Below are 282,588 nucleotides of genomic sequence, written 5' to 3'. Positions count from 1 at the left end.
GTGTCCCCTTGTCAATGTCACAAGCTTACACGACAACAATGTTGTTGGCGAGAAAACCAAATATAGGTTTCTTAACAGGAGCATAACAACAACAAAACCTCATTATGAAAAATAAGCTATTATTGTTTTCATGGTGTTTGTCGACATGATTTGGGTGCAAAACAGGTTGTATCAAACAACAATAACAAACATATCAAAATTGCGCAATGGTGATTTGGTGGGTGCATGACTGACTTGCCATGGTTTGACAGGTTAATGACAAGCTTGTCGGTAACGACGTCAATGTGAAAGGAGTGAAAAAAATTGAAATGCCATTGTCAAAAATCACCTCTGGCGGAGACACATGGAGTAGATGATGAGAGTGGTTGAAATGCATACAAATCTACCAGATCTACAAAAGCATATTTGCAACGGTATTAGATGTACAACAACAGATCTAGATTGAATCTTGCTTGATTGTTGTTGCTTCGATAGTATGGATGGGAAAAAGGGTGACGCATACCTTCGAATAGGTTGTGATACTTGTCGAAGCAGTTCGACAATGACAAAAATGTGGTGGCAGAATAATGAGAAAGGAGGGAAAAGAAGAATCAATGAGAAAAAAGGGAAAAGAGAAAATGTTACAATGTGGAAGGATCTATGATAATACAATACAAATTTATGTATCTAATAGTTGTAAAGAGTGATGTATAACGAACTTCATGACTTAGTGACCTATGCTATAATTGACCCATTTTTTTTGTCTCCATAAGTTATCGTTATCGTTTTCTTTTTTTTTATTTTTTTATCTTTGCAAGTTTTTTTTTTTTAATTTTATCAAGTTTGTGTCTTTTCAATTTCTGCCCTTATAAGATATTTTACTCATTTTAAGTTCTTATAAATTTATACTTTTTTAATTTTAATGCTTATAAGCACGAGTTTATGAAAAATTTAAAATTTAAAGAGACAAAAATAAAAAAATATATAAATTTACATGAACTACAAATAAACAAAATATAAACTAAAATTAGAAAAGTAATAATTTAGAGGGACTAAAATATATTTAAAAAAAACTAAAAATAAAAAAACAATAACTTTCAAGAACAAAACATATATTAAAGCAAAAAAAGAAATAGTAATTATATAGTTTCTAGTGTATAAGTTCAACCAAACACTAGAGAATCAAAGCAAATTGAGGAGAGAAATTGGGTTGCATGGTTGGTTGCTCTGGACGGTATTTGGCAAATTTATCATAAAGTCCTTGAGTGGCTGGGTCCTTCCCCTTACAGAGGAATAAAAAAGAAAGAGGGCAAATCCATAAATTGAGTTTGTGAGTGCATGGACCAAAGTGTGCAATTTCAGTGGCAGTAATGAAAAGGGTAAAAAGTCTAGGACCCAATGCCCCCTACTTGGATAACCCGAACAAAACGGGTTACCACTCACTGCCTAAACCGGTTAATCCATTGCCTCTTACTTTTATCCTAATCTGGAAACTGCAAACCCCTTCTACTCCACGCTCCTCTATAGGCCAGTGGTGGTGTTGGTGCAAAATAATGCACTGGGAAGCTGACAAAAGTAGAGAGAGCCATGTTCCATACGTGTTTTCCTCCTTATGCTAATTATGTGCTCTTTCGTTTCTGGATTTCCCTATCCTCAATTATTATCTAAGAGATAACCCTTTTCATACCTAACCAGTGTCCGTTAATGTTAGTTTCTATAAAGCCTGTATTACAAAAAATCAAACTAAATATGTTTGGAATGATTCTGCTTTTATTTTTTAAATATAAATTTTGTTTAGTTCACATAGAATTAAATTTAAAACACTTTTAAATTAAAATAAGTAATTTTAGTATATTTTTTTTAATTTTCAAATACAACGTTCTCCATGTTCTATAAAATTCTTTAAAATATGGGATATTAAATTAGGCTGGAATTATGTGATCTGAAAAAATTCTTAATATATTGAATTTAATTTATACAATACAAATCAATTAAAAAATTTGGACCAATTCGAGTTATAAAGATGAAATGAATCATTAACATCCTATCAATTATACATGTCTAAGAAAGTATGGATGCCAATTTTATTTTTTTTTATAGAAAAAGTACGCATGAGTATTCCTTAGGACAGGGTACTTTTCTCTGTGTTGATTATGTCACACTCTAAATAGTATGAACTCCAATAAGTTGACATTTTTTTTTTATTTTTTTACTTTTTGTTTGACATTACTAATGTATAAAAGAAAGGAACATGATAATTGATTTTGGGTATAAAAAAAGATTCATTTGAACATCAACATCAGCAACCCATATATTCCATTATTGATCAAATTATTCAAGAAAACAGTTCCCTGCCAACCATTAATTAGCTGGGTTATTTGTTCATTTTCCATAAGGATTGAATTTGAATTTGTTCATCAACGTACGATTTTCATAACCAATATTATTGTTTTTTTAATTATAACGGGAAAGTAGTAAATATTTATAATTTTTCAATATTATTTTTCATAACATTAATTTGATTCGATATGAAAAGTTTTGAAATTATCACCAAATGAGGAAAATGCGTCTTGCATAAAAAAATAAAATTTATTTTATTATATAAAAATAAAGACTTAAAGCTTTGTGTGTGTTTGGTAAGTTCATTTGTTAGTTTATAAACTATTTTGATCGGCTTACAAGTTATGAGTTAATTGTTAACAAACCCTTCATGAAAAAAAAACTTTAAAAGTTTGAAGTCATAAAAAAGTCTAGAGTTCGTTACAATAGGCTTTAATAAATTAATATATGGCCTAAACGGCATATACGTGTAAGGAGAAGGATGCGGTCTAAGAAATTTAACATGAGAGGGTTATGTGAATTTATCTCATGCATAACTTTTAAACACAAATTTATATCACTTTTCCATAAAAAAAATTAAATAATTTTAGTGGCAGAGGATTTGAAACCCAACTCATAACATAGACAAAAAATTTCACTCACATCCTCAAAATCATTAAGGTCGATCACTATCACATACTGTACAAAATATTTCACACCCATTGCAAAAAATATTGAGCAAAGCTTGACAGGTTTTCAAATTCAGGGACGAGAATTTAATTTCTGGAATAGATATTTTAACACTGTTAAAAGCTATCCTTTTATTATATCTAGGATAGATATTTCATGTATGCACCAGTATAAATGTTGTTTTATCCGAGCATGTGGGAGGGCATGCATGCATATGTGCATGTCATATTGACCCTCATCACCTACATACATGATCCAAATGCAAACACCCTCCTCTCTCCCCCACTTGGCCCTCCATCAATGCAAGGCAGCAAGCTGCATGATATTACAACACATCACCCAACCAAACCCCACATTATATATACTATCATTCTCCTTATATGTGGTTCCCAACCACTCCTAGACCATAACATAACATCTTCCAAAAATTTACTTCATCTTCTTATCTTAACCAAACAGGGCCCCAGAAAGCAACTTGAGAGGCGCGTGCAGCTCACGCGGTACATTATAGAGCGTGGAGAGAAAGAATAGAAAGTGGAAAGGGGCAGAGAGTTTAGAAAGAGTTGCAGGGGGTGGGGGGTACAGAAAACCCTCGACTTTTACGCGGGTGCTGTCTATCTTTTCTCTCTCACCTCTTTCATCGTACTTTAGTCATGTCATCCGTCTCATTTGCACGCGCCCCAATGGTGAGGAGGCTACTTTCGTCATTTCGGTGGAGGTGGGCCCCGCTCGAGGGTTACCAAAAGGAACTAGACCGGTCTTTGTCTCCATCAGAGGCTGTCGGCTACCGTCAAGTGGGTTAAGATCGGACGGTCACGATTCGTCAAAACTCAATTAAAGTAATCGTAGAGACCCACACACTATTTCTCTCTGTATGGGAACGTGATACCTGGAATCTAGAGACCCACCATAAGGATGGATTTTTTTTTGTGCTACGTGACACTGTATCCTCTGCTTCATACAGCTTCACATTAGTGCTCTTTTATCCTATTTTATGTTGTGACACAACCAAGACCTATGGATCCCTTTCAACCTGTATTGGGATGTGTAGTAATCTGTGAAACAAACATATATTTAAGTGTGGGTTTGTTTTTTTGAAGGAAAGCAGAATTAAAAAAAAAAAATAGAAAGTGCTATGATTTTAATGTTATTTAGCAAGAAAAAATTAGAATAAATAAAATTTTGGACGTGTAAAAAAGTAGATTAATTTGTCTTTTTTTATTCATCATTAAATTTATTTATTTTTATTTCTTAAGAACTAATTTATCAGTGTCTTGCATTTTTAATGATGAATTTATTAATTGCATATCCAAAAGAAAATTTTGGATGTATAAAAAAGAAAAAGAAAAATTTACGCAATGATATAAGTATCCTGAAAGAAAAAATGGAAACAAGATTAAAAAAAATATTAATTTAGTCTTTATATATAAGGAAAAGTCAACTTTTTACTACTTTTCTTCTAATTTGGGGTAAACCAAAATTATTGTGAGACCCAACTAAAACTTTCTTTCATCTCATGTTATCAAATAAACCAAATGATCAAAGGGATCAATATTCCAAAATTTTCCTTCGTCTTAATTTTTCTTCTATTTTCAGTGGTAACAACTAAAGTGCTACTCTCCTCTTATTTGTTGGATAGAAATGAAGGAAAAAAAGAGTTAAATTTAAAATATGAATATTTTGAAACGTGATACATATTTAATAATTTTTAAAATATTATATTTTGTATTTATCTTTCTGTTTTATTTTATTATTTATTATATTTTAAATTTTAAATTTTCTCTCTCTTTCACTCTTATTTGTATATTTTATTACACATTTTATTGTATAAATATTATTTCTCTTAATTTTTATTGTTTGTTTGAGAGGAAAAATAAAAAAATAAACTTATTTTTCTCCAAATTGAAATAAAATGGAAAATAAATGATATATAACTGTTTATTTATTTAAAAAATATAATATAAAAATATTGTTACACGATTTATTATTTCTTTTTTACTTTCTTTTCTATTCATTTAAACAAGCAGAGAGAGAAGGTTAGTCAATTCAATTTTTTTCTATTCATCTAAACGATATTCTTTTATTTCTATTTTTATTATTTTTATTATTTATTCCTATTTTTTTCTCTATTTTATTTCATACAAAACATTGGTGTGTACTTGTTTTTTTTATCGTCACATATTCTATACGCCTATTAAGAAATTTAATTTAGTTGGTTAATCATGATTTACATGACGAACTGAGTTGTTAGTGTGGATTTGATTTAATTTATTTTTGATAAAAAACATTTAATCTTATTAGTTTTTTAAGAGAATTTTAAAAGATGAGGTATTATGGCTAGATTTGTGTATGTAATAGGAGGTTCATTATATATAAGATTATTTATTTCTTCATTGACAGTTATATTCTTCTTTTGGTCTTAGAAGATTGAATGCTGGCTCAAATAGGGAAAATAGAGTGAAGTACACTGCAATGCAAAGGCTCAGCTAGGGGTCTAGCGGCATAGGTGGGACTCTTGTTGTCAGGGGAAGCAGAAGTAATTAGATTTGAATTTTTCTGTGTGGCATTTTTTACCACCATAATTTGATGTTGCAAGAAAAAATAAAAGTAATTAGAATAGTGCATTAGTATCATGATTTTTTTGTATTTTACGTATTTTTTAATAAATTATTATTTTTGTTGCTATTTTGTCTTAAAGGTTAGTATTTGTCAAATAATTACAATAAATTATGCGTTCATCTCTCTTTTTGAAAGAAGCGATGAAAATTAAAACAAACTTCTTTAAAGAGAGTGAATTAACTTTTGAAATGAGAAAATTCTTTCACATAATTCACTTAAAATTTTAAGAAAAGTCAGCATACTTTTTAGTATAAAAAAAAATCCCAGTTCGTTCCTATGTTTAGTAGAAACAGCACTTGGAAATGATTTATCTTTCTCTTTTCTTCAATTGGAAAAACATGATTTTAAAAGGGCAACTACTACTTCTTAACATGTTTTGGAATCTCTGATTAATGTACAATGTGTGTCAGTGTCCTCGTAGAGTCAACAAAAATCCATCCTTTTTCTTTTTTACCGAGAATTTTATGGAGAATATGTAGTACATAATATCCATTAATTAGTAAATTTTATATATTTATATTGTGAATTGAAATTTCCATCTTAACCTTGAAGATAGTTTTTATTTTATTTTTCTTAGAAAGTGAGCTGAAATCTAATCTAACCTTAAAAATTAAGTTATATATTTTATCTTAGATCTTATTTTTTCTTAAGGTAAAATTTAAATGTTTTTTGATACACTCCTTCATCCTAACACTTTTAAATTGATTGTGTTGAATAATATAGTAAATATCATTTTATAATATGAGTTTGAAGTTGAATTAAATTCAAACTCATATTTTGTCCACCTGGGATGCGGATGAAAGCAATGGAGGATAAAATTGATCGGGATTGAAAAATAATCCATTTTCCGTTTTGTCAAGTACTATGTCAAATTTTACTAAAAAAAGTTTTATATCAAATCAGTAATGATTTTTTTTATAAACGTGCATTATTTTATTTTTTTGCACAAACTTCACATGAGGTGGTCTGCAATGTGTATAATTGATTTTGGGCAACAAAATTGCTGATATAGTTTTTGTGAAGTTAATAACAGAAATATTAATGTGAATAACATGACTAAACAATATATGTATTATGGGGAAAATTAATTATGTTGTTGAGTCCATTTTGCTTGTTAAATTTTGTGAAGTCAAGGATTGATTCATGGCTTAACTGTAGGAAAAAATGATCAAGTCCCTTGAATATCAATAATTTATCATATGACGTTGTTGCATTTCTTTTCTTTCTTCTCGAATCTCAGTTTTTCTCCGGATTGGTTTGTGGTGTTGGTCCCTCTCGCTGTGGCACTTGTATTCTTATGTTGTTATATTTTTCTGAGAAACAGAATATGTCGTTTTCAATGGACTCGTTGAGCTTTTGCAGTCATCAGAATTATAATTATTAATTTGTGTTTGTGGAACTTGAGTAGTCTACGTCACACGCATGTCTGAATAGGGGCTATGATCATAGGCTGGCTCACTTCTTTCCAAGCTATGGACCATGAAATTATTAGCTTATAAATGAAGTACGTGATATTTTTTCTTAGTATCATCACCATATCTTTCACATTCTCTTCCTCCTAGATAATGTAGGTATATATTTTATACTTTAAATATGTAAAAAAAAGTCTCATGTCTAATAAAGAATTGTTAATCTTAAGACAAAACGAATATTCGAAAATAATTATATCCTTTAATTAATAAGTTATCTTCCTACTCGTGCGCGCATGTTATCATTAATTTTTAAGAAGACATTTAGGTACGAAAGGAAAATTGTAATACATGACTCTCAACATCGTGTTAGACACCAAAACATCTCAAAATTTAAACACGAAAAAAATGGTTGTAGTCACTATACTGAATGCATGCTTGTTCTCATCCATCAACTCCTTCTATCAAAATTATTTTAAAGTGATAACGACTTCTTTCATGAAGATGATAAAATAGGTTTGTTGAGAAATACTCTGACCAACAAAAATGAATATACTGGAATTCAACAGAACTCCAATCCTTCAGACAACGTGTGTTTGGCTGAATTTATTTTAGAAAATAATCACTTATTTTTGTTAATTTTAGAACAGAGACATGTTTGTTTTTATTAAGAGAGTCTAAATCAGCTTGTTGAACAAAGATTATATGAACTGGTATAAAAAAATACAATTTTTTAAAAAGTTTATAAGCTGAATCAAATATAGTAGTATTAATCCAGTTACTTGGAAAAGTAGGTCAATATTACTACTCATTTCAATGGACCATTTAGCCCAAAGTGTGAAACCCAGTGAACTGACATTTGAACTGCAGAATAGGGACAAGGCCCATAATGACTAGGCTAGGCACTAGCTAGGCAGGCAAGGACAAAATTGGGTATTTGGTTTAGACTTTAGAAGGAGTTCCATAGCGCAATTATGGGTGGAAAAACGACAGTTTTGTTCTAATTAGCAAAAAAGCCGGACATATTAATTCGCAGGTCTTAATTCTACATTTCTGATTAAAAATGTCGTGTCATGTTTGTTTAACATAAATCAATTTCATCAATGTCGATTGGGTGGTCCAAATGATAAATAACTTAAAATTTTCGTTAATTAAAGTCTTCAGATTAAAAAATAGGTTGTAAGAGAGTTTTATCTTTTTAAAACCTGTATTAACTTGTCTCGTACTTGACTTTAAATTTTTATAAGGATAGTTTTTAGATTAAAACCCATAAAGAAACCTGATAATATATAGGTCGTCTAATTTATTTTGGTATGGGTTAAACAACTAGGATAGAATTGATCCAAATTTATAATGACACAAATAAATACTTTTAATGATGAGTTTAATAGTCATATATACTGGAAATAGAAAATAATTTTATATTATCTTTTAATTACAAATCATGAATGATATTTTAAAATAATTATTATAAAAATTAGCAAACTTATTATATATAATAAATTATAATTAAATAATAATATAAAATTATTTTATACTGTGAATACATAAAATACTTTCTCTTTAATTATTTCAGAAAGTTGTGACTATAAGATTTACCCCTCGAAAACTCATTTCATCACTAAATTCAATATATTGTGTTGTCAAATTTGTCATTTTTGTGTTCCTATGCTTTACTTCTCTTACAAGAACGAGATCATTTTAAATTTAAAAAAAAAACTAATTTGTCACTTAAACCAATTTTTTGTGTGTATTCAGGAGACTTTTATTTAGTATTCAACTAGTCTTCCTCTTATCACATAAGCCTATCTTTGGAATAAAATGATATTTTAGTTGCAATTTCATGCCTAAACCAAGAATTAAATCCTAGACTTTGGTTAAAAAATTTAAATACCATATTAGTTGTGCCAATAATTTTACATGTCACTGTTTAAACTTTAATATTTGTGACACAACAATAACCAAGCGTGTTCTTTTTAAAGCTTATATAAAGTTTGGTTAGGCCTTATAAAGTTTAAGCTTGATCTACTTTTCTAATCTAAAGTCTTATGCTTGTCTTTTTTATCAGATATAAGATCTTTAAAAGTTTAACGTAGCCTAAAAATCTATTTAATAGTGAAACCTATTAAATAGTGAAAAAAAAGTTACAAATAAGCTAATGACCTAAAATTATGCGTAGGTTAACAAACTTAAGTATTTAACTAGAGTACCAAATATATAATTAATTTCAAGACATTATAATATAAATTTAATACAATAATAATTATATTATTATAGATATATTCATCATTATCAATCTATCATTATTATTGTTATTATTATTTACTTAAATAAGTCAACTTAATAAAGTTAAAAGATTTTTAACAGCTCAAAGCCTCAACTTTCTAATTAAATTAACTCAAATAAATCAGTTTAAATTTAATAAATATAACTAACTTAAGCTTAATATAAATTACACCATCATTGACCGTAAGACTCAACAACAGACACGCTAATATATTTCTACCCCCTTTTGCCACACACACTAAGCCACTCCTTTAAATTAGTCTCTAATCTCAATTATGGAATATGAGAGAAAAGTTACACTATTTGAATATTTATTTATGATTTTAGCCTTCTTATCGAATTCCGTGCAAGCAAGTCACTCACTTGTGCCAAAAGCAATTAGGCAATTAGCCATAAATGTGGCATTCAGGACTTTAGATCAAGCTGCCACGCTATTGTCATTTGCAAATTACAAGTAAAAAACAAAGCTTTGCTTGTAAGAAAAATAATCCTTGTTAGTTTTTTTATACAAAATATTCCTTGTTATTCAACAGTCTAATTGGCATTTTTTTGGCAAAAAAATCGTAATTGCTCATATAAGTTAAAATCGAGGATAATAATTACATAAAATCCTTAAGAAGATGTGAAATTATCGTTGAATTCTTAAGGTTTTGTGTAATGTTTGCTTGAGTTGCAATCTATTTTTATCTTCACCAATTAATGTTGGATAACCATATGATTAGGTAAACCAACTAACTTTGTTACAACCTAGCATGCGTTGCACATTCCTTCTTGCACTTCAAGTTAACATATATCTTTTGAATTCGAATTGTGCATAGAATAAATAGTGCATATACAAATAATATAAAAGAGCTTTATATTGTTGATTGGTTTACATGATAAGTTTGTTAATTTTTATACTAATTATCTTGAAAAATCATATTATAATTTCTTATTGATAGTCCGTGTAAATTTTGGTATATATAAATTATGCTCATCTTATATATTCTCTGTTGGTTTTTGTGATTTAAAACTATTTTGTACTAGTATTTGATATTGTAGGATAGTAGTTATACAATTTTCAATATAATCGCAGTCTCTTTTCTTTTTCTTTTTATTTGCCAATCTAGTATTATATATTAATTCATCGAGAAGATAAGCAAAATATTTGACATGCATATACTTTTTCTTTCATCTTACTTCCACTCTATTTTTTATCACTATCATTTGTCACATTTATTATTTTCTCTCTTTTTTCTCTTTTTTTTTTTCTTTCTTTCCACCCACATATACAAAGAAAAAGGGTGAATATTTATCATTACTCTGAAAATATATTGCGTTCATACATCTTATTGAATTTGTGCTTCATTATCAACCATTGCTTGTTCCTTGCTAGAAATCTTACTTCACTAGTTAAAGCCTCCTCTCTTCGCCATCTGAAATTGGTTTCCCTGAGACTGATTAGAATGCAAAGGCCTTGAATTAGAGTCAAGATAAAGGAGAACCAGCACCATAACCACTGAGCAAATAAACATGGGTATTGGCCCAAAGAACCAAAGCAGCAAATCTAGAGCAAAATAGAGGGCACGAAGACCAAGTGACCAGAAATCACCTCCCCGTATGACTGCTATTTCCACACTACTCACTGGGATAAAACTATCTGGGGTGCTTATCAAATAGTTTGCATGAACAAAGTGTCTTGCTGATTGAACAAAGCATGAGAAAGCAACGAGGAAGCAGGTTAATAGGCAAATGTACTTGATGGAAATAGTGTTTGGACTGGTGTCACCATAGATTAATTGACTCTGGAAGAAAATGTTGGATCTGTTGGCAATCCAAGCTCCAATAAGGGAACACAGAGTCAAAGAGACTGAGGCCAAGAATGTAGCAGCTGTAGTGTTGGATTGAATAACAGACAGAGCTGTGCTAACATCCCTTTTTTCTGCCTGGTCATTACCAATGTTAAAAAACAAGGAAAATAATTAAAAGGGGTTTCAATCAAATAAAAGAAAGGATCATAAGGATATTATACTTGCCTGCATAATTCTTTCAACCCAAATTCTCTTGTCATTGTTCTCAAATCCCATGACTGTAGTGTGAGGCTGATTGACATATTTGCAAAGCAGGAAGAGGTGATAAACAAACATGATCAGCAACCCGGATGGGACCAAAATCAAATCCAGGTACTCCTTATGGAACTGCATATTTATGTTGTTCCTTTCTTTGAGTCCTGACTGAGAAGTGGTGGAGGATTGGGTTTCTATTATCAAAGCCTTCAGTTATAAACAACTAAACTATATGAAATTCCTTGATCATCTTTCCAATTAGCATTTAATTTGCTTCAAGGATCATTGATCTTCCGTGATTTGACAACCAATAGCAACTTGCTAAACTTTCCCACCCTATTTTATTACAAATCCTTGGAATTATTGATAGTACAGCTCGAAAACTAATGAAAGGAAGAAAGAAAATGGTTTAAGGGGAACAAAAGGCGTTGCCAAGAAGAAACAAGTTTTGTATTCCAAAATGTTCGAATCTGAACAGGATAAAGATAAACCACTGATCTACACAAGGGTTGCCTAAATAGCGGAGGCAACATGTAATATATAATTAAATTAAAATAAAATAAATAATTCTTAGAACTAGGCGGTAATTTTTTTTAATACCGGCATAAAAAAATTTATACCACTTAAATTAAAAATGGAATGACGTGATTAAAAAAATACATAAACTCATTTGAATAACACTTAATCCAATATGAATAATAACATACGCAATTGATCACCTCTTGCCCCTGAAGCCAGATTGGTTTAAGATGGGTTGAATTGCTAATTATTTATAAAATTTTATTTGAATACAACAGTACAACAAATTATTCGATCAAGACATCACGAAAAATTCCATGATTAATATTTACACAAGTTGTGTCCTGTTCCTCAGTCCACAGCCGAATCAATATCACTGTGGATAAAATTAGCCTACTAGCAAAAGCGTCAGCCTTCTCAGTGACACAGTCACCAAACCTAACCTCAAATACAAGCAAAAGATCACACCTAGGCACAGCATAATTAGCATAAACAGTTCCATGCATCCGAAGCATTCGGAGGTAATTCTCATCAGCAGTGGAGTGGGATAAGCACCTAGACACATCAAAGTACTAGCAACTGGAACCCCAATGAGGTCACAAAACACCTCAATTCCTTCCTAGAGTTCAAACAATCACCAACCACATATAAAACCAGTTTCTTAGATTCCAAGAGTCCAAGACCAACCTAACAATAAATAAGCTTTAAATGTGCCTCTTGGGAGACTTGGAAAACCTATTCTACCCAGGTAACCTAATCGGTCTGGGTACTTATCCCACTGCTGATGAGAATTCCCTCCAGATGCTTGGGATTCTGTGTTAATTCTAGAATTCTGATATATTTTTAATCATTCCCAGTAAATTTTCTTCCAGGGATACTGAAAATAATCTGTGGGAAGGAATGCATTCGCAAAAGGGAGATGGAAGACATTGATATTCCAGTAATTCATGAACCAACCATATTTTATGCCACTAATGGCTTTTTATAGACACAACAAATTTCTATATAATCCAAACAATTTTTTAATTTTTTTTATCAGGGTGTACTTTCCAATGGGAGAGAGATCACTGTTAAGAGGCTTTCCAAGAACTCTGAGCAAGGGCTGCAGGAGGTTCAAAACTGAACTTCAGTCAATAGCCAAATTTCAGCACCAATCTTGTTGGCTGTTGCATTCAACAAAAAGAGAAACTCTTGATTTATGAGTTTATTCCCAACAGAAGTATGGACTAGTTTATTTTGTTCCTTGTCTTAACCATCCTAGTTAATGGTTCTCTTTGACAATTACCATCATGTAGATTTCATGCTAACGTTGGACGTTATTGACATCTCAGATGATGGTAGAAGAAAATTAATAGATCGAACTAGAGCTTCCAAATTATTAGAAGGATAGCTCATGGCCTAGTTATAAAGAAAAACAAAAACCTTACAAACACTTGGATTTCTTCAATTTCCTCTTTGATAATTCAGTTAGAAGTCTTCCGTCTTAGCAAGTCATGCAAATTAAGCTCATTGATCTTAGCAGCTAGAATGAAGTCATTCTGTGTCAGCCCACCTACATAAACATGGATTACTTCAGAATTCAGATAATGCCCATATTTGGATATAAAAAAATGAAGTATGACGTAAAAAAAATAAGAAAAATAACACATTAACTAACAAAGAAGGGGAAATTTGAGACGAATTTAAACAGAGTTGGAAAGAAGCAATGATGCTGTCCAAGCTAGACTCAGGAATTGATTCACTGTTAACCATGAAAGAGAGGGATCAAGCACTTAATTTGTACCCAAAGCTGATAGCTTCAGTCCAGGAACCATTGGGGTAGGCAGGGGATTTGAAATAGCCATATTAGCTCTTTGATGCAATTCACAAATGTAATTGCTCTGAGTCTCTGAAATAGTAGGCGATCACCCGTAGACGTAGAAACTAGGAACTAGAACTACCTCAATAATACCCAAGTAGTGTAGAGGTTCAAGGTATTTTATCATGAATATGAAATGAAGCTCTGAGATAAGTTGATAGATTTCTAAACTGGAACATTATGAATGTAGAAGTGAGTAAGATGAAAAGAGAAGGGTCACTCTTGGCTGCTATAAAGCCAAAAGAATGAAGAGCATGGCACAGATTTGAAAACAAGAACTGGGGGTTTGTTTAAGCCCATGAAGAGCTTATCAATATAGGTAAATTTTTCCTAAAACATAATCTTGTGATATTTTTATTTCTTAGAAACCAACTTTGATTATATAATGAAATATTCATACCCACAGAATGCGTCCAAATCTCTATAGTAACATTATTCCAGCCAACAAGGTGAAGATCAGGATGATGACCTACATTATAAACATCTTATTATACTTTCTATTTTTCCCATAACATCAATAGAAACAGGGTGTGGGTGAAAGAAGTAGAAACAGAAGCAGAAAACAACACCTTCAGCTTCAGCAAGACCAGCTATTATCCTGAAAAATTCCAATCCTTTGGTAAAAGTCTTTACTTTCCATGATCTCCTCAATTTCAACACACCATCCTCATTAACCAAATTCCACTGGGCAATCTGATCACTTAATGTTAGTAACAAAAAAACATGGATTCTTAAATTGACAGAAGTTGAATCAGGGTTTTAAATAGCCACCCCTATCCGCAACAGGAGGAGCTGCCGCAGCAGAGTGGTTTAGTGTGGTGGTCATAGCAAACCAAATTGTGGGCCACCGAATAATAAGGGCCGTAGCAGAGCTATATATTGCTTCCAAAAAAGTCTTCTGAACATATGAATGTCACTAATTTTGAGTAATTTTTTTTAATCATTTTTTTGAGAATTTATACATATATATATAGTATACATAATTTAAACTAGTACATAAAAAATTTAAAAATAGCTGCTGTTCTGCTATCTGGCTGCTATCAAGGATTTAAAACATTTGAGTTGAATGTTTTAAGGATAACATAAACCTGTTGAAGCATTGTGCGTGCTGCATCCTCGGTCATGGGCTGCAAGTCCTTTGTATTGCACGGTACACAGTTCTCAGTTGATAAGTCTGAAAAAAAAAAGAAATTTATAGTAATAACAAGTGTTATCAAACGCCTACAGTGAAAGATGTTGTAGGTAGAACGTAGACGCACCTTTGTTGGTAGTGCAAAATGTAGAGCTTGTGTGAACAGAAGAGACTCCAGGTGGGTCCTTAATCTTATATAATTCAGAATTTATTCTAAACGTAACAGAGTGAAATCAGTGAATGAAGGGAACAAAACAATGATAGAAAGCGAAGAAACAGAATTAGAGGAAATTACCGTGCCGGCGTGTATGAATAATAATAGGTTTGGGAAAAGGGTGATAATGGTGGCTTGGATAGAGCTAGCAGAGGATGACGAACAAGAAGAAGGCGATTCATTTCGTCGACGCTGCAAAGAGGCCTAATTTGAAGTACTCAGTTCTGTCCCGCTGTGTTTTTAGGCTGTTCAGACTTCACAGGGCTCCATATGCAGGGATGTGGGAAGAAAATAAAATAAAATACCCGAACGAACCGATTCAAAATTGAACCAAATCGCTTTGCAGAACCAAACTGAATCAAACTACTATATAAAATCGATTCGGTTAAACCGAACCATTTTTAAGAAAAATTAACTTCGGATCAGTTCTTTAGAAAATCTGATTCAATATGAGTAAAAAATAGATAATTTAATTGAACCGACGCAAATCCAACTTAAAAAATCCAAATTGTTTTAAAAACAAACTCAAACCAATCCACTTAAAAAGAGTGATTCGATTAATCAGACTATTCTTATAAAATAAATTGAAAATGGATTGGTTTCAAATATAAGTTGTCTTTGATTTGTATTTTTATTTTTCTATTTTATTTTTTGAAAACTGTTTTCATTTTTAAAATATTAAAATTCTAAAAATATGTTTGGTTTGATTTCTTGTTTTCTGTTTTTAAGAAATAAAAATATTGAAAATACATTTTCAAAAGGAAATGTATATTTAGATTTATTTAAAATTACATTTCTTGCAATCGTATTTTCATTTTACTCAAAATGAAATTCTTGGTCTCAACTAGGGTTATTTTTGCCCGGCCTTCATGATACTCTTTTTGGATGATCAAACTAAGGTTAATGGCGGCCAACCTCTGATAGGGTTATTTTTTGGTTGACCTTAGCCAAAGCTATTTTCAATCACTATGGTTAATTTTGGCTGATTTTGCCCAAGGCTATTTTCGGGTGACCTCGTCTACGATTAATTTTGGTCAACCTCAGTTAGGGTTACTTTTTGCCGACCTTGACCAAGGTTATTTCAGCCAACCTTGATTAGGGTTAATTTTGGTTGATCTTGAGCGGGATTATTTTCAGCCAACCTCAAGTAGGGTTAATTTTGGTTGATTTTGACCAACCTCTTTTATACAATTTTTTTACATACTCTTTTATTAAAAAAATAAAGAAACATGATACTGAAAATATATATTTGAATTATGAAAATTAAAAAAAGTGGTCTAACTTTTTGGGCCTTAGCCCACAAGACTTTGTGGGTTTTTTGGCCCTATGGTCATTTATATATGTGACCCATTTGGCCTTAATCAACATGGACCAAAGTCAAATGGATTGTTAACTCGTTGACGAGTCCATCAATTCGTCAAAGTAGTAAAGTAAAACGAAAGTTCGAGTGTCGAATCCACATGTACTTTGTTTGTACGTAGAGGTAATTTTCAAGCAATTAATGAATTGATTTAAATATTTGTAATTTAGAACATTAAAGCAATTAACAGAAAATTAAACTAATTATCTAACATGTACAAGGAAATAAAAATAAACACTCAGAGCGTTGAAGCGACGGTTGATTTAGAATATGAATATGTTGGGGCTTGGCCTACCAAAATGACTCTTGTTGTAATGTTAATGATTTTTCTCTATTTAATCCTATTCCAATTATCATCTACATTTACTCATATACTCTAGCCATGATTCCTCATATAAAATAACTTAATTTACCTAATTCTTCTCCTAATCCCTTAAGAGATAAACTAGTTAAATTGAATTGTTAACGGAGATGCATACAGCCTGCTAAATAAAAACATTCTATCCCTGAAGATGCATTATCTAAATGCCCTTTTCCAGTTCTTAAGAGACAAACATTTCCCAATGCTTAAACCTTGAACATAGCATGAATATGGGTAATAAAATTACAAGCATGAAATTAAGCACTGAAAAGAGACAATGAAATTGAAATAACATTAAATAGACAGTAAAAGTCATTACATCAAGAGTGTTTGGTTCCTAAACTCCCAACAATGGGTGATTTAGCCTCTCAATGTCATAAGAGGCTTACAATTGCAAAAGTGGTGAAGAGTAGTGAGGAAAAGAGGAAAAAAATTGAGATTGAGGGAAAAAATGACTCCTAATGGTTGATTTCCTTTCTTCTTGGACGAACCCTAGCCTTTGCTCTTTGTGGGATGCTCAATCTTTTTGTGAAAACCGAATTATCTACTTCCCCCTTCCCATCTTCCTTTGACATGCAGCTTTGTGATGTTATCTTTTCATGACCTCGCGTTAAGCGCAACTTTGTCATGTTAAGCAAGAAGTAAGTGGTCATGCGCTAAGTGCGTGAGGCACGCTAAGCGCGCCTTCACGTGACATCAGGTTCTCTATGTGACTTCTTCGCGTTGAGCGAGTGCTATCGCCTACTAAGTGACTGTGTTGCGCTGAGTGGGTATGACGCGTTAAACGAGAGTTTTCATATCTTCAACTTCTTTTTCAAACTTTATTCTGTGTTTTTGTAACAAATATAATACCAAAACAATATATATTTATCCGTTTAAACACCAACTGGACAAAAAATTAGATGATGTCAAAATTTTAATTATTCATACAAAAAGAAAAAAGAGAAAATCTAATAATCTTTATATAACTTAATTACAAAATATATGTATGTACAACAGTTATTACTGACACATTTGATGGCTCTACTTTTCCCATGGAAAATTGGAAATTCAACCATCATGTACTAAGGCTGGTCTACTCTAAAAAAAAAAGGCCGGTTCGGCTTTCTGGCTTCTTCATTGTATATTGGGTATGGGCCAATATATTTAGGTTCAGTTTTTTTTTGTTTTTGTTTTATTTCCGTTTCTTTCTGCTTGGAAGGCATGCAGAAGCAAAAAAAAAGAAAAAAGTATACCGAAATGCTTTTAAGTTTTTTATTTATAAAAAAATACTTATTTAAAATTTGTCTATATGCATGCCTTTGTAACTTCTTCCCTTCATATATATATATATATATATATATATATATATATATAGAGAGAGAGAGAGAGAGAGAGAGAGAGAGAGAGAGAGAGAGAGAGAGAGAGTAGTAAGTAGCAACTGTTTTATGCGTAGATGAAGGATAAGTAGTACCTGTTATTGACACAAATTTCGTATAGGATAAAGAATTTAGACATGCTTATTTTTGTGGGACATTAATTGAAAGGAAACGAGAGATAACAAGTGGTGTGAACTTAGTGTTAAGGAAATTTGTGTAAAAAAATCACAACTCTTTTCTAGATGGTTATAATAACTTTAATTTTGTTATATTTGATTGTAAATGGAATATATTTCACGAAAGTTAAAGTAGCAAATATTTACCTGTGGTTGTGGATGCCATTGTGCTATAGCAGCTAACCGCAATCAAGATCGAGTGTAAAGTTAGACTGATGATCATTGTTATCAGGAGTGAAAACAAATAAATAAACGTAAACTTAATTATAATCCAGTGTCAACTTATCATTATTGAAGAAAGTTGTTTTTTGGGTTAATTATTTTTCCTTTTTGACCATCTCTTAAATATCTCCCAGTCACTATTTACGATTAAGCATATTATAAAAATGACTACAGTAAATTTTAAATAAAAGACGGCGATATTTTATGTTTCTTCATTTTTTACGGTTCTAGTCGATGCCCTTATTTTTGGTGTAGTACCAAAACAACATAATTTAAACCCAATTGCAGTTAATAATCTTCTACTGCATTCGAACTGGCCATTGTTTTTGCCATTTTCTTATTCATTAATTTAATCCCTCATTTTGTTTGAGACAAAATTTGTTTGACAAAAATAGAAAAATAATTAATGACTAAATATAGTATATCTCTTTGTTATAAAAGAAGTTAAATTGATTGATTATGTCAATTTTAATATAAAATTAACTAACAATTTAAAATATAGCTACTAATTTATTTATTTTATTAATTCCAAGATAAAATCAATTGGATCTCTAAGATGGAGGTTTTCAATTGAGTTCAACAACCTATTTATTTTCTAGATTCGTTTTCTGATCTGGCTCCAAAATGGTCCAAAAATTAGCTTTCTTCAGTCTTCCCCCGTGGCCACTGCCCCCACTGCGCTAAAAATAAAAGTAAAAGAGGACTGGATTATTATTTTTTCAGGTTCCTCGTCGAACTTTGAAGAACTTCATTTAGAAGTTAGAACCCAACTTTGAATTGTTTGCATTTAGAAACAGAAAAAAGGCTTTTATGATTTTTATTATTAAAGAGGGCATTCAATTATCAACTTGGTTTTGTCTTCCTCTCAATACTGTTCCATAAACACCCAACAACATGAAAAAAATAAACGTGATACGAGTTAAATGTAAAATGTTCATTTTTCTTTGGTCAAGTTTTCAAACCACGTGAAACTGCTGTGGCGACCCTCTAGTCTCAATTCTTCAAACATGCATATTTGTCCTCCACTTATATTTTTATTTCAAAACCTCCAATATTAACACAACACCTCTTCTTTTTGGCAAGAGAAAGATTAAAAAATATAGAGAAGAATGTTTTGACTGGGTGGTCAATGTAACATGTTATTTTATGTGATAATTATAAATTTTATAAATTAATTTTTAAATAAAAGGTGAAGTCTGTGATGGATCATTTGAACATATGATCCACCCGTGCACCACCAAAATATGACTGATTATTAGAGGTAAACATGGCACAGTGCCGGTAGCTACAGTATCAAATATGTTTTTTTTAAAATTGCAAAATGGTCCCTGCAACTATAGATTAGGCACCTACCAGCGTCACCTGTGGTATTAAGGACAGGCTTGAACATATCTTCAGTGATTTGTTTCCACTGCATTGTCATCTTATTTTGTTATCTAATGTCATTTGCTGAAGTGGATTAAATATAGCACCGATGTAAAATAGTCTACCCCTTTTTATGATGTCGTCTATGACAACGGTCGTAAACCGATGTAGAATGATCCAATTATCCGATATAGAATGTAACTTTTCTAGTAGTAGCTTTTCTAGTAGTGGGAAGATTAAAGTTAAACTTATCACAACAAGCCAATTAAACATGAACAAATCAAATAACAATCATTGGAAAAAAGCCCTCTACAAATGATTCAAAATACCTAGAAAACAACTCGGATAAACTCTCAACCAATTTAGCGCATAAGAATTTTTATGAAGAAAAGTAGTTACTGTGTGGGTTAAGAATGCCTATACTTGTATAAAAAGTAGCACGAGAATACAAAGTAGGGGGAAGCGTCAATGAGAACAATGAAGGTGATGTGCACGAGACTTGTTCTTAAGAAAGATTTGAAATCTTTTCAATGTTTTTTAACATTGATTATAGAACTAAGATTGCAATCATGTTTCTCACTCTTCTCTCAGGCTCGTCCTTCTTTGCGCCCACAACCTTGTCAACTTTCTTCCCTTTCTTCACCAACACGAACGTCAGCATCATCGAAAACTCTTGTGTCACATCTTATTCCCCAAAATAATCAAACGCAGAAAAGTAAAAAAAAAAACATTCACGAAAACAAAAATTGGAATCAATTAAGAAGAGGAAGACAAATTTGGAAGCAAAAATAACCGGTAATTCGTTGACTGGGGTGTAAGCGGATGGGGTCACCTTAAATTAGAATTGATCCAAGGCTAATTGACCTCAATGGGTTATATTTATAAACTTATTACCTAATAGGGTCTGTTTCAAAACTTATTCGCGATGGGGTCTCTTTTTATAAGCATTTCGTCGTCCGAGTTGGCGAAACAACGTGAACAGTGGTGTTTCGCCATTGTGACTGGCGAAATAGGGGGAGGGTGGGGGTGTTTCACCATTGTGACTAGCGAAATAGGGGTAGGGGTTGGGTTTCGTCATTGTGGCTGGCGAAATAGAGGGGCAAGGTGTTACTGTAAAACTGGTCCCACATCTCTTTCGTAGAGGAAGATGATGGAAGGTGGTGGCTGATTCTCGAAGGCAGTTTAAGGAGAAGGGCGTCCAGTTGGGAGTCGAGGCGGTGTGTAGCGACATGGAGAACATCAAGACATCGTTCTGTTTGAGCTGGGACCAAGATTCTTTGGGACAGGTGCTAAACTGAGTGACTTTTGCCGCAACAGACCTTGGGACCCTGATATTACTTTTGGGTAGCCATGATTTGAAGTCCCAACACCTTGAGGACAAGGTGTTTTTGATGGGCTCGGGAATGATACAGATGCATCAGGGGGGTACGAATGACACAGAGGGGTCTGCAGGAAGTAAGCACCAAAGGTCCAAAGAGGAAGGAACGTACAGCATAGTTGACATCATGCATACACGCACCGTAGGTAGGAAAAGCACAAATCATATGATAGCATCGTGTCTTCTAGAAGATGCGTAGGTAGTGGAATAAAATCATATTTGCTTTTAGGATATTTCGTTTTCGTTTTTGCTTGTTGGGACTTGTCCCCTCTATAGCAGCTATATATGTAAGAAATGGCGCTTCTAAGGATATCAGAAAAATATAGCAGAAAAGTTCTCCCTTTCTCTTAGGATGCTGCTTGGTCCTCCAACTCCAAGCTCTAACACACTTACACCCGTATATTGACGTCAATTTGATGTTAGTGAACTCTTCGGACATGACATGAATCGTTGGCTCTATGAATCTTCAAGGACTGCACTACGACACCGAGAAATCTATCACAACCTAATGTTTATGTCGCTGTTCAAAGGAGGAAAAAAACAATTTCATATCCAACATTGGGGGGGGGGGGGGGGGGGATTGAGATCTAGGAATTTACGAGTTTAGTGGTCTCTTTTGAAGTGGAGCTGCCATAGCGTCGACGAGTGGAAAGAAGTGACACGAGAATTCTCCGACAAAAACCACGGCATGTTGGAGAGATAGCCGCGAATAAACTGATTAAGATTTCACTTTACCCAAAAAGACCAACATTGACACCACCCCACGTTGGCTACAGGCATACACCATAACGACAGTAGACTTCGTCACCTCCCCCATTGATCTCTATCAAGCTAAGGTTTTACTTTCTCAAATAAACCAAAAACTTAATTACGTAACAGTCCAACTCTTATATTCTATAACGATCAAACTACAAAATTGCCTAACTATCTATCTATAAGTGTCGAGTATTTAATATTATTCAATATCATTTAATCTCATCCGTCAAAAATTTTAATATTATATCTTACTAAGCCTTCATGGCCCACCTGTGGACCAATTACTTCAGTCCATCGTAGAATCTACCAAAGTGAAATATCTTCTAAATAAAAGCCTTAAAAAGTCAAAGATTTAACTGGCACCAAACAATTCATTTAAAAATTAGGTAGTTTTTTTTAAAAAGAAACAAGTGAAAGGAGGTGAAAAGTTAGAAACAAAGACTGTTATAAGACTTCTAGTAACTGAGGGGGCCCACTAGTTTTATCCAGATGGGCACTCGATCATCCCACACTCTTTTTCTTATTTCTTTCACCATACATAAAATTATATAAATTTTTAAAAGTTTAATTATTCATTTCATCCTTATAATTTTATCATTTATATTTTAATTTTTATAGTTTTGAAATGGTTTTTTAGTTCCTATAATTTACATTTTAATTTTTTTTTAGTTCATATAGTTTGAAAGTGATTTTTTTAGTCCTTATCATTTACATTTTAATTTCTTTGTAGTTTCTATAATTTAAAAGTGATTTTTTTTAGTCTCTATATTTTATATTTTAATTTTCTTTTAGTCCTTACCATCAAAACATGAGTAATATTATTGATTACAATTAACTACAAACATATTAGTAAGTAATTCGTAATTAATTTATCTCAAGATAATTTGTAATAAAAAAATAATTGATAATTTATAACTAATTTGTAGATAATTATTTTTATATGTTTTTTATAGTAAGGGCTCTTAGCTCATTGGTAAGTGCATCAAATGGTCACAAGTAGTAAAGTTACTTGGAAGTCTGAGGTCGAATCGACATGAACATTGTTCGTACTTGAGTTGGTGTATATTTCAATTTTTAAGCAAGATAAGAGTAAAAGAGATAAAAAAAATTGCATATGTAAAATTTTAAAAAAGTAAGGGATAAGAAGGATAAGAAATTTAAAATAAAAGATAAAGAAAGATAGGAGATAGGATAAAAATTTTAAGATATAAGAGATTTAAAGATAAAAAAAATAGATAAGAAATTTTAAGATAAAAGATAAGAAAAATAGAAGATAAAGATGATGATAATATGCTTGAATGCTTAAAGATAAATTCAGAATTTAAAATATGTTAGACCTAGCATGCCAAAACTACCTGTGATGCAACTTTAATAATTTTTTTCTATATAATGTTATTTCAGTTTCCACCCATATCTATTATGATACTCTATATTTGATTTCCCGCATGAAGAGTCAAACTTATTATTTTCTCTCCCAAATTCATTTGCAAAGATAAAATAGTAAATCGTATTAAGAATAAAGATGTATGAAATAGGCTAAACAAACATTATTCTGTTCCTAGCAATGATTTCATTTAGATGTCAAACAATGCATGAGTATGGCTGATCAGACCACAATCAACAACCATGAAGCACAGAAAAGAACAAGAAAAACCAGAATGTAGATAATAAGGAAGAGCTACATTACAAAAGGTTGGCCTGACAGACTCCCAACAATGGGAGTTTAGCTTCTCATAGTCATGAGAGACTTTATGGGGTTGATGGGATAAAAGAAGAAAAGGAATAAATAGAAGATGAGAAGAAAATAAGAGGCTCTTAGGATGTATTCACTAGTTTAGGTGGGTCTTTTTCCATTACTTCTTACTAGGCATAAGGTAACTTAAAATTCACGCGATCTCACGCTAAACTGGCCTCCTGGGTTTAGCGAGTATGCCAATTAGAGCTTAGTACCGGATTTACGCTAAGCGCACCTTTGGATTTTTTTCGTGGGTCTTCCTTACACTAAGCTTTTGTTGGTCCAATCTTTAACTTTTTTTTTAAAGTTTTTGCATCAATTTTTCCCTCAAAATCACTTGTAATTTTTTCTTTTGAATCCTATCCTGTTGATCATAATTTAAAATAATATTAAAATCCTCATTATTTTATTAAAACCAACATTAAAGGAGTGAAATTTTAATTATTTTTAGACAAAATTGACTATCAATTAAACTTAAATTTTACAGTTATCAAGGACTAAAAGATAATTAAAATACAAATTATATGGACTAAAAAAATCACTTTCAAACTATAAGAACTAAAAGAAAATTAAAATATAAACAATAAAGACTAAAAATATCACTTTTAAACTATATAGACTAAAGAATTAAACTATTAATCATAAAAATTAAAAAAATATATTTTTAAACTATAAAAACTAAAAAATAAAAATTATAAAATTATAGAGATGAAATGAATAATTTAATCATTTTTAAATAGATTCAAGCGTAGCAAGTTTGACACTTGAATGTAACTGTCATTGTCATGACAGATCAACTGTAATTTCACTCTTTGCCCTTGGAAAATCACCGATGTTGTACTTGTTCTTTGTCTCCGTTTTCAATTTCCGCTCGTTGATCTCGTTTTCTTTCCAACTCAGATAGCACGCCTAAACACAAACAACTGAAAAGGTAACATCACACTATATTTGTCTACTCGATATTCATTCATTCCTCTGAGAGAATCCGGGATTAATAGTTTAATCTTCTGTACAAGATTTTGTGTTACTTTACAGATGGATTCCAAAATATTTTACACAACCAAATCTCATAGTAAAACTTTATAGAAGACGTACCGTTTAAATGTTAAAATTCTACAATCAAATGGGCATCAAAATTTGTTGCCAATAATAAAATAACAATGACTAAATTTATCTCTTTGAAATAAAAGAAATAAAATTGATTGATTTTGTCAAATTTTGATATGAAATTAACTAACAAGTTCAAAATATAGCAACTGCTTATTTATTTATTTATTATAATTAGAAGATTAAATTAGCTTGTGATAATGCCAAATTAGTGTTTAATTGGTTGTGTTAAGAGAAAAGAGAGATTTTTTGAGAGGGAGAGAAAAGAGAGATAAACAAAAAAAGATAATGTTGTATGAATTATTGTATTTTTTTTAGATTAAAATGTAATTTTTATTCTCCTATTTTTTTAAGTTGATTTTAGTTTTTCTATTTTTTATTGAGATATTTTGTTATTCATTTTTAAAAAAATCATAATTTAAATTTTTTATTTTTTAATTGAGATATTTTATATTCTATTTTAAAAAATTTGTGATTTTAGTCCTATTGGTCAATTTTAAATTTGTTGAATGTGTACTTTTTTATATTTTTTTAATGAATTAAACTTATTAATAATTAAATAATTTTAAAAAATATTTATCATGTATATAATAAATAAATAGTTGTCCGTTAACATTTATAAAATATATAAATTAATGTTTGAAATCCATCATAATAATTAAAATTTTGAATATTTTAAATATGAGAATGAAATATTGCAATTAAAAAATAAAAAATTGAAATGAAATAATGAATTTTTTAAAGTAAAAAATGAAATATTTTAGTTAAAAAATAAAAAACTAAAAAAATAAAAGAATAAAAATTACATTTTAATCTATTATTTTATGAGTGAAAAACAAGAGGAACAACAAAACAGAACAGATCCTGGCGAGAGAAACACTCCTCGCAGTATGAATTATTGCATGTGTATGACGTATCTATGGTGTTTGATTTAACATGTGTTTAAGTGGGTGTTGGCATCCTACATATATGTTTGCAAAACCATATCAATTTGTGAGAGAAAATGCCAAAACTATTCTTAGGTGATTCTTGTAAAATTAATTAAATAAATATTTTAAAGATATAAAAGAATAAATTATAAACAATTTAAAATTAAAAATTAGAAGTTAGTGTTTAAAAAATCATAGAAGTCACTAAAAAAATATTAAAAGCCAATTAAAAGAAAGTTTTTTTATCGAAGAGTCAAATAAATTTTTCGTATAATTACTAATTTTTTTTTACCTAAATTGTAATGTAATGTGTAAGAATAATTTTTTTACCTGAGTTTAAGGATCAATTTAATAATAAATTATATTTTTTAAATATTAATTTTATATTAAATTACAAAATTTAAAAATTAATTTATCATTAAGCTATCTACCATATCAATTTATCAAACTTTTTATATAAAAACCAAATTAATTTTTTTTTAAAATAATCTATCACTTGAAGGAACAAAAATGGGTATTTATCATTATTTTTTCCTTCAAAAATCATGCTTAGACTTTTATGAAGCGTATGAAGTATGAAGTGCAATATTGTAATTATGAAGGAAAAGTGATGGCAAATCCAAAACAAAACCCACCAAACAACAAATAGAAAAGTTAGTCCCACTCTTCCATGCGTGTCCCAAAAACCTCTCTTCTCTGCCACAAAATATTCTATGCCCCCAACCTTTTCCCATTTGTGCTATTCCATAGATATATGCCAAGTCCAAAACCACTTGCCAACTTGCCATTCCTTCAAAAACCAAAGCCAGACCGACCCTAAGAAGAAACCAACAAACATGGGAAGCAAGAAAACCTACGAGGAAGAAGAAAGCACGGCTCTATTTTCCCATTCCCAAACACAAACAGACTTGCTGTTACCCTTCAACGAGAACGACCCACAGGACATGGTCATATACCAAGTCCTCCACGAAGCCAATGCTCTCACCAACACATTCCTCCCTCAGCCCACCAGAAACATAACAAAGAAGCACTACAGAGGAGTCCGCCGCCGTCCTTGGGGAAAATACGCCGCTGAGATTCGCGACTCGGCGCGCCACGGCGCCAGGATATGGCTCGGCACCTTCCAAACCGCTGAAGAGGCTGCCATGGCTTATGACCGAGCCGCGTTCAAGATGAGGGGCTCCAAGGCTTTGCTCAATTTCCCAGCTGAAATTGTTGCTGCTGCTACTGCAACAGAGTTATCTTTCAAAAGTAGTAGTAATAATAATAATAATAATAATAATAACAATCCCGATGCTGTTTCTGATTCCAGTGCTGGTAGCTCTTGCACGAACAATTCCACTTGGGTAAATAGGAATCAGTCAGAAATCACAAGTGGCACAGGTTAGCTAAATGGTGTTGAAGTTGAACAATTAATTGTAGAAATCTTTTTTTGTTTCTTTTTCTCAATCGTTTTGGTTTGTTATAACTATTATAATTATTTGTATCTGTCTGTCCAACTGGACAACAAAAATTAATTAATTGAATGTGATACCATGATCATGCATGGGTTAAAATTATAATGGTTAGTGATTTTTCTTCTTCTTCACCTCTCGTAAAAAATCTTTTGGTTTTAGTGTTAATTAATTGTTCTTTGTTTTTATGTCTGTTATATGGGTCCCTAGAATCTGTGTTTAAAGATAGCCTAGTACTGTTTGAAGTAATGGGAAAAGTGACCATAGGATCACCAACACACTAATAAGAGTGCTCCTTTTCTCAACGGCTTATGTTTAAGCTATAATGAAACTGCACTACTGTGCTTTTTTTTTTTCTTCTTATATAAGATGTGATTGCAACGTCACCTTATAGCACCAACTCCTCTTTGGATTACTACTATTATGTTTAAGCTATAAAGAACAATTTCAGAACTACTATTTGTTAAGGATGGATGAATGTCACATCAAGTATGCATTCATTAAGGACAGTAATATTAAATATAAAGTCTATATTTCATTATATTGCAAAAATGAAAACCATTATTATCTAACTTAACAATAGTCAAGGGAAAAAATGGTTTTCCATTTGTCCTTTGTCAACCTCGTGCTTTGAAGTTTGAATTGTATTTCCCCCTCCCTTAATTTTGTTAAAATTGACCAAAATTTCTCTCCTGAATTTTGATTTGTTGATAAAAAAAATTAAAGACTAATATGTGTTTAGTTTATTTTTAATTATTGAAAATTTTAAAAAATTATTAAATTTCAATTTAGAATAAAAAATAGATTAAAAAACAAACAAATAAAGATAAATTATCATTCTTAGTCTGTGTGGTAACTGTTGAAAGACAATTTCATAACAGGCCGGGTTCAAATTTGGTAAGAGAAATAAATAAATATAATATTATAGTAATTTGAGATGATTGAAATTTTTTTATTTGGCTAACTACAGGAGTAGTACGTGAAATGTATTTTCATTTTAGAAAATATGTTGTTAATACTCTTCTTATTCTATTAAATTTAACTATAATTAAAATGCTAAAAAATCAAGATATCCAATTATGAGCATAAATAATTCTTATATTACGATCAATTTTATCCTTTCATTCTAAATATCTCACAAAATACTTAAAACAATATTAAGCATTTATTCTACTTAAAAGACAAAATAAAAATAAAAATTGGTTCTAGTCATTTTACTTTATAAATCTATGAAACGTGAAGTGTGAGGTTCGTTTCTAATAATGCGTTCCTCCATTTTTTTTTCATTTTTTGAGGTACCCTTTTCTCATTCTTTAATCTCATCCTTTTTTTTAACTCTTTATAAGACTTGTTATAAATCCCACCTTAAAAAAGAAAAGAAAAAGAAAAGTTATGCCGCATTAATACAGTGGATGAATCGGTGATATGTGCCGTGAACATGTGTGCACATTGGCATATAGACAAATTGATTAAAGCAAAACAAAATTGGCCTAACTCGGAGCAACTTGTATGGTCCCCAAAAAATCATCAGTGATATTGACAATTTTATTCACCCAACTGTTAGAGGAAATAACAACATTATTCTCAAGTCTTTCTTCGCATTTCAGAGAGCTCCCTTATAACAAGGTCGATCACCCTAAAATAGGAAAAAAATCTAAATGAAAAAAAAAGGAAAAGGAATGCTAACAATACATTTTTTTTTTTATTATTGACTGAAATATATAAAAAAATAATTTTTTTAGGTCTTACTCTTACATCTTATTTAATGAGTATGATTTTATAGTTCACAATATATTTTAATTAATGACAAAAATTATGTTAGAAACAAAAAGTGTATTATTGGCCCGACGGATGATTTATGCAGAATTAAAGTCTCACCCTCAACGAGTTAAAAAAATTCAAATAGCTTTACAATCAAACCAGAAATTAATTAATTATATAGAAAGAACATTCTTCTCAACTTTTGCAAGAGATACTTTTGTAAAATAATGGCTCAACTTTTGTGTGTCTTTGCACCGAAATCAGGAAAAACTAAACAGGTTATATAGAACTGGGGCATGCTTTGTGGTCCTTCATTGAAAATGAAAAATATTGCAATGGTCTTCACACCAGTCCAAGATTTGCATAGGCCTTGGACAGTCCAATCATAAAGATACGAGGATTGGAAATCAATGTTTCCAATTATTTTAGTTTTTTTTTATGAAATAATTAAAATATTTAAGTAATTTTTAAACTATTGAATATTTATCATTTATTGATATATTTGAGTAAAGTTTAAGGACTACTTTATAATACTCGTAAAAAAAGGACTACTTTATAATACTTTAAAAACTACTCGATGATCAACACGGATTTAATTCAGTTTGACAAGTAATAGTAATTAATAATTACTAATTTTTTTTGAAGAGGCGAAAGAAAGATATTATTCATTCAGCAAAAAAAAAAAAGAAGAAGATATTATTAATAAGAATTGGGTCTACCACAAGATGTGGTTCTCCAAAAAAACATACATGAATACACCAGCCGGTGCAAAATTCTGCAGCAAAACATAAAATCTCTACCCGAATTTAATCTGCCAGATTTATGGACATGAGCTAAAAGAACCGGACACCTGCCATCACATCACAGCATCTGATACTGCATATGCCATTTTGTAACAACACTATAGGCCCACCTAAACATGCAAAAAAAAAAAAAATTCCATACCAGCCAAAGTAATAATAATAATAATAATAATAATAATAATAATAATAATAATAATAATAATAATAATAATAATAATAATAATTCAGTTTGATATTACTATTATTATCATTGTACTCGAATGCAACCACATTAGTTAGTACAAATTTTATGATAAGCAAATAACCTTATTACCGTCATTTTGCAGTTTAACGCTCTTTTATCCCTTTACTGGACCTTGAAAATAATTTAGAAAATAGTTTTGAGCTCTAATTAATAAGGAATGAAACATAAATGACAAAACTCAGTTTTCTGAAATGCTATTGTACACATGAATCATGATCTTTTTAGATATTCTTTCTTCCTGCCAAATCATTAACTTAGCAGTTTGATGACAAATACAGCAAAAAAATATGCAAAATATGTGACAAAATGGCTACAATATTTCTATATATGACCACCTTAAAGACTAATAAACTATTGTAATTAATTGTGAGTATTCTGTCAAAAAGAAGACAGTAAACTGTCCAAATAATCACTTCCTAGGTCCTGAAATACAAAAGCACCTAGTTCATTTTCTACCATGCATTCCAACTTTTTTGTTGCAGGTTGTTCATTCACCATATCATCAAATGCTTCCCTTTCCATTGATGCTCTCTTCCTGGAGTTGATTAATTTTTCTTTGTTCCCTATGCATGTGCAAGCAAGATGATTAGTTCCTTTGTGGTCACATGCTAAAGCATTTGCACCCCTCTCAAGTGGGAAATTAAGGTATGCCTTTGGACCTCTAATCCTCAAAGCAGCCTTGTCATAAGCCAAAGCTGCTTCTTCAGCAGTGTCAAATGTTCCTAGCCAAACTCTAGCACCTTTCTTGGATGAGTCTCTAATCTCCGCAGCATATTTACCCCATGGCCTTCTCCTAACTCCCCTGTAGTGTTTTGTAATTGCCTTCTCTATTCTCAGAGCATCTTCCACCTTGTTACGAGTTTCATTAGCACTTCCAATTTCCAAGTTGTTATGGCTAGAATCTTCTCTATTGCTTGTGTTAGGTAGAATAATACCATCTAAAACTTCTTCCCAGAAATCAGCTCCCATTGATATCCACCTCCCTAAACTTGGAAGCCTTTGTAGAATTTCCATGGACCCTTCTCTTCCATCAAGGTTAGGAAGTTCTTCCCAAGAGTTTGAAGATTCTGCTGCATCACCTTTTCTTCCATCTGCTCCATCACTGCTCATAATTTTGGCCCACACATTCTCAAGAATCCCTTCAGAAGTTGCACCATGATTACTATGAATATCCATTTTGGTAATGAAAGGTGGAATAAGTGATATTATGAGTCTTATATAAAACTAGACATGCATTCATGCAATGTGAAAGGCAATTTGACAGCTCATCAGGTTTGCTTTAATATGATAAATGAATGGAAACACAATTGGAAACTTGTGCATTAATGCACCTACCAGCTATGTTTAAGGAGGATTTCAGGATTTTCAACACCATGACACGTTTAATAAAAATGGGTTACATTTTTTTATTGCTTCATTCTTGACTTGTGTACTTGTTCAATCATTTGGGACTTCATCCCATGCTGATTTTGTATACCTTGTGCGTTGTATTGGAATACGTTCCTTAAATTCATGGATCAAACATTACGAAACAGAGAGGCAGAAGCATTTGAAAGCTGGCATGGGTGGACTTTGTTGCTTTTTTTATTGAAGTTTGGAACCATTATAAGTTTGGTAGAACTAATTTAATGGTTTGGTAAGTCAAACCAAAACCGATTGCCCAAATTTAATTTACAGGGGATGCAAGTTAAACAAAGTTAAACGAAACTTATTACTAGGCTCAATGTAGAAAATAATAATAGTCCTTGTATGAAATCATGACATAATTTGCTGAAAATTACTTGAGTATCAGGGAAAAAGTAAAGGTATGAAAGGATAATTAAAAAACCTACTAACACTTAATTATTTATGACAAAATCAGAGATTATTAAATTATTTTTGACGTATTGATCACGTAAATCAACCAACCAACAAATTAAGTTACCTTAAAAACTAAAAGGTAAAGCTTTATTGTTGGGAGTTATCTTATTTAATTTCATTCAAATTAGTCTAATTCTCGATATAATAAAATTTATGAAACCCTTCCTCTTGGCAAAATTTCTGGATCTAAAATCTCACTAGTGGGCTAATTAATTCCATCATGACTTTTTCCTCCCGACTGTTCATGAGGTTTACATCACTTCTTATGTCCATTGGTAGAAGTATTATTGTCTAAGCATAATTTATTTGACTTTGAAAGATAAATCCAAGCGAATATACAACAGTGCTACGAACCCATTCCAAATCAAAACAAGGTGGCGTGAAGGAATCCACAATGGGAATTTCTTGGGGCGAAAGAATATTGAGTTTGATTAAGGGAGTGATGGATTAATGGAAGGTTGATTAAAAAAAAACACGAAACAATGCACACGGTTGGACCTTAAAAAATTGATATCTACAACGCCAGAACCGGGGAAGGCTTCTTAGCACTAATGCAAATTGTTGGTTGGTGTATGCAAAATGAAAATGCGGCACTGGGCTCTTGATTCGATGAACCAAACGGCGCAGGTGCTTTGCAAATTTGTGTTTGGTGAAAGAAATTCAAAAAGGGTCAATCAGTTCATATGAATCAGCCTTACTACTATTCAGGAATATTTTTCGTAACATTGACTTCAGCATATTTCCAGATTGCGTGGTTTTGACATAGAAATGCCTATTCCTATGAACTACATTTCTAATAGACTTGGGCTGGATTTGTTTTGTGTGTTGGCCCTTTGTATGTACCCTACGGAAAACGATAGGATGATGCTAGGTGCACCCAGCACTTAATGATAAAAGTCTAAAATACCCTTGTCTTTTTTTAAAAAAATTTGTGCACCCAGCCTCTTCTTCTTCCGCGATTGCGAGTGCCCCTTCTTCTTGTTCAGCCCACGCCCGATTTATCTTTTTCTTTTGTTCTTCTTCAGCATTATTGTTGTTGTGTTCGTGGTGCTTTGAAGGTTCTTCTCTTCCGACAGGACATGCATTGTGCTACTCTACTGTCGACTGTCGAGGTAAACCTCTTCTCCCTTTTGTTGTGTTGTTTGCGTTTCTGCTTCCATTTTTGCTGGTGTAGTGTAGTTTGTAGGGATTTAGTTGATCCGCATAGGAATTTAGGTTATCCGCACTAGAGATATGTTAGGATTTAGATGATCTGCAATAGGATTTAGATGATCCATAATGTGTTTTGATCCGCAACAAACATACGAATCAAGTTGATCCGTATGCTTCTCAGGGATCAACTTGATCCGTATGCTTCTTGCTGATTAAGTTGATCCATAAGAGGCATACAGATCAACTTGATCCGTATGTGTTCTACGGATCAACTTGATCCATGAGAAGCATACGGATCAAGTTGATTCGTAGTGCTTCATACGGATCAACTTGATCCGTATTACCTTATTTTAATTTAAAAAAAAATGCCAAATAGGTTTTTATTTATGAAAAATGTTTGTTATTAGGATTTAGGGTTAGTTTTGAGGGTTGTAGGTTGAAGTAGAATACGAAAGAATAATGAAATAAGTTTCAAATTATGCTGTAATTGTTTGATGTTGATATTGCTTTGAAATTTGATTATGCTACATTGTTTGGTTTGTATTGTACTGTTTGATTTGTTTGAACATGAACATGTTGATATTGGTTTGGAAAACCTTAAGCCAAGAATAGAAATGGAATGTTGTTTAATAGATAAGTCAAACTTGCTAAGCTCAAATCAGTAAAGGCACTAGAACAAAAAATTCATTTGAAAGAAAAGTGACCATAAAACTTGAAGTGAATCTTGTTTAACAAATAAGTCAAGCTTGCTTAACAACACTCATAACTGACTTGATTTACTTAAGCTCATATGTTTCCTGTTTGGGCTTTGTTTATGGCCTAGTCAAACTCAGTTAGAACTCAGAAGGGTAACTTGCCCATATAATATAAAAAATCTCCTGCATATGTGGTTTAGGCAAAAGTGCAAAATTTCAAACTTGGCCCTAGATAAAATACTTAATGAAAACTTCATAATAAGTGTAAACCTGTTATTTTCTAGTCCAATTAGGAAGCCAGCTTCAGCTAGGGCTGCCAAGAGGCTTCTTGTCCCACATCTTTTCCAGTCACGGCATACGAGGATTAAGTCAACTGACTTCCTATCCTAGCATCTTTTCCATTTCTATTCTTGGTTCCTAGCCGTATGAAATCTGAGTTAAACCAAATGAAAACCTTAAGGGCATAAGTTGATTTTAGGGGATAGGAGGAACTCAACCTTCTTACCTTTTTAATTACTTATCCTATAAGTAGTTATGGAGAATTTCATTGGCATACCGAACCACATATTTTAGATAAGTATTTTGGCTATTAATTACATTGCGATGAATTTGCTAAACATATACATATACAATTTGTATATGTTTAGGATGGCAACTTGCTAACAAAATGGTATATGGTGTCCGTCCAATCGTTGATGAGTATGACAAGTTAATAGAGTATGTTTGCTTGGAGGGTTTGGATTGGGAAATGGCAGAAAAGCTACATGAGGAAATGAAAGGGAGTGGTTTGCGTCTGAAGGGCATGATGAGGGTTAAGTGAAACCAATGTTTACACCACTACAACAATACTCTCAGCCTCGACAACCTCCTTGTCCATCTCCTTGACAGCTCTAATCAAACCCCTTGTCATGCCTTTGAGACGCAAACCACTCCCTTTCATTTCCTTCTGTAGCTTTTCTGCCATTTCCTAATCCAAAGCCTTCAAGCAGAGAGACTGTATTAACTTGTCATACTTATAAACGATTATTAATCTTTTACTGTCAGTCACAATAACTCATGATTAGTAAAATGCACAAACCCTATATCATTCTACATATGATTTTAATCAATTACACGTATAAACAATTAAATTATTTTTTAAAATCACAACAGAAACAAACTTATAATTTAAAAAAATTTAAACTTAAATAAATGTTACAAATTCAAAATCTGTATAAACCTTACGGATCAACTTAATCCGTATGATTTATGGACCACCCCCACTCATGCACACCCAGCACAAATGCGTACCTCATATGTCGCCGTTGACGAATCAACCACCACAACAATGAACATCGGCCCCTTCACCTTCACCGAAGCTCACCTATCGCAAGAAAAAATCACACGGAAGAGAGAAAACGGAAGAAAAAAAAAGCTTCACAGCTAAAAGCATTGCGCACCCACCTTTTTAACGAAGAAGATAGACAAGGGACATTTATGATATTTTTAAAAAATGTTGAGTGCACCAACAATAATGTTGGATACACCTAGCATCACCCAAAATGATATGAGGGTATCCCCAACAAGAAGAGACATCAATGTCAAAGTAATAAAAGCATGAATAATATTATATTCTCTTACAAATGTTTTTATTAATTTATAGAAAAATAGTAAATAAAAAATAAATATATTTAATTTTTTGAATAAGTGTGACAAAATGAGTTGGACTAGTCCAAACTAACTTGATGAAATATAGGTCTTAAATTTTAAATTTTGAGTCTGAAATAAATTTCAATCTTTTCAATCCAATTCGATAAACTAAAATGCAAAAACCTGCTAAAAATCCTAATAAATTGAGTTTTTTTAAGGGTTTGAGCTTCATTTTAAAAGTCCAAATTAATTTTAAGCTTTTTGGGTCCGGCATATATGCTATAGCATGCAATCTGCATCGGCTTGACCCACATTAGATTGAGTATCCTACCACCTGTAGTTTTGAAAATATCAAAATTAATTGATATTTTCCATATAAATAAGACGATATTGTAGAATAATTTTAAAAAACATTGAGGTCCCTCTTTTTTTCGTTTTGAATACATGTCTCCCTTTCAGTGCTTAGTGTCAATAATATATATATATATATATATATATATATATATATATATATATATTTTTTTTTTCCTGCTAAATGTTATATAAAATTTTAAAAAGTACAATTTTTAATGCATGTTTTTTCTTATAAGTTTTCCTGCGTGAGTTGTTGGCTAAACGGTATCCTTATTGAAGTTTGGATGTGTATAGGAAAACAAGGGTAGCAAATTCTATTTTTCCCCATATTTTTAACCCCATATTTCCACCTCTCTTTGTCTCTAATAAATTTACATCTATGTACCACCATTATTTTACAATATAATTCATTTAAACAAATGCAAGTTCAGTATAACCTAAAAGAGAAAAAATAAGCACACTCAAAAAAAGTACAAAGGACAACTTATATACGAGCTGAGTGTAGCAAGTCCCCGAGAGCATTTCATGTCATCTTGTATGCGTTATGCCAATAGAGGCCTACTTTTTTTACGAAATTATATTCGATCGTACTATTTAATAACCATTTTTTAATCAAAACAAAATTACCTAATTTTTTAATAATCATCTGAAATTGATCATACATTCAGGAAATATATAGGCTATTGATCGAATAGTATTGATGTCGATACAAAAAACATTGTTTAGTGAAAAAGGGAGAAGTTTTTTTAACATAAAGATGGGATAACAGAAAGTTATTGTTTTGATTTTAGGGTGCTTTTTTAAGATATGTGTATACAATACACACGTGTATAAGATATAATAAGACAAATAAAATTGTATGTACGTATAATTGATATCAAACAGTACAAACCGATATTGAAGGCCACATATAGTTTGACACTTGTCAGTCTAGTGATTTTTTTATATATTTAAAATAGGCCTAAAAATTTGAGCTAAGAATGTAAAAAGGGAAAGTTGAATCATAACCTTTCATCAATAAAGAAACCAATGTCTTTTATCAACAAAGAAACCAATGTACTATAATCACGTTATATGTGCAACACTGCGCGCAGGTGTATTTATAGGTGGATGCTTGAAGCGCTATATATGTGATCGTGCTGTTTATGACAACTACATTACATTAGCTATGCTTTTATATCTGCTTTATTTGAACTATCATTTGATGTTTATGCTGTAAGCTAGCTTTGATGAAAATGAATAGCTAAATCATATATGGGATATATTTTTTTGTCATACGTAAGTTGATGCTTTTCAAAATCCGGTTATATATTTCTGAAATAAACCAGTTGATAGTGTGTGTTGCATCATTTTCTTTTCACTAATAGAAGAACATGATTAATTAATCGTATCTAAATATTGTTCAAACCGTCCTTTAATTTTAGCAGACTATATATTATATTATTTTATTCAAATTTCAAGCTTTGTGTGATCTGTCTCCACGTTATTTTCCGTATATGATATTATAATATATTAATATCATGGGTAAATAGAAGGAAATGTTTGATTCGATTTGCCAACTAAAGCACACACTAAATTCATATTAAAAAAAGTTACAGATAAAACATCATACTTCACAGGGTTATTTTGCTCATGAAAATTAGCCTTGTCCAGTTGTGTACTTGACCTATAATAACTCTATAAATAAGAGTCATTCGTCTCAGTATCCCAGTCCAAAGTTCAAAAACATCTTCAACCAACTTGATTCCCATTTTGAACCTCATTCAGTTGGCATGGGAATCTCTAATACACACTTGTTTCTTTCTCTTGTGCAGATTTTCATTCTATGCTTGCTATGTTTCATGGCCAAAGTTGAAGCTTCAAACCAAAAGCTTTCAGGCTTTTATGTGTTTGGAGACTCCACGGTAGACCCAGGAAACAATAACTACATAAAAACACCTTTTAGGAGCAATTTTCCACCGTACGGAAGGGACTTTTCCAACCAAGTTCCTACAGGGAGATTTACCAATGGGAGGCTTGCCACTGATTACATTGGTAATTAATTATCAACTTATAAGCTTGCTTTCTTTGATATGTATATAAACTTATAACTTACATTGAGTAACTTTGTGATGTGTTTAAAATGCACTGCAGCTTCATACGTAGGTCTCAAGAAAGATGTTCTTCCACCTTATTTGGACCCAAACCTCAGAATTGAGGAGCTGATGACAGGAGTCAGTTTTGCCTCCGCTGGTTCTGGCTTTGACCCACTTACACCAAGCATGACAGTAATATCTCACTTACTTTCTTTCTTAACTTCTTTGTGTTGTAGACTTGTAGTGCTGGTCCAAAAACAGTCTCTTTCACCATTAGTTTTCTCCTACTTTATGCATCTAGTCATATTTACTGGGACATATATTTGGGCACCCATTATCTTATTGTACACCTAGTGATCATCAAGAAAGAGAAAAACTTATAGATAGGATATATGTGATATCATGAAGTGATAGGAAAAAAAATAAAGAAAAATGATAGGTGTTAATTAAGTGTTCAAATATCATAATTCTATTTACTATGACAAAGAAGGTTGTAATATTTAATAAATTTTAATTAATAATAAAAAATATATCCAAAAAAAGTGTAGCACAAAAGATTTATGACACCTCAATATTATTTTACATCACGAGGAATAAAGAGAGAAGATAAAAAAAAATTAGGTAATAAGTTTTTTTTGCACAGTAAAAAATATTATATTAACAAAAACAGTTTGCCACAAGGGATGACAAATTATAGCAAGTTACAGAGCAAATGCCTGCAATAGGTGTTAATGATATATAGGTGTCAAACTATAGCAAGTTACAGAGCAAATGAAAAAAGCCTGCAATAGGTGTTAATGATATATATGTGTAATGTATATATCATTCCTCAAGTGTATTACCTTTTCCTATGATTTACCAAAGTGGAGATCAAACTGATGCATACAATTTAATGAGAAATTCTCTATTTATTTCAGAACGTAATTCCAATAGAAAAGCAGTTGGAGTATCTTAGAGAATGCAGAAAGAGGTTGGAGGATGCATTGGGTAAGCGAAGAATTGAAAATCATGTGAAGAATGCAGTGTTCTTCCTCAGTGCCGGTACGAATGACTTCGTTCTTAATTATTTTGCTATACCGGCACGAAGAAAGAGCTACAGTATTCTGGCATACCAGCAGTTCTTAATCCAACACGTGAGAGAATTTATACAGGTTTGCTTCAATTACGTACTCCCTCGCTATAAATTAATTATTTCAAAGTTTAGCTTCCATGCTAGTAGTATTTATGTTTGAATCTTTTTACGAGTGTACGTGGCTATAATGAAGCCATACATTAAATGACTATTTCTTTTATATACTCTTCCCGACTCAAAATAACTTTAATTAATGATTGAAGAATTGTACTAAAAATACTTACAAATTTACCACATAAAAAATTGAAACATACCAGAAGTACTCACAGTCACACTGCTTTGTTGATTAGGGACCTAATTAACTTTTGTTTCCGCATTATTGTCATTAATTTATAGTAACGGGAAACCCTATTTACTTAATCAAGTTGTATTATAAACATTCTCCATAATTTATTTTGGGCAACTGAATTGGGATTTCTACATTTTAAAATGCCCAATGAAAAGGGATATTCAACAACCTACTTTTGTCGATGAAACTTCTATTAATAAATAAAAGCACACTGCAACATGTCGAAAGAGAGGAATAAAGAAGAAGACACTCAGACAATTGAATGGTTGCCAATAATAATGAAGAGAGGGACAATATGAAAACTATTGGCCTGACTCAAACTCAACCCCACATACCTTGAAACCAAATTAACTTCACTTCAATAACAAACAAAAAATGCGGTGAAACAAATTGCTTGCTGTGCCAAGAATATGGGCATATGGCAGTAAAACAATACGTATATAGAAGAAGTGTGGATCCTTTAGTGGTTGGCACCGTCGTCAACATACATGTCCCTGCTTTTAACATTGAAAAATGTTTAGTGGACACCAATTGACATGTCCACAGACCACAGCCACACTAATTATTAAGAGAGAATAAAGTAAAAGAAAAAAAATTGATAAATGTGTAACGTAATGTAAAGCATAAGAATAAGATTTTTTTTTATCAGTGCGGTAAGAATAAGAATGATGATAAGAAAAATATTTTTTTAGCCATGATAATGGAAAATGAGAAATATAGAGTATTAATTAAGTATTTATATTATTGGGTGTCCATAAAATATATTAAAATGTACTAATAATATAAAATATTATTATCCTCCAAGTCAATCATGAAGTGTTAGGTATAATACATTTGTTAATCTTTATGATAATCGTCGTGAAAAAAAACTTTATGATAGTCGTTTCAAAAATTATATTTATAATAAATTTTAATTGATTAAAAAAGTAAAAAAAAATTAGACTGGTAATATATCTAAATTCAACTCTTTATTTTTTTAGTTTAATGTTTTGGTCTACATTTTTATTTGATGTCATTTTACAATTATAATCAATATTTTTTCTATATTTTTTTTACCCTTTTAGTTAACTAATGTATATCTTTGAAGAAATTAATTAAATGAAAGATAGAGAAAATTAGTTTTTATTTAATTAGAACACTAATTAATTATAGAAACAACTCAGTAATTGGAGAGAGTAGCATAGAGACAACTCAGTAGTACTTAATATTAATTATCATAAGAAAATATTATAGTAATAACATTTTCTAAAATACTTTTTTTGTTTACCAATCTAAAATACTTTTTTAAAGATCGTTCTTCGTTCAAATAAACCAAAATGCAATCCATTTATTACCAAGATTATCCACTTACCTTGGAACTGGAGTCTGGAGACCTATACAATATATATGCATGAATGTTATGAACTGCAGAATGTAAGTTAATTGTATATATATATATATATATATATATATATATATATATATATATATATATATTTTTGGTGAAGGTAAGTTAATTGCATTAAAATGGTTAATTAATACTAGTAATTAACTAGACCACAGGCAATGACGTGGCCTGTCATGTATCTTGTATAAGTTTTCCATTTTTATAAACTCTATGGCTGCTATGAGAGCCTGAGAAGAAAATAACTCTGTCTTGCCTCTAATTAAATTGGGTCCTGTACACCTTTCTCGACCTCTGGGTTAAATTGAGGTCATGTATTTATTAAAAATATTTATTATAAAAACAAATGTAATATTTTTAAGAATAATTAAAGTATTTAATAAAATGCACCAATTTTTTAAATTGTATCCCTATAACATTAGTTAGTGAAATTTTTTAATAGATAAAATAACTATTATAAACTTCCCCACGAAGGTTAATTCAAACAATCAAAAGTATCAAAATCATTATAAAAAACATTTTATTTATAAACCTATCAAGTGTGGATCACAGGATCTTAACAAGTGTTATACACTTATAATGTGGAGTAACAATTCAAGGTTTTGGCGAATATACCTAATACAAAAAAGTATGTTGAAAACCATGCTCCTACGTTTTTGGGCCAAATTTATGTCAGCTATATGGAAGTAGTATGTTGACTATGTTCTTGCTCAATTGATGCTGATGCAGTTCTGTCCCATCTCACGATGTCCGTCCCAATTAATACGATACATGACTTACTTGAAGAAACCTTTTTAATATCAGTAGTTAATATTTTTTTATTTATTATAACTTGATGACTATTATTAATAGTTTTTATTTCTTATTATAAATTTATATTCTTAGAATCGAGTCGTATCTTGATCCATGATACTTAACTTCTAATATGTATCTAAGCATTTGAGGTTAAGATACTGTATATCTTTCTCATTAGATTGTATTCCGATCTAAATCAAGTCCCTCTTAAATTAGAAATAAACCGATTAAAATTCCCGATTATAATCTCAAAAAGACTCCAATCATAACACATGTTGAGACTTTGGAAATGTGATAGGATTTTCCTACAAACCATGACAACTCAGCTTGAGAGGGTGAGATGAATAACATGCGAAATTACATCCCATGAATCCCGAGATTTGGTTTAACATCTTGATACACTATAATGACACATTAATGACCGAATGTATGTGTTCTAAGCAAAGATAAAATGGCCCTTTTTTGACCTAAAAAGACAAGTTATATATTACAGTTCATAGTGTTTTGGATTAAGTTGTCTCCACTACAAACAAAACCTTTTTTGGAACAAAATTTATTACTTTATTTACATTAGAAGGGCTTGAACTTTTTTGTTTATCATATTATTTACAAACAAAACCTTTGGTAAATTCTATGCTTGAGTTTGAATTGTAGCCCTTACTAGTGATGAATATATAAAATTTTCTTAATGGAGACAACTTTTTTATAATATTTATATAAAAAATATTACATTTTTTACAAAATACATAAGGTTAAGATAAAAGAATCAAAAAAACTTTTTTTACATGAAAATAAAATACTTAAAGCTTCTACCTATTACTTTGCTGGTTAGCTTCTATTATTACATATATCCTTTGTGTATTTTTTATTTATTTTAAAATGTATGATTTTTTTATTATTAATACTATAAAAAATTAAGAACATAAGTGGTAAAATTAGTACTATTTTATTTTTTTCTTTTATCTCTTATAATTTTTTTATACCAATTTATTTTAAAAAATTATCTTATTGAGACAATACTAATTCTTATTTTTTGCTCCTATAAAAAAATTAGTATTGTCTCAATAACATAATTGACAAATATATTTAATAATTCTTATTGGTGTCTCAATAAGATAATTGACAACGGTAGGGGAATTTTTTTTTATCTGGAGGAACTATTACATTCACAATCTTATATGTGCATCCATGTAGGAGACGCCATCAGGCATTTAGAATTTTAGAAATTTTGCACAAGTTTACATAGTGCCTTAAAACCGAAGAACAAAGTTAACTGAATTAAAAATCACTGCAAAGAAAAAAAACAACTCAAGTGGAATCCTTTGTATATTGCATTTGACCTCCTATCCTTCTATGTTACATTGTTTTTTCTCAACTAATTGTTAATTTTTATTAAAAAAAAAAGAAATTAAATCCTTAATTTTTTCTATTTTATTCTTTTTTAATTATTCAACCAACCTTATATCTTTACCCTTCTATGTTACATGTAACATGAGTATATAAGTTAGTCTCACATCACTTCAGTATACAAATATGTTGTCTATTCACCTGTTGCATCAAGCAGTTTCAATTAATTTTCATACTATACGATGAGGATTCCCAAACGAAGTGAAACTAACTAATACCAAAAATAATTTGTTCAGGATTTGTTGGCAGAAGGTGCTCGAAAAATTGCAATAAGTGGAGTACCTCCAATGGGATGCCTACCGTTCATGATCACCTTGAATTCCCCTAATGCATTTTTTCAGCGTGATTGTATTGACAAATATTCCTCCATTGCAAGAGATTACAATCTACTCCTTCAACATGAATTGCACGCAATGCAATTGCAGCTCAATATGTCTACTCCAGATGCTAAGATCTATTATGTTGACATATATAAACCCATAGCCGATATGATTCAAATGCGGAAAAGATTTGGTTTGTAATAATTGCTTGAGATAACTATTTTTCTTCAAAGGAAAATATTACAAAATAGTTTATCCCCTGACATTTTTTGTTTGTTTGTTTGTGCTAGGCTTTGATGAGGTTGATAGTGGCTGTTGTGGAAGTGGGTACATTGAAGCATCAATTTTGTGTAATAAGCTTTCAAATGTGTGCGTTGATCCATCAAAGTATGTATTCTGGGATTCAATTCACCCAACAGAAAAGACATACCACAACATCTTCTTGGCTAGCCTGTCCACCATTGATTTCATTGTCAATAACTAGAATAATTAGTTCCTAATGATACATTCCTTCGTTTTCTTCTTATCGATTATGGGGTCCCACATTCAATGTATTTCTTCTTCCCCCTAGTAGTATATGCCAAAGTGGCATATATACAAAATAAAATCTGATCAATAATGTGATCAACGTACGCCAATCAAATAGGTTCTAAACACATCTTATGACTGCACAATACCATCCATTTCTTTCCCCTCTCCCTCATAAATGTGTTATACATATAAACACAAATAACATGCTAAATTTCATCTTAAATGAATTGACATTAATTAAGTGAAGTTTATACAAACAACTAGCACTCTATAATCGAGATAGACAATATAAGAATTTCCAAGAAAGCAAGAATTCTCATTAATTTCATGGTTATCACGCAAGCCCAAAACAACTAAGAAGAATAAGGACCACTAAGAGCCTAAGCCAATCAATAATCTTATATAATGTACGGGCTCTCAAATTTGATGTGTGTTCTTTTTCTTCACCCCTCCCCCCTAAAGAAAGCAATATGGGCCGGATTTATCAATTGGATGTATATATACGACAGTCAATGTTAAGGATAAAGGTTTGAGAGGTAAAAATCATTGAAAGTCAATGGTGAGGACATCACATAAGGGATAGCGTTCCATGTATATATATGATCGGTACTGATGACGTCCAAATATGACATGATGGTAAGAATTAAATGAGTAACAATTTAAGGATTGATTAAGTAATGTTTTAAATATATGGATTAAATTAATCTAAAAGATTGACATAATGATATAAAGTCTTGTTCTATATACATAAATAAAAATAATCTATTTAATAAGAGAATATATGTTTGATTCCGACTATGTGTAAAATTTGATTGAGTCAGCGATAATCACGCATCGCAAACGAAATTAGTCTTTGATTCAATGAGTTAAAAAATATCCATGGTTTCTGACCTAGAACAAAATAAAATATGTGAACCAAATTAAGATTTTTTTTTGTGTGTATAAATAAAATATGTGGACCAAATTAAGATTTTTTTTTTTGTGTATAATAGTTGTACTGAAATTTAAACTTATAACTTTATGCATTCTATTTTAATCTCTCACTACTAAACCAACCTTAATGAGTTACTACTAAACCAACCTTAATGAGTTATCACATTTAGAATGTGTTACGCATAAAAATACATCGTACAAGTGGTTAATTATTTTTAAAGGCAAAATAAGTATATATTATCAATATTAAGGAAGGATTTACATTAGATATGTACAAGTTGTACAGTATGATATACAGTTAAAAAATTAGCTATCATTCTAAAAGGCCAAATTACTAATAATTACCTTGCGAACCTTATTTGAATGATAATTTTAAGGCAATTATATTATCTCAGTATTTCAAGGGTTCTAAACTTTATTTCTCCTTTTTAATAGTTAATTTGCAAATAAATTAGAATAAGCTTAGGGTGCATATTTTGGTAATTTTTTTATCTTAATTTTTGTTTATTTTGGATGTAGAAGTAAGAGGATTAAAGTGGCAGCTAACGGTGGGACCAAAGCAAGGAAATATTGAAGAGTTGCACATCATTTAGGGCTTGAACATGGCTTTTTTGAGGCTTAAGCATGACTTTCTATATATGTTAGGCTTAAGCATGGATATTATGGGGCTTAAGTCCCATGCTTCATAGACTCAAATTTTCAGCAACATAATGGTGCTTAAGTATGATAAAACCGGTGCTTAAGTCTCAAACTACACGTGACAATCTTTAAACCAACACAAGCCATAGCCTTTTAAAAGCCCTAAGGATGGAAATTCACAACAAATTTGGTTTGGGGGGAGTCATCTAGGTTAGGGTGAAGGCTAGGAAGCTCTTCCTTGCCCTCCATCTTTATGTAGACATTATAATTATTAATCTATGTTTATTTTTCATTATTAAGTGTTCTTTACATTAATGTTTGTTTTGGCTTGATCACTTTTTTGCTTGATGTTGTGATTTGAATTGTCATTGTAAAATGCTTTTGAACTTATAAATGGAGAAAAATACCTATTGGGTTTTATGTCTAAGGATGGAACACAACTTGTTAGTCGTCTTTTAATTCTTGTTTTTAAAATAAGTCACTTGGTTAGGCTAGACAAAGAATTGTTAGTTTAGTTAAGGGACTTAGGCTTTTTCTATCCGAGAATCAGAATTTGAGTAGATGGTAATAATTAAATTTTGAATTAGATGAGTGACATTTGTATGTATGAGGAGATGGTTTGGTGAAACCAACCTAACACTTTTATCCATTGTTGTTTTACTTATTTCTTTTACTACAAGTGTTCGTAAAAATTATCAAAAAGAGTTTCTTGTTCTTTTACTCTTTAATTTTTTGTTTATTTAAGTTCTTGTTATTTACATTGTTGTAATCAAATTATAATTGTTATTTTCGAAAGTCATAATTAGTGAACATTGTTATTTTGTTGAGTATTACGTGATTCTCTGTAAATATCATATTTGAACTTTCATTTTATATTATATGTATGATTTGGTATACTTACTAAAAAAACAATTAATAGTTACCCCATACAAAAAGACCAAAAAGTTCAAATCGAATCAGAACTCCAAAAGGTTGAGTCAAGAGTAAATGCACTCCCCTGCATTGTGCACCATGATGAGAAAAAAAAATACCTCGAGGAGTCCCTTTTTTTTTTTTTTTATAAAATCAACTACCACGAAATAGTTGATCTTTATGTGTGCTACATGAATTCAGGCTTATTACCTTTAAATATATTTTTTATTGATAAATGTTAGTTATTAATAATTAATTTTTGTTAATAGAGAATCAAATCTATGATTTTTTTTTTCCTCTTTTGTTCTCCTTTAATCACTGAACCCATCTTATATCTCCATCACTTCAAAATATAATTTTGTTCCTCAAAGAATTAAGGGGTTAATGATTCACACAATGATCATTAGAGATGAAGTCAATGACAATAGGAATTAAATAGATGACAATATATTACACTTATAAAAATTAATTTCATAATTTTTTAAAGATTAAAACCAATAAATTAAGAATGCACTATGTGTTAAAGCTTTTGTATGACAATGTGTGTAACAAGTTGTGACGATTAATATGGGATTGTAGCCGTTCTGGTATAGAATTAATTAATATTAGTAGTTTTTTAGATTATATAAACTTTAATAATTAATCAAATTAGTCGTTGAAAGATGTTGTTATGATAATTTGTTTAAATTAGCCTCCTTGTTACTAATCTTTACTCGAGTTAATTAAAAGAGATGCATGCCAAGTGCATGTTAGCGTACGTCAGATGCATAAGTGACAAACAGATGTTAGTTAGTCCTGCACTTCTTTTTCTCCTTGACCAGCCCTCCCTCTTTTCATCTATTTCCCCTAAAAAGTGAATACAAGAACAAAAACACAACTTCCTTCACCCTGCACTTCTTTCTCAACCCATTTGCTTGCTCTAACCCCACCTCTATTTCTGCAAAAAATGCTAGTTCATGGTGCTAGATGATTTTTCTCTCAAACCTGATGAATTCTCAAGACTCACCACTCCTCACACCCTTCTCCTAATTATCACCAAAGAAACAAGCTTGGAAAAATTAAACTCAACCTCATTGCATTGTTTGAGAGAGCTCAGATCATCCATCAATATAACAAATACTTATCCGAGAACACCAAGATTTTCCCTTGCTGCACCGCTAACATAGGACAAGGCCTTTAAACTACCCAACAATACGCGCGTTGAAGTATAAGTTGTTTCATTTGCATATTGGAATAATCCCGGTCAAAATTAGGACAAACCACATTGGCCAAGTTGTAACAAGTGTTGAAACCGTATCAGATGCTGGTTTGATACCAAGTACAATTAATGCCTTTATAATCAACACAGTGGCTTAATTTGAGTAAAAAAGGATGAGATGTATGCTTAATCAATTAGATGGTATAGATATCTCTTTCGTCAACACCAATGACCCAAAAAAGAAGATAAGGATCACCAACTTGAGCTACTTTCACGATAGCAATTAAAACCATTATGTATCTTGTCTTCCACAATATTGCCACTGAAAACATTTTCCATACACAGTGAGTCAGGATTCAGGAAGGACCCTCAATTTGTCAAGCTAAATTAGTTGAGCCTTTCCAACGCTATGTCAGGCTAAACCGCACTCCAATAATTGAAGTAGACAATGTAAGACTTTCCACGCTGAAAGCCAACAACAACTAAGAATGAGGAACACTAGGAGCTTAGGCCAAACAATATTCTTTTCTTATAAGTTTCTTGGCTTTGCATGAAAGTGACTTATTTCCCCGCCCTCAACCCTATGCATCCTTCCCAACTTTGAAAAAAAAAATACTAGTATTACGCAGTCTAGAACCAATATGCATGATCCCAAGTCTCAACTAAGCCTATAATTAAGTATATATAGCATGTAATCGTGTATTATTAATTCTTTCTCAGAAAAAATTTAATGCCTGTAACATTGAAATTGGTTTGGATAATGGATATGTGATAGTACATAACTACCTGATAATTAATTTCTACCAACTTTTGACATCAAATTTGGGAGCATATAAAGGATGAACGGAAAATTGGAAGATCACAGGTTTGTTAGACAAAGAAGAATGGCTTCAGAAAGTATCATCCACTCCCTATAATCATATTCCATAATCAATCTGATGACTTGTAATTTCTGGATTTAGAGCTGTAGATCTTTGACTTGTGTGTGTGTGTTACATGGTTCCAGAAGTTATTAATGTATTAATTTTCATAGGATTATGATAGTATTTGTAGTTCTGAAATTCTAAAAATTTAATTTACCAAAATTTGATTGTAAAATCAATTATTGCACAGCCTGCAGATTTAAATCCTACAGTTTATGTATTGTTTGAAACTACATGGGGTCTTTTTCCACATTGATACAAAGAAATTTTGACATACAGGCATCATATATTAAATTGGTGGCGCTGTCAAAAGAAGTTACTAATAAAAGATTCAATGGCCTCATTAGCTATTATCTTGTACATCTTTTGCGTTGGATGAACAGCATCCCAGAATACATATTTGTCTGGATCTGAACAAGTATCCACCCCTTTGCATGAATCTCCATATTCTACTGTCCCCGTCCCAACACATCCTTTTGAACCATCGACAAAACCTGCCATCAACCCAAATGAGGATCATAAAAAACTATGTCAAGGACCAATTAAAGACTCTTTCACCTAAAGCAACCTTAAATTATTGAAATTTTATATATATCTATTAATATATGAATCCTTTTTCCTTTGTTGCCCTTAAACTAAAACAAGTGGTTTATCAGTTAAACTTATTTTATTAAGTAAGATTTTGATTTTTAATCTTATATATGAAAAAACGTTATTAAGAGAAAGAAAATTTCATTAAAAATAACTAGTCAGATTTTCCGATTAAAATTAATCATCTATAAAATCAATAGATATTTTCTGATAATAACATGATAAAAAAAGTCAACCATAAATATATAACATTATTCATGTCTCACAAAAGTTATAATAAAAGCAATTAACTTCAGGAACAACAAAAGGCACCTAAAGGAGTAGTAAACATGGCATACTAACCGTATTTTTTAGGGTTGACGACGGCACGTTGGATCATACCATAAACATCAACCAAAGCAGTCTTTAAGCCGAGCTTTGTCTTTAAGTTGTTTAATTGCTGTAATAATTTTGCATTGAATGAGTAAGCAACGCTGTTTAAACTTTTATCACAGCCTTCAACGTTCCTAATTGTCTTGATTAGTGGAATGCATCCCAGAGGTAGGACCCCTACAATGATCAACCTCCTGGCACCCAGTCTATGCATTGCCTGTAGCCACCAAATTACATTCATGATCAGTCATACTCCATTTCATTTCACTTCATATGTTCGGTTTTCAAAGGGTACCGATCTTGACTCGTAGATTAATTATAAAATAGTACAATTTATTTATATTAAAATTATATCTTAATTTCCTAATATTTCATGTCACTTACAAATTATAGTTATATCTGATAAGAGAGTCATTATTATGTAAAAGTGAGATGAATAAACTTAGGTCAACACTTCTTTTGTCGTGTGATAACCTAAAAAATTATATATATTTTTTTAAAAAAACTTACTTCATTCATATATTTTAATCTTATTAATTCATGATAAAATTTAAATAGTCAATATTTATTCTCCTCAATGTCTTGTAGAAAAAATCTCACTATAAACATTATCTTAAACTTTTAATAAAAAATTAAAGTTTTCTTCTGAAAGATCAATTAAAAGATGCGGAAGGAGCATGCGTTTGCAATTAATAAAAGGCTCTCAGATTGTTCCATTGGTGAGACATTCTGGTTACTTCCATCATTTAAAAAAAAAGATTGAATGGGACTGCTCTTTTACGATGATACATATGGAAAGGGATAAGCATCATTAACATATTTGAGGCAGTCAAAGCTAAGGACACTTCAACAAGTAATACTGCACAATTAGAGGTAACTTCATCAAACTATATAAAACTGCTTTTTTTTCTTCTTTTTTTACAAAACTATCTAAAACTGCTAATCACACAATTAATAGCACTTTATTATTGGTGTTATTTTCAGCGGGGAGCTATCAACCTGGGGCCTGGGCCTCCCGACATACAGGCCCATCCAGTGCAAGAAAATGTAATCCATGTACCAACAAAATTAAATGCAAAGCTGTAAAGTAGGAGAGAGTATTGTACCGAAAAAAGTAGGCAGAGTATTAAAGTCAATGGAATCAAAATTTCATTTTCTTGCCAAAGAATACTAGAAAAGCAACGACTTCGGCGAGCAGTTAGTTTTTAGTTTTCTTTTAGTTGGAAAGTATGTTGGCCAATATTAGTAATGTTTGTGTTTTTTTATACTGAAATTAGTAGTGTTTGATAAATACAAGCGTATGCTATTTTAAACCATTTGAAATGTTTTAAGATATATAATAATTTAAACAAAAAATGCAATTAAAAAAAATGATTTTTAAATAAAAAATATAACACCTCAAAATTAGTTTTTTTTAAAAATATGATTATCCAAAAAAATTATCTGTAAAATAAAATTAAAAAAAATGTAACATATAAATATGTCTATTTATATTTATATTATAGATAATTTAGTGAACAGATAACACGTGAATGTAGTAATTGAGTTAAGGTGGTGAAAGAGGGAATTACCTCAACGTCCTTAGAGAAGCGGGAGAGCAAGAAATTCTCAAATTCAAGCAAGCTGAATTGCTTAGGGCGAGTAGGTTCCAAGAAATAGTTCTGCAGAAAGTCATTTGTACCCATACTAATTATATACAACGCATTTCTTGTAATAAATTCTGCCCTTTCTTCACCCACCGCATTTTTCAAGTGTATCTTATAATGCGCAAAATACTCGATCTGTTTGGAAACGGACAAAACATTCTGTTTCATCAAAAGTTGAAGCCAATTAATTAGTCACAAAAATAATTATTCAAATGCTTCTTAATTGGCTTTTTATTTAATTAATATGTATGTTGCATAACAAAGGGTCATATAGAATGTATGTACCGAAACTTCAGCAGTGTAATCATCAAAACCTGTGGCTGCTGATGCAAAACTAACACCATATTGCAGATCTTCTGGTTTCAAATTTGGATCAAGAAAAGGTGGAATCGCTTTTCTGTACCCCAATGCTTCAGCTGCACGTATGTTTGGAAACACTCATACTCATAGTTTACTACATGCAATAGAAGATAGGCTTCTTCTAACATGAGAAGAAAAATAACGTAGAAACATGTGATGTGAATAAAGGAACTAAGGAAGCATATTTTTTATGGAAACTCATGCTGTTCGTGAGATGATATCACTATTGTACTAGTCTAGCCAAAATTAAAGTAGCTTGCGATCACGTCCTCTTTTTAGATTAATGCTTAGTTCCATTTCACAGATCTAGAACAGAGTTAGGTCCTAAGCTATTGAATGATTTTATGTGTTATATATATAGAAGAATAATGATGTATGGACATTCTATGTTATTTGACACTTTTAGAGAGAAAGAGAGAGGGAGAGAAAAAAAAACAAGAGAAAAGTATAAATGTGAATATAATATAATAAAAGGTGAGAAGTAAAGAAAAATAAAACGTGTTTAATGGATGCTTATAAGAAAAATCAAGGTATATATTTATGTATCATTAACCTAGATAGAAACCATCTTTTATGATTTTATATACATCAGCAACACAGCATTAATAATACATTAGATATGTCTTCACCTAATAATAGTCTGTGTTTTTGACAATTGACATAGTACTAGCTACTGTAGTATGGAAGCTTTTATGACAAGTAATCTAAAATTCTATCCTTGTCCTCTCCGTTCTTTTAATTAAAAGTTGAATTCAAGGTAAGGTAGGTAAGTCGGTACATTAAGTCAATTTAGATCATTTTTATAAACACATTTTTTCGGATCTTGTCCACATGCTCTATCTTTCTGAGGTTATTATGGGGAGACTTGTACTGATTTACACCCTCCCTTAAGGATTTTTTTTCGTAAAAATTTCAGCGAGAGACTTTTCACTTGAGACTTAAGAGTACCCCTATACCTACTTGGTACCTTACAGATCAGTTTGGTAACAATTGATCAAAACACCTAAGGTTTTATAAACACGTTTATGGAGGAGGAAAATAAAATTAAAAAATATCTCAACTTTTAAAAAGTCTTTTGGGTGTTTGTGGGACATGTTTATTTGTGTTCTTATCCAACTCAAATTTTTGATAGGGTTGATTTTTTGAACTAGAACCCAACCGAAACATATGGGACAAGAACAAATCAATTCATCTTGTTGGCATAATATATTAATTTTAATATTATATATAATTAAATCATTAAATTATGAAAATATACACCTACAATTGAGATATTTTTTATGATGATTTTAAAATTAATAATAACAATATGAATATAAATATCATGTTAGACAAATTAAACATGATTCAATAATTTAGTTATTTAAAAAATTATAAATTTTAAAAGAATATATGATATTTGATTAGGTCGAATGATTCAAAGTATAACCTAAACTCATCATCAAAATAATTAGGTTCAATTTCTTTTAAAAAAATACCTGTTAAAAATTCCTTCAAGAAAAACTGAATTTGTGGGACAAGACAAGTGATTAACACCCTATCATTTTTTATTTCTTAATTTTTTTTATAAGTGCTTATTAATAAATTTAAAATTGTTAAATGCTAACTAGTGCTATTAATATATACAAATATATATATATATTTTTTAAAATAGCCAACAATGTTGCTTAGAAATTAGCTAGAACATCATTATCTTTTGCTATTATCCAGAACTTTGATCATATTTCAAGTTGTATGTTATATATTTTGAATGCAAATGAAATAACTTTATAAAAAGAAAAACTAATAATATCCTTAGGACACAAGTTAATGAATTAAAAAAGGATTATTTTTTATTAAAATACATAAATTACACTATTCATAATTATTTTTGTACTTTTCTATAGTTTCTATAATAAACATTTTCTTCTTTTAAGAACATTAGTTAGCTAAATCCTTTAAAGTTTAATAATATTACTCTTGTTAATGTGAAAAAAATTACATTATCAATCAATACAAAATATTATTAATATAACTTTTAAGCTAATTATTTTAAAATTAGCAAACTATATATAAAAAAGAAGGTCAGGGTTAGATGACAAATGGAAAGTTACTTTACATTGTAAACGAATAGCATATTTTGCTGTAAGCTTTTCTAAAACAAACTCTTTATGTTCTCCTAGTAACCTACTCATGCCATAGGAAAAGTGATGAAAACAAAGGAAAGGGGGGTTTGAGTTTTTTCTTACCAACGAAGTCTGTGGCAAGTCTCCCATTACTAAACCTTCCAGTTGGGCGGCTGTCAAAGAAGTCTTTCCCATAAGGAGGAAAGTTGCTTTTCATAGTGGTGTGAAGGGCATTGTTGTTCCCAGAATCAACACTTGAGTCTCCAAAAACTAGGAGGCAAGACACGTTATGCTTTGCTGCCACTTGCCTCACTTGTTGATTAATGTCCACAGCAACTGAATAACATGGCATCATCATCATCATGGCCATTGCTAGTGCTAGTATCATTTTCACCAATATTAACTGTAGTTCCATTAGCCTCACTAAGGAATGCAGAGGAGTTCAGAACTCAAGTGAGAACTTTAACTACTAATGTGTGTATTCAACAATCCCATGCATCACCATTTAAATAAACCACGTAAGGATCCTATGTGGTAAGTGGTTGCTGGAGCATTTATAAAACGGTTCCCTAAATTAATTACAGCATTTAAAGTTTAAAACTACCACTATCCCTTGCCTGGCCTCCTCTTTAAATGGAAAAAGAAGAACTCCGAGCCACGAACTGTAGTTCCTTTACTCCAAATGTAACTCAGATTGAGACTTATTGCAAATATCTCATGTGCAATATTGGTGGAGTTTGGTTTTGGTTCCACTCTGTACGACAATAATGGACTCTTTATTATTTTTTATGAAGTTCTACTGGACGATTTTATTTACTGCTATATTTTGGGTCTGTTGGAATATGATGGTATAACGTGTTATCAATATTCTTAACCTTTTAATATTTCGAAGAAAAAAAAAGAGAGACAGACAGAGTGCATATATTTCGAAAAATGGTAACAATCATGATAAGTTTATCATGCATTTAATTGTTGTGTATTGATTGTTTATAAAATTGAGAAAATGTAAAAATTACTATATTTCTTAAAAAAAATTGTTGAGTAGTACAATCCAATATACATCTACTATAGATTGTTTAATAGTCTCTAAGGATATTTTATCTACTTGTCAATTTTGCTCATTATTTTCAATTCGTATATTGAAAACAGATCAATGAAAGAGAGGATCATATAATACAAAAATACATAAACATAACCATACGTTATAACACATTTTATTTGTCTCGTTTTACCGCTCATTCAAAAAGTTGTCTTCAAAATACTGTTGCTAATCACTCTATGTATTATCATTTGTACTAAACTTTTGTTTTAAGCTTTAAAAGACTCTCTTGTCTATAACAATCTAAAATCGTACTCCATCTATTTTATTATAATTGTTATTTTAGATTATTTTACATAAATAAAAATAATAATAAATGAATGAGAAATAATAACATTTTTACAAAACTAATCTTATAATTATTAATTTAATTTTAAATTTTATTGTTCATCATTAATATTATTAGAGATATAAGTAAACAAACATAATTAATGTTAGATTAAAATATTAAAATAACAATTATTTTATATTTTTTTACACCACAATTACTATAAGACCAAATAAATATATATTAATAGGGAGTATATCAAACGAGAATACTTTATTATAGTGAAAAATTAGAACTATAAATGTACATTATTAAAATTTATTTCAATGGTCAATTTAAACGCTAAATTACCAATTCAACACTTTAACATTGTTTTTCAATCTTATTACTTCAATCCGTTCTTCCATTTAACATTTGCATTGGTGGCTTGCTGCACGATCCTTCCAATTTTTTTGCATAAAAGAAGCAAGCATAGAACCAAATAAAATATTGTTGCAATCATGTTATGGAGGTCTCACTCAAATTGAAGAGCACTGACTAAATCCTGCATGCCGCCTGCAATCAATGATATTGGTTACTCATTAAAAGTTGTTCTCCAATGCTACACACATGCTTTTCGATTGCTGTTTTTTCAAGAGCATCTCCAGTTTAATATATCAACAACAACAACAAAATATTATCAACAAAATTATCCTTTCAAAAAAATAAACAAAAATTATAGTATTTTACTCAGATCCATCCCTATTCACATGTTACTATATCATTTAAATCAAATCTTTTAATAATTTATATTTTCAATTAGGATTGATTTGGGTAAACAATTTAATTAATTACTTATTAAATTAATTAATAAATACTTATCATATAATCAGTTATGTATACAATGTTTGACTAGATTATACTTTTGTTCTCTTACATATTATAATTGTGTAATTTTACTTATTTGAGTTTTGATTGTGCAAATTGTATTATTCAGGTATTGTAATTCTAGGATTTTCATCACTTTGTTGATTTATCATTCAATATTTAACTTTTTTTTTTTTTTGCCTGATATTAGATAATGACATATTAGAAGATTTAAAAATTAACAGGTGACCTGACACATATTGATGTGACATAAATTATACTCTTAGGTCACATAATTGTGAAAGAAAATAACATCATTTACTTTTCTATTAGTAAAATCTAATGAATATTTAATGAAAGACAAACAAATGGACTAAAATTGTTTAATTGTGATATATGAAGGATTCAATTTGTACAATTAAAACTTGAGAAATCAAAATTACATATTTGAGATACTTAAGAGACAAAAAAATATAATCAAACCAAAATATTTTTATAATTGAAGATAAATAATATTAAATTGATTTTATATAAGTTACATGTTATTTTTAGAAAATATTATAATTTTTTATTGAAATAAGTTAAAACTAAATTTATGGACATATTATTTTTGTAAGTTTTCTTAAACATTTATACAAGTATTTTAGGTCATTATGCCATACAATAAATTTAAATAAGTGTTAGAACATAATGAGTTAAAGATATACTTTAATATCATGTTAGAATGTAAATTTAAGTTTAACTCAATCTTACATAACTAAACTTATAAAATAAAAATTATTTCTCATTTATATATTTTTTAATATTATTTTTAATCAATGTAAGACTTGAACAATTATCTTTGCCGATAACTATCAATGGGAGACTTCAAGACATTCTCTCCTTATCCCATTACTATCTGTCCACAATTAGAGTGACTTATGAACAGTAGGTTTTTTTTTTTTTTAAAAAAAAAACAAACCTTTCTATTATTTAACTTGTCTACCTATTGATCGATATGTTAAGCAATAAGGCAAAGAAAAAGTTAAAAATAATTATTTTATTGTTTCAATTAAATATAAAGAACACCGCACTCTACATTTAAGTGCTTGAGGCACTGCATGGGGTGGTCTCGGGTTTCTTTAGTTTTTTTTTTTTTTCCTGTATCTTTTAGGTACCTGCTGTGGTTGGGTTTTGCACATCTTGTATATAAACAATTAACTTAATTCAATATATAATTTTTTGCTGTGCAAAAAAACAAAGTACGCATATTCAAAAATCAAAATGGTTATTATTTATACCAAAAAAAAAAGCTTCTGAAGCTGAGAATGTGAAATTGAATTATAGCTTTTTTATCTGACAAGTAAGAGAAGAGTGAATGATAATCGTCAAGTTATGCATACATTTTAATTTTACTATCTTCTAGTGTTGTCAATAATCCGTTGTAGTCTAGTTGGTTAGGATATTCGGCTCTCACCCGAAAGACCCGGGTTCAAGTCCCGGCAACGGAATAAAGTTTTAGCTTCACAAATCGAATTTATACTACTAGGTTTATTGGCTTAACGAGTTAAAGATAGTTTTTTTTTTTCTTTGCCCTAAGAGACATGGAGGCTTTTAGTGGTGGTAATGATTTGCCATGAGGCCCTTTTAATCTTCCACCATAAAAGGAGGCGTTGGGGATGGTAGCAAGTAGCCTTTCATAATATATAGATAAGTGGTCTATTTTATGTTGGTGATCTCCTTCCAAAAGAGGATATATTATATTATTGTAATAAATTTTTATATTTTTTTCTAAGGAGCTTTAGTCGTGGTAGCTTACTAGCTTTTACAATATAACGTGATTCATTTTTCTTTTATGAACACCATGTATTGATCGATGGACTGACTTTTTATTTTATGCTCCTGGTAGCTAACTTACATAGTAGTGGTAGCTTACAGCTTGTTTATTATTCAACTACAAGATTACATATATACACTTGACGGTGGATGTTCTCCACCGAAAAAAGGTGGCTCTAATGGTAGTAGCTTTTCAGAAATATAAGATTCAACGTTTGACTTCTATGCATCACTGAAGCTTTTTGCAGTTCTATTCACACTCTGGTACGTAGGGCAAAGTGCTCTAGTCAACATTATAGAAGGCTATGAATCATCCATTGAAAGTTTGAAATGAACTTAATTAATTAACACTAAAAAGCAAAAGTACAGTTCATTTTGACAAAGATTTTCATGTATGTAATCAATGCGCTTATGCGCGCATTATACGATCAGTTGGATATATAGTATAATTTTTCTAGTAAGAAAACGTTTTTACTTTTTATTACAAGACAAGGCCGTGGAGAATGGAATATCACACCAACCAAAGAAAGTGTAAGCCCTATTGTGTTTAACAGTTAAGTATTTAAGTTGAAAGTATGTGTTGTGTTCTAATATTCTAATAACTAGTTACTGAGAATAATTAATTGAGAATGTAATCGGATGATGTAAGGTTGTGTGTAGGTTTGTAGATTGCAACAGAACAATGTTTAATAGTTTTTTTTTTTTTTAATTTTCTCTCTGTCTATATATAATTCAATATTTCTATTTCAAATTTAATTTATTTCAACGGAATATTTTTGTATTGAATATTTTAATACATAATATATCAGTTTATTTCATTTATTCAAACAACATTTTGACAATTTTTTCAATATAAAACTATTTTTAGTTTTTTATTTGAATCCAAAAAATTATACTATATCAAAATTATTCAAGTAAAGAATTGAAAGAAGTGTTAACTAAAAGAAAAAAAATTAACACTCCAATAAAATATTAGACTATATCAAAAGATTTTTTAAAAAATGTATGCAATTATAGAATACTATTAGAAATACACATAATGGTTGCTAGAGTTCTAAAAGAGATTTTTTAAAATTAAAATTATTAGTATTTTAGTTCGTGCAATGAACATGATAAATGTTAATTTATTCCATATAATTAAAATAATTTTAAATATATAAATTATATTACAATTAAAAATCAAAAAGAAAAAATCGTGAATTTGAAAAATTAATAGAATGAAATTACAATTTAGCAAAAAAATTAGCATAAGGTTGATAATTAATAATTTAATATGACATTAAATTTCTCAATATTTTTGTCTTATACCTAAAAATTTGTAGACAAAATCCTCCAACAAAAGTACAAAAGATTGAGGATTAGGAATTGGCCGAAAGAAGAAGAGAGACATGAATGAAAGTAAGAAGAAGGCAAATTCAAAAAGAAAGGGTGAACAAACCATTTTGCATAAAGGAGTTTGTAACTTCCTTTAAACAAATAGCCATGGATAAATAAAAGAAGCATGTCCCACCCACCAGACCAGACAGAGATTATGAAAAGAAAGAAAGCCGAGAAGCATTAAAGACGTGTCACAATTCTAACAGGCTGCACGAAACATGAGCTGATTCCGTAGCTCTTATTTTCTTATCACATGGAAGAGGGGACAAGTGAGGGCTGTTCTAAGGGGTCCCTCAAAAACTATACCAGCCTACACACTATCCAGCTCAGAGAGAGCAAATGATTCTAAGTTTGCTCAGCCACTTCACACTGTCTGCAAGAGCATTTGTACAGACACAAATTGATTTGAAAATATTAATTTTGTGATACTTCTGCTTCTGGTGTCCCTGTCTAGTATTCATTCAAAAGTAACTTTGCAAGGCAGTCAAGATTTCCTGAGGGTGTTACTTTTTTTTCTTTTTATTTATCTTCTATTATAAAATATTTATGTTAAGTAAAATTAACTGAAAAATTAATTAAAAATTTAGTTGAAAATTAATAATTGAAAGTTAAAAATTAATTTATTAAATTTTAAGTGTTTGATAAAATTAACTAGCTAAAAAATAATATAAAATGACAAAAATAATAATATCACGATTTATTTAGAAAAAATAATGAAAAAATTTGATAAATATATTAAGAATAAAAAAATATAAAAAATAAGAAGTTAGAAACTATCATTTTAAAAATAGTTACTTTAAATAATATTTCAAAAAATATTAAAAATTACTGAAAAATTATTTATCGAACAATCAAACAAACTTTTCAATTAATAAAAAAAAATTAAAAACTAATTAAAATATCTTATTCATCATAATCATAAACTGATCTAGAATCTGGATTATTTTTACTTCTTTTTTAATTGTTTAAATGTGTAATTTTTAATAAATATTAATTTTTAAAATATTAACTATTTTTATACAAAAAATTAAAATTAATATCAATATAAAACCCCAGGGGGAAAACGTGTAGCAGATTGCGTGTACCCAACTCTTGATTAATGACAACAAAAAATGTTGAACAGTGAACACCGCGAGAGATAGTACAGAATCAATATTTTACAATTATGAATCCACGGTTCCATTTTTTTTTCCATCCTTTTATTGGTTCATTTTGATAAATAAAAAAAAAGGTTCAATTATAGTTTAAATTCCTTTAATTTGAATTGTTTGTGATTTTAATTCTTCAAGTTTTACTATCCAATTAATCGATGTTCAATTCAGTTTTTCTTAAAAAATTGCTTAATTTTTTTAGAATACAATATTAATTCTAAATCTATTTAAGAACACCTTACTAATCCCCCTAATATCGAATACATTTTATATTTTCAAAACATTAAAAATATTTACTTTTTCATTTAATACATTCTTTAAAATAGTAAAAATATTTATAAGGAGATTTGTAGAAAGAACTCATACAATAAAATCATCCATGGAGAGTAGAAAGAACCCAAAGTCTTGTTTCAAGTTCAGGTCTACAATAGATATTAGGAAGAAGGGAGTGGAACCTTCAACAGCTTTATTGGTGGAATCAAGGTTATCAATGGTAGATAGTGGAATATGGCAGAAGGCCAAATATAAACATGCCATTGCAGCCATTGGTGCCGTCCGGCCTCCATTCACAAATTGCTTATGGCAGAAGAGTCGAAAAATGCCATGTTATAGCATTATGGTGGCAGTTTTATAATGGTTATTTAACAATTTTGGGTGGAACCAGTTAAGAGTAACAGTTACCCAGATAAGTAGTCATCAAGTATTAGCTTGTTTTGTCCAAAAGGGATCCAAACTCTATTCCCATATGGCAGAACGAACAGGGACAATCTAAGGCATTCTTTGAACTAAATAGTGTTACAAAATGGGGTCACTACTACATTGGGGAACAAAGAACTTCAACTAGAATGAATAAACACATAATGCGAATGTCTTGCATTTGGTCTTTCTGACGGAAGAGTCAAAATTCAAGCTCAACTTCATCAAGCCAGATCAACCGCTGATCAAGATTCTGCTGCATCAACTGTATTCCAGAATGATATGAATTGTTAATGATATTCTTATAACAGAAAAGATGAGCATTTCTCATTCAAAATTAAAGTAACATCATCAACTCACTTTGGTGAATTTGAATCAAGCTGCATGGTAACTGGTCCATCATTAACCAAATCTACCTGCTCTCCATCACAAGATTAAGGATTGTTAACATAGGCAGCGTAAGTAATTGTCACGCAATAAAGGCACCCTGCACAGGGACTGAAGGGCACAACTTTACCTTCATCATTGCTCCGAATACACCGTCTGCATAAGAAATTGAAAGGAGCTTAAGGGTAGGGACCAGCAGAATTAAAATGAATCAGTACAAAGCAACAAATTAAACTAAAACTCCTTGAAGGAAATCAGTATTGACAAGTCTCAGAGAGCAACTAATTATTTCCAGGGCCATGGAAAACAAATTCAACAGTTATCATGATCTTAGGTATTTTCAAGATTATGATTTTACAATTTACAAGCGATCAGCCAAAAGATTTGGTTGTTACAATGTTGATAAGAATGAACGCAGGCATTGCACATTGCATGTCAAACAAATTTTTGAATTAACAATAAGTTGAATTGATACATAGAGTGCATGAAAATACATCACTGGCATTTGTCTCTGACTCTTTGTGGACCACAATACACAACCTTTTAATATTAGTCCTTACTACATAGCAGTACTACCATATAACTCTGCTTTGTTAGGGGATAGAAGATTCAAGATTCGTAAATAACCTGAATTTTTGCAGAGGAAAACGTGTTCAACACTCCAATCCAACTCACTATATGTACATACGGATACGGATCCCCTGCAGTTGGAAAAATAACTGCAGGGGGTTCACTGGTTTAATTAAATCTTACACCTTTCATTCTTTTTTAATTTTATTTTTCATTCAAATTTTATGTAAGTAAAAGTAATAGTTGCGATCCATGCGGATTAAAAAAACTGCAGAGGATCGTGATCCATGTACGTACATTACGTCAAGTACTTCTAACTTAGATTTCTTTAAAGAGGATAATCTTTCAACAGTCACTTATTTTAAACATCTCATCAATAATTTTCATTTATCTTTATTTTTATTTTCCTATCACGTCATATCGCTTATTATACCTATATTTTTCTCTTTTTTCACTCTCTCTAGGTGTCAAAAATCTTTTTTCTTCTTTAAATATATGAATGGAAAAATGCATAGCTATTTCAATTTATTACTCTAACATGAGATAAAACAAAAATAAAATAGGGTAAATAATACATGCTGGGACACTATAAAAAGATTTATGTTACCTAATCACAAGTTATCACATATTAATTCACCAAAAAAAAAAGTTATCACCTATGAAAAATTTGTTTATTTTTATAATAACTTTCTTAAAAGTTATTTCAACAATTATCTCAGATAGGTTAACAATGTAAAATTGTTTAACCTGACAATATAATATCACATTTCTTATAGTAAATTATATTAACCCCTTGTTAGTTGCTATTCATGAGTTAGTTTGATGTTGAATATTTGCAAGAAAATAGTGTTTTACCTCCAATTTATGGTTCTTTTTGTACGAATTGTACATATTATTCTGTTTAGTATGATTTTATAGAGTAGATACTCCAATTTTGTGAATTAATGTTGAATCTAACTCATTTTCAAACCAAAGAAGAGAATGTTCAAGTAGCTGATGACTCGCTCAGCGAGACGGATCCACTCAGCTGCTTAGCGAGACATTTGCTTAGTGGGTTGAAAAATCCTAGAAGAGGATAAGTCAGAGATGTGCTCGCCCAGCGCGCAGCCAGTCCGCCCAGCGAGGACGTTGTCTCTTCTCGCGCTCAGCACGCCCATTCTCGCTAATCCAAAATTCACTTACTCTCGCTTAGGGAGTCAGTCTCGCTAAGCGAGCCTTCAGGAGCTGAAAGGTCTAAGAGCCTTTAAAACATTGAAGTTATCGGAAATAAAGAGAGTTTTGGGAGGAGAGCGCATTTTTTGGGAGAACAAGAGACAGAAAGAGAGCAACAAAGAGAGCTTAGGTGAGAAGGAGTGAAGTTTAGGATTTAGAGGTTGTAGGAGACATCCTCAACCATCTTTTGCCATTTTCTTTCACTCAAAGCTATTCCTTCCTTGTATTGTGAGATTGCATTGCTTGTAATGGAAGGCTAAGTCTCTTTGTTGGGGAGTTCTACTGAAAAACCTTATGTAACACTCTTACTATCCATTTAATGTTATTTTTATGTGTTCATTGTTTCTAAGTATGTTTATTTTACATGCTTGTGGCTTGATCACCCATTTATATGTATAATTAGGATTTTTAGCATTGGGAAATCCTTTAAAGCCTTAGAACTTGATAGAGCAAGCTAGAAATCTGTATGTTTAGGAATGAAGTGCAGTGATCTAGTTCATATTATGTTGTAGGCTTAATGTCACTCTTTTAGACTAAGTTTGTTGAGGGATCAAAGACGAAGTTTAAAGAGAGTTAGACTCATTTACTAGAAGTATCTTGGTTTGAGTAGTTTCTCAAGATAAGAACATTATGATAACGTTAAATAAAGAAAAATACATATTAAACATCAAGGGAAATTCAGTAGAATGACCCAATGCTCTTAACATATAGTTGTTCACCTTCATAGCTTTATATTTTGTTTATATTCAAATAGGTTTTCTAGTACAGATCTTAACATTTACCTTGCCTTTAATCCATACAAATGTTTACATACTGAATATACGAGGTCTGAGTGAAACAAATTCTCTGAGGATACGATACTCGGTCTTACTGTTTTATACTACTTGTACGAATCGGTACACTTGTCAACGTTTGCGAACACCCCTCTCCCAATGCTGTTCCTTTTTTATCCCTGTTGTTTACAAACTACAAAACATTACCCGACTAACACCCCTTTTCACTGAGCTCTTCTGATAGTTTGAAAAATACTACATTATACAACCTAGAAGGAGTTGTCTGTGTGTGAAAATCTCAGTTTAATTTGCTGTCTTTATTTTTTATAATGAATTTACTGTATTTATTAATTATTATAGAAAAAGAGAAATGAAAGTTGAAAGATAGATAACATAACATACCCTTGATTGCATCAGAGTTATAGGCATTCCTAAACCTGTCAACTAAAGAGGCATAGAATGGCTTGGCTCTCTGAGGTGCCATCGCAACGTGAAAATCCGGTTTGTTACCCTTCAGGAATCCATACAACGTAAACTGACTCACTATTAAATAAAAGCACAAAATAATAAAATAAACTATAATTTTTGCATCCAATATATAATTAAGATTGAAAATGCGAATACTCACTTACTCACCCAACAAAACTTGATAATTTTTCTGCATTACACTGTGGTCCCACGCTTTGCCCGTATTTTCATTTGGGAACAGCCTCATATTCAAGACCTTTCGACATCTGTTAATTAATAAAGTAAAGATAAGTTGAGTAATGAGTAATGAGAAGTTGAAATTGGATTGAAAGGGGGTAAAGACATGTAATCGGCGTCGGCGTCGGAATCAGAGTCGTGGATTCCGACGAGGACGAGAAGGCCGGGGCCGATCTCGGAGACGATGCGGCCTTCGACCTCGACGGAGGCAGAGGCCACGCGCTGAACCACCGCTCTCATTGCAGTAGTCACTGCGTTTCTTCTTCTTCTTCTTCTCACAGTAACAGTGGAGGTCGAGGTCGAGGTCTCAATTCTATGTATGTCTCCCACACGTGGAACCCTACACGGCGGCACCAATTGCAATTGCATCTTTAATTCATCTTTATCGTTGAATCGTTGTGTTGAATTAGATTTTCTCATATGTTTAAATATTTTTTCTCCTTTTCTATTTCCGTGTACTTATTTCTAACATTCTTTTAGCTTCATCAGTTACATTTTTTCTCATCAGAAAAAAAAGGTCGCCTCTTCTTTATCTTAAAAAAAATCTATTTAATATGAAATTAAAGTTATATTTGAAGTTATGATTATAATTTTAATTATTTTGAAATTAAAATAAATTTAGCATTATATTTTGTTTCGAGTAAATAATTTATGCACCGCTGATGTAAAAAAATTATATTATCAATCATCATTAATTTTATAAAGTTATTTTAAAAGTAATATTTAATAATGAATTTTAATTAAATGACAATACATAGAAATTATAATTATTGTTTATCAATAACTAAGCACGGTTTATCGTTGGAAGAGGGTATTCTATTTTTTTATTGTGCTCCTCCTTTGGTGTAATTTCTGTTTAGTTTGTTTGCTTGTTAATCAATAACTATTGATCTTAATGGTGTATATTTGTAATAAGAGAAGTTAAAATATTTTGAAATAGTTTTGTTTGTATACAATTTTACATACCAATTAAAATAACTTTACCTCATATGTAAGTTGGAACAAGATCAATAGTAACTTGTGTTCATTAGACCTTTGGTATAGAATAAACACTCGGTCTCCCATGAAAAAAGATATATGTAAGTTGGAAGTGAACAAAAACAATTTTAATACAATTGCTGATGTTGGTTCTTAAAATTAAGTAACTTGAGAATATTATTTGAACAAATGAGTTCGTATATACAGAGTATTTCTCAGACAAAAAAAAATGTGTTGTAGAGTTGTACACAGTATTTCTAAATCAAAATGAGAATTATTATGTTGTAGAGTTGTAGTCATGCATAATCTTATTCACTATGTTTGTACAATACGAACACAGAATTCACTATCTGATCGTATGTATGTTCTATATATTTGCAGACATTTGTAACTAGGGCCACATATTTTGTAGCTTCAGATAGAATAGTTGCCTTTAACGGTTCTATTTAAGCACATTGGAAGAGTTAAAGAGCCCACTACAGATGATGTTATTCGTGAAAAAGGCTATAAACTTCACAAAAGATTGATTGACAGTGTCTGGTAATCTACATGAGATCCTAAGGTACACCAAAAGCAGTGTCTACTATTGCAACTACTTTGAAGTGTTGGTGATTCCTAAATCATGAGTTGTCATCTGAACCTCTGGGGGTGGAGAAGGTAGCATTAAAATTCCGGGTAGCGGAGAAGCCATTTCCTGCTGATGCTCAGGGGAAACAGTCATGTTCACGCGATCCCATCTCAAAGAACAATCAGTCACAACCTGTTCCTGTGCCTCACTTGAATTATTGATCTTTTTGTTAAAAATCTGTTTTGCATGTGTAATCACCTTTTCCCACACTTTATGATCACTTGGTGTGTCATTGCCTTCTGGTGCCACTGCTTGACATTGGTGACAGGATTTTACTAGAGACTGGATGGCTGATAGTAGCACACAAATGGTGGAAGTGGCACCTGAGATGACATATAGAATCCATAAACTTCTCAGCTTCAAACTGTCCGTATCATCGGAGGTCACGTTGGAGCATGATGCCGGTGAGGTAATCAACCACTTCTCTTCCAATCTCTTCAGCTCTGCTTTTTTTTCTGAGAGATGTAATATAGCTTTTGACACGTCTCTGGCCAGTGGCGAGCCTTTCTGGAACATCTGCATTAGATTATTTGAAAATTCTGTCATAACTTAAAGAGTAATACTAAACTCCATAAACATTTTGTATTCATCCATCCGAGTAAGTATGTAAAACTGTGTCAACAAAATCTATAGCAAAATTGTCTGATTCCCTAACATTGTATTTGTTGAGATTGAAAATCATAGCCCAAACATAAAAGAAAAACTGCACAAACACACAATTGCATATGCACGCGCGCGCACATACTATGGATTTAAATTTGTTTAACGTATTACCAAAGCTTCTAGATATATCTAATGATGGGTGAAATAGAATGATATGTTATGATTCACCAAAATAAAAAAAATGATATTTTATGATGGAACTTCCATACCATAGCCCCTAATTTGGAGGGAATGAAAAGAGAGATTTTGGATGAAATATAATGCATTTCATCAGGTTCCATTTATCCATTCCATTCTATCCTGTTTTATACAATCCAAGCAATGGAACCTTGTGTCATATTCCAAACATAATTCTATTATCTAGGTGAACTTTTATATCTGAAGTAAGAATCCAATAGTGTATCAATCTTTAATTGAATTTGCAGTCTATCCTGATCATAATCCACTATGCATCAAAGATAAATACTCCCTTATTTGCTCACTTAAAAGAAAAAACTCTCTTATGAGTTTTTTCGTGTTTAATATTGGCAAATGCTAATCATGGTCTTTAAGGTATTGATTAAGAAATTCATAGAAACGATGGAATCCACCCTTTTTTTTATATATGTCCTATTTTATTTACTATTACTTGTTATATTTTTTTATATCTAGGATCAATACAATTTATTATTTTGAGATTGAATATTTAGAAAAAATATATATAAAAAAAATCGTGGTTGGGGAGGTTATAATAGCAAGAGTCATTGGATTTTTTTTATATATTAGAAGAATCCAATTTTGTTATTAATAGATTGGGAAGAAGAAAAGAATAACTAAAAAATCAAATAATTATTCATCAAAGTCTCAATTATTCAATGACATATATAACTAGGAATAGGAGGACAAAAATTCAAAAAATATTTTTATTGGGATGCGGAAAATAAATGTGTTTTTCTTTTATTCCTTAACTAATGTTCTAGGACCCTTTAATACATTCCATTATCCCTCTATATATATTGTAGTGAAGTGAATTAGTATGACAAATTATTTTTCCATTATTCCTCTATATATATTTTGATGATAAGAAAAATATGACAAATTATATTATCACTTACAAAGCCCAGTCCTCCAAATCTGGTTCTGGGAGTGAAACCAATGTATCTGTTGCAGCATTCACTTATGAACACCTTTTCATATGGGAGTTCAAGAAAGGCAGCTGCTATACTGTTATTTTTAAACGCACCATCGTAGTTGTATTCATCAGTAACATTTATGATGTTCTCAGGCTTAAAATTTTCTACTTTCTCCAGGAACGACCGAACAAATGAGTCACCATCACAACCAATTTTCATGTTGTTCCTCTTCAACCACTGAATGTCTGTGACATTTGGTTGCAGTTGTTTAACTGTGAGCATTGAAGAAAGACTAGCAGTGTAGCATGAAGTAAGGATCAGAACTAGCAAGAGCCATGAGACCATCACCATACGAGTTAAGTTGCAACTCATTTTTTCCCCTGCATGATGAAAAATCCTTATTACTCAAGTTTAATTCACATTTTCCATTCAGGAAAATTTCTTTAACCATTTTGCTTGCTTTGCATAGTTCTATTTGACGTAAAAAAAATGCTAGGAATTCTGAGATTGATACTCACTATGAGCGAAGAACAGAGACGAGAAGGTAAACCAAAGAGCTGTACTGATCTGGCTCTTCCAATTGCCATGAAACTCAGGATTGGATTCTCTCTCAAGGTACCAAACTGCTAACATTGTGTAAATCAAAATGGCACCTGTAACCATCCACAGTTCCCAGGTAAAGGGCTTTGTGAACATCCATGCTGACTCTTCTGACTTTGATGGAACTATCATTGACAATCCTGATTCTGCATATGGCACTGTAAAATCCACGTACTGCATTCTTTCCTCTAGTATGGTCATGTCCCCAACGACAGCATCATAAGTCTTCCATCATTATTTAACCACAAGACAATGAAAAAGTAGTCCAAATCAATAAAGGAAAACAAATTCATACTCTACATTTAAAATAGTTAAGTAGTATTTAGTACAAATTAGAGTTATTCCTAATTGCTGCTAATTATTAGTGAACTTTGTTATATACTCTTAATTTGATGGCTTCTCTTTGAAGATATTGTCACTGAAAAGGTAAGCTGTCCTTATAAAACAACCAGCCAAGTTTTCAATTAAAAGGGATGATAAGCAAATAAAGAGCAATATCATATCTGACCAAATGAGGCAAATTCACTTCAAAGAAAACTAATGATAATGAAAGAAATAACATTTGCCTGTCTATCGTAGTAAGGAAAAAGGGAAAGAGATTTGATACCTTGTTATAAACAAGCTGAACCAAATCATTATAGGTTCCATCAATGGGATAATATTGATATGGCAAGTCATACCCCAAAAGGGGGAGCACACTCTGAAAAATATCAATGCAGAATCCACTATATATTTTTTTATTCTGATCATAGTTGACAAACTTGGAAAATGAGGTTCTGTTTCGGACTGCGATTCTCAATGGATTTTGTTTAGTAGGCATTTTCCAGCCCTTTGGATCATGCTTCAGATCCCCGGGCCAACGTACACCATTGAAACATTTTGTATTACCTGCAACATTATATCCACCTTGTCCTATAGGGAGGTTTGTGGTGAACCCATGTTGTTGACTCCAAAAGCATACTTCCTTGTAACTCCTCCCAGCCACATTTACTATCCTCAAAATAGGATTCTGCAGGAGTTGTCCATCTTCAAATTGAATTTGACCACTTAAACCAAGAAAGTTGCTAGACAGTATTTCTCTTAGTAAATTCTTTGGGCTGCTAGTGTTTCTACCGGCCATTCTGTCTACTGCTTGAGTCACAATTTTAATGCTGTCATATGCTTGCAAAGCATAAAATCCTGGGTAGCGATTATCTTCCTCAGCATTCTTAGGCCAAAATTTTTTCCGGAATTGAGCCTCAAAATCTTGGTACTCAGTGCTGTTTTCGGAGTAGTAGGTCTTGATTCCTAAAGCTCCTTCCATATAGGAAATAGAAGACTTGTTGACAGAGTCCAGCAAATTAGTTATGCTCTCTGGGTGTATCCAAACTGATTCTTTGTCCACGAGTCCCATTTTTGAGGCTTCTTTAAACAAATGAATCGCCATTTCAAATGAAGATTGCAGCACAATGAACACACGAGATTGTGTTTGCCACAACTTAAGCAACTCTTCACGTACAAGCCCGCCTGGATCATGTAGAGAAGAAATAGGTGGAAGAACTAAGTGGTATTCAATCATTGAACCTACATCCTGGAGGGCCTCAGATAGCAGTGCTAGCATACCATAATCTCCACCATATGCATCATCTTCATAGATGGCAACTACTCTCTGCCAATTATAAGTTTGCACTATATCTGCAATACATTTGATATATGTTGTACTACTGTTAGCCAGTCTCACCAAAAAAGGCCATCGCTCTGTCATCAATGGTGGGGTAATTGTAGGTTCTGCAAATGCTATGATAGGAACTTGAGCTTGGCTTCCTATTTCAGCCACTAGAGCTGCTTCTGACCATTTGTGCATCCCTATAATCACTTGCACCTTTTGCTTATAAATCATCTCTTCAACTGCAAGAAAAGGCCTCACATTCTTCAATCTACACATTTAAGAAAGGGTGAAATGTGTTTTAAGTCCCATCAAAATTGATTTTAGTCTCTACATTTTAATAATGATGGTTTTGGTTCTCGCATTTCTTAAATATGATGGATTTCGTTCTCAGTTAAGTCAAAACGAAGTATAGGGCCAAGGGTAAAATCCGCCACATTTTATAAATACGAGATCTAAAATCACCATTTTAAAATATGGCTACTAACCAACTTTGACCAAATCTTGAGAGATCCAAAACACATTTCACCCTTTAAGAAATTTTAACTTAGCCAGTGCTAGATATACTAACCAAGAGTGATGGCTCTGAGGGGATCCTTGGTGGAGTTCCGAAAATAGAGAGCCAACTTGTAGGTCCTTGAAGTGCTATTGTAACTTTGAGCAGCAATGTCCAGGGCTACTTGCTGTTCTTTCCCAATGCGAGAATTAACATCAATGATAGCCCCAATAGATATAACTTTGTTATTTGCATTTGTAGCTTCATTTTGGTAGCCACTAATGAGACCAAGAGAGATGAGTAAATAAAAGAGCCAAATCATTGCTAGTGTTTGAGGAATAGTTGAAAGGAAATGCATTTTGCAACGTCGTTACTTAGAACACTTTGATATCTGGGTATGTCCACGCCAGCCAGTTTCGAAACGCTTTGTCGTTCTTATATGTCATATGAGTGAAATTTCGAGGAAAAGAAGGCAATGAAAGAGAAATTAATAGTACTTGGATGCTAAGGATTCTTGTGGGGACATGGAACTATAACTTTGGGTCAATCATGTGAAGATGTTGACTCCATACTTAAAGACAAAGTTGGGAATCAGAAGAAGGATATAGACAAGGCTGGCGGTTAATGAGTGGCAACGCGGAAAGTCAGTCTTGTCACCAAATAAGTAAGGCATATTCTTGTAGTTCCAACTTGCGAGGAAGTAATTGTGAGGAGGACCAGCTCGTTAGATAGGATTAGTCTAGGATTTGGACAAACCTGGTAGAATATAAAATGGATGAAATTTTTTGTTTCAATACCATGTAGCAGTAAACAGAAGTTGAAGCTCGTAATATCGGATTAGTTTTTTGAGTTAAATTACTTTCAATCCAAATATGCATCCACATTTCCATCATGCCAAACACTCTTTCGTCTCAACATGGAGATAACAAGGGTACTACTACTCACATTTATCTATGCATTAGAGGAAAGGAAAGATAGGTTGGTTTCCAATTGAAGAAAAAAAAAATCCATACTTTAGGGAATAGAATCAATAGTTAAGCAATCATTTAAATCTAACTGAATAATATTTATATTTAATCAAATTAGATTAATTATATAAACTCAAATTTTAAGATGGTATCAAAAGTTAATTATATAAACTCATAGGTTTATTCTTAGGCCTGAGGGGGCATTCCTAGGTGTAACTGAGTGTGTTGAGATCCCATGTCAAGTAGACATATGGCTAATGCATGTAATCTTTAAAAGATTTAACAATCCTTATCACATAATTAGTTGGTTTTGTGTGATTGAGTTGGACCCTAATTAAGTCCAAATTATAAGAAAGTGTGCTTAAGATTTCTAAGTTTAGGCTTTAAGAATGCAGAAAGGAAGTGTTGGCAGATTTTGGATGGAAGTATACTATACGTGCAACGCGGCAGATACGCCAACCAGACACAGACAGAGCATCCATATCCACAAGTTCATAAGAGAAAACAACTGCCGTAGTAGACTAGACTGATCATAGCAACTTGCAATAAGTTGGGACAATTAATTTGTTATATTTGGCATGAAATACTTCTTGAGACGACTAAGTTGGGTGGGACCTACGACAGTCGTAGATAACTTGAGAAGTTGACCCCAAACTTATGGACAGTTTGGCCTGGACCACAAAACGAACAGACCAAGCAAAACATGAACTCAGTCTTTCCACACACAAGGGAAGTAAGTTTAGAATTTAGCATATAACATTTGGAACTGTATTGGAAGTTTGGTTATGAAAATTCATGTCGGCCAACGTACTATGACTTCCATATAGATGATCAGACTGATAAACATTATTCCTGCCGTTATTTTGAATGCATATCTGGTCGTTATTTTGAACTTTAAAAAAATTGTGGCAATGATTCTGCTGCAATTATCAGCCTTAAGTTTAGCATCTTATGTTACGTGTGTCTTTCTCTGTTCAAGACACATGTTTGGCCATGGACTTTGTCATAGTACCTAGAAAAATAAAACCCTATTTTTCATGACATCAAAATATAAATGTATTAAACATCAACGTTGATGGATGAGTTTCAGAAAAAAAAAAAAAAAAGTTGCTGGATGAGAAAGTTAGAGTACAATTCTTTGAGAAAATTGGTAATTAAAATAAAAAGTAATTTCTCCAAAACAAACAAACTCTTGTATATAAACATTGTCTGATCAAAGTTCTAGGTCAACACATGATTTTTGAGTCAACTATATATAATAGTTTCTTCCTTAAGGACTAATATATGATATTAATTAGAGGTAGAAAAAAATATAATATGAAGTTGTGTATACTGTGATAAAATATTTTTACATAATAATTTATGAAGGTATTAAAAATAATAATTAATTTATTTTAATCATCAATAATAACTACAGAGCTTATCCTAACATTTAGTTAGCCATTCATCTTTAGAATTATTTTTGTTAATTTTTAAAAATTAATTAAACCGGAGACTCAGGGCACTAAAACAACAAAACTACATGCATTAGTATTAAGCAATGCAAGATAGGAGAAGGAGAAGCCCATAAGGATTTATTTTGAGAATGTCTCCCCTTAGGCCTTAACCCATTGAGATTGAAAATTGACAAAGCCAACCGGAAAGCATGGAGTTCTGCCAAACGACACAGTCATCTTTGCCACGATCGAATCACTTTTGGCTACTTATCCATTAATTAAACCTTTCTTTAAAATAAACAACGCCTTTGTGCGTTCACTTTCCACGGTCAAACATACCTCCAAGCTCCCTAAGAAATTTCGCAATTACACTATCATGGAAATTGAGTTTAGCTAATTAAGTGATTAACGAACCTTTTTTCACATCTGTATATATCATAATCCAAATATCACCGCTAATTAAGAGCACAGCAATTATGGGTTCCGAGAACCATCACCACCACCACCAAATTAAATCCAACAGCAACGTGACATAGGCATGTTAAGATTGTTAAATTTACGCATGCAGGATGCCGCCAAATCCACCGTCTCCCAAACACAATAGAGCCGTTCTGTGGTTTACCCGACCACCGCCTCCACCACATTGTTAAATCCAACACCAGCACAAGCAAACATTTTAGGATTGTTTAAGTTAATTTCTACTGGTTCAACGTGTTTAGGATTTGTTTCACCTTTGATTCAATAATCTCTTCTATTAAGCGATTAGTTGGCCTTCTTTTCTCCTGTTTTTCTGCTTAGTCAAATAACCGTAGGCTGTTATTTCTTTTATCTACTTTCATTGTCACAAAGGTGTACAATGCCTTAGACTCTGTTAAATTAATGGAATGAGATTTTATTGTTCTCTGCAGTCTGCATGCAGATTGCACCAAACCAATAATTATGAAGCACCTTTCTCTCGGATGTATCCTTAATTGGTTTTTACATGTAATTAATGCTAGCTCTCGGATAGGATGGTAGTCCAGATTTAATTTCCATAGATGATAATTAGTTTAGTTTAATATTTTTTTTACTTTTCTTTCCTAATGCAATCTCAAATACTGATCATTTCTTTCCGCAATCTCAAACCTAAAACATTAGACAACAAAGGTTGGGAATTTTAAAGGTATCTAGCCTTTAGCCCTATACTATACTATACAGAACAGCAAAGATGATATTATATACTAATTTCAATTAATTAATCAATACATGTAAATTTATTTGTGTGATTTGTGCAACATGCCAGAGTCTACAGCATATCTTTGACAGCTGACATAGAACGCTGTAGATTAGCCACATCATCAGAGGTGCTTATACTCTCCCACCTTGAGGAATTCTGACGATGTGTTCCACTAAAAGTTGCAGCTCTGCCTAAAGTTTTGTTATTCATAGTATTGTAAAAGCCTGTACTGATTATAATTGCCTTCTTCCAAACACTATTATCATCATTAGCAGTTATATTGCCTTGAAGTTGAGCTTTCTCTTCATGATGATAATGGTTGTGGTCGTCATGTAACCATTTCGTCAATAAGGCCCTCACGAAGCAGATGGTGGATATGGCAGCACTTATGATATAGAGACCCCAAAAGTTGTGGAGGGTCAGGCTCTCAGTTTCTGGAGATGTTGAGCCATTTGAGCATTCATTTGGAGGGGTCAACCATATCTCTTCCAAAGTTTTTAGCTTTCCCATTTCTGCTAGTGTTAAAATGGCTCCTGAAAAGTCTCTTGCCATGGGAGATCCCTTTTGAAATACCTGCACATATAATACAGCCAGTGTAAGAAAACCAAATCTTCTGTTATTTAGTTTAGTGTCTGTTCAAGGACTACAAAACAGGTTTCCATTTCCAAAGGTTTCCCCATGCAGATAAAGTAAATTTTGATCTTAGGTGTTTTTTATATCAGAATTGCAGTTTTATCACCAAAATTACAGAGGTAAAATTCCATTTCTAATTAGAGAACAGCACAAAACACTTAAGAGCAGCCACTGAGTTTTGTCAATATACTTCCTCCTAGTAATATTGCATCACTAAAATATAAAGTTTATTGTGGAAGTTAAGTCTACAGAGTAATATAAAAACAGAACTTGAGAGTGCAAAATACATAATTACAGTTGGAGAATGAGTTGTAACAACTTACAAAGCCAAGTCCTCCAAATTTATTGGCAGCTGTAACTGCAGTGTAATCCTTGCAGTACTTATTCATGAAAACCTTCTCATAGGGGCTCTCAAGAAAGAGGGCAGAAATATTTTTGCTTTTGAATTTATTCAAAATGTCATCTTCTCCGTTGACCTCTATTATTTGCTGCGGATGGAAATCATACACGTTTATGATGTAATTCTTTACAAAGGAGCTGATATCACAACCAACTGATAAGTTGTTTTGCTTTAGCCAATCAATATCTCTTCCTGAATTCAATCGTTTGACAGTAAGCATTGAGGAAAGGTTGGCAGTGTAGCTTGAGGTTAGAACAAACACAAGAAATAGCCATACTCCAACCACTACTCGTGCAGAGTTGCTGTTTATTTTCTCCTCTGAGGTACATCAAAATTAGGCATGTGTTAGAATTTGTTTGCAAAAGGAAGGCTTAGATTTTCCAATTGAAGAAGATATCTTTATGAAATCTAACTAAAGTTTTTCTCTATAAACATATTTTTTTGGGTATTGCAACTCAAAGGTGCCACTGAATCTCCTATATAATTACCAACAAGTTTTATATTATAAGTCAAACATTTCCTGATCATTGCAAGACGGAAGAAGCATTGCTGTAGATTTTAAACAATTTTAATATTCCCTCTTTATATATAGTTTTATCCATACATTTCAGGTCACTTTGTATAAGATTTGTCTGAAATGGCAACTTGACTCAAATAGCACAAACTACAATGGTCTATACACTAAATTACCAATCGATTTTGGCTTTGAATATAACATAACAAAAAGGAAACTTTATGAATTTTCGTTATTTGTATATTTATACTTACTGTGAGCAAAAAATAGAGAAGAAAAAGCAAACCACAGCGTGGTGCTGAACTGATTTTTCAATGGTCCACCAAAATCTGGATTCAAGTGATGCTCCAGGAACCATATGATAAACATTGTGTAGATGAGGATTCCAATAGTTGCGATCCACATTTCCCAGCTAAAAGGTTTCATAAACAACCATGCTGACCCTTCAGTCTCTATTGGAAGAATAAGTGATAAGCCTGACTCAGTGTATGGCTGAGTGAACCACACATCCTTTGATCGTTCAGCAAGTATTGTTACATCTCCTACAATAACATCATGGGACTGCAATTGATTTTTGTCCAAAACAGAAGCATTAGTTTTCTTTTCCCTTTCTGTTTTAGAAAAAAATTGAAATACTAAAAATTTCTAATAAGAGGATATAGTTTAAAAAGTATACCAGAAAGCATTTTGGGTTGAGACATTCAAACAATAAAAATGCTTCGGGGTGAATATATTTTCCTTGACAAATGATGTTGTTTGTGCCAATTTGGTGCAGAATGAGAATACAAGTTTTGGATTGTTCAAATACAAAGGTCAACTAAGGCAGTAAATTAAGAAACAATTTGCTTTAGTTTTGATATGCATATGATGTTTGGTCTATGTGGTAATGTTATGTTGTGGTGTGCAACGCATATATTGAAGATGAGACGAAAATAGCAAACTCAAGCATACTAGAACTTAATGCGTTCAGAAGGTAAAGATTTTACCTTGTTTATGACATTCAGTAGAAGTTTATCATAGGATTCATTAAAGGGGTGAAACACATAAGGCATCCCAGAATACTTGTCACTCAGAATTTTCCGTGCCTCGTGGAAAAGATCAATACAGAAACCACTATATTGCTTTTGGGAGTCTTCCTTCAAAAAATTAACAAAAGCAGGGTTTGTGGGAATTGCCACTTTTAAAGGTTCTGTATCCGTAGGCATTTTCCATCCAATAGGATCAGCAGAAATTAGGCCTCCTGGCCAAACCACTGGGCCGGCTAAGTTATTTGTAGCATAATCACCCCCAAGAGATCCAGCAAACTTGAATTTTGGGGTCCAAAAGTCCAATTCCTTGTAGTCCCTATTAACCACATTGATGACTCTCAATACTGCAGTGTTGGATAGATGATTTCCTTGGAATCTTATATTACCACTTAAACCATTAAAATTGCTAGACAAAATTTTCTCCAAGAACACCCTTGGCTTTGAGTTACTAGATTTTCTATTCATTTTCTCTAAGGCCTCTGTAATGATTATAACACTATCATAAGCTCGTAATGCATCTGATCCTGGTTTAGTGCCTGCTGTTTCAGCATGCTCAGATTGGAAATTTTCCTGCAAATGAGTATAAGCAGTAGAATTTGTAGAATAGTAGGTTTTGATTCCTAAAGTACCTTCCATAGAGGATAAAACAGATTTATTTGCAAAGTCCAACATACTTGTGATCCCCTCGTTGATTATCCAAGCCGAATCTTTCCCCAAGAATCCAATCTTCTTGGCTTCTCTGAACAAGTGAGTTACCATAGGGAATGATGCTTGAAGTACAACAAAAACACGAGATTTTAGTGGCAACAGCTTAAACAATTCATCAAGAACAACCCCTTTTGGATCAGATAAAGAAGTGAAATGTGGAAGAACCAATCGGTTCTCAATCTGCGCGTTACCCTTTTGGAGAGCCTCGGAAAAGAGGCTTAACAATCCAGAATCACCACTATAAGGGTTGTCTTCATATATAGCTATAACCTTCTGCCAGTTGTACGCGTGGATAATATCTGCTATGCAGTTCATGTGTGCAGCCTGATCTTTAGCCATTTGAATCAAAAAAGGCCAACGATGTTGCATTAAAGGAGGGACTATTGAAGGAGAAGAAAATGAAATAATTGGAATTTGAGCTTTGTTTCCAAGGTCAGCAACTAGAGCTGCTTCTTGCCATGTCCCCATGCCAACAATCACTTTAACTTTCTTCTTCATGATTAGTTCTTCAGCTGGAAACAAGAAGCAGCATGATATTCTATAAGCAGTGCATAATGAAATTAAAAAAGTAAAAAAAATAAAATCAAATAGTGCTCACCAGCTGAAGCTGCTTGTAATGGGATTCCCCCAGAGTTACTAAAGAAAAGGTTTATGTTATGATTCTTTGAATAATTATTGAAACTTTGAGATGCAATTTGCATGGCTCTTCTCTGTTGTTTTCCAGCCACTGAATTGACATCAATGACCACACCAACACTTATATTTTGGAAACTGTAGGCAACCTGAGCTCCAATAATAAGGAGAAGCAAGGTTGTTAGAGAAGGCCAAAGCAAAAGATTTGACAGTGCTTTGGAAGTTTGGGCATGAAAATTCATATTGGCTCTCATCTCAAGTAATTAATGTAACTCACATAAAATCAAATATCATCAGAGTGATGTTATGTTCCTATAAAAGAAATAAATACACACATGGTGGAGAAACTGGTCATAAATCATAATCCTGCAGTAGAATGGAATGTTAGATTATAACTTTCGTGGCACTCATTCTGCTCTAACACAAGTCTGAAATTTAGCTTCTTGACTTCTATTACTTTGAAATATGTTTCCACGACAAAAAAAAAAAAAAAAACACGTTAAGAGAATGGAACGGATATTTCTTTTCTTTTCTTTAATAATGGAAACAGATATTTCATGAGTTGGGTATTTGAAACGTCAATATAGATGGCTCGGAAGATTCAGGAATTGCGGCAGGATATCATTCTAAATCTTGATCCCTTTCCTGAAAGATTAGCTTATTATAGCTTATTGTATTTATGTTTAAATATATTTTTATCTCTATAATATACCGTTTTCTTGGTTTTATCTTTTTAATTGTTGTAAACTATTTTTATATAAATGATCATGGTAAATTTTATTTATTTTGGTTCTTGTTATTTAATTTTAGTGCTTATAATTTTTATAATAATTATTTTAAGTTTTATACTAAAATTAGTTAATAATGAGAAAAACTTCTATGCTGAAAATGCTTGATTATTAAACTTTTTGTTTGCGTTTGTATATTTTTTAAGCAATTTGTGTTTGTATCTTGTATTTTGTGTTCTCTTTTTTTATTTTCTCATTTCCGCAGTACAGGATAGTGCGTGGAGAAGATCCCAAGCCTCTTTTGGGACCGGAATGGCATCAGCACAAATGGACTAAGCTATTAGATGAGTTGAATATGGCAGCATCTACATTACATTTCCAGAAGCCATTTTGAGGTTTCGTCCAATGGATAATGCTTCGATGAGAAACTGCAGTAACCTGAGAAGATTTTCGAGCATGCTTCCATTCATGGAGGAACTCAAGAGTCTGCGAGATATATCTTTGAGGATTAATTAGTTTCAGTATTCGACCAAATTTTGTCATTTCAACTGCGCCAATTATACACCAAAGGGTCAAGGAAAAAATGATTTGTTGATTGTCCAGCATGTCAAGGAGGTGAAATAGCAATTCGTTAGTTCCTTCGACTTGATTAACACTACTAGATATTCTTGCTCCATAGACTTGCAACTTCCCAAAATATTGAATAGTTTGGTCACACACTCACACCCTAAGAAAGTGTGTCATTAGTTCATTCTCAAAGTTAGTAATTATTATTAAGATATAACATGAAAAATAAATAAAACTAGAGGGATACAATTGAATATTGACAAATATCTATATGATAATAAGTTATGAAATTATTAAAATTTTAACAATTTTTTAATCAACAGTAATGACTACACAGTTTATATTATATTTATGTTTTGTAAGTTTTTAAAATTAACGTGAATAGGTAATGTGTTTTTTTTTCCTCTAAAAAGTTTTTTTTACTGCAATAGCTAATGTTTTATAACAATGAAACTGATTATAACATACTACTGTTTATAACTATATGATGCAATTATTAATTATGATTCATCTAATTTATTTTAATTTTTAATGTATTTTAAGATATTTGGGATGTGCGCAAAGCAAAGTGCTTATGGATAAAAAAAAAGTTCTTAATAATAAACTACTAAAATAATGGACTGTAAAACTAGGTTATAAACTACTAAAATAATTATCAAACACATTAGACTACGGTGGATAGCACAATTCTCTGCACCACTGAATTCCAATTACTACAAGCCCTGATAACCTTCAAATCACAAATCCACCACCTAAGCCAAACAAAACCACACCCAGCCAGAGACAAATACAGAAAACGTGAAACCCACCTTGCCACTGACGCGTCGAACCCGCGGTGGGAACCAGCGAGCATCGTCGTCGTCGTTTACGAAGTTCTTCCATGTTCCCCCGCGGTCTCCAAGTGGCGGTCGTGAAGCATTCTCCTTTCCGCCACCACCGTCCGAGTTCGACACCACGTGGAGGCCTTTCTCCGCCGAGTCTTTGCCGCTTCAAACTTTTCCAACTCTTCCTCTCCGACGCGTCGCCGAGTCGCTGTTCATCTTCTTCCTCTTATAACGGAGCACTATACTTTTGTTTTCTCAAATCCTCTTCTCTTTTGTTTTCTATCCGATCCACAATGATCCTCTTTAGTTTGTTTATTGTGTGATTATATTCTGAAGTTGGTGACTGATTTCTGAAATTGGGTTTGAATATCAGAGATTTGAGTTTGAATTGGGTATTTTTATAAATTAAAATTATTACAATGACAGCTAAAAGTGGTCATAATATTTAAACCATTTTTTTGTATTTCAATTGTTTTTCATGGAAATATTATTACACATAGTAGTAGTTTTTAGTATTAGTTATATTAGATTAATTATTTTAAAATTTAAATATTAACAGAAAACTAGTGTTTTAAATGAAAAATTAAAAAAAAGACTAAAATAATATATTTTAAAAATATAAAAATTATAATAAAACTCTTAAAATTTAATATAGCAAAATGAAATAATTATAAAATATAATATGAAAAGTGATCTTAAGTCAATTTTATATTTGTTTGTCCCTCAATTAAAGCCAACAACCATTACTTTCTATTTTACTCATTCGTTATTTTTTCTTTCATTAATTGGTTCTTCCTTTTCCATTCAGAATACCATTCCCTACATGGGTTGGTTTTGAAAGTTCAGTTTTCTGCTGCTGGAAGAATTTAATGAAAAATATTAAATACCAACAACCATTATTTCCAATTATACCTTACCCATTTATTGTATTTGGAGCAAATAATAATGGCCTGAATTAAATTGATAGCTCTACCAAAAAATAGGTGATTTGTTTGGGTGGTTCACAAACCCTACTTCACATTTGCACTGCATATATCATAATCCAGACATTCCCACTAGCCACACCAAGTAGCTGACGATTATGGTTTCAAAGTCATTGTTGATTGGCACGATCCTTGTGCATGCATTGCTAATCTCCCATTTTAGTTTCATAAGCAATGCTTCTAATTCTCAAGTCTCCCATGGCTCATTCTTGGATTCCCCTCACAAGCTCATCAAGACAATTAAAAGAGGCAGGCTGTTGCTGTATCCACCGCCTCCTAAACTCAATGTATCTCCTTATTGTCGTCAGGCACGACCACGAACACCACCATCACCACTAACACCGCCGCCATCACCACCACCACCACCAAATTAAATCCAACAGCAGCATAAGCAAGTTAAGATCGTGGAAGTTTCCTTGTAATTAGGATCTAGTAGTTCAACTTGTAATAGGATTAATTAGTTTCAATAGTGATTCAATAATTAGTTGGTTGTTCTTTTTCTATTTTTGAACTTAGTCAAATACCTCGCACGTTCTTAAGAATCTAAGTCGTGGGCTGTTATTTCCTTTGATCTACTTTCCTTGTAAAGCTATAAAATGGCTTAGAGTCGTGGAAGAAAAGGATTGTGTTGTTGTGATTCTTTGAATTATTATTGAAAGTTTGAGCTGCAATATGCATGGCTCTCTTCTGTTGTTTTCCAGCCTCTGAATTGGCATCAATTACCACGCCGACACTTGTATTTTGGAAACTGTAGGCAACCTGAGCTCCAATAAGGCACTTGAATAGGAGAAGCAAGATTGTTAGAGAAGGCCAAAGCAAAAGATATGAACCTGCTTTGTAAGTTTGGGCATGAAAATTCATATTGGTTCTCAAGTAATATAACTGACTTAAAACTTAAATTTCAATAGAGTGATGTTACATTCTTGTAAATGTAATGAAAAATATACACACATATGGTGGAAATTAAAACTGGTCAGTGGTTAGAAATCATAATCCTGCAGTAGAATGGAATGTTGGATTATATCTTTCGTGGCATTTCTGCTCTAACACAAATCTGAAATTTAGCATCTTGACTTGTATTACGTTGAAATATGTTTCCACGTACGACAAAAAAGCACGTAAAGATTTTTTTCATTTCTCTTAATCGAACCCTGTCCCAGTAAATAGAGAATGGAACAGATATTTCATGAGTTAGGTATTTGAAACGTATCGATGGCTGAGAAGATTCAGGAATTGCGACAGAGTTATTCTAATCCCTTTCCTGTACGAAAGATTAGCTTGTTATAGCTTATTGTATTTATGTTTAAATATGTTTTTATTCTTATAATGTATAGTTTTCTTGGCGTTTTACCTTCTTATTTGTTGGTAAATTTATTATTTTATTTTTTTTATAAAAATGTTCATGGTAAATTTTATTTATTTTGGTTCTTGTTATTTAATTTTTGTTTTGTAATTTTTGTTTTAATTTTTAAACATTTTAAAGTTATTCACGAAGAAATTTTTAAATTATATTGTAGTGATTAAAATTGGATAAATATCTAATTTAATCCTTGAATTTATAAAGCATTGATTTTGGGTTTCTGATTTTTTTTAAAAATAAAATTTTGTCCCTTAATTTATAAAAAGTGCAACAGATTTGTTCCACTATTTATTTGTTCTGTTAACAGAAATGACAAAATTTACATGGAATCATTGGATTGTTATAAAGTTAAGAAATTTATTGAGTGTGTTGCTGACTCAAATGGACGAAATTGTCATATGAAGTTTCAATGGACCAATTTGTCCACCCAGACACATTTTCATTTATTTTCTCTTTTTTCTTTCATTCTCAAATTTACCCTTTTGTTTTTTTCTCTTCTTTCTCTTTCTTCCTCGTCTTCTCCTCTCCTTCTACGCTTCTATGTCAAAGACCACAATGGTGACACTGCGATGGTGGGGGCCACAGACACAATGCGACGGTTCAAGGAGCAACATCGTCCTTATGAAGGAGGTAGTGTACGAATGGTGGATGGGAAAAATAGAAAGGTAGAAGAGGAAGTTAAAACAAAAGAGCGTCCTGTCGAAAATCACCTTTGACGATGGTGAATGATAGCGCTTATGTTGCTTTGAGTAACTGTCATGCCAGAGCAGCATCAGGTAATAGCATAGTAGTTCTTGGTGGCTCAAATTGGGTGAGGGGATTGTGGGTTATAGGATTAAGTATGAGTGTTCTTGCTACAATGCATCAACTTCAAACCTTTGATTTGGTGTGTGTAAAGTACCACAAATCAAATCATCTTTAAAAATGAGTCATTGGACAAAGAAGAATTACTTAACAAAATAAAGTTTTTTGCTTGGGATTGTCTTCGAGGCTTGTCAAATGGATTCACAAATGATAAATGTTGTGCATAAGTATATTTTGTAATTAAGTCACATAAAAATTATTGGATTTCCCCTCTTTTATTGCTTCTTTTTGTGGGAATCATTAGGATTTTGACATCCTCTAAGTTTTTGTCCAGTAAATGATTAAACTAGTAAATTTATACTATTTGGTGATGCATTTTTTTATAGAAACATAGAAGAAGGCGTGGGAGAGAGTTGAAGGCCTGAAGACTCTCACTTAGCGTGCCACACTCGCTCAGCGTGATGCGGTTGCTTAGCAGGCAGACCTCGCTTAGCATGAAGAAGCCACCTAGGGAAGCCAAATGTCACGTGAAGGCGCGCTTAACGCGTAGCCACTTACTTCTCACTTAGCGCGAGGTCACGAAGAAAATAGAACTGAGTTGCATTTTAAGTGAGGAAAAAGGAGGGAAAGAATGTATTCAGTTTTCCCACATTGAAGAACAACTAGGGCACGTCCAAGAAGAGAAGAATCAACCATTGGGAGCCATCACTTTCCTTCCTCACCATTTTCCCTCCATTCTCTTCCACCACCTTCACCCTTTTTGTAATTTTAAGCCTCTCATGATAATGAGAGGCTAAACCACTTATTGTTGAGAGCTTAACAACCAAACACTCTTGATGCAATGACTCTTACTATATATGTAATGTTATTTCAGTTTCATTGTCTCTTTTTTTACTTATTTTCATGTTTGTGGTTTGATTATCCATATTTATGCTATGTTTTAGGATTTAGGCATTAGAAAATATTTATCTCTTAAGAACTGAAAAATAACATCTAAATAATTCATCTTTGGGGATAATATGATGTTATTTAGCTTATTTTATGCATCTCTGTTCATAATGTAATTCAACTACTTTATCTTTTAAGGGATTAGAAGAAGAATTAAATGAATTAGACTATTTTGTGTGAGAAATCATGACTAGAATATATGAGTATATGTAGGTAATAATTGAAATAATATTTAATAGAGAAAAATCATTAACATTGCAGCAAAAATAGTTTTGATAGGCCAAGCCCCTAACACATCCGTAATTTTGCACCAACCATTGCTTCACCGCTCTAAGTGTTTTTTTTTCTCGCCTTGCACATGCTAGCTAATTAGTTTAATTTTATGTCAATTTACTTTTAATGTCACATGTTACTAATAGTTGAACCAATTCATTAATTGATTGAAAATTGGATATACACAACTCTGAATATAATCAAAGTCTTTGTGGACTCGACATTCGAATTTTTATTTTACTTTATTATTTGGACGAATTGATATACTTACCAATGAATTAACAACATACTTATTCACTTTATGGGGGGTGCCAAGTGCTCTATATGCCATAAAGCCTGAATTGTGGTATGCTAAAAAAAAGTGCTATATATTGAAATCTTAATTCCACTTGTTAATAAAGAAAAAAAAAACATATATTATACAAGTATATAAGGTCTTTGAGTTCAATAAAATAAATTTTAGGTTAAAAAGGAAAGCAATGAACAAAAGAATAGATGGTGTTGGTATTCCATGTTTTTCTTCTACACATACATACTCTTGTAAGTTGCTCATTTGCCATTCAATAATAAAAGACAAAAGAAGTGCAAAAGAACACAAGAGATGTTGGAAAAATTAATTTTTTTTCATTGGGTGAATCCTATTGAAGAAAGACGGACAGAAGAGTCGAAGGAAATTATTGATTACTTGCAAAAGGAGTTGAAGACTATAAAATACTTCATTTTTCTTTTGTTTTTGTGTTATTGCAGTTTCTCTTTGGTTAGTTCACATGTGGTGTCTGAGTTGTTAGAAACCACTAAAACAGAAATGTAATGCTAGATTTAGTGTGTAGTTATTTGTGGTGGATTAATTTGATATTTATGTGTTAAATTTAGGAATTTAAATGACATTAAATAATATTATTTAGGAATTGATTTGTCAGTTGTTTTATAGAAAATGAGGCCGTGGAAATGATTGTCAAAGATAAGGAATCCTCTTATTGGAGGCTTTGTCTCTCACTCTCATTTAGAGAAGAAGGGAACACCAAAAGATACAAATGGTGGACATTGGTGAAAATGAATAACAAATGTTGATCCCTTTTAATATTACTCAAGTAATAAAAAGTAAAATAGAATTTTCTAACAAATTAGTCATTTAATTTTTATATGATAATGTAATGTAACTGAGTGAGTCAGTAGCACACACAACAAAATTTCCACTATCAATTATGTCCAACAGACCATATAGACATCGTCAATTTCATTTAACAAAGATGTTTGATACTGAATGTACTTTTTTAAATTTAAGGACAAATTTTATTTTTTCATAATTTAAAGACCTAAATATTGGTGTTTTACAAATTTAATGACTAAATTAATTATTTATCCAATTAAAAATCATTACTATGTTAATCACCCATACATAAACATGTCTTCATCAGTAAATAATATTTTTTTGGTGGTTTTTAAATGTTATGTTAAAATTAATAGCAAACATTAACTGTAAACAGAAGAAACTCATGAAAAGATTATGTTGAACCAAATTTAAAAGATAAAAAATTAAATTTAATGTGTCTGACGAATTAATTTGATACAAGTAACTTTTCTTATTTTCCGTCAAATCCAAATAATCACATGCTGCTTTTAAATGTTTACCCGTGTTTATTGGTACATCTCATGCAAATTTCCTTTTGTACAATATTTTCTTAAATTTTGAAATAACTAATTACTTTAATCTTCAATTTTAAAATTAATTATGTTACTTGTTTCATCAAAATTTAAAACATTAACAAAATACAAAACACTGCTATCTTTAGCAAAAAAAAATAAAAATATTAGAATGAGAATTTAAAAAGCATAAAAGAAAAACAAAATAAAAATTTTAAAATTTAATATAAAAAATCTCCTAAAAAATAATATAATAAAATAAAACTCTTAAAAAGATAAAAAAAAATGAAAATTAAACCTTTAAAATTTGGTATATTAAAATATAATAAACCAAAAATACACCCATAAATAATATGACAAGTGTCGTTCACAGAAGCTTGCTAAGAAATTTGGCAACTTTATCCTGGAAATTGGTGCTTTGATTAAGTGATTAACAAATCCGCCATCTTCACATCTGTATACATATCATAATCCAGACTCCCCGCTAAACACAACAATTATGGGCTCTAAGACACTGTTGATTGGCTTGATCCTTGTGCATGCATTGCTACTTTCCTATTTTAGTTTCATAACCAATGCTTCCGATTCTGATCACAGGTCATTGTTGAATTTCCCTCACCCTCACATGCTGCAGGTCAAGACAATTAAACGCAGGATCCCGACTCCACCGCCTCCGAAACCTAATGGACCCATTCAAATTAAGCCGCCATATCCTAGAAGCCGAGCACCGCCTCCGCCGCCAAATTAAATCTAGCAACAGCATGTTATGATTGTTCAAGTTTCTTAGTAATTAGGGCTTACTGCCTCAACGTGTTTTGTTTAGGATTTGCTTCACGGTTTCACTATTGTTTCAGTAGTCTCTATTATTATTATTATTATTGTACATTCCCACTAGCCATACCAAGTAGCTGACTGACGATTATGTGGTAGGATTAGTAGTCGTTCAATAATCCCTATTATTAAGGGATTAATTAGTTGGTTGTTCTTTTTCTCTTTTTGAACTTAGTCAAATACCACGCACGATCTTAACTCTTAAGAATCTAAGTCGTGCGCTGCTATTTCCTTTTATCTACTTTCCTTGTAAAGCTATAAAATGGCTTAGACTATGTTCAATGGAATGCAATTTTTCTTGAACGCAAAAAACTATGTTGCTTTCTCAATGTCGACTCTTGGAGCAATGTAGGAAAGCAGCACTTGTTAGTTGCTATTTCATGAAATTGTTTGAAATTAAGGCTCAGGAGCAAAGTAACCCCAACTGATCCGGATTAGATTTTTCCATACACACAAACTTAGATTGAATCCTTGACCACATATTCAAGGGACAAGGTTATATGTCAACTATGCAGACTACACCATATTAGTAGTAGTTTACAGCATATCTTTGACTGCTGATTGAGAACTCTGTGGATTAGCCACATCATCAGAAGTGCTTATGCTCTGCCATCTTGAGGAATTCCGGCGACGTGTAAGCTGCATTCCACCAAAAGTTGCAGCTCTACCTAAAGTTTTGTTATTCACATTATTGTAAAAGCCTGTACCAATTCTGAGTGCTTTCTTCCAAACACTATCATCATCAGCTGTTGCACTGTCTTGATGTTGATCTTCCTCTTCAATATGGTTATGCTTATTTAAGTGATTTTTCAATAAGGCCATCACAAAGCATATGGTGGATATGGCAGCACATATGATATAGAGACCCCAAAAGTTGTGGAGGGTCAGGCTCTCAGTTTCTGGAGATGTTGAGCCGTTTGAGCATTCCTTGGAAGGGGTCAACCATTTCTCTTCCAAAGTTTTTAGTGCTCCATTTTCCGCTAGTGTTAAAAAGGCTTCAGAAAAGTCTTTTGCCATGGGAGATCCTTTTTGAAATACCTGCACATATGATAGTCAGTGGAAGAAAAACAAGTCTGAAATCTTCTGTTATTTAGTATAATATCAATTCAAGGACTACAAAACAAGTTTCCATTTCCAAAGGTTTTCTCAGAATGAATATAATTTGGATAGATTAAACCATGATTTTAGGTGTTTTGCATATTGTTTTCCATTTCAAAGGTTTTCTAATTGGATTTTTACCTCAGTTGTGCTGATCTTTTAATGCAAACCTTTTTTATCAAGCAGATTACTAGCTGAAACTCCATTTCTAATTAGAGAACACCACCAACACTTAAAAGGGCAGCCACTAAGTTTTTCCTATATAATTCCTCCTATTTTTAGAGTAATTTTGCTGCATCTCTAAATTTTTTTTTGTGGAAGTTAACTCTACAGAGTAAAAAATGAACAAACTCATCTGACATTCGTAGTATAAAACAGAATTTGAGAGTGCTAAATACATAACTACGGTTGGAAAAGGAGTTGTAAGCAGTAAGCACTTACAAAGCCCAGTCCTCCAAATTTATAGGTAGCTGTAATTGCAGTGTAATCCTTGCAGTACTTATTCAAGAAAACCTTCTCATACGGGCTCTCAAGAAAGAGGGCAGAAATATTTTTGCTTTTGAATTTATCCACAATGTCATGTTCACCATCCACCTCTATTATTTGCTGTGGTGTGAAATTATACACATTTATCATGTAGTTCTTTACAAACGAACTGCTGTTATCACAACCAACTGATAAGTTGTTTTGCTTTAGCCACTCAACATCTCTTCCAGATTTCAATCGTTTGACAGTAAGTAATGACGAAAGATTGGCAGTGTAGCTTGAGGTTAGAACAAACACAAGAAATAGCCATACACCAACTACTACTCGTGCAGAGTTGCTGTTTATTTTCTCCTCTGAGGCACATCAAAATCAGATATGTGTCAGAATTAGTTTGCAAAAACAAGGTTTTAGGTTTTCCAATCGAAGAAGAAATCCTTATGAAATCTAACATTTAAAGTTTTTCTCTAAACACGATTTTTTGAAGTATTGCAACTCTTAAGTGCTACTCTTTATATATTGTTTTATCCATACTTTTGAAGCCACTGTGTATAAGATTTGTACAAGATGGCAGCTTGACTCAGAAATAGCACAAACGAAAATGGCCCATACTAAATTACCAATCGATTTTAGCTCTGAATGTAATACTAAGAAAAAGGAAAGTGAGAGAGTTTTCATTATTTATACATTTATACTTACTATGAGCAAAAAATAGAGAAGAAAAAGCAAACCACAGTGTTGTGCTGATCTGATTTTTCAATGGTCCACCAAAATCTGGATTCAAGTGATGCTCCAGGAACCATACGATAAACATTGTGTAGATGAGGATTCCAATAGTTGCGATCCACATTTCCGAGCTAAAAGGTTTCATAAACAACCATGCTGACCCTTCAGTCTCTATTGGAAGAATAAGTGATAAGCCTGACTCAGTGTATGGCTGAGTGAACCACACATCCTTTGATCGTTCAGCAAGTATTGTTACATCTCCTACAATAACATCATGGGACTGCAATTGATTTTTGTCCAAAACAGAAGCATTAGTTTTCTTTTCCCTTTCTGTTTTAGAATAAAATTGAAATACTAAAAATTTCTAATAAGAGGATATAGTTTAAAAAGTATACCAGAAAGCATTTTGGGTTGAGACATTCAAACAATAAAAATGCTTCGGGGTGAATATATTTTCCTTGACAAATGATGTTGTTTGTGCCAATTTGGTGCAGAATGAGAATACAAGTTTTGGATTGTTCAAATACAAAGGTCAACTAAGGCAGTAAATTAAGAAACAATTTGCTTTAGTTTTGATATGCATATGATGTTTGGTCTATGTGGTAATGTTATGTTGTGGTGTGCAACGCATATATTGAAGATGAGACGAAAATAGCAAACACAAGCATACTAGAACTTAATGCGTTCAGAAGGCAAAGATTTTACCTTGTTTATGACATTCTGTAGAAGTTTATCATAGGATTCATTAAAGGGGTGAAACTCATAAGGCATCCCAGAATACTTGTCACTCAGAATTTTCCGTGCCTCGTGGAAAAGATCAATACAGAAACCACTATATTGCTTTTGGGAGTCTTCCTTCAAAAAATTAACAAAAGCAGGGTTTGTGGGAATTGCCACTTTTAAACGTTCTGTATCCGTAGGCATTTTCCATCCAATAGGATCAGCAGAAATTAGGCCTCCTGGCCAAACCACTGGGCCAGCTAAGTTATTTGTAGCATAATCACCCCTTGTCTCTCTGTCTTTCAGTATTTCAAGAGATCCAGCAAACTTGAATTTTGGGGTCCAAAAGTCCAATTCCTTGTATTCCCTATTAACCACATTGATGACTCTCAATACTGCAGTGTTGGATAGATGACTTCCTTGGAATCTTATATTACCACTTAAACCATTAAAATTGCTAGATAAAATTTTCTCCAAGAACACCCTTGGCTTTGAGTTACTAGATTTTCTATTCATTTTCTCTAAGGCCTCTGTAATGATTATAACACTATCATAAGCTCGTAATGCATCTGATCCTGGTTTAGTGCCTGCTGTTTCAGCATGCTCAGATTGGAAATTTTCCTGCAAATGAGTATAAGCAGTAGAATTTGTAGAATAGTAGGTTTTGATTCCTAAAGTACCTTCCATAGAGGATAAAACAGATTTATTTGCAAAGTCCAACATACTTGTGATCCCCTCGTTGATTATCCAAGCCGAATCTTTCCCCAAGAATCCAATCTTCTTGGCTTCTCTGAACAAGTGAGTTACCATAGGGAATGATGCTTGAAGTACAACAAAAACACGAGATTTTAGTGGCAACAGCTTAAGCAATTCATCAAGAACAACCCCTTTTGGATCAGATAAAGAAGTGAAATGTGGAAGAACCAATCGGTTCTCAATCTGCGCGTTACCCTTTTGGAGAGCCTCGGAAAAGAGGCTTAACAATCCAGAATCACCACTATAAGGGTTGTCTTCATATATAGCTATAACCTTCTGCCAGTTGTACGCGTGGATAATATCTGCTATGCAGTTCATGTGTGCAGCCTGATCTTTAGCCATTTGAATCAAAAAAGGCCAACGATGTTGCATTAAAGGAGGGACTATTGAAGGAGAAGAAAATGAAATAATTGGAATTTGAGCTTTGTTTCCAAGGTCAGCAGCTAGAGCTGCTTCTTGCCATGTCCCCATGCCAACAATCACTTTAACTTTCTTCTTCATGATTAGTTCTTCAGCTGGAAACAAGAAGCAGCAAGATATTCTATAAAGAGTGCTTAAATGAAATTAAGAAAGTAAAAAAATAATTAAATATTCATCATCAAATAGTGCTTACCAGCTGAAGCTGCTTGTAAAGGGATTCCACCAGAGTCGTGGAAGAAAAGGATTATGTTGTTGTGATTCTTTGAGTTATTATTGAAAGTTTGAGCTGCAATATGCATGGCTCTCTTCTGTTGTTTTCCAACCTCTGAATTGGCATCAATTACCACGCCAACACTTGTATTTTGGAAACTGTAGGCAACCTGAGCTCCAATAAGGCACTTGAATAGGAGAAGCAAGATTTTTAGAGAAGGCCAAAGCAAAAGATATTTACCTGCTTTGTAAGTTTGGGCATGAAAATTCATATTGGCTCTCAAGTAATATAACTGACTTAAAACTTAAATTTCGACAGAGTGATGTTACATTCTTGTAATGAAATATGTATGCTCAGAAATCATGATCCTATAATAGAATGGAATGTTAGAACTTTAGTGATGATCATTCTGCTGCAAATATCAGTTTGAAAGTTTGTATCTTGACTAGTAGTAGTATTAAGTTGAAACGTAACAAATTTTCCGTTTTTTATTCTTGGATTGGACCCTGGCTGAGTAAATGGAGAATAGGAAAGATATTTCATGACAATATGATATTAAGTTAGACATTTGAAACGTCAATACGGATGGCTGAGAAGAGGTTGAGGAATCGCAATTGGACCTCATCCCTTTCCCGTACGAAAATTAGCTTATTTTAATTTTCTTTGTGTTTATTATATTTATTTATTGCAGCTAATACTTAAGAATTGTCACTTTATTGAAACATTTTTAGATTTTTTTCTGAAAATAATTTTAAAATTTATTTAAGTTGTTTTGAGCTTATCTCATGAAAACATTGCAAAGGTAAAATAAAAAAATAGTCTCATATAAGCTTTATAAAAATCCATTAGTATAAGTCATATTGTGTTTATAAATTTGTTCATCTTGTACTTAAAATCTTTCAAAACAAAATCTTGTATTTAAAATAACATATTTGAAAAAATATCGAGATAACTTTTTTGAAAAACAAAAGTAATTTTTTATATTTAAAACTAAGTTAATTCATATGATATATTTTATTTAAGCTTCCCGGACATTTATTTAAGGAAATATATACTTGGTGAATCTAAACAAGCTCGAGATTCCGCCAAACATAATAACTTAGACTCAACAAAATCCATTAATCTTGCCCAACTCTACATAGTATTATGCAATTTATATTTTCTAAAATGAATTATAAATTCTTTTTTTTATTTAAATCAATATCTTTAATGTAATACTTTTTTAGTATAAGACCAAATCTATCCTTACTTAGATATCAAACTAAAGACTACACACTACTTTTTTAGTATAAGACCTAAGGTCAGAATTTCAGCCAACAGCACTTAATTAAGTGACATAAACTAAACTATTCTGTTTCTAAAACAAAACACACATGGGTTTGGGCCAAGTGAAATTGGGTCCTCTGGAGCAAAAGGATCCAAGAGGAGAATTCTGAAGGAGTCGGCGGTCATCGTGCGTTGGGGCGATGAACAATTGAACAAACCAAACATGTCGCAGTTCTGGAAGCCAGGGACGGAGAGGCCTCAGGGTCGCGTGGTGGACGATGAAGAAGGCGGTGTTCTCTTCTTGTCCGGCTCTCACCATTCCTCTTCTTCTTCTCGATACGGCTACGCCAGCATCGATAAGCAGCGCCAGCGTTTGCCTGTGTTCAAGTACCGCACCGCCATTCTCTACCTCGTCGAGACTCGCGCCACCACTATCATCGTCGGCGAAACCGGAAGTGGCAAAACCACTCAAATTCCTCAGGTCATCTTCCTCCAAATTCAAATTCAAATGCAAATTTCATGTGACTAACAGTTTGCATTGTGCATTGCAGTACCTGAAGGAAGCAGGTTGGGCCGCTGGTGGCAGACTCATTGCTTGCACTCAACCTAGGCGACTTGCCGTTCAGGTCACTTCTTCGCATCATATCACTCATTCTTCAATTCATCATTCACAGTTCTCTCTGATCGCAAATCTTATCTCTTTGCTTTTACAGGCTGTTGCTTCCAGAGTTGCCGAAGAAATGGGAGTAAAACTCGGTGAAGAGGTTGGCTACACCATTAGGTTTGAAGATGTTACCAAACCGGTGAGCATCTCTCTCTGACTCTCTTCAATTATCACTTATTTGCATCTTATGTTTGTTGTCATTTTACTCTTGCACACACTTGCGTATATATAATTTATGTTAATATCACAGACAAGAAGGATGAAATAAAATAAATAGTAGAAGAGGAGAGTTGATTAGATGATAACGAATGAGTGGAGTTGTTACAACATTTTTTTTTCTCGTTTTGTGTCAGCACAGGATGTAACTGTGCTAAAGTTCTTAACTGATGGAGTGCTGCTAAGGGAAATGATGGACGATCCTCTTTTGACCAAATACAGGTACTTGTTATCACCTTTTTTAACATTTCGATGAAATATTTACTTCAAATGTTACATGCATACGTTACCTGTATAACTATTATGAAAATGACATTATTATGTGTACAGAAATTGTGAGTTAGATGTCAAAGTGCCTGGACGAGCATTTGAGCATGAACTAGAGAAACTGCGGCAGTTGTATTTTATTTTATCGACAAATTTCAATTGTTAGTTTGTTAGTTTCTTGTTAGCAAGAGGGATCGAACCCACGACCTTTCCCTCCTTTTCTTCTTTCTTAACCGCCCAACCAACCTTATATCTCCTACTATGGCAGTTGTATGAAGGCAGTTCAGCATCCTATCTTTTGTTATGTTCTTTTTTAAAACATCAAGACTAATGGTGTTCTTTTCCTTCTTTATGAAGTCGCTAGCAGACTTCGAGATTGTCCTTGTGTATCTTTCTTTTTGGTGCCCTTGAATTTTGCCAGTTTTTAATTTAACAGATTTCCTAACCCTCCCCATAGGCAGTATAGCAACAGAGGTTTTCAGGGGATATTAGTCTAGCTCTTATACAAAACAAGTTAATTGACTATTGAGACTTTAAATGTTGTCCATGCAAATGCTAATTGTTAAATTGTTATATAAATAGTGTTCATTATACTGAATTTTACACCTTTTTTTTGTGGCCATGCCAAGTAGCAAGGACCCTATATTCGTTTCTATGAAAAAGATGCTATATTCCCTTTTCCTGTTCTGAACTCCTTTTACGCCGACCTCTGTAAATACTTGTTGCAGTGTTATAATGCTGGATGAGGCTCATGAAAGGTCAATATCAACTGACATTTTGCTTGGACTATTGAAAAAGGTATTAAATGTACGGGCACAACATATCTATAGGAATAAAATGCTGTTCTTTTTTTGGTAATTAAAAACTGGCCTCTTTATTTTTAATTTTTTTTAATCTTTTAATTTGTATGAATTCTGTTTGCTACTTTTCTAGATTCAACGGCGTCGGCCAGAGTTGCGGTTGATTATCTCATCTGCTACTATTGAAGCAAAGTCGATGTCTGACTTCTTTCGAATGAGGTTTTCTTCTGCTCGTGCTATGTTTCAATTGTTCAGACTTTTATTTACACTTCAACATTCTTCTGAAAGCTGTATTCATAGAATTTATCTTCATAAAAATGTCACAAGATTTTATCAAGAAAATTGCTTGTCTGATTTTAAGATTCACCTGGATCATATTTAGACAGCCACCAAAAAAACAAACCTGCAAAAAGATAAGGTTTCTCTATCAGAATCCAAATTCATCATCAGTGGAGGACATTTTTATCCATACATAAATACACCTATATCTGTTTGCATTTAGTTGTTTGTAATGCTAATATTATTCTCTCAAAGAAATGACCTTGTGATGCTAGATCATTGTCTAATCAGTAGCTTTAAACTGTCATGTTTCAACACTCTTCCTCTCTGCTGCACCCACAAAAGCACAATGGAAAAAAAAAATATAACCTTTGCAATACCATATTTAATCCAGTTTGGTTGTTTCTCCTTTCTTTAGACTATGGGTAAAATTTGGCCACATTTGGTAAGCATTTGTTTGTTATTGTTAGCATGCCTGTCTAGTAGTGTCTAATATTAACATTGTTATATTAGTTGCTTACTTTTCCCATTTGGTAAGCATAACTGATAAAACCAGAATTCACTATAGGGATTATAGTAAATCCAGACAACAAAGCTCTAATTACAATATGAAAATGCAGAAAAATGTTGAAAAAGAAAGAAAATATCATAAGTATACTTATCTGCCCTATGGCAAGAGCCACCTAAGACTACCCAATTGATTGCGTATCTCTCATTCCCTCTTCCCTTATATCCCCACCCAGCCTCTAACTTCACCTCATGCTTCCCACACTTCTTGCCACATATAAAAGATTGTTACAGCATATGCAGATCCCTCTTTTTGCCTATTACCTATATAGGAGTGCCTAACAAACTCTCCTGGATTCACTGTTAAGCTGACTAGTTCTGTACTTGTTGTACTTAGTTACAACCATTAGGATTGTGTCCAATTCACCATACCTGTTACTTATTATCTAATATATAATACCAAATTACTGAATTGTTTAAAATTAAAAGTATTCTGGATTTTTTGTGTTGAGTATTCAGATGTTGATTGTCACCTGAAAAAGCAGTCACTTATACAACAATGTGTTCTATTAACAGAAAAAAGCGCCGAGAACCTGAAAACGAGGAGCATGGACTACAAGTGGAACCTGTAATCTTATCAGTTGAGGTACTATTTTTGGGATTATGACTCGTGCTTTCATGCCTACTGTTTTCTAAGTGCATTTGTTTGAAGCAAAACCAGTGTTGTTAATGGCGGATCGCGGTTCATGGCGGAAAGCCAAAAATCCGCCATAAAAATATGGTGGATGGTGTAGTGGAAAAGGGCAGATGTCATGGCGGACAAAAAAAGAATACATATATATAATTATAAATAACAAAGTACCAACACTAAATAAACTCATTGAAATTGAAAAAAACAATGGATTGCATTCAAATAAACTAAAAAAGTTAAAAAAGTTTCATGAGTTCATACAATAAAAGAGGACTGAACAGAAAAAAAAAACGTGACGTCAAATAGGAAAAAAAATAAAAATGGGACTGTCAAAAATAAAAAAAGAGTGTCAAATAGAAAAATGAAAAAAAAGCTGCAGACATAAAAAACGGATGTCAAACAGAAAAAAAAAGGAAAAAAAAAAACAAAAAAAAGGCACCACTGTCCGTCGTCCACAATATTCGTCTTCGTCGTCATGCTGCCATGCATCATGCTGCCGTTCGTCACCGCCGTTCATGGTGCTGCTGGTCACTGCGACGCTGCTGGGTGCGGTTGCTGGTCGCTGCTTCGCGGGGTCATGCTGCTGCCGGTCGTCGCTGCTGGTAGTGGTGGCTGCTGGGTGCGGGTGCTGGTTCGCTGCTGTTCTGTTTCTGTTCGTGGCTGCTGCGCTTTTCAAAATATATTATCGGGTAGGGTTGGGTCAGGTCAGCCCAACACCTACTGCGAAAAAACAAAAAAGGCCACTATTCTGCCTTTCCCGCTATTCCACCATGACCCGCCATGGCGCCACCATTAGCAACCCGCCACACCACCGCTATTCGGTGGCGTTTTTTCAAAATTCCGCCACGCTTTTCCGCCATGGCCGCCATTTGATAACACTGGGCAAAACATATTCATATTTAAGGTCACTTGCATCTCCCTTGCCCTTGAATTTGCTTTCAACAAGGTTATGTATTGGTTTCTCTCTAGTTCTCTGCCTATGATTGTTTCAGTGTGGTATCTGATCCAATGACAGAACTGGGCTGCTATTGTATTGCTATCTTCCTTCTTTCCTTTGTTCTTTTTTTTACAATTGTTATTATTATTATTAAATTTTTCCTGCCTGTCTGTATCATCTCCCTGGTGTATTTCTTTTCCATTTAATATTAATTTTCACAAAGAAACACCTCACTTTTCAGAACTACAATATAATTTGGAAATATTTTAATTAAGTGGGGCATTGCTATGACTTTGTGATTTCCAGGTTAAAGTTTTCGATATACAAAATACAAATACATTATTATGCTTTATGCTTTATGATTTTTAGGGTAGAGGCTTCAATGTACAAATTAATTATTCTGAGGAACCTGTCCAAGACTATGTTCAAGCTGCTGTTTCAACAGTACTCTTGATCCATGAGCGGGTATGTTATCTTATATCGAAACAGGATAACTTCAACTAATGCATTCTATTTGTGAGGCATTTTAAATCAGTGTAGTGTACTCTTGATCCATGAGCGGGTATGTTATCTTATATCGAAACAGGATAACTTCAACTAATGCATTCTATTTGTGAGGCATTTTAAATCAGTGTAGTGTACTCTTGATCCAAAATATGAGTGCTCATTTTGATGCATACTATAGTAACTAGTAACTATACATTTCTGCTGTTGATGTAAGCAGAAAGTCAGATTTATCTAAATAGTTAAAACAAAAACAAAATGGATTGAAATGGTTGTTTGGTCTTTCTTATCTCTCCTTAGGAGCCTGCAGGAGACGTTCTAGTGTTCCTTACTGGACAAGATGATATTGATGCTTCTGTTCAGTTACTTAATGATGAGGTTCAAACTACTGGAAAGCACTCTTCAGGTACACACTCTGAATAATTATTATTTGGACTGTTAGCTTTTGATGTCTTTAATTACTGACAACAAAAATGAGTAAAATATGTATAAATTTTTGTGTTTTCCGAACATAACAAGAAAATGATTTCATATCTTTAAGTCTTCAATGAGATACAACTAATGCATGGAATTTTCTTTGTTCCAGGATTGATTGTTTTGCCCCTGTATTCAGGACTTTCACGCGCTGAACAGGTTAGAAATACATCTGTGGGTTTACTTGTCAAAAATTTGTTTCTATACTTATTATAATTGTAATTTCTGAATGGAGTGATACTTGTTTTACATTCTCTCAGGAGTTAGTGTTCTCTCAAGCCCCTCGAGGAAAGAGAAAAGTGATCATTTCTACTAATATAGCAGAAACATCACTGACGTTGGAAGTAACATCTCTTTTACCATAAGTTTGACTATGCCTATGGTTAGAGACAAGATCCTCCTTATCCATTCTTATTTTTCTAATCATGCAGGGAATTGTCTATGTTGTTGACAGTGGATTCTCTAAACAGCGGTTCTACAATCCGGTATTTTCATTTTGTTGTTTCTATTAAAGAGATATAGTAATGATCCCTATATTGATTTGTTCCTGTTTTTGGTTTATAAATGTCACTTGATCTATCTTTACTTCCATTCAAGTTTCGTTTTTGATCTCCATTTTTCATCTAAGATTGTTCCACTGCAGAGGAGTTATCTTCACTTTCCACTTCTGCCCTGGTATTTTCTTAAAAATTTAAAAAAGCTTCATCAATTTTTTATGTAACTTATTTAAATTTTATACAAGTCATTGTTGGTTCATGAAGGATTTAAAACCTTAAAATTTTCAATATATATTGGGATGACGATTTCTCAGTTATGATATACTAATGAATTTTAAATTAACATTTATTCTGTATTTTCTTCATTATTCACTTTATTAGAATTTATCCACTAAATTTTTATTAATTCTCGTTGGCTCAGATTTCTTGATGTCTCCAAGTGTAATTTTATTTCTGGAAGCTGTCCCTTCTCCATTCTTCTCCTCTCCCTTACTCAGATTTTTTATGTCTCCAAGGTTAATTTTCTTCCATGCTTTGTAATAGATTTCTGATATTGAAAATCTGGTTGTGGCACCAATCTCTAGAGCTTCTGCTAGACAAAGAGCTGGTAGGGCTGGACGAGTTCGACCAGGAAAGTGTTACAGGTGTAGTAGTTAGTTACCTTCAACTGTTTAATGAACATGTTTCACTATGAATTATGATTTTTTAACCTAGTCACCTGTTGCTTCAGAGATAAGAGATCGACTTTTGTATGTGGTAACTGATTTTCTTCCAAAGAACCACAATTATTTAACTAAATATTAACTTAATTTTTTTAATCTGGTTTGGAGGATATCTTTTCCTGTCTACTTTGTAGTTTGTGGTCATAACCTTCCTTTGTCTCTCTCTCTCTCTCTATATATGGAGAGAGTCATATATATCTCTATATATAGAGAAAGAGAGAGAGGAGGGATCAAATTACACCGGTGTAACTTTGACAACTATTACATCATTTTATAATTTTCAACTAGATAATATTTTCTTAAAACTCACCGTTGGATTAAAAGTTTCTTTCACATAGATCACATATGCAAAATTTCATGTTAATCCAAAATCATTTGCTACCTCTTTCATATAAATTAAAATCAATGTAATATAAACATTTCAAATACTAAAATATGAATTATTTGATTACCTTCTTGCTGCTGTTCAATTTTGACAAAATTTGACACAAAAGATCTTGGTAATACATAGATATAATTCATCGGTTGGATCAATAAAAATCGCATTTTATATCATGTTATAGAAATGATGTAATAGTGGTCAAAGTTATACCGGTGTAATTTGATTCCTCCTCATATGTGTGTGTTCTGATATCATATTAAGTATTCCATTCATGAAGTTGGTATTGCTTCTTCAATTTCGCGGTGTAATAATGGTCATTGTGTTTTACTAATTTTTTTTAATGGTTGTTTATTGTATTCTGTTTTGTGTTCCTGTTACCGTGTCAACATCTCAAATTGTAATTTGTATCTTGTAAATGTTAACTTTGGCAATCATTCACTGAGCCCATGATTGCAACCAGGCTATATACAGAAGAATATTTTCTTAACCACATGTCTAATGAGGGGATTCCAGAGATACAGAGATCAAGTATGGTCTCCTGCGTTATCCAGGTTAGTAACTGTTATGGAATAATTTCACAGAAACAGAAGTATTTTAGCCTGGTTTATTTTTTAGTGTTACCACCATTATCTGTTATTTCTTTTTCTCCTAGCATGGAACTTTTTGACTGGGATGATATTTTTCTGATCAATAGAATGACGACTAATGAAAAGTTGCATCATTGCTATTTTGAATTATCATGAATTTGTTTGAATTTAATAAATAATAAAAAAGGGTATTTGTTCCCCATATATGATAATTTAATTAAAAAAAATCAAGATTAACCAGAGAGAGGGAAAGAGGAAGTTGCATTCGAAACTTCAGTGTTTTTGACAATTCATTTTATCAACTCTTTTCTTCCAATGAATTTAGTGCGCCTTTATTTTTTTCCTGGCCTGGTATTTACTAACTCTTTTTCATGGTCTGGTATTTTTGTTACTTGGCTTATGGCTAATTTTAAGGGGGGTTTCTCTTCTAATATGGAAGATGTTGAACAACTTTGTTGCATTCTTTAGCCTCTTCCCCTTAGTTGTCCATCACCTCTACTAAAATTTATCAATTTTATCCACAAAAGAAAAAGCTTAGTAGTATAGTGTTTGATGAGATGGATTGTCCAATTATCACCTCTACCTTTTCTGATATTACTGATATCATTTCATTGGAGTGCTATTACTGGAATATTGTTCGATGTAATAGTGTGTGTCGGTAGATCAAGTTAATGATCAATCCTAAAATTAATTACTTGACACTTTTTTCTGGTTATTTCCAGTTAAAGGCCTTGGGGATTGATAATATCTTGGGCTTTGACTGGCCAGCGTCTCCATCTACTGAAGCAATGATCCGAGCATTAGAAATTCTCTACTCACTTAGGGTTTTGGATGATGATGCTAAGCTGACTTCACCAACTGGATTTCAAGTTGCAGAGATTCCACTTGTAAATTTCTCTTACCACAAAAATCATGTTTGATTCATTTGTTAAATGCTTCATCTCTATTTGTAGAATTATAAAGACTTGTTTTATTCACCATGGGCCTAGGGTTAGTCCTAAGTACAGTAGACATATAGAGTCTATTGAGAAAAATCCAAGCCCCACTTCGGTTAGAGATCAAACCAATATAGAGTATATAAGTGTGGGGGGGGGGGGGGGGGGGCAACCCTCACCCTAAGAGCTAGTTTTTGGGGTTGAGTTAGACCCAAACCCACATTTTAAGAGAGTCATTTAGTGGTCAGGATAAAAAAAGATAGGACGAATAAGCTATCATATCCTGTGTTTTTAATGTATTGTTTGGTGAGCTGACAAGATAGGATAAGCTTATCCTGTCATGTTCATTAGTTCAAAAATTATCCAGAAGAGGGAGCTAGGTTAGGAACAGGTAGGATTGGATAGAGAAAATTTCCACCTTTCAGGCTTTCACCTTGCTACTACGCAATTGTTTTGCTCCACCACCACCACTACCACAATTGTTGCTACGATGTACCAGCATTGTTGCCACCACAACCATTGCTACTGTTGCCATCACTACTATTGCTGCTGCCATCACTAGCATGTATCATGATTGCTTCTATAATTGTTACCTCTACTGACACAACCACTATCACTACATTTGCCAGGATCCGATGGTCTCAAAAATGATAATTGCTTCCAGTCAACTTGGGTGTTCAGAGGAGATAATCACCATTGCTGCTGTTCTTTCCGTCCAGGTGAATCTTTTTGCTGTAGTCATGACCATAAATAATTGTTTTAGATACAAATTTTAATAAAATTCTGTGTAAGAATCAATTTTCATGCTGACATTGGGAAATATTAAATGAACTCTATCTGTATATCATCACAAATATATAGCTGAACATTAATGTATAGAGCAGTTGACCTTAATTTCAAATTATCTATGTATACAGTCTATCTGGATCTCAGGGAGAGGGATACAAAAGGAATCAGATGAAGCAAAATTGAGATTTGCTGCTGCGGAGGTACTTTAGTTTGCGTTTTTTCTGACTCACTTTTTCTATTTAAAACCGTAATTTCCTCTACATTATTTGTGTGATATAACTGTTTATCTGTAGCAATATGATGTATGAAGTATTTTTTTTATTCGTAAATGTGATCTTTTGATAATTGGTACAATTACAGGGTGACCATGTAACGTTCCTTAATGTATATAAGGGGTTTCATCAGTCTGGTAAATCTTCACAGTGGTGTCACAAGAACTATGTAAACTACCATGCCATGGTGTGTATATGGTTAGCAATTTTGCACAATTTAGGCATTTCAATATGTCCTTTCCAATATTCATGTTGACATGGATGCTTAAATTGCACAGAGAAAGGTTCTTGAAGTTAGAGAACAACTCAAAAGAATTGCCAAGAGGATAGGCTTAGTCTTAAAATCTTGCGAAAGTGATATGCAGGTTGGTTTTTTTTTTCTTTATACTTACTGATTATGATTTATTTTTTTAAAACTGTCTTCAATCTTCTCCTGATTTATTCTCTGTTGGGTGCTTAAATAGTCAAAGTTATGGAAAGCTCTGCACTAGTGTAATTATTATTTTATTGATCCTGTCCCATTCTTTGGTTTTTCGCCCTACTACATGATTTCACTTTCAGTTCCTTGGTTTTATGGCCCGTTTGGACAAACAACTTAATTAAGGTCCTATTGTTGTTTTAGTAATTGAAGGGGAAAAAACGGTTAAACTGTTTTTATATAAGCTATATATTTTTTTCATAAGCTATCATGGAGAGCTTATTGAAATAAGCTAAAAACAACTTATGGGCGTGTCATAAGTCATTTTAATATTTTCATAAGCTCTTCCAAACACATACATGAGTGCTTATGTCATAAGTCCAAATAAGTTGTACACTTTCTTTAAAATGGGGCTAGGTTATAAGGTGCATATTTAAATGTTATACCTTTCCAGGTGGTCAGAAAAGCAGTCACTGCTGGCTTTTTCGCTAATGCATGCCATCTAGAGGTGAGATACTTCTTGACACACTAAAATACATGCGTTTCTCTTTCATTTTCATGTATATTACCATTTTTCACCACAAATTTTGTAGTGAAGCAAATCATTTGACTTGGTTAAATTTTGTTTCTGTACCTTGTTAAAAGGAATACAGTCATAACGGGATGTATAAGACGTTAAGAGGATCACAGGAAGTTTATATTCATCCATCATCAGTGCTATTCAGGTTAGTACAAACTGAGTTTGTGAAAGTTTTGTATTATGTGCACTACTATTTTTGCTTTAGAAGATCAAGTAATGTTGGGTATCAAGCTGTCTGAATTCGAGGAATAAGGAACCTCCAGACTAAACAAGGGAAGAAGGAGACTGATAACTTTTGCTTCATCTATTTCAGACCGTATATATAACTCGTGCAAATTGCTAAATGACAAATACAGAAAATAACAAAATGCAAAAAGCAATAATCAGAATTGTGCAATAACAAATAACAATTATTCTGGCAGATTCTCCTTTAGTGCGAGCATATCCGTGAATAACAGAATCTGTTAGGATCCTTCAAACATAATCTTCTAAACGCTTGGGTGGGTTGCTCCCCCTTTTAGGCCTTTCATTGCTCTGCTGTTGGCCCATATTCCTCTGCCTATCAAGTAACCTGGAATACTAAAACAGAAATCCTGTAGTCTCTTCCGGTGTCTGTTGAACTTCTGACTTTTGTATCTTTTTTCTTCCTTTTTTTCTAGGGGATACAATGAAATATTTTAATAGATGATCTCTGTATCTGAAGTTAACCTAAAATTGTGTTCTTTTGCAGAGTAAATCCAAAGTGGGTTATTTACAATTCTCTTGTATCAACTGATCGACAATACATGCGTAATGTCATAACCATAGATCCCTCATGTCTATTGGAGGCTGCTCCTCACTTCTACCAGCTACAGCAATCTAATCATCTTCTTCGCTGATTTGCCGTAGGCTAATTAACTGTGTCTGAGGCGAAGGAAAGAAATTGTTAATATATGACAAATTTCAGTTCAAGTAGAGCAGATTAACCAGTGGTGTTAGGACTCTCCTGTGTGTAAATTGCATACTTTGTCAAGGCTATTGGAAGTCTTTTTTAATCCTCTGTAGTCCTCAGGGCTGTTATTGTCTCAATGCCTTTATAGTTGTTAATTATTGTTTAAGGATAAGGAACGAAAAGGTTTATTTTTTTATTAAGAAATTGCAAACTCTAGAATGTTTTCTTGTTTGTAATCTTTGAAGGCAATCGTGGGCTATGGCTTTTGAAAAGTGTAATGCTTTATTCTTTAAATGTGATGGGCATATTTTGTAAAATAAAATATAAAACTATTGGAACTTGCAGAAAAAAAAGAGATTAAATTGGAGGAAAATTATCATTCAAATTCATAAAAGAGAATATCTATGTAAAGGCTCACAATTAATTTAAAATTTCTAATCAATCAAATCTATCATCAGATTTATTTAAAACTAAATTAACTAAAAAAAAGATAAAAATACACATCAATAACAATTTTTTTTTATCAAAACTTATTCAAAATTCAAATAACAATTTTTCTATCAAAACTTATTCAAAATTCGAATAACAATTTTTTCATGACTACTCCTTGAAATTTGTTGTGTTAGTGTTAAGCTCTCCATGATCTTCAAACTTGATATAGAAAGCGTTTTTTTAGTCATTATGTCTACAAGTTGGCCATCAATTTCAGTTTAAACCACTGTCTTATCCAATTTAATTACTCTCAGGATTTATCATGTCAAATTCATCTTGCATAAACTTTAATGACTTCAAATTAGTGTGATCAAATCTTTCATGCCAAACATCAAGCTCAATCAATTTTGACAATAGAATTATGAACTTCAACTAAATTAAACTTCACATAAAAATTGTTTTCAATCCTTTCACATTTCATGATAAAGGGCAATATTTTAGATTCGTTCTCTTCAATGATAAAACAATATTTTGTTTCAACTAATGTTGTGAAATTATGTATTATATGTATTGTTATAGATATTTATGTAGAATAATAAGATTTTTTATTTTTAAATCACAAGTAAATTGTTTATTAAATATATTTTTATTGATTCAAACAGTATTTTCGAATGATCACTTTTTGTTATATATAATTGATACCACTTCTCTTAAATTGTATGTAAAATTAAAGTATTATCCAAGGAATTAATGTCCCTATCATGATCATTATATACAATTTTTAATCATATTTTTTCTGCTAAATGTCATTGTTTTAAAAATATTTCTAATATGTTAACATATCATTTTATACTAAAAACCAAAACTGCAATAGTATCTCAACTATGATAATAAGTACTTACTTTGTTACATGGAAACAATATTTCACAATAAGTTGCATAATTATAATCTATACTATAGTTTATCAACTTATTTAAAATGCTTAATTAAGTGTTTAAATGAGTTTGAGGCATGATGTTTTTTAAATACAATTATCACTGTTTTCTAAATTTAAATCATTCATTAAATGTGTATAAGCTGACATATTTATTTTTAATTCTAAACTTAATAATGAAATAATGTTTTCAAATCATTGTAATTAGGATGAACAAAACAAAGGATTAAATCGTTTAATCTAATTCCATCAATATTATATTATAAAGGAATATTTTTTTTTTTGTATTTTTTAGTTTTTAGACAAAGGAACAAATGTTTACATAGTTATGTTTATAAAAATAGTTACTTTTTTGTATTATGTTTCAATTGTATTAAAAATATATAAGACTTTACTTTTTATAATTATGTCATTATCTAAATTTTAAGAAAATAATTACATACTACTTGCAAAATTTGAAGTTTTATAATGACATAAAATAGTTCTCTGTCCCTAATTTAATTCTTATTTTTTTTCTAGAATTATATGTAATAAGCATTGTCCAGTAAAAAATGAGACAGAATCTTAATTTTTCTCATTAAAGGATGTTATTTTTGGGATAATAATAAATGATTAAAGCCGACGGGAGGGAATCCCTCTCCCACCAAATTGATTTGCCTACATGTATTTCATATATAAATGTATAACACAATCAATGAAACCAGTCATAGACTCACATTGTAAGATATATCACAAAAAAAAAACTGTACTAGAAGAATGAGAGTACCGATTCATTCTCGTTGGAATAGTTAAATTATACTCATTGAATACATTCTCAGGTTTTGTATGAATTGGTTCATTATGTGTTGAGATTCAGATTCACCTGATTTTGTCTATTAATCCACAGTCACCATACATAGATGTTATGGTTGATAGTGTGTGGTGGAACCTAAATCATCAAATATTGGAGCATAAGGAACATTGGGAAGATTGCTTGATATAGGTAGGCGAAGAAGGTATAGTTTTTTTTAGTAAAATTGTACTTTTGGTCTCCTGTTTTAGTTTCAATTTAGCAGATCTCCCACTAATTTAATTCACAAATTGGATCTACCTATTTTGTAAAATTTTAAAATGTTCCCTGAAAATTGGATCTACCTATTTTGTAAAATTTTAAAATGTTCCCTGAAGACGTTGACAGTTAAGGTTCAGACATTGACTACCACATGTCATATGAGAGATTCCTTGGAAATGCTTGCATTGAGCGAGAGAGTTCGGTGCAGAATTTCAAGAGCCTCTACATGTGACCGTTAAATTTAACGTATCTCCAATTGAGGTTCTAGGGATCAACATGACAGGATTTTATAAAATAGGGGACCCAATTTGTGAATTAAATTAATGGGGGACCAAATGCGAAATTAGATTTAAAATGGGAGACTAAAAATATAATTTTATCTTTATTTTTCTTGAAATTGGAGGATGTGGGGATGAAATTTCATGCAAAAGGATAGGAATTGGAATGATGGGAAACAAAAATGTAAATCCTCTTAAATAAACAGTTATTTAATTTCTAAGTTCTTTAATCTATAGAACTAAACAATAAAAAAATATATGTATTTTTTTCAAGATTTGACTCAGTAAAAGTATATTTTCCAACGAAAATATAAATAACAATGATTGATTAAAAATTTAATAGTTAAAATTAAAATCTTAACAACTTGAAATATTTTCTATAGGTATATATTATTCATTTTATTATAATTTCAACCATCAACGTTTAAACTGTCTCTTCAAAAATCAATATTTAAATCAACAATTATCATTTCATTTTGGTTTTTAAAGTTTGTGAGTTTTATTTTATAATTAACAGAATTCAGATAACTAATTAATAAAATTATGTGAAAAAATAATATATTAAAAGATATGTTACTAAAATCTTTCTAGATTTGGTTCAGCAAAAAATATATTTTATAGGTAAAATATAAATAATAATCATTAATTATAATATTGATAATTAAGATCTTATGAATCACTTAATATATTTCCTCTCTAAATTTTAAAAAATATCTTAAACAAAGAGATTTCAGTAGTCCTTTATTAAGAGTATTGTTTTTAATGTTGTTAAGAGTTAAGACACATATTCTTATCCTAATCTCATAGGTTGATTAACTAAACTAAGTGATTAAATACAAATGATTAATGTATGAAATTAAAGTTGAATAATTTGGGTAACATTCATGGTAGAAAAAAAAAAGATGAGTATGCATGAGTGTGCAAATAGAATAAAAATTGATTTATTTTATCCTTACATGCTATCTATTTTTAATCCATAATCCAAAATATATTTATTTGTCATCTCTAATGGCTATACTCATCTCTAGTGTGCATCAGTGTGCATATATATTTATTGGTTTGTTCACCACTTCTGCCACCATAATGTGGTTTTTTCACTTTCCTTAGAGTTGTTGAGAGACAAGTCCATGAAACTAGGATTCAGGATCAGGAAATACTTTTGTGCATGCAAGCTGGGTGAAGCTTAGAAGCGTTTGGGTAGACAACATTGATAAATTGTTCTATTTTCAATGTCTTTTATACAAATAGAAGGGGATAACCGGTGTTTGTAGCTTCTTGGATTTCCTTTTCTTCACTTCTTGAACATATTAGAAATCTATATATTTTTGCCCAAACCACTTCATAAACAGTAAAAAGTTTGTATATTAGGTTAAAATGTAATTTTTATTTTTCTATTTTTTTAAATATATATTTTTAGTTCTCTTTTTCTATTTTTAATTTAAACATTTTATGTCCCATTTTTTAAAAATTTACGATTTTAGTCCTTCATTTTCTAATTAAGACATTTTGTCTCCTACTATTAAAAAATCATTGTGTTCAATCTCAAAGTTGATGCATGTACTCTATACATGTTATGCACATGATATTTTTTTTTAAATTATTTAGTTGCTAACAAACTTGATTTATTAAAAAAGAATTTAAGGAGTACACCATCAATAACAAGTTTGAAATTGATAAGGAAATTAAAATCATAGATTTTAAAAAATGAGAGACGGGATGTCTCAATTAAAAAATTAGAGAATTAAAATAGTAAACTTTTAAAATTAATAATATAAAATATGTCAATTAAAAAAGAAGAGAACTAAAATCACATATTTAAAAAAAAGGATAAAAATTAAATTTTAATTTTTTTTTTATCATTCTTGTACAACTTTTCTTAGTCTCTAGGATTCTTCCTTCTTTCATGCTTTTTTCCTTGGTCTTAGCTTTGTGCTTGGTACTAACACCTTAAAGGATTATTCTCTATTGTCTCCAAGTTTTGATATGTTTGGCTCTTGCCCAATTCTTTTGTTCTCAGGTCTCCACTTGGTTGTGTCCTACCTGGTCACAATTTGTGTTAATTATGTTTTTATTTGATTTTTTTTACATAAAATCATAATTATATTCTACCTTTATCTGGTATTGGTTTGTGAACCTTAATTTTAAAGGATGATATAAAATTAACAAAATTATAATACATATATAAATTTTTTTTTATTTTATTTCATAATTAAATATATAAAAGCACCCACATGAATGGGTCGATCATGTAATCTTTACTCATTAGGATGATCATCCTCACTTCATCATAATTAATAGTCCTTTTTCATTTATGTTAGCAGCAGAACGTCCAAATCCAATTATAGATTGGAATTCTCTTATCAAATATTAAAGTCATTAATAGGTACTCTTAAAAAATGGCATTAGTATTTAGTAGTTACTTTTAATAAAGAAAAAAATCTGTCAAGAACGAAATTAAATTGTAGTTTAAATTTTGAGTAATTGGTAGTATTTTTTTTTTTATCAATGCCAGTTGTTAATATAACAAACAGGTGGTCTAATGTGTGAGCAACAAAAATTATCACTTTCATTTTTTCTTAAAGATGTATACTTATGGTGGTAAGTTGGAGGAGCCAACTAAGGCGCAGGCGCACATACATATATATATATATATATATCAATTTCATCCAGAAATGTAATGATATCTCATACATTAATTTGAGTGAAAAATTATGAGAATATATTCAAAAGATTCAGTTATTTGTTGTTATTTTTCTTGGACTTGATAAGAAATATATCTCTCAAGTTTTTTTATTCAAGAAAAGTTAGATTTCAGAAAAAATGAAAATATAACAATTGAAAAGTTGAAAAAAAAGTGTAACTTATACTTAATTTGATGAGAAGTTGGACTAATTCACCAAGTGGTTAATTTGACTAAAATTGAGTTTATTTTATTAAATAAAGTCTTGAATGATGATTAAATAAGTTTTTTTTTTTTACCAAAACTAATGATCAATAAGCATAATATTAATATTATGGTGACAAAATAATTAAACTAATAAATCAAATTTCACATAATATTATTTGGTATCCTAAGTAAATAAATTGAAATACAAGCATTGACAAACAAGCGAGAAAATTGTGACGTAAACAATCCAACACTCATTACAAAAAACATACCAATACTAATTCAAACTAAGGAATATATCCAAATGAAAACATACCAATACTAATTTAAACTAAGGAATATATCCAAATGAAAGGAGAAAATTAACAAATAATTAACAATATATTCACTACTTAATTTAGTGTCTTTCTATATCTACTATGGTAGATCCATCACAGCTCTGAGTCCTTCTCCCGGATCTTTCCCTGTTACTAACCATCCTATGAAAAGATCCTATTCTCAAACCTGAACATCCCACCCTCTCCAATTCATTACCATCTGGTAGCTCATCACCACCCTCAGCTGGTGGTGCTGTGGGTTGGACTTGGTTGTGAAGCCGTGTGGCACCTAAATGACCATGTTCTGGTTGCACCTTTGGGTCAACCACGGTGCGGCAAATTGGGCATGTGGTGTTAGAATTAAACCATTTATCAACACAATCAACATGAAAAATGTGCTTACAATTTGGTAACACCCTACTGATTGTATCTTCCACAATAGTGCCTAAGCAAACCGAGCACTCTACAACTTCTTCACCTTGCTTGAATTGGTCCGTTTGCTTGTACAAGAGCTTAGGCAGGGAAGCTATGATCAAAGGGTCAAGGCCAGAGTTGCGTGGCTCCACAGAACTCACATCAATTGGTGCAATTTGAGTGCTGATTTGATAAAGAAGGTCGTTTTGGCGTCTCCTTTGTTGGCGTCTAATGAAATATTTTACACAAAAATGGAAGATGATGATTAATAAGATCATACCAAATAATGAGAAAGCTGCTGCTAGCATCACCTGAAGGCCTATACCAAGTGGCTCCTCACCATCTTTGTCTTTAGACATGCTTGATTGGTTTCAATTTCAATCTAAGGTATATGGAGATATGGTTTTGGTTAATTTATTTTGTTTCTACGGAATATATTGTCCGGCTTCAGGTGGAAATTATTGGTTGGTTTGGTGGGTGGAAAAGAAGATTGGAACACGAAAATTAAATTGAAGCCTTTCATTTGAATCTTAATTTTGTTTCCGTCAATGTTATTGACTTTGGGGTGATAAACGAGTTTCTCGGGTATGTGGAGTTATTGATCCATGGGGTCAATTGTAGACTTCTCGCTACATTACAGAGTTAATTTCATTGAAAAAAATTGTTTAGATTTTGACTTGTTGTACACATTAATAAACTATGCTATCACGCGCTGCTACTTTTTCCTATATTTTAATTGACCCATGGATAATAACTTATCAAATTGAATAAAATAATATTTATCATCTTTATTTTCTTTTGTATTATTCAATAAAAAGACTAGAAATTTCATGCATTACAATTTAAAAAGAAAATAAGAAAAAATATATATGGTTCAAGATGGTACGTCGTATAGAATAAATATTAATCAGATATTCATTTACTAATATCTGGGATTCAGTATCAAGGCAGCATTAGTTTTAAAATTTATGGAAATGACCTTAACTGTATTGGAGCACATAATTATTTTCACTTAGGTAGATAGAAAGAATATTTTCTATTAAATTGAAGGGGTCAATTATAATTTTGATCCCTAATTTTTCAAATTCATGATTTGGTCTCTTTAATTTTTAATTATAACATTTGGTCATCTTAATTTTATAAAAATTTTATTTTAATCCCTAATAGATTATTAACTAATAATAGTAATTATTAAAGATATTAAATTAAATTGAAATCATTAATCATTAAATCTTTTTAATAAAAGACTATTAACCATAGTGTGATGTCACTAATGGAGTCATGTGCGACATTGAAGGTAAAAAAAAGGTGTTTGCAAAGAAACAGAATACAATATTGTGGAAATTTAAAATTAATAATTTTTTATTTAATTTTTTTATTAACTAATAATTTTGATTAATTTGTAATTAACTTAATAACTTAATTAATCATAATTATTTATTAATAATATATCAGATGGATCAAAATCACTCATTTATAAGACTAGAGGATCAAATGTTATAATTAAAATCTAAGAGGACAAAAATAATAAATTTGAAAAATTAATGGGACTAAAATCACAATTTAACCAAAATAGAATAAAAAGTGCTAGCAACTGATAATAGTTAAAAATCTACATATTAGACAGAAAATTAATGGTTAATTTTTATTTTTTTTATCCAAAAGTTTTTTTTTTTTGTATTGTCTCAATTCTCAAATTAACTAATGATTTTTGAAGGATCTAATTTACTGATAATAATATTGTTTTTTCCACTTTCAATATTCATAAGACACTCATTTAAATTTAAATGTTTGATTCCTGGGTAACTTTAAATATTTTAAATGATGTACGAGATCTTTTATTTAAAAGAAAATAAATCTGAACAACCACAATTCCACAAATATATTGTCAAAATGACTTAGCGTGGTTACTAATTTTGAAATTATTATCATAACTCATCCAATCCAAGAATCAAATTGAATATTTTTATTAATCTTTGGATTAATTCTATCAATTCTTTCAGTTATGTAGCAAGTAGCATTGCTCTTAATCTTTCATCTCTTGTATTGGAAAACATTACTAAAAAGGTGATGACTTTAACTATACTAAATTATTATGGTAAAAATATACTTTTTTAAAAGTATTGTAATAACTCTGACTTAGTGGTGCCAAAAGGGGATTCAGCTTGTTGAAAACATAAATTGAGCTAATAAAATTTAGGCTAAAAAATATTTTATCTCAATCCAATCCTACCCAAAATATTTATTAGCTTGATATAGATTGATTTGTAGTAGGTCAGGCTAACTTATTAACCCAAAATTTTAAAAATTAAAAAAACCTTATTTTTTATTAGTTTAATATATATAGTCTTCTATTTGTTTAAGATATATAAATGTTATTATTTATGTATCTAAAAATAAATAAATAAATCCTTTTCTTTTCTTTATAAATTTTCCCATTTATTTATTCTATATATATATATATATATATATATAAAATAAGAAATGATTTGTGATAGTTTATAAAATTTTGTTTTTATTTAAATACTTTATACGTATTTCCCTATGTCAAATTATACAAATTAATGAAACGTTATATTTACATAACATTCTCACTAGTTATTGGACGAAATATATATGATATGAGAAACTTGATTGTAATAATTGGAAAATTATCATGATTAAATGTGAATAATTAAACTTAGAAGATCAAATTATGAGAAATAAATATGAACAACTAAAATTTGAAATATGAAAATAAGTATAATTTTTTTCTCCATAGAAATCAAACACAAGATCATGTGATTTATAACATTCACATACCATATTCAATCAATTGAACTAAACTCCTTAATAAATATGTGTTAAATATAGAATTACAAATACCATCAAATCTGAAAAGTTTAGTCAAAGTTTCTTTTAAAATAAAAGTTTAGTTAAAATATGATAAAATTAGAAAGATTCTATATGCATGAAATTAAGATTTAATTAGAGAAAGATTTGAGTTTTTATTGAGTAAAATTTGATGTTTTTTTTTGTTAAATTAGGTTTTTGTCTTCTAATTTATTTCTTTGGTTCAAATTAATCCTCTAATTTTTTGGATTCAATTAGATCTTCTAATTTTAAAATAGGTTTAATTAAGTTCTCATGGTCAATTTCATTCAAATCGTTAATGGTGGAATCCTACATGATTGTAACATGTTATCTTTTTGTAGCTGAACACCGTTAACGATTTAGACAAAAATCAACGTTAATGGTAAAATTTTATGTGATCGTGATGTGATGTCTTCTTATGGTCGAATACCATTAACAATTTAGATAAAATTAACCTAATTAAACCTATTTAAAATTAGAACCTAGTTGAACTTGAAAAAAATTATAGGAGCAAATCAAACAAAAAAATTATTGGACCAAATTGAACCAAAAAATTAATTTAACTTTTTTTGGATAAATTTTGAGTAAAAAACATTGAAAACAGTTTAATCAATTCATTTAATTTTTATGAATTTTGGGTAGAAAATGAAAACTTAAGGGTTCTAATTAAACAATAATGAACAACAAAACTAAATTTACTTATTTTAAAAATTAAATAAATATACTTAATTGAATAAAAAATTAAAAGATTAATATCGTATTTCAAAATAAAAGGATAAAAAATCAAATGAAAATTGTTATATTTAAAACTCAAGTTAAAACCTTCTCGAAAAGGAGTGAAGTTTAGTAGATTAAATATGATGTGTAAGTATTGTAAATTTTCTGATATCATGTTTAATTCTTACGGGTAAAAAAACTCTATCCGAACTAAAAAAAACTACTAGTCTAGGAAGCAACCACACTAATGCCAGACCAGCACCAACATATATGAGGAAAAACAGTTTTGTGAATAAAGACCGTAGTGCTTGGTGAGCTGCCATGTCTGTTTTTACTTTCTATGGCCACTTACGCATTATAGAAAACATAAAGAAAATTCAAAATGAGAGATATACAAGAGATAACCTTCTTAAGAAGCTGCAGCAGAAAGTATTATAAGTTGAACAAATGAAAGCTATTACAATTATGTCATTACTTAGCGTTTGAACAATTCCCAACCAGAACGAAAGAAGGTATGAGTTTATCATGTGAATGAGATTTCTGTTCTATTTCTATTTTCTAAGTTCTTCTTGCGGGATGATTTGGGAACCTAAATAGGGATCGTAGAAAATGACAACAAATTGATAGAATGATAATGAGTGAACCTGACTGACTGCTATTTTTATTCTCTATGCAAGGTGAAAATACTTGATCAAGTGTCTATTTGAAAATATATATTGTACCAAGCATAATTTTTTTTATTCGTAGGATCAACTGTATGAGAAAATTTAAATACTTTTAAACCTTGCCCAACCAATTAAGAATATAGCCTTTTCAGCCAATTTGGTATAAATAATATTAAACACAAAGCCAGGTAGGATTGCTCTATTAGTGATGTTTAACAAACATGATGAAAAATACTACATTGATTCAAGGTAGTAAAATTGAAGTAGCAGATTAGTTATGTAACGAACGTAGCTTTTTATGATTCAACTGAGATAAAAGTCTTCATTCAATAAATAAGAACAAAATATTAGAACCGAAAAATAAAATAAAAATAAGGGGTGACTAGTCCACGACAATATTAAGAAAGCTAATAATAGCACAAGAACCCAAGCTTAACAAGAAAATAAGCTTCAAAAAGTCAAATAAAATAAGGAGTGACTAGTGGAATATAGAAGATTAAGAAAGCTAACGTGAGTACCAGAACTCAACTATAACAAAAAAATAATTCAAGTATAACAAAATAAAAATGAATAATTTAAATATTGTAGGTCAAATTAACAAATTGGTCCCGTAGCTCAGTTGGTTAGAGCGCTGGTCTTATGAGCCGGAGGTCGCGAGTTCGAGCCTCGCCGGGACCAATTTTAAATTATATTTAGTTTTGGTCCACATCTGACACAGCTTAATGATAAAGTAGGTGACGCTGTACCGGAAACAATCATCGTTCACGCCTATCTGTCACGTCTTGATTTCCAACCAAAGGCCGACAACCTTCCACGTCCGAAACCTTAATTTAAGGATCCCTTCTCTATCTGCAGAAAAGTTTGTATATTCATTAACCAGACAACTACATTATACAGAAAAGTTTCTATATCTGTTTTGTCTTCATGACATATCTGTTTTTTGTGTATGCCTCTAAAAGAAAAAAGTTTGTATATTATTTTTGTTACATTAATTTATAATAAACAAAAATTATCAAAAATTCTAATATACTCCCTTGTTTAGTAAAAAAAATATATATATATTGTTTTAGTTTCTAAATTTGGTTGAGTGTGTTTTTTTAGTTCTTAAATTTTAACAAATTATTATTTTTAATCCTTAGCATAATAAAAATATTATATTTAAGAATTTATGACTCAAATAACATTAAAATAAAAGTTTTAGACTATCAATGTAAAAAGTATTTCTTTCGTTCCAAAATATGTATTAAATTTAAAAGAAAATTATCTCAAAATATTGTTGCATTTAATTTTTTGATGTTGTATTAATTATTTTTTCAGCAATGATTCTAGTAAGTCTGACTTTAGTTTATTAATATGAAGGTTAGTTTATAAAATTATTATTATTATTATTTATTCTGGGACAGGGAGGTATTGTTTCATTTTCTTCTCTTCTCTTGTCTTTTTTTTATATATACTAAAATCTTCTCTCCTTTTGTCTTTCTATCTGTATGTGTATAGTTTTGTGAAAATATATTTCCAAAAATATGTGGAAAATAAATAATAATTGAATAGAAGAGCCAGAAAGGCAAGAAATTAGTTCCGCTGTCGTTGTAGGTTTTCTTGCCGAGTTCTTCAAAAATCCAACCATGCCATATCACGATACTCTCTCTCTCTGTCCTCTGTGGCAGGACTACACGTACTGACCCCATCACCATGTATTTGTAATTCGTCGGTTGTCGCTTTCATAGAGATAAAGTCTTTTCCTTTTTTATTTATTTTATTTTTTATACTTATATCCATCTTTCACTCAACTTATACGTTATTAGATGAGGGAATTAAAGCTGGTATTGGGTCATGGCAATCCACATTTCACAATTCACACCCACCTTTTATTATTTTGCTGACTCTCTCTCTTTCTCCTTTTCTTCCTCTTTACTTCTACACTAATATATCATTTTCCCCCACCCCCTCATTTCTTTGTTGCCAGTTCAAGAAAACAAAAAAAGTTCTCCTTTGAAACTTCTCTGGTATGTCTGTCATTCTCACCCCTACTTGCATTCTTGTTTCTCTTCTTGTGATTCTCAGAATTCCCATTTGCATGCTTGTTTTGGGCATATTCCTTCTTTGTTTTTCAGAAGTTGAGTTGTTGATCCATGTGTTTTTTATGTGCTGTTTTGGTAGATCACAATATGAGTTTGTTTAAATTTCTCTTATGAGTTTTGCTGACTTGGCTGTTATTATTGTCGGGAAGACAAAAAAGAGTTGCTTTTTGGTATCAACTCTAACAGCATGTCCTATATTCATAACTACAGTTAGCTTCAATATTCGCAATTTTTACTGCTTTCTATTTTAAGTGTCTCAAACTGTGATCCAATCTCTAGCTCTTCTGATCATAATGTGATTGCTGGTAGGATGATATATTTGTAACATAATCTTTCATGGGTGGCATAGAATATACATGGACTTCATTACGAACAACATACACAAGAGAATTCCTTTGTCGAGCTTTCAATTAAAAGCATCTATTTCTGTATAGAGACTAATGAAATGTTTGAAGAAGTAAGTCTAAGTGTCTAACTGTCTAAGGTTTTCATTTACCTTCTTCTTCTTCGGGTTTTTTTTTTGTATGGATGGATCTCTTGTAATTATGAACAACATACTATATCTGTATTAATGGAGAGTAATGTGCTAATGTTTGTTATATTCATTCCCAGGGCTATGTTATTTTGAAAGAAGTTACTTCGCATCAAGAATGGGTTCAGGTGATTGGTTTAAGACAATAATTAGCTTAAGAAAATCAAAACAAGGTAGATCAAAGAAAGCAAAGGTATAATGCAATTCCTGTCATTTTTTGTTTAGTTATCTAATTCTTGCAATGATGCAGAAATGTCAATCTGTTGGATTTAAACCTATATATTTCCATTATTCTCCTAAAAAACTGAATTAATCACCGTAGATGTTGTTTGCAAAAGCAACTTTATCACTTTATTTATCATTTAGGCTGCATCAATACCTTCTATTACCAAGTATGATAATTTATTTTGCATGAGAGCCATTGTAATGAGAATGTTTCTCTCTCTATCTGGCCACATTTTGAGACAGGGTATCTTAGCTCAAGAGAAACTAAATGCATCAAAGTCAAACAGCTATCCAGGAAAAGAGTCTGGTGGTTTAGCAAATGGTACTAAAAGTGAAAACCTTGTGTCAGCTGGGGTGTCAGTTGAAACTATTGCTGCAAAAAGGATCCAGACTGCATTCCGAGCTTATAAGGTGTGTTGAGTTGAAAATTTTGCAGAGACAGGTTCTTATACAGGATAACTCTACTCTGACTTTTTTGATTGAGCATGTCCTTAGCAATCATACTTCTGTTTGTATATTTCATTATTCCACTGCGAATGTTTATGTACTATTGTACCATTATTGCTGGTATGTCAGCTTTCAGATTGCATTATAGAGGGGTATATGATAGCTGAGTTTTTGTTTGTAGGAAAAATTATTGCTGAGAGTGCATAATCCTATTGTAATTAAATTACAATGTTTACACACAAACATACACACGTTATATAATTTAAGATATATCTACAGTATTGGATGATGTGAAGGACGTTGCAAAATGTGAGTTAAATCAATGTGCTCTTAATTTTATGAATTAATTGTTAAAGTGTATTTGGAGTTTTGGACTAATACATTAGGATGGCAAGGGTTCGATTGACCTTTTTTTCACCATTTCATGAAACTAATATGTTCTCAAGATTAGGAGTTCTAATACAGAGATTCTTCTATTATTGTTATGTTAAAATTGAATTTTTGGATTCTGCTATTATTTATGAGCAAAGAGTGATATCTTAGCTCTCTATCGTGACACCTTTTCCCTGTTCATTAATTATAATTGGATGCTGTAGCTCTTCAAGACAAGCATGAATTGGTAAATCTTTGTCTATTCTCTTAAATTCCACCTTTTATTTAAAGACTCATTTCTGCTTGTCAACAATTTAATTTTATTGCTACTAACAAAATTGGCTACTATAGAGACAGTTCATAAGTATGTGACTTCTTTCACAAGGTGTTACATGTTGACTCTTGATTATTGTCCAAATATGCATGCTGTTGATGATTATAAAGATGTATAGATGTAGGTTTGTGTTACTTATTTATAATAGTTCAAACCTGTGTTAATATCTTCGAATGGTCTTTGTTTTTGCAACTCTGACTTTTAAACTATCCAGGCTAGAAAAGCTTTACGTCGCATGAAAGGATTTACAAAACTGAAGATCCTAACAGAAGGTTTCTCTGTTAAAAAGCAAGCCAGTACAGCTATAACATACCTTCATTCATGGAGCAAGATACAAGTTGAGATTAGAGCTCGCCGAATCTGTATGGTAACCGAAGACAAGATCAGGAGGAAGAAACTGGAGTCTCAATTAAAACTGGAGGCAAAGCTTCATGATCTGGAGGTAATCTTTAGCTTGCCCTAATTTTCTTTAAGTTTGTGTAAGTCTTAAATTTTTTTTTTTTTTAAAAAAAAAGATATTTTCTTCCAATGCTCTCTCTAATGGATCTGCACTTTTATCTGTTTATTTGATGAAGGTAAATGCTGTATTTTAGTTATCTTGAACCTTGGTTTTGGTTTTAAGTGGTGACTCTTTCATATTGTGCTAGAAATTATTAGATGCATGTTTACTTTTATAGAAATTTTATGGTCTGCCTGGAACTGCATTTTCTATATTCTACAGTTTAAAGTTAAATTGCATTGCAAAATATGCATAAAATGTGTTCTTAATAAAAAGAAAAACAATTCCGGACATTAGTGCTTGAAATTTTCTATCATTTTAACACTGATCTAATATTTTGCTAGATACACAAGCTTGTTTGAACTCAATCCAATTAATCTTGTTCTAAGCACTAGACAGCATAAATTGCAGGTTGAATGGTGTGGTGGTTCTGAAACCAAGGAGGAAATCCTTGGAAGGATACATGACAGGGAAGAAGCAGCAGTTAAGCGTGAAAGAGCCATGGCATATGCCTTTTCCCATCAGGTAGGTTAGTTAGTCTTGGGAATGTATCAATATCCTGTTTCACCTGATCCTACTGATAATCACATGCATATCTTATGAATCATACTAGTGGAGGGCCAACTCTAGTCAGAGCCAATTGCTAGGTAATTATGAACTTAGCAAAGCTAATTGGGGTTGGAGTTGGAAGGAACGCTGGATTGCTGCTCGTCCATGGGAAAGCCGTGTCCCTAGCTTATCCATCACCCCGAAGAAATCTCAACACAAGCAGCCAAGCCCGAGCAAAGTTCAGAAGGATAAGAACACATCAACACCTAAAACTCCCGTCTCGGTTAAACCTCCTTCAGCCAACGCAAAAGGCACTTCAAAAGCTAGGAGATTGTCTTATCCAACAACTGAGAAAACTGTGGTTCAAGGAGTGCAATGAGTTCTCTGGATGGGTTGTTAAGATAAATCACAATTTTTAAGTATCAAGCCTTTTTGATAACTTGAAATTTTCAATTGGTTACAGTCCATAAAAAGCCAACTTATTTATTTATTGATTGCTTCCAATTTGTGCATATGAGCGTGACTGAAATTCAAACCACTGCAGAGAATGTGTTAACAGACCTGCTTGTGGGTGCGATTTGTTGATTGCTTCTGTTTATTATCTTTTTCAATCTTGTATATTCAAATTCAAGAGAGATTGTAGATAGAACAATATATCTATTTTTTTCCTTCTCTGTTGTAATAGAAAATTTCCAATATGTGATCAAGTTGTTGACTTCGTCATGGTTTATTATTACCATATTGAGATGACTTGTGCAACTTCCTAGTGTTTCTGCTCCATTTATAATTATGTTACAAAAATAATGCATACATATATATGTATTTTTACCATAATACTTATTATTTTGCAAGAGTCAACACAGATATTTAGTGACAAATCACGTGTAATACAACCAGTTGAATAATTTCATTTACAATGCTTTGAAACGCTCCCAAACTATGCCAAATGTAAAATTTGGGGTTTGTAATGCAAAATCATTATATAAAATTACTAATGACATGTTTGGTTCAATTTTTTTTAGAGAAATGGTTATTGTTTGAAATTCTCTAAGAAAGTTATATTAGGGGTCATTATTATTGTTTTAAATAAGATCATATACACATGCAATAATGGTTACGATATGTCAAATAATTGCAGAACAACTCCTACATGATAGTGGAGGGTGGAAAGAGTACCGATTAGTTGGAGTTGGCAGGTGATTAATTATGCTTGATAATTGCCATCACCTACTTGCTGCATCTATCTTAATGTCCAACTAAGGAGGGAATAGAATCATCTGTTAAACTACCACGATCTGATTACTCTTAAATGTTCGTTTTAATCAGCTTATTTTTTTATATTTAAAATAACATATAATTAAAATTTTGTTGAGAGCTTTAAAAAAATCTCCAAAAAGTAAGCCTACCCTAAAATACATTAAGTTCAGTGCCAATGTGTCCATTTATTATAATTATTTGGTGGGGTCACTTTTTTCAATCCGAATATTTTTAAAATGCCTGAAAACGTAATTATTATAATTGTCAAAATATTTTTTTAAAAAATAAAGTAATTTAATATTTTATTCCATTTTTTTGGATAAAATAATTCCATTTCAAACATATGTGAAATTTTATTATAATTGTATTTGTTTTGAAAAATGAGATTGAATATAAATTTTACCAAAATTAAATATCACTCAATTTAAAATAAAAAAATGGCTTTAAAATCCGATAATTCAACAAAAAAATAATGATTAATTTTACCATTTCATAATAAATTAATAACTACAAAATTAAAGATTAAGTACTTCGTAATTTTAGAGCTGACATGTTGAGCATAGTCCAATGGGTTCGTTAGTCCAAACAACCCATAATTAAAGCTAGGTAGTTACTTTTTGTACCTTCAATTTGCTTCCTGCACCTTTTTGGAATACAAAATATATTCCGAATTAGGTGCAAGAACTATGGGAGCGCAAGAAGCAACTGCCTTAAAAAAATCTTTTATGTGTCAGTTAAATAATTTTTCTTATTTTGATATCAATTCAAACATAGTATTGAAAAAAATAATTAAAGTGAAAGATTACAAATTTACATAATTGAAATCTAGATGTTCACTGATATTGAATAAAAAATTTCTCGTTGACATGGTAAATAACAGACAATTTACTTAATTTTACAAAATTTTTTATTTATTTCATAACTTTGTAAAACATCATTTTTTTCAATCATAAATGTCAGGAAAAAATATAATAAAAATAAAATAATGGCGTTTTACAAAATTAAAGATTAAAGTGATACTTTTATAGAATCATAAATTAAAATGATCAATAAATTTTTTTTGTCAAATAAAATGATCGATACTTAGAGAACAATAATGCTAGAGATATATTGCTAATAATGCAATAGCCATATATAGGGCCAATAAGGCAATAGCTAAAGGGGCAATAGAGCATTAGAGCCTGCATTTCCTATAAAATGAAACACCACCCTAAGGCCTGGCCCCCCTCCCCCTAACAAAAAGCTTTTGTTTTTTGTTTCTATTAATTTTCCAATTTTTCATCTGTTATGTGCCCATTTCCTATTGCAAAGTTTACTGGTGCAACTAGCAGATGACACTGACAATTTCTCAGTTTGGATAAACGGTTTCATTAAGCATCTATTAAATAATTGTTTATCATATAAATACTCATATATAAGTTGTTTTTTATAATTTTAAAAAATGAAATTAAATTGTTTCCATACAAGTTATAAGTTTAAAATTATCTTGGAATGCTTGTTAAAATAAGCTGTAAGCCTGTAACGTATCAAAAGTTATCTCCACAAGTTTTCTTACACTTTTTTTCTTTCCAAAACTAAGTTTCTCACTGTTACACAAATGCTTCTGCGATAAGAGATTAGTCACAGTTTTTTCTTTAAAAGAAAATGGAATCCAATGGAATTTAGTGGTTTAAACACTGACACATTAACAATCGTACGCTACAAATAAATGTTTTATTACATGTAAACATGGATCGCGAGTGTACAACTAAAATAACGTAATCGGTTCCTGAGAACTCGTCATTAAAAGCCGGCATTTTGGATAGCCATAACGTTATCGTCTCATAACTGGCCCTTGTCTTTTTAATGTGACTCAGTACCAAAGAGATTCATCCAACTAAAAGAGCAATAATATAATCTTAAGACCAATGTTGAAATCAGAAACCTAACAACATGGATCAATACTTGGTACATTTCTAATTCCTTCAGTTACTGTCCAATTTGTTGCATTAAACATTTTTCCATTTCTGATCTTCCTTAGCTGTCATTGGGTGAAAAAGGAAAGCTAAGTTATTTGGACCCATAGTTTCTAGCACGAAAATTGCACTTGCCATAACTCCTTGTTGTCTGATTAGTTTGAAGAATTTCAGTTGCATGTGTGTGTCATAAATGTGATATTAGGATTGGAGACAGTAAAACTGCAGAGACACATCATTGCTGGTTGTGACAAGTGACTGATAAAGAATGAAGAGGATGTAGCCATTCATGTGGCACCTTTTCGTTTCAAGGACATTAATATTTGTTGCCAAAAACAGGTATTCCTTCACATCATTCAATCATAGAACCTGTACCATTCTACCATCGACCCTTTTTCATTAATTTCTACAAGTTCAAATATCATTAGTGCATGCTACTATATAATATGGTATTATGATAAGTAGTTAACTGCCACTCATGGCTTCTATTGTGAGAAGATAGTTTTTTCTCTCTCCAAGTTCATGGATTCTTCAAACTCCAATGGAGCATCACAGAGGCTCCTGGACTTGGCTCAACGGCTCCGCCTGTACAAACCCCCACCATTCCCTGAAGACATCTTGGATCAGATCATGGAAGAGAAGGGAGATAAGGTTGTCTCAGAAGTGAGTTACACGAAATCAGCCACCCCAATTGCTCAAAACACAGCAAAAATCGGATACAAGAGAGCTGCTGTTTTGATCTGCATCTTTGAAGGGGATGCTGGGGATCTGAGAGTGATACTCACTAAGCGCTCTTCCAAGCTTTCCACTTACTCTGGTCAGTTACGTTTCATACATTTGATGTTTGCTTAAAGATTTTAAATGTAGTACAATTTATGTGACAATGTTTTGTACTTTTTTAAGATGTTGATAGATTAAATATGACATGTTTGAAAAATGTTTTTCTCCTTTCCCTTCATATCTAAGCACTGTGACTCGATAGGGAATGAAATGAGGATCGTGTGTATTGCATGTTGCTGACATTTTTTTGCAGGTCAAGTGGCCTTGCCTGGTGGGAAAGCGGAGGAGGGGGATAAGGATGATGGGGACACTGCAAAAAGAGAGGCAATGGAGGAAATTGGGTTGGATCCTGAACTTGTCGATGTTGTTACTGTTCTTGAACCATTTTTCTCTAAGGTATAGGTTCCGTTTTACACCTCCCCATGTAGGAGTAATTGATATAACTTTGATTGACATGGTTGTGATCAATTGGTTTTTACTTCTTTTGTAGTACCTCATGAGAGTGGTTCCTGTCATTGGCATTCTTCATGACAAAAAAGCGTTCAAACCTGTTCTGAATCCTGCTGAAGTAGAAGCTGTATTTGATGCACCTTTAGAAATGTTTCTTAAGGTCCGCTCTTAGTTTTATTTCTGTATTATGTGTTTTACATTCCTCTATATTAATTCATCTAGAAAGTGTCTAATGTCATTATATTAACCAGGATGAAAAAAGGAGTCAAAAGAAGATGCAGTGCATGGGAGAGAATTATCTGATACATTTGTTTGACTATGAAATCGAACATAAAAAATTCCTTATATGGGGTTTGACTGCTGGGATCTTGATAAGGGCTGCATCAGTTGTGTACCAACGACCTCCAGCCTTCATGGAGCAGAATCCTAAATTCAAGCTTCCTCGGGATTTAACTATGTAATAATGCATTGAATTTGACATTTAATGTATTTTTGCCCTTAACATGTGCTCATTCTACTATTCATCCACAATTGTAGATTTCAAGAGTAGGTAGGTATTTATATGTACTAAGAAAGGAAAAGTGTCCAGGCACTTGGAATTCAAATTCCTACTTACAGAATGTCATCAGTAAGTTTCATTGGTTTACTCCAAAAGATGTACTATCAAGAATCTTAGAATTTAGAATAAACCATTGATTTCATTTTTAAAGTATTACCTTTTGTCTCTCCTAAATAGTAGTTAAAAGTAAACAAATCATGTAAACAATTCCTTAAGTATTAAAAATTATACTAAATAATCTTTTAAGTATTAAAAAATATTTTAAATTAATCCCTGAATATTAGTAAAATATATCAATGTAGGACTAAATTGATTTTTTTGACTGAAGGGACAAAATTGATAAATATTCATTATTTTGTGGACTATTTTGTTATATTAAGAATTATCCATGAGGGAGGAGGGAGTGTATAGTATTTAAGGGACCAATTAATAGTTTAGTATTTGGAGCATTATAAACATATTAATTTTTCGGTCTTCATTATAATTATCATGTAAAAATAATTATTATTTTAATTTTTTTAACATAATGAATTTTTTTATATATAATATTAATGATGTAATATAAAATCTGAAAATAAATGAATAATAATGTAAAATTAATTTTATAAAATAAAATAGTAGAGATATAAGGGGAGAAGTGAGAAACGTGAAGTGGTGCAACAAGGGAATGGGTTCGAACAGTACGGAGACAGGAGGTATTCATAATTCGCCCTCTTCCTCTAATGATCTCATCACCAAATCAAAACTCACCGTTTTGAAGAAGAATAAGAGAGCAGCAGTTCTGATCTGCGTCTTCGAAGGCGGCGATGGGAATCTGCGAGTATTTCTCACCCAGCGGGCTTCCTCTCTCTCAACCCACTCCGGTCTCACCTCATGCTTTCCAATGCAATGTTTCGCTTCATTTTTATTTCAGCATACTAACTGAAATGGGTTCCATTGCAGGTGAGGTTTCTTTGCCAGGTGGCAAGAGAGAAGAAGGTGATGCTGACGATGTGCAAACTGCGCTGAGAGAGGCTAAGGAGGAAATTGGCTTGGACCCTTCTCTTGTTTCTGTACTCACTCTTCTCCCACCCTTTCATACTAAGGTATATATATATATATATATATATATATATATACATATATATGTCTCTCTCTTTTCAATTTCATCTTAGATTTAACTGTTCCTCACTCAAAGTTACAAAAACATTTAATCTAATTTATTAGTAAACCATTCAATCGAATTGCACGAATTCATTTCTTAGATTCTGAGCGAGTGGCAGTGCTGTCATGTTAACACACTCAGCTGATTAACCACCCTCCTGCCCACAAGTTCCAACCATTATGGGCTTGGGGATGTTATTCAGGATTCTTAATCAGATCAGTTATGTTTATCAACTCTAGAGTTAGCTAGTATTTTACTCTCTTTAGTATCTTACTACCCTCAGAATCATGTTTTGTATTGAATTATTAACTGTTGAGCTCATATATGTATCTCACTATCTTTATAAGGTTAAAGCTTCTTCATTTATGCCCAGTTTCGATTGGCTTTTAGCTTACGAGAGATTTTCAATTATAAAACTCTTTTATTAGGACTCTTTTAAACCAATAATGCAGAGTTTTCCTCAGTTTATCAGTGCTTATGGAGAAATTGGATGAGGTAGCTTCTAAAAAGGTCTAGGTGCATGAGTTGGTTGACAAGTTTAATTCAATTTTACATTCTTGATTCATTATATTTTCTTCTTGTGACTGATTCGAGTGTGTAGAAATATACAAATTTAGCTGGTTTTGACACCATTTAACTATTAAGACACATATTACCCAGGCTCAAGTTCATTAGTTCGTAGTGCAATTTTACATTCTATTTTATTTCAGTCTATTATTTTCTTTGATGATTCAATCCGAATATTTAAATATATGCATAACTCAATACCCTGACAAAGTGGTTTTTAAATGCAGTATGGTGTTACAATAATACCCGTGGTAGGAGTACTGTCCGACAAAGATGCATTTTCTCCAATTTTAAATTCAACTGAAGTTGAAGCAATATTTGATGTTCCATTGGAGATGTTCCTCAAGGTTTATGCTAGTGTTCCTCTTCTCACTTAAAAATTTGTAAACTTATTTTTTTTCCCTGGTGGAAATGTTGGTGCCCTTTTTGACATAAATGCAAATGAACTTAATTTCTGACACCATGGTTTGAATGCAGAACGATAACAGAAGAGCCGAGGAAAGAGAATGGATGGGGGAGAAACATCTTGTACATTATTTTGATTATGAGGATGGGAATAACAAGTATGTGATATGGGCTATAACTGCTGCAATCTTGATTAGGGCGGCTACTCTTTTACTTCAGCGACCACCTGCTTTTCTAGAGCAGAGACCTAAAATATGGGGAGGAATGACTGAAAATGGCATATGATAATACTAGGAGGAGTTCCAAATAATGATTTTGTCTTTTAAGTTTGTATAATAATTTAACACTTGAAGCTGCATTTTTTAGAAATGAAGCATATATTTGCTTCTGCGTTAGATTCAATGGGATCTACATTAGAAGGAATGAAGATTAACAATCTCACATTTAGTGTGTTTGGAAACTTATTAATAAGATTCATATGTTAAGAAAATTGCTTCAAAATCAGAAAAAGACACAGAAGCTACTGGGAGTTGTTTCTGCCGGATGGTGTAAAGTTTTTGCTAAAGAGAATCCCAAACATGTGGTTACTGTGTGTTTGGAAACCCATTTTATACTTGCTTCATTCAGCAAAACCACGTCCAGCAATAACATGAATGCAGAAGTTGTTCTTGTTAGCTTCCGAGTGATGTAGATCTGAATGGATATGAGAAGCAAACAAACATACTAAAGAATTAGAGAGACGAATTGAGAGAGACTTGGAGAGTTAGTGGATACGTATATATGAAGCGCTGCTTGACAGAGGAATAATAATGGCCACGAGAATATTAAAAAAATGGAGTTCCACTAACAACTTATGAAGTTAATCTTGGAGTGTATTTTGCTATGATTCTTCTAATAATTAACCTTCTTGATGCCAATGGGAAATGTTGATTGAGTCACAACCGTTTGTTAATTGATTCAAGTAGAAAAAAGTTGTGGTGTGATTAACTAAAAGTTTTTAACAAAATAGTAAGTTTTTTTTTTTCTTTCAAATTTATGCTAATATAAGAACCACAGTCTCGACATCCCACCCAAGTTTAAGAAAATTGTAAAGGCTACAAATAACAGAAGAAATTAGAGAATGACTCTTGCACGTTAAATGCTCGGAATTTCCTGTGTAGAAGGAACTCATGAATCTTATTGATGTTTAACGACAATGAAAATCTCCACAGAAAAGGTAAAATGTAAATAATGAAGTAGCATTATACTCATGGAATACCACAGAATACAAACCGTGTTACATCTATGATCCTCAGCTGAATACCTCATAAAATTTCTCAGTGACAAGTAAACCTGAGTCTATAGACTCCAAGGGATCCTTTCTAAGACGGTGTCTCAAGCAGTTAGGGATGACAGTAGCAATATCCTCGGCACTTACGTTGTCTCTTCCCTTCAGAGCAGCCAGAGCTTTTGCAGCTCTATTTGTTACTATGTCTCCTCTTAATCCATCCACATTCAACTCAGCACACACCTTGGAGATTTTCACCTTGAGATCTTGATCAATTTGAACAGAAGAAAGAACACTCCTTGCTGAGGTAATTTGTTGTTGGAGCTTCTCTTGCTCAGCTTTGTAAGAATCTCGAAATTCCTTTGGATTTTTGTCAAATCGACCTCTCTCCTCCACAATCTTCACTCTGAGCTCAGCATCCCTAACAGTTCCAACTTGAGCATGCATTCCAAACCTATCTAGCAGCTGCGGCCGGAGCTCCCCTTCTTCGGGGTTGCCTGAGCCAATTAGGATAAACCGTGCAGGATGCGAGATAGAAATTCCCTCTCTCTCTACTGTGTTCCATCCTGATGCAGCAGAATCCAACAACACATCCACCAAGTGATCATCCAAAAGATTAACTTCATCAACATATAAGATTCCCCTATTAGCTTTAGCCAGTAGTCCAGGCTCAAATGCCTTGACACCCTCAGTCAGGGCTTTCTCAATGTCAATCGTTCCACACACTCTATCTTCTGTAGCTCCCAATGGCAAATCAACCATGTTAATTTTGGTCAAGACAACAGAAAGTTCCTCTCCTTGAAGTACACGCTCTCTGACTTCAACACCCATGAATTCTGGATCTTGTGGGTCTGAGTTATAAGGGTCACCAGCAACAACCTTGATTTCGGGAAGTAAATCAACCAATGACCTGACCGTTGTAGATTTCCCTGTGCCCCTATCCCCCATGATCATTACACCTCCAATCTTAGGATCAATCACATTAAGGAGAAGACAAAGCTTCATCTCATCTTGTCCAACTATGGCAGAAAATGGGTATACTGGCCTCTGGCTTTCTTTAGAAGCAATACTCTGAGCCTGGATACGAAAAGTTTACAGGGTTAGATTATTGTAACACTCACACAACCACACAAAGAATCAAAATGCAAAGGCCTGGCCCCCAATCCTTAATTTCTAAGAAATCTAGCACTAATTTTGAACGGAAAAAATGCATGACAAAAATATAAGTTCACATACTGCCTCATTTACATTCCTCTATTTTTCGCCTTGCTATTTTCCGCCAATCAACCACACTCTAAATGTGCATGTGAATGGTAACAGAAACCATCTACGTTTAAAGGGAAAAGAAAAATGAATAAATAATATATGCACTAACAATGTAAAAGTGTTTTATACTTTTATACTATTATCCAATCATGAACTGCAGTCATGCACGGTAAGTTTGTTAAATTTTACAACAGTTATCTTAAAGGTCATACAAAAAATGATTTTGGATTAATTGATAATGTAAAGCCTTTATATTACCGTGCATGTTGATTAAACCCAAGAAAAGTATCACAAATTCACAATATAGTCTAAAAATTGTCTTCTGCCCATAATTTGTTTAAAATTCACTAGGAATGAATGCTCAATGACTCAACACACACAACACACAAAAGAATGGAAATCTTTACAACAATTAATCTCGGGTGCACCTAGTATATCCACCCAATGCAATTCAAAACACAGGCAAAGACACTGAAAGAACATCTAGACCTCAAAAATCCAATATCCTACCTACCTGTTCTACAGAGTTAACTTCAGTGGCAACATTGGTAACCGAGAGCTGAGCCCTTCCCTTTATGCCATGGATTCCAATTCCTCCATAAAACTTCCGCCCATAGTTCTGCCCTGCAAATTCACAACCACTCAACTAAGATTCTAAGTTCAAACTATCACATAATGCCCACAAAGACCCACCTTCCATTTCCAGCTACAACCCCCCAGGCAAAATAAAATCACAACTTTAGCACAGAGAAGCAAAATATATGAAATGGGTTTGCAGCACACCATCCAAAACAAGATATTAGAGGCAAAAAACAGACAAAAAACATAGACTTTGCAAGCAATGTACCTGAAGTTAGAGAGAGAGTGTGAATGGAAGGCTTGGAAGAAGAAGAAGAGAAGTAGCGCGAAGGCAGAACCGCAATTGAAGAAGTGCCCAAGGCGGACGCCATAACCGGAGAAGAGAAGAGAAGACAGACTGTATGCTATGTAGCAGTTTGTTTCTTTTGTCTTTTATTCACCATTCGTAGCAGCTGGCGTGCTTCCTATTGGCCTCCCAGACTTCGGATAAGAAGATAGATAGATTTCATTCTTCTCTCTCTGTTCTTTTTTAATTGAAAAAATAACTCAATTAATCATTCCTCAAAGTTTTCAATTTTATTTTTAAATAATACCAGTATCCTTTTTATTTAGGAGACCATGTATCCTTACAATTACATACATCTTTGTTTTTAAGACTAAAAATATTGATCAACTTCTACATATTCTCCTAATCAAGCTTTTAAGACAAAAACGATATGTATTTATTTTTTTAATACTATTAAATAGTCTCTATTAAGGATATGAGGTCATTGTATGGTAACATTTTAATAATCACGTACATGCCATTGATGTCAAAACTTGACAATAAAAATAAATATAAGTTTTGTGGTCATTCACAAAAGCACCGGAATTAGGTGGCCTTCTTAGTTTCCTATGATTTTTTTAACCCGAATCCATTGAGCCTAAGGCCATCCGAGTAAAACTAGAATTCAAATGGTGAAAATGCAGGATGCAAGGAGTCGCTTACATCTACACGAGACAAAAGGTGTGTGTTCTCCAATCATATGCTCACTAAAAAAAATTGAGATTAATGTTAAAAATTGTAGCGTTATTTTAAGGATATCTCACATTTCTTTCATCATTTGTATGATGATTTTTTTTTCCTTTCTTTTTCTTTGAAAGATTCAATACCTTCACTTCTACTTTCCTTCATTTTAAATCCATGAGTAACTTATGCTTGTAATTCAGGATAAAGGTTTTAACCGCATGCAAAAATTCTGATACTTAAATCAATAATAAATTAAGGAAAGTAACAATGTTTTATAACAACAAACAAACTATTTGATTATTAAGGGAATTCTAATATTGATAGGGGCGGAAATGTTAGTGGGTGCCATTGATTATGAAGGGAATTCTAATATTCAATGGCAAAACTAACATCTTCACTTGTTTACATCAAATCAATGGCTCAACTCTCAAGCCACATCTATATGTGGCTCAGCCACTGCTCTTGGCTATTGCAAAACACTTTCATGTCTTCTCTGAAAGCAGGCAACGCAGCCTCTCTCAAAGTCACCAAAACCTTGAACCCCTCTTTCTTCTCTGAAGTGGCTGTTGAATAAGGCAAAAAAAAGCAAGGCTCAACACTCCCAAGTAAGTTCCTTCCAAGGGGCAAAACAGTAACTGGGCCACCCCACCCAAAGTCCACAGTTGAATGGCCCAAGTGCCTCCAATCCGTGAACCCACTAACCTCTTTTCCCGCAGTGATTCCATCAGCAAAATGCAGCTCCTGATAATCGATGTAGGACTTAACATACTCATCAGTGACATTGCTTTTACTCTTTTTTATTAGCTCTGCGGTTTCGCAAACGGGTTTCTCTATCAAATCTTTGGCACTAAGTTGTACGTACATTGGCACACAACCATTACCCCAATAGCCACCAGGCAGTGGTGGCTTTACCAGTCTCCGTATGTTAATTGAGTATGCAAACTTCACCTTTTCATCAGCCTGGATTCCCGAGGCCCTGACCCTGTCGTGGCAAATAGAATGGTCAGAAACATGGTAAATCGTTCATTGGAGACAAACAATATTGCTCATATCATCATGAAAATATAAAGTTCTAATACTGATTCGCAATTCTCCGCAAGTAATTGAATAGATTATTCTTTTCATATATTGTATTTTAATTTTTTAAGGGACAATTTTAACAAAACATTAGCATCAAACAAAATGCAAGGGGCGATTTTTTCTTCTTTATCTACTACTTTATTTAAAATCATGACATCTAACATGTACGTTATTTTCCTCCCTTATTTTAATTTTTTTATACGACAAAATCAGAGGAAACGATCTAATTAAGAGTCATACTCTTTTTTTTAGTAGAAATTAAAAATAAATACAACAAAGTTTACAACACTTACATATTATATTTAATCAATTGAACTAGATTCTTTTACCGAACAAAGTTTCCAACACCCATATATTCTATTTAATAATTGAGCTAGATTCTTTTACCGACCAAGAGTGCATCTTGATAATCATATGAATCAATTGTAAACTTAATCGAAAAATTGAATATATTATCAATTTAATCCTCAAAATACTATTATCTCTAAAGTAATAAAATTGTTAAAGTAATCCTTGAAATTTCTAATATTCATCACTTCAGTCCTAAATTAATCTATTTTAGTAAAATTTAGAGACCAATCTGAAGATTTTTTTTTTTTAATATGTAAAGACTACTTACCATAGTTCTACTATTTTTAATACTACTGTTTTACTGTTGTTTTTTATGTTATTGCGAAAAATCTATGAGCTTGACTAATAACTAATTTTACTACTAAAATAAACTAACAATCAACTTATCCTAATACTAGAACGAACATTTGAACAAAAAAAAAAGAACGAGCATTTAATCTTAAGAAATTGACTTAGGACCTGTTTATTTTATACCAAGAATTAACTCTTCATACCAATAATATATGTTCTGATGTATAACTTGTAACTGAGATGATCTCATGCAGAGATTTCAGTGAATTCTTGAAAATTAAATTTAAAATGATTGTGGCACTTACTTAGCCCTCCAGATGTAGGCACCAAGAGCCTCAAAAACGGTGAAGTTCAACCCAGATTGCTCCAACAAGGTCCTCTTGAAATTGTCCAAGCACTCATCCTTCACGTGAAAGCACTCTCTCGCGACCCCACCAACACTCTGTTGGTACGGCAAAACTCCCTTCTCCAAACGCAGAAACTCCCCAATCAACGGCGAATCCACCAGGGGCGGGTCCCTGGGACCCAGCAACCTCGCACGGTCCCAAACCGGGTCCAACGTTATCCGGGTCGCCCCACGCGCCAGCTCCGCCACCGCATTGAAGAACAGCGTCCCGCCCATGCCGTCGCAGAGCGCGTGGTGCATCGCCGCGCCGAGGGTGAATCCCCCGCACGCGAACACCGTCACCTGGAGCATGCACGGGTGCTCCATCCCCTCCTCGGGTCCCGGGTCGGGCACTAACTGCTCCAAGAAGCTCGAGGCCGGGTTGTCGAGGAAGTTCACGGACTCGAGGGTGAAGTCCGCGGTGGCGCGGATGAGGGGGATGCCCTGGCCGGCGACGCACCAGAGTTGGAGGCGGTGGGGGGAGGTTTGTTGGCGGCGGAGGGTGGCGGTGAGGGGGTAGAAGTGGGGGAGGGCGTGGGAGAGGGAGGAGGAGATGACGTGGAAGGGGTCGAGGGAGGTTGTTGTTGTTGTTGAGGTGTACGCGCGGAGGTAGCGGAAGGTAAGGTGGAGGTTGGGATCAGTGTCGAGGTGGGAGAGAGGGAAGGGGTGGTCTTGGAGAAAAGGAGGGTGGGAAGGGAAGATCAAAGTGCGTTCTGAGGTTTTGATCCTTTGCATGCTTAAGTGTATCTATGTTCCGTTGTTCTTGTTGTTTACAAGTTTCTTTTATTGTTGTGTGTTGTGTTCTGCGCTTTGGGGAGTCACTGTCTCACACCAAACCCAGAGACATACTAATACATAGGCATGGCATGACTCCTGCTGTGAGTTTGTACCAAAAAATGACTCGTTCGGTGAGAAGATGGGACGACGACGTGGAGCATGCTGCACCCCATGACCATGAGCTCACCAAACACAGTAGCACTGTAACACACACCACCTACCCTACAGCATTCCTCATTATGTGACCCACTATTAAAATGATTGTTTTTTTGGGGGTAAGGCTAACTGTAAAGTTTTAAGATAAAATATTTACATTCTTAATTAATTATAAATAATTTAGATATAACTTTTTAATAAAACTCAATAATCTTATAATATTCGTCAATTTAAAAAAAATGACCAAGTTTATAAAACTCAACAATTAGGAAGCTTTAACCTATACTACAATCTTATCATTGATTCTTATGATTGATCTAAAATTCAAAGATGCACCATTTTTCTTATGATAAATTGGATGTAGTTGTTACGATTCTAACAACCATTTTCTCATTATTTTTCATAAAAGTTTATTCATTATTTTCTTTATCAATGTGTAACTTTTTTTTTAATAAATTTAAGATATCTATCGATAAAAATTAATGACTAATCTTTCAGATACTAAAAATTATTTAAGGGGTTAACTTTTTTTAATATTTTTTTTCATACGCATAAAGGTGAAATTGAATCTTTGATCATATATTTAAATGATAAAATTATCTATTAATTATGTCAGATCATTATCTTGGTTCAATAAACAATTCTAAATAAATTTTTATTTAACTTTTCAATGACATTGAAATTTAAAGAGACTCCATTCTCAACAACAAATGCACATTTAGCAACTTGTATATGAGAGGTGCTAAATAAGTGCAAGCTCCAATGAGGCAATGACACTATCTTATGAAGCAATGGTGCTTATAAAGCAAATAGGTGATAAGCATTGGTGATGGCCTAAGAAAGAACTAGTGTCACTTGATTTGTTATACTTCCTTCTTTTAAAAGCAATACTACCAATCACCAAAGAGTCGAAAGATTTAACCCTGATTTTTTCTTTTCCCGTTCGTAGGTATCCGTTCAATTCTCCTTCAGTCATTTCAAAATAGAGGGCTATAGAATGGCATCTCAGTTCTCAGTATCTCTGTGCTTATCCAATAAATAAATAGAAGTACTGAAGTCGTCTGTTCTTCCTGCTTTATAATAATGTTTGACGTTAGCCGCACGCTTTTTTTATTTTGTCCGAAGGCATGTTTGGAAAGTTAGATAACCTCACAAATAGGGGTGTAAGGGTGTGAATGACCCCTAAATTTGAATTGATACAAATTAACTTAAATAATTTACATTGGATAATTTTTGTATTTAAATAAGCCTTGAATTAAATCAATTAAATCAATTAAATCAAATTTTAGATTATATTACAAGTTTTAATATGTGAAATTGTTAATCCCTTAATTTGTAATAATTATTATTAATATATATAATATATAATATATATTTTTAATTTTTAAAAATCAAATAATATTAATTACATAGACTTATCAACCTGAATCGAATAAGTATTAATACATTCTTAATCTTCAGGATCAAAGCGACAAGAGTTTTATGGATTAAAACTACTTCAAATGAGTTTCTAAAAATATTTTAGATCTATTTACAAAAAGTAAGTCTCATAATATCACATTAATTTTGATAGAAAAAAATACTTGAAACGCATGCTCATCCTTATTGAAATTCCTTAAGGTATGTTTAATTTTTTTATCTCTCATAAATAGATAAATAACACAATTGTGTTTAGTTTTCTTAATAAAAAATTTAAGTTATAAAAAATATTATATTTTAAAAAAGAACAGACAACATTAAATAATTTAACTTGTTAACCTAACACAAACGGTTTACAAATAAATTAGTTTGAGTTAAGTTTTAAATTTTTGCCTTAAAATTTTTTTAATCATGAATTTAATTAAACTAACACAACTTACTAGTCACATGTGACAAAAGTATAGCAACTTTTTCGAGCTCTGCAGGTGTCAGCTTCGAGCCAATAGGAAGGAAGAAGTGAATTACTTGTTCAAATTGTGCAACTACTATTTGTGGAAACGAAAAATAGAACATAGATTTGCCTTTATAGCGCAGACGAATTGGTGATGCGGTTGTGTCGTGTCCTAGTATTCATCGAGTCATCATAGTACCAAACAGCTCCATTACTGGAGGAGAACGCAAGAAAATTATTTGAGTTGATGAGTTTGAGAACTTGGAATTTTGCTCAAGTGAGACTAAAATATTGTAATACAAACTCTTAATTAAATTCTTTCTCTCTCGCTAATCACTATATATACTTGGTACCTCTGCACAGCTCTTACATTCTCATAGATAAATACATTTTATCATATTACTTAACACGGTTTAAGATCAGTCAGTGCTCGCATTGAAAATGCTGAAACTGAAATCTTCCTTCTGGCTGTGCCTTATTCTTGTGTTCCTCTCATTATCGAGTTGTAAATCCCGTCCTCTCGGAACTCCAACTAGTTTGAAGAGCTTTCCAGCCCAAGATTTAAGTTATGGAGCCCATGCTAGTCTGAGGAGCAGGTTCTTGGAATTTCAAGAAAGCCCACGTAAGCCTGGAAGACTTGCCCCTGAAGGCCCAGACCCAAAGCATCATTGATCAAGCCCGAGACAAAATTTTATGTGTTGCTTTAATTCCTAAAATATAATGTATTTTATTTTTGGTCTCTAAAAGTTTTTATTTTACTTTTGGTACCTGTAAAACTCTTTTATTAATATTTTGTTTTAGTTTATATATATATATATATATATTATTTGGTTTTAGTCCCTATAATATTTGTTCATTATGAATTAGTCTCTTCAAAAAATATTTGATAGGGACTAAAAATAAAAAATAAATTATCTACATGTTATAAGAACTAAAATAAAAATATATATATATATTAGAAGGATTAAAATAAAAAAAATAAATTTTACAAAACCAAAATTCAAGAAAAAAATTTAGAGACCAAAAATAAAATAGGACTATATTTGAGAAACCAAAAACATTTTAAGTCATAACAAAAATTATATACAGTTGCTTAGGTGTTATTGTATTGTTTTCTAATTAAAGTTGGAGTTTTCACTTTAATAACCTGCATACTTATGCGAACTTTAATATTTTTATTACATGTCAAATTTATTTTACCCATTTTGCACCAAGGAAAATGAGCTAAAGAATTTGTAATGTATCTTCAGTCTTCACAACATGACAATACAAACAAAAAGTCATGCAAAAGAATCGAAATTGCGTCTAGTCAAACTTTTCAAACGACAAAACTTTTTGTCCAAGAGGAAAAATTAAAAGTTCTTTGCAATCGTGTGTAGCATAGTGATGGATGATGATATGTGGAAACCACGTTAGTTTGGCACATCAGTTTTTTCACTTTTTTATCGTCTAAACAATAAGAATGATGAATGCATGATGCATGAGCATATATGATATTTGGATAGTTGGCTACTTGGCTTTATATGCATTAATTTTTTAATCTGGCTTATATTAATCAATGTGCCTTTAGATGCCAATTTGCCTTCTCTTTTGACAATGCATGAATTTAATTATGTGATAATTACCGAGTCCCAAGTACAGTCCAAATGACTGCCAATTTGGAATGGTAATAATGGTAAGAGACCAAGAGTTAATTCTTATCATTTTTCTTTGTAGGCGCGATCAATTGATTTTTCCTGTAATTGCCAAAATTTTATTTGGTAGATTACTCTTCTTAGAAAGATTATTAATGACATTTAAGGACTAGTTAAATAGTAATAAACAAATAAAATTACTTACAATCTAAGCTTACGGTTATCCCTAAAAAAAAAAGCTTATGGGTGAACCTATGCTAATAGTTCTAACAAATCATTGTATTGCTGTAAGTTAAAAAAAAAATATTGTATGTAATATGACATTAATATAACTGTTACAGTTTTATCAGCATTTCTCCAAGTCTTCATATAAGGAAAATAAATACTCCTTCAACTTTACTTCTTTTACAAGTAGATACTTTACACTTTAGTTTCATTCCAATTATTCCTTAAACTGTACTCTCTTTTACAAATAAATGTGACAATCTCCACAAACCGTGATGATGTAATTTTGTTCAACTTTCTTTAATTTACAAATAAAATATTAAAAAATAATTTTTAATAAATTATCAATTACCATAAACTTTTGTAAATGCATATATTTTTTAATTATAAATGTTATTTTCTTAAAAAAAGAATGAATGAGCCGTAATTGTTTTGCTTTAAGTATTTACTTTTTTTTCACCAAAAAAAGTATTTTTATCCAAGACTACTAATAAACTCATGAAATTGAAGTTTATGAAATCCACATTCACAGAAGCTCAATACGGATGGATCGATGCCAGTCTCTTTTTGGTCGCTATTGGAGTGTATCTAACAACAAACTTTAGACGGTTTTCTTTTTGTCATATCACAAATTCCAGATGATGCCGGCATGCTGATGAGGACTTATTTGACCTCATCAATTAGCTAAACTTTAACCAGAAAACTGACTTCAGATATCCTGCCAGTACTTACTATACTATTGTCTCCATGCCATATCCAAATGGCTCTAATTCATGTGAATTCTGAGGCCATAGAATGTATATATCTAGCATTCTACGTACAAACTTTCATATTGGTTCATTCACATTCAAGAAAGAAGAAAATTAAAAATTCCTTTAGAGTGTGTTTGGATCAGAGATTTAGGAATTCTAGAAAATTTTAAATTTTAGAAATTTCAATTACTTTCAATTGTCAAAATTTCTTGTTTGAATAAAGAATTCTTTGTTATCTTTATTTTTCCCAAATTATCCCTCTATCCCTTGGAGTGTCCTCTTCACCACCAGTCCACTCCACTGCCCCGTCATTGGACTTGAGAAACCTACAAACCAGATCACTCTCACACCCTCCACGTCTTAGCCTTGCCAAACCTCCACGTAACAAGCAACAGTAACAATCGATGACAATGACGACCGCATTTCTATAGAGACATTACTGAACAACTGTGTTGCCGTAGAGACAGTATCCCACGGCAGCATCAAATAGATATGAGAACTCACTGTCATTGCTTGATCGACAACGAAGACTGCATTGCTACAGCAACCACGACGATGTTGATTAGATCTGAGAAGTCAACACTATCGAATAGATCTACCGTGGTAATGGAGGAGAGGCCAAGAGCTAGGATCTATGAGAGCAAGTGGACAATGTGACATTTTGAGCATGTGAGAGTGAGTGCAAACAACGCGACTCCTCCGACTCCGAGAGCGAACAAGCTTCCGCCTCTCTGAAAGCCACTAGGAATTTTAGAATTCCTTCATCTTTGAAAGAAATTAAAATTCCCAATTTATAGTTAAAAACAAATTCCATTTTAAAATGCCAAAATTTTAAATTTCTTCTAATGGAGCATTCAAACAGATTATTTAGGGAGAGAATTTTAAATCCTCTAGATAATTAGTTTCCCGTCCAAACACACTGTTACAGAAATAACATTTGACAGGCCAATAATAGACATTACCCAACATATTGTTTTCCTCAGAGAATAGCTACAACAAAAGGACGATCCAAATACTATGGGGTAATATACTGTATTAACATATCTTTCCATAACGACAAAAGCACAACAACCCCAAGAAGAGGCACGTACCCCTTTTGTAATTTGTCATTCTATTACTGCAGAAATGACTTCAGTGGGTCATTAGGGTCAATATCAGCAATAAGTGGGAGATCAACTGGTATAGATTCTAGATTCAAGCCTTCTTCTCTCAGCTTTGTAATTACTTCCTCAAAAACAACTTGATTGCCGCTTTGCGTGAGATGCAAACCATCACTGGATTTAAGTAACCAAAATCATAAATTCATATCAAAACCAAATATATAATCACAACACACTCTTCGATTCATAATTGTATAAAGCAAGAAATTAAAGGCAATTGCATATAGAGAAATGAGTGCAGGCACTAATTAATTATCCATATTATACAACTAAATTCTAGGAAAAACCAAATCACATTGTTTGTACCATCATAAAGTAACTAAATTTTTAGTTCAGTGGTCTTTAAATTTTTTATCAAACCATACCCATCAAAGAATGATATTCTTCCATGCAAACTCTACCAAATTGGCAATTATGGCATAACTGAAGCATACACATAGCAGGAACACAGTAGATGTAAAGTTGAAAAACCAATTCAGCAATGAAAACCTCGATACTCTCGTAAAATTGTGGTACGATGTAACAACAATTCGAAACACATTCAGTTATATTACAGGACAAAGCCATCATGTTTGTCAGCATTTTAAATTTAAGTGGTAACTATTGTCAATATAGGTGCAAGAGTATATAAAAAGATGCAAAAGTATATATGATGCAAGCTTGAAAATATATAAAGCTAAAAGTTTTGTGAGACCATAGATAATCTTTATTCCAATCAGGGTACTGTTGCATTTTGGTCCAGAGATCAACCACAGGGATTCCACATTCCCCAGCCACACCAATGCATGCTCTAGCATACTCACCGGCAGCTTCATTTGTCCTTTCAGGAAGACCCTGTGGATTTTCTACATACGGATATCTGCAAAAGATTTATAGAAATTTACCCAATCGATCGAGTTTAACCTCTATTGTATTGTATCTCTATTTAAATCATATAAGCGGAGAAAATCTAATAAAAGCAGTGACAACATGAGGCACAAAGGGCCAATAAAACAGTACCTACAACGTGCATCCTCATCTATTGGAGGAGGAGTTATGAGGAGAACAAGAGTTGTGGGCCATCGCTTCTGCATTTCAAAGGAAAACTTGCAATATTTAATTTTATCATTTATACAAGAGGGTTAGAATAGAAACAAATATATTGATTTGATTTGATTTTAAAAAAAAAATCCTCCACTGCAAGGAGGCATTTCTTTCAAGGTTTTAAGAAAGATTTCCAAGAATGTGCACTTAGGAATATCATACTGCCAGGTACAGGTTTTGTAAAAACATTCACAGAAATTGACTGATTCTCAGGAATATAAAGTAACAAGCACTGCTTTCAATGCTGTGCATGTGCATGTTTGCCAGAACATTTGTAATATAGATTTTTAGTAAAATTAATTTTACAAAATTGATTTTAAAATAAATAATTTATTGTTTGAATGTTTTTATCTTGATCGAAAACTTAACTTAATGTAAATTTTTCAATCCAATACAAAAACTACTTTTATTACTTCTCCTCAAACCAAGGTTTTAAGGAAAAACTAATTTTCTGTTAAAAGTTTCTTTTTTACTTTATAGTAACAAATATATGTATCTTTACTAAAATCAGATCATACTTTCGACCATATAACCAAACACACTTCATTTTTCCAATGTTGAAAGGTAGAGGCTGATTCTAATCTACCTGGTCCAGAAAAAGGCTATATACTCCTTCTATTTCTATATATAACATCCAATCAAGATTAAAAAATATGGTTAATTTACTTGATAACAATAAATTTATCTTAAATTTATAATTTTTATTGTAAAAAACTATCATTGTCATTAATACTTCTCTCTCTTCTATTAGATTGACAATACATTTTCCTTTTTCTTTTAAAAGGAATACTTCTAGTAAAAAATAATTAATGCAAATAATACTTTTAATTTGATTTTATAAAAAATAACAAATATTATTTTAAATTTAAATCTTATAAATAATAAAGGGAGTATTATATTGAAAAGAAAAATGTTTTTGGGACATCCTTAACTTGAGAGAGAAAAAAAAGAAATAAATAATTGATTTGATTGATAATGTAATATGATAAGAAAAAAAAATATTAATTGAGTGTTTGAAATTTTTGGATGTAAATATATAATCAATCATATCGAAAGAATGAGGGAAGGCTTTTTTTGTTTTGGTGTAATATGGAGCTAGCTAGGGTCTTGCTTTTTATAAAAACTTTTATCCCAAGAGCAAATAATGGATAAAATGGAAGTGCATTGGAGTCAGACAAATACAGAAAATGTAATACTGTAACAGAGATCTTCCATAGCTATTTGCTCGATCCAGTAAAACCCAGAAGTTATATAGTAGCGTTTCATACAAAATAAATGCACGACGTCCAACGTTGGTCTCGTGAACAAAGAGATAACTTGCTATTGAGATTTGCCATACACAAGATGGTTGAATGTCTGGCTCATCTAAACGACAAAGAAACTAGATATTTTTTTTCCTAAAAAAGAACTCAGATATATTTATGGCAAACTGGAAATCAACTGTGTGACTAAAAACACTAATTATATATTTTATTAGATTAGGACCGAGTTTTTTAACAATTTAAATTTTCTTTTATATTCTTCTTGAATAAAATTATTACGGATACATGCCTTATACTTTTAATTTTTCTTAAATATTTTATTTTTAATAAATTTATGTACTTCTTACACTTTACGTGAATTTATAAACATTTTTATGATACATTTATAACTTATATTTAGTTCCTACAAAAGAGAAAGTGCATATAAAGTAAAAATAAATAAATAAAGGTATACCCCTTATAAACTTATTCAATTTCAATGCAAGGGCAATCCATCCTTAGTTTATTACTTTACACATCTTATCATATTAGGAATTAAATTCTTATTACTTGTACTCCATAACAAACTAGCTAGTAGCTTCTACTTTTCTCTACAACATCCTTTCAAACTTTTGCCGATGAATATAGTCCATACATTCATTATACATATGTATCTTCCCATTAAACTAAAATACATATATAATACAAGTACGCATTCATTAGACCCGTGGGCCTCAGCAAGGAGCAATACCCGTCCTCCTGGAATGCGGGGGCAGATGATGCCTTTAGTCTGTAAGAAGGAGTAATTATTGTATGTTCTAACTAATTCTTGTTCATAGTTTTAATCAATTTTCATATATAATATAAAATAGACAATTAACATTCCTGTAACATGGAAAGATGATGTCTTAGTCCTTAAGGAGAGGCACCAATTCTTTCTTTGAGTCCTAAATGTGGGTCTTCCCATATCACGCTAACATTCCTACCTAACAGCTCATGGTCGACCAAACCGAATAATATAATTGCATGGGAGCCAAAGAAAGACACGAGAAAGAAGACACAAAAGAGTTTAGGTCGTGAAAACAACGGTAGGCTCCCTCCAACTAACCCTTCCCAGTTTCCCCGAAAGAAAACCAATAAAAAGGTGCAACTTTACACAAACATCTCGTGCAAACTCCACTCCCATGGAAAAATAAAAAATAAAAACAAAGCAAAGAAGAATCAGGGTCCCTTATGACAGCGTATCTTATGGTCAAGTGGCAAACAACAACCACACTTCCCATACCCACGGCCACGCACGTGTGTTAGCTGAAACCACCTCTCACTTCTCAATTCATGAAACCCCACAACCATATTGACCAGAAAATCATCATAACACTTGACCCCACCAAATGACAAATAATTAACCCTTTCGTGACATGCAATATACGCAACCAAAGCACGCTTATCAACTCCGCAAGAGTCAAAACTCTAAACTAAAATAAACAAACCCTTTTCACGTCACTTAAAAACAGTGTCACTGTGTCAGTGACCGACCCTTTTCCGGGTTTCAACACCCTACAACTACAACTAAGGTCCATGGTTGTGATGTCAAGATTTTTCAATTATTTGTGATGGTAATTGAAATCACATTAATCATATTTTTATGTGATTTTCCGCGATCCTGATATTTAAAACCTTGACTACAACTTTTGCCTAATCATTTTAATCTAAACACTTGCTGCAAGCAACAGAGACTAATTTACCTTGAAGAAGGAAACAATGGAGTGAAGATTCTGCTTGTATTCATGGAGAGGGACGTGTTGAAAAGCAGAACACCTATCCGGAACACAAGCGTCGTTGGCCCCAAAGAAAACACTCAAAGCAATTGGCGCTGTTCCGGTTCCACCGTCACCGCCATGTGACGCAGGGAAAACCCTCTCCAACACCTTCAACGCCCACCGAGTGTTGTATCCGCTGTAACCTCTTAGCACCACATCAGCCTGAGACCAACAACCCCATTTGCCAAAAAAACGTAAACTTTACCTTAAAATTGTCGACAAAAACAAAACGAAATCACATGGAAATTAACGTGGTTGGTTAAAACTACAATACGAGGAATTAATACCGTGCGAGAGAAATGGTGGGCGAGAGAAGCACCCCATCCACCAACCGAGAAAGATTCTTCAGTGATTGAATCACCGAAGAGATAAATCTTTGGCCTTGTCATGATGGAGAAGAGTTTTTTTTTTTTTTTTTTGGCTTAGTGGAAATGGAGGGGTGGCTCTGAACTAGACTCGCTCACTGTACTCTAGAGTGTGGTTTGGTTTGGTGGGTGCAAGTGAAGAAATGAATGAATGGAGAATGCAGATTTGATTGCGTTTACTTACGCTGCTATGCTATGCTACGATGTTGATGCAATATTGGTCATTTGATAAAGCTGACAATCCTTTTTAGGTTTTGGTGGAAAAAGGCTGCAAATATTTAAATGCACCCAATTCATTGCATTGCACTAAAAAGGCATGTGCTGACAAAGACACTACCAGGGGGCGGCGAGCGACAGGGACAGATGGGGCTCCAGCACTTGCAATTTTTAATCAGCAGAACTGATTTTTTTTTTTTTTTTGAGTTACTGTTGATCCCCATTCTAATTGTTTACATTCCGGTCTTATTGTATAATATTCAATATAATTATGCTTTTATTGTATATTTTTCTTATTTTTTTAGACATAATAATAGAATCATGATTCTATTGTTATTTTTGTTTGATACCCCTTTAACATATAATTACATTTCTATTGTTATATTTTTTTCATAATGATTTTGTTGTGTCAAAGAAAACAACAAAATCATGATTCAAATATTTTTTTTCAAAAAAAATAATGGAATTTTGATTTTGATATAGACAAATCTACAATAAAATTACGATTTCATTAAATACAAAATGAAGGGAAAAAAATAACTAGGTCAGGGGCACAAATCAGAGGGGAAGGATAATGGAAGGGTTGGGAAGGGAGAGAATGAGCAAAGAGTTTTGGGGGCAGAATGGTATTTTTCCTTAGAGGTTGGGAGCCAAAAGCAATTTTAGATGAGGCCAATAGCAACATTTTTGAACAGTTTATAAAGTATGATCCATTCAAGTCTGGGACCTTTTGTAGTCCAACCCAATCCTATAAATTGATACACACTGGGCCAAGGAAACAATTGGGCCGATCAGTTAAATAATAGGGTCGTTCTTCTCCGCATTGGAAGCGGAATCACCATTCTGACCTCCTTACTCGTTACACTACTTTCCCCCCTTTTCGCCTTGCAGCAGTGATCGAGATGCTGGGAAAGACGAGGAAGGTTTCGGCGCGTGGCGAATCCGTGGCGGCGAACTACGCCTTCGGTCCCTCCGAAGATGACGTAATCATCAAGCACAGGCTTCTCACGCGCACCACCACCACCAGGGGCGACCCTCCCTTGAAGAAGCTTCAGAAGAAGTTCACCTCGTTCGTCTCCGAAGTGGACAAGGACGAAGACAACAACTACAACGAATGCGACAAGCTCGCCAGAGCCTTTCTGCAGGAGCTGACGACATTCGAGATTCCTCTTCTGAAGAGCAAGGCGATTGTGGAGGCCAACATTAGGGAGAAGGAGAATTTCAACGAGTTGAAGGAGGAAATGAATCGCCAGATCCTGCAGGCGCAGGATGACATTGAGGATCTCAAGAAGCAGCTTGAGGAGAGCAAGGTTGAGAGAAGGCACAAGGAGGAGTGCGAGGCTATTAGGAAGTTGATTGCCATGCAGCCCCCGAGGTCCGAGACTATGAAGGTTATTTCAGAGTTGGAGAACGAAATTGCCGCTTTGGACGCCGAGAACACGGCTGGTTCGAGGTTGTTGGAGCTCAGGAAGAAGCAATTTGCGCTGTTGTTACATGTGGTATGCACAATTTGCGCTGAAATTTTCTGATAGTGTAGATACTTGATTTTTTTAAATTAGGTCTACAGAATTTAACCGTTGTTATGAATGGTGTGATTATAATGAGAAGGGATTACTGAAAATTGAGCACACTAATGACACTATAGATTTGTCTTTTATTTTGATTAAGATTCAAATGACAACAATATTCGGATGAAACCACTAATGTATGTGAAAAACTACACTCACTGAAAATAAAGAGTATGTTACCAGACACAGAGTATGTTAGAAATTACAGACACAGACTATTCTTTGAGGTGGTAGGGGGACATGTATAGGTGTAGCTCGTTTAGTTTGGGTCTGATTTTTAGAATTAGAACTCATTAGGCAAGTGAATAGCCCGGATTAAAGCAGGGTGGATGGAGAAACAGAGAAATGGAGAGAAAATGAAGGAGCAAAAAGAATGGTAAAATAGATAGAGGACATCGTGTAAACAGAAAAATAAACGAAGCTGTGGGGTAAGATAATATGCCCTTGAGCTCACATCTAAGACATGTTTGCAAAAGGTTTTAAGTGGGAAAGGTTGGCCTGACACTAATTTTGGATCAGTAGTGACTGGATTTGGAATGGATGGCTGGGGAAAGACAAATGAGTTACTTGTGGAAACGGACAGCTGGCAACATGGAGTGGAGAAGTAAAAATTGAGGAAGATTTGTCTAAGAGGGAGGTGAGGGTCTAAGTGAGGGCAGACAATCATTATGCAGTAAATTTAAGGAGAGCGGCTTTGGGTGGCAGTATTCCCTGGTGCCTGGGGAAACCATTGTGTCTCTGTTTCGGTTATACCTTACTGTTTTCTACAGTTTTCTGCATTTGTATTTGAATAAACCAGAGGACTGCCTCTGCATTTGAAGGAGCTAGTCCCCTAATATTATTAGTTTATTTTAACATAAGTCTAAGTTTTGACACGCCTGAAGACTAAAATATGTCTTAAACTTACAAAGTCAAAGAGAAACAAGAGGATGCAAGGTATTTGAAAGGGATAGTTGAAGCTTATAAAACAGTGTTTCAGCCTTCAGGGTTATTTGATTGGGGCATTCAACAATTACATTGATGATTAGGGTGACAATTGTCTAATTATATAAATACATTAGCTGGTCTGGGCCCGAACAAGTTGTAAATTGTAATTTTTTAATTTATCATGTAACATGTGTGGATAATGAAATCATTCTGCAATATTTTCTATTTGAAGAGGACTTCAGTGTGAATGTCTTTTAATTCCCCTGGGTATTAAATCGGGACCATGTGTTTTTCTACAAAAATGACCCGTATTCAGCATTTTGAAAGAGTTCCAATCTCTCATTCTCATCCTTGATACATTTCAGTTATTGCCTGTTGCCTTGTTTTTATTTATTGAATTGTAGAATGAAAGATTTATATCTCTGTTATGCTTACCTGTGTTGGCAGTGCAAACTGAAACACTTGAATTTAATGAGTTTATAGTGTTTCAGTGAGGCTCTTTGGTTCAAGAATTTCTCAATAAGTTTTGTATTTTCTATTTGTCTATTTTTTCCCATGTCACGTGAACTTTGTTCTTCAGTATGTTGTGTTTCATAGCCTATATCTTATGAACTGTAACCATCATGATTTCCAAAATTGGGACAGGTGATATATCTTGTTTAATATCTGTTAATTGAGATAAGACTATTCTTAGTGATATTGTCTGTTGTCCTTGTCGCCAATGTTTAACTGTTGATGTTAATATTTATTCCACTTCCTCTCCTTCCTGCAGGTGGATGAGTTGCAGAACACAATAGAGGAAGAGCAGAAGAGCCTAGTCGAGGAGATGAGAATGGCAACCGAGGAGCTTAAGAATGGGATGGAGGACACAAATGGGGGGGCGGAAGCAATGGCAATTGACTAGTAACTAGATTGAATATCAGTCTTCCTGTTGTAACATTTCTATCGTGTTTTTTTTTTCCTACAGTGATTAGGAACCATATGTAAATGAAACATCAGTATTATGCTAGTGCTTAGACCTTAGTAAAACTAATGCTTTTTTCCTATAAAAAAAAAAGGGAACTACTAAATGCACTTCGATTGGATTTTTCTACCAATTTTGTCTAGCCAATCCTTCAATATAGTTGTGTTTTGTCCACTTCATATTTTCTTTTTTATTGTATTAGTGTAGCACTATCTAAACCATACAAACTGGGGTATGACGATTTTTAGAAACAAGAGTATAATTATAGTAGGTACTACTAATGAAATGTTGAATTTGTATTTGTATGCTTATTAGACAAATGTTAGGAATATACTCTTTGTGCAGGCTGGAGTTTGTTAAAAAATACAATTGTTTTTGGATTTTACTGTACTTATTAAAAAGTTTTCCTTTTGAATTTGTAATTTTAAATTAATTTTAATCAACAATAAAGAATGTATTCAATAGAGTTTATTTGAAAGAGTATTGTTAACGTTTTTCAAGTAATTATACATGATATACTACAACTTCAGTGACATTACATTTATTATGGTTGTAATTTTTATTCCATTAAAATTAATTTTATAGTAAAGATATTTTTATATGGAAGTTGTTATTAGGGATGAAAATGAGTCGAGTCGTTTGTTAAGTGCCTTTGGCTCGGGTCTATTTAAGGTTTGGTTGGACTTGACTTATTTATTATGAAGGTCGAGTTTAAGTTTTTTTAAAAACTTTTTTAGATAAAAATGCTAAAGCCAAACAATAAAAAAAGTTTGTTAAGCTTAACAAAGTGGCTTGTTTAAGTAGTAATAATAATAATAATAATAATAATAATAATACTTTTAAAGAAAAGAATGCTTTGTAGAAACATTTTTAAATAATTTAAATATTTTTATTTGGTTATATTAGTATAAATCATCTTTAATCTATATATTTTTTAATATTATGCTCTCTTTTTTCATTTTCTTTTGATATACTTTGTGTTTTAACAACTTGAATTCAATATGATTTTGTTTATCAATTATTTTTGAATTTGTACATTACTTATATGAAATTTTATAAGTTTTTTTTAATTAGTATTTCACTAGGTTTTAAAATAAATAATTGATAAAAACGTCTTTAAACGACCTTTTAAACAGGTTCGTAAGCTAAACTAGACTTTTACTTTTATGTGGATCGAACCAAACCTTAAAATTTTTATTCCATTAAAATTAATTTTACAATAAAGGTAACTTTTTCATATAGAAGTTGCTATTGCCTACTAAGTTTTAATAAAAAAAATATTATTGCCTTTGTTATCAAATCGAACCTGAATAGTCTCCAATTTTAAAAAACCTCCAAAGAATCTTCGCTTGAAATATTTCGTTTTGTGAAAAAAAATGTTAAAAGTAAATATGATATAAAAAATTTCAATCATTAGATTAATTAGCTTACTGATATTCCTAAATTTGATTTTTTTATATTAAATGCTATGGCTCCACATTTTTTTTATATCTCCCATTGTATCGTCGACACTCTGACCCGTGACCCGGTTTACTTAACTTGGCTCCGGCGATGTCAATGAGAAGATGAAAAATGCAATATTCCGACCTTTCTTCTCGTCGCGTGGCTTCTGCACTTCGCTCATCTCACACCATCAACCATTTCCGCAAAACCATGACTTCATTCCTCCCTCTACTTCGTTTTCCAATGCTCTGCAGCTTTACATTAATTCCGAGACTCCTTCCCACGGCCAAAAGATCCATTCCAGCATTCTGAAATCTGGGTTTGTTCCAAACACAAATATTTCCATCAAACTACTTATATTGTACCTCAAATGTAATTGCTTGAGGTATGCACGCCAGGTGTTTGATGATTTGCGGGACAGAACTTTGTCTGCTTATAATTATATGATTAGTGGCTATCTCAAACAAGACCAAGTTGAAGAGTCTCTTGGTTTAGTTCATAGGCTTTTAGTGTCTGGTGAGAAGCCTGATGGCTTTACTTTTTCAATGATTTTAAAGGCGTCTACTTCTGGGTGTAATGTTGCGCTGCTTGGTGATCTGGGTAGAATGGTGCATACCCAGATCCTTAAATCTGATATTGAGAGAGATGAAGTTCTTTGTACTGCACTGATTGACTCTTATGTTAAGAATGGGAGGGTTGCTTACGCGAGGACTGTGTTTGATGTGATGTCGGAGAAGAATGTGGTATGTTCAACATCCCTCATCTCCGGTTACATGAATCAAGGGTCTATTGAAGATGCTGAATGTATATTTCTGAAAACGATGGACAAGGATGTGGTGGCATTTAATGCGATGATAGAAGGCTACAGCAAGACATCTGAATATGCCATGAGATCTCTTGAAGTTTACATTGACATGCAAAGGTTGAACTTTAGGCCAAATGTTTCTACATTTGCCAGCGTAATTGGTGCTTGCTCCATGCTTGCGGCATTTGAAATTGGGCAACAAGTACAAAGTCAGCTTATGAAGACTCCATTTTATGCCGACATAAAACTGGGAAGTGCCCTTATAGACATGTATGCCAAATGTGGAAGAGTTGTGGATGCTCGAAGAGTTTTTGACTGCATGCTTAAGAAGAATGTTTTTTCATGGACATCTATGATTGATGGATATGGGAAGAATGGGTTTCCTGATGAAGCACTTCAGCTATTTGGAAAGATCCAAACAGAATATGGCATTGTGCCCAATTATGTGACATTCCTTAGTGCTCTTTCAGCTTGTGCACATGCTGGACTTGTAGATAAGGGTTGGGAGATCTTTCAGAGCATGGAGAATGAATACTTGGTAAAGCCAGGAATGGAGCATTATGCTTGCATGGTTGATCTGTTAGGTCGAGCAGGGATGCTGAATCAGGCTTGGGAGTTTGTCATGAGGATGCCTGAGAGACCGAATTTGGATGTGTGGGCTGCTTTACTTAGTTCTTGCAGACTCCATGGTAATTTAGAGATGGCAAAATTAGCTGCAAATGAGCTTTTTAAGCTGAATGCTACTGGAAGACCGGGGGCATATGTTGCACTATCTAATACTTTGGCAGCTGCTGGGAAATGGGAAAGTGTAACTGAGCTTAGAGAAATAATGAAGGAGAGAGGAATATCCAAGGACACTGGCCGAAGTTGGGTTGGAGCTGATAGTGTCTTTTAGTTTTTATAAAAGGTGCAAAGATGCACGACAACATTTTTTTTAAATGAGATGATCCCTCTAGATTGCTTCTTGTGCTTCTAACAATAATGTAAAGTATTTATTGAAATATGAAACAATGTTTGATGAAGTGGAGATACAATGGTGGCTTTAAGAGGAAGTTGCAGAAAGTATGGTTCAAGGAGGTTAATCACAACTGATCAAATAGAAGAAAACACAAAATGCAGTTACTGACTATTTTGAGCAAGGCTGAAGTCAAGTCCGGCTGCTGCAAACTATATAAATTATTATATATGTGTATGCATATAACCACAATCTCAATCATTAAATTTTTCAATCAATATTTGTAACTCTTCGTTTTACTCTTTATAGTGAAATTTAGAGGAAATTAATCTGTTCATCAAATTCATATGGCAGACGGGCGAATTAGTTTTCTTTTGTCTTGAATAATGGTTCTTACCTAAAAAGCAAAAGGCAAATTGTTGTGCCATACAGTAGTAGTTAGAGGGATACACACAGAGGGAAGAGATTTCTGATATGAACCTTAGCGTATCGCCATGACAATTTCTTTTAGTATAAGGGGGTTTAGAATTTCTAACACATTGATATTGGATAAAATGTACGGGGTATTCACTAAAACATGTAATAGCCATTCCCTCGGGATTCTTCAGCTTAACTAGTAGTATCAAATTTGAATTTTAGATATATAATTATATTAAATATTTAGGGGGAGAATTTTTCTGCCTACAATAGTCTTACCTGATTCGAGTAAATTGTTTCTCATGAAGAATAATTTTCGTTTGTTAAAAAAAATTCTATCTTAATCTAGCAATAATGACCCACGCTATAGAAATAAAAAATGTAATTTGAAGTCAGTTAAAAACATGCTCTAGTACAAATTAAGCATGCGGTCCCAAAGTGATAATTAAGCAGTGAAGCTTGGGAGACACGAACTTAAAAGAAGTAGGGTTTGGATCCTATTATCCATTATCCTAATAATCCAGCCCCATCTTTGAACGAAAATGGATTAGTTGCCCATTTCACACATTCACATATTCAACAAATCCAAGTTATTAGTCAAGGATTTGAACCAATAGCAAATCTATCTAGATTAATCTTTGAACCCCCACCCTTGTCACTAAAAAAAAGAGTTGATTGGCGGTATGGCATATGAATAAGAACGTTTTTTTATCTAAAAAGTACCTCTGCTTTAAAATGACTAACGAATTGTATAGTATAGTATATAGTATATTTTTCAAATAATTTATCTATTTTTAATTTATATCTTAAAATATTTATAAAAAAAAATTATAATTGTGCATCGTGATAGTTTTATTTATAATGACTATACCTGGTTTATGTAGTATTGATGACTTGTAATTATTTTAAGAATTCGCTGAATCCAATTCTAGACATCGTGTCGTGTCCGTATCTTGATTTCAATCCTCAGTTGATAGCCCCCCCCAGTTGAACACATCACATTCAATGATTCAATCTTAGCATGGGCAACGCAGACTTGGCGTCACACAATTGTATTTTGCAACAGCCACGTCTAATTAATTTCCCCAAAAATAAAATAAAATTAAAATTAAACTTTATCTATAACGCTAAGAAAGTCGCGTAAGCAGATAATAAGGTTGGTTAATCATGTACTAAGACGTGATAAACGTGGAGTTTTGGTATTCGTAATTAAAATCAACCCTTACCCTATTCTTTTTAGCAATAGGATCAGTACTGGTGGCTAACTAGCACCTAACTACGTGTTTCTGTATGCTTGTTTTATTTTGTTTTTTCTTCTTAACCCATTTTACTAATACTTATAGTATTCTCCGTCAATGCTCTCTAGTTTATATTGTAAGTATTTGGCTTTTCCTAAGTTAAAAGCTTCAAGAGATAGTAAGCAATATCTGGAAAAGAAGATCAAATTGGCAACCATTAAATCAAACCATGTGTTGTTGCTCTGAAGACTGTGAGTGCAGGCCTCTTGGGTTTTTGTTGGGCCTGCCTTTTGCCTTCTTGTCTCTCCTCATCTCCCTTGTGGGTGTGGTTGTTTGGATAGTTGGGTAAGTCCCTCTTTTTTCTCTACTAATTCAAGTACCCTCTTAATAATTTTGGTTCTTTGATTCAAAATATTGAGCATAAGTTATGTGTGTGAATTTTCATGCCGTGGCAGGTTGCTTTTGACATGCATATGCCCATGTTGTCTTTGTGTGACCATCATAGTTGAGTTTGCTCTGGCGCTGATCAAGGCTCCGATAGTGGTTATGGAGTGGTTCATCTCCAAGATTCCATGTTAGATATTTGTATTTTTAAAGTGGTAGATGCGAATTTTGGTGGATTCTTTTGTGAATTGCCTTCTTAGTTGATTCATGTATTTGATTAAATTATGTCCAAATGAATGTAAGGAATTTTTCATTTCCCCAATGGGAAAAAAAATTATATTTCTTCTGTGTCATTGTATTTTGACAATCACGATCGATGAGATTTTAAAGTAATTACTATACAAATTAGAAGAAAATAATACATCCATTAACCTTTACAATTTTATAAATATCATACATAAATATCTTTTATACTCTGAAGTCTACTATTGTTATCGTCTGTGTGATTGTTGTGGTTTTTTTTTTTTACTTTTGTGAATGATTGGGCTAGTGTACATACTTAATATTGTTAAGTCTAGAGAATGCAAACGTTGTTATGGATAGTGTGTTTATAATGAGAAGGGGTCATATTGTGTTGTTGCAAGAATAACACTTACTGGGTGACATGCTTCTTTGAAAATAGAGTACACTGTAAAATATGTTGGTGGAAATTTAGGAGTAGTGTAGAATAGTCTTTTTTAGCCTATCAAGATTACGTGTTGTTCTTTGAGGTTGCTGGGAGACGTGCTTGTATATAGGTGTAGCCCTTTTAGTTTGGGTCTAATTATTTTTAGAGGTAGAGCTTGTCTTGAAAGTGAATAAAGTGAGTCAAAACAGAGAAGTGAAGAGAAAATGAAGGACCAACCAAAAAAGAATGCAAAAACAGAAATAGAGGACATTATGCAAACAGAAAAATAAACAAAGTGGGTGGGGTGGGGGTAAGAAGTTGATATGTCCTTGAGGTCACTGCATCAAAAATAAAAAGTAATGGAAAAAAAAAAACATAGATAAAAATAAACGTTGCAAGGAAGTTAATTTAATAATAAAAATTTTAAAGGGACAAAAATAAGATCAATCAAAAGATGAAAAATAAGAGAGAAAAAAAAGTAATACGTAAAAGGAACTAAGGAAGTGTCTGGCCAAATGAAAGGTGAAATGTTTATGCAAAATTTTCATTGGCATATACATACATGAGTTATTTAACTAAGTCAATTCAGTTAAATTATTTAATATTGTAAATTTTGATATTTTTCTTTGATTTTTACATATGAAAATAAATCTGACACAAATTTTGTGACAAATATAAGAAGTTATATTATATCTACCATAATAATTATAATTACGATAAATTATTATAAAATTATCATAATTATAAAAAAATATTACATAAAAATTAATAAGTTGATTAACATATTATATAAATTCAAAATTCATTGATTTTATTGATTAATTTAATTATCAGATATATTTGTTATATTATCTTAATTACTATAATTATATGTAATTATTTGGTTTTATTAATTAAAAAATAAATAGTAAATATGTTGTTGTTCAGGTTGAACTTAGGTTTAAACTTTAAGTAATGTCTTGAGTTTAAACGATTTTGATAGAAACAATCTAATTAAAAAGAAAAATCTACTAAAGATAAATATAAAATAACTTAACAAAGATTAGATATTAATAAAATAAATGGTAGATATTTCAAACAAAAGTTATGGCAAAAAAAATATATAATTGAAAAAAATGTATGATGATGTCATGTAATTTTGTTTAAATTTTTACTATAATAAAGATATTTTTGTTATATATAATTGGTTGATAATTAAAAATTAATTAATTAATAAAGATATTTTTGTTATACTGATCTATACATGCACATCAATTTAAATAACATATTCAAATCAAACAGCGAAAATTAAAATATTATGACCGTACCTATAACCATTGTAAATCGAATGTGAAACGACACACACACGAACCTGAAAGACAATTTTATTCTTTCATACCCTTACTCCAGATAGATAGTGCATTTTTTTAGATAGATGAGTGAGTTTAGTGATACAAAAGGAGAGCACCTCATTCTCTTTGTCGTTATTATCATAACGTGAGATAAAAGTTATCAGTGAGATGAGTTCGTGATTTGTTAGTAGAAGTGGTTACAAATATGTTGCAAAGACATGTATGTTGAATGTGAATAAAAAATATACCAGATTCGAAAATAACAAAATTTTCTAAAATAATAAAATAAAATAATAAAGGACTTGGAACATGAACGTGGACTTCCTACATAAGAAATCATTTACAACAAATTATAAGGAATGCATATGTTTTGGTTAACTATAATAAAAGCATAAATTGATGTTTTGCGGATGTTTAGGGGAAGAAAGTGCAGAATGAGATCAATTTGTGAAGAGCGATGGATTGCAATGGTTGCTTTTGTGGCAGTTTCTTCTTCAGCAAGCTTGTTGGTGGCATGCCCATACAGATCCATGTTCAGCTTCGGTGATTCACTTGCAGACACTGGCAACTTGTATCTCAGTTCCCACCCACCCACCGACCACTGCTTTTTCCCTCCCTACGGTCAAACCTTCTTTCACCATGTCTCTGGACGCTGCTCTGATGGCCGCCTCATCATCGATTTCATCGGTATCATCACTTTTTATTTTTCATTTCACTTATAAATATTGTCTGTAACGTTATCTGTTGTGTGCAGCTGAGTCACTGGGACTTCCACTGGTGAAACCGTATTTTGGTGGATGGAATGTGGAAGAGGGAGCCAATTTTGCTGTTATTGGAGCCACTGCGTTAGACTACAGTTTCTTTCAAGACAGGGGCATTTCCATTCCAACCAATTATTCTTTAACAATTCAATTGAACTGGTTCAAGGAATTGCTTACTGCTCTCTGCAATTCATCCACAAGTAACTTTCTTCATCATCATCATCATTTACATTTACCGAAACTGAACTTTTCTTATTTTATTTCAAATTACTATTTGTTTTGGTGTTCCTCACTTTTGATAATGAAACGTTACATTCGGGTAATGCGAATCCCTGTCATTATTCTGAATATACCATTCGTAATCGTAGCATAACAGCAGCGTCTTTTGGAAAGATAATTGCTTAATGCTTACCAATTATTTGGACTGTGCTGTGCACCAAGGAGAAGACGACTTTTTTTTATCTTTTTATTTTTTCGCTTTATTATTTTATTACCGGACTAATAAAAAACTCTTCCACGTGATTTTAAAATTTTTCAGCGTGCTCTCAACTACTTCTGTTTTTTTTATAAAAAAATTTGACATTAGCATGATTAAGCCCTTTGATTATCAATGAGATTAATCCTCTCTCATAATTTAGTCACATTTAAAATATTTCATCTTTTTCTAAGGATTAATCTTATAATTTAGTCACATTTTAAATATTTCATCTCTTTATTATTTTTTAATGTAGTCTTTAAAATTATTTAAAGAATATAAAATTATTAATGAAACTCATTAAATAAGAAATGAATTCACAAATTTTGATGATTTTCCATAATATTTAAGTCAATATTAAAGAAAATCATTATAAAAATTAATAAATTTATCAAATATATATTAAATTTCACATAATTTGGGCATTTGATAGTATGTTAACTAGTAATATAGGCATTTACTTTTATATTAAATAATATTTCCTCATCAAAATAAAATAGTACAATGAAATAGGAGTTAATTTTTTATTTGCATGAAATTTTATAAAAATAATTCATTTTAACTGTTAAATTGATTTTTTTTTCATATTCTACATAGTTGAGGGACCTCCTCCCCCACCTCTACCCATATAAAAATAATATGGTTCAGGACCTGTTTAAAATATATATAAAAAAAAAATCAGGAATCTTATTAAAAAATTTCAAATCTCTACAAGCCAGTATTGTCACCTTTGCAGGTTGAGAACAATGAATTTAGAACCTACAAAGTTGTAAGTAGAGGTGAGAATATTAATCTACAGAGGTTAAAATAGTGGTCCGCATTTGTTTTTAATGATTTTTTTTTCAATTGAGTCTATGAACTTATATTTATTTTCTCTAATTAAAAAATAATAAAAGTTTAGACACCTAATTTAAAAAATTGAAGAACCTAATTAAAAATTGTTAAATAGTTTAGGAAGTTGCAAATTAATTTAACTGATTTTCTAACTTTACGGGGAACTTATTAACATTTATGAAATTATGTGTGAGACGTATTTAATTAAAGAGTAAGACTCGTGTACTTTATTAATCATAATAAATTTTTACTAATTATAAAGACTTTTAAATAAAACATTATTAGTATTTTTCATAATTTTATATACTTTTGATATTCTACACAAAGACAAGCAATAATTTATAGAAAAGGCAAAACAAAGTTACAGTCTCATGCCCTAAAATTCGAATACAAAATCCAATTTGATGCAAATATGGTAATATCAAATTCTGAATATTGGTTTAATCTTGCAGATTGCCATGAAATTGTTGAGAACTCATTATTTCTTATGGGTGAAATCGGAGGAAACGATTTCAATTATCTTTTCTTTCAACAAAAGAGCATAGCAGAGATTAAATCATATGTGCCATATGTGATCAATGCAATAGCTTCAGCTATCAATGTAAGTTTTTTTTTTTTAATAAACCCTTAATTTGTTATTCTAAAATTACATGTTATCACATTAATCTTAAAAAAAATGGTCACAAATTTGTATTTCAAGCACTATGTGTCTACTATCACCGCTCTAATTCTCAATTTTATATATATGATGAGCTAATAAAATGATTATATTCTACTTTTATGGATTAATATGGTGACAAAAATCTTTTTCTTGATTATAGTAATGACAAAAAAAAATCGAGGATTTATTTGATGATTAAATTTTTTGGAGTATTAAGGTGGTAACATTTTTTTTTTACTGAAAAGGTGGTAACATATGTAATTGCGAAGGATTAAATTAGAGATTTATATATTTCTTTTTTGTTTTATAATCTCTTACTAATCTTTCTTATTTCAGCTTTAAAGCATACTCAAAGTCTTTTGTACTTTTTTTTTCTTTACAGGAATTGATTGGTCTAGGCGCTCGCACGCTCATGGTTCCTGGGAATTTACCAATAGGATGTAGTGTAATTTATTTAACGATTTATGAAACCATAGATAAAACCCAGTATGACCAATTTGGGTGTTTGAAGTGGTTAAACGAGTTTGGTGAATATTACAACCATAAACTACAAAGTGAATTAGATAAGCTTCGAGTATTTCATCCTCGTGCTAATATCATTTATGCAGATTATTACAATGCTGCATTGCCTTTATATCGTGATCCCACAAAGTTTGGTAATTCAACCTTCTCAACTTCTGTTGTAATTTAGCAGAAGTTTGTTTTCAATAATGCTTTCACAATGCATCTTCATACTTCAACACCACAATACTTAACAAATTATAACATTGAGATTTATATTTTGATTCCTGTGCAGGTTTTACTGATCTTAAAATCTGTTGTGGAATGGGAGGACCATACAATTTCAATAAATTAACAAATTGTGGCAATCCAAGCGTGATTGCTTGTGATGATCCTTCTAAGCATATTGGATGGGATGGTGTTCATTTAACTGAGGCTGCATATAGATTTATTGCCAAAGGTTTAATAAAAGGACCATATTCTCTCCCTCAATTTAGTACCCTGTGTTTCAGGAATGTAAGCTTTGGCTATTTCAATAGCTAAATTGTTTCTTCTTTTTAAATGAATTGAGAATTCAATATAGTTGCCATTATAATATGGTCCATATACATATCTTTCAAGAATATAATTATCAATTTTTACAACCATGGTCTTTAAGATTGTCCATGACAAATTGACAATGATATCAAAAGTGTTATTTATTTGTTTATCTAAAAATGCTAATTTATACTAGATTAAACTCTCATGATCTATTAGTTCTTCAATGTTGTTCATGAACTCCGTGTAAAACAAAGTGGCATCATTCAATTTCTTCTTAGCCAACATTAGTCTTGCTTCTAAAATCAAGTCATCCTAAAAGTCCATTTTCCCAAAATCTTTGTAAAAATTTAAGCAAATCTTTCATATCAAACAACGTTGCAAAGTTTCCAAAGAAAAACCAACTTTTTATCCACCACCATTCACATCAACATTGTTACTGCTATTCATTATATTATGATTATCATCATTACAAGTTTACAACCACCTAGTAACTATTGCCATGACTGTCATTCTCCATGTGTTGAAGATAGGCTGAAAAACCAAGGATCAACAAGATGAAAAAAAAATTCAACAACATACATTTGAAGATCTAAAGAACGCAAAACATTTCCTATAACTCAGGTTGTTTTCAATAAATTATCTCTTACACACATTGTTTGGAAAAGAGTGGATTATAGTGGTATTGAGAATGACCTAAGTTTTGGATGATGAGTAAGTGACTAAAAAGGTGACAGGCAAATTTTAAGTTTAAAAGAAGTGTCAAATAGGTTTTGGGTTTTGAGCATGTTGTTAAAATCCTTTCAAGTTGATTATTTATTAAAGTTTAAGATTTTTGAGTTGTCACATTATACGTCTTAAAAAGTAAAATTGATAAAAATGTTATACTAAATCACTTAGAGTGCGTTTGGATAGAGAATTTTAATTGAGGAAAATAATTTATCAGAAAATTTGAATTTCTGTAATTTAGAATTCATTGTTTGGATGCTTTTTATAAAGAATTTAAAATTTTAGAATTTTAAAACAGAATTTTAAACAATTAAAAATCTGGAATTTCAATTTCCTTCTAAAAAGTGAGAAATTGAAATTTTCTTCTTACATTCCTCTTCAAGAAACACCATCCGAACTCTTAAGATATCGATCGAGTATGAGCATAGAGAAACACGTATAACTAATACACCAACAATATCTTCTCTTTTTTTATTCATTTTTTTTCATCCTCATAATTTTAATTTTTTTTATCCAAACACAAAATTTTAAAAATAAATGAATTTCAATTGAAGTATTTAAAATTCTTAAAATTTTAAATTTCTCAAAATTTTAAATTTCTTCATCCAAACACACTCTAAAAAAATTTGATTTTTGTTTTGAAAGTTTGTTTTATATAAGAGTTTTAAGACATTAAGTTTTTAAGTAAGTAAATAACATATTTTAAAAACCATTAAGTCCTACTCATAATTTATATTGGATGTAAATTGCGCTTGAAGTGTTTGAACGATATGACTATAAATATATATAAAAAAGCCGTGTTTACCAAAGTTTCTACCAATTGTAATATAATACTGTATTTGTTATTTGGTTATCGTGGACAATGCAGATTTGTTGAATAAATAATACTTAATATTTGAGTTATAAGATCAATTCAGAAAAAAAAAATTATAAGATTGATTGAATGATTAAAAAAAATTAGAGAAAAATATTATATATTCAATCTTATTAAAAAAATTAAAAAATTAAAAATTAATATTTATCAATAAAAAAAATAAAGGATGCATTCTCATCCATCACCCATTTCATATTTATTGTTTTCTATTTGAAGGATGACTAGACAAATCTAATAACATCTTTATAGGCTGTGTAGACTAGTCTCGGAGCAAGCCATTGGCGTGTAAGAGATTAGGTAACATAGATACCCTTAATCAATCAATAGAAAAACTAAAGAACACAGTTAATAATACTATTAAAGAATTAAAAAGGTAGAAACAAACCAAGGCGCTGGCAACAAGGAATGGGTGGATTCAGAAACCGGCAAAGGAATTGGTGCAAACAAATCTACTCAGAAAGAGAATATTGGCAAGTTTTTTCCTATTAAAACGTCAAAAGTGGAATAGTCTTGGCTGTCACACACCCTTCCCATTTGGGAGTGTTAATGTGTTGCGGTGGTATTTACGAATATTAAAGTCCACGAAAACAAAAAATGTGAAACAACAAGGCCTAAGTTGCCTGTTTTTGGATCCCGCAAACAAATAGCACATGGTTTTGGAAACCCCTACATAAACCCCTCCCTGTCGCTCCATCCACAGTCACAGTCACAGTCACAGACACACGTCAAAATATCCAATCATTTCACATGGAAAGTGCCACTCAAGTCGGTGCGGCGGCTCAGCCCAGCTCAGCTTCAGCGTCGGTGATTCCCTCCGCCTTCGACGGCACCCTGGGCCGTCACCTTGCTCGCCGCCTCGCCGAGACCGGTGTCAGGGACGTCTTCTCCGTTCCCGGCGACTTCAACTTGACGCTCCTCGACCACCTCATCGCCGAGCCGAGTCTCAACCTCGTCGGCTGCTGCAACGAGCTCAACGCCGGCTACGCCGCCGACGGCTACGCGCGCGCCAAGGGCGTCGGCGCCTGCGTGGTCACCTTCACCGTCGGCGGACTCAGCGTCCTCAACGCCATCGCCGGAGCTTACAGCGAGAATTTGCCAGTGATTTGCATCGTCGGAGGACCCAATTCCAACGACTACGGCACCAACCGGATCCTCCACCACACCATCGGTTTACCCGATTTCACCCAAGAGCTTCGGTGCTTTCAGGCCATCACGTGTTTTCAGGTGAACACTGAGTGTGAATGAAATTGAACATTCTCTGATTAGTATCATTGGTGTTGAATAACTTGGTGTAATTTCTTTGATTCTTCAGGCAGTGGTGAATAACTTGGACGATGCGCATGAACTTATTGACACTGCAATTTCTACTGCTTTGAAGGAAAGCAAGCCTGTTTATATCAGCATAAGTTGTAACCTTCCTGGAATTCCTCATCCAACTTTTGCTAGAGACCCCGTGCCATTCTTTCTTGCACCTAAGTACGTATTTCTTGGCTTTTCTATTTTCTTAAAAACATAAGTGTATCTGTGTGGTGAAGTGACATGAATAATGTTTGTTCTTGCATCCACATTTGGCGTTAGTTTAATGGTGAGAATAAAATATTTGATTTTATGTAGGGTAAGCAATCAAGAAGGATTAGAAGCAGCAGTGGAAGCAACGGCTGCTTTACTGAACAACGCTGTGAAGCCAGTGATTGTGGGTGGGCCAAAACTAAGGGTAGCAAAGGCACAAAAGGCCTTTCTGGAGTTTGCAGAAGCAAGTGGATATCCAATAGCAGTTATGCCGTCCGGGAAGGGACTAGTACCAGAGCATCATCCACATTTCATTGGGACATACTGGGGTGCTGTCAGCTCTAGCTTTTGTGGGGAAATTGTGGAGTCTGCTGATGCATATGTTTTTGTTGGCCCCATCTTCAATGACTATAGCTCCGTTGGATACTCGTTGTTGATAAAGAAGGAGAAAGCCATAATAGTGCAGCCTAATCGGGTAACCATTGGCAATGGTCCTTCCTTGGGCTGGGTTTTCATGGCTGATTTCTTAACTGCATTGGCTAAAAAAGTGAAGACCAACACCGCAGCTGTGGAGAATTACCGGCGTATCTATGTCCCACCAGGCATTCCTCTGAGGCGAGAGAAGGATGAACCACTTAGAGTTAATGTTCTATTCAAGCACATTCAAGTAAGTTCTATTTATAGCCTCCTTCAAATTTTTAGATCAAGCGGTTCTTTGGCTGGGATTGGAATTGGAGTTCTCTACCTGTTATGCTACTTTGTTCTATAACTAAGATTTCATTCTAAACTTGTGTTCTGTTTTTATGCTTAAGTACAAGATAGTTATCATCATTTATTCTGTCTAGGCTTGAACATTATGAGCTCCACATACGGGATTATATTTATTTAATTGAAATCATTGCCATGGTCTTGCTTACCAACTGATTTTAGGTCCAGTAGTTTTCATCTATCATGGTAGTAACTGCATGATTCCTTAATCAGATTCATCACGTTAAACCATCTAACAGTCTTCATAAGTAGCTTCATGGTTTGTGTATATCTGTTAATTGTGAGTGGCCTAGAATTGTGAAACATTGCACAAAAACGTGGAACATAGCAGTTTCAGATTATTCACATAACATTACTAAATATGCGAGATTATTTGCTTTCAATAAGATTAATATATTTAAGCAAGTTTTGCCCTTTAGGCCAGTAATTGAATGTGTTGAACAGGAACTGCTAAGCGGAGATACTGCTGTAATAGCTGAAACTGGAGACTCATGGTTCAACTGTCAGAAGCTCCATCTGCCTGAGAATTGCGGGTGAGTCATTAACTATGACTGCATTGAGCAATATGCTAATTGCGACTTTTATATTGTTGGAATTAACATTGTCAAATTTGAATTCCATCTTGCAGGTATGAATTCCAGATGCAGTATGGATCCATTGGTTGGTCAGTAGGTGCTACTCTTGGATATGCACAGGCTGCAACAGACAAGCGTGTAATTGCTTGCATTGGTGATGGCAGTTTTCAGGTTAGTAAGATTATAAGAATACAAACTATCTGTGTCCAGAATATTAAAGACAATATACATATGTTTTTCTTTTTTATTCATTGTTCACCTAGTATGAAATTTTGTCCAAAATGGAAGCTCCACCATAAACCATGGCTGAATGGCTATAATCACACGTGCTAACAACTTGATGGATGCTACTATATTATATATTTTTTTAAGAGAAACTAAGCTTGGGGAAGAGTTATTTCATTAAGAAATAAAGTATATCCCTGTAGAGATATGATAGTCCTTGCATCAATCAAGTTAGTTACATCAGTAGGTAATCAGGTGAATAAATTATTAGAAATTAAATTTGAAAGTGAGGTGTAAGTTCACCAAAATGCATTAGCACCATTTGGATATTATACTTTATAAGAATATGTTGACTTCATTTGATTCAAGTACCTGACCTCAACTAATAGGGAAATGATTTAGTTGCTGCCGATGTTGAAATTAAAAGTGAATTCCTTTGAAGTAAGGTTATCTCAACCATTATTACACATCCAAGACGTTTGTATAATGAGGAGCATCAACAGAAAGTAAACATGTTCATTATTTTATTTTCTGCCTGATGAATGAATCACATGGACTTATAGTTCCCCTTATTTAGGTAACAGCACAGGATATTTCAACAATGATTCGCTGTGGACAAAAGACCATCATCTTTCTCATCAATAATGGAGGTTATACAATTGAAGTTGAGATTCATGATGGTCCATACAATGTGATAAAGAATTGGGACTACACTCGCTTTGTGGACGCTATCCATAATGGGCAAGGCAAATGCTGGACTGCCAAGGTTAGTATAAATTTAATAATGATTAAATATGGTTTAGTCCTTATAAATATGGTTAAATTTGGTTTTAGTTCTCTAATTTTTTTTTCATTGATTTTGTTCTTAAACAAAATTTAAATTTTATATACTATGATAATTGTTGGTGAATAATGCCTTGTGCAATCATTGGTCTTTCTTTAATGCTAATTATCATTTATAGTTAGTAGCATTAGATGGCTGGACTCTGTTTAGTTGTTAGTGAAAAGGCCTGTTATTTTGTAAGTTGGTAGTAATTTCCTGCTCTTTAAATACCTAAAAAAATTATTTTGTAAGTTGTTTGCTCGTGGTACCAAAGGACTGTTATTGTTGAGTGTAGGTACGTACAGAGGATGATCTGACTGAAGCAATTGCAAAAGCTACTGGACCACAGAAAGATTCACTATGTTTTATAGAAGTTTTTGTACACAAGGATGACACCAGCAAAGAATTGCTGGAATGGGGATCTCGTGTTGCTGCTGCTAACAGTCGTCCTCCTAATCCTCAATAGAAAATCATTTCCTAATTATTGGCCTGTTTTGTGTATTTTGTTGAATAGAGTTCCACTACTGGATATTTACAAGAGAAAAACGACAAAAATGAAAAATAAGTTGAAATAAATGTTTGCTTTTCCAGATTTGTATCTGGTCTCGTGTTGCTGACTTGTTGACTTGTTGTAATCATGAACTATTATTGCTTTGTAATAATGTCTTGTATAATGGAATTGTTAATGAATCAAAGAGGATATAGCCATTGTATGTAAATTCATGTGCTGATAACACGATTGATATTGAGAAAGACTATGATGCCTATTCCACAAAATGGGAACAGATGTTAATCCCTTATTTATTGTGTACTATAGTTTGCATTTTTGCTTCATGTTTTGGATTGTTTGTTTTGAAAAAAAAAAACTTTTTTTTTGGTTTCCACATTTTTATTCTAAATATTTGTACATAAGATGATAAAGAGTATTTATTGTCTTCAACATTTCTTATATAATTTTTTAGAAACAGGAAAAAGTGAAAATAATGTAACATGCTTATAATATTTATATTTTTTTGCATTAAAACTTTGGAATAAAAAAATATCAATCTAGGCCCTAAGGTAAGGAAAAGTCTTCGTACTTATATTCACCTTATTCTAGAGACAAATATGATTATTTTTTTTGAGGGAAAGACAAATAGGATTTGAAACTTATAAGTTGTAACTTGTCATATACAATATGGTATTTTACTCCTTACCATCAATCCTTAAAAACTTTGCACCTCGGATTCTTTAAAGAAGTAAAAGGGAAAATATTTTTGTTGAGATGCAAAAATATGCAACCCCTCCTCCCATGATTTTAAAATAGACTCCCATATGATTTTCAACAAAATTTTCCTTTTTTTATTCTTTTTAATAAATAAAAAATTTCTGTTTTATAAAAAGAAAAGCATTAAAAATCTTAATTCAATAGACTCATGTACGTGTGATTGATGATAAAACTGTGATTTATCTTATTAGTGCTGTGTGTCTGAAACGTTATCTCTTTGGAGTTGTTGGTCATATTTACTTATATTTTATGAGTTTTTGTTGTGTGCAGCTGAGTCACTTGGAATTCCACTGATAAAACCGCATTTGGGAATCAAGAATTTTGGGGGATCAGGGATGGATGGAATGTGGAAGGGGGAACCAATTTAGCTGTTCTTTGAAGAGAGGGGCATTCCTTTCTCAACCAATTATGCTTTGACAGTTCAACGAATTGCTTGCTGCTCTCTGCAATTCTTCCTGTCAATTAATTTCTCTCATCACTAGAGTCACATTGCAGTTGTTGTTTAAATATTTGTATGGAAATATGATAAAACAAAAAACATTTTATTATCTTCAACATTTCTTATAACATTTTTTTGAAATAGAAAAAGTGGAGATGATGAAATATTTTTATAATATTTATTAAAAACAGACAAAATAAAAAAAATGTTTTCTTAACCTAGACAAGTTTTTGTATATTTTACTGTTTAATTGGGAAAAGAAAACAAAACATGAGTAGCTAAAAAAGTCCTTCCTTTAGGGAGAGGGAAAATCAAAGAGAGAGAAAATATTGAAATGATAACTTTACTTATTTTTTATATTAAAAATTTAGGGCAAAAAAAATCTCAATTTTTAAGTAGCAAAAATCTTTATTTTTATATTCACCTTATTCTGAAAAGGCAAAATATTTGGAACTTGTGACTTGTCATCTATACAATATGTTAGGTATTTTACTCAATTCCAGCACTCCAGCTTAAAAGTATTGTACCACTGTCTAATTCTTTGAATTGTGATTTTAAATATATTTTGTTACGAAATAAATCATTTTAATAGCCTTTCAAGTGCTTGTGACCATTGAATTAGACTTTTTTCGAAATATTGATGAAAAAATGAAAGAATAAAAATCGATACCAACACTATATGTGGTGGATATGTTTTGTAGTTGATAAACCGATTCATTAATTTATTTTCTGCCCGATTAATGAATCACATCACATGGACTTGTAGTTTCCCTTATTTAGGGACCAGCGCAGGACATTTCAACCACTTTTTCTTTTTTTACGAAATAAGTAATTAAAAAAGATACGTATCAAATTTGAGTTATTTTTAAACTATTTGCATATATCGATCACCTTTATTACTTTTTTTCTTGCGATTTGATTTTGGATGTTATACCGGCTGAATTAGAATCCGGTCCTTATTGAGATTGTCTTACAACAATTATCATAAGGACCAAGAATGTTGGTCACTATTATTTTTATTTCTTTTTTTTTATCACATTGTTCATTATATATATATATATATATATATATATATATATATATATATATATTATTTTCCTTCACTTATCTTTTTTCCATATTCCTCTTTTGGCTTATATTATTACTATTTTTATTTTTTGGCAAAATTTTTTAAAAAACTTACAAACTTTTCTACCAAATTCGTTAAAAAAACAAAAAATTAATGATAAAAAGTACAATTAAATCTTATTTTTATTCTATTCAACAATCCATTGAAAAAATGAGGTGAACGCTCACAATTTTCTATTAAATATTTTATTTTGGAAATACTATAGTAATATATTAATATATTAAGAATATTGAAACTCGAACATCTTTTAATTACAAACATTTCATTAATGCATGTTACTTCTCTCAATTTTTTTTATTACATTATATCATATTTCATACTTATATTTTTTTGTCTCCCATTTCTTTTTCTAACTAGGTTTTCAAAGATCACAGTGTCCAGTAATTATTTTTTATAGGCTTAAATAATATTTTGATCCTACAATAAATAGAAGTTTTTTTTATTATAATCCTTTAAAGATTTTTATTTTAATTTTAGTCTCTTTAATTTTTTTCGGTCTTTATTATCAAGTAATAATATCAATTAATGATGTAATAACGATATTTGTAATCCATTGACTTATCACATGATCAAAGAATCTAATAAAATTATCATATTTTTTATAAATTATATTTTAAAATTTTCATATGTTCAAACTAGTTGATGATGTTATACTAGTAAATAGGGAATTTTAGAAAATTATATTTGATTATTTTATCATACTTCTTAATAATATAGCAAGTTAAATAATTGTCGATGCCGTTGTTATATAGTTAATGTTGTTATTTGATAGTGATGATTAAAAAAATTACAAAACAAAAACTAAAAAACTCTTTAAATGACTAAAAAATTTCCTATTTTATAAGGAGTAAAAGATTATTTCAATTTTTTTCCTATTAAAATGACCATTCTGCTTTTGCTAAATATGTAGGTGAGAACCTTTTTTTCTCTATTCATCTCTATATATATTATTGAGAATATTTATGACATTAAGTGTGAAACTCATTTAATTAAAGGCTAAGACTTATTAATTCCATTAATCTTAAGAAATTTCAAATAATAATAAAGAAATTTGTATACAATAACAACAACGATGTTAAAAATTAGAATCCACGTAAACAACTCAAAATCCTTTCTAGTAAGTTGATTTTAATGAGTTAATTAATAATAAAGAATGTGTTAAATAAGATGTTACTAATAGTTTTCATAATTTATATTTTTTATATTCTACATGAAGATGAGAGGACTTGTTTATAGAAAGTGAAGACAAAGTTATGGTCCCGTGCCCTACAAACCCAACTACAATTCAATTTGACAATATTGATTTATAAATTTAGGTTTAATCTTGCATGTTGCCATGAAGTTGTTAGAAACTCATTATTTCTCGCGGGTGAAATTGGTGGAAACGATTTCAATCATGCTTTCTTTATACGAAAAAACATAGAAGAAGTTAAAACATATGGGCCATATGTAATCAACGCAATATCTTCGGCATTTTATTTTTATTTATAAAAATCATAAAGCATATAACCATTAGATAAACATATTTAAATAATAAACACATTATATATATATATATATATATATATATATATATATATATATATATATATATATATATATATATATATGTGTGTGTGTGTGTGTGTGTGTGTGGGGGGGGGGGGAAGAAGCAACATTATTATAATTGTTGGTTGGAAAAAGTGTAAAAAAAAAAACCCTTGTACCCATAAGAAAAATGGATTTTTAAGATTTTGAAACCTGAATTAAGAAATATCATAAATGGATTTCGGCCCTCTCTGCCCAAAAGTTTTAATTGTTATCATCTTGGTTAATTGTTTCATCACCTATTATCTCCTAAATTACTGAATCAAATATTAATTTCACTTGTGATATGTGATTATCATTCATCAAAGATATTTTACATAAAATAAAAATTGAATACAAATCTTCCATTAAATAAATCATCTTCTTTATTTATGTGAATGTAATGAGATTTTATACCAGTACACTAATCTTTTATTTTTTTAAAGTAAATTCTAATTTTTCTTGTCTAAAATTGAATATCTTATCACATTAATTTGATGATAAATTTTTTTGAATTAGTGGTAACATATGTCATCCGAAGATTTATCTTTTTGTTTTATAATCCCTGACTATTTTTTTTCTTTCTATTTTAGCTTTGAAGAATGCTCAAAGCCTTTTGTACTTTTTTTTCATTACAGGAATTGATTGGTCTAGGGGCTCGCACGCTCATTGTTCCAGGGAATTTTCCAATAGGATGTAGTGCAAGCTATTTAACAATCTACGAAACCGTAGATAAGAACCAATATGGGTGTTTAAAGTGGTTAACCAAGTTCGCCGAATATTACCACCATGAGCTCCAAAGTGAATTAGATAAGCTTCGAGGACTTTATCCTCGTGCTAATATCATCTATGCTGATTATTACAATGCTGCATTCACTTTATATCGTGATCCTACCAAGTTTGGTAATTCAACCTTTTCAACTCCCATTGTAATTTAGATGTTTCTTTCAAACCACAATCCACATTCATCAACAACATTGCTTCATACTTATAATGTTGTGATTTATATTTTGATTCCTATGTAGGTTTTACTGATCTTAAAGTCTGTTGTGGAATGGGAGGTCCATACAATTACAACACAACAGCAGATTGTGGCAATCCAGGCGTGAGTGCTTGTGATGATCCTTCGAAGCATATTGGGTGGGATAATGTTCACTTGACTGAAGCTGCATATAGAATAATTGCTGAAGGTTTAATGAAAGGACCATATTGTCTCCCCCAAATTAATACCTCATGCTTGATGAATGTAAGCTCTGGCTATTTCAATAGCTAAAATGTTTCTTATGATGAAGTGAAGTGAAATAAATTCAATGTACCTACCACTATAGTATGATTTTCATATGACATACATATCTTTCAAGAATATAATTATCAACTTTTACAATCATAGTCTTTAAGATTAACAGTGATAATGATATCAACAATTTTATTTTTTCAACAAAAATTGCAACTTGCTACTAATGGAAATTCATTGGAAATGTATGGATAGAACAGGTTCTCATAAACCAAAGCATATATAAGGTGGGTCTTGGATGATTATGGGAGAAGAGAATAGGAAAAAGATTATGAATTCAATTTCCTCTACTAATAAAAATTAGCATTCTAACAAATTAACATCATCGATTAATAAAAAAGTTCTCTCAATCAGTTGATGCTTTAATATTATCCTTAAATTCAATATATAAAATGAGTAAAGTAGCATTTTAGTTCTTGAAAGTGTATAACTATATTACACTGGTCTTTAAAATTAAGAGAATTCTAAATAAGTATTTGAAAATGCAGCACAATTAAAAAAAATCACTACGAATAATATTATTAACATATTTAGGTGACTATAAAGACAATAAACAGTTAAATTTATAAACTTTTATGAAACTATTGGAAATTTCAAGAACTTATTTAGAATTCTTTTTTAGTTTTTGAACTAATGATTAATGTGATAACATGTTACACTTTTGAAGATGAACAAAATTATGGTTTACTTTATAAAAAAAAATAGTGATACTTTTGATTTCTTATTCTTAACCAAATTTGGATCCTCTCCATCACTTTATCATCTAGTCTTCTTTATCAGTTAAATGACCAAATAATCAATAAACATTGTTCAAAGTATAAACTAAGGTTTTACATGGACAAAATAATTCATTGAATCGATTTGGGTTATAAGGTAACAATTTAGCAAGCATACTAAATCAAACTAGCTAGTATCAATGAGTATTCAAGATTGTCTCCACAGGACTTGCACAATATTTGGTTCAATCGGCACGATTTACTAGTTAAGATTTAATGAAAAGATGAAGTAATTGACATAAGTGTACTTAAAAATCAAATTAAAATGAAAAGAGATGAATTATTTCTTTTTGGAAATTTTGTAAACACTTAAAATGTGTTTTGTTAAGCATTGAAATTCATGTTCAATGAAAAAACACGTGTTTCAAGATAAAAAGCTAAAATAATGTGAGATAAGCTTTCTTTTTAACAGACCCTTACAATGCAATTGAATAAAATTTAATTAATGGAGGTTGTCGGGGTTGAACTTTGCGAAAACGTGCTCACAATTTTCTTCAATCCTTAATTATTTTGATGGAATGAGATCAAATTCCCGGACCACTAAACTCCTAATTCCTTAGAAGTATTAATATTATTAGAGAAATCTGCTCTGAGCACAAGCATTAAGAAAGAGCAATGAATCCAAACTCATTCCTAATATAAATAACTGCTTTTTTTTTTCTTTCAATTGTGACTTCATTTTTCAATATGAAATAAAAATAAAACTGCTTGGTAAATTTATTTTGAGAATATGTCTTGAAACAGGATTAAAAACAGAATTAATTGTTTCCTTGTTTCTAGAATTAAAAAAGCCAAAGTGAAAATAGAAACAGCATGTAACTGTTTGTGTTCTTCAGTTTTAAAATCAATTTAATTGGAAATAATTTTGAAAATTAACTTTTACAAGGAAGTTACTCATATAATTAATCACCGTGCAGTGAACGGTGCCTTTTTGCCACTACATATAATGCATTGGATTTTAGATACACACATAGAGACAATTGGAAATTTGTAGCATGCTTTATCACCCTTCATAAGTGCATATACTGATACTAGTTTCTAAAATTTATTTCATCCGGTAAGTGCACTATTCTAAATTGTAATTTTGAGACTTTCAATTACTGGCACTAAGTTTTTAATTTAGCTTCCACTCACAATCTATAGTATTGGTCCTAATTGTAATTTTCTACATTTTTCTAATTGATGTATTTTAAATAAATTTACTTCTATTGTTAATTGCCTTGTACTGCTTCTTTCATTCTAATAAAATTCCTTTACATTTTTTATAATTGAAAATCTTTATAATTGTGATTGAAAGTATAAAATTAATGTTGATTATTGGCTATTTAAGAGATCTACCGGTTGATATGCAAAAAATAACAAAAAAAAAATTATCTTAGAAAGTCTACGTTCTAAAATGATTTATTTTCAAAAAATTATCTTAGAATTCTCAATTTTTAATTTAAAAAAAATATTCTAAGACGATTTTTAATGAAATCGTATTAGAATAATAATTTTTTAAGATGATTTTTGTAAAAAAACGTCATAAAAAGTCTTGATTTTCCTCAACATTGACTTCAAAGATGATTTAAAATTATCCTTAAATATGTCAAAAAGCTGTCGTGAAAACTTTTTTTTCTTTTTAACAGACCCTTACAATGCAATTGAATAAAATTTAATTAATGGAGGTTGTTGGAGTTGTGAAAATAAGAGAGATGAAACAAGAGTAAACAATCTAATTTATATATATATATATATATATAAACTATAAATTTTAATTATATAAAATAAATATTTATTATGTGCAATGCATAAACTAAAATACTAGTTTGATTTATATTTTTATATTAAAATTTTAGGGTAAAATAAATATATGAATTTAAGAAAAGTCATCATACTTTTATTCGTCTTATTCAAAAGAGGCGAAATATTTGGAAGTTGTGACTTGTCATATATATAACAGGGTATCTTACTCCTTTCCGTCCGTCCTTAAAACTTTTATAACTCTAATTCTTTGAATTGTGATTTTACATATATTTTTTTTTTACGAAATACATCATTCTAATAACCTTTCAATTTTCAATGAAAATGAATTAGACTTTGTTCGAAGTATCGATGAAAATGACAGTATTAAAATCGACACCAATATTCTATGTGGTGGACATGGTGTGTAGTTGGTGAACATTTACGTACTTGATCACTTTACATAATTTTAAAATGAAAATTAAAACCATGAAACCATGTTAAGAAGCTATAAACCGATATTCTAAAATCGGCAACACTAAAACCAAACAAGCTATATGTAATAGTCCTAAAACTTGTATGTAGGAGTTAATCAGTTATTCCATAAATTACACATTTGCCAGTACATAAAGGGTGAGCTTAATCTGATAAGTTCAATATTTTATTTATTATCATAGATTCATACTATTGTTTTTTCTAACTTGGATTATATGTGGTGGACATGTTTAATTTTTTTGTATTGCATGGACAAAGAGAGACTGAGATTTTATGAATCGAACAAGAACAAATTAATTGATATTTGCAAATGTGTAGTAGCGGACAATGAGGTCAATTTGTGAAGAGCGATGGATTGCAATTGTTGGTTTTGTGGTAGTTTTTTCTTCAGCAACCATATTGGCAGCATGCCCTTACAAATCAATCTTCAGCTTCGGTGATTCATTTGCAGACACTGGCAACTTGTATTTTAGCTCCCACCCACCTTCCCATCACTGCTTTTTCCCTCCCTACGGTCAAACCTTCTTTCACCGGGTCACCGGACGCTGCTCCGATGGCCGCCTCATAATCGATTTCATCGGTATATCATCTTTGTGTATGTGCATGTTATGTGTTTGAGATTATTACAATTTTTATATTGTGCAGCTGAGTCACTGGGACTTCCACTGCTGAAACCATATTTGGGAATGAAGAAGAAGAATGTTGTTGGGGGAGCAAATTTTGCTGTTATTGGAGCCACGGCGTTAGACTTAAGCTTCTTTGAAGAGAGGGGCATTTCTATCCCTACCCATTATTCTTTGACAGTTCAATTGAATTGGTTCAAGGAACTGCTTCCTTCTCTCTGCAATTCTTCCGCAGGTAACTTCATCATCCTCTCCTTCAGATTTTCAACTTAACTTTTACAGGTTTATATTTAGAAATTGGATTTTATATATTTTCAAAATAGATTCGCCTGTACTTTGGATTCTTCCAACTCTGTCTCAACTTCAATATTTTTTTTTAAATAGTTGTATGTTATTAATATTTTTTACTTAATAAGTAAATTTTATATAACAGAATATTATATTTATATTAATATTTATTTTTCTTGAAATATATATCGTAAAATATACTTTAATTGTAGTTACAAATTTTCTTAATTTATAATTTAACTGTACGTATGTTTATTTATTACGTTCACAAATTTTGTTCTAAATATTTCGAATCTTTCTCGGGTCAATTGTTTTTTTTGTTTTGTTTTGAAAGGAGGTCAATTTTAATTTTAAAAATAGAAATAGATAATCCTGACAATAAGATAAACAAGGATAAGTCCGTTCACGAACACTACACCAACACATCCACCTTTTTTAAGTATTTTTTTTTAATTCTTTTTTCATTTAGTAGCTTTTGTGATTGATATTTTTCAACCAAGCATGAAAAAACAAGGGCCTAAAAATCAAAGAAGCATGGAACCATCATCGATTACTGAGCAGCCTGACACTGACTGCTTTTTTTATTTTATAAATTAAAATGCGTCATTATAATATTTTGGTAAAAAGCAAAGTTCGATGATATTTAAACTTATAATCATAATTTTTTATATACATTATGTAAAAAAATATTTTATTATTTCAATTATATATAAATGATGTAAATGTAATATTTTTTTATTCTGGATTAAATATAACATATTTTAATTTTCTTAAAAAACATTAATTTTTTTTATAAAAATGAAAAAAAATGCATTTTTTAATTTTATGAGATAAATAATATATTTAAGCTAAAGTTTTTATTTTGGTGATTCCCACTCATGAAATGTCGCATTCCAGGCCCGGCTATGGCGAATTCCTGTCTTTATTCAATTTTGGAAATATTTAACTGCCGAAACAACTTTGCTCATCTTTATCTATAATCTATAAATATATAAAAATCTTGTCTAACGTTTTGCCGTGGCAATCTGTCAAGTCCATATAATTTAAAATAATGTTAGAGTAAATAATACTGTTTTTTTTTTAATTATACAAATATTTCTGCCTTTTTATATAAGTTGCAGCAATTTCCCTTATAGATGAATTTAGCCTAATGTTTTAAACAAATAAAGAGGTCAATATAATACTGTAAAAAAAAGTAATAATATATATATATATATATATATATATATATATATATATATATATAAGATGTTAGTGTAGTATTTTATAACAATTAAGAAAAGTTAGTGTAGAAACAGAAAATTAAAAAAAAAATTGCTGTAACTTCACGAAAATGTATAGATAATTACTGTAATTTACTCATAATATTATTATCCATCAATATAATAAAACGATCAAAATTATTGAAATCCTGGTGGACGGGACAATTTCTCCGGCTGTTTATATCACAAAAATATTCATAATGAATATAGAATCTCATTCAATTTATCCAGACCTATCATCTTTAAGCCGATTTGGATTAATTAATAATAAAGAATGTGTTAAATAAAATGTTAGTAATACTTTTCATAATTTTATATTCTTATATTCAACGTGAAGACAAACATTATTTTATAGAAAGTGAAGACAAAGTTACGTTCCCATGCCTTAAAAATCCAACAATAATCCAGCTTGATAATGCTGATATTTCAATTAAGGTTTAAACTTGCAGACTGCCATGAAGTAGTTGGAAACTCATTATTTCTTATGGGTGAAATTGGAGGAAATGATTTCAACTATCTTTTATTTCAACAAAGGAGCATAGCAGAGGTTAAAACATTTGTGCCGTATGTGATCAAGGCAATAACTTCAGCTGTCAACGTAAGTTTTATTATTTTTGTTTGAGTAAATCCTTAATTTGCTCTTCCAATTTTCCATATGTTATCACTTATCACATTAGTACTCTGAAAATTCTTTTATCAACAAATAGGTCAATACTTTAGTTCTTCAAAGATTTTATTATCAAATCAGTAATTCAAAAAAAAATTTATCACCACTTTAATACTCTATTTTAGGTATTTTATGGATTGATACAATGATAGATTCTATTTTTGTGGAATGATTTGGTGACAATTTTTTAAAGATTAAAGTAGTGACAAAAATAAAATATGAATATTAATTTGATGATTAAATTTGTTCACGTAGTGATAACATATGTAACTCCAAGTCCAATGAGTTAAATTAAAGATTTACTCCTTTTATTTTATAATCTGTTACCAATTTTTCTGATTTTAGTTTTGATGCATACCCAAAGACTAATACTTTTTTTTTTGAATTACAGGAGTTGATTGGTTTAGGGGCTCGCACGCTCATAGTTCCTGGGAATATACCATTGGGATGTAGTATAACGTATTTAACAATCTATGAAACCATGGATAAGAACCAATATGACCAATATGGGTGCTTGAAGTGGTTAAATAAGTTCGCCGAATATTACAACCAAAAGCTCCAAAGTGAATTACATAGGCTTCAGGGACTTCACTCTCATGCTAATATCATTTATGCTGATTATTACAATGCCATATTGTCATTATATCGTGATCCCACAATGTTTGGTAATTCAACTTCCTCAACTCGTAGTGTAATTTAATACCATTCTATTCTAACACTTTCATAGTGTAGCTTGATACTTAAGCAAAGCATATTAATTAAGGACTATAATTGTGATTTATATTTTGATGTCTATGTAGGTTTTACTAATCTTAAAACCTGTTGTGGAATGGGAGGTCCATATAATTACAACGCATCAGCAGATTGTGGGGATCCAGGAGTGAATGCTTGTGATGATCCTTCTAAGCATATTGGATGGGATGGTGTTCACCTGACTGAGGCTGCATATAGAATAATTGCTCAAGGTTTAATAAAAGGACCATATTGTCTCCCCCGATTTAATACCTTGTGCTTGATAAACACTAGTTATGGCCATTTCAATAGCTAAAATGTATCTTTGATGAAATGAAGTGAAATAAATTCAATGTAGCTAACACTATAACATGATTTGCATAAGACGCCCATATCTTTCAATAATAATATAACTGTTAGTTTCATTTCTATTTATAAAAGAACGATTTTTTTTTATAACACTCAATTCATAATAGTTATATTTTGTAAAGATATTTTAATTATTTTTAATTTTTTATTAGTTAAAAAATTTATTTTACTATTCGATAAATAAGATTTTTTTTATATAATTTCTAACGTGTTTTCTGAAACATTAGTTAAAGTAATCTTTTTTATTTATAAAAAATATAAAATATAAAAAAATAATAAAATTATGATTTAATTATAAAAAAGTAAAAATAAATATGAATAGATACATTGAGGAGGATTAAAAAAAACATATAAAAAGTCAAGAGTTAAAAACAATAGCATTTAAAAAAAATGTTAAAAGTTAAAAAAATTATTTATCAACCAGTTAAATAAATTTTTTATCTAATAAAAAAAATAAAAATTAACTAAAATATATTAGCAATATAACCTAAATTAAAATACTGTTAATTGTACCAACAAAAAATTAGAATAGAAGAGAAAGGGAATTATTGTGAAAGAGGTAGTTTTGTGAATTTGCTTGCTATCCCTCACACATTCTTAGACGGATTGAGAATAGAACCCACGATTTCGTTTTGTGAACACATATGAAGGATTAGTGTACTCAATTGTTTGACTATGAAGATTGTGATAGTTAATTAGATTATATCAAAAGATCATTTAGACACAATGTCAAATTCAAAATTTGGAAATCTTATCACACACTAAACAGTAAGTGTAGACTAGAATTATTTTAAAATATCAAATTATTTTTTAATTGTCACAAATTGCTTTATTAAGGAAATAAATAAATTTTCTTTTGTCATGATTAAGAAATAATTTAAAATGATTTTTAATTGTAACAAATTATTTAAAAAATAATAAAAATTTGCAAAAGTAAAATCGTATTTTAAAATATGATTTTTTTATATAAATTCATATTTTAAAGCACCATTTATCTATTTTGGTAATAATACTATTTTGGTGTAAAAGCCGAATTCACACTCCCTAGTCCCTACCACATATCTCCCCACCCATGAGCAATACGGGCAAAATGTATAATTATTGAACAGCGGAACATACGATGATCACCCGCCACCATGCCTTTGTCCGCTAAAATTAGTTCGCTGCAACGACAAATACAAAGGTTGCGTATCGTGCTAGTGCTACTACTACTACTTGCTGCTACTGTCACTGCTTGCTACACCTCACTCTTCAGCTTCGGAGATTCCCTCACTGATACCGGCAACTTGTACTTCATTTCCCCTCGTCAGAGCCCCGATTGCTTGCTCCCTCCCTACGGACAAACCCATTTTCATCGCCCCAATGGACGATGCTCCGATGGACGCCTTATCCTCGATTTCCTCGGTATTGTACAAATTCCTCCATACCCACTTGCTTTTTCAGTCAATTTCTGGCATAAAAGTTCATTCTTTTTGCTGCTTTTTTTTTTTTTTTGAAGCCGAGTCTCTGGGGCTTCCGTATGTGAAACCGTATCTGGGTTTCAAGAACGGCGCGGTGAAACGCGGGAATATTGAGCAGGGAGTGAATTTTGCGGTGGCCGGAGCCACGGCGCTGGACCGCGGTTTCTTTGAAGAAAAGGGGTTCGCTGTTGATGTGACCGCAAACTTTTCTCTGGGGGTTCAGTTAGATTGGTTCAAGGAATTGCTGCCTTCTCTCTGCAATTCTTCTTCAAGTAAAGCTATCTTTTCTTTCTTTTTTTGAATAATTATTTTATTCAAAAAATTGTTTTATTCAAATATAAAATTTTAAAAAGAATGCATTTCACTATTTTATCAAAAATTTTGAAAAGGAAAAAATTTAATTTCCAAACAAAAAATTTTGAAATTGAAAAAATTTAATTTTTTTATTCAAACACAAAATTAAAAAAAAATAAAAGAATTTAAATTGAAACATTTTAAATTATCTCATCCAAATTCACTTTTAAATAATTATTACAAAATTCAATAATTTCATTAAAGTTTAAATTTGATACACTTTCACTATAAATTTTGTGTACTCTCAATCAACCAGATAGAAATGGTAGTGGGCATTACTTTTACTTTTAAGGTGGTTATGGTTAAAGTCAACAAATTTACCAGTGATCGGATAATAGCAAAGAATTTTTTTTTACTATAAATGTAATTATTAAATTTTTTGTAACAATTAGTTTAGAAGTCATCGTGAAGGTGAGTTTTAATTGATTGATAGTGTAAATACTGCCACTCTATCAAAATTAAGCTTATATGAATAAATACTTTGATTATGATAGTATATCCAATTGATTTAAATATTCAGTAGGCCAGTCCAGCTTAGTATTTAAACATTTAAGATTTTCATTCACTTCATTGCTCTTTGGGTATTTATTAGAATGCATTTCCATTTTGTGGATGATCGAGGGTCTTGCATCCTGTTCTTTTTTCTTTCTCTTTAGAGCCTCTCTGTTTTTTTCGATGTTTTGTATCAAGACTTATCTAGCCTTGGCACATATTGTGCTAAGGTTAGTTTTATTATATATTCTTTTGGCTTCTTAAAAAAAATTAGAGTGCTTTTCCATGATAAAAACTTTAAAATCCTCTTATCAAGTGTTGTCTATAACTATTTAATGTGTAAGGAGGAAGAGGAAATAGTTAAATGAATCTTAAAATTTGATAAGCAAGAGTTCATTCTCATGCTTTTTCTGCAAATGTTGTTATGTCAGCATGTTGGTGATTCCTAACCCTAGCTATTTCCAATGGCATATGGGATTTCATTCTTGCAGGCTGCAAAAAAGTTATTGGCAGCTCCTTATTTATTGTGGGAGAGATTGGAGGCAATGATTATGGCTATCCTTTGTCTGAAACAACCGCATTTGGAGATCTTGTGACTTACATACCCCAAGTAATATCTGTAATCACTTCAGCAATCAGGGTAAGAATGTGATTCAATTATTTAGTAGTGGGCTAGTAGCCATTGTGATATCTTTTCATGTTCAAATTCCATTGTAATTAATGAATCAGTAGTGTTTTCTTGACACCCTTCTATGGAGTGTAAAATGGATGGAAGAGAAAGGTTTGAGGAAAGAAAAGAGGAAGAAAGAAAAAGTGGGAGAAGTGATAAGAAAAGTAAGAATGAAACAGAAAGTTGTTATGAATTATGTTGAGTATTTGGCAAAATAAGCTTTTACTTATTTCTTGGAGGGAGAAGCGTTCTTGAAGAAAAAAAATGCTACTGCATCTTGGGATGACTAATGGTTAACGCCAGCAAAAGTTAGTCCAATTGGTAAGGATTAGACTCATTTTATAAGGACATGAGTTCAAATAGTGAGTACTTGAGACCTCACCTAAACTTTTATTCACAAAAAAGAAAAAGAAGACTGATGGCTAACAATTAGGTTACTGCTTCTTGGAAATTATTTTTCTATTTAAAAATGTTCCATTTCATCCAACAAGACAATTTTGTTTTGATGCATGCTTCCATCGGTGAGACTGTTATTAGTTTCTTTTGAGAAACCAAGGATTTGTGATTTCTTTTAAGTCATTGGCTAAATATTGGATGGCTTATTAATTTATGCAGGAATTGATTGATTTAGGGGCTGTAACGTTTATGGTTCCTGGAAGTTTACCACTTGGATGCAATCCAGCCTATTTAACAATTTTTGCGACTATAGATAAAGAGGAGTATGACCAAGCTGGCTGTTTGAAATGGTTAAATACGTTCTATGAATACCACAATGAGCTGCTCCAGATTGAAATAAATCGGCTTCGAGTGCTATATCCTCTTACCAATATCATTTATGCAGATTATTTCAACGCTGCATTGGAGTTTTACAATTCTCCAGAACAATTTGGTAGATCTATCCTCTTAGCTTTTTGTGTCATATCAACGTTTCTGGGTTGCAACTTGCAAGTAACAGAAAAGTTTAGTCATATCCATGTGCCATCAATCAGTAGTACTAATTGGATTGGAATAACTAATATAAGTGAATACAATGGAACTAAATTTTAGGTTAAGTACTTGAGTTCACATTTAATATATGAACAAAACTTAGATGCAACTCCTAAAGTGTTGGTGTTGTTTTCTATTCAGAATTAGAGTTTTATTTCAGTAACTGATACAAATGTTTAATGTAAATCTTCATTATGTAAATTACGAAGATGAAACTCTAATTTTGATTGGAGAACAACATCAGAAACAGTAGTTAAGGTAATGGATTTATGTTGTTAGGATATTTGTGATGTTGATCATTCAGTATGGCATTATAGCATGGCCTCTTGTTTTGGAAGAGTGATACTAGGATTTACTTTGATGTCATTACAGGGTTTGGTGGAAATGTTCTCAAAGTTTGTTGTGGAGGTGGGGGTCCTTACAATTACAATGAAACGGCCATGTGTGGGGACGCAGGAGTGGTTGCTTGTGATGATCCTTCACAATATGTTAGCTGGGATGGCTATCATTTGACCGAGGCTGCTTATAGATGGATGACCAAAGGTTTATTAGATGGGCCATACACAATTCCTAAATTTAATGTCTCGTGTTTCATAGGTGAAACCATCAGAGATTTTAATAACTATGCAATGAAATATAAATCAATGTAAAATATCCACGTATTTGATGAGGTTTAAGTAGTACTCCAATAAGGTGATTTTCACTGCCTCGTGCAGTTGTATCTGTTTAATGAATGAATAATGCATAACGTTTTTTAGCAGCACCTGTATGTAAAATGATGTTTAATGAATAGTATATGATTGCATGCTTTAGCATAATTAATACCGACTTCAGCTAAGAATTGTACCATTTACTTTAAAATGCTATTTATTATTCATTTATTGTTTTAAACATTAATTTTAATACACTATAATTATTACTCATGCACTAATGTATGCATTAGTTTCATAATTAAAGAAGAAAAGATAATTGTTAGGAGTTTGGCAAGTGTACCAAATATTCAAGTAATAAAGTCTCGGAAGTCCGACGATCAAATTACATAGGATTATTTTGGATATTTTTAATTTATAAGGGAAAAATAAAAGAGAGGGATAGAAGAAAGAAAAGGAAGCAATAATAGTGAATGTTAAGCAATAGAAAGCGAAAGAATTAAAAGCAGAATAATTAAAGAGGAAATTCAATGGAATGCAAGTGTTAGGACCTAGTATGTCTTGTTTGCCTAAGATGTATGATTCTATGATTTTTCTTTATCAATTCAAGTGATTTTATTCTATCAACATATGTTTATTTACTTATCCCTAATTCCTCAGGATGACAAACCTATTTTATTTATCTATCTCCTAAATTCCTTTGAAAAGATTCAACAAATAAAATGTATGAAGTCTAAATTCTAGATGTTTGCAAAAATGTATGGGCATAAAATTATCATTCTATGTCTAGCAATGATTTTCTTATGAAATCTTTTCTTTTTGTTTTATTAGAAGTTACCATCTCTCGAACGTTTAACCCCTAAAATTAATGCATGCATATTTTCTTTAAATCTTATTTAGAATTTATCCTCTCCTAAGCGTCTAATCCCCAAAAGAATATAAAGATGAATAATGCAAGATAAGAATAGAAAAGATAATAGAATAGAAAAATCTAAAAAGGACTCCTGTTGCATTGATAAATATGAGAAGTACATCATACATTGTTGACTTTTTAGGCCTGTCAGACCCTAACTAGTGATTTAACCACTCATGACTATGAGGACTTTACAATGAGAGGGTTGAAAGAAAGAAAGGAATAAAAATGATGAAAAAAAGAAGAGAATTCCCAAATGAAGAGTTCTCAAGCTCTAAGGTAATAGTGAAAATGCTTTTAGACTCGGTGTGTTATTTTTCCTTGGACTAACTCTCTATTTATAGTTACTAAAGTGGGCTTTGGGCCTTCGCAGGCTCGTTTAGTGCACTTTATTCCATTGGATCACGTGCTTAACGCATGTTGCACCCTGAACTCAAATTCTGGCTCTCATGCTTAACATCTCGCTTAGCGCTTGTGTCTTCTATCTCGCGCTTAGCGTGAACTGTGTATTAAGTGTGACACTGGACTGGACCTTTTTTTATTTCTTCTTTTTTTTCTTCGTTATTTCTCACTTTTTACTTTTAGCACCTCCAGTTTTTATATCTGTAGTCAAAATTCAATTAAACATCAATTCTTTAATATTTAAGTACAAATAACTGCTAAATAATTATTTTTAAAGATAATTTAACAATTATCAATAATTTTCTAAAGCCAGGCGAGACATGGCAAAATAATAGAGAATATGTAAAAAGAAAGTGTTATATTACGTTGGCAACATTTCTCTTATTTTAGTTACACCCATATATATTTTAGCTGCAGAAACTTAAAGCCAACACTCCATCGTATCAGTTTAGACAACAAACTTTATTGTCTGTCATTTTTAAGATTTAAGAAAATATTAGTATATTATAAAATTTTATTTGTCTTCGTATTTTCACCGGGTGAAATGAAAATACATAAATAGAGTGAATGTAATTTAATCAAATATAATTATAATAGTTTAATAGAAGAAGAGATTGATTATAAAATGAAAGAAAAAACTAGTCTATATACATTGGTAATATAAACAAATTTTTCATTATCATTTAATTATAAATAATTATTTATATAATAAATTGATTGAATTTTATAATAAATACTTAAAAAGTTATATGAATATTGATTTATGTTCCATTATTGATTAGTTCAAAAGTTTTTTCCATGAACAATGTATAGTCATTAAATTTGCATGGAATCCATATTCATTCGTTGTTATTGATAGCAAGATTGTTTTCATTGAACATTAAACTTGTATTTTGTTTTTGTGACAAATGGATTGGATAGTTATCCTTATGTTGAAAGATTCATGTTGAGTCCCTTTGATGACTCATTGTTGATATTTTTTATGCGTGTAAGTTCAAAAGAGGGACTACTTACAAAAAACACTCTGACACTTAAGTTAGAGTTCGATTCAGAGCTATTAATTATATCCAGTGAATACTTAAGAGTGAATCAATCTTCTTACTTAGGGACTCTTTTCTTTATATATTGATTTTACTAGACCTAAGATCTATGGGCATACATGTTCTGATTACCAATTAGATAATATGTTTCTTAATCCTCCTTAGGTACTTCTCATCAAGTAATTATCCTTAAGCGGATTTATTGACGATAATTATGGCCGAACAATACTCGTCACTTATATACGTTGAAGGCTTAGACGTGTTAGTGTGAAATATGAGGTGTATGGCGGAGAGTGCATTCCGCTTCAAAGTATATTGCATCAAGTATCTTTTCGTCCTAATCGAATACCTATCCAATATAAGTTTTTTGTAATTTCTGTGTCTAATACATAAAAGGATACATATCGAAGCTATGCAAACCAGCTTCGTGAGCTTTCACGTCCAATGACTTTGTCAATGCGTGTCCAAAGATGCTCTCCATCCTATCAATGTGAAAGCCTAATTGTCCCGTTGAATTAATCATATTAATTAAGCTGACTAACACAAAATAATGGAATGGTTTTGACATGTTTTATTTTTTTTTAATTTTCTTTTAATAAAATTAGAATATACAAGTACTTTTTTTTTTATCACATTCCGGTTTATTCATCAAATGTACTAAAAATATATATACTGATAAAAAATTCAGATGTTGACATCTCTCAGCACGGCTACCATATTGTAGTATTAAATACACATTTGACCTTCACTGAATGAACACCACTTTCAACCACAAAAAGATTTTGTCTGCCAACAGTTTATTAATTTTTTTAGGTGTCGGTACACTTGCTACTGGTTGGGTATAATTAAGTTTACAGATGCTCCATTGATAATTATCTCGAGTTTGGTTTGTTGGTGGACCAATTTTGTCGTTCCCTCTAAACTCTTCCACGTCGTCCATTAATTTACTATTAATCCATTTTTATGCATTCTGAGATTTTTTGTACTGTACATAATCTTTCAGTTTCATATGTGTAATTGAGTCTTGACTTAATTGTTTGTGATTTTTTATATTCATTGATTTTTTTATTTATACTTAATTGTTTGTGTTGTGTTCAAGTTATACTAATTTATGATCTTTTATATTTAAGAAAAAAAGATACCAATAATATACCATAAATAATATAATAAAGTAATTAAGATATAAAAGTTAAAATTTAATTATTTAAATATTATCCGAATTCAATTCTTAATAAAAATAATTTTTAGATTTTACTTATCTTTCGTTAATTTCAAATTAATCATAATTTCTTTTTTCTCATGAACAAAAGATTTAAAAAAATACACTAACCAGCATTGCAGTGTGCAAAGTTGATAATATATTATTACCGGATAATCATCTATCTAATAGCCAGAAAAGCAAGAGACCTTCAGTGGAGGAAAACAAGATTAATTTTGGACCTTAACAACATGCAATTCCTCTTTAGCTAAAAGATGAACAAAAAAGTATAACCAGAATCGTTTTGTATGTTTAATTCTCAACGGTGATTATTATAACCATGCTAGTATCTTAATTAGTTGCTATCGTCCTCTACGGTTCACAGTTGAAACTAATCAGAAACTAATAATGTCCAACCATAATAAAAACTTCAGTTAAATGCACACATCTTACAACTCACTACTCTTTCTTGAATCAAATAGTTGACCGAGTATCACACATATCAAACTGAAAGATGAGAAAAAAATGTGAGAATATTTAAAGCTCAACTACATAAGTGGTTTATATAACTCTACCTCATAACTATTATTTATACTCTACTTATATGCGTGTTCTTGTTCAACCACCTTCTGATCTTCATCTTCATAGAGAAAGTATGAAGATCTATATTTTGCTAGTCATTATAACTTCCTTCACATTTGGTTTCATTGAGAAAGTTGTTTCAAATCCAAGTTCTCGTCCATATACGGCAATTTTCAACTTTGGTGACTCTCTAAGTGACACCGGCAATTTCCTTGCATCTGGTGCCATTTTATTCCCAGTTATCGGAAAGCTTCCTTATGGTCAAACCTTTTTTAAACGTGCAACCGGTCGTTGCTCAGATGGACGACTAATGATTGATTTTATAGGTATGATGTGTAAATATAACCACTATCTCTTGCATCTAAAAGAGAGAAGAAAATAAAATTTTAACTATGTACATTTGAGCTCATTATATTATACTACTCATTTGTCATGAATTTTGAATGTAGCTGAGGCATATGACTTGCCATATTTACCACCCTATCTGGCACTTACCAAAGACCAATACATTCAACGTGGAGTGAATTTTGCCGTTGCCGGAGCCACAGCACTTGATGCAAAATTCTTCATCGAAGCAGGACTTGCAAAATATCTATGGACAAATAATTCATTGAACATTCAGCTTGGCTGGTTTAAGAAACTCAAACCCTCACTTTGCACCACTAAACAAGGTAACATTGACCACCAAATTAAGGAAACACTTGTTTGAAATTTCCAACAATTGAATTTTAACTTTTGTCCCCTTAATTACTGACATTTGACAGATTGTGATAGCTACTTCAAACGCTCTCTCTTTCTGGTGGGGGAGATAGGTGGTAATGATTATAACTATGCTGCCATTGCTGGAAATGTTACTCAACTTCAATCTACTGTTCCTCCAGTCGTTGAAGCAATAACAATGGCCATCAATGTATATCTCTCCTCAGTTTTTTTTTTTTTTAATTAGTAAATGTTAGTTTATTAGGTTTGTTAGAAATGTCAGGTCTTTAATATCTGTCTCAAGTCAATTTGTTGATAACATAAATGCGTGAAGTATTCTATTCCATCAAATTCATTATACTTTCCCTCCTTGTTTTGCTAGGGATTGATAGCTGAAGGAGCAAGGGAGCTGTTGGTGCCGGGGAATTTTCCAATTGGATGCTCTGCGCTATACCTAACTTTATTTAGAAGCGAGAACAAGGAGGACTATGATGAAAGTGGATGCTTGAAAACTTTCAATGGTTTTGCAGAGTACCATAACAGGGAGCTCAAGCTAGCCTTGGAGACACTAAGGAAAAAGAATCCTCACGCAAGGATATTGTATGCTGACTATTATGGTGCTGCCAAACGTTTCTTCCATGCACCAGGACACCATGGTTAGTTCTTAGTTTGTTGTGCAGTGTTTCTATATCGATTAGAATTGTCTTTAGTAAAGAATATATGTAGTCTATACACAAAAAAAAATAAAAAAATTACTTGAACAACTTGTTTGAATGCGATAGATTTATCAGTTAAATTATTTATGGTGTAATGTTTTCTTTTTGAAAATATATATGTACAATATTTTTGTTGGACTCGGTAGGACATTTCTTTTCAAATTATTAGACTCACCTAAATTCGTATACTTTGATTACATGTGAAGGGTTTACTAATGGAGCGTTGAGAGCATGCTGTGGTGGAGGTGGACCCTTCAATTTCAACATTTCCGCAAGGTGTGGTCACACAGGTTCAAAAGCATGTGCAGATCCGTCCACATATGCAAATTGGGATGGAATTCATTTGACAGAAGCAGCTTATAGGTACATCGCCAAAGGTCTAATTTACGGTCCATTCTCATATCCTCCCCTCAAGACCTCTCCCAACAAGATAGCCTAGTGTTGGTGTTGATGGAAAAAAATCTATAACAATGACCTCCAAATAATAAAATGTTAGGCCGTTTATATTGTTATAAGTATTGTCTGGATTTCAATATAGGGGCCAAAGCTTTTTTTACAATAAATTTGAGTCACAATCAAACGCATATGTAGGACCTGCACTTAATAGCAATTCTTTGTTGACTTCCAAGTGTAGCATTGGCTTCGGCACATCTTTATGTTTGGATGGGTACGTGAATGTATAGAAAAAAAAAAAATAGAGATGAGAGTTAGAGGAGAAATGCACCAAGTTGTTGATTCAAATGTTTGGTTTCATGTTAAGAATCATGAGAATTGATTTTTATCTCTAATTGCACTTGATTTTATTAAAAATATTTATGATTGGTAATTAATAGATAAAATTGATATCATTCAAAACTTCAAGACTTCAGTTCCACTAAAAATGATAAAAAAATATAATTTTTGCCATGGATTGAAAAGTTAATATTAAGTTTTATAATGAAATTGTTTTCAAGATAAAAAGTTCAATAATAAATTAATCACTTCATAATATGGGATCTAGCACACTTAGTTGATTGTGAGTATTGATAATGTCTTTAATTCTCATAATAAAAAAATTAATCACTTTATTTTAAAATAAAATTTACATGCTACATGAAACTTGAAATCAATAGTCTATCAAATTCACTATAATTTCAACAACTTTGATTTTTTACGCTTAATTTACATTTTTTTTATTTTTCACACGTCTTATTCTCTTAAATAATCCATATTTATAGCAATAAAATAAACTGTGAGTCTAACATGAAATGTGGCTCCCCTAGCTAGAAACTGAGCAACATCATTTGTCTCTTTACAAACTATATCTTTAGTTTGGATTATTCGCAAGTAATTATTTACATCTTAACAAAATAGAACCTACGTCTGAATTATTAGCATTAAAAGAGTTTATCCTATCTGGTACAAGTTTGCAATCCATTATCAAAATAACATGAGTCAAACCAAAATCAAGATTAGTGTGAAAATTTAGATCCTGTTTGGGGTGATTGTCAATTTATAATGTTGAAATGTTATTTTAAAATCAATACATGTTCGGCAAAATCTGTTGAGAGTTTTGAATTTTACTAAATTTTAAAACTATTTTTACCATAAACACAAACAAAAAAGAATATAAGTTCTACAATTTTGGGGTTGATTCTACCCTTGTCTTTTCTCAAACGTGGTCCTCTCTCTGGCTGGTGTTGCTACTGCTCTCTCGTTCCATTCTGGTTTGTTTCTCTCCTCTGTTCATGCTGGTACTCTGTCTCCTCCGTTCACGTGCTGTAGTCTCCTTCGTTGCTTCGCGTCGATCACCACCCACTGCAACTGCTCGTGCCCTAGTCCTCCTTTTCCTACACCACATCTTACTTTTTTTTTAGGCAATTATAAATAATAAATAATGTCTTAACCTTTCAATAAGTACCCATAATTAATCTAAAACCACTGGTTTCACGTTTTTACAGAACCTGAAAACAACTCCATTTAGTAGTCGGGGTTGTTGGCTTGCATCATAGAAAAACATTACTATGCAGTGAATTTCGTTGCAGTTTTTGCAGTTATTTTTTTATACAACCATTTCCAAAATTTCAGTGAGTGTATTCTCTTTGCCGCATTCTCTCTTTCTCTCACTGTTTTTATGTGATTTGATTTGTTCTATTAAGATCTTGTTTGATATTATTTTTTATAATTTGTTAAGATGTTGTTGAAACTGAGTTGAATATGTGTTTGAGTCGAATTTGAGTACAATTATCCCTTGATCTATTATGTTAAGATCCTTTCTATTCTTTTAAGATTCAAATGGAAAAATCATTTTTCTTTAAAAAAGTGCAGTTCGGAAAATTTATTATTATGTTCTGTTTGTGTTACTTATGGATTTGTGTTGTTGATTAAAATTTTTGGTGAAGAAATTAGCAAAGAATGCCTTATCTTATTAATTGAATTCCATATGTTGTACAATTATTTATTTTTTTAATACTTTTTAATTATTTATTATGTTAATTGTTTTAATATTTTTTATATTACATAATTTCACAATAAAACGTGATAAAATATAACAATGAACTTATTTTATATTTTTTCAATTTATAATGGCATCTAAAATTATAAAACTGAATCTCTCACTCAAAACTAAAATTGAGTTGAGTTTAAAGAAAACCACATTAGGGTCCTTAAATATCATTGAAAAGAGATTACATATCATTCCAAAGTACATTAACATAAATACAATAATAACAAGAGATAATACACAAAATATGCAAACTATAAAAACAAGTAGTTTATCTCGTACCGAAACTTTTGTGTAATAATCCTATCAAATGTTATGTAAAAAAAAAAAAAATCGATGAATCCACGTGTTACAGAATAAATATGAGATGAAGTCTCATAATAAAAGTAAAAAAAAGTTAATAAACATCATATAAGTAGAAAAAAGACTTATAAATCCAAACTTTAGGACATTGATATTTATTTTCCTCGAATTCCCCCAAAGTATATAATGTATATATATAAGTGCCATGGGTGGTACTAAGGGATCACAAAAGATCCGAAAGGCATCAAGAACCATTCCATTTTGACATAAAAAATGATCTACGTACACGGTTCTTATTTAAATAATCGACGTAGAAAATGATACTAATTTAAATAATCAACGTAGAAAATGATACGTAAGCAAAGTAGCACCTGAAAACGGGTATGGTTTTTTTTACCGAATGATACTCATATCATCTCATTCATAATTAAAGGGAGTATATGATGCTTGAATCGACGAAATACACACTTTTTAACTATTTGTCCTATCTAGGCCAGATGGAAACAACCATAAACATAGTACGTAACAGAGGGGAAAAAACAACTAGGAATCCCAAATGGGACCAAAGGCTGGAATTCCATCTGCTTTGCATGAATTGACAACATCTCTGCTCCCTTCTGGATTACTTGTGACAATTACCACTTCAACATTCCATTTCTTTGCAGCAGTAACACTCAATTGAGACACGTTTGGCCTACCCTGCACAGCAGTATCATGGATTATAAGCTTCTCTTTTAAGTCCCCACTTACCATTTCCTTAATTTCCTCACCAAAGTTTTGCTCAACACCCTTTGCCACCCAAAGCAGATAAACATCCGCTTTAGATGGCTGCAAAAGGAACGAAAGAAACACGCAAATTCCCGACCCAGTGGCCACCAACAAGACCCTATCATACATGTTCACCAAATAAGGGAGTCCCGCAAAGTGCACTTGGCGAACCCACAAATGGCTTGGTGGGTTTGAGACCAAAGACTTGGTGAAATCACCAACTGCACCTGCAAGCATCATGTGCTCTTTCTTCCCATCCGAGATTATGCCAAAAGCATGCCACTCAGAGAGTGGAGAGGGGCTAATCCTACCAAGTATCCCTGCCTTTATCCCTCCCTCTAACTTTATCATTGAAGCATGGCCAGAAGCACTTGACACTTTCACAGCAACACGTCTCACAGTCAACCATGGCAAGATTATTTGCACGGTTATAGTCACTGTGAACCAATACTCTTGGCTTCTAACCAACCTTGATCCGAGTTCTTTTGAGTAGGATTTGGATTTAGGGTCATAAGAAATAGTAAGCATGATGAAAGCCCAAAGGAGACACAAGGCCATCCATCCAGCAAAACGATGTGTCCTCTCAAACACATTGTGATGGAGATGGCGAACAAGCGGGAATGCAGCCAAAGAAGAGAGACAAAGAAGGCCAAGAATGGCAGAGGAAACACCAATAATCTCTGGTGAAGTGTTGTCTCTATCTTTAAGAGTGAGGACTAATGCATACACCAGCCATGCAATCGAAGACACGCCACAACCACTGTGTATGCCTCCCAAGCTTTGTAAAAGAGAAGTGGTGGCTGTTTTGAGGAAGAGAGGCACCCAGGACCTTCCAAGGGTCTTCACCGCAAGCCAAAAGACAAGACGCAAGAAGGCCTCACTTCGACAGAGAGTTAAGGCGAGTATGTTCCCAATAGAGAATAGAGCAGCTCTATTCCTTGCATAGGGAAAATTCCCTGTGGCTGCAAGAACCAAGCCAGTAACGTTAAAGGTTAAGCAAAGCATGAAAAGTCGCTTGTACACAGTGAACAAGCCTTGATCTAGAAGTATGACTGAGAGTCTTGATTCGTTTTTTCTTGAAGGCTTTGAGGGTTGCTCAGACTTGCTAGTGCTACCAACAATACCATTATTGTGCACAGCGGCAAGTTGGTTTTGTTTCTCTACATCGTAGGTTTTTTCAAAGATGCTTTCAGGAGCATCTTCTTCTTCATCGTCGTCGTCGAGGTCACAGAAATGGCTACTGACACTGCTGAAGGATCTTTGTGATGAAGAAGGGAAGACTCTGGAAGTGTCTAAAGGCCAAATTCGTTTGCTGTTTGAGAGGCTTTGGGATGTGGGTGTAGTTACTATTGCAAAGGGATCAGCGTGAGGTTTCACCTCAAAGGCCACGCCTCGGCAACTTGAGAATCTCGTTGGGGTTTCCATTGTTGGGTTGAGTGGCCTCTCAAAGAGGAAAGGTTTATCACTTTGTGCAAATCCAAAGAAATAGGAATTTGGAACCAAAGGTTATTCTAGAATGGGTTTGTTCTTCGTGCAAAGGTTGTTTATATTTATAGGTCGTTATTCCCATGCAGTTGGATGTTATATTCTTCGCCCATCAGTATGACTTTCCATTTTTAAACAGTCAATTAATTCTTTAAATATTTAGATCAAAGAAAATCTTGGAAGATTATAGAATGAGCTGAATTTCTTTTTTTTAACCAGAAAATGAACTGAATCTGATAGATATTATATTTCATTGGAAAAAAATTAATATTTCAAAGTAAAAAATAATATCATATATAATTATTTTTATCTTTCATTTATTTTTTAAAATTTTCTTTATAGATACATAATCATTCCATTTTATTAATGGCTTAAACAAGGTTGGATGGTAGGTAGCATGGAACCATGAATCATTTTCATTTATTGAATTAGTAAGTACGTAATCACCGTAAACTCCATTGTGCATGTCAGGCACGTGTCATTAAAGAAATAAATAAAGTCAAACGTCCTTGCAGTTGTTGCCATTTAAGCGTAGAAGGGAAAGTCATATCTATTCTCTAACTCTAACTTGTCAGACCTTGACCAGTTCAGCTGATCATTTCTATTTGTCTTCATTCTCACCATGGACGAGTGACGGTACGTGATATCATGCCTACTTAGTTTTAATCAATAAACACGTCCTGCTATTAATTTTTAAAATTGAAATTCTTAATTATTTTATCTAAATTTCTAGATTTAATTATCTACTATTATTTTTAGTTCTAAACATATTTTAACACAGATTAATTATTGGATTACTTTTACTAGCAAACATATTTTAATGTGTTATAGCTAAAAATAAATTATTTAAATATTATTTAAATTTGATTCTTTAGGAAAATAATTCTTAATCCAACTTTATTTATCCCGTTAAATTTCAAATTAGTTATGATTTTTTTCTCATTAATTAGAGTTAAAGACAAAAAAAATAAGTAAGCATATTTTCATTTTCATTTTTCCATTTCCTTCCCGGCCACTAGGCCAGCTTAACTGCCGGTTCTTATAAATAAATTAATTAATTAAACAACTGCCGGTTCTTAATTATATGTTTTCCCGATACAAATATACCGATAAGAGTTTATAAGTGTACATTAATTTTCATGCAGAGTAATGGGATTGTTACTGTTTTCAATTGTTTTTGCATAGTTTTAAGCTCCTGATGACCTTACAAAGATAAAATGTTCATCAACCATCCAACGTACTACTTTGAGCCACTCATTATAAGTTTTAAATATTTGATTATATATAAGAAAAAAATTATCTTTAAGAGAATTAAATCTGAACCATATAATTAAATATAAATAGCATAACCAAACCTTCTCATTTTTCTTAACTCGTGATTGCGAGTTTTAATCAATCCCTCTTTTATGGCGAATTCAATTTGATTCCAGTCATAAGTTTAAACTACAAAAAGTTTAACAATCTTTAGTAAGTGTAAATATGCTATGACCTTGAAGAAGCACAAGCAATGTCATATATAAGTATAATAATATAAACAGGAAATATAACACCTGGAATCCTTTATGCAAAATGGCTTAAAATTCATGGTTTTATGACAAAGTCATATATGACTCATAGCAGCCTTTCGGGCGGCTACAATAGTCAGTCAAGAATGAAGAGAGATGGGAATAAAAGAAAGTAGACGAGAATGAAAACAGAGAAAGACGAAGGAGGAAAGCATTGGTTTATGCCCACCGGGCTGAAAGGAGACTTTCTGGCCAGTGAAAAAGACAAGACTTTATTTTCATGGCTGTCATGAGTTTTCAGAGCGATGCTGATCTCATTCTTCATATGGAATATTATTACACAGTACACACAACTAGCTACACCATCCAGTGATGTGTATTATATCCTAATAATGACGAAGAATGGCTTGGCGTCCAGCTAGCATTGGCTACAACGTCAAATTTAGGGCATTCATTTTGAATGTGGTCAGCTTTAAAATTATTCTTCATGTATATAACCATTAATCCAAGATGGATTTACTTGGTGGAGTTTTAAAATCAAGTTTCTTCAATTAATATTGTCAATAATAAACTATTTTAAATCATTTCTAAATTAATTTTTATTGACTAAAAAAATTGACAATTCATTTTTTAAAATGTATATATTTTTATTTTATGTATTTTTAATATTAAAATAAATTTTTTAAGATTAAATTAATTTTACATAATATTTTTATTTTTAAAAACATATTCTTTTATTGAGTGAGGTAGTAAATTTAAACATTTTAAATTATTCACCAAACAGTTCTATTTTAAAATTAAAAGAAATGGAAATTAAACATGGTCAAAATTTGTGCATACGAGTATCATTTTTGCAACAAAATATTTAATTTAAACCAAGGATTGGCTTTGTTCCTTTGAGAACTTACATTTAATTCTAGAAAGTATCAATAAGTTGACTTTAACATGGAGAATGATCTGGTGAAATTTGCTCAGCTACGGTCTGCTCATATATAGTGTGGTCAATGTCAATGTGTGCTTGTGCTGAATTATTCATGGGAGTGATTTAGCAAGCATATCATATTCTCGATCGTCAGAAATATCAGTCTCCGTATTTTCTCATTTTCTGTGATGTTATGGGTATTTGCGTGTTGCGTGTTTCAAACTAAGCAAGCAGCTTCAACTTCCATTTTAAACTTGTAGATGTATAATAAAATGTGACGCTCTTACCATGCCTCAGTATGGGCATATGACAACATTTTTAAACAGATTCAATATATAATATAAATTGTCATTTCCTATATTAATGTCTTAATCTTATGTACAGATTAATAATTTATTAAGGTTTTATAATTAATTCATTATATTCTAGTATTTTACTCTCTTAATATATAAGATGACTTAACCATTATTCAATCTATTTTATAATATTGTAGGACTTAGATAGAATTTAGGTAATTTTGATTTTGGAAAACTTATTTTTATGCATTATAAATATAACATTCTATAAGGAATTCGTGTATTTTGAAAAATAATCTAACTTCTTTTATATAACTTAATATTTTTATTGGAGTTTTAATTTCTTTTTTTTAATAATTCTCTTAGTACTTCAAATTTTGAAACTATATCATCAATATGAGAAAGTTCATTAAATCAAGACCATTCAAAATTAATATATTTTTTTCAATTCATCTGCATTTATAATTGTGAATATTTTAAATTTAAATAAAAAATAAAATATAGTAAAGAAATTTCAAATCAAATCTTAATAGAAGAAATAGTTTGATCATGTTAAAATTGTTCCAAACATTATTTTTGAAAATAACTCTTAGGTATTCATTATGTGAGTGAAAAAGATAGTATTATTACCCGTGAGAACATTAATTTCTTATTTAATTGAATAAATAGTCCAGCATTATCAGTAACAAGAATTTTTTTTCTCATTGTAATTGAATAAAAATGACATGTCTAATAAATTAATTAATTTTTATAATAATCATTTTAAAATCACATGTACAATCACTTTTATTAGTTGATATCATGAAACTTTTTTCGATCGTTGATCATGCATAAAAATGATTTAATTTCCTTCTCTTAATAAGTGAATTTCCATCTTCCAACGACAGTATATTATAGACTTCCACTTCTAGTTAGTAATAATGACAATAATACTTATTAATGAGAATAAAGTGGATCCAAGAGAATTACCTTAATCACCTTTCCCTCTCTGGCCTACAAAGAAATTTTTCTATACATTGTCATATCAAGTATCTTATTGCACATCAAGTAAGTAGTTGGTACAACATCCCTCCCCCATACCTTCGCATAGCGAGGAGCCTCTGGGGGTACCAAGTTTTTTTTTTTATTGTCATATCAAGTATCTTATTGCACACCAAGTAAGTTGTTGGTACACCTAATATAACATGCATAATTTTAATTTTATTTTTTTGTAAAATTGTTATGAATTGCAAATTTATATGAGACACTAATTTGTAAGTGATCCATACGATTTTTTTAAAAAAATTTAAAAATATGTTTTATGAATTAATGATTCAAGCAGAAATCAAACATGTAATTTTCGTATTATTAACATAATTCTCTATTCAAATGAGCTAATAAGTTAATTGTATTGTAAAATAATTAATGTTGTTATATATAATAGTAAAATTTCTAATGTAAATTTAATTCACATATAAATTTACATAATAAATTTTGTGATAATTAATTTTGATCTAATAATTAATTTGTTTATATATGTAAATTGTAGAAAAAAGACATTATTAGCATAAATATACTAATGTATTTTTTGATTTTATTACAATTAATTTTGATTTAATAATATATTTTTTACATATATAAATTTTAAATAAAAATCATAGGTTTCATAAAAATTTATATGTGTAAATAAATTAATTATTAGATCAAAATTAATTGTTACAATTTATTATGTAAATTTATATGTGCATTAAATATACATTAAAAATTTTAATATTATATATAACGACATTAATTATTTTAAAACATAATTAATATATTAAATCAGTTAATTATTTTAAAATTATATATAACGACATTATATTTTACAGAATATCTTATTTTGCCAAAAAAATATGAAAGACATTTATTTCATTGTGTAAAATATTAAAAAAAGATAAATAACAATAAAATTAGTAGTTAATTCAATGACAAAAAAGTATTGCAATAAAAAATGATATCAAGAATTAGAGAAATAAAGTATTCACTTAAGGGATCTTCGTTGAGACTTAGTAATAAAATTAAAAACAAAAAATATTGAGTACATCTAAAATAAAATAAAAAAATAGATCATAAAATCAAAATGACTTATTTTACTGATAATAAAAATTATTTAAGCCATAAAAAATTACATTTTTCAAATTAAAGTTCGACAAACAAAAGTTGACAGCTGCCATTATTCAACCAATACTCCATTCTTTCAAAACGATTATCGCGTGAGGCTTCTTATATACAAAGGGTTACACCATGCAGATAAATAAAAAAACAAAGGATTACATAATAAACAAATCCAATTAGTTAATATTTTCTCCAATCGACAACAACCTCAAATGTGAAACTTAACGAAATAAAGGCATTCTCAAGTCTCAATTAATTAAGGATCAAAAGTCATCTTCTTCATGATCCATCAGCTTCCACGAACCATCGTTTTGTTGAAACATACCCTTATTCTTTTCGATCCTCCATGACACTGGCACAAGCAATTCATCTTTTAGAGCATCCAAGGTCTTATTCACAAGTGCAATATCGCGATGAACCTCTAAATTGAATCCTCCTTTGCTCCCTTGTGTTCCTGCCACTCCATGCAAGTAAGCCTCCAAATTATGCCAACTTGAAGGATTCCCAGGACTCTTCAAGTACATCGATTTTCGGGTATCGATCTTCAACTCCTCACCCACATCCGAATACCCAACAAGAGGGTAGTTTGGAACAATATCCAACTCGTTTCGAATGCGTATGGTTGTCAGATCTTTATAGCCAGAAAAAACCTTCTGAAAGTTTATGTCACCAACTCTTGGGCTTGCAAACACAATGGCAGTGACTGGAGAAGCCTTGAGAGATGGATCATTTGGCTTGTTGTACCCGTTTGTAACAATGTCCACCGCATTAAGGGTTGCAATTGCAGCACCTAAACTGTGACCGGTTATAGTTATGCTTATTTCTTCATTCTTATATAGCTCCACCAGTCTTCTCACCTCACTTAGGACCTGCACATAATATTAATTGTTTTTATATATAGATAAATCAACATCAAGAAAACAATGTTTTTCTGTCTTTTAATTTGAAGCAGAAAGTATTCATGTTATCAACATTAATTACTTAATATGATTTCCTAGCTTAAGTTTAGTTGTTTCAAAGATCGATATCACTAAATTTTCTCTCCCTTTGAATAGCAAAAATCAATAATTAGTTATTAATATTCTGCGCCTATTTGTTAATTTTATTTATTTATTAAAAGAACAAGAAAGAAGACAATCAAGACAGATAAAAAGGATAGACGATCTTCTTCTAAAAAAAAAAGATAGACGATCTGATTTCAGCAACTGAAATGCACTTCATAAGTTTCATTATCTGAATATTAAAACTTTAAATCTATATGGGAGCAAATTCTTAAATGGATTGAAGTTACTCATGAACCTAAAACTTGGGATGTAGAACTTAAGTGGACTATTTGAGAAACCGGAAAGAAATGGTGGAAAGCTAAACTCCTAAAACTAGCACTCACTGAAACTCTTTACGAGGTGTGGTTATATAGAAATGATGAAATTTTAAAAAATAATGTGAATAGAAATATAGTTGATCATATCATAGATAATATAGTATACAGGGGCTGGTATAACAATAAGCTTAGAAAGCATATAGTAACTTTGATGCTATAGGGCTTGGGTTTTTTCTTTTGTCGAAGAATGCTGGTTGGATCTCATGAGATCGTCATGTACTTATCTGATTTTTGAATTAATATTTTTTTTTTATTCGAACTTTAAATCTATAAGCAATATTCAATATATCCAATTTTGTCTACCTCTCAGTGTCGCCACCTAACTTTTTTTTTATTCATCTTTTTTCATATACACATCTAACAAATAAAAAAAAGTTAGGTGATTCAAAATCATTGTAGTCCCAACTAATTTTATTGCATATACATATAATAAAATAAAGTGTTATTAGTTTTTTCTTAAATTAATGGTCTCAATTAATCTTTATAGACACATAATTAAATATTAATTTTTTTATAAATTAAAAATCTTAAATACATGTCATACATAAATTGGCCAGAATCATAAAGGCAGTGTTCCATAACAATCTAATAATTTTCCCTGAAAGTTACATTCCAAAATCAATGAAATAACTTTTTTGTAATTCAATTTTTCTGTCCTAGGTTAGAAATTACACTCTTCATCTAATTCATTTGATTAGAGAGATTATTAATCTTATTAATTTATGATATGTAAACATTACTGCATTAATTTTTTTTAATTACAAACAATAAGATTGAAATTCCTAGACTAAATAAATTATTTTTATTTATGTGAACGAAATAAGATCTTATATTAATTTTTTATTTATTCATTTTAATTCAATTGTATTTAAGAAACAATTTCCTTTCATATCATGTTTTATGAAAAGCGATGACAACATTAAATTTCCCAGAGAATTAAAAGAAAATAGAAATATTAGATGTATACACATACCTGGCTTCTAGCACTGGTCTGGTTAAAGGGAGAACGAGGGTCTTCAGAGGTGTAAATGGAGTACCAACCCTGGTGCACTTTAGGATCAGTGTTCTTACCAAACACTTTAGGAGCAGGAACCAACAGAAACTGAAGATCATTAACCCACTCCAACGTCTGCACCGTGCCTCTCCACACAATCACAATGTCCCTTCTCCCCAACGCCGCTTTCCCTTCATCCGTGGCCACCGCAACATACCCTATCCAATTCGATTCCCTGCTCCAAGCCTCCCTAGAAAACGACTTTATGATGAAGGCATCAGGGACGTCGATTTCCGACGTTGCATACAGAAACTTTGTCACGGAATACGTGTAGGGGTTGCCATTCACCAAAGCAACTTTGGAGAAGAAACTCTTTTTGGCGTATCTGCAGCTTCCGGCATACTTTGATGCTTTCTCCGTGTTGAAAGCATCGTATGCCGCTTGAGCCATTTCGCCGTAGAGTATGATGTAGCGGCGGAGATCAATGTCCAGAGGGTCTATCAGACCCTTCCAATGATCTTGGCCACTGAGTTGTCGCCATTTTTTCGCTATGCTGCTATTCATGATCTTCTTTTCCTTACCGATCCACCTTTTGATCAACGATGCTATATATGGAACCAGAGAGAACTTCCTCTTCATGTATTTATTCCTAAATATATAATTAGATGACTCTCTGCCTTTGGAAGGGGTGTGAATATGAAAGCCACTAGGCTTAGTTATTGTTGTAAGTTCTAATCAATCATATACAGCACATGCTTGCCAGTGTCTCTGTGGTCAGGGTTCCAACTCCTCAAGTTTACATAGAAAAATTTGTGTTATAATATCAAACTCTTATCTAAATTTATCCTATCATATAATTCAATTGATAGCACAGTCTAAATTTATGGGTGAAAAAATAAATTTAATTTATACATAATACATTTTTAGAGAAACGAAAAGATGTAAATATAATTAAATTTTAGACTAAGTTGTGAATACTTCGGACACTCTTCAAAGAATAAAAAATAATAATTACTATGATTATACAAGAAATTGAATAAATTTAAATACTTTTGATAACTTAATCATTGATTCTCCATGAGAAATATCTAGGTTCCCTTAAAAAACAACTATATATATAATATAAAAACATGATATGAAGTTTATAACATAAGCTAGGTTCCACCTCCAAAAAAAACATAAGGTTCGAATTAATTGGATACAAGATATATATGTTTACAATTCAATTGCATGGAATATAATATTCAATCATTTTATTTAATCTTTCTAACGGACTTTTGAAATATAATTTAATAAAATCTCACTTAATTTTGCTCGAGTTTTTAATTAATATTTAATTAAAAAATATAATGAAATCCAAAAAACATGGAGACAAGATTTGGATCTTGTTCAAATATAGTCCATCCAGATGGCGTTCAGCCTCGCGCGTGTTGTATAAATAATTGAAGGGCCTCTCGTTTAATTAAAATAGCGATGTAATAAATAAAAAAATCAGTGGTCCCGTCTTTTAAAATAGATGTGACAATGATCGTAATAATGTTAATGATAGTAATTATTTGTAGATACTTCTAAAATTTATAGTTAAATATTATATCTTTTCCCGCAAACCATGTCATATATAATTATCAGTTTCTGAGAAATAGTATTCTTTTAACCAACATCATGTTATCCTATGACTTATATATCCAGACGGATAGAATATTGACGGTTTTCAAGGCACTCTTTACTAAAAAAAAAAAAAAAGCAATCGGACATCGCTGATGTTCTTAAAACATTAGTTAAAAAAATTTTAAGAAAAATATTCATTTAAAAATTATTAAAAAAACGTAAAAAAAAAAACTATAAGTAAAATTTTTTTTCATCACTCAGTAAAAATATATTTTAAATTTCTTAATTAACGTGCTTACAACATAAATTAGTATTTTCCTAATAATTAATAAATAATAACATAACAATACTCCAAAGTTTAAGTTTCCCAGCAATTTCAACGCCGCAAGCAAAGGTTTCACCCCTTTAAAGGCGATCTAAGTACGTGGAGTAATGGCTGTGAAGTCGTGTTATGTACTTTGTATTTCCTGTCCTTACAAACTTGCCTTCAAAGACCATTTGTCTCTTGCAGGGTAAATACCAAATAGGCTTGGTCCCACAGAAACTTTCCTGTTTGCGAACAATGATCTTTTTCAAGATTTGAATCATTGATGCTGCAAATAAAGTATAACTTCGCAATATGATTTCACTACCCATCAAATTACTTTTCAAAATTGAGATTCTCAAACAACAATAAGATTTTCTTAAAAAAACATTATAATATATATATATATATATATTATTAAATTTCTTTAAACATAATAGTTTTACGCTTTACAACAATTATATTGCCATAGATCGAAGAATTTAGCGTTGTTTAACATACGTCGCGCACATTAATTGAAATTAGAGATATAAATTGACCTAGCCATAATTATATTCCTGTCTGTCCTTGGAATTTTTTGTCCTAAAGTAGATACTAGATTCTTCTTTAATAAAGATTTTTAAGTTGAGTTCTTGAACTCAAAAATTCTTGTCAACTAAATCTATTATTATTTTTATTTAAAAGTTTTTCATGTTGGAGGTTAAATTTTAGGAAAAGAACCCTTAAAAATCTTTTTTTTTTAATTTTTTTTAATATCATTTGAGAAAAAAGAAATTTTATTTTTGCAAGTTCAAAAATCTAAATTAAGTTCTACAACTAAAATAAAAAATAATAAAAATTATTCCATCTTATGTTATATCATGAGACTTATAAAAATAATTAAAAACTCAAAATAAATTCTTTTAAAATATAATGAGACTTATAAAAATGGTTCAAAAACTCAAAATAAATTCTTCTAAAGATATTGTTTAGCCTTCTAAGTTACAAACACTATTTAACAAATGCCACTATGCTACACGCAGACAGTTATCAAGATGCTGCCAAGTTGAAGAAGGCAGGTATTTGCAACTCATTGATTAGATGCTTTGCGTAACTTGTCAAAATAAATTAAGGTTAAAGTGGTAAAGCTAAGCTAAATCAAGAAAAAGAATAAGACTGGCACGCCTACCAGGGATTTCATGTCTGTAGGAGACGTTAGTCTCAACACAATTTTCATCATTAGAGCATATTCTTAATTTAATGTGTAAATATGAGTAAATTTGCCTTAAGAATGAGTTTAATTAATTTTATTAACTTATAGCATTGTTTAACTTGTATAACATTTCTTCCCAGATAAAATAGTGTTTAAATTTATAACTTCTAAATTATTATAATTTTTTTCACTTTTATCCTTAATATTTTTTATAAAATTCATCTTTTATCCTATCTTAATATTTAATTAAAAAAAACTTTTATTTTCACGTTCAGAATGTCTTTATCCCTCCTCAAGTCAACAATCTGCCACTGTCCCTCTGCTTCCGTCCTCCGCATTCCGTAATAGTATAAGAATGTATTTTTATATTAAGGTACGTGTGACCCAACACTGCTAACTAGTAACTACAATATGAAAATTAGTTTTTACAATGTAAAAGATTTAAATTAATGAGTAGGTCGTGAAGTATTTAACCATTTTAAATTAAATTCTGAATTTTTTTTTTATCAATTGGGTTGTTTAACTTGTATTTTTTTAAAAAAATTTAATATTTATGTACTAACAATGTAAAATAATTTTACACCTTCATCCAATCATAAATCATTGCTTGAATTATTTTAAAAATGAATAAACTTATCATACAAAGATGTGATTGTATGATTGTGTAAAACTTTTTATATTAATGTAGTGTATAATTTTTTTCTTTTTTTAATTAGGTTCCTAATACAAGGACCTAATTAAAAAAAAATATATAAGTTCAGGAATCTAATTAAAAATAATACAAGTTTAGAAATCTAATTGAAAAAAAAATTGGTAAAAATTTAGGGACTTGCATAGTAATTAAATCATGTTAAACCTATATTATAGAAAATAATTAACGGAAGAGCTGCAAAAAGTAACAAAATGAAAGACCAAGATGGTCCGATACGACGTTAGAGATAAGAAAAAAAAAAGCAAGAATGAGAGAAGGGGTGTAGATGTCTTAGGGGTGGTGTGATTCGTGTGACGGTGAGCAAAAGAAGGGGATCATGAATGGGGGTGTGGTGGGAAGGTTGTAGGGAGGAAAGGAGGGTGAAGGTGTGAATAACAATTCCCTTTTTTTTATCAGCCATTAGAATTTATGTGTGTGTGTTAGTTATTGAGTACATAGTGAGGTCCAAGCTCTCACAAAAGACTTAAGTCAGAACATTACACCAATGAAAATATCAGCTTATGTATCCAGTACCAACAACACTAGACATGGATAAAATAGAATTTGAATCTGCCAAAAACAATGCTGCAAAACAAAAGATATGAATTCTATCTCCACAACACCAACTATATGCTATGAAACTAAACCAGAACTAACCTCATCATAACAAGCGAAACCAAGCATAAGATTATGGAGACGTCAAGCACACAGTTGGGTTCACTTGCCCCTGCACAAACGAATAATTGAAGTCTTTGCAATATTCCTTCATCCAAGACCACATCGCAAACATAATTCTCTGCCAAATTTGTTCAACCTCAAAGTTACTTCCTTCAAAAAGCATTGCATTTCTTTGTTGCCAAATGGCCCACACAATTGCACTCCAACCCATTTGCTACCAATTACCCTATAAACCATGAATAGCAATTCCCTATCTCTTACTTGGATAGACCAAACTTCTTGCACTTCATTCATTGCTTTCTGCACCTTCAAATGTTTTAAAATTCCTATATTACCCTCTCTTTATCATGGAATGGTCATTCCAGAATTTGGTATTCCAAAATAGGTTTTTCGGATTACCAATATATTATAGGAATAGCTATTTTGTGATATCATTTTCATATTTTGAAATAGTTATTCCAAAAGTGTATAAGTAAACTAGAAACCTATTTCGAAATAGTTATTTCAAAATATAAAAATCATATTTCAAATTGTTATTCTGAAATAAGGTGACACCCTTTTCTTGGTTTTGGAGTCCCCTTCAACTCAATATTTTCAGTCTTGATTTTGGGTGGCAAATACCCCTCCAGCTCAACCACATTCTTATGTTTAAGATTCCCAACAACCTCCATGAGCTGCTCAAAGTTCCTCTCCTTTTTCCAACAACCATCTCCTTCAATCTCTTCACAATAATAGTGCTAACTCTAGCGCAACCTTATGTGCAACACCAAATATCCTTATCCTCAGTAACTTAAAGTCCTTTTTTTCAACAGCCACCTCCCTTTTGCAACATTTGAGCAAAGGAATTCACATTCTTCTTGTTAGGGTCAGCTGGAGGTGGGGGCGCCATGGTTGTTGCGGTCAGGTGGAGGTAGGAATGATAATGGGTGCAGGCACGGGTAGTGGCTACCCACTACCCACCCTGCATGCTAGAAAATCCGATCATACCCGCCCCTTCAATCCTACGGGTATCCGCATAGACAACTACCTGCAAATTTTGTGTAAACTGGCAAATACCAAGGGTATCCATGAATATTAAAAAAAATTGTTTGGCAAAAGAAGGAAATTTTATTATATCATAAGAATAATCACAAGATGTGCCTTTACATTGAGAGAAGAATATATGTCTCACCAACTCAACACGAGAATTGTTGTAGGCAGCCAATAAAATTATCCTATGGCCCCAAATATCTCACAGTATCATGGTACAATCCCTTCTCCATCACATGTTTATTTGTGAAGATCTATTTTGAGTCAGAAAATTGATTGATGTTAATTAAGTGCTTTTATATCATTTTCCTTATTATTTAGGGTACCCACAAATTGATTGCTATAGTGCAAAAGTAGTGCTATCTAGGTTAACATAATACAAGGGTATTTTGGTATTTCAATGGGTAACAGGTACCCACCATTGTGGGTTACCATGATACCTGCCCTCGCCCGTTTAATATGCGGGTTGACAAAATACATGTACCTGTTACCTATGGGTACCCATCAAGTATCCATTACAGATTTTGTCCATGAATATCTACTGGCACAATGTATTTTGCCATCCCTAGAGGTGGAGTTGGTGGCGCGATGGTTGTTGGGGTTGGATGGAGGTGGTGGTGCGTTGGTTGTTGGAGTTGGGTGGAGGTGACGACTAGGGTTGTGCAGGTGAGGGAAGGGGGTGTTGGTTGTCACACAAAGAAGGATGATTTTGTCCTTTGATTATTATTAAGGAGTACTGGAAGCAAAAAGGAGAGTACGTGAAGTAATTCCCCAAAAAATATTAAGGCATAGGCTTGCTATTTTGTTTCGGTCTATGAGAGAATCTTGCTGAAGTATTGAACTTCCTAATACAAGGCTATACCCAGTTCAATTCAGTGGGCTTGATCCATACATATATGAGCTATGACCCATGTGAAGCTAATCCACGAAATGAATAGAGTTTTCTCTTTTATCATTTTGTTATTACTTTATAAAAAAATGAAAACACTATGCATTAATTTTTTTTTTTTTACTTGGTCTATTCTTTTGGGATGTTATTTATGTTATTCGAATTCAATTTTATTTATATTTTCAAATAATTAACTGAATTGAAAAGCATTCAAATATAAAAAATACATAATAAAATTAATCTTTTTCTTGAATAAGAATAATAATTCTATCTCAATTTATTCCAACTACATTCTCACTATGTCAAATCATTATTCTGTATGTTAAAATATACATAAAATTACAAATCAATGGCTTGCTTCAAGAATTAAAAGAGAATTAAAATATAAACTATATAAACTAAAAAAATTACTTCCAAATTATATAAACTAAAAAAATAAGAACTATAAAATTATAGAAATCAAATAAATAATTTAACTTTTAAAAAAAAACTATATACCATATTTGCTTGTCTTCTACGGACGCCTCTCCTGTGGGCATAATGGGACGCCCTTTAAACCACCAAAAGGTCCTTCCTGAAAATAGAAAAATAATACCGAATATCATATATATATATATATATATATATTATTTTTTTCGGTCTATAGTGTTAATGAGTTTTGGTCCCAAAATTATTTTATTTTATATAGGAGGAAACCTGTTATCCAACTCAAATATAATTACTTCTCATGAAAAATATATATGATTTGTAAATAAAATAAAAAAATGAAAGCAAACAGTTTATAACAGGTAAAATAAGTAACTAAAATATGGAGAGAACGAGTGAAACTTCAGTTCTGACAACGGATACTACAGAAAGGGGTAAAAAAGTAAAACTTGAGTTATAATTAATAGGTATAATTTATTCCTCAATTTTAAATATTTTTTATTTTAATAATTATTAGTCAATGATAATGCACACGCACATATTTTAATTTAATTTGTTATTTTATCTTGACCTAAAAATAATCATCAATGCACAAATAATCATGCAATGTCTTATTTGAAATTCCTTTTTGCTTTCGTCCGAAGGCATATTGTGTTTGTCCCATCACTCCTATGCATTCGATATCATAAGATTTCTTCGTTTCTCAATTTGATCCTAACTCAAATTAGTTTCCGCCCAATTCTGATTGAGCTAACAAAGCAATTTCGACTTTTAATTACACTTTAACTTTCAAACCCTTCAAATCTAAGAAAGGAAAGTCTTCACGCCAGAAACAAATTTGGGTACTTTTGGTGTCACAAAATTCTATGAAGTCCAACATAAACAAAAATCCCTAGTGTCCTTTATACCTTACTAAATCAATCTTCTAACCTATAATTAGCAATATTATGAGCTTCTCAGTGTTTTCTTTTACACATCCTGCTCTCTTGATTAGATGTCGAATATTGGATATAAACTATATTTGATCAGATAATATTTTTTTCTCTAATATTTATTAGAGTAAAACCGGATCGATTTTTAAATAGTTTTAATTATATATAAAAATTACAGCGTCACTAGCTATATAAAAAATAAAGGTTTTTTTTCGTAAATATTTCCTACTTTTTCCTAATCTACACTACTTTGCAATTTAATTTTCATTATGCACTACTTTAAACTTTTTCTCTCATTTTTGTTTTTTTTTTAATTTAAAATATTATAAAATAAAAATATTATTATATAATTTTTTTAATTAGTTTTAAAATTAATTATTTATTAAATTAAATTTTATAATTTTGTTTTTTTTATTTTTTTAAAGAAAATAATATATATAAAGTAACTAAAAAATTGTACTCTAATTTTATCCAATATCTTTATTTTTCTTTATCTGTATATTATTTTCTTAAAAAAAATAAAAAAAAACAAAATTATAAAATTTAATTTAATAAATAATTAATTTTAAAACTAATTAAAAAAATTATATAATATAATATTTACATTTTATAATATTTTAAATTTAAAAAAAAAAAGAAAAAAAAAAGAAAAAAGTCTCAGGTAGTATATTGAGAATTAAATCATAAAATAAAATAGATTAAAAAAATCAGAAAAAATATATTTACGGAAAAAAACCAAAAATAAACATTTATAATCTATAAACATGCAATCAAAATGTTACTTTTATTTTTATATATAACAAATAATCAGTTGATTAATATTTTCCGAGGAGTGAAGTGTGTTCATCGTAATGTGTGCCCTCTGTAATATTTTCCCTCAAGCGGCAAAATCACCAAATTGGGTCTCATTTACAAATTAATTATCAAAATGGGCCTGTTTCATTTTTATTTATCAAGGGGGTCTGTTATTTTACTACAAAGCGCTTACCTGAGGGGTGCGTTCCACCAGAACGCGACACGTGGCGTGACTTCACAGGACGATAGGACAGGGGTGGAAGTGGTGGCCTGTCAGGCACGACCACTAGTGGTGGCCTGCCAGGCGCTACCAGTAGTGGTGGGGCCCCAGGCGCGACCACTAGTGGTAGCCTGTCAAGCACGTCCACTAGTGGTGGCCCAGCCACGTCCCTCTTCCGTATAAAACCCCTTCCCCTCCATTTCATTTTCACACAAAAACGATGAAGTGAGCTCAGTTGAAACGTGTTGAAGCGCTTTATACCCGTTAGAATTACTCTAAATAAATTAAATACTGTCACAACAATTTCCTACTTCGCACACTTATGACGCAAAACAATCGGCATTTATTTTTAATGTCTATGTATAAATTTTGGCTATTAAAAAAATATACCAACAACATAAATAATTATGAGCTTAACTAATAATAATAATAATGTGCTAGACATAAAAACTACTACAATAAATAATTATTGTCATCAACAAACAAATATAACATAATTATAACCAAAAATTAAATTATTAAGTTACCAAAAATTACTAATTATCACACAAAAAATATAAACAAAATTACTATTTCATTTTATAGTTCGTGTCAATTTGTTTATGCACCTACAAAATATAATCATTATTATCATCAACAAAATAAATATTAATTAATGCTATAATGTATCGAAGATAAAAAATATTTACTAGTTTTGAGCAAAATTTCTAACGGGTATAAAGCGCTTCAACACGTTTCAACTGAGTTCACTTCAACGTTTTTGTGTGAAAATGAAATTGAGGGGAAGGGGTTTTATAGGGAAGAGGGACATGGTTGGGCCCACCACTAGTGGACGTGCCTGACAAGCTACCACTAGTGGTCGCGCCTGGGGCCCCACCACTACTGGTAGCGCCTGGGGCCCCACCACTAATGGTCGTGCCTGGCAGGCCACCACTTCCACCCCTGTCCCATCGTCCTGTCAAGCCACGCCACGTGTCGCGTTCTGGTGGAACGCGCCCCTCAGGTAAGTGCTTTGTAGTAAAATAACAGACCCCCTTAGTAAATAAAAATGAAACAAACTCATTTTAGTAATTAATTTGTAAAAGGGATCCAATTGGGTGATTTTGCCCCCTCAAGCTTCACTTGTTAGTTGTTTCTCTCTATGTCTCCTTCCTATCCTGAGACAGACACTCGGACAGCGACATGTTTTGTTAGTGTTAGGTTTCATTTCCTATGACATTGCAAACCAGAAAACTCTAATCCTAATATCCTCCATCCCCATTTGACCGCAATGGTAGCGGGCAAGGCCAAGCTCTCGATGGGTTTTCCCAAGTCCCCGACGCCCCCTACTCCTCCGCATTCAACCCCCGGAAGGTCCTCCTTCACGCGCTCTTTCGGTGCATACTTCTCACGCTCCTCCTCTCGGTGCATATCAAACCACCAAAACAATGCAAACGAAATGAATGAAACCACCAACCTGATAAAAAGCGTGAACCCTCAATCACGAGAATGCAGGGGAGGGAAGAGCAAACCGCAAACAGTTAAAAAACCCTACAAGCAGTAAGACAGTGAAAGGGAAAATGGGTTTACTTTATTTTTGATTTCTTTTTAACCTAATTTTTCAATTCAATCCTTGCCTTGCCACATAATATTGCTGACTTGGACTCAAACCTGCCACATTGGGATGCTTACGTTTGCCAAATAGATATTTGACTAACGGAGGAAATTAGATTTTAACAGCAGGGACTTATTTGCATAACGGAGGTAAAGTTAGAGACTATTATGAATTAAAATTTAAGTCAGGGACTAATATACAAAGTGGTTACAATCTGAGGGACTAAATTGTCTATTCACTCATTTATAATCTATAAACATGCAATCAAAATGTTACTTTTATTTTTATATATAACAAATAAACATTTGATTAATATTTTCCGAGAAGTGAAGTGTGTTCATAGTAATGTGTGCCCTCTTTAATATTTTCCCTCAAGCTTCACTTGTTAGTTGTTTCTCTCTATGTCTCTTTCCCATCCCGAGACAGACACTCAGATAGCGACATGTTTTGTTAGTGTTAGGTTTCATTTCCTATGACATTGCAAACCAGAAAACTCTAATCCTAATATCCTCCATCCCCATTTGACCGCAATGGTAGCTGGCAAGGCCAAGCTCTCGATGGGTTTTCCCAAGTCCCCGGCGCCCCCTACTCCTCCGCATTCAACCCCCGGAAGGTCCTCCTTCACGCGCTCTTTCGGTGCATACTTCTCACGCTCCTCCTCTCAGGTTCAACCCCGCCCCTCCGAAGTCCTCGACCTCCTCCGTCTCGTCGAGGACCTCCGCGAGAGAGAGTCTCGCCTCAAAACAGAGCTTCTCGAACACAAACTCCTCAAGGAAACACTCGCCATTGTTCCCGTTCTCGAGAACGAGATTTCCATAAAGAACTCGCAAATTGAAAGCAATGCCAAGAAGATGGAACAACTGGAGGCTGAGAATGAGAAACTGGGGAACGAGCTCCAAGAACTGAAGCTCCGAATGAAAGAAGAGAAAACAGAGAATCTGAGAAAAATACAAGCTTTGGAGAATGAGATAGCGGAGCTCAAGAAAACGGCGTCGGATCACGTTTGCAAGGCGCTGGTAAACAACGAGCATTCTTCGCTTGAATGCAAGTCGTTGGAAAACGACGAGCATTTGCAAACGACGAGCATTCTTCAAGCACATTTGGAGGTGCCAGTGAGGCCAAATTTTATTAGGAGTTTAAAGAAAACGGCGTTGGATTATAGAAGCTTGAACCACAAACAGTTTGAAGCTACTGTTGTTGTTGCGGATTTTAAACAAGAGGTGGCGGAAAGTCAAAGGCCGCGCCGTGACTCGGAGGAACTCATCGATTCTATTGAGTCCAACTTAACCAGATCACGTGCGCCTCGTGTTCCCAAACCGCCGCCGAGACGGTCTTTGCCTTCTTCGACTCTGCATTCTTCTTCCTCTGATTCTAAGAACGGCAATGTTGAAAAAGAGCCTGTGATTTTACAACTTCCGAGGGTGGCGCCGCCTCCTCCGCCACCTCCTCCCATGGCTGCGTCTAAGGCTGCTCCGCCTCCTCCGCCACCGCCGCCGAAGGGGAGTAGGCAGGTTTCGGCGAAGGTGAGGAAGATACCGGAAGTGGTGGAGTTCTACCACTCGTTAATGAGGAGGGAATCGCAGTCCCGGCGGGAATCGCTCTCCGGCGTGGTGGAAGTGCCGCCTGCGGCGGCGAATCCACGTGACATGATCGGCGAGATTGAGAACCGTTCATCTCACCTGCTCGCAGTAAGTGTGTGTCCTGATTTTGCAGAAAATTGCGATTTTGCCACTGGTGTCAGTGTCAAATGCAAAGTACTTACTAACGTGCTTTAATTTGAAATGGATTTTTTTTTTCTGCACATAAGACAGTGGTTAAATTCGAATTTGGATGCTCACTACTTTGACAATGCACCAAATAAGATAGTCATCACTTTATGGAATCACTTTTTTAATTGTCGAACTAGAAAAGGAAAAGGAAAAAAAAAATATTCCATTAACTGAAAATCAATTACTGTCGAACAGTGTTATTAGTTTTAGGTACGTGATTAGTGCCTAATTGCATTCAGTTTAGCATAAACAAAGATGATTTTGCTTTTTGTCCAGTTTCTTGCATTAACAAATAGGTAATCTTTCATTACTTTCAGATAAAAACCGATGTTGAAACACAAGGAGACTTTATTCGATGCTTAATCAAAGAAGTGGAGGGTGCTGCATTTACAGACATTGAAGACGTTGTGCTCTTTGTTAAATGGCTTGATGACGAGCTTTCTTATTTGGTACTTCATTTTTTATAATAATATTTCTACACAATTTTTCACATATTTTTTGTTTTTGTTTTTATATCTATATCTTCATAAAAATTTGCATAAGAATGTTAAGTGCAGATAGCATCAGATTAGTTTTTAATTTTATATTATTTTTATCACTTGTTCTACGCTTGCATTTAGATTAAGATTTGTTTTTGTTTTAGGTGGATGAAAGAGCAGTGCTGAAACACTTCGATTGGCCAGAGCAGAAGGCCGATGCCCTGCGTGAGGCTGCGTTTGGGTATTGTGATCTGAAGAAGCTAGAATCCGAGGCTTCGTCGTTTCGTGATGATCCTCGGCAGCCATGTGGTCCAGCCCTCAAGAAGATGCAGGCTCTCTTTGAAAAGTATGTGTATTCCTGACCCACATGTGAATTTAACATAATTTGTAAAATGTTAATTGAACGTTGATTTGCACATAGCCTCATCAAAGAACACTCTAATGTTGTGTTAAAAAAAATGGGTTGCATGGCAGATTAGAGCATGGGGTTTTCAATATCTCGAGAATGAGAGAGTCAGCAACAAATAGATACAAAGTCTTCCACATACCTGTCCAATGGATGCTTGATAATGGTTTTGTTAGCCAGGTAATTTCCATGCATCAATTTGGAAGCTACATTACTCATGCTTAATTTACACGATCAATTGTCTTCAATGTCTCACTGACTGATGGCCAAAAGTTGTTTCAATTGATTTATATGGTGTTTGGATAACACCAAGTATGAATTCTACTTCTCAAAATCACGGTAGTACCATAAAAAAGTAAAATCAACTATTTGTTGTTTTGCCTTCATCATGACAAAATAATTGATTATTTCCAACTATGAATCTAATCCAAACACACTATTAGTATTAGACTATTCCAAATGATTTATTTTGTGGATTTCTGACAGAATTGTTTCAGTCTTATTTGTTTAATAGCGTTTGTTCATAAATATCAATTCCTTAAATTTCATCATGTCAGGAATGATACAACCCAAACACTAAAAAACATTTGCGTTGGTAAAGTTAACTACTCTATGTCTTGTCTGGTGTAATCAACAAGATGCAGTGCTGGTAGCAAAATGACAAAGCAATGGTTGGGTTCTTACTTGTTTCTGTGCATATCTCTGCATGTGCAGTAGCGAACATGTGAACTCACAGATCTCTAAAACCCATCCGTTCGTCTGTGTAGTGTTTTAAAATTGAATAAAGAACTGGAGATTCTCTATTCTTGACCGTTAATATCTTTGTCGCACTCAAATGGCACTAGGAAGGGTTATGGATAGTACATCGTACAATCACTATGCTTTAAATAATTACATGAATAATAGAGTAACAAAAGGGCCATATCTTTCTTGCATGCAAATAAAAAACATAATGAGGATTGGATAGCTTGGTAGGTTGCTATTTACAATTTCTAGCGCCACATAGTGAAGAATGATAAGGTAAATTCACAAATGTTGGTTGGCTCAATTCAATTTTGTTTTTGTACCTGCAACGTTATGTTGTGACAGATGAAACTGGCATCTGTGAAATTAGCCATGAAGTACATGAAGAGAGTCTCTGGTGAGCTTGAGACAAGTGGTGGTGGTGGTCCTGAAGAAGAGGAGCTCATTGTCCAAGGAGTTAGATTTGCATTTCGAGTACATCAGGTAAATCATACATATATGTTCGAACAATAATACAAAACAGGTGCCTGTTATAATGCCAGAGAGAGCATATAGGGGCCATTTTTGAAAAATGAGTTGTTTGTTGATGTGTTTTGGCAGTTTGCTGGAGGGTTTGATGTGGAGACAATGAGAGCATTCCAAGAATTGAGAGATAAAGCGAGGTCATGCAATCTTCAATGTCATAGCCAGCAACAGAAATTCTTTTGTAGGTCTGCAACCTGCTAGTCAATAGTCATGATGGAGCAAACATAGCTTCAGAAAAATTAGTAGCACCGGTTTTGCTGTATAGATAGTGACATTTTGCTTGTGAATACCAATAGAATGGCCATCATTTTACCGGGTGCAATCATAATTCATCATTCATTAAATTATGGCTTAAATACTTTTTTTCTCCTTACATTTTAGATTCTTCATTTTCATCCTTGCATATTTTTTGTTTGGTTTTACTACCGGTAAACTATATTTGTTTTATTTTTTTTCTTTAAATATTTTAGATAACATTTTTTTATTGTTCAAAACACTTATTGTTTAAAATGTTATTTAAAGTATTTTAGATAACATTTTTTTATTGTTCAAAACACTTATTATTTAAATTGTTATTTAAAGTATTTTAAGGATAAAAAGTAAAATAAATATGTTTTATCGAGATTAAAACAAAGAAACAAAATTGTAAGGACAAAAATAAAAAAATACTAAATTAAAAAAAGTATTTAAATCTTGTGTACCTTAAATTATTAATGAAGACTGAGAAAGGGAAACGAGACATGCACTCAACCAGTAGCACCTATTTTTTTCCTCTCGTTCACGTTGGTGTTGTTATTCCCCCAAAACCACTTCCTTAATAGTGTCTTTTTTTTTTTTTTTTTTAATTTTAGCGAATCCTGATACTAGTATTTTGTTTACATGATTCATTCATATCCATTGACTGATTTAGTTGAGACGGTTGTTCTTTTGTGGCTAATAAAAACTTATATATAACCTTTTTTTATTAATTCAATGTAATTACGAAACTGAACATAAGAAATAAATTAGAAAAAAAATAGTGCTACAAAGATTTCAATAAAAAGGTAGAGTTGTATTGTCTATTAATAAGCACCAGCTGTTATTCACTTTTCTTAAGACTGATATCATTTTATTGAATAAAAAATAGTCAAATTAATTAGTACATGCAAGATAAAACACTACTAGTCATGTTATTCACTTGAATGCTAAAAATTATATATAGTTGTGGTCCTAAGTATGTATTAATCTTGATATTAGTCCTTAAATGTGTATATTCCATCAGTCAAATTAATTCTCAACACTCATGAATATTAATTTGATAAAAAGAAATGCACTTTGAAGAATTTTAACTTTTTTTTATCACTTAAGAATGAATATCCTTCGGGATCAATTGGACTATTCGTTCTTTTAAAATATAATGAAACTTAAAAGGAATTATATAATACTTTCTAGGGGGCGAGGAGATGAGTGTTAACATGACTAATATTTTATAATAACGTTATTTTTTAAATGCAAAGATGAGAATTTATAATAACATTAGTGATGCACATTTCCATGTGTTACTTTTTCAGCCATTTATCATTCCATTGGTTCCTTATTTTATCCTTTGACAAATCACAATCCATCCAAGGTCCAGCAATGGAGAATCCGAGTGCAGGAGAGAACAGAAGCCACCGTCTAGAATCTAGAAACCACCTCTAATCGTAATATATGAGCACCAGTGTAACTAAAATAGGCGCCCATTTGCTTAAATGACCGGACTTTCATTTCAATTCCAAATCCAATTCACTCTTACGGTTCAACTTAGTTCAAGGATTGCAATACTTTAGTGGAAATGCGCTGAAATAATAATTAGACTATAGACTCTTACCATACTCACGCTACGCGCGTGTAACTTAAAAAACTTGTAAATTTCCTCTCTTTATTCTTAAATTATCTGTAGCCTTTCAAATACTGTACTATTTTGTTTTCCCCTCTCTTTAAATATTTTCCATGTTTATATAGGTAGTCTTACTGAGGTAATAAATATTTGTTTCAATGTCATTGAATTTTTTTAGACACAATGACTATTATTGTACAGAAATAATGATATGTATTTTAAAAAATCCGTAACATCTCACCCAACATTTATAACAATATGATGTGTGAGTGTTTTTTTTCCTGAATGTGCGTGTGTGGGGTGGATATGAGTGAATCCTATTTTAGATTTTGGTTTAGTGAGACTAAGAGTGATAAGTGTGAGGGATTTTCTTCCTGTCCTCGTCATTTTTCTTCTACACCTAACCATGAGAGTGAAAAGCTAAAGACATCCTTACTTATAGTTATTACGGATTATCAATCCGTAAGATCATTACGAATCCACAATTCGTAAGACCATTATGGATTGTCAATCTATAAGGCCATGAATCTCACGCACGTCATGTCCACTCCCTCCCCCTCCCTAGCCAGCGTTATCATGAGGATCTCAGCAGCCTCACGCAACTCCGGCTTGGCGATGCCACTAGGTGGGACGAGAGGGAGGGCAATGGCCATGAAGGACACAAGGGCAGGGAGTGCCACGGGGTCCAGCCCTGCCTTGGAGGCATCAAGGGAAGAGATGGTGGTGGCAAAGTACGTAGGCAGCGTGAGGGGGAGGCGCTCCGAGGTGAGGTTGAAGCCGAGGGCGGCAGCAGTGGCGAGGAGGTGGCGGTGCTACGGTGCGGCAGAGTTGGCATAGTGGTTCACGAAGTGGTACGACGCAGCGGTCGATGAGGTTTGTGGCGCAGCGGAGTTGGCGCGGCGGTGACAAGGAGGTAAACCCGGCCATTATGGATTCACAATCCATAAGAATCATACGGATAATCCGTATGATTTTTATGAATTACAAATTCATGTGTTTTTGAAATATTTTTTTAAAAAAAGAAGATAATTTTAAAATATTTCAAAAAGTATTGGATGTGAAAGATTTTCTTCCGGGAAGATAATCCCTAAGTATGAACTTCTTTTGGTACGTATGAGTGATAAATGTGCGTTTTTTTATTTTTGGTCAAGTTATAAATGGACATCTATAAATGGGTAGCGCATAACATAAGGCCTGCCATGACTATTCATGACCTTTCCTTGGCTAACATTTGATTGAAGGCAGATTTATCATCAATTTTAATGCCACGGGAATAGATTCTACATGCTGGAATCCTCCTCCTATTGATTCCGTCAAAGTCAATCGTGATGCCTCCATCTGATAGAAGGTATTTCTTGTGTGAATTTTATTACAAAGTTGAGGACTTTTTTTTATCACCATTGCTGAGCTTTAGGCGATTTTCCATGGTCTCCAGTTGACTTGGAACTGTGATTTCAGGAAAATTACAGTTGAATCTGACTCTTTCCGAGTCTTTCACTTGGTTAATCAAGGGTGTTCAAATTATATATTTGTATCAAATTTTATAAAAATTAAACAATAAAGAAGGTGATTAAATTATTCATAATATTATATATATATATATATATATATATATATTACGTCAATTTTAATTTATATAAATAAAATATTAAATAATGCTGGATTAACTTTGTGTCTGTTGCGTGAGATATTTGGTCAGTGAACCTATACTAAGAGAAAGTAGAAATAATGGCTCATTTAGCAAGGTTTCATCCTCTAACCGTTGATTAGGATGGATGTGTGTTGATTGATGAAGAAATTTTAACCAAAGAGGAGAAGGTTGTTTGGTCCAATAAGTCTGATAGTTTAGCAAGGGACATTTAGATGAAGGCTAACATCTATAAAGCAAATCACCTCTAACTTATTGACATGTCAAAGACTAACTATGGGTCCTATACCACTTTCTCGACTGTATTAGTTGGGTTTCTAAATTTATGCCCTCTAGCGCATTTCACATTGTGCAATAGTGAATTTTACGCGTGATGTTTATATACTAGGTTAGTAGGTTAGCCTAGGTGTCACTTCTCAAAGTCCTTTTTAGTTCGATCTAATTGTTATATTTTTGTCCCTTTGCACATTAACCTAATAATGATTAGCAAAGAAAAATGAAATAATTGTATAGTTTACGTAAACAGCATTCTCATGTTTCACTGTCGACATGCTTGAAAGTAGTAGTAAAATGCAGTAAGACCCTTTCCTAATTTCTTGGAAGGAAGGAAACAGTTTCATAGTTGCAATAAGTCAATAACCTTGTAGCTGTCACAAGTATGGGATGTTATACATGGCCGGTGCATCAATCAATAATAGAGTTCAACATCATTCTGTTATTCAATCTTGGTATGCAACAATTTTGATCTCTAACGAACTTATTTTGTGTTGTAAATTATTCTTCCAAGAATCCTATATATAATTTTACAATTAAGTTCCACCCCTCTTTAGTATCTATATATTCCCCCCCAAATAATAAAGAAATTCTAAATTCACTAGCTGAATATATAACCACGGGATAAAGAGAAGGATCAATTTGTATGGGGCCTTCACCTTCATCTGGTAAGAACTGCATATAGGAGCTGGTTCCAAGTGTCAGGTAATCCTGGTAGGCACCAGTGGCTGCAGTCATTGCCTTTATGGGACCCACTATAAGCAGAAGGGTGAGCATCTTTCCTTAACTGTGAGAGGAGTGTTATATCAAGTAGATAAACTGGAGTACTCATCTTCCTTAACACATTGTTCAATGTGGTAGTTGCTGGAGGTAGACCTGCTGGATATGCTGATCCAGATATTGGTTGAAGCTCTCCACTACAGGTTTTTTTTGGTTGGTTCCAATCCTTGCCTCTGTTTGAATTACAAAGATATCCTCAAATACGTTTCAGTTCTGAAATATTGCAAATATCAAATACTTCTAATAATCTTACTTCTAACCCATTTTTGTTCCATTTTCTTTTATTGTTTTCTGATGGTTATGTAAAACATTCATTACACAAGGTTTTATATTTATGGTCTTCATTTATATCTCTTTGTTTATATATTAACATCTTGTGATTTTTGTCTAAACTATTATTGATATTTGCTTGATTTTCAATTAAATCAATCTTATAAACAAGGGAATTTTGAACACAAATTTTAGTTATTGATAAATGATAAGTATGGAAAATCAGCTAATGTTATAATCTCAATTATACGTATCTTGCAAAATACAAACTACAAAGCAAAATTGGGCCTTTGCTCCAATCAACTTTTAAGAGAAAGAAGAGAGAAGGGGTTACTTACTGATAATGTCCAGGAGAAATGCCTTGAAAGAAGACTTTAGTTTTGGAAGGATCAACATTCTGTTCAACCCATTTAGCCCAAGTGGTTAAACCTTTATTGTATGCCTCCAAACGGTCCATGTCCTTAACCAGATTGTGTCCATCTCTAATATAATCCCATCTGAAAATATGACCATTATCAACAACCGTTAGGTCAGAGCGGAAAACAAAAGGGCCAGTGAATCAATGAGGTAATATTCACAGCAGAATCAAATGCTGACTGTAAAAATCTTTGAACTTGCGATTCTACATTAAAATAGATCCTCCCATGTTAAATTTAAATGTAATGAGATTATGTTGAAATTTTGTACTATTTATCTTTATCCTAATAGGTATTAAATTTTTTGCAGCAACTATAATGATTGATTCTAAATAAACCAAGCATACCCTTGAGATTTTCCAGTGTGGGTCCACCAATGCCACGAGTTGAAAATGAGCATGTCCATGCCTTTCCACGCATTTCCAGCAACAATGGAGTCCAATGTAAGCACTGGCCCCACATTTTCTCGAATTATGTCTACCAAATACGGTGTGCGGTATAGCTGTATAGTTAGTCCATAGTCCTGCACAAAGTCACCCAATGGCTAATCATTATCAATACACTTTGCATGGCTCAGTGTCAATTTGCATTTACATTATACCCACATATGAGATACTATATGACAAACCAAACAATAAATAAAGTGCATAACAACTAGAACTCACGATAAGCATTCATCCAAATCCAATTCTTATATATAAAATAAAAGTTAACTGATATTCATATATTATTTTTGTATTACTTTTTAACAATAAAATAAAAACACATGTTTTTGCTTACATATGGATTTTGCATGATCTCTTATTCTAGGAAAAAGTATCAAATATGATGATGATGGTGATAAAGAAAATTAAATTTTTCTATCTTCAACATAACCTCATCCCGTTATTATAAAACAAGAAACGATAAAGATCTAACATACTTCATGTCTAATTTTGTTTTCAATAATTATCACAGTATGAAAGTGATCTAAAGTAATTCGACATAACATCATTTTCAAAAGGGGAAGCATGTATTGGTATGCATAAAATATTCACGTGAAAAATAATAACAATCTACAAGACTACAACCATGTTCTGTTCTGTTCTGTCAAAGTCACTTTTTAAATATAATAATGCTATCCTTTCACTTTATGCTACACACTTTTATAATTATTAATAATTAATTATTAACTATTATATGTTAATAATAATTTTCACTATCATTTTGAAATTGATTAGTAAAGAATTAAAATAATAAATTATCAACAAAATAAAAGTCAACTAAGAAAATATGAAAGAGATATAATTTGAATATACTTTTATATATATAAAAATAGAAGCGAGGACAATTAGGTAAAATAAAGCTAAAATTAGAGGGATATACTATATATTTATTGGAGTAGTTAACTATAAAGCACTGGAAAACGGTGATTATTCAAACTGCAAGATTTGTCAACTTCTTCACGTGAATAATTCTCAGAATAAAATTTACAGGGCGGCAAGACACTAGATCGCTCTGATCAGAGCTTTAGCTGAATTCATTTGCGTTTCCACCTAATGTCAATATACTTGGGAATTGCTACCTAGTGATTGAGATCTGAAATTTAGAGCTTTAAAATTTTATGTATTTTGTAGCTTAACAATATTAACACGCCATATAAATCGTTTTCAAATAGCAAGCCATGCCAACTACAGTGTCATGTTCAGTGATTGATATCAAACAAACTAACATAATGAACCAAATAATTGCGGGAGTCTCCAAGTTGTAATCACAGGTTGGCATGCACAATCTGTCATCTACCTTAGATAAATTCTACAATTTATTGTCAAAGTCAGGTCCTTCTCCTAATAATAAGTAGAATTTTGGGTTCCCTACAATGAAAATTACTATTGGCGGTTGTTTTCTCCTCTTTTTCTTTTGGGACATTGGTACTTTTTATTTCTATTCTTTATTTTGAACATTTGATTGCTCGTGGCCCAGCAAAAGGAATCTTCTCTTGCCTAAGGAACTATTCAAAGGTATATTATTAAAGCGTTAGTTCATCATATCCGCCCCCGTAACTTTGTTGGCAATGTTTTTCGCATACTTAAATCCATGTAGTTCCGACCTTCCGCCTATCAACTTTTGGAAGAAAAAAAATTCAAAAATGGAAAATTCAATCTAGCTTCCCTTCCAACCTCATTTCTACATTTCTATATTAAAAATGACAAGTGTCATGTGTGGTTTACATTTTTTCTAACCCATTGGCCATTTGGGTCAAGCTAATTAGCTTACTTAAAGTTTTAAGTTTAGACTTTATGGTCACTTATTGTACCAAAAAAAAAGTAACATTTTTTCTAGTTTTTATCTCAAAATCTAGCTTGAATTTTGTAAAACATGGGGCTGGAGAAAACTAGGAAATTAACAAAGGAAGAACCAACATGGAGCATAATTGAGAAGCAAATAAGGAGATGAAAAATGAAGAGAATTAATGAGACAACGATATGAAAATAAAAGTAATACAAAAGCAAACCTGGAAGGTCACAGTGGACAGTGATTCATTTCTCAAAAAGCCGGTCTTGGCATTTGGCACCGACGCGTGAATCACACAGGTCAGTGATCTCCACATATTCAGACTCAGTGAGTCACCCACAAACATTATCTTCTTACCCCTCCACCTGTTCAGGAAATCCACACCATCGAACCTACACCAGAAATATCGCTGTGATATTTACAAAAAGTCATTTATCAAACACTTTCTAGAAGAGTTTTATTAGTCATGTTCCCTCACAGTTTGGCATAAGAATAATAGAGGGACCAAAAAAAAACAAACAAACATGAGTAGGCTGATATACAAGAGAGTAAAAGGTTAAACATGTTTCTCAATTGTGCTATTCAACGTGAAATCTGGAAACAAAAGTGGTTGGTCTCTTCCACAGAATCAAATTGAAGAATTATTGCCAAATCCCATTTATCAAGCACTTCCAAAATTCACTTGGTTAGTGAATGTTTGGTAACAAGCTGAGTTGAACTTGCCATGATTTTCTGAAGCAACAAATAATTACTTTTGTGATGATATCACCAGATTTTATTCTTACCGTGAATCCAAACATACTATTAATCTATTTCAAGTTATTTTTTTTGTGGAAAAATGGAGATACAACATATGAAAGCTATATTTCAATGTTACCTATATAAACTAGTGCTCAAATATGTTTCCATATTGTTCAAAACATAAAATGTAATTATTTCAAAGTTGTACTTTGATCAAAACTACAATTTCACGCCAACTTATGCTGACCTTTAATAACACTAATAGTAACTGAAAAATAGTACAAAAAAATAATTAAGAAATCACATCAAAGTTTCGTTGTTTTTTCCCTTTCATAAATATTGAATCTGGGAACAATGTTAATATATGAATTCAGAAAGTTGGCAATACCTGGGTAAGGCACATGATTCAGGTTTCCAAGCGTATTTGAGGTACTGCTTGTCAGGTCTTCCATACTTTTGGCAATCAAACTGGGGATCAATGAAAGGGCATGTTGAAGAGTTATAGAGAGGATAAGAAGTGTCAACCACCCAACTTCCCAGGAACAAATTGCACCCATTTGCTACAACTAGATTATTCCCTCTCAAGCCACTCACATTGTGGAACTTTGCAGCTCTTGCTTGGTGCAGGGACAAGAACCAAAACAGGCAGAGCAGAGACAGAGTAGTAGTGATCCTGAAACCCATAAAAAGATTTATGAGCCTAAAAAAATGAAAGATAAATAATGGGACTGTGAATGACACTTGTGTGTGCTTATGGGTCATATATAGGATGGAGAGACACGATAAAAAGAAATGCTTGGTGGGTTCCCATGGTGGGGTGCTATAGGACACTGTTTTTTTTTTCTTCTTCTCTCTCTCTCTTACAAGGGGGAAATCTTGGATGGATTTGTGTTTGTGGTTATGGGATTTGAAAATGAAAAAGGTTTGTTTTTATGGGGAAAATCAAATGTTACTTACCACTTAACGGGGTGAACTGAAATGTTCTTTGCATTCCATTCCATCGGTCTAGTAGTCACCACCTAAATTGTCACGGGCCAAAGGTAATCTGTTTCAATAAACTAGTGTGCATTTGACCTATGCAACTCAAGGGATATTTATATTCAGCCTCTCTATATATATTTAAGGTAAATATTAACTTTTAAGATTTACTAACTTTTAGTCTCTAAATTTTTTAGAATTTTGGTTTTTAACTTTTAATTTTTTTTATAGGTTAACGTCTCTTAACTTTTTTGGCGAGTCCTTTTAATAAAATAAAAAAAAGATGAAAAAATAAAGAATTAAAAATAAGGAAAAAAAGAAGAAGTTACCTAACGTCGTTGAAAATCAGGATAAAATAATATATATTTATTACTAATAGGAAAATACGTTTTATAGGAAAGTAGAATATGAATTTGAGGAAATAAAATATTCTCTCATTATTAACATTTATTGTAACTGTATAATACAATATTCGTGTTGTTATTATATACATGTTTCTACCCCTAAAAAAATTATATACATGATTTTCATTTAAATTTTTTTCATATTTTCATTTAAAATTATTTACTGTAGATTGTGTATATATTAATTTTAGTTTATATTTTTTAAGAAAAAAGTTTATATATATATATATATATATATATATATATATATGAGAGAGAGAAAAATGTTATACACTAATTGATGGTATAAAACATTTTACATAATTATTCAATCATATATATGATAAATTTATCAATTTTATTTATATCAACTACTCAATCTAATCTGACTTATCGAAAAATGAATTAGATTGAATTGGACTCTATCTTAATCAATCAATTGATAAATTAGGTTGAGTCAACCGACTAACCTGTTAAAAAATTAATATTATAAAATTAGTCGTTAAAAAAATATAATATATTTTTTAACTCAATAGTTGATATTTAAAAGATGATAATAAATTTCCAAGGTATGTTTATTTGTTTTAAATTATAATTACTCCAAAATTTTGCCTATGACACTTCACAATTTTAAACCAAAAAAAGTTAATCAAATCATAATGATTTATTCATCTACATTAATTTACTTCAAACTTCAAAGAAAGGCCAAAGGACTGGAAAACTATATTCAACCTGTCGTTTGACCATTGGGTTGTGCAGGTTGGTGGGTTAAACCTCTCAACTTATTCAACTGGTTGAAGCATGTTACATGGATCAATTCAATCCATTTTAACATCCTTAATATTCTTTGAGATTAGAATATCATTGTCTTAAACAGGACATAATCCTCCCTCCATCTGGCGGTTGCAACCGTCAGTTTGGGCTCCTAAATAAACCAACAGACCTTGCAAGCCACTAAAGCCCAAAAGGCAGCTTAGATTCTTTTTCTAGTTTAGTGGTCTCAACTCTCAACAAACCCACTACACTACGCAAGCCATGTCATCCACAAGCACGCACCAAATTGGGTTGGACCCATATACCATTTGGTTATCGTCCATTGTGGCAGGTCTTATGCTCATAGCATGCAATAAAGACCAATATGTCTTTTCTATTACTTTATACTCTTACACACTCGCACGACAACAATAACACCAAGTGTAACGATTTTGCACTATTAGCCTAAAAAATTTAAAATAATACCACAACATTTGATTAGAAAATACCGTAACTGAGAGTAATCCCCTCTACCTTGTCACGTTGATGTTGATGTGTGAATGTAATTAAAATGCTTGAGATATCAAAATTCTGCTTTTTTTTGTATTGCATGATTCTTCCAAAATACTAAGATGCTATCACTATAAATGTTACATGATATTTTTTATAAAGTAATGTATATATTTGTTTATTTATCTTTATAGATAATTTTTGGTTAATTTAAAATTATAGAATTTATCTTTATTAATGAAAACATATTCATAATTTTAAATCATATTTTTAATAAATAATCTAATTAATTGAAATTTCCAATATTTATAGATAGTTTTAAGTTAATTTAATATTATAGAAATACCTTTATATATATTGATAATAATTAATTTAATTTTTCAAAATTTTAAATATTTCTCCCAGACTTCTTTATTTTTTTATTAATATAAAGGTAAAGATATGGGTTTTTTTTTTTTGCTTTGATTTATTTTTTAAAATATTTGATAATTTTTTAAATTTTTTTGCAAAAATAAAACATTATTTGATGAAATGATTTTGATATAATTTTAAAAGGATAAATAGGGAAAATAATGCATATTATACGTTATTTATGTATTTTTCGTTGTAAAAGAAAACTTCAAACATATGTACTAGGTTACGATTTTTTGTTTTGTAAAACTGATGATAACAAATTTTATAAACAGAAAGCAAAATCCTCTAAAGTGAGAAGAGTACTAAAAATACATAAGTTCTTCCGCATAACTCTTGTTTTTATTTTCTTCTAGGGTTAGGAATTCCCGCTATGGTAAAATCAATACGTAGCACATTAATCGCAGTTGGCTATTTCGTGCATTCTTTAATTGATTCATCCAGACGCAAAACGACAGAGAAAAGAGTAGTACAGTGGTCAGATTTGACTCATGACCTGCTTTCACGAATTGCTAATGCTCTAGGGCCTAGTTGGGTGTAATGATTCTTGGTTTCTGGTGTATGAAGAAGAATGTAAATCTCACTCTCAGTGTTCATCACTTCTGAGCCACGAGAATAAACGCTACACAATCAACATCCCAGAATTGCGTGGAGCGACCTATCTTGCATCATATAAAGGATGGTTACTTCTCTTTTGCCACGGTTCGTTGTTCTTCTTTAGTTCCTTTTCCAGGGCAACAATAGAGCTTCCAAATTGTCCTTTTGCTGAAGCAACTACTGAGCATGTTCAAGCACTTTCATCTGCCCCAACTTCTCAAGATTGCATTGTTGTTGTGGTTAACCGCATTAGTGATTCTGAATTGGAATTGTTTAGGAATCGCCGTGGGGAGAACCAATGGGTTCGGTTTAAGTAGAGTAAGAGCAGCTTTGTTTCATGGAGGGGAGGAATTTCACTTTTTGGACGGGGATGATAAGTTGGTTACCTTTAGTGCTTCTAAAACCAAGCAATGCGAAGAATATCGTTTATCATCATATGATAAATCTGCCAAGGATGCATTTAAATTGCACTCTACCATAAGCAAAAACCATTTTCAATTGCAGGATAAGAAGAGAAAATTGGGATTATTATTAGAGGAGTTACGGGTTTTTTTCTACCAATTGGGACCCTCCCTTAAGGATTTATTGCTAAGGATTTGAATTTTTTTTTTATTCTCTTAGGCTTTCTTTGTTTTAGGGTACTGTGTGTACGTGTTACTGTCTACTATCAATTCTGTCGGTTATATGGATTAAAAAGTCTTGATGACACATTAGTTGAACACTTCACACGGCCGTTAGTTATTAGTTAAAAGTGAGAGTGCCTAGCTACTTGGATTGGAGATTCAAAATGGATTTTTTGATTTTATATATGTTTCAATTTGTTTTAACTTCTTGTCACTTTTAATTTATTATTTTATCTTTATATTTCAAATTGAATTTTAATATTTTTTTAAAAAAAAAGTTATGAACAGTTAAAAATAATTTTATATCACAATATAAATATAATTGATTATAAATCTAAATACAATTATGCATATAATATTTATTAAGAATTTTATTTTTAATATAATTTATATAAAATAAACATTTTATCATGTACATTGCGCACAAGCTAAAATACTAATTTATGTTAAATAATATTTAAATTTAATTTAAAAATAAAGATGAACGAGTGACTTTCAAGCCTGGCCTGCCATTTTTTCAAAGAAAGTAGTTTTATGAGTTTTTCTTTAACAAACAAATTTTAAGGAATTTTTTATTAAATTTTATTTATTTTTATCTATAATTTTTATTATCTTAAGTTTGAAGTAAAATTTTAACGTTTTTAAAATAAATTATTATTAATAATTATTAATTTTATCATCACAATATCAATATTTATCATGAATCTAAAGTATTCATTTGTTACAAATTTTAGTTATAATAATTTATAAATTTAGAATTATTTATTATAAAATAAACATCTTTTCCGTGTAACAGAATCTAAAATACTAGCTAATTTTTCTAGATGGAAAAAATTTGGTTTTTCTTTCCAAGCTATACCTTTTCTCTCATATTTTTTCTCAAATTAGACATGATTTTAGAAAATTTCTCAATATACATCATTTTCATGTTACATTGGAAAGTAGGATTTGGTCATCAGGACTTTTGCACTTTTTTTTAAAATTAATTTGTATGTTTAAATTTTTATTTTAATTTAAATTATTAAAATAATACAAATATTATATTATATAAATATATTTTTAATTGATTTTAAAAATAATTTTTAATAAGAAAATAATATTATTAAATATAATTACTTATCTTGTATTATTTAATTTATATAAGACATTTTGTCGGTGAACATTTTTTTTAAATCTTAATTTTATCTAATAATATATTTGCTTTAATAAAAAAATTAAAACTTTTAATATTATTAAAATAATATTTTTTTAATTAAAAAATTTAAAATTTTTAATATTATTAAAATAATATTTTGTTATTAAAATTTAACGGAAGATTTCTCAATATACATTATTTTCATTTTTCATGCTGCATTGGAAACCTCGACTTTCGTATGGACTTTTTTTTAATTAATTGAACTTTTATAATAACTTAATATGTAATTTATTTTAAATTTTTTAGAAAATAAAATTTTAAAAAAATGCAAGGTAAATAAATTTCTCCAAACTTGATAAAATTTGAAAAAAGTGAGATTGAGTTGAACTTTTTTATCATTGCCTTTATAATTAAATTCGACCTCAAAATTGTCTTACTTTTTGTGGAGTAGAAAGAGGCAATACTTCTCTTTTCCGTTATCACACCTATATTATATGAATGTGTTTTATCTTGTTTTTCTTCAAACTATATTATAAATACTTTTTAGGATAATACTTACTTCATATAGTCTTTTATATAAGAAACAAATTGGGAGTATTTGATAATATGATTTTGAAAATAATTTTAAAAAGATAAAAAGGGAGAAAAAAATACGTTATAAGTTATTTATTCATTTAACATTGTAAAAATAAAAATAAAAATCCATAGAAAAAAAGATAAAGTATTTGATAGTATGATTTTAAATATCACAATGTTATCTATGAAAAAGGATGAGATTGTGATATTCTCACAAAATATAAGTTATTACCTATCTTCTATTTTTATTTAATTTTTACATAATAAATTTATTTTGAATTTTAAAAACTGGTTATAATATTTTTGGAATGTGATTGTTGTGAATAAAATATATATCATGTTGTGAAATAAATTCCCCTAATAATAATAATTAATTAAAAATAAAGGTTGAAGTTAAATAAATTTTAAAATTTGCTATATATTTGATTTTATCATAATTCTTAAAATTTATTTTTTAATCAACAATTGTATTATACTTTACTCTCTTAAAAATATATTTTTCTCTCATTTTCGACAATTGTATAGTTAAATATTAGTTTTTTGAAATATATCTAAATATCTTTAAATTGAAAATAAACTATTTAGTGAAAAAAAATATTATGGTTCAATTTTGTAGGATATTGTTAAGATTTTTTCAGAAAAATCTAAACAATATCCCCAGATGATAAAATCAGTAGAACTCTCTCCTCTAGAGATATAAAGAATCAAAAGCCAAATCCTACGATGAAAAAAATCCAATAACCAAAGCCGCAGCTTAGTATTTATATGAATCTGCGCAGGTGTGACCTCAAAGCTAGGTTGATTTAGCAAGATGACAAGGGACTGGTCAAATCTGCCTCGTGACCTTGTTTCACAAATTGTGAGTGGTCTAGGGCTTATTGACTTTCTCAGTTTCCGTGGTGTTTGCGAAGATTGGCGCGTGGCTTCTTCCACACTTTCCTCTGAAGTTAAAGAATCTCTTAGGTGTGATCCTTGGTTTCTCATCTATGAAGAAGAGGAAGATTCTCACTCTCAGTGTTCCCTTCTGAGCCCTGAGAATAAACGCTACACCATCAACATCCCAGAACTGCATGGAGCAGCATGCCTTGCATCATATAAAGGATGGTTACTTCTCTTTCGCCACGGTTCGTTGTTCTTCTTTAGTCCCTTTTCCAGGGCAACAATAGAGCTTCCAAATTGTCCTTTCGCTGAAGCAACTAATGAGCATGTTGCAGCGTTTTCATCTGCCCCCACTTCTAAAGATTGCATTGTTACTGTTGTCAACCGCATCAGTGATTCTGAGTTGGAACTCTTCTTCATTTGCAGAGGGGAGAGTGAATGGTCCACGCGCTGCTATGATGGCTATAAGCTTAGTACAATGACAACAGCTTTGTTTTGTGAAGGCAAGGAATTTCACTTTCTGGACGTGGATAATCGATTGGCTATCTTTGATTCTGAAACCAAAGAATGGAACAGGTACAACTATCGTATATGTCGTGAACGATCAAGGGATCAACCTGCATCATCGGTTAGAACATTGAGCTATGTGGTACGTAAAAACGTTTTTCAGGATAAGAATACCAGAAAAATGGGGTTATTAGAAGAAAATGATTCGATTTCTACATGCGGGACTGCAATTCCACACCCTAAAGGTGAATTTCATCGGATCGTGATTAAGAGTGAAAGCATTGAGGCAGCAGCAACTCAACCTGAAAGCCGTCATCTTAAAGGGGTATGGATCCAACCCATATATTTTTATGTTCCTCCTGGCCTAACATGGTAAGTTGTTAGGGTTTCACTTTTTATGTTTTTAGGGTTCTTATTTTGCTGACTCTTTCATGGGTTTGTTATTTATTTCAAACATGGGATTTTATTGATTGATCATCGGCTGTAGATCAAAACCATTTTATTTTAAGAAATTTTATTTTCTTCTTGTGCGCTTTCTTTATTTTTGTCTCGAGTGTGTGTCTATCGAACTCTTCACAGGATTATTGCAAAATGTTGGCTAAGTGAGAGTGCCTGCTGCTTGGATTGGAGATTCAAAAGATGATTTTAAACAAATGTTTGCTTTCTTAGTTTATGTTTAGGAATTAATTTTGAGTTGATATTTTTTATATTGAATAAAAAAATTATATTAAATCTAAATCATTTAATTTCAAAATCATTTTTTAACAAAAATCAATAATATAAAATTAATTTTAATTTAATTTTTTGAATGCACACCCAAACATGGAACAACATTACCGCTGCGGAATTGTTTTTGAACCTTAAAAATTCCTATTCTAGTTCTGTTCTTTGTCTATGATCATGCAAACACTCATGCCTGTGCTGCTAAACCCTTGTGCTAGTTATAATTTTGAAGACAAGTTTTCAAAAACAAGATGTCTACGTAATGTATCAATAACTACATTTATATATATATATATATATATATATATATATATATATATATATATATATATATAAATTTTTCCCAGAAAAAATTAAAAACCCACATTTGTATGACATGCACTGATCCAGATCGTCGTCTGACTCAAGATTTAATTCCCGTGTGCTAGCGCATACTCTGTATACAATGTTCAACAATTTTTTCAGGCTTAATTATGTTTTTACTTTTTAGTATCTCAAATAATTTGTATTTTATAGTCTTTTAAATTTGAAAAATATTTTTTTTTGGTCCCTCGCCTGAAATAAAAACTTATATTTTTAAGTCTCTCAAATCTTGGCGGAAGAACTAAAAATAGCAAATATAAAACACAGTATACATTTAAGATCTAACAATAAAACTTCAAAATAACAAAATCAGATAGTCTTTTTTATCATTCAAATTATCACTAAGTTTAGAAACTGGCTAGTACTGGATGGAGAAATGGTTCTTAAACACCCATCAACCGGCCTGTTTAATACTCATGAAGGAAAGCGATAAAATAAAGAAGAATGTTTAGGGAAAAATAATAAATGTCAATAAAGTTTAATTTATAGAATAGTAAGATATAAATATAATCATTACTCGATCGTATGAAAGATACGAAATATCTTAAGAAAATGACACTAAAGCCCAATTTCTATTCCTTGTGATGGAGTCGAAATATCAAAATAATAGAAAAGTCTATTCCATTTTGTTTGATTTATTTCATGAAATTTGTTTACTATTTAGAATATTCAATCATAACCTTAAAAAGAAATGCTATGCTAAGTGATAGAAAATTAGAAACAAAGCCCAAGTTGGGACTTTTACATTTCTGCTCTGTTCTATTTTGTAGCCCAAACTAACAGCCACAGAATAAATTTTAAAAAATTGAAAAAATAAAGAGTAGTGGAGATGCAGGGGATCGAACCCTGTACCTCTCGCATGCAAAGCGAGCGCTCTACCATTTGAGCTACATCCCCATTTATAAGAATTATCAAGATAAAATAATTACAAAATTTATCCCCAACGTGAATATGAGAAAAGAACATGATCCTTTGTCCCTCATCTCTTTATGAAACTTGAAAACTAGTGAAACGGAGAGGTGAAGGGGAAAAAAAAAAGAGTAGAGTGGATAATGGCTTCGTTATCGCTTTGCATAGCCATGAGAGCACCCACTCCCTCAGCTTCTCTCATTCTCACTACCCCAAAACCATCTTCACTCTCTTTGAACCTTACCCGCACTTGCTCCAGCGCTCGCTCTCCGCTCCTCCATTGCTCCTTCCTCTCTTCTCCTTCCCATCTCTCTTCCCCTTCCTCCGTTTCAGGTATTTCTCGCCTTTATTTCCCATCTAGATATTTGTTTTTTTTCCACTTCCATTCGGTTCCTTCACTAATTATCATTTGGGTCGTTTTGAATTTCGATTTTCTGGGTGAATTTCCATTGTACCTTGTTTCCCATGGTTTTGTGTACTTTTTTTTTGTTGGGAAGTGTTGATAGGGGTTGATGTTGCTAATGGGTTTTGAAAAAAAAATGTTTTTGTTGTTGGGATTAATTTAACTTGAACATGGGTACGTTTTGGAACGGAAGTTGTTCATGTGGGTTTTAAAAGAGATTTTTTTTTTTTTTTTGTCAATTTGAGCCAAATAGGAGTTGATGCCACTACCGATAACTATGTAGCAAACTATCAACATTATTTTCACACTGGCCTTATATTGCTACTATTATTTGTAATAGTAACACTTTAAAATGCTTGCATTTTTCGCCTTTTGGTTTTCGGATTAAGTACAATTAGAGACGCCACTGGTGATGTCTGAATATGTAATTTAGTTGGAATAGATCCAATGAGCTTGCTTCCTGCTTCATGACTGAATTCCAGATTGAGGAGAACCACTTTATTTTTAATCCTACGATCCCTCAATTGTAAATTTTATGATGCTAAATTGTAGCAGCGATGCTTTTAATTGTTGTGATGAAAATTCTTATTCTTTCTGTAATGATTGTCATCTGGTATTAGTAGTACCTATTGCCATCCGTAACATGTTGATGTGACACAAACATAATTGATTCCTGAACTCTTATTGCTAGAAAGTAAAGGATTCTGGTAGGTTATGATGGAGAAAAGACTCAAATGGGATCCATAGCCTGTGTCAGTTAGGAATACCTCAATGCCAGACATAGGGAACTCAAGCCATACCTCATTCTTACATTAAAATTCAACATATTTTGCCAATGAAACTTTCTGGCAAATAACTGGGCAAAGAAAAGGAGAAATTGTGGGCAGAAGAAGGGAAGATACTAGCTATGATTTGTTTGGAGCATTTGTTTAATGTTGCATATAAGTATATGACCATAGCTGTTCTGTTGAATCTGACTAGCTAGCTGACTTCACCTAGTCGAATAAGGCTTTTGTTGTTGATTTGCTTAATCCACATGTTTAAGATAAAATTCTTGTTCAGATTTAGTTTGACTTGATCTCAACTGAATTTTCAATGTTAAGGCTTGTCACTTGGATTGGATTTGACATCTAATGTTGGGACCAGAAGAGGAAAAGGTTCTGGCCTAGTTGTGAGGGCAGGCAAGGCTGCTCTTTGTCTGACTAAGAGAAGCAGATCAAGAAAATCATTGGCACGCACTCATGGTTTCCGCAAAAGAATGAGCACACCAGGTGGAAGAGCTGTTTTAAGGCGACGACGTGCCAAAGGACGGAGAGTCCTATGCACCAAGACCCACCCAAATAGTGGGAAATAGTGGTGAAAAGGGCTTACATCTGTTCTATTTCAGTGGTTAAATTTAATGTATTGATTCATCCAAACTTGTCTGCATTTCAAGATTTTCATTTTCCCCCTAAAAGTGGTTTTTCACTTTTTTGTACCCTGTATTTGTAAAATGTTTACTATTTTGTAGCCTTACTTTTCGTCTCTGTCATCTATAATTCTTGCCAAGTTGCATCTACATTTGCTTCAAAGATGTTTACTACAAAACGAATCACAAATCAGACTTGATGGAATGTCAAACAAGATAATTGATTTTGCATGTAAATTACTTGTGCTATGTTAACAACTGGTATTTTTTCTTTGTATTTTGTTTTCAATAAAATTATTGAGGGTGCATTATGTAATTGAGTACATTCCGTGTGCTGTTCTTTCTACCCAAATTTTAAACTGCTTGTTTGTTTGTTCTAACATATCTTTCATTTGGCTGCTGTGGTATATTACGTATTGTGCACAAAGTCAAATTGCCCACCTTAAATTAAATGGTGCATTACTGCATTGGACAAGATACTTTTAGTCTTTCAGCGTTGAGATTTCCTTTCTTTTCTTTTCTGCTGTGTTCCTTGAAGAGGATGCTTATCGGGAAAAAAAAAAAGAGACAGTAGTGCAGCAGTATTTTCGACGGAAAGTATAAGCCACATGATTTTTTTTTCTTTCTAGTTAATGTCTGTTTGCTTGATCGTAAAATATATTTGAAGGTACCAGTACAACTTTGTTATATTCAGTATCTAATGAAATCCAATTAGATCTTAGCTTTCAACAAGTGGTACAATGACACTGTTGAGTCTTGGGTAACATATTGTTGGTGTATGAGTATGTGACATTGATACTTGTAGGATACATTTCTCTTTTAAGTTATGTGGGATGCATCTAGATGTGTACTTAGTGAGTATTTTCAAATTGTATTTTTTAAGTTTATTAATTGATGTGTTGAAGATATGATAGGACTACGATACAGTTTAGCACACATCATATTATTGTTTACTAAGATGAATTATAGGTTATGTTAATATATTAGATTTTATCTTAACACCAAATGACATTAAGTAAAAATTGTCTAACAAATATACAAGTTATACTTTAAGAATTAAGATAGAGGATATAAGATCTTTTAATACTTTCTTCACAAATGTCATTAGAACATTCGAATCTATCAGAATATGTGATTTAACTAGATGTAGTATGAATTATTTTTTACTTATAAGTTAGATCAAATTATAAGTGATATACCTCACTTTCTATGTATTATTATATTTTATAAACCTTTATTATTTACAATAAAGTACTTTAGACTCAACAAAATTTGTTTTCATGAATAAAATTCAAATTTTTTAATGATATCACTCAAGTTTTTATGATCAATGCCATGATAGCTACCTGAATTTCTTAGAAAGAATAACTCAGTTTTGTATAAGGAATAATGAAATAACTAATTGATCATGAATTGGAACTGAAGAAAAAATGAGTATAATTTCTTCATTTTTTGCTTGTGATATTAACTTCTTCATTCTTTATATATAAAAAAATCCCTTCTTCATTCTTTATTATGGAGTAGCATATGGCGTAAAAAAAAGTGTGGAGTAGTATACTGATAAAAAAAAAAAGTATGGAGTAGTATTTATAAAGATTAATCATCTATGAGGCGTTGGAAATTTCTACTTAGTATAGTGTCTTGATTTTTTAACATTAACTCCATGCATGCATTTTACATAAATTAACGTTAAACCCGTATTTCTATGTAAAAAGATAGTTTGAAGTGCTAAAATACTTCCTCTAAAAAAACAGTGCTTAAAGGATGTTACTGTATTTAATTTAAGGATAAATGAACAATTTTATTTGAATGTGTTATGAAGTGATAAATTGATTCTAAAAAGATGAAAATTATAAATTTAATCTTGTAATAATAATAAGAAAAACAATTATTTTACTTTTAAAATTTGAAGTAATTGAAATGTGATTAAATATATACGAATGTAATTATATGCGTAAATTTTTAATTGAAATTTCTCTATTTTTTTATAGTATATATAAAAAGATAAGATATATATATATACCTCCGCACATTTTTAGATGTTTAACATTTATTTTCTATATCGAAACAATCGACGTTTTAAAATAAGTCCAATTCCTTTATTTTCTAATTATATTCCTATTTGATAATCAATATTGACTTTTACTTCCTCCAATTTTGTTTAAGACCAAAATTAAAAATTATGCTTAGTTCTTTTTATATATAAAACCTAATCGATAATGTTTTATGCATTAATATTTTTTTAAAACAAAATACTCTTAAATATGAGTTATTTGTCTGCGTTCAATAAATAGTAAATAGAACATATTAATGTCTTAGGTTCTTAAGTTCTTTGAAGGTATAACTTTGTCTAGTTTAAAAAGCATTTTGAAAACCTTACTTTTACTATTAGCCAATAAAAATTAAAACAGGAAATATATTAATGATGAGAGATATTAAAGAAATTAAATTAATAATAATATTTTAAAAAAATTACGTTTTATTAATATTAGGATAATTTTGATTAAAAAAATAATTTAAGAAATTTAATTTTATTAATTAAATTAGCTATTTTTTTAATGATGATGAATTAATTAATTGAGTCTCTAGAAGTCAATAATTTAATGGAGTACTATATTATTAAGTTATTAAAATAAAATTATATATATTGACCTGTATATATATAGAAGAAAACTGTTTTTGTGTTTTCTGGTCAACCTTAAACAAGCAGTAGACATCGGTGTGCAGGGGCGGATCCAGTGAGGAAACTTAGGGGGTCAAATATAATTTAGATAAATGTATATTAAAAAAAATTCAAATTAATTACTTTTTATATAAAAAATTCCAATAAATTATGTTCCAAATATTTATTTAAGTAAGTTTGGATAAATGGATGATATAATTGAACATTTAATGTACTTTTTAAAAGTTTATACAATGCTGTTTAAAGTCATAAATTAATTTGAAGATAGATTCATACACTCAAAACTAGAAGTAGATTAAAGACTAATAAATAATGTCAAGAATGAAATTGAGACGAGTGAAACAAAATAATAATAATAATAAATGATAAGTATCGGTATGTCTAAAAAATTGAAGTTATTTCTTATGTAGTATTTATAAACTTATCTTATAGATAAAGGTTAATATTAAATGGTAGTATCATTTAAATTCTCAAATTAATTATAGACGGAGTTGAGAACGACTTCCCAGAGGAGCGCATAGTTGGCGACGAAGCACATCATGAGCAGCGCGGCGAGGGGGACGGCGTTGTTGACCGTGCCGATTAAGGTTGATTACTATTTTTCAAAAAAATAAAAACTGTTTTTTAACATTAAAAAAATCAAAAACTTGTTTGGTGAATAAAAAATGTAAATGGTTTGAGATTTGATAATGCAGATGAATGCATTCTTAGTTCCTCACTCCATTAGTCATGCCAGACAAGCTGTGCCCGTAGTAATACTATTGGCCTATCTCAAAGAAATATCTTTTAGATGTTTCAGTTTTCTACAAGAAAAGGATATTATGGGAAAAAAAAATACGAAAAGGGAAGTCTACCTAGCAATGAGGAGAGGTGAATATAGCAATTGTCTATCATTTTCATGCATGTTTGAAATATATTTTTATAAAATTAAAATTTTAAATTGAGACAAACATAATTAATTGTTTAAGTTCTTCCAAAATGTAAAAGGGTGAGAGTATTTAAATAGAGAATATGTGTGTGTGTGTGTATATATATATATATATATATATATATATATATATATATATATATATATATATATATATATATATATATATATATGATGTTTAAAATATTCATAAATTTCTTTGAGAAATTGGTGTTTAAAATTTTAAAAAGTATTTAACTTATGTTAAATTTAAATATTTTTGTAAATTTAAAATATGAAATGATAAAACAATTCAATTAATTATATTGTAAATAAAAAATTAGTTTTATAATATTTATAGATTATAAAATACGTTTTAAAAAATTGAAGAAGTAAAATTAATTAAATTAGATGCGAAGGTTGAAGTCAAATATTAATTAAAATAAATTATTATTTGAATTTTGAATAGATAATTTATATTTCATTAGTACCAATATAATATGAGTTGTTACAGGTGTTTAATTAATATTATTTTTGTCTCTTGAGAAGAAAAAGTACTAAGTTTGCATAATAGGAGTAGTTTTATTAAATATTATTTAATTATATAGATTTTGCAAAAGTAATATACTCATTGAAATGACCTTTGTATAGTTTTTTTTTTTTTACTTCAAATAAGTATTTAATATATAAAACACTTCAGTGATTCCAATTTTAAATAAGAATTTGTTTAGGGAAAAAAAAAGAAAAATCTATAGAAAATATTCATTATAGGTAATATATATATTATTTTTTATCAGTGATCGTTAAAGTATATTATTATGAACTGTGAACATGTTTGACTCTTTCCATCCTGCCTATGCAAAAGGCGAAACGGGTTTTAAGTCGATAATGTATTTATTGGATGTAGACATGTATTTATTGATAATGAATAGTTATAATAGCAAATCCCATGTATTTATTGGATGCAGACATGCATAGAAGTCGATCATGTTTTCAAGTCAAACTTAAAGAAACAATAGACATCGGTTTAAGAGGGAAAGTCATATATCCTTAATCACACGTATATACCAACTTTTCTTATAAATTCATGAAAAAATTTAGTGACATAAAATTGATGAGTAACATTTAATCTTGAATCCTTAAGAAAACATTTAGTTAGTCATACATAATGAATCTAATTTCTTTATAAAGTTAATGTAATTAAACTTTCACGAATCAGAAATTATTGTTAATAACTTTAAAAATAATATTTCATACACGAGAGTTGATAATTTAATGAGTATAAAAACTTTTTAGACCGTTAATGTATTGACTTATTCTTGGATGAACTTTAGGTTTTCTAGTGTATCGATATATATTTTTTTATAACGCCAAATCGGAGCTAACGTAAAGGAAAATTAGTAGAAAAACACTACAAGAACTCAGAAAAGAGAACCGTAAACAAACTGAAGCTCTATAATGGAACAGCAAAAATTAAAGAACGAGATATTTATATACAACAGAAACTAGATTATTTTGTTCTCAATATTCTCAACAATACAACAGCTCTGACATGTCTTTGTTTATCGTCAACTAGATCAAAACCCAACAAACAAAAAATATTTTTCACAAAAATATTATCGCATTCAGAGTACTCGAGCGTTATCACCAGTCGCTGTATTCTGATGGTAGTAAATAAACAGGAACACCAGGTAGGGGGGAATTTGAACTTGCCATATAAGATTTCGCATAAACATGTCAATTCACCTACAATTCTCAATTCATTGTCAGTATAAAAAATTGGACAACAGGCGTTGAAAAAGTTGTTGATAAAGGAAAAATAAAATAAATCATACCTTGTATCTTGTGAAATACAGACAGCAACAGTAAGATTCAGAGTCAAATGATGGTAATTTCACTGGCTCTTCTCGTTAATCATTAACGTCTGGTATCAATTAAGCCATTAACTTGCGACTTCATGTATCTGTCTATTAAGTCAACTAGAGATCTTATCAGTGACCTCGGGTCATAAATTATACCTACTTTAGGATCTCTTAGGGAGTCAACAACTATCTGCAAATTTAAGAATAGTAAGATGGTCATAAACAAAGTAAAATACATCATAAAAATTACCATGGATCCTGTACGAAAATAAGAATACTCATATCCATCATGAATATGATCCCGTGTTAAATCACTAATCTGTAACAGTATTAAAGATATGATTAAGGTCTGCGTACCGAATGACTACTATAATTTTCAGGTATGTGAACTGTGAGCACATAAACAAAAGCAATTGCTTAAAGTTGGCACGGGTTAAATCACTGGATTGACTGTTTAAAGAAGTTTTACATTAAGAGTAAATCAAAATTAATTCTTAGACAGCATGCCAGATCCATTCATCATTCATGAACTTGTCCACACTCCACTGTAAAATTCAAAAGAAACAATCTTGGAATATATCTCCTTGTGCTAAACAAAAGAGATTCTATCCATTCAATAATTTGTTAATGAACAGATTTGAAAAACATACCACGTCAAATATTCCTTGGGCAGCCAGACAGTCCACATCAACTGGAATTTCACCATTTCTTGGTACCAAAAGGGTATTTATATAGTGACTTGGCTGCATCAAATATAAACAGCACATAAATTACTTTCATTACGCTATTCATTGTGTCCTGTGTTTTTTGGTTTTCATTTATTATGATGATTGTATCTAAAGTTGATGAAACATGTTAATTTTTACATACTGAGTATTTCATGTTGTATCAAAGGAAAATATTTACATAACACTAATGAAACAGTTAAGGTAGTATTTTTCTTGGGATTACATGTGTGACAAAAATGGCTACTTTTTTTTATGAGGTTTCTTAGAAAACCTGCTAGGAACCAAGAATTGAAATGAGGAAGAAAAGAAAGGATTTTATTGGCTAGTAAGAAAACAGAAAGTAGGGAACAAAAACTCTCCACCAAGGGTTTCTGCTTCAGAAAGGATTTCTCCTTTCACAAAGAGCTAATACTCAATTTACAATGATACCAAATCTGCTTCTCTCCTATCATTCTTCCTCTATTTATATCTAATAAACCCCTCTAACTAAGTAACTAACTCATTAATAGTCCAACTATCTTAACTAACTCTCCCTTCTCCGTATATCCTAACAAAACCCAATAGTAAAAAGAATTCACAGAAAAATAAAAATAGAGGTCACACACTGCACTTCACTTCATACAACTAATTCTGCCGAGGAAAAGAATATAATTTGTCCTTTTTAAAAAAATGTGATTTTCAATTAGCTTTGGCACTAAGGAAATAAGTAATTTGTAGAGATACCAAAAATAAATAATATATTAATCAAAGAATGTGTAAACTCTGCATTGATGGGATATTTGCAGCTGAAAAGAGGGGGAAAGTGAAATTTATCCAATAGATCAATCAATCATTTTTAGATTTTAACCGTGTACTGCTTTCAACAGGATAAAAAGTGGGCATTGAAACTATATAATCTGATCTCTCTTTAAAGAGTCATGTGAATCAAATACTTTATTTTGAACAAGAATTGATAGAATAATTTTTCGTATGACACTAAGCAGTTTCAATAGAGAATAAATTATCACTCACGGGATTCTGTAAGCGATTGTTAGGCTCTCCATATGTTCGATTTAGAGCATCCGTAATGGCAGTTACAAAACAAGAAGCTGAAAACCCATTAGTTTCCCGGTCCCGTGTTCCATTTAGCACAAGTACCTGCCATTTTTTCAATCAAATTAGCAATAATCGAGCTGAAAAAGTATGGCTTTAAATGTTTGAGAGATTGCCAAATCTAATCCAACATGACACCACTGAAATAACTGATAGAACATTCTGAACCTCATGCATGGAATAGCTCAGCAAAACTTTGCAATTATGCAAGAATTAATTTCCACTTAATAACACTAAGCTTCACATATCTAGAAACATGCTTACAAATTGAATAATAAAGGCATGTGACTTGATGGCAGCATCCAAAGTCACTACATGTATGAGATTAGAAAGCAAGGGACTATGGGAACAGAGATTTTTGTGCCCATATTAAAAGATATCAGCTTATGGTCCATTTTCCCTCAGTGTGAAGCAGTCAAGCCAAGTTGTACAACTTTAAAACTATTTCTTCCGCAACAAACAAGTAATCTTGTCAAGTCTATATTCTCTATTTTGAGGGTAGAAGATTTCTATTACATGTTCAGCAAATAACCAAAGACAATGCAAAAAGTAACATGACAAGGAAATACCTTGAGGCAGGACTTTGAAGAAATAATCTCCCCAATTCCCAGTAACACCTAGAATAATTTTTAAGTCAGTAAACATTTAATGGGAGAACCAAATTGTCGCAAGGAATAAAAGCTAGAAGTTGTTCCAACAAATTAGATAATTAAGTAAAAATGGCACGATAAATACTGGAGTTGAACAATCATGTTTTCCACATTTTAGACACAATCTCAATGCATTCACAATACCAACAGCATAGAGGGCCAAGCATCTAAACCTCAACTGCTAAAATGTTTGTTTAAGCTTCTTTTTTATTTATTTAAAAAAACACTTCTTTTAATAAAATAAGTAGTTTTATGCTTTTTTGATGTGTTTGTCTAAACTGTTTTAAAAAAACAAAATTTTTCTGCTTTTTTTTTTAGAAGCAACTCCTGTCTACTTAAAAAAATCATTTTTGTCAGATTTTTTTTAAAGTTTAAACAAACTGTCCCATAATCATCAAAGGTGTCAATTCCAAGGGTCAATTCTACCATGTGAGATCACAAACATCAACAAAACTAATTGTCAGTATCTTTACCAGTGAGGGGCAGATTGAAGTAAAAAGGGAGCCCATGCCATACACAATGCAGTCTACATTATTTAACTGCTCTAATACAGCCGCATTAGCTGAGGGAAAGACCTATTCAAAGAAGAGAAAAAGAAGTTCCAATTATAAATTGTTTTTAAGTTTGCAACTATATAGCCAAAATCATATTAAGATTTCCTACAGTAAGATAAGCAAGTTTAAAAGTTACTGAGTATTGATATTTTCATCACAGAAGCAAACAAATAAAAACAGCACCGACCTTCAAAATATAAGATGTTGCTTACTACCCTTGCAGAATTAGCTGTATTTAGCTCCATGATATAAGCCATCAGGCCATTGGCCTGGTGGTCACCCACTTGGTAACAAGTGTTTCCCCCTCCCCACAGTTCAAGTTTTCTGGCGCAAACAAGGAGAGTTTCTAGTCGTGTGTATCATTACAATAAGAATGGCTGTATGTATCATTACAATAAGAATGGCTCTCCTCCACATCAGGTTCTCTAATTGACATTCAACTAGAATGAAGGTTTCTAGTTTATTGATATTTTGTTATTTGTGTTTACTGTTTCTTTTCTGTCAACAGCATGTCTTATCCTCCATCTCATATGACTTCTTTATTCTAACATTAACAAAAGAAAAAACACATTTTTTAAAATCTAATATCATGTTAAATACTTTAAAGAAAGACAGAATACATATCCATGCCAATTATTGGATAACTTTCCCTAGTTTCTTTCTACAAAATTTTCATTTACAACAAAAATAATTAAATAAATGCCTTCTCTGGTGGCATCTTCCATATAATGCATTTCTTCTACCTATTGTTGATGGCAATGCATAACATGATGTGAGAGACATATACAGCAAATGTCCTTCAACAAAATGGTGAAAAAGTAGGCTCAACAAGACACAGTACTTACCTCATGGAGCAAATTTTTTCCCTCGCTAGACATGTAGAACACCCGTTTTATTTTCGAAGGAAGTGCTGGAGCTGAAAAGCTTTCCTACCCATGAAAATATAAAATTTTAACACCAGAAATACAATATATAGAGAAAATGTATCTAGTGCGAGGGCCTTTTTATGTGAGAGTAAGAAAAGTAAATCTGGACCAAAGATCTTATCATGAAAGGTTAAATGTTAAACTGCAAGCCATGGAAGTTTTTTAAAAAAATTCATGACTTTTTGAAAAATGTATAATTGCATAGCCTAGATTTACTTCTGTCATTTGTAAAAAATGGCTTTCACACACACACACACACAAGAACCAGCCCAGCAGCACTGTAAAATCTCAATCAAGTGAATGAACAAATTACATAGACTTTACTTCCACTTGATTGGACTTACCAATCACTATTATGTAATTACTAACTAGGTGTGTGTATGAGAAAATAATTTCTATATTCTACTTTATTATCAATATCCATCATTACTTTGGAAGGTAAAATTCCCTCAAAAAAGAACAGGCAAAATCAAAGGAATAAACTAATCATTTCTATTTTTCAATTTAAAATCAATATCCACCGTTACTTTGGAAGGTAAATTCCCTCACCCGATTTTATAAAAGAACAGGCAAAATCAAAGGAATACACTAATTCTGAAAATCTATCGTTTCTAAATTTTTCCAAGAGCTCATCTATTTCAAACTCAATTAGCTCCCAACATCAGCTTAAACTCCAGGTCATTAATAACCCAAAAATATCATTACTAAATTACGATGACTATTGGATCCCCTTGAAGAACAAGTGCTCATTTCCTTTCATTAAGAGACTTGAAAGAACATGCAAGCTTTCATCTCAGGCAAGTTCCCTTCACATCCTTGGAGATTTAAACAAATTATCATTGGAGTAGACATAATGTACAAAAAAAATACACTGGCATACCTTCTTAATAAGCTCCATTGTTCCACTGGTTGGATGAGAAATTTCATTTTGTCCCCGTATTATAGTTCCATCCTATGTGGATGTAAGAGAATAAAAATATATTGCAATAACTATTAAAATAACAGATCAAACATTTTTGTGAATTCTTATATCATTTTTTTTATAGTTATTATATCATGTTCTTTTGACAAGAACAGATAAATTTTCCCTCAGAATAGTGATAAGCTGATAAACCATAGTTGTACAGTTAAATAGATTTATAGCATACCCACAATTCACACCCTAAAGTAAGTCTGTCATTGGTTGAAATCACAGGTAGAACCAGGCTTTCAGGGGGAATATCTGAAACCCGTGAAAATAAAAATATGGCAGCATCCAAGGACTGAAAAAATATGCGTGCTCCTGCAAAAAAGAAATTCCCAATGCTGCATAGTTTATAAAAGTCAGTTACAATGTTTTAATGTCTCACACCAAAAGGTCAACCAGCTGGAAAGGATAATTATTATGTGTAATTTGGACATGAAACCAGCTTGGAAAAAACCAATTTATCTCCAAGTAATAAATTATGCTTTCACCATTCACTAATGCCCGATAGAACCTTGGGAGAACCACACCACAAAAGCTAGCTGTTGTAGTTAGAGAGCCCGAGGCCTTATAAATGCCTCACTAGAATCTCATACTACCAATGTGGGACTCAAGGCCCATACCTTGCAATTGGATCTTAACAAGTTCACAACTCAACCCACTGGCAATTGCCACATTCCAAAATCTAGAACTTTAAATTCTCTCCACTGATGAAAGTAGAAAGAAACAACAAAAGAGTTAAGGGGCACCATGCCTAATCTGTTTTTTTTTTGTTGTTGAATACCATATGCCCTCTCTGCTTCTAATGCAATGGGAAGCCACTTTTCTCATTATAGCATGATGAATATAATCAATAAAAACAAGCTTATTTAGGGGGAGAAATAACTATGGCAAAAAAAAAACACAGCAAGCATGTTACTGAATTAGAAATAAGGGACCTGCCGTTGCTGAAACAAAATGATTCTTCGGCCCGGCAGAGAATCTGTAAAAGGACCAAAAAGAAAGCACAAATTTAATGACAAATTATAAAAAAAATGCCAAAAAGATTGAAAAAAAACTTGATCAAAAGCAACTAAGCAACTAAGCAATTATCCAAAACAAACCTTTCCATTGCTATTTTGGCCCTCCTACCCTCCCGGATTTCTTATGTTATGTGAATTGGGGAAGGTTATTTTAAGGTAAAAAATAAAAGAGGTATCGGGTGGAATTTTGCTAAACCTCAAAGGAAATGAATGCAGTTTACCCCCCCAAAAAAAAGATCATTGGGAAGATATGCAATAAAAAATAAGAGAGCGAGATCCTTTAAGAGGCAACCAAGAAATATTCAGAAATAGCCCCAGTTTGTTTGTAGAAGTCACCTGACTCTGGAAATAAACCAGAAAAGCTCGAATAGTCTCCCTGTAGGGTTTTGACACACCTTTCCATAAAAAGTGATCACCTTCCACAATAGAGTACCTATAAGTCACAAGGAATGAAGTAATACTTTAAAAAAAAAGATGCACACAAAATATAACACATAATGACCTTTACAAAATAACTTCTTTTCAGAGTTCCAAACACTCAAATACATGGGTTCTGATATTCAAACACTCACTTTATCTTTCATGATTCCATCTCCTTTTCCACCACATTTTTTTTTCCTATTTCTCTCTCCATTTCTTATAACATCACCTATCACATATTTCACTTTCACTCTTTTTTTTTCCTACCTCTTTTTTCCCTACACCTATCCCCACCCAAAATTAGGGTGGAGACTGGGACAATTCAACAATTTTACTAAATATATTACAAAAATAAGGGTCAGAGAGTATAGGAGAATGTTATGATTCCAAAAAAATTGAAGAGGCCATGACTCCTGGCCTCCCACATTAGGTAACAAATTACCGCTCCTAAATGCCACAACTTGGCTATTAGCACACTATTAACTCAAAATGCCTAGCCCAACACAGTAACCCTTAAAGCAAGTAACATGAAGAAAGGGGACCAAGCCAAAATATCCATAATTCAACCAGAAAGTATGAGGCATTGGGCAAGCAACAACAATAATTAAGAATGTGGTACCAACCATTCTGATTTAGCTTGCAGTGGATCAAGTGGTAGACGATGCCCAAGCAAATTCCGAACTGCGAGAGCCTCAACGGTACTCTGATCAGACAACCTCAGGCACCTGGAACGTATGTCTCCAACAGCAGGACCACCTGCAATGCACGCACGCACCCAATCAATCAAAATCCCTAATTCCTCGCCCCCGAAATTTGGTTCCACAAAAATTCCCAAATGTAGAAACACTAGTAATCATAATTATTAATTTAACATAACGCAGTACCGAGAACACGAACAATCTCAGCAGTGCTTCCTCCATCGTCGGAAACGGGGAGAACGTGAGCGACGCGGGTGGTGAAATTCTTGAGCTCCTCGACGACGCCGTTGAAGGCGGTCCCACCGGAAAAGACGAGCAGAGCGGGCTGAGGGTGAGGGTGAGGAGGGTTAGGGTTTGAATAACAGCGGCGATGGTGATGGTGGTGCTGCTGCGACGGAGAGGTAGCCATTGAAGACGAGGAAGAAGAAAACGATGATGAGAGGATTCTGGTACAAGTTGGGAAGGAGAGGGGAAGGGTATTACAGAAGGTGGGACCCAACCATGTGTCCACCATGCTCGCGAAACTTGTGTTGTGTACGCTAAATTACTTTTGTGACTTTGCAGCGTCGTACTCCACTATGTGCCACCTTCAAATTAGGTATAATGTAAAATGACATAAGTAACCCTAATATAAAATCTCATGTGATCTATTAAAGATGTATTTGATTTGTATTTTTTGTATTGACAACTGTTTTCATTTTCACACGACTAGAATTCTGAAAATATTTTTGATTTAATTTTTTGTTTTTTACTTTCAAGAAATAAAAAAATTAAAAATGTGTTTTCAAAAGGAGATGTATTTTTAGATTTACTTAAAATTACAATATTTGTCACCTCTTTTTTATTTTACAAATGAGGTTTCTAGTTTCAACTAAAAATGAGATTACATTGTTTTCAATTTTTGGTTCATTTGAAAAAATATTTTTACCGAAAATAAAAACAAACCAAACACATTTCTATCATCATTTTCTATTTTTAGTAAAAATAAAAACAGAAAATAACCAAACAAAATACCCCTAAACTTGCCATTTTTCTCATGAATAATCGTGAGCTCCCACTAATTCTTGGAAAAAATTGCATGTGTGAAACCTTGTGTTGGAAGCCCAAAACCGAGGGAAACAATGCCCGGTAGGTGCTGGAAAATTTGATTTCAAAAACCTTGGTTGAATTAAAACTCAAGGGCCTAAACGGCTAAACCATGTTTTGGCCCAAAACTTAATAAAAATTTCATTATTTAATCGGGACTGGACATGAGGACAGTATGTTGGCTAAATGATATTTATTCATTTAATTTGTAAAAAATTTAGTCATATTTTCATAAGCTAAATGCTAAAATAGGAAATTATATTATTATTAAGTCTGTTGTTGTCATGTAACTATTACAAACTTTGTATCTTATGTTAACTAAAAAACTTATCCATGCGTTCATTTAAATAATTATATATCTAATAGTAAGTATTAAGGGGTGTTTGGTTTGATTATTTTCTGTTTTCATGTTCACGGAAAACAGAAAACAGTGATGAAAATGTGTTTGATTAGATTTCTGAAAACATTTTCAGAGTGACAATGAAAACAGGAAACAACCAGAAAATGAAAACAATAAATTCTCATTTTCAGTGTTTTCAGTTGAGAACACAAATCTCACTTCATGTAAAATGAAATTGCGTGGCAATAAATGTAATTTTAAGTAAATCTAAAAATACAAGAAGACAAGAAGTCAATATATCATATATTTTCAATATTTTTATTTCAAAAATAAGAAGTCAAACCAAACATATTTTTAGAATCCTAATCTTTTGAAAATGAAAACAGGTTTCAGAAAATGAAAACTAAACACACTCAACTTTTAACCTAATGCATGTTAAGTGGTGCTAAATAAAGGAGATAGTATATTTTTTCTATCGGTAAGAATCATGATCTCAAATCCATTATTTTGTCTTAGAAATGATGTTTGTAAAATGTAGAAACAAATTTATAATTCTCTTCGTTCAAGATGAATCACTCTGATTTGATGATATTGAAGAAATTAGGGATTAATGGACACCCTAGGAAAGCCAACAGAATTAATGAGGTTATTTGATATTCTCCCAAGCTGAACTGGCTTAAATGTAACTCTGATGGATCAACAAAAAGTAGTCTTGGAAGAGCTGGTTGTGGAGGTATTTTAGAAATTTCAAGGGTTCTCCCATTGGTTGTTTCACAACTCCTCTAGGGTCCAAAATTCTCTGTTTTCTGAGATTATGGGCACCATTATTGCAATAGAGTTGGCTAATAAAAAAGGTTGGAAGAATCTTTGGCTGGAGTGCGATTCAATGTTGGTGGAAAAATAGGTGGTTGAATTGTATAGATCTAACAAGAAATATGTTTTTTTCAGTTGGTCACATTTACAGAGAGAACAACTCTTGTGCAGACTTCGTTGTCTCTCATGCTTCTTCTATTTCTGATTTTTGCTGGTGGGACACTTCCTCTTTTTTTGTTGCAGCAAAAATGAATAGGAACAAAATAGGATTGAGGAATAGTCGCAGTCATACCCAACCGAAAAAGTATGTTATCCAAGGGCATTTCAAGTAGTTGTAATAAAACCTGACCAGTTGATCCTTTAGCTTTTCCGGCGATACGAACGTATTTAAGCAATTGTCGTTCTGCCTTCTTATTCACCAAACCTTCTAATTCTCGTTTCCTCATTAATAGGGGTTCTTCCGGAACTGCTTGTAGAAGAAAGAAGATTCTATGCTTTTTCTCTTCCAACAAGGGATCCTGTTCATCCACTCAAGCGCATTGGATCGTTGGTTAGCGTGGGTGGGCATCTCACTCCCTCAAGTATTTACAATGTCACATTGGGCTTTGGCCGAGTGAACCCCTTTTGATAGACGAGCTTAAGCTAGGTTCAGGATAGATAGATGGGTGTGTAGAATGTGATACGATGCATAGCCCTTTCATCAGTATGGGACTGATTGAAGACAGATTCATTTGCATACTTATACTCTTTCTTATTTCTATTTGAAAAAATTTCGTAATGTCTCCCGAATCGTTCTCTAAAAAAACTAAAATAATCGGGAGATAGCTTGCCTATTCATTTTTTTTACTAGAGGTTAGTGAAAAGAAAGATTTTCTTTTTTCTATTCGATTTTAGAATAAAAAAATTTTGTTACCTAACTATAGGTTCTTATAGTTTCTACCAGCTTGAGTTTTGGTTCTGGTCCCCTCAAGCTGCTCTTTTTTTTATCAATAATATTTCTTTCTTGGTATGTGTCTTAGGATTTTTAATGTTTGTAGTGTCAACCTAGTTAGAATCTCTTACATTATTGTAAAGTCATTAACCAAGGTTCATTAAAAAAAAGTAGAAGAATCAATCATCAATTCCCTTGGAACCAAATGTATAAACATTTACCTAAAATTACATTAGATGATATTTCAATATTATTTAAGATGATGTGTTGCACCAAAATTATGTTCCTCTCCCTTGTTCAAACCAAAGCAACAAAGGATTAAATCTATATTTTTATGGTGACATCGTGATTTTGTGGGGTTAAATCAATTATTTGTGTTGTTATCCAAATATACTATCAATATGTCTCTTGAAATATTGAAGTGATTATGAAAAGCACTTGCGTTTTTTTATTTAAATCAATTAGTTTGAATTTCTAATATTCAACGAGTTCCTGTGATTGGAAACTTTTCATTTATATCTGTCAACATTTACAATGTTGTAGAAAGAAATGTCAAGGTGACATTTTTCACGTTTTGTTCTCATAAAGTGATGCCCGTCAATGGCTGGTGCCAAACAATAGCACATATCACCAAAGCCTAAACTGCTAAAACCAAGTCAATTTCAAATTTTAAGGGGAGAAAAAAAAAAGGTTAAGAGAATAACCCCTTAGTAAGGCAAACTCTTGGAACTAGTGCTAATAATCAAAGACTTCAATTTAGAAGACTCCCCTGCTGCATTTGCCCTCTGCGTTATTATTTCCATATTCCTATTTAAACTTTGTTTCACCAAACTCTTCATCAATCTCTTCCCTTCTTTTGCTTCTCTTTGATTCACAGGTGACCCCATTGCAAATCTTGGTGTTTGTGGACCAGAATGTGGACCCATTTTCGTTTGCCTTTCATCCTTAAACCATTGCAATAGTTTCATTGCTCTCTTCTGAGCCAAATTACTCCCCAATAAAACCACTTCAAGAAGCACCGGAACAATTCCTGCCTGTGCCATTTTCTTTCTTTGCAATGAGCTTTGATGTGCAAGAATCATCAAAATATACACTGACAACTCTTGGCATTTGGGTTTGTCTTCCCATGACAAGATCTCAATAAAGGTTTCTGGCACCATTGAATTGTTCTCTATTGTTTTCTTTCCCATCAAAGTCACTGATAAGTTCCCTAGAGTGGCAAGTGCTTTCTCTGAAATTTCTTTTATTGAGGATACTTCCAAGAGGATAGGGACCACCCCACTTGAAACCAAAGGGCATGCATTCTCTAACACAGTTGATAGGTTATGTAAGGCACCTAAACATGAATTTTTGGTGTCAAAACTTGAGCCTTTCTCAAGAATGTTTCTAAGTAACGGTAGAAAGTCTAATATGGCAAGAGGGAATTGAGTGTTTGCTAGAGATGACAATGACAAAAGCAACTCTACCAATTTACTTGTTGTTGATTCATCTACAAGGTCAATTGTCTTAGGAAGCTTGGACAATATTCCTGCCTCCACTATCAAAGCCTTGTTCCTGAAGAAAGAACGTAATAGATACGTCAGGTAAGGAAGGAAAGCATGCTTCAACTCAGTCAAAGTTAGGTCAGAAACAAATAATACTACTCCTACAGTTGAAGTTTTCTAAAAGTCAGAATAAACCAGAGAGGGGAACTCAACTCTCAACTACTAGCATCAACCCACCTTGTTCAATTCATATTTTCTTCTTTTGATGGGATTGGTGCAATTTGTGTAATAAAGAATGAGAAGGCCAAACCAACTAAATTAAAAAAATATTATTTATAGCAGACTGAAGTCAACGAGAATCTGAAGTAAATATATGTGTTGGAAAATGAAGGTCAACAAAAGACATAAAATTTTCTTAAAGATCATAAAGGAATCTGATTAACTACCCTATATTTTATAGTAATCAGTAATTTATAAATTCTAGGACAAAAATGTCGCTCCAATATGAACTTTGTCCCCTCTAGGCTCTAGCTTATCCTAACAACCCTGCAACTCAGTAGACACTGCACGTTTTGGTGATTTTATACTAGTATTAATTATGTTTCTTCCAACTAATACTGGCATAACACATCACAGCATGGTACTAGCACAGTGTGATTTTGGGAAAATTTGATCCGAAAATACTGGCTAAATTTCTTTCTCATATTTAAAATGTCATGGATACAAGTTTAATTAGTTTGATAACTTTCATGCTTCTACACCCACCCACATGATGTCTTTGCCTTTTGTTTTTATTTAGGAGTATTTATTTTTTTACCCTATGGAAATGTATAGAACGCTTTGGTTGTGGTGACTGTGGAGTCATGAAACAAACCCGCCAAGGCCAACCGCCACTATGTGTACATCAGTCTTGTCTTCGCCCCCCAAAGTCAAAATGAGCGGGTACTCAATGCTCACGAAGGCTCCACTCTCGCCAGTTTCTTTATAAAATATGATTACATATTATTCCATATCAAACAATATGACAAATAAGAAGACAATAAAAGTATGACTAAGATAAATAAGATTTTAGTTATAATTCATGCACCTTGATTTCTAGTTAGTGGACCTTAACCAATGTTACAAATTCGGTCCTAATTATTTTATTATTTCTTCTCTCACATTATGTTAACCTAAAAAGAATTGCACAGTTAAAAATTTTAATAATTCATTTTATATCTTTCTGTGCCATTGGATGGGCATCTATTCTGGGTATGAATATACGTTAGCAACACCTAACAGTTTAGACTCTTCAAACTGTTCTTATGTAAAATCAATTCAACATTTCAACAAATAAAATCTAAAGAACTTATTAAATCAATAACAGAATTTCAAATTTGAATCAAACAGAAAGTTCAACATCAAGTTAATATATAACATAAGTTTTATATTATTGAATTTCTTACTTATAGTTTTACATTTAAATCAAACAAGAAAATTAAGACTATCAAGCACTAAAAAACAGTGGTTTAGGTGGCAATCATTCATAAAGTGTTGCATGGCAAAAACTAAAAGACAATTCTAACAGAACATAGTTGCAAAACTTACGTGTAGGTTCCATCAGCTAGGTGGATCAACGCCGTCAACCCTGCTCGCCGGCGGCTAGCCACCGGCGACGCCACCATAGATACCAACACCGGCACCACCCCAAGTTCTGTTATCAATTTTCTAACCTTAACATCTTCCTTGGCTAACTTTTCAATCTCCTTTGCTGCCACCTCCTTCTCTTCCCAGCTTCCAAAGTGAAGCATCTTCACAGTTCTCTGCAACATGATCACAGACTCTTCCTCCTCCTCTTTATGCTTCTCCATAACTTGAACTGTTTCAAGATTTTCAACCTTGTTGTTGTGTTCAACTTTGCTCTTAGCTGTGTCAAACCGATCAGAGGGGTCATAACGCTTTTTGGTTGCTTTGGATTGGAGAAACCTTCTGATGCGGCCAAAGAACTGAAGTTTTATGTTAGACAACACCCAAATAGAAGAAGAAGATGATGATGATGAAGGAGTAGACATGCTTGAGAGGAAGGAGAAAACAAAGCAAGATATTGAAATTTTGGAAAAGTGAGTGTTTGGGGTTTGGTTCTTATACAATTTTAGTTTCTGTTTCTGACTTTGGAGACAGAGAGAGACCAGAGGGAGAAGGGAGAGAAAACGAATCAATGAAACTATTTGAAGAGCTCCGTGAACTTTAAAGTACAGGGGGAGCACAGGGCACATGCATAAAACAGTGCTGTCCCGTTTAAATGTAAATGTAAATATGTAATGGTTGATATTATGATGCAAAATCTCAAATTATGAATTTATTAAGTAATGGAATTTAATATTTATGCATCATTTGTTCTAATAAAAAAGATTTCCGTACCTGAACTTCACAAGGGACACAAGGTGCTAATATAATGATTTATGCAGTTGTGACTATGTTTGAACTAAAATATTATATACTAAGTAGCATTGCTTGTAGATTTAATTGTAGTTAAATCTATTTAGTTAAAAGTCCATAGTCTATATAGCCATTTTTTTTTAGATAAACAAACTATTTGGTACTACATCACTAACGCCTGATGCTTGGTCTTTCTTTGCTTCACGATCTCACCTAACTAATCTATAAAATAGTGGAGATGAAATGTTATGGGCTTAGGACCCATCATATGTCTTCGTCAAATTCAATTTTGGGGGACCTTCTTGGGTGGATAATAGATGAGAAACTCTTTGTTCACTGGTCCCAAGTAGGGTGCGTAATATGACTTGGCATTTTATTCATTTAAAGAGACAACAACGAACCAAATATAGACTTTGGTTTTGATGTGAACTCACGTTCAGGGCATGTGAGAATCAGGGAGACCCAGCCTATATATATTCCTTTATGGAGCCATAAAATTTGGGGCAGTGCACACGCGTCAACATTAATTAATGGTCACTTAATATATCATTTCATAATCCTTCATTGGCTACACAATCTGATCTGGATCGGTAGCTGTGATATTCTCACATGCATTAGAGATTGATCATGCCAAGCTTCCCTTGCATGAATGAAGGGTGGAGCAAGAGGAGCAGTCATTCATTAATTTTTTGGATTCCTTTTTCGATTATGATCCTGAAAGAGAAATTAAGTTTAATTTATTTTGTATTAAAAATGCATTTAAAACCATGCAGTTTATAGATTTATCATAGAGATTTGAGCTAGGAGAATATGTGGCTATGCTGGTGGAATTCTTCGAGAAATGAAATATAATCTAGAATAAGAACTGAAGAAGCCAGATGGATAGGTAGTAATGCATTAAAGACTAAAGAGAAAATATTATTTTATTAGTTTGATGTCGGCATTAAGGTATTTTGAGTGAATAATCAAATTCAATTCAATTAATTAAATTATGATTGATGTTAAAAACCTGTAAGTGTATCTAAATGCACCGTTCGTATGCAAAGTCATGACCAATTTAGACCTACAAAATAAGGTTATTTAGTTAACAGTAATAAACATTGGTATAGACTTCTTTGGGTGGGGAGAAAGAGATATATTTGAGATTTTGATGGCTGTGGCATATCCATGTTGGAGTCCACTACAAGTAATTATCCATTCGTGAATTGCAGGCACTGAAGTTTCCCACGTGTGAAGGAAGCACCTCATTCATCATTAGTAGTTACATTTTCGTTTTGATGTTGGCTGTGTGTGTGTGTGTGACAGTGCAAATATGATGTGTGCCACTCCCAGAACTTACGTATCACCATAAACATTTGTTTCTTACTGCCAGGAATATCGTAAATTAATGTCTAGCTTGCACAATTTGGTTACAGTTCCAAATGTGCGCAAATGTGTTTTGCAAGCAAAGTTAAATTGCATCAACAGCGTTATTAGTTAAATTGTTCTTTTATTAGCGTTTTTAGTCAAATTCTTCTCAAGTCAACAAGTAACTATCACAAGTAAACTAACACACACAAGTGATTTTTCGCGTATTCATAGTTTATTTTGAACTACTAGTATTTAACGCGAGTATTTTATTTTTCTTCCAGTTATGCAATTTTCTTACAAGAATTACGATTTTGATATTCTAATTCGTGTCATCTCCTCCCAAGGAGTTGAGGCTAGTTTACAAAATTACAACTTTAATTTTAACCCACGAAGAGGAATCTTTTGCACGGAGCTAGTAAAGTTAAACAAAATTCCAAAATCTGATTATGTTCATGTCATGTGTCAACTTGTTGCGCACGTGAAGACGTATACATATACATACGGTGACCAAGTTGCTGATGCATATTGCATGGTATTCTCAATAAAACTAGTCTTGGATGATTGAGGTAAATCTTTCTTCAGACACGCTTTCCATCAATACTGGCCATTGACCAAAGATAGACCAGAGATTTCGCGGCATGAACACTATAACGAGAGGACCACGAACTCGTGTCACACACATTACCTTATTATTAATTTTAATTAATAATGTTTGATTTAAACCAGATAGTGGTAGAAGGGGTGTTTGATAGGGATAAATTTTTTATTTCCGGTGAATCATAATTCTTGAGAATTGTGTTTATAATGAATAAAATTTGTTTGTTTGATCAATAAGAATTTAGATAAAATTTTTAGGAATTAAAGAATTAAACATATTTTTACTAATTATTTTAATTATTTATCATATTATATAATTTAATAAAAAATAATATAATATTTTTACTATGATAAAAAAATAAACTAAGAAAAATAAGATTCTCATATCTCCATACGAAAACTCTTGTATGTAATTGATTAAAAAAATTCTTAGGAATCCTTATTTTTCAGAATTGTTATTTTTTTAAAATATATGAAAAATTATCTGATTCTCCTGAAACCAAAAACTTCTCTACTACCAAATAGAAGTTTTCTACTTTCCACTTTTCTTTCTTCCCCTGATCAAGTAGAGATTAAAATTAAAGCTATGTTTAGTATTTTGGAAACAATTGAATACAGTAATTACAAAAGGTTATTGTATTACTGAGATTTTTTTATGATATGTACACGATAAGAGATTTTAATTAAAAGGATCGAAATATTAGTAAGAGTGTAAAAAAAAAAAAGAAACATTAGTAAGAGTATTATCGAGTAACTCTACTAGCCCTACTACATTGCACGGTGCCCATTTGACCCAATGTCATGGGTGTAAAATTATATCTATATGCTTGTTTGAAAGTTCTTAAAACATTGTTATACATAAACAGTTGAAGGTAAGCTAAGCCAAACAATGTGTAACATTAACCTTTTTGAAATATTTCTTTTAAAAAAGGAGAAAGAAACAACACAAGAAAAGGATATATAAGAGTTACAAATAAGACATCATCAGAAACAAATAGCCTAAAGTTCAATTAAGGATGAAAAGTATAAATATTTGGCTACGGTATTCTTTAACCCAAAAATAAATTATAAAATGGGAACAAGTGAGAAAGCTTTTGTCCTTTTTACTTTTTCCTTCCATAAAAACAGTTAAATTCCTTTTGTAAGCTAATTTATCCGGCACATTCTTATTGGTTAATGCAACTCCATACCAACCGTAGAAATCAAGGTTCACGGATTATAAATATGTGGCTGTTAGGCCTCATTGCATCAATCAGAGCACCACATGGATTCATAATTTCATATCACGGCAAAACCTGAACAGGGATTTGTCATCACACGTGGGAGACTCAAGTTGGGGATATACCATTTAGAGATTTGTCCTCACACGGATGCATAATGAAGAATGTAGGAGTCAAAATGGGCGCCCCACTAATGAAAAATCTTGAGTTTAAAAAGGTGGAAAGGTTTTGCACAACAAGCACCAAGTGCAGTGCCACCAAAGGGATAAAAGAAGTTGATAGGTTGATGACATTGATGGCTCTTGGTTGCAATTTTATCCAATGATGGCTCTTGAGACTGAGAAAGACAAAAAAAAAAAAAGAAAAAGTGTAAAAGACCCACCACAAGGGCAAGCTCTGCGTGCAATCCTGCAATGTGCATATTCCATAATTTGGAGGCAGGAGCCTTTTTGGATTATTATAAGTCCTAAGACCCCCATCATGTGACACTTTTCATTGTTTCTAACTTCTAAGCCCAATTCACGAAGGTTCTTCTATACTACGGTTAGTTTGAACTTCTTAATAGTCCACCACGTGGTCCAAGTATCATTCAAGGCTTGCTGATCTGCTATGTATCTTTTTTAAGTGCTTGGCTAATGCAATGGTCAAATGATCCACGAGTCATTCAAACAATTCAGGAAATTTCCTTCTGCTTTCTTTGTAGTTCTTCCCGATTTTTCTTTTTGATATACGTGTTTAATTTGGCCAACTTAAGCTTAATCTGCACACAAAATAACAATTTCTTCAAAATTGGAAGATTTTTATTGGGTGGTTTGTGACCAACAAAGATGACTGCCAAATAAAACATTAGATTAAATTATATGACCCATTCATACATAAAATGCAAATATTCGAAACCGGGTTTTTTTTTTTTTTTTTGTCTTTCTAAATCTAAAGAGACAACATTGGATAAAAATACAAAAAATGACAAAAAAGTAAAATTGCACCAGCCGGGAATCGAACCCGGGTCTGTACCGTGGCAGGGTACTATTCTACCACTAGACCACTGGTGCTTTGTTGGAAAATGATAGACAAAGTATATTAACCTTTTAAATTCACTCATATATATATATATATATATATAAAATTATTAAATGAATCTTCATGTTTTTACAATTTTGCTTTGACAGATGCTTATTTGAGAAGTATCTCTAAGTATCTTTTCAAAATAAGCAATTTTTTTATTTTTAACTTCTGCTTATTTTTAAAAAATTATTTAAACATTTAAAAAATTACAATAAATACTTTTTTAATTAAAATAAGTGTTTTTCTTTTAAAAATAAAATTTACCCAAACCCACCCATTACCCTATCAATAACAGATTTACAACTGATTTGCATATTTCCATAGTCCCATCTTAGACTAATTAAGATGATACTGAGTTACTTAACAAATAGCAATGACGGAGGCAATAACATCAACATAAAATATTTTTGGAATTCAGTACATTATATTTTGCCTGCAGAATTAAAAAAGCAACCCTACTATCTACACAATCTAGGACAAACAGACAACTATGAAACATTTTATTAATTTAGTACTTTATTAACAAAGCAAATGGTTGGCATCAACATGCACAAGATTCTTTGCAGCATTTATGGACAAATGCATTCTTCACTATGTCTCACGAAGGTTGATTCACCAATTGTAGTTGAAGGGACTCAAGATTTTGTCTTAGCTCAGATAGCAGCTCAGGTGGGTCATCACACGCAGACAGATGCCCAGGAAGACATTGATCTAATTCCTCCTTCATCTTCATATGGTTCAACTTTTACTTCCCCATAATTGATTGGGATTAGAAAACCTATGCTTGCTTCCGCTGCATTATTCTTTCGATTCCTTCACTTGGCTAATAACTTCAACCAGTAATGTGGCTTTATCCATCTAAGAGTAACAATTGACCTACCAAATCAAAGTAATTACAAATGTTTTCTTAAAGAATAAGAAAAATTGTTGAAAATAAGTTAAATTATAATTTTGATTTTTCCATTTTTATAAAATTTTAATTTTGATCCTCCTGAGATTTTACTGTAACATTCTATGAATTTCTAGTATTAACTGATATAATTGATATTAGATAATATAACACATTTAAAAATGGGTTTATTAAAACATAAATATGATTATCATTTAATTAAATTAAGTAAAAATTAAAGAAAATCTGACAACCCCTTCTTCCCCCTCTTTCTCCAACAATCCCTCTACCTCCTATAGCAGCACCGCCTCTCCTCCGACACCTCCATCTCAAGCTTCTCCATGACACCCTTCCCAAAACTCTCATACCTTCGACTTCTCTGATATCTTCCCCTAAGGCTTTGTTATTGTTGTTGTTTATAAGTTGTAACGCTTAAAATGCTCCCCTGTAGCTTTGTTTGGAGACTACCTTCCTTTGCCTCTGCTTCAACTGCAAACAGAACCTTTACCTCTACCTTTATCTATATTGACATCTTCAAAGCTTGTTCATCTCTTGTATCTTATGACAGGTCATTCTATTCTCGTTCTACTTTAACAAGTATCTTATGGTCAGATCTTTTGTATAATCACAACTTGATTGAGTCTTGAGTCATCTTTTTACAATAAATCTTCATCTTGTTCACAAGTAAAAGTAATCTCAGAGGTTATTGAGGTAAAAAAAAAAAAAAAAGGAAGGGAAAAAACAATTCAACACTGAAACACATGATAACAGTATAAGTAGTCAATATATAGCACCAAACATCAAATAATCAGTAAAATATTTGCAATATTTATAAATGTTTGAAGAACTTTGGATTATATAACAAATATAATAGTTACATTAGTTCCTATTAAAATTAAAGAACTTTTTAAAATAAATTAATTATATCTCTGGGATTGTTTACCATGTGTATGCATTTCTCAAAAAAAAAATTCTGTTTTTTTTTGTTTTCTTTTTAAAACATTTATTGCTTTTTTTAGAGTGTACCTAACATGAATGGATGGAAGAAAATGCCCGACTTTTCATGTTGATGTCAAATCTAAATATAAATGTGTATTGCGTAAAAATGCATCACTTAATTATTTAGAAAAATAGGACTCTAAGACAATATGGTCAGTGTTGTTATAGAAACGAGCAATGGGGGCATGGTTGCCATGCATCTTCCTATTTAATCGTTCTTTGTGACTAATTATATATCTCAGTTTTGTGGTTCTGATTGCCCAATTGACAGTGCAATCTCAATTAGTCCGGGAGTATAAAAAAGAAGGAGCGAAAAAAGTGGGCTAAAAGAACAATTTCAACAATCAACAAGTAAAGGGATGAATGAGAACCTCACACATTAAACTGACCCATATTTTTATAAAAACGCAATCATCTCTTCCTTTAACACAGTAGTACATTCTCCTTTGAACCAAACCCTCATCCAAATTAACCAGCAAGCAAGCAGTATTTACAATGGCAAAAACTACAATCATCATCCTTGCCTCCACCCTTTGCTTCTTATCCTTCCTAGGCTCCGCTTATGCCCGAGACCGCTTCATGGTGGAGGGCACCGTTTACTGTGACACGTGTCGCGTCCAATTCCTCACCAAGTTGTCTGAGTTCCTTGAAGGTACTTGTTTCATACCAATGCACACATGTGACACATGAATTGTATATAATTTAAACTGCATTTTGTACGACACACGTACGACATAATATGGTGTAAAAATGTCACCATGCATAGGCCAATTTTAAATTGTCATTTGTGATTGCTAGTTTTTTTTTTACAAAAGTGATAGAATGAAAAAAAAAAAACCTAATATTATCGAATAAGATTCCAATGACATATTAAGACCACCCACTAAGTCTATCTAAAAGATTTAAGGAAATTTTGCTCAGTAACAACGTACTATATATTAAACTAGTCATTAAACAGGAGACATATAAAAATAATGGGAGTTTGTATCGAATTCTTAAGCACTTGTATAAATTAACCTGTGTTGACTTTATGGTTGCTAGTTTGTTAATACAATCTAATAACGCGTCACACTTTTATGATTGAAGAATTTCAGACAAACCATATAACTATAAGTGCACGCTTGCTTTTATGTACGATTAAGAGATAATAACGTTGAATATGGTGTAATATTGAAGGAGCTACCGTGCGTGTGGTGTGTTCACAAGTTGATAATGCGAAGAACGTGACATTCAGCAAAGAGGCAGTGACAGATGCATCAGGGTCATACAAAGTGGAGGTGGACGGAGACCACGAAGAAGACACGTGTGAGGTTACCCTCTTGAAGAGTCCAAGAGCAGACTGCTCCGAGGTTGATCAAGAGTCTCACCTTCAGCAAGCTGCAAGGATCAGCATCACCAAAAACAATGGAATTGTGTCCCCAATTCGCCAGGCCAACCCTCTTGGTTTCCTCAAGAAGGATCGTCTCCCTGGCTGCTTGGACCTCCTCAAGGAGCTTGGAATCAATGAAGATGGCACCCTCATCGCTTGAACAACCACGTTAAAGGGATCGATATAGCCATATAGGTATCCCTTTTTTTGTTATATTAATTATCTATTTAAGGATCTAGGGCTCAATCTTTTTATTTTCCTTTTCCCATTTTATATTTAATTAGGATCAAGATGTGAGTTTTAATAATCTATGAGCTTGTGCCTTTGGGGGGAGTTTTTCTAGACTTTAGAAGTCTCTTGAAGGATCCTCTCACTTGTACAACTCTCTCATTTTCGTATTTGGTGGAGTTTATATCACTAATCTCCGGCTGTTTCAATTCCATTCCTTTTGGATCATCTAATTTTATTTCAGCTCTATAGAACAAAAATAAGAAATAATAAGCGATTCTAATATTCTCATTTAATATGCTTTCTGATAACTTCATTGTAAAAAAAATCATATATTTTTTTAAATTAAAATAAATTAATTTTAATATAGTGTTGTTGTAAACCAATTAATCTTGAATTTGTTTTTAAAATGATTATTGTAAAAACTAATAATATATTGTCATATACATTTATAATTCGTGATTAAATAATAATATAAAATATCTTTAAACTATATTATATTATATTAAATTCAATAAAATAAACTATTAATATAAATGTTATGATTATATGTTCCCGTATAATAGTATCATACTGTTAGTGAATGTGTGGATCTCATTATGTACACACACAAAAGTTCGTTGCATATTTGGGTTTGCCCGAAAACAATGTGCATACATGCGTTTCATTTTTTCTCGACATGGGCCTGAGTGATTCGATGGCCATGTCATACAGAGAACTCTGCAAAACCATGATGGATATCCCTGCAGTGTAGGTGTAGCTCAAGTGATAGCTAGTGGAACGTGCAGTGGAAGAGGGTTTAAGGGCCCTAGCTACTATTACCACCTACCTCATTGTTATTCAAACCTCCCAAGACGTTGGCATTATTTTTGTTGCATATGTCCACCATGATACACAATTAATGGAAACAAGTTTATATTGTGTATGTGCATCAGATGCACAACTAAAATTTGTTTTTGTTGTGAGTATATATTATGCTAAACATACATAACAAAAACTTGTTTTCTTTGTTTTCTTTATGTAATTGGGAAAAACTATAATGGTGTGATTTAGTTTGTAATTGGGAAAATTTATAATTGTGTGTTTTATGTAACAGAATCTCTTGTTCAGTTTTCTAAAAACTAATTATTTTTCTTTTCTTTTTTTTCGATTGCTTGCTTACAAGGATTCACTCCTTTGTGATACTTGGCAGTCTTTCTTTCGTATAGTTATTTGATCTCATTTATGTCTTTCCTTCATATAGTTATTGTTATTTTTGCTTTATTGGATTGCATGCTTACAAGGATTCACTTCATTGTAAAAAAATACTTGTATTATATCTTAATATTATTAATTAACTATTAAATTGTGCATTTTAAAGAATTAGTTCTAATTTTATATATTTTTTGAATTTTTTAAGTTAGTTAAAATTAAAATTTGACAAATAAAAACACATTGTAATTCTAATCCAATTATGAGTTTGTTTTCAATTAAGAAATAAAGATAAAACTATAACTGAAAATAAAAATAAATAAATAAAAGACATTTAGATTCATGTGGTACAATTTATCATTTTTTTTATCAAATTGTTTATGATTTTTTATATTTTTATTATATTAAAATTTTCACTTAGTAATCATTGTTAATTTTACTTTTTATCCATTAACAACAATCATTTTAAAACTTTCCCAAAATTCATTAACTAGATTTACATGTGTTGGAATAGTATTGAGAATTGAAATTTGCAAAATAAAAATAACATATTTAAATTGATTGGACGAGAAGTATATTATTTGAACTTATTTTATTAAATGTTTTAAGTTCACATTTTAATTTTCTTTATTCGATTAAAAGATATAAAAAAAAGATAAAGTATATCTAAAATTTCTCATCTAAAATAACTCCAAATATTCAAGTTTATGGATATAATTTATAATTTCTTATAAACATATTCATGCTTTAAATATTGTCAAAATATCGCTTCAAAATTTTAATTCATAAAAATACGTAGTTATAGTAATTATAATGAATACAATGAATATATACTTTGACTAAATCATTCAATTAGATTTTATATGAATTTTGATTATATTATATATGGCAATCAATTTATTAAATCTAATGGAATGTTTTTAATTACAATAATCATTATCTTGTTTCTAAAAATATTTTTTAGCATTTTAATAAAAAATTTATTCTATTGTCATATTTTTTAAAAAATATTTCTTGTCTTATTTTTTAAAATTTAAATATGATTTCTTAAAATTAATTGATAATATTAATATATATTTCTTGCCTTATTTTTAATTTAAATGTGGTTTTTTAAAATTAGTAAATAATATTTCAAATTGTAAAAACCCTGCTTGAACACTCAAATTTTATTTTGTTTCATCCATCATTTAATTTGGGTCCTAAGTATAATGATTAAGGATGAAAAAAATGGAATGACAAAATAAAAATTTGTACCCATAAATAAAATCTACTACAAATTGAAAATAAATAGTTGAATGAGAGTATACTTACGGTAAAAAAAGATTTTCTCTACTTGCTTCTTATTAATAGGACATGCTCCAGTTGTAATTTGAAAAAACTTAAATAACTTTAATTACAATATAATCAAGTTGATCTAATTTAATTTTAGTATATATAAAAAAATAATTCAAAATTATTTTTTTTAGTATAAATAAATGTTTATTTTATTTGTTTGTATACATTAAAAAAAACAATTCAAATTTGTTTGTATAAATTTATTTTATTTTATTAAAATATTTTATTTTAATAAATATTCACATATGGTACATATACTTACAAATATTTATAAAACTCATTCATTCATTAATGCTCACTTAAAAAATAATATTAGTGCAAATATGAGATATAACAAACATGAGATGTCTTTTCAACTTTTTCTAATGAGACCATGACAAGAGACTATTATTTGAGACAACATTGTGTCATTATCATTCATAATACACAATTTAGTTCACACAATATCAAAATTTGCATAACTAATAATTAATATTTTATACAATTACATTTAAGAATTATCATTTAAGTTATCAATTTATATATATATATATATATATATATATTAAAAATACAAATATCACTATAATATTAAAAAAATAAGCATTATCGTACTTAATTCAATAATATTATTAAAATTTGTGGTCTTTTTAATCATAAGTATTCAAATAAATACATTAAGAAGTTTACATATTAACAAAAGATACATTTGTCTAAAAAATTAATATTAAATAACAATTACAATTATAATAATAAAACATTAATTTCTAGTGCATTACGTGCATCTACATAATAATTGTAGTAGTGGAAAAATAAAATTTTGAGTAATACATTAATATGGCAATTTTAGAAATTAAAATAACATTTTATAATTTTAGAGACTAAATTTATCAATAATATTAATTTCATTATTTAATATGTTATTCTAAAAAATTGTATTTAAAAACGAAAATTGAGTTAAATCATAAGAAGGAACGTGTAAGAACCTATTGATAACATGACATGAACAAAATCAAATCTAAAACTTTATCGACGGATGATTTATTTTTTTTGTATGCCGACTTTTATTCACAAGAACTTGAAGCTTGTATAGTATATGTCTAATGAGTAATGACTCAGAGCATATATGATGTGATCGACAACTCACAAAAGGATATAAAACTATGTGCAATAATATGTTAATTCATAAGGGGACCTGTAATTTAACGTCATATTCCATTTCAAACAGTTTTATCTTATATCAATTATATGTTTTGTCGTCATTAATTAGATAAAGGAATGTGATTCCGGAAAGAAATTATTATTACAAGAAAAAAAAAATTAAAATGACGGCGCTAATTTTATAAACCCGTGCATCTAATCAGATAAAGCATTATTAAGTAAATATAAAGTAAGTATACGCTTTCTGCATAAGTAATCGAGAGCAAATCAAGAAGAAAAGACTAAGCTAAACGCAACCTAAATTAATTAAACTCTAAGATGTCGACGGTTAAGTACATAGCTTAATTATACAAATGGACTTTAATGGTTGTTGATGCAATGATCTTTATTCAAAGAAAAGAAAAAGACAAAGACAACTTCAACCACAACTACAATTATTATTTTTATAACCAGAAGTAATTTTCCTTCTACTGGATGCTCCCCCCCTCCTTTTTATAAAAAGATAGTTTCAATTACTCTCAACTCTTAATTAAGGAAAGTGTCGAATCAATTGTCTCAATAATTTTTTATATTGGTTTTTTAAGACCGATCAACTCTATAATATATTTTTAGGATCAACTTTTGGTGATGTAGTTTATCCTTAAAAAAACACAATTTTATATAATATATCATTAACGCATGCTATCAAAATCACAAAACGAATCTCATTAAATATTTTAAATTATAAAAAAAATAAAGATGAAATACCCTTTTCAATATGATGCCTATTTATCGATAAAAGAATTTCCAGTTTTACGTCATAGCTAGTTATAAAGTATAATATTGGAATCTTGGTTAATTTTGTTCTTCCCAAATTGGAAATTCTTTCTTGAAAATTGATTTGGTAAGGTTTATTGGCCGGCCGGCCTCTAGAACAACCACAATATGTAGAAGACTATAGTCGATTCCGTAATTATTGAAGACGAGAGAAAAAGGGGAATAAATTAAATGCTTAAACGACAATTTGCACTCAAATATTCGTGTTTTGATGTTTACTTTTTCAATTCTATATCTCTTTGTCCTTTGACCAACATTTCATCTATATCTGCATCTGCATATATATATACATCAATTTCGTGGATCGCAATCATGTCACAGCTAATGTGTAACCCACTTAACCAATTATCATGCCTTAAAATTAACCTGCTTATGAACAATGGACTTGAGTTTCCAGGAAAAAACTAATCTCGGCATATATATCTCACGTCTTCTCATAGTCGAACATCATCGATATTGATTAGCCGCGGCATTTTTTTAGGTGTTCACATCATAATTTCTCAAGGCACGCTTTGGTCCGTCGTTGCTCAGGTCTTTTCTTCTTGTTTCATGATAATTCCAAGTTGTGTTTTCGTAGATGATTTTATTGACCTTGATGCTGAGCTGCACAAACAAACAGTTCTTTGAAGATATTTTGGACCGTGCAATAAAAAAAATAGCTCAAGATTAATTAACGGTTCAAAAGTCATTTCAAGGGGAAGGGAAAAAAATTCCAATTCATAGTCTTTGAAGGAGTGTGAGAACTCTCTTTTATATAAAAAATATAAATTTAAGTTATTTATTTATAGGAGAAAGAGAAACCCCATAAAAAGTTAATTATTTATATATGAATGATTAATATTAAAAAATATTTAATAATTAAATAATTATTTAAAGAATATATATCTTTTTAATATTAATTATTGAAATATAATTCATTTGTTTAAGATTTATAATTCTAATTACAAGAGCCCCCATCTATATATACACATTTAATATGTAAATAAAGGAAACTAAATAAAGATTCACCAATTTCACTCTATCTAAAAGGTAGATAGTGATGCATGAACATATACTTTGAGAGAAAGATAGAAGGGAGATAAGATAATCATGGTATAGTAAGAAGAAATAAATATTGAAAAAGTTATTCGGTTGTCCAAATATAATTATTTCTCCAATGAGATAAAAGAAAATATTGTTTTGATTTTTCAGTGTTGTATCAATTTTTAGTCTCTACAGCTTAAAGTATTTTATTTTGTAATTTTTATTCTTTTTATGTTACTCTCAAGAGACACATAATGTCATTTAAATTGAAAGTAAACTAAACAAGATGCATTGCATTCATTTATAACTATATATAAAAGAAATATGATGTTTTAGTTTACATATTTTATACTCATTATATCACTATATATAATTACATCCATAAGTTTATATGAGAGCTAAGATGAAATGTTTTAAAGGAAAAGTTATTGCAAAACTACATTTATCAAAAGGTAAATAAACCAAGAATATTTGAGCAAACAAAACACAGGTAAAAAGAGCATGAGAAGGTAACCACGAACCTGAGGTGATCCTCTGCCGCTTGGCCTGAAAAATCTGCCGGAAACCAGTGTTGGGCATGGCAACGTGTCCCTGACCCATCTCAAACTTGTTTTCATCTTCAGAAGTACTTTCATAGACACCGGCTCCATGGCACGGTGACTTAACCTTCCGGCGACCGGCGCCCACCGCGACGTTTCGGAGGGCCCCACCAGCCGTCCAGTACCTCTGGCAGCTCTTGCAGAAATGCCTTGGCTGATTAACGTTGTAGTTATTGAAGTAACAGAACTTAGTTTCCATGCTCTTGCATCTCGGACAGGGTATTATCTTCTCTGCTCTCTTCTCCACCCTCTCATATTCGCTTCCCTTTTCTCCTTTGTTTACTTCCCCACGGTTCAATGTAATCATTGCACCAAACAGCTTAATCCCTTGAGACTCCTCGGCCATTTCAGAGAGAGGGAGAGAGAGTTATTCTTAACTGAGAAGGTTTTGGTTGGCGTTGAGGGAGGAAATATTAGTATTATGGAAGTGCTTTTACATATAGGGAGATATATAAAGTGAAAAGTGTTTGTTAGTTAGTACAATCATAAACCATGGCATAAAATCCATGTGGTACGCGCCAAAAACTATACTTAGGTGGGGTATAAAGTGCCTTGTCAACACTAAAGAAAAAAGAGGAAACGTCTGAGGGTACTGCACAACTAGTAGAAAGCTTAGCCCATCATCTTTATTTTCTTGCAAAGTTACTTAATGTCACGAGAGAGAGAGAGAGAGTGTGTGTGTGTTTGTGTAGTACTAGCTAGTTGCTTCTTTTGATAATTAAAATTATCATTAAGTGGATGGATTAATTAAAATAAATATAGTTTAATCAGTATTGATAGTCTCCTATTCGAATTTTGAATATATAATTGTATCAAAAGAAAATAAGATTCTTAATTTTTATACTCAAAATATTTTACAAGACAGAAGAATTAATTAACTAAAAAGATTTGAACTTTTTTACAGAGATCAAAGCGTTTTTAGGTATGTCTTTTTCTCTTTAAGATTTGAACTTTTTTAGTCTAATATGTGATATGACAGTTTAATTTTTATTATGATTATTTTTCATTTGGTAAAAAAAAATATCTTTCTCTTTTTAATGTAAATCTAATTGTAATATATTACTTAACTACAAATCCATTTTTATTTATCCACTGCAATTAGTCTAAGTTATCATCATGCAGTGCCAAAATGTCTTCAACGTGGGGCCAATCCAGATAGGTCGCTTGCAAAGTGTTAAAAGGTAGTGGAAAGGGGATGCATGTACTTGTTGCATAATATATATGTCTGCAAGAAAGAAGAAACTTGTTCTAGTGAAATTCTTCAAGTATTCTATTTTAAAAAGTAAGGTAGCTCAAAGATCTTACTAGCTAAAAAGTATTGCCTTTTCTCTTTCCTATTAGTTTCCCTAAAATAATTGAAGAACAAGACTAAAGGCATGTCGAATATTAAGTTTGCTTCAGACGTCAATGGCTTAATGCAATTGGTGTGCATTCTCCTATTTGTGTACAGTGTGCCACATGTGTGTGTGTGTGTATATATATATATATATATATAGTATGTACAAAGGTCCAAAAGGATATGTACCGACGAAGCTATGAAGAAATTAATGGACGTTCGCTCGAAAAAGATATAGCAAACAAGATGTTCATAAAAGTAATTATTACTAGACAGATTTATTCATTGTTTACACAAGTTATATAGAAGTGCTATGATGTGCTATTTGGAGCTGCCGTTGGTTCTCCTAACTCACTGTATTCTGACGTTAGCCATATATATAGCTGATTTTCACTTGATCTAGAATTTTAATACCCACCCGCGTGGTTGGTTCTAAAGCATGGTGTCAGTTTATAAACATAAAAGTTGGTTGTTTTATGAATTGAAGGAAAACAGAGGAGAGTTCTCTTTTTATTTTAACATACAAGTTGGTTGTTTAAGTCCCATAAGGTTATTATGCCTCACAAGTTATCTTTTCGAGTGCTTAATACAGCTATTTTCTTAGAACTTGAGAGTTTAATAAACTTCAAATAATCTTGTGTTTGTTAATCTATTTGTTCGGTGATTAATCAAATCGATTTTGAATTCAAATAAATAATTTGTCAAATTTTAAATCAAATAAAATATAGATAAATCTATCTCAATCAGTCGCATGCACATTCCCAACTTAAAAGTTCTTAATATGAAATCTGTTGGAATTGACGTGAGATTCTATCATTACATCTCCTATACGATTTTTCTGCCTTTCTTAAAAGTTAAAACCACTCCTATCTGTTTGGTCAATTAAAATTCGTAATATTTTCGAGTCAATTTCTTATTCTTATATAGTACTACTCTGATTTTAATCAATACAAAAGCAATGAGTGCAAAAATATGCAAATGTAAATCTACTAAAAAATACAAGACCATTCAAAGAATGTAAAAAAATAATATATTTTTTTCTTAAATATATTTTTAATCTCTCAAATTTGATAAGACTTAAAAATCAGTCAAATAATTAGGTGAGAATATGATAAAATCATATTTATGCTTTACAATTTGTGAAAGAAATTAATTTGATTAAAATGATGATAATGTAAAAGATTTGTATACTCTCATCTAATCATTTATTGTTATTTATGGTTATATTATTGACTTTTGTTTATTTTAAAAATCATATCTAAAATAATTTCAATTAGTTGATAGTGTAGTATCTGCAATGTATGAAAAATTAAACTTGAGAAGAAGAAAAATCCTTGGAACAAATTAAAATCGAGGAGGAGTACATGCTTTTTGGTCAAGCAAAAACAAGCTTACAGTATGAACTATAAATAAGTTTGGTAAGGAGAAAGAAAATGACATTTTACAACAACAATTCGCATGCCCTGATCTGGTTTGTTGCAATGGGATAAAGATCATGTGTTTATCTCTCATGCATGTGAATTGGGAAAATAAGTAGTCTAGATATGACTTTTTGCGAGTTCTGAAAAGGTAGAAGAGTACGTATGCGGGCCAGCATATTATGCAATTAATTTTCAGTGGATAGATATTGATTGAATAAAGATACATGCTCCTAATCACATTTGGTTTTATACAGTAACACTATTACATATCACACCAAAGCCAACTTTTCAGGTCCGGATGGGGTTTGTTGCTTCCTTTTCCATGAAATCAAATTTTAGTGTGTGGGTCAATTTCCCTTTTGGTACGCAACACTTAATTTTAATGATTTGTTATGCCGTTTCTTTACCAAAGGAATCTTTATATTATCAATTCAAAAGTGATCTCATTTCCAACTCATTACTCTATTTTCTAATTGTAATGCAGACAAAGAAGCACCAATTTGCTTTATTCTATTGATTGAAAAAAAAACGCGATTTTTCTTTGGGGTGCTTTCGAAGTCTTTCTGTATATTTTTTTCCCCCAAGCAAAGGTCGTGCCCACAATTTAAATATCAAAGACAATTACAGCTTAATTCATATGTTTTTCTACTAAAACAAGGGAAAAATTTTCAGCCATTGTTGAAATCCGATCCAAAATCAAATTCATCATTCTTCTTTTCAATTTGTTATTGTCGTATTTTTCAACTAAAACAAGGGGAGATTTTGGCACTATATTTACTATTTGTGCTCTTATAACTGTGTGAATCTTTTAAAATATCTCTCATGTTTTAATTAAGAGGAATGATAGTAATATTTTTTTAATACTGTTTGCTAAAGCGAAAAGGAAGATGTGAGGAGGGAAAGCCACTGGGAAAGACATTTTAACATTTTAACTATGTTGACACCTCAACCCCAACAATACTTAAACCACGTACCTCATAATATCATTAATAAGAATAGTAACAAAACACTTGGGAAAAGTCAAACCTTACCCAAGGAAACAGAGCTATTTGAATCTATATAATGAGATCCCATTTCTATACCAAAGGAACTCCTGAGAAATGAAATTAGGTTATACCATTTTTTATTAACCGTTACCATTTATTGAGAAATACAAAATCATGACGAGACTCATCAAATAAAATGTGAGTTTATAGTCATAAATTTTATATTTCTAATAATTTCAATCAATACTAAAATTTGTGTTTAAAAAAGTATGCTAAAAAATATATTACTAATACTTCTATTAATTAATTGGCTTAATCAAAACTCTATAATATTTTGCTTTTTCAATTTAGCACTTTTGTATGCCTATCCACTCAGATATGTTTCATGATGGGCCCATGTTATTGACCACTTCAAAAAATCATTTGTATTTTCCTTTTAATCTTAAAACTATAAATTAAATTATATCTAAATGATTTATATTTATAGTTCTCATTTGATAGTTTAATATTTATATTTATAAGAAAACTAGAGATAAGGATGTATAAAATATTATATTTTTTGATAGACAAATTAACATGTATGATAAGTTGATTGACTTTTATAATAATCACATTAAAAAACTAGACCTATCATAATTTCTAATTAGTTGACAAAATAATTTTTTTTATTAAACTCATAATTAATTGAGGGGTGCCTGTAAAATGGGGGGAGAGTAATGGGAAGAGGTGTAAAGAGGGGGTACCATAGGAATTTCACAAAAATAAAGGGTGAGAAGAGGAGGAAAGGGTATGTGTATAGCAAGGGCTGTCATGGAGGGTGCATTGGGGCTAAAGGCTCCTGAGTTTAGTGACTTTGGGTTAAAAGATTTTTAGGCCAAGCGGCCCAACATTGTAGCATGCCACTTGCTCCACTTTTTTTATTTTATTTTTTCTAAAATAAGATGTTACACCGTGCGTGTGTTGTTCCATGATCGAACTTCCTCGATTTTGCTTTTCCAACAAGTAATTGAGAGTGGATTTTACGAACTTTAGCTAATTTTTTACGTTTTATCTCTACTTAAAGAGGGAAGTTAATTGCATGCAGAAAAAGAAAAAGGAAAAACCTAGTGAGGCCAACTGATATTGAGGGTTCAAACTCGGAATTTTGTACAGCATGGACATCCACATGGGCCATGGGCTTTCCCTTTAATCAAGTGTTTAGCCTTATGGGCATCCAAATCATCCCCAACACTTGAAAATGTGGATCACACATTATTATAGCAGATTTAGAAAATTGATTCAGAATGATAAAATTTGACTAAAAAATGGGAAAGAAGAAGAAGAATTCAATAAAAATAATTATATATACTAAATTTTTCCACAAGTTTGTAAATCATTTCACTTTCAATTTATTTATTTTATCAAAATTAATTTTACATAACACAGTCACCCAAACATATGTTATATTCAGAAAAAGGTTTACAACCTTTCCTTTTTCATCATATGGAGCAAAAACTCATTCCACGTATCAACAGGGCCAGGCATGCACCAATGAACGCAATCGTTGACGCTCACATTTCTATCCAAATTGTGGCCATATTTATGAGGATGTCCATCAGGCCTCATAAGCATCACGCCAGTTATATTCATCAACCCAAAACGCAAACCTTTCTCTCTCGCTTCCTTCTCTGCAGCAGTGAATTCCTCCACTTGTGTCTGATAAAATTCATCCAAACCATAAGGACGCAAAAACGCACTTTCTTCCCTTGTAACAGGCAGTGTTCTATTACAACCCCCTCCTTTATTCCACTCCCCATTCTCAAAATGATTCGGCGAATGAGTCACCATAAACACCACCCCCTTGAACCCTTTAAGGTTTATAACGGTTCTAAAAGCTGTTCGGAATGCGTGTCTGTATCCGTACAAGTTTAGAGGGTCTTCCATCAGGTTATGGCACTTTTGACACCCTACAACATGGCCGTTTTCGTAGAATGTCAAGGGTCGGAAGAACCATTGTCCTCCTGAGAAAATAACGTAGTCGAAATTTTCAATGTGGCTGGCCCAAGCTTTATCTGCTTCATCCACGTATAGGTTCTCGGCGTTGGAGAAAGAAGTGTCGTTGAGGTATGTTTGACTTGATTTGACTAGAAAGGGGGACCATAATATTGTAACAGTGAACTTGTAATCAGCATAATACCACCATTTGAAATATTTGTCGTCGTTTGATGTATATCTGGCTGTAATGTCTTCAGGACGAGCAACCTGAAATAATAGTTGGAATGATCATGCAATTGACCAAAAACATTGGGTCCCCAACATACGTATTTGCAGCATGATTAAAGGGTAAATATGCCAATTAGTCCTTAAATATGTTATAATTTTAATTTTAAATTGCAATTTATTTATATGTACCAATTAATTCAGCTGGCTAAATTAATTTATAAAACTCCTATAACGACGTTGATCCTTCTTGTATACGTCAGACTTGTAGATATGCTGTGAGTTGGCTCATGGCTGAAGCTTTTTATATTTCTTTTATCTATTGTTCAAAAAAATATAACCTTATAAATATAGTCTTTTATAACAAAACACTTACATCTTAAATCTTTTTTCTCCTCTTCTATTATTAAAAACAAGAAATATATAGTCGTGTTTGTCTCTCAGTTTTACCCTGAATGGAGAGTAAATTAGATAGGGTGTAAAAAAGCATACCACGTGAATTGACATATTTTAGTTTATAAAAGAATAATCCTAAAATTCAAACCAGTCCCCAGTAAAATATCACAAGTAAAATTCTTTAGGTTTCCCTTTCATTTCAAACAGTTAATAATATTGGAATTAAAAGGTGAATTAAGCTAGGTAGTATTTCACCTTTTAAAAAATAATCATTTTATTGAATTGCCATCACGAAGTTAATTAGACAGCAAATTAAAGGAACCGGATCCATGCATATTGGAACAGAGCACTCTTTCTTTAAATATATTTGTATAAATTTGTGATTTTTTAATAAATTTTAGTTAATAAAATAAAACTATTTAAAAGAGGATGTTTTTTTTTTTTAAAGGGTTTAAAAGATATATTATTAGTATTTCATTTAGTCAAAAAGCAAAAAGGTATTATTGATAAGCTATACTTACACTATTTAGGAGACACAACAATGACTCCATCTGGTTTCTCCCAATTGAGTCTCCAACAAAAGCCATGGACTTTCCCCGAACAAGCTTCAGAAACTGTTTGGCATCAAACAGTGGAAGCTCACATTCGTCAGGTTTCCATCTCCATTTTAGGAACTCTCTGTCGGGTCTCCCATGCATGAAGCAGTTTTGCTTGTACGTTATGAAAGGGCAGCTTTCATTACTGTAGTATGGCCCTTTGGAATGAGGCACCCAATTTCCTGAAAATATGTTGCAGCTAAAGTTTTCTGTGCTTTCCACGCTGCTTCCATATAGATAAGAATATGATTCGTTTAAGTTTGTGATCAGAAGTAGTATCACCACCACCAGAAAAGTGAATGGTAGTAGGAACACCCCTTTGGGAATGTTTCTTGCTGCATAATTGTTTTTCAGAAGCTCCAATACCTCGATTTTCATGCTTGTGATCAATAAAAAATTTAACTTAGAAAGAAAAAATAAAACTACAATTGTGTTGAATAGCTGATACGTAGAAAACTACTAATCCACTCCGAATATGTTTATATATAGTAGCTACCATAGTGTCGGTCCTTGTTCCTTGAACAAGGCTCCAATCCTAGCTTTAATTAATGGCGCAATTAAAAGTTAATGAAATGAAACACTATATCATCATATTAATAAAATTTGTGATAGGTTAGTTGGACCTGTCTTGGTGTTTTACAGAGCAGCCATCTGTACCGAACTGTTAGGAGAGAAAAATAACAATAATAATATACTTGACACATGTAGAAGGAGAATATCGAGGATCTTGCTTGTACTTTTATTACGGTGTTTGGTTTTATTTGATTAGGTTCTCTGTCATGTCATTAATTATATTAATTAAACTTTGATTATATACTCAAGTACTCAACCAACAAAGGGTTGACAGGATTTTAATTTTGTAGCAAACAAAAGAGTTTATTAGTTTTAGGGGATAAGAACCATGGGCATATGCGGATCTGGAGTCATCGTGTGACCGTCAACAAAATTACTAACGTTTATAAAAGATAATAACTGAAGGACCCTATTTGAGACTTGAGAGTTATTAGGAGTCATATAAAAGCAGCAACAGGACATGAAGATAACTCGATAAATGTCCCGTGGTGAGTTTAGTCGTTGAGTGTGGGACACTAGAGAAGGAAATAAAATGTCAGAATCAGCCCACCAGTTCACGTAACACTGACTTTAACTTAATAAAATGTGATTTAATTCCATTAATTTGATGTAGAAATTAAGGCTATTAAAAAACTTATGGGTACAAAGTCTATTTATTTTATTTAAGAATTAAATTCATGCTTTAATATCTTTTTTTATTATAGTCTTTTTAAAAGTATTTTATATTATTTGATTTTTTGGCACTTTTTTTGTTGTTGCCTAACTACCGTTAACTACTAAGGTGCCTAATCGAAAGATGCCTAGGCACACTACATCAGACATGTCACTTTATAAATTTTTTATTAATCTCTCTAAATATATTCTGTTTTTAATTTAGACTCTATAAATATATCCCTTTTTTTTCATCTCCCCTTTCCCCTTCCATTTTTGTCTCCATTACAACCACCATCTCCTTCCTTATCAACACCCAAATTACCAAGCTAAAGGCGTCATCTTCCATGACTTAGCTATTCTCGAATTTCTTTAAGTGAAGGTGAATGACATGGAGTTCAAGGCCTGGTTTGATGGAGCCACTGCACCAAGGATTTCTTCATCATCAGAGACCAAATGCAGGCACACACCAAGGGAAAACAAAAGGGTTATAGTAATATTTGGATATGTGGCGGAAGGTGATGCTTTCTGAGTTGCTTTGAATTTGTTGAAGTTTTTATACTTTATTTGAAATTGGAATCCTCTTTGAGTTGACATCGAGAATTTATTATGTGGGTTGAAATCGTATTGTAATTTGGTCTAGAAAAAAATTCTTACTTGCGTTCTGGTTTCCCAAAAGCATATCTACATGTGAAAAAAAATTGTTTTTCTTTTGGCAGCATTTTTATTTTCCTACACATTAAGTCCTGCGTATGTGGGTATACAATTTACACTTATTGTAGAAGTATGAACATATGAAGGAACTTAACCAGAAGGGCATACTCGCATGCACATGGATTCAGTGCCTATTGATATGTGACATGTGTCTAAATCTAATTCATCCCATAATAAAGACCCATCTAATTTACCTTCTGCTAAAGAGATTGACTAATTACAAGTTTGTAGTTTCTACTACTGTATTCTCGGGGCAAGATAATTATGCACTTGAAAAACAATAGTATAATTTTATTGAAGGAGATGACCTTATTGAAAAAAGATTTATCCAATGGATTGGATAGCAATAACTAACTAAGCATGTGTTTACCAAGCTCTCAAGAACTCAATTAAAATTAGAGTAAAATGTTATTTTGTCCCCCAAAAGATAAAAGTCTGTTAATGAAAGATAAAAATTGTCAAATACAGTTTTGAAAAACTAGTTCCTCAATCAAATTAGTTTTCACATACTTTCATTACTAAACACTAATGGAAAGCAAGTCTCGCATAGTCGCATTAAATGTCCTGGTGGAGGTTCCATTGGCATGAAAACACAAATAAAATGTCATTCTAGATCATAAAAAAGACTGGTGATGGAAAAAGCAAGAATGAGGCTTTGCTTCCTGCCAAACACCATTAGTCCATTCCAACTATAGCTCACTATTTTTCACAGTATCGAAAATGTCCTCATATATTTGTTATTGAAGACCTAAAATTTAGTTCACAATTTGACTATTAGTACCTGCATGAAATTAAAAGAGGTGGTAATGACTTGTAAATGAATGGGAACCTTTGAAGCTGATTCTACTATGATTCTTGTAAATCCAAGAGTCACAGCAATCCTAAGACCGTGGTATATATTATATACACCCCAAAGTTCTACACCAATAAAATTGAACACTGACATGAGTTACATGAAAAAGCAAAAATAGAACCTTCACGGCTTCATGGTGCATGGTGTCTGAAAAAAACACCACCACAACCCAGCGCAATCTTGAAAAAAATATTTGGGTGTCAAATTCATTCCTTTAAATCATAATACAGATCATAACGTGTTACCATTTTCCCCTTCCAATTTCATGACATAGAGCAAAAACTCATTCCACGTGTCAATTGGACCTGTCATGCACCAGTGAACACAGTCATTGATAGTCACATTTTTATCAACTACTTTCCCATATCTACAGGGGTGTCCATCGGACCTCATAGCCATTACATCAGATATATCTATCAAACCAAACCCCAAACCCTTTTTCCTTGCTTCCTTAAACTCCTCAGCTTGTATCAGATTCAATGTCTCCAGAATATCCCCATTTTTATACACCCCTCTTTCGTCCATGCTAAAGGGCTTTGTTCTGTTACAAGTCCACCCTCATTCCACAACCCATTCTCAAAGTGTTCCGGAGAATGGGTCACCAAAAAAGTCAACCCCTTGAACCCATTAAAATCTCTAACAGTTCTGAAAGCCGTTCGGAATGCCCTCTTGCATCCATAGAGGTTAAGCTCTGTCATGTTCTTGTCGCATCTTTGACATCCAACAACTTCCCCATTTTCATAGAATATCAATGGTCCGAAGAACCATTGTCCAGTCACATAGTCAAAATTTTCAATTTTACTTCCCCATGCTGTATCTGCCTCATCTAGATAAAGCTTCGTGGCTCTGCCGAAAGAACTAGCACTGGGATCAGCATCAACGGATTTGACTAGAAAGGGAGACCACAACATCGTATCAGTGAAATTGTGAACGGCACTGAACCACCATCTGTAAAAATGTCATTTTTTTTATGTATATCGTTAGAATTCTTTATTCCAATCACCAACATCATAATATTATAAAATAATTATATTAGTTATTTATTATTAGTGTGTTTTATTTTATGTAATTAAAGAATTCATTAAACAACTAAATCAAGGGATATAAACTTAAATAAGAAAATGTCAGTGGTTCATTAAGGGATAATGAGAACCTAAAAAGGTTATGGTCCACCGTATCAAACCATCACATATTATTTCTTCTCTCCTCATCTGAAGACAAAGGTCTCATTAAAGAATAAAAAGATTTCGGTTGAGAAAGAACCATGAAGTCACCGATTATACTGTTAATCGATTATCTGTTTCGTAACAGATCCTAAGAAGAGTATATAGATCACTAATCACCTAGATTCAGATTCCGCTGTTTTTATTTGATCAATCATTATGGATTCAGGTATTCCTAAAAATTTTTTCTTGATAATCTAACGTAATGTGTTCTTGGTGGTTATATTGGTATTTTATAAAGATCTTCTAAAATTAAAATTTCAACAAGTGGTATCACAGCCATCATTAATGTTAGATGATTGGAAATTAAAGTTTTTAAAGTAGGAATTAAGTTATTTTTCTGTTTCGTAAAAAAAATGTTGCTCTACTGTTTTCGTGATCATGGTTTCTGACGATTGACTTTTAACGTCATCTAATCGTGTATTGGTTTGTTTCACTTCTTTTTGGATAAAATTTGTGTTTCAAGTTTCTTGTAATCCTAATAAATCAAAGGAGAAACATTATTATATATTTTATTTATATAACTCTCATTTTCTAATGTGGGAGCAAATTAAAGTTGAAGTTAAAGTGAAGTTTCTCCTGTCTCCTGTATTGCACAAATATCACAAATATAAATCAGTACTAAGAAAATATTTTTTTTATGTATAATCTTATTATTTTTTTATATAAAATCTTTTAAAGATTTCTTTTAGAAATGTATACATGATATTTTTAATTCCTTTCATAAATTTGTAATAACGTTATTTACGGATGCAATATTTACTTGAAGTATTTTAAGTATAAATCAATGATAACATTAAATATAATTTAAGGATATGATATTTACTTGTCGTAATTAATATTTTATATTTTTTAATCATGATTGAGTGTAAATGTAGCATTAACACATCCTTCCCATTTATGTGTATGTCTAACATGTTTTAATTAAATTGATTCACACGATATATTGCAAAAGTAATCCCTATTATGAAAATTAATTTAATTAAAATTGCATAAATTTTGTATGAAATTATTTATGCGAATTGTGTTCAGTCCAAAGAAAGACGCAATTTGGCCAAATAATATTTTGTACCTGTTATAATAAATGTGTGACAATAATAAAGGTATTTTCATGTGAATAATAGCCCGTCTAAATAAAGGTTATTATTTGACAGAATTTATTGTCTATATTCGATCATTGTCTTGAGAGTATAAATTACAAATTAATTTCTCTAGGAATTAATGTTGTGCTAGGTATTTTGTGATGGGTATGTTTTGTAAAAATATTTGCATGTTCTGTTATATATATTTTTATATAAATAAATTATATGTGAAAGTTATGTAATTTTAAGACGTTCTATTTATTATATTAAATTGTCTTATATTTTTTTGTTAAATTGATTGAAACATGTTGTCAAAGTAACCTCTATTGCGTAAGTTGATTTGATTGAATTTACATGGATATCGCATGAAATTGTGTTCGGCCTAAAGGAAGACATAATTTGGTAGAATAATAACATGTTTGCGATGGTAAACATGTGACGATTATAAATAGTATGATTTTTCATATAAATAATGAAATGTTCAAAAATAATTATTATTTGACCGGAATAACCATCATATAAGTTTTTCATGTGAGCAATGGAGTGTCCAAAGATAATCTTTGTTTGACAGAACTTATCACCAATGTTCAATGTGTTGAGAGTACCACTTGCCGTTAATCTTTTTCAATCCAAAGATTGAGAATTAATTATGTACTAGATATCTTGTTTGAGTCTTAAAATTTACCGTTAAGATTATTTGTGCATTGTATATTTATTGTTCTCTTCTTTAATTGTTGTTATTGTTACTATTATGTTTTAAATAACTCATTATTTAAATCCCAAAGTTGCATGTATAAAATTTAGAATGTGAGGGAAGTCAGTTGAGAGTTGAAGATATTGCATAATTTATTTTTTTCCTAGAGAAGAAACAAGAGAACAAGATAAGAAATTTCTTTTTTACTATTGTAGGATGAAACATATAAAAAAAAGGTCTCATTTACACTATTTAGCATGTGAAAATGGTAAACTTCTCATTTTTGTTTGTCTTTAGTTTTGTACCAAAGGACGCTAGTGGGTAGATTTTGATTTCACTACTCACAAAAGCATGTCTATACGATGCTACCTATGAAGTCATCCGTCAAGTGATAATGAAAAATTCTTCTATGTGGACGATGACATAAAATTATAGTTGAAGCTATGAGAACTTTTATGTTGCTTTAAAAGACTCAATTTCATTTGAATTTGGTTGAGACATATATTGAGTTATTTATTAAACCAAAATTTATTTCTAATTTGGACAAATTCAATTATTTTTGTTCAATTAGAAATAATTAGGTTAGTCTCTCGTGTGATTCAAATGTTGCAAATTATGAGTTCTTTTATGGATATTTGAGTGTTCCTATTGCAAACATTTTTTGGGTGGCACAAAACTTAAAATTAAATCAGAATTTCATTACTTTATAACATAAGCGCTCAAGCCATATCTCTTAATAGAGGATTTGGATGCTTGTGTTATAGGAAATTCTGGATCCTTTATATTGGTTGGACCTTATAGTCTATATTGAGTATATAAAGAGAAAATAAACAAACAGAATTCAGGTGCTGAAAGAAATAAGGATGTCTTAGAACTAATACATGCATATATTTATGTTATATTCCTTATGGATTCATGGAATGAACAAATGTATTTTATTATGTTCATAGATAATTTCTCTTTATTTTAATTATGAGAAGTTTTAGCCTCTACACATTTAGTCTTTCAAAGATGAAGTTGAACTTCAACCAAGAAAAAGAAAGAAAATTAAGGTTATCAAATGTGATCGTGGGGAATACTATGGTATATATGAAATAAGGTACAACGTTTAGAGTCCTCCATGTGTTTTTCTTCAATAATTGTGAAATTATTTTAATACATATAATGTTAGGCAAACCTAACATGAACAAAGTTGCAAAATGATGAAATTAGACTTGTACATATATGGTAAAAAGTTTAATTCTTCTCTACCAAAGTCGCTTTGGGGAAAGACATTAAATAATACAATTTATATCCTTTTAAGGTACCAATTAAAGTAGTCACTACCCTATAGGTATGAGTCGGGGAAATTCCAACATTAGACATATACACATTTAAAGATGTTCAGTTGAAGTAATGTCTTATAGGTTGTATGAAGGTAAGTTGGACTTAAAGATAATTAGTTATAATTTTTTTTTTTTGTTACATTTAAAGCTCTCGCATGTATAAGTTTTACAATCTCACTTTAAGATCATATTTGAGACGTGCAAGACTCCTTAAGGAAATTGAGTTTAGAGGGGAAGAAAATATAAGGAGTGGTGTCTTTAAAGAATAATTTGTTATTAACCATAGACAAGCCTTTATACTTACCATTGTTCAAGAAACGGATACGGTAATTAAATAAGGATGTTACTCCTAACATTCCTAAAGTTCAAACTCAATAATCTCAAGAAGTATCATTAAGAATATCCACTAGAAAAAGGAAAAAAAATGTAATTTGATATAATTATGTCATATTTCTTTAAGAACATGAATATGACATTAGGTTTGCTGAGAATATATAATTGACCTTAGTCAAGTCATGTTGTACTATAACTCTTAAGTGGATCGATGCCATAAATGATGTAATAAGACCAATGGTAGAACAAGACATTTGGAATATCGTCAAATTACTTGAAAGTGTATTAATCGATTATTCGTTCCATAACAGATTTTAAGAAGAATACATAGATCATAAATCACCTATGGATTCAAATTCCATTACATTTGTTTGATCAATTATTATGGATCCAAATATTCTTACAACTCTTCTTAATATTTTATAAGGATCGTCTAAAATTTTAACATATTGTAATATCCTCCACATGAGCAATGATAGTTTCAATTTTGTGACACTATCGGAGAATCTAGAACTACGGTAGTTATTTGGCGAGTAACGATAAAGATTAAAACAAAAACAAAAAATTGCTCTTGCAGATACTAAATAAAAAAGTTGATGCAGTATAAAAAAAAATGAATAATTAACCCTCTAGTAAATGAAAAAGGGGTGTTACTAATGATTAATTCCTTACACTATTTATGAGGCATAGCAAGGACTCCACTTGATTTCTCGCTATTGAGTCTCCAACAAAAGCCATTGACTTTCCCTTGACAAGTTTCAAGAAATGAGATGCATCAAACAGAGGAAGCTCACATTCATGGGGCTTCCATCTTCATTTGACGAACTCTCTGTCGGGTCTTCCGTGCATGAAGCAGTTCTATTTGTCCATTCTGAAAGGGCATGTTTTGTTGCTGTAGTAAGGTTCTTTAGGATAAAGAGTCCAGTTTCCGGAAAATATGTTGCATCTCTTTGTTTCTTTGGTCTCCAAGCTACTGGCATATATCTTGGAAAATGATTGATTTAAGGTTCTGGAGAGGAAGGACTAGCACGATAACAAGCAGTGAGTGGTAATAGGAACACACCTTTAGGAGTGTTAGGTGGACTGGTTTTTATTACTCAATAGTTCAGCTTTCTGTTTTAACTTCTGAGTGTTTAGTTAAGCATTGCTGCTATAGTAGTGCTATGGAACTGAGGAAGCTTCAACTTGTACAAAATAGTACTTAAAAATTAAATAGTAACAAATTTATTAAATAAAATTTGGAGCGTGTTACACGTTCGCTGGACTTGGCTCGATGCATTGTTTAGATCAAACGGACATTTATTACTAATTTGCTCTTAAACTATTTATTGTGGCAATCATAGTGTCTGACAGTACTTATTATGCAACCAAAAAAAGTCAGTCCTTATTGTCTTGGTTATTGCACTGCAGCGCTCTGTTCTGTGCTCAAGCACTGACTCTAATTATACTGCCAGATCAAAATACTTCATACAGTATAATAATATATTTTGCACGTGTTAGATGAACAATATCAAGGGTCTTGCCTGTTTTTTTATTTCCTGTGATTGATGCATACAGTATTATTTTCATTTTAACTTTCCACATCTATCTTTCGTAATAGATGGTTTTTATTTCCTGTGACACGCTAGAAGTCATCTCTACTTGAAACACTGTAAGACAGTAGCATTTTTCTTGATAGAGATTCAAATTGTCCAGTGCTTGATTGGTATTGCTTCCATTTGGAATACTACTTACAATATTTTTTTTTGAAATTTAGAAGAAAACAAAATGATTACATGATTAAGTTATCATTTTCTTTATATTATATGTTTAT

The 282,588-nt window shown here is 31.7% G+C and overlaps 37 protein-coding genes, 4 non-coding genes and 3 pseudogenes across 55 annotated transcripts; 22 read left to right on the top strand and 22 right to left on the bottom strand.

Annotated features, from left to right (window-relative positions):
• Positions 1 to 10,571: 10,571 nt before the first annotated feature.
• Positions 10,572 to 12,888, bottom strand: LOC100789379 (uncharacterized). Of its 2 annotated transcripts, XM_041007795.1 has the most exons (3): positions 11,318 to 12,888; positions 10,894 to 11,227; positions 10,572 to 10,738 (listed from the first exon to the last, which is right to left on the bottom strand). In XM_041007795.1, exons 1-3 carry the CDS (start codon positions 11,483 to 11,485, stop codon positions 10,695 to 10,697), a joined length of 546 nt encoding a protein of 181 aa, XP_040863729.1. In that variant the 5' UTR covers positions 11,486 to 12,888; the 3' UTR covers positions 10,572 to 10,694. The 2 variants fall into 2 exon arrangements, with proteins under 2 accessions (XP_040863729.1, NP_001304492.2); NM_001317563.2 differs by having other exon boundaries at positions 10,572 to 11,227; positions 11,318 to 11,834.
• Positions 12,889 to 13,037: 149 nt separating this feature from the next.
• Positions 13,038 to 15,510, bottom strand: LOC100788851 (pterin-4-alpha-carbinolamine dehydratase 2, mitochondrial). The gene is made up of 6 exons (XM_003542968.4): positions 15,152 to 15,510; positions 14,984 to 15,069; positions 14,813 to 14,898; positions 14,294 to 14,417; positions 14,125 to 14,193; positions 13,038 to 13,418 (listed from the first exon to the last, which is right to left on the bottom strand). The coding sequence occupies exons 1-6, from the start codon at positions 15,250 to 15,252 to the stop codon at positions 13,330 to 13,332; spliced, it is 555 nt and encodes a 184-aa protein (XP_003543016.1). The 5' UTR covers positions 15,253 to 15,510; the 3' UTR covers positions 13,038 to 13,329.
• Positions 15,511 to 26,489: 10,979 nt separating this feature from the next.
• LOC100775316 (pathogenesis-related genes transcriptional activator PTI5) lies at positions 26,490 to 27,374 on the top strand. The gene has a single exon (XM_014765797.3). The coding sequence runs from the start codon at positions 26,531 to 26,533 to the stop codon at positions 27,203 to 27,205; it is 675 nt and encodes a 224-aa protein (XP_014621283.2). The 5' UTR covers positions 26,490 to 26,530; the 3' UTR covers positions 27,206 to 27,374.
• A 2,854-nt stretch (positions 27,375 to 30,228) lies between these two features.
• On the bottom strand, positions 30,229 to 31,332 carry LOC100820226 (ethylene-response factor C3). The gene has a single exon (XM_003541670.4). It carries the CDS (start codon positions 31,253 to 31,255, stop codon positions 30,458 to 30,460), a length of 798 nt encoding a protein of 265 aa, XP_003541718.1. The 5' UTR covers positions 31,256 to 31,332; the 3' UTR covers positions 30,229 to 30,457.
• Positions 31,333 to 37,391: 6,059 nt separating this feature from the next.
• Positions 37,392 to 43,809, top strand: LOC100788326 (GDSL esterase/lipase At5g45960). The gene is made up of 5 exons (XM_003542967.5): positions 37,392 to 37,803; positions 37,903 to 38,036; positions 38,762 to 38,995; positions 43,088 to 43,364; positions 43,462 to 43,809. Exons 1-5 carry the CDS (start codon positions 37,542 to 37,544, stop codon positions 43,653 to 43,655), a joined length of 1,101 nt encoding a protein of 366 aa, XP_003543015.2. The 5' UTR covers positions 37,392 to 37,541; the 3' UTR covers positions 43,656 to 43,809.
• Positions 43,810 to 48,503: 4,694 nt separating this feature from the next.
• Positions 48,504 to 53,867, bottom strand: LOC100819691 (GDSL esterase/lipase At5g45950). Its single transcript, XM_003541669.5, has 5 exons — positions 53,505 to 53,867; positions 51,202 to 51,332; positions 50,842 to 51,075; positions 49,241 to 49,487; positions 48,504 to 48,801 (listed from the first exon to the last, which is right to left on the bottom strand). The coding sequence occupies exons 1-5, from the start codon at positions 53,794 to 53,796 to the stop codon at positions 48,614 to 48,616; spliced, it is 1,092 nt and encodes a 363-aa protein (XP_003541717.1). The 5' UTR covers positions 53,797 to 53,867; the 3' UTR covers positions 48,504 to 48,613.
• A 3,144-nt stretch (positions 53,868 to 57,011) lies between these two features.
• Positions 57,012 to 57,084, top strand: TRNAE-CUC (transfer RNA glutamic acid (anticodon CUC)). Its single transcript has one exon. It is a non-coding gene; the product is annotated as a tRNA-Glu (tRNA).
• A 3,444-nt stretch (positions 57,085 to 60,528) lies between these two features.
• On the bottom strand, positions 60,529 to 64,783 carry LOC100787782 (D-aminoacyl-tRNA deacylase). Of its 2 annotated transcripts, XR_001384192.3 has the most exons (7): positions 64,387 to 64,738; positions 64,212 to 64,309; positions 63,978 to 64,118; positions 63,674 to 63,754; positions 61,151 to 61,176; positions 60,994 to 61,049; positions 60,529 to 60,898 (listed from the first exon to the last, which is right to left on the bottom strand). XR_001384192.3 is itself a non-coding variant. In XM_003542966.5 (6 exons), exons 1-6 carry the CDS (start codon positions 64,698 to 64,700, stop codon positions 60,895 to 60,897), a joined length of 639 nt encoding a protein of 212 aa, XP_003543014.2. In that variant the 5' UTR covers positions 64,701 to 64,783; the 3' UTR covers positions 60,529 to 60,894. The 2 variants fall into 2 exon arrangements, 1 of the variants encoding a protein (XP_003543014.2); XM_003542966.5 differs by lacking the exon at positions 63,674 to 63,754 and having other exon boundaries at positions 64,387 to 64,783.
• A 640-nt stretch (positions 64,784 to 65,423) lies between these two features.
• Positions 65,424 to 70,903, bottom strand: LOC100818619 (glutamate receptor 2.7). The gene is made up of 5 exons (XM_006594502.3): positions 70,478 to 70,903; positions 68,869 to 70,148; positions 68,180 to 68,486; positions 67,644 to 68,041; positions 65,424 to 66,402 (listed from the first exon to the last, which is right to left on the bottom strand). The coding sequence occupies exons 1-5, from the start codon at positions 70,758 to 70,760 to the stop codon at positions 65,851 to 65,853; spliced, it is 2,820 nt and encodes a 939-aa protein (XP_006594565.1). The 5' UTR covers positions 70,761 to 70,903; the 3' UTR covers positions 65,424 to 65,850.
• A 3,133-nt stretch (positions 70,904 to 74,036) lies between these two features.
• On the bottom strand, positions 74,037 to 80,545 carry LOC112997619 (glutamate receptor 2.7). Of its 2 annotated transcripts, XM_006594500.4 has the most exons (6): positions 80,043 to 80,545; positions 77,904 to 78,087; positions 76,556 to 77,817; positions 75,824 to 76,130; positions 74,979 to 75,373; positions 74,037 to 74,595 (listed from the first exon to the last, which is right to left on the bottom strand). In XM_006594500.4, the coding sequence occupies exons 2-6, from the start codon at positions 78,004 to 78,006 to the stop codon at positions 74,092 to 74,094; spliced, it is 2,571 nt and encodes an 856-aa protein (XP_006594563.1). In that variant the 5' UTR covers positions 78,007 to 78,087; positions 80,043 to 80,545; the 3' UTR covers positions 74,037 to 74,091. The 2 variants fall into 2 exon arrangements, with proteins under 2 accessions (XP_006594563.1, XP_003541714.2); XM_003541666.5 differs by lacking the exon at positions 80,043 to 80,545 and having other exon boundaries at positions 77,904 to 78,528.
• Positions 80,546 to 87,317: 6,772 nt separating this feature from the next.
• On the bottom strand, positions 87,318 to 91,838 carry LOC100818078 (glutamate receptor 2.7). Of its 3 annotated transcripts, none has more exons than XM_006594501.4 (6): positions 91,555 to 91,838; positions 91,297 to 91,483; positions 89,913 to 91,198; positions 89,181 to 89,487; positions 88,440 to 88,837; positions 87,318 to 87,938 (listed from the first exon to the last, which is right to left on the bottom strand). In XM_006594501.4, the coding sequence occupies exons 1-6, from the start codon at positions 91,573 to 91,575 to the stop codon at positions 87,438 to 87,440; spliced, it is 2,700 nt and encodes an 899-aa protein (XP_006594564.1). In that variant the 5' UTR covers positions 91,576 to 91,838; the 3' UTR covers positions 87,318 to 87,437. The 3 variants fall into 3 exon arrangements, with proteins under 3 accessions (XP_006594564.1, XP_014621281.1, XP_003541713.1); XM_014765795.3 differs by having other exon boundaries at positions 91,297 to 91,472; XM_003541665.5 differs by having other exon boundaries at positions 91,297 to 91,838.
• An 806-nt stretch (positions 91,839 to 92,644) lies between these two features.
• LOC100787259 (probable pre-mRNA-splicing factor ATP-dependent RNA helicase DEAH9) lies at positions 92,645 to 104,268 on the top strand. Of its 2 annotated transcripts, none has more exons than XM_014765793.3 (22): positions 92,645 to 93,061; positions 93,132 to 93,206; positions 93,294 to 93,383; positions 93,603 to 93,682; positions 94,456 to 94,525; positions 94,661 to 94,746; positions 95,890 to 95,959; positions 97,311 to 97,406; positions 97,746 to 97,851; positions 98,032 to 98,078; positions 98,180 to 98,263; positions 98,351 to 98,404; positions 98,960 to 99,060; positions 99,981 to 100,071; positions 100,830 to 100,994; positions 101,672 to 101,761; positions 101,960 to 102,031; positions 102,192 to 102,290; positions 102,382 to 102,468; positions 102,976 to 103,029; positions 103,167 to 103,246; positions 103,832 to 104,268. In XM_014765793.3, exons 1-22 carry the CDS (start codon positions 92,804 to 92,806, stop codon positions 103,977 to 103,979), a joined length of 2,103 nt encoding a protein of 700 aa, XP_014621279.2. In that variant the 5' UTR covers positions 92,645 to 92,803; the 3' UTR covers positions 103,980 to 104,268. The 2 variants fall into 2 exon arrangements, with proteins under 2 accessions (XP_014621279.2, XP_040864256.1); XM_041008322.1 differs by having other exon boundaries at positions 92,661 to 93,061; positions 94,456 to 94,534.
• Positions 104,269 to 110,011: 5,743 nt separating this feature from the next.
• LOC100786701 (E3 ubiquitin-protein ligase ATL41) lies at positions 110,012 to 110,704 on the bottom strand. The gene has a single exon (XM_003542965.2). The coding sequence runs from the start codon at positions 110,702 to 110,704 to the stop codon at positions 110,012 to 110,014; it is 693 nt and encodes a 230-aa protein (XP_003543013.1).
• Positions 110,705 to 115,184: 4,480 nt separating this feature from the next.
• On the top strand, positions 115,185 to 115,258 carry TRNAI-UAU (transfer RNA isoleucine (anticodon UAU)). Its single transcript has one exon. It is a non-coding gene; the product is annotated as a tRNA-Ile (tRNA).
• A 909-nt stretch (positions 115,259 to 116,167) lies between these two features.
• IQD45 (protein IQ-DOMAIN 45) lies at positions 116,168 to 120,376 on the top strand. Of its 3 annotated transcripts, none has more exons than XM_006594498.4 (7): positions 116,168 to 116,586; positions 117,011 to 117,118; positions 117,274 to 117,386; positions 117,662 to 117,829; positions 118,786 to 119,013; positions 119,482 to 119,595; positions 119,684 to 120,358. In XM_006594498.4, the coding sequence occupies exons 3-7, from the start codon at positions 117,312 to 117,314 to the stop codon at positions 119,996 to 119,998; spliced, it is 900 nt and encodes a 299-aa protein (XP_006594561.1). In that variant the 5' UTR covers positions 116,168 to 116,586; positions 117,011 to 117,118; positions 117,274 to 117,311; the 3' UTR covers positions 119,999 to 120,358. The 3 variants fall into 3 exon arrangements, with proteins under 3 accessions (XP_006594561.1, XP_006594562.1, NP_001344536.1); XM_006594499.4 differs by having other exon boundaries at positions 116,187 to 116,586; positions 116,971 to 117,118; NM_001357607.1 differs by lacking the exon at positions 117,011 to 117,118 and having other exon boundaries at positions 116,374 to 116,586; positions 119,684 to 120,376.
• Positions 120,377 to 123,286: 2,910 nt separating this feature from the next.
• Positions 123,287 to 124,773, top strand: LOC100785664 (nudix hydrolase superfamily protein). Its single transcript, NM_001254960.2, has 4 exons — positions 123,287 to 123,648; positions 123,865 to 124,007; positions 124,102 to 124,221; positions 124,313 to 124,773. The coding sequence occupies exons 1-4, from the start codon at positions 123,354 to 123,356 to the stop codon at positions 124,520 to 124,522; spliced, it is 768 nt and encodes a 255-aa protein (NP_001241889.2). The 5' UTR covers positions 123,287 to 123,353; the 3' UTR covers positions 124,523 to 124,773.
• Positions 124,774 to 125,260: 487 nt separating this feature from the next.
• LOC100527349 (nudix hydrolase) lies at positions 125,261 to 127,226 on the top strand. 2 transcript variants are annotated; one of them, XM_041007776.1, is made up of 4 exons: positions 125,261 to 125,483; positions 125,563 to 125,672; positions 126,559 to 126,678; positions 126,809 to 127,131. In XM_041007776.1, exons 1-4 carry the CDS (start codon positions 125,288 to 125,290, stop codon positions 127,019 to 127,021), a joined length of 639 nt encoding a protein of 212 aa, XP_040863710.1. In that variant the 5' UTR covers positions 125,261 to 125,287; the 3' UTR covers positions 127,022 to 127,131. The 2 variants fall into 2 exon arrangements, with proteins under 2 accessions (XP_040863710.1, NP_001238588.1); NM_001251659.2 differs by having other exon boundaries at positions 125,277 to 125,483; positions 125,563 to 125,705; positions 126,809 to 127,226.
• A 649-nt stretch (positions 127,227 to 127,875) lies between these two features.
• CHLI (Mg-protoporphyrin IX chelatase subunit ChlI) lies at positions 127,876 to 130,325 on the bottom strand. Its single transcript, NM_001360322.1, has 3 exons — positions 130,117 to 130,325; positions 129,784 to 129,893; positions 127,876 to 129,080 (listed from the first exon to the last, which is right to left on the bottom strand). The coding sequence occupies exons 1-3, from the start codon at positions 130,217 to 130,219 to the stop codon at positions 128,028 to 128,030; spliced, it is 1,266 nt and encodes a 421-aa protein (NP_001347251.1). The 5' UTR covers positions 130,220 to 130,325; the 3' UTR covers positions 127,876 to 128,027.
• An 807-nt stretch (positions 130,326 to 131,132) lies between these two features.
• LOC100817021 (spermidine sinapoyl-CoA acyltransferase) lies at positions 131,133 to 134,009 on the bottom strand. The gene is made up of 2 exons (XM_003541664.5): positions 132,885 to 134,009; positions 131,133 to 131,839 (listed from the first exon to the last, which is right to left on the bottom strand). Exons 1-2 carry the CDS (start codon positions 133,697 to 133,699, stop codon positions 131,296 to 131,298), a joined length of 1,359 nt encoding a protein of 452 aa, XP_003541712.1. The 5' UTR covers positions 133,700 to 134,009; the 3' UTR covers positions 131,133 to 131,295.
• A 5,218-nt stretch (positions 134,010 to 139,227) lies between these two features.
• Positions 139,228 to 144,234, bottom strand: LOC100783724 (GDSL esterase/lipase At5g45920-like). Its single transcript, NM_001255387.2, has 5 exons — positions 143,970 to 144,234; positions 143,608 to 143,844; positions 140,538 to 140,605; positions 140,233 to 140,397; positions 139,228 to 139,652 (listed from the first exon to the last, which is right to left on the bottom strand). The coding sequence occupies exons 1-5, from the start codon at positions 144,069 to 144,071 to the stop codon at positions 139,493 to 139,495; spliced, it is 732 nt and encodes a 243-aa protein (NP_001242316.2). The 5' UTR covers positions 144,072 to 144,234; the 3' UTR covers positions 139,228 to 139,492.
• Positions 144,235 to 145,052: 818 nt separating this feature from the next.
• On the top strand, positions 145,053 to 147,855 carry LOC100783192 (THO complex subunit 7A). The gene is made up of 2 exons (XM_003542958.5): positions 145,053 to 145,762; positions 147,531 to 147,855. Exons 1-2 carry the CDS (start codon positions 145,166 to 145,168, stop codon positions 147,660 to 147,662), a joined length of 729 nt encoding a protein of 242 aa, XP_003543006.1. The 5' UTR covers positions 145,053 to 145,165; the 3' UTR covers positions 147,663 to 147,855.
• Positions 147,856 to 149,174: 1,319 nt separating this feature from the next.
• On the top strand, positions 149,175 to 151,203 carry LOC100816489 (pentatricopeptide repeat-containing protein At1g28690, mitochondrial). Its single transcript, XM_003541663.5, has one exon. It carries the CDS (start codon positions 149,288 to 149,290, stop codon positions 150,863 to 150,865), a length of 1,578 nt encoding a protein of 525 aa, XP_003541711.1. The 5' UTR covers positions 149,175 to 149,287; the 3' UTR covers positions 150,866 to 151,203.
• Positions 151,204 to 152,575: 1,372 nt separating this feature from the next.
• On the top strand, positions 152,576 to 153,317 carry LOC100306553 (signaling peptide TAXIMIN 1). Its single transcript, XM_003542954.5, has 2 exons — positions 152,576 to 152,925; positions 153,036 to 153,317. The coding sequence occupies exons 1-2, from the start codon at positions 152,810 to 152,812 to the stop codon at positions 153,157 to 153,159; spliced, it is 240 nt and encodes a 79-aa protein (XP_003543002.1). The 5' UTR covers positions 152,576 to 152,809; the 3' UTR covers positions 153,160 to 153,317.
• A 1,452-nt stretch (positions 153,318 to 154,769) lies between these two features.
• On the top strand, positions 154,770 to 158,934 carry LOC100820035 (GDSL esterase/lipase At1g28580). The gene is made up of 5 exons (XM_003542944.4): positions 154,770 to 155,649; positions 155,717 to 155,923; positions 157,485 to 157,633; positions 158,076 to 158,349; positions 158,490 to 158,934. The coding sequence occupies exons 1-5, from the start codon at positions 155,373 to 155,375 to the stop codon at positions 158,735 to 158,737; spliced, it is 1,155 nt and encodes a 384-aa protein (XP_003542992.3). The 5' UTR covers positions 154,770 to 155,372; the 3' UTR covers positions 158,738 to 158,934.
• Positions 158,935 to 160,767: 1,833 nt separating this feature from the next.
• On the top strand, positions 160,768 to 164,929 carry LOC100809553 (pyruvate decarboxylase 1). Its single transcript, XM_003542924.5, has 7 exons — positions 160,768 to 161,558; positions 161,647 to 161,810; positions 161,949 to 162,510; positions 163,056 to 163,144; positions 163,240 to 163,357; positions 163,989 to 164,177; positions 164,530 to 164,929. The coding sequence occupies exons 1-7, from the start codon at positions 161,082 to 161,084 to the stop codon at positions 164,698 to 164,700; spliced, it is 1,770 nt and encodes a 589-aa protein (XP_003542972.1). The 5' UTR covers positions 160,768 to 161,081; the 3' UTR covers positions 164,701 to 164,929.
• An 81-nt stretch (positions 164,930 to 165,010) lies between these two features.
• On the top strand, positions 165,011 to 169,908 carry LOC100815961 (GDSL esterase/lipase At1g28580-like; annotated as a pseudogene).
• Positions 169,909 to 172,865: 2,957 nt separating this feature from the next.
• LOC100819510 (GDSL esterase/lipase At1g28600) lies at positions 172,866 to 177,515 on the top strand. 2 transcript variants are annotated; one of them, XM_006594496.3, is made up of 6 exons: positions 172,866 to 173,060; positions 173,181 to 173,502; positions 173,568 to 173,780; positions 175,545 to 175,693; positions 176,154 to 176,427; positions 176,563 to 177,513. In XM_006594496.3, exons 2-6 carry the CDS (start codon positions 173,250 to 173,252, stop codon positions 176,808 to 176,810), a joined length of 1,137 nt encoding a protein of 378 aa, XP_006594559.1. In that variant the 5' UTR covers positions 172,866 to 173,060; positions 173,181 to 173,249; the 3' UTR covers positions 176,811 to 177,513. The 2 variants fall into 2 exon arrangements, with proteins under 2 accessions (XP_006594559.1, XP_006594560.1); XM_006594497.3 differs by having other exon boundaries at positions 172,926 to 173,060; positions 173,241 to 173,502; positions 176,563 to 177,515.
• Positions 177,516 to 177,861: 346 nt separating this feature from the next.
• LOC100818440 (GDSL esterase/lipase At1g28610) lies at positions 177,862 to 181,644 on the top strand. Its single transcript, XM_003542941.4, has 5 exons — positions 177,862 to 178,267; positions 178,362 to 178,595; positions 179,661 to 179,809; positions 180,455 to 180,728; positions 181,199 to 181,644. Exons 1-5 carry the CDS (start codon positions 178,000 to 178,002, stop codon positions 181,474 to 181,476), a joined length of 1,203 nt encoding a protein of 400 aa, XP_003542989.1. The 5' UTR covers positions 177,862 to 177,999; the 3' UTR covers positions 181,477 to 181,644.
• Positions 181,645 to 185,649: 4,005 nt separating this feature from the next.
• LOC100815771 (GDSL esterase/lipase At5g45910-like) lies at positions 185,650 to 187,654 on the top strand. Its single transcript, NM_001255576.2, is given in 5 exon segments — positions 185,650 to 185,937; positions 186,061 to 186,282; positions 186,376 to 186,521; positions 186,693 to 186,966; positions 187,233 to 187,654. Coding segments are annotated over 5 exon segments (1,128 nt in total). The 5' UTR covers positions 185,650 to 185,684; the 3' UTR covers positions 187,466 to 187,654.
• A 2,763-nt stretch (positions 187,655 to 190,417) lies between these two features.
• On the bottom strand, positions 190,418 to 192,077 carry LOC100775666 (adenylate-forming reductase 03009-like; annotated as a pseudogene).
• A 4,901-nt stretch (positions 192,078 to 196,978) lies between these two features.
• Positions 196,979 to 200,163, bottom strand: LOC100815423 (phospholipase A1-IIgamma). Its single transcript, XM_003541661.5, has 2 exons — positions 199,275 to 200,163; positions 196,979 to 197,789 (listed from the first exon to the last, which is right to left on the bottom strand). Exons 1-2 carry the CDS (start codon positions 199,932 to 199,934, stop codon positions 197,184 to 197,186), a joined length of 1,266 nt encoding a protein of 421 aa, XP_003541709.1. The 5' UTR covers positions 199,935 to 200,163; the 3' UTR covers positions 196,979 to 197,183.
• Positions 200,164 to 210,001: 9,838 nt separating this feature from the next.
• On the top strand, positions 210,002 to 214,058 carry LOC100814896 (protein CHUP1, chloroplastic). 2 transcript variants are annotated; one of them, XM_006594495.4, is made up of 6 exons: positions 210,004 to 211,341; positions 211,740 to 211,871; positions 212,066 to 212,247; positions 212,376 to 212,487; positions 213,397 to 213,534; positions 213,652 to 214,058. In XM_006594495.4, exons 1-6 carry the CDS (start codon positions 210,184 to 210,186, stop codon positions 213,775 to 213,777), a joined length of 1,848 nt encoding a protein of 615 aa, XP_006594558.1. In that variant the 5' UTR covers positions 210,004 to 210,183; the 3' UTR covers positions 213,778 to 214,058. The 2 variants fall into 2 exon arrangements, with proteins under 2 accessions (XP_040864255.1, XP_006594558.1); XM_041008321.1 differs by lacking the exons at positions 213,397 to 213,534; positions 213,652 to 214,058 and adding an exon at positions 212,865 to 213,381 and having other exon boundaries at positions 210,002 to 211,341.
• A 3,710-nt stretch (positions 214,059 to 217,768) lies between these two features.
• LOC100816827 (protein trichome birefringence-like 38) lies at positions 217,769 to 222,898 on the bottom strand. 3 transcript variants are annotated; one of them, XM_003542938.5, is made up of 6 exons: positions 222,794 to 222,898; positions 222,225 to 222,509; positions 221,316 to 221,487; positions 219,169 to 219,344; positions 218,744 to 218,902; positions 217,769 to 218,308 (listed from the first exon to the last, which is right to left on the bottom strand). In XM_003542938.5, the coding sequence occupies exons 1-6, from the start codon at positions 222,835 to 222,837 to the stop codon at positions 218,017 to 218,019; spliced, it is 1,128 nt and encodes a 375-aa protein (XP_003542986.1). In that variant the 5' UTR covers positions 222,838 to 222,898; the 3' UTR covers positions 217,769 to 218,016. The 3 variants fall into 3 exon arrangements, with proteins under 3 accessions (XP_003542986.1, XP_014621277.1, XP_006594557.1); XM_014765791.3 differs by lacking the exon at positions 222,794 to 222,898 and having other exon boundaries at positions 222,225 to 222,304; positions 222,431 to 222,735; XM_006594494.4 differs by lacking the exon at positions 222,794 to 222,898 and having other exon boundaries at positions 222,225 to 222,735.
• A 2,346-nt stretch (positions 222,899 to 225,244) lies between these two features.
• Positions 225,245 to 225,785, top strand: LOC102668267 (uncharacterized). Its single transcript, XM_006595348.1, has 2 exons — positions 225,245 to 225,289; positions 225,396 to 225,785. Exons 1-2 carry the CDS (start codon positions 225,245 to 225,247, stop codon positions 225,783 to 225,785), a joined length of 435 nt encoding a protein of 144 aa, XP_006595411.1.
• Positions 225,786 to 228,613: 2,828 nt separating this feature from the next.
• Positions 228,614 to 229,564, top strand: LOC102668125 (F-box protein At3g56470). Its single transcript, XM_006595347.3, has one exon. The coding sequence runs from the start codon at positions 228,614 to 228,616 to the stop codon at positions 229,562 to 229,564; it is 951 nt and encodes a 316-aa protein (XP_006595410.1).
• Positions 229,565 to 231,098: 1,534 nt separating this feature from the next.
• Positions 231,099 to 231,171, bottom strand: TRNAA-UGC (transfer RNA alanine (anticodon UGC)). Its single transcript has one exon. It is a non-coding gene; the product is annotated as a tRNA-Ala (tRNA).
• Positions 231,172 to 231,257: 86 nt separating this feature from the next.
• Positions 231,258 to 233,316, top strand: LOC100500433 (50S ribosomal protein L34). Its single transcript, NM_001251084.2, has 2 exons — positions 231,258 to 231,516; positions 232,690 to 233,316. Exons 1-2 carry the CDS (start codon positions 231,327 to 231,329, stop codon positions 232,938 to 232,940), a joined length of 441 nt encoding a protein of 146 aa, NP_001238013.2. The 5' UTR covers positions 231,258 to 231,326; the 3' UTR covers positions 232,941 to 233,316.
• Positions 233,317 to 238,057: 4,741 nt separating this feature from the next.
• On the bottom strand, positions 238,058 to 246,080 carry LOC100814363 (uncharacterized protein YNL011C). The gene is made up of 13 exons (XM_003541659.4): positions 245,687 to 246,080; positions 245,426 to 245,558; positions 244,719 to 244,815; positions 244,299 to 244,342; positions 243,545 to 243,701; positions 243,277 to 243,348; positions 242,316 to 242,399; positions 241,390 to 241,491; positions 240,836 to 240,883; positions 240,186 to 240,311; positions 239,097 to 239,189; positions 238,420 to 238,636; positions 238,058 to 238,330 (listed from the first exon to the last, which is right to left on the bottom strand). Exons 1-12 carry the CDS (start codon positions 246,012 to 246,014, stop codon positions 238,502 to 238,504), a joined length of 1,419 nt encoding a protein of 472 aa, XP_003541707.1. The 5' UTR covers positions 246,015 to 246,080; the 3' UTR covers positions 238,058 to 238,330; positions 238,420 to 238,501.
• Positions 246,081 to 249,165: 3,085 nt separating this feature from the next.
• Positions 249,166 to 252,791, bottom strand: LOC100813828 (U-box domain-containing protein 7). The gene is made up of 2 exons (XM_003541658.5): positions 251,742 to 252,791; positions 249,166 to 250,224 (listed from the first exon to the last, which is right to left on the bottom strand). The coding sequence occupies exons 1-2, from the start codon at positions 252,407 to 252,409 to the stop codon at positions 249,378 to 249,380; spliced, it is 1,515 nt and encodes a 504-aa protein (XP_003541706.1). The 5' UTR covers positions 252,410 to 252,791; the 3' UTR covers positions 249,166 to 249,377.
• Positions 252,792 to 256,720: 3,929 nt separating this feature from the next.
• On the bottom strand, positions 256,721 to 256,791 carry TRNAG-GCC (transfer RNA glycine (anticodon GCC)). Its single transcript has one exon. It is a non-coding gene; the product is annotated as a tRNA-Gly (tRNA).
• A 2,318-nt stretch (positions 256,792 to 259,109) lies between these two features.
• Positions 259,110 to 260,542, top strand: LOC100813291 (olee1-like protein). The gene is made up of 2 exons (XM_003541657.4): positions 259,110 to 259,344; positions 259,869 to 260,542. Exons 1-2 carry the CDS (start codon positions 259,188 to 259,190, stop codon positions 260,219 to 260,221), a joined length of 510 nt encoding a protein of 169 aa, XP_003541705.1. The 5' UTR covers positions 259,110 to 259,187; the 3' UTR covers positions 260,222 to 260,542.
• A 4,435-nt stretch (positions 260,543 to 264,977) lies between these two features.
• Positions 264,978 to 267,019, bottom strand: DOF10 (dof zinc finger protein DOF1.5-like). 2 transcript variants are annotated; one of them, XM_006593341.4, is made up of 2 exons: positions 266,316 to 267,019; positions 264,978 to 265,369 (listed from the first exon to the last, which is right to left on the bottom strand). In XM_006593341.4, the coding sequence occupies exons 1-2, from the start codon at positions 266,737 to 266,739 to the stop codon at positions 265,299 to 265,301; spliced, it is 495 nt and encodes a 164-aa protein (XP_006593404.1). In that variant the 5' UTR covers positions 266,740 to 267,019; the 3' UTR covers positions 264,978 to 265,298. The 2 variants fall into 2 exon arrangements, with proteins under 2 accessions (XP_006593404.1, NP_001239867.1); NM_001252938.1 differs by having other exon boundaries at positions 265,355 to 265,374; positions 266,316 to 266,739.
• A 4,485-nt stretch (positions 267,020 to 271,504) lies between these two features.
• LOC100812752 (protein trichome birefringence-like 19) lies at positions 271,505 to 273,790 on the bottom strand. The gene is made up of 2 exons (XM_003541656.5): positions 273,253 to 273,790; positions 271,505 to 272,377 (listed from the first exon to the last, which is right to left on the bottom strand). Exons 1-2 carry the CDS (start codon positions 273,703 to 273,705, stop codon positions 271,595 to 271,597), a joined length of 1,236 nt encoding a protein of 411 aa, XP_003541704.1. The 5' UTR covers positions 273,706 to 273,790; the 3' UTR covers positions 271,505 to 271,594.
• A 2,559-nt stretch (positions 273,791 to 276,349) lies between these two features.
• Positions 276,350 to 277,041, bottom strand: LOC100812209 (protein trichome birefringence-like 19; annotated as a pseudogene).
• Between the last annotated feature and the right edge of the window lie 5,547 nt (positions 277,042 to 282,588).

Source organism: Glycine max, chromosome 13 (genome assembly GCF_000004515.6).
Source record: "Glycine max cultivar Williams 82 chromosome 13, Glycine_max_v4.0, whole genome shotgun sequence".
In the NCBI taxonomy this organism is placed as follows: Eukaryota; Viridiplantae; Streptophyta; class Magnoliopsida; order Fabales; family Fabaceae; genus Glycine; species Glycine max.
Note: the sequence above shows the minus strand (reverse complement) of the source record. Positions and strands in the feature narration are given on the sequence as shown.

Bases quoted from the DNA above. Each gene is read 5' to 3' on its own strand.
- LOC100789379 (NM_001317563.2), bottom strand. From the start codon at position 11,485: ATGCAGTTCCATAAGGAGTACCTGGATTTGATTTTGGTCCCATCCGGG. The intron at 11,228-11,317 runs GCAAGTATAATA...GGTAATGACCAG, and splicing joins GGGTTGAAAGAATTATGCAG to GCAGAAAAAAGGGATGTTAG.
- LOC100788851 (XM_003542968.4), bottom strand. From the start codon at position 15,252: ATGAATCGCCTTCTTCTTGTTCGTCATCCTCTGCTAGCTCTATCCAAG. The intron at 15,070-15,151 runs GTAATTTCCTCT...TGTTACGTTTAG, and splicing joins TATTCATACACGCCGGCACG to AATAAATTCTGAATTATATA. The intron at 13,419-14,124 runs GTATGAATATTT...ATGTTTATGTAG, and splicing joins GATTTGGACGCATTCTGTGG to GTGGGCTGACACAGAATGAC.
- LOC100775316 (XM_014765797.3), top strand. From the start codon at position 26,531: ATGCCCCCAACCTTTTCCCATTTGTGCTATTCCATAGATATATGCCAA.
- LOC100820226 (XM_003541670.4), bottom strand. From the start codon at position 31,255: ATGGATATTCATAGTAATCATGGTGCAACTTCTGAAGGGATTCTTGAG.
- LOC100788326 (XM_003542967.5), top strand. From the start codon at position 37,542: ATGGGAATCTCTAATACACACTTGTTTCTTTCTCTTGTGCAGATTTTC. The intron at 37,804-37,902 runs GTAATTAATTAT...AATGCACTGCAG, and splicing joins GCTTGCCACTGATTACATTG to CTTCATACGTAGGTCTCAAG. The intron at 43,365-43,461 runs GTTTGTAATAAT...TGTTTGTGCTAG, and splicing joins TCAAATGCGGAAAAGATTTG to GCTTTGATGAGGTTGATAGT.
- LOC100819691 (XM_003541669.5), bottom strand. From the start codon at position 53,796: ATGGAACTACAGTTAATATTGGTGAAAATGATACTAGCACTAGCAATG. The intron at 51,076-51,201 runs GTACATACATTC...TTGATGAAACAG, and splicing joins ATTACACTGCTGAAGTTTCG to AATGTTTTGTCCGTTTCCAA. The intron at 48,802-49,240 runs GTTAGTATGCCA...GGTTGATGGCAG, and splicing joins CGTCAACCCTAAAAAATACG to GTTTTGTCGATGGTTCAAAA.
- LOC100787782 (XM_003542966.5), bottom strand. From the start codon at position 64,700: ATGAGAAAATCTAATTCAACACAACGATTCAACGATAAAGATGAATTA. The intron at 64,310-64,386 runs GTCTTTACCCCC...ATTAATTAACAG, and splicing joins GACGCCGACGCCGATTACAT to ATGTCGAAAGGTCTTGAATA. The intron at 64,119-64,211 runs GTGAGTAAGTGA...TTTATTTAATAG, and splicing joins AAATTATCAAGTTTTGTTGG to TGAGTCAGTTTACGTTGTAT.
- LOC100818619 (XM_006594502.3), bottom strand. From the start codon at position 70,760: ATGCATTTCCTTTCAACTATTCCTCAAACACTAGCAATGATTTGGCTC. The intron at 68,487-68,868 runs GTATCAAATCTC...TAATGATGGAAG, and splicing joins TTCAGCTTGTTTATAACAAG to ACTTATGATGCTGTCGTTGG. The intron at 68,042-68,179 runs GTGAGTATCAAT...TTCATCATGCAG, and splicing joins GTCTCTGTTCTTCGCTCATA to GGGAAAAAATGAGTTGCAAC.
- LOC112997619 (XM_003541666.5), bottom strand. From the start codon at position 78,192: ATGAGAGCCAATATGAATTTTCATGCCCAAACTTCCAAAGCACTGTCA. The intron at 77,818-77,903 runs GTGAGCACTATT...TCTTGTTTCCAG, and splicing joins ATTACAAGCAGCTTCAGCTG to CTGAAGAACTAATCATGAAG. The intron at 75,374-75,823 runs GTAAGTATAAAT...GATGTACCTCAG, and splicing joins TTCTCTATTTTTTGCTCACA to AGGAGAAAATAAACAGCAAC.
- LOC100818078 (XM_003541665.5), bottom strand. From the start codon at position 91,585: ATGAATTTTCATGCCCAAACTTACAAAGCAGGTAAATATCTTTTGCTT. The intron at 89,488-89,912 runs GTAAAATCTTTG...AATCAATTGCAG, and splicing joins TACAGAATGTCATAAACAAG to TCCCATGATGTTATTGTAGG. The intron at 88,838-89,180 runs GTAAGTATAAAT...GATGTGCCTCAG, and splicing joins TTCTCTATTTTTTGCTCATA to AGGAGAAAATAAACAGCAAC.
- LOC100787259 (XM_041008322.1), top strand. From the start codon at position 92,804: ATGTCGCAGTTCTGGAAGCCAGGGACGGAGAGGCCTCAGGGTCGCGTG. The intron at 93,384-93,602 runs GTGAGCATCTCT...GTGTCAGCACAG, and splicing joins TTGAAGATGTTACCAAACCG to GATGTAACTGTGCTAAAGTT. The intron at 97,407-97,745 runs GTATGTTATCTT...ATCTCTCCTTAG, and splicing joins TACTCTTGATCCATGAGCGG to GAGCCTGCAGGAGACGTTCT.
- LOC100786701 (XM_003542965.2), bottom strand. From the start codon at position 110,704: ATGTCTAAAGACAAAGATGGTGAGGAGCCACTTGGTATAGGCCTTCAG.
- IQD45 (NM_001357607.1), top strand. From the start codon at position 117,312: ATGGGTTCAGGTGATTGGTTTAAGACAATAATTAGCTTAAGAAAATCA. The intron at 117,830-118,785 runs GTGTGTTGAGTT...TAAACTATCCAG, and splicing joins CTGCATTCCGAGCTTATAAG to GCTAGAAAAGCTTTACGTCG. The intron at 119,596-119,683 runs GTAGGTTAGTTA...GAATCATACTAG, and splicing joins CATATGCCTTTTCCCATCAG to TGGAGGGCCAACTCTAGTCA.
- LOC100785664 (NM_001254960.2), top strand. From the start codon at position 123,354: ATGGATTCTTCAAACTCCAATGGAGCATCACAGAGGCTCCTGGACTTG. The intron at 124,008-124,101 runs GTATAGGTTCCG...CTTCTTTTGTAG, and splicing joins TTGAACCATTTTTCTCTAAG to TACCTCATGAGAGTGGTTCC. The intron at 124,222-124,312 runs GTCCGCTCTTAG...TATATTAACCAG, and splicing joins CTTTAGAAATGTTTCTTAAG to GATGAAAAAAGGAGTCAAAA.
- LOC100527349 (NM_001251659.2), top strand. From the start codon at position 125,288: ATGGGTTCGAACAGTACGGAGACAGGAGGTATTCATAATTCGCCCTCT. The intron at 125,706-126,558 runs GTATATATATAT...TTTTAAATGCAG, and splicing joins TCCCACCCTTTCATACTAAG to TATGGTGTTACAATAATACC. The intron at 126,679-126,808 runs GTTTATGCTAGT...GTTTGAATGCAG, and splicing joins CATTGGAGATGTTCCTCAAG to AACGATAACAGAAGAGCCGA.
- CHLI (NM_001360322.1), bottom strand. From the start codon at position 130,219: ATGGCGTCCGCCTTGGGCACTTCTTCAATTGCGGTTCTGCCTTCGCGC. The intron at 129,894-130,116 runs GTACATTGCTTG...GTGAATTTGCAG, and splicing joins CACTCTCTCTCTAACTTCAG to GGCAGAACTATGGGCGGAAG. The intron at 129,081-129,783 runs GTAGGTAGGATA...TTTCGTATCCAG, and splicing joins AAGTTAACTCTGTAGAACAG to GCTCAGAGTATTGCTTCTAA.
- LOC100817021 (XM_003541664.5), bottom strand. From the start codon at position 133,699: ATGCAAAGGATCAAAACCTCAGAACGCACTTTGATCTTCCCTTCCCAC. The intron at 131,840-132,884 runs GTAAGTGCCACA...TTGCCACGACAG, and splicing joins GCCTACATCTGGAGGGCTAA to GGTCAGGGCCTCGGGAATCC.
- LOC100783724 (NM_001255387.2), bottom strand. From the start codon at position 144,071: ATGACAAGGCCAAAGATTTATCTCTTCGGTGATTCAATCACTGAAGAA. The intron at 140,606-143,607 runs GTAAATTAGTCT...TTTGAAATGCAG, and splicing joins CCATTGTTTCCTTCTTCAAG to AAGCGATGGCCCACAACTCT. The intron at 139,653-140,232 runs GTCTCACAAAAC...ACTTAAATCCAG, and splicing joins TGGAATAAAGATTATCTATG to TGATGGTTTGCATCTCACGC.
- LOC100783192 (XM_003542958.5), top strand. From the start codon at position 145,166: ATGCTGGGAAAGACGAGGAAGGTTTCGGCGCGTGGCGAATCCGTGGCG. The intron at 145,763-147,530 runs GTATGCACAATT...TCCTTCCTGCAG, and splicing joins TTGCGCTGTTGTTACATGTG to GTGGATGAGTTGCAGAACAC.
- LOC100816489 (XM_003541663.5), top strand. From the start codon at position 149,288: ATGAAAAATGCAATATTCCGACCTTTCTTCTCGTCGCGTGGCTTCTGC.
- LOC100306553 (XM_003542954.5), top strand. From the start codon at position 152,810: ATGTGTTGTTGCTCTGAAGACTGTGAGTGCAGGCCTCTTGGGTTTTTG. The intron at 152,926-153,035 runs GTAAGTCCCTCT...ATGCCGTGGCAG, and splicing joins GTGGTTGTTTGGATAGTTGG to GTTGCTTTTGACATGCATAT.
- LOC100820035 (XM_003542944.4), top strand. From the start codon at position 155,373: ATGTTTAGGGGAAGAAAGTGCAGAATGAGATCAATTTGTGAAGAGCGA. The intron at 155,650-155,716 runs GTATCATCACTT...TGTTGTGTGCAG, and splicing joins CCTCATCATCGATTTCATCG to CTGAGTCACTGGGACTTCCA. The intron at 155,924-157,484 runs GTAACTTTCTTC...TTAATCTTGCAG, and splicing joins TCTCTGCAATTCATCCACAA to ATTGCCATGAAATTGTTGAG.
- LOC100809553 (XM_003542924.5), top strand. From the start codon at position 161,082: ATGGAAAGTGCCACTCAAGTCGGTGCGGCGGCTCAGCCCAGCTCAGCT. The intron at 161,559-161,646 runs GTGAACACTGAG...TTGATTCTTCAG, and splicing joins AGGCCATCACGTGTTTTCAG to GCAGTGGTGAATAACTTGGA. The intron at 163,358-163,988 runs GTTAGTAAGATT...CCCCTTATTTAG, and splicing joins TTGGTGATGGCAGTTTTCAG to GTAACAGCACAGGATATTTC.
- LOC100819510 (XM_006594497.3), top strand. From the start codon at position 173,250: ATGAGGTCAATTTGTGAAGAGCGATGGATTGCAATTGTTGGTTTTGTG. The intron at 173,503-173,567 runs GTATATCATCTT...TATATTGTGCAG, and splicing joins CCTCATAATCGATTTCATCG to CTGAGTCACTGGGACTTCCA. The intron at 173,781-175,544 runs GTAACTTCATCA...TTAAACTTGCAG, and splicing joins TCTCTGCAATTCTTCCGCAG to ACTGCCATGAAGTAGTTGGA.
- LOC100818440 (XM_003542941.4), top strand. From the start codon at position 178,000: ATGCCTTTGTCCGCTAAAATTAGTTCGCTGCAACGACAAATACAAAGG. The intron at 178,268-178,361 runs GTATTGTACAAA...TTTTTTTTGAAG, and splicing joins CCTTATCCTCGATTTCCTCG to CCGAGTCTCTGGGGCTTCCG. The intron at 180,729-181,198 runs GTAGATCTATCC...ATGTCATTACAG, and splicing joins CAATTCTCCAGAACAATTTG to GGTTTGGTGGAAATGTTCTC.
- LOC100815423 (XM_003541661.5), bottom strand. From the start codon at position 199,934: ATGAAGAGGAAGTTCTCTCTGGTTCCATATATAGCATCGTTGATCAAA. The intron at 197,790-199,274 runs GTATGTGTATAC...TATTATGTGCAG, and splicing joins AGACCAGTGCTAGAAGCCAG to GTCCTAAGTGAGGTGAGAAG.
- LOC100814896 (XM_006594495.4), top strand. From the start codon at position 210,184: ATGGTAGCTGGCAAGGCCAAGCTCTCGATGGGTTTTCCCAAGTCCCCG. The intron at 211,342-211,739 runs GTAAGTGTGTGT...CATTACTTTCAG, and splicing joins GTTCATCTCACCTGCTCGCA to ATAAAAACCGATGTTGAAAC. The intron at 212,488-213,396 runs GTAATTTCCATG...ATGTTGTGACAG, and splicing joins ATAATGGTTTTGTTAGCCAG to ATGAAACTGGCATCTGTGAA.
- LOC100816827 (XM_006594494.4), bottom strand. From the start codon at position 222,598: ATGACCCATAAGCACACACAAGTGTCATTCACAGTCCCATTATTTATC. The intron at 218,903-219,168 runs GTATGCTTGGTT...TCATATTTTCAG, and splicing joins CACACTGGAAAATCTCAAGG to ATGGGATTATATTAGAGATG. The intron at 218,309-218,743 runs GTAAGTAACCCC...TAATTCAAACAG, and splicing joins ATTTCTCCTGGACATTATCA to AGGCAAGGATTGGAACCAAC.
- LOC102668267 (XM_006595348.1), top strand. From the start codon at position 225,245: ATGGTAAAATCAATACGTAGCACATTAATCGCAGTTGGCTATTTC. The intron at 225,290-225,395 runs GTGCATTCTTTA...CTAATGCTCTAG, and splicing joins TAATCGCAGTTGGCTATTTC to GGCCTAGTTGGGTGTAATGA.
- LOC102668125 (XM_006595347.3), top strand. From the start codon at position 228,614: ATGACAAGGGACTGGTCAAATCTGCCTCGTGACCTTGTTTCACAAATT.
- LOC100500433 (NM_001251084.2), top strand. From the start codon at position 231,327: ATGGCTTCGTTATCGCTTTGCATAGCCATGAGAGCACCCACTCCCTCA. The intron at 231,517-232,689 runs GTATTTCTCGCC...TTCAATGTTAAG, and splicing joins TTCCCCTTCCTCCGTTTCAG to GCTTGTCACTTGGATTGGAT.
- LOC100814363 (XM_003541659.4), bottom strand. From the start codon at position 246,014: ATGGTGGACACATGGTTGGGTCCCACCTTCTGTAATACCCTTCCCCTC. The intron at 245,559-245,686 runs GTACTGCGTTAT...CGTGCATTGCAG, and splicing joins TGAGATTGTTCGTGTTCTCG to GTGGTCCTGCTGTTGGAGAC. The intron at 243,349-243,544 runs GTATGCTATAAA...ACATCCACATAG, and splicing joins CTTTAGGGTGTGAATTGTGG to GATGGAACTATAATACGGGG.
- LOC100813828 (XM_003541658.5), bottom strand. From the start codon at position 252,409: ATGTGCCCTGTGCTCCCCCTGTACTTTAAAGTTCACGGAGCTCTTCAA. The intron at 250,225-251,741 runs GTAAGTTTTGCA...TTCTTTCTTCAG, and splicing joins CTAGCTGATGGAACCTACAC to GAACAAGGCTTTGATAGTGG.
- LOC100813291 (XM_003541657.4), top strand. From the start codon at position 259,188: ATGGCAAAAACTACAATCATCATCCTTGCCTCCACCCTTTGCTTCTTA. The intron at 259,345-259,868 runs GTACTTGTTTCA...GTAATATTGAAG, and splicing joins GTTGTCTGAGTTCCTTGAAG to GAGCTACCGTGCGTGTGGTG.
- DOF10 (XM_006593341.4), bottom strand. From the start codon at position 266,739: ATGGCCGAGGAGTCTCAAGGGATTAAGCTGTTTGGTGCAATGATTACA. The intron at 265,370-266,315 runs GTTCGTGGTTAC...TGTGCAGCTCAG, and splicing joins GCGGCAGAGGATCACCTCAG to CATCAAGGTCAATAAAATCA.
- LOC100812752 (XM_003541656.5), bottom strand. From the start codon at position 273,705: ATGAAAATCGAGGTATTGGAGCTTCTGAAAAACAATTATGCAGCAAGA. The intron at 272,378-273,252 runs GTAAGTATAGCT...CTATTATTTCAG, and splicing joins TGTTGTGTCTCCTAAATAGT to GTTGCTCGTCCTGAAGACAT.